Below are 284,866 nucleotides of genomic sequence, written 5' to 3'. Positions count from 1 at the left end.
CACCTTCTGATGATAACTGAGGAGTGGTGTGGCTTTGCTCCAAATCAAGGAGGTGATAAGAACTGCTCCCACTCATGCCACTGGGTGGGCTCTGGTGTGCTGTGACCCACAAGAAGACCACAATGTTTTCCTTGCTTCCCTGAGTCTCTCTGGACCATTCTGTTGTGGGTCACCTACAGGATCTGAAGTAATGGGTTATCTTTTCTCTTAGGGAATGGAAGGCTTGTGTTCATTAACCTGTAGTGGGGGTATTGCTATATTGCAGCCGTATCCTCCAGTAGTACAGGTGGGAAATATCAAGAATCAAGAATGATTCTTTGAAAATAATTAAGAAATATTTTGAAGCAGGGGTCAATGTGCCCATCAAGGTGAAGAAGTTGGTTTATCTTGGGTACTGTTCTTATTAGTGAGATTTAAAGAGAGACAGAGAAATAAATGAGAAAGAGAAAAAATAAAGCAAGTAAAATAAAGAAAGCAAGAAGAAAGGAAAGAGGGAAAGGAAGGGAAGGGAAGGGAAGGGAAGGGAAGGGAAGGGAAGGGAAGGGAAGGGAAGGGAAGGGAAGGGAAGGGAAGGGAAGGGAAGGGAAGGGAAGGGAAGGGAAGGGAAGGGAAGGGAAGGGAAGGGAAGGGAAGGGAAGGGAAGGGAAGGGAAGGGAAGGGAAGGAAGGAAGTGTCGGAAGGAAGTGTCGGAAGGAAGTGTCGGAAGGAAGTGTCGGAAGGAAGGAAGGAAGGAAGGAAGGAAGGAAGGAAGGAAGGAAGGAAGGAAGTGTCGGAAGGAAGGAAGGAAGTGTCGGAAGGAAGGAAGGAAGTGTCGGAAGGAAGGAAGGAAGTGTCGGAAGGAAGGAAGTGTCGGAAGGAAGGAAGTGTCGGAAGGAAGGAAGGAAGGAAGGAAGGAAGGAAGGAAGGAAGGAAGGAAGGAAGGAAGGAAGGAAGGAAGGAAGGAAGGAAGGAAGGAAGGAAGGAAGTGTCGGAAGGAAGTGTCAGAAGGAAGTGTCGGAAGGAAGTGTCGGAAGGAAGTGTCGGAAGGAAGTGTCGGAAGGAAGGAAGGAAGGAAGGAAGGAAGGAAGGAAGGAAGGAAGGAAGGAAGGAAGGAAGGAAGGAAGGAAGGAAGGAAGGAAGGAAGGAAGTGTCGGAAGGAAGGAAGGAAGGAAGTGTCGGAAGGAAGGAAGGAAGGAAGTGTCGGAAGGAAGGAAGGAAGGAAGGAAGGAAGGAAGGAAGGAAGGAAGGAAGGAAGGAAGGAAGGAAGGAAGGAAGGAAGGAAGGAAGGAAGGAAGGAAGGAAGGAAGGAAGGAAGGAAGGAAGGAAGGAAGTGTCGGAAGGAAGTGTCGGAAGGAAGTGTCGGAAGGAAGGAAGGAAGGAAGGAAGGAAGGAAGGAAGGAAGGAAGGAAGGAAGGAAGGAAGGAAGGAAGGAAGGAAGGAAGGAAGGAAGGAAGGAAGGAAGGAAGGAAGGAAGGAAGGAAGGAAGGAAGGAAGGAGTCCCATATTTGAATGTGTTAAACACAAAGCATGAATTTTTTAAAAAAATGGAACTGGGCACTATTCAGGCAGGGCACTGCCATTTTGACATGCCATGTGGACTCTGGTGTAAAAAAAAAAAGAAACAGAAAATAGTAATGCATATGTGTGGTAATAATCTGCACATGACTGGTTGCTGTAATGTGCACTGCTGTACTGCCAGCAGGGAAGTGAGTGATTGCCTCTCGCCTACACAATGGGCACTGGCTTTGCCTTGCGTGGTTTTCCAGCAGAACAAATAAGGGGGAGCAAACAAGACATGAAACTGTTGCCTGAGTCCTCCAGCTCACAACCCTTTAGCCTGGTTTAAGAGGTCGATAAGAAGGTTTTTGCTTTTAAAGCATTTTAAGTGGTTTACTGTGCCCAGGGAACTTGCTGAGCACGAGCTGTGTGGCAACTACCTGCCTTTTGCTTTGACCTCTGTGTCTTTTAGCCTAGGTGGTGAGATGTGCCACAGAAGCTGTGCTCATCAGGAAAGTTTCTATTTGTTTTGCTAGTCTGGTGGCTCATCCGGAGCAGTTTGATATTCAAATGAATCTGTCAGAAACAAGAGTGTGGTGCTTCAGTTCTTGCTCAGGCCTGATGACATTGATTTGTGAGCATACTGCTTGACTACGGGATGTGTGACAGATAAATTTTATCAAAATTAAGGCACAATTAAACATTTCATCTTCCTAATTACTGGCTGTAGATTCAGCCTGATGACCATGTGCTGTAAGAAATCAGCGACCATTACACATTTTAATGGAGCACAGCTGTCTTACAGCTTGGTAATATTTGCACAGTGCCACAGAACTGTAATTTATGATAAAAAGAAAAAATGTGTATTGGCTCTTTTTTGCCAAAATAGATTAAGGATTCATATACTTTAATGAGATTTGGACCCAGCCTTGGATTATCGTTATAAATGATTTATGTGCATGTTGGTGGACTCCTGTAGTTTTGAGTTGATTTGTGTTTTGGTCGACCAATATGTAATTCAGTACTTCCTTTTGTGCCAGTATTTGCATTCTTTCCTGTCTCCATTTCAGTTCTATTTTTCCACCACAACTGAGCAAGAAGGACAAGTGGCAAGGTTAAGAAAGTACCAAGGCATATTTTCCAGGAGACTCCCTCACAGCAAAACTTGCTCCTGAAACCCCTCCCCTCCTCCCCTGCTCCCCATCCCAAACACACAGAGAAGAGAGAGATGGAGGGGGGGAGGTGGGTGACACCAGCCTGGATCAGGGTCACTCCTGCAGCCTGGAAAGCAGGGCACAGGGGAACAAATGCTACCTGAACCCCAGTTTAGCCAGAGAACTGCCCGAGCATAGCTGTATCTCAAGGCAGGATATCAAAACCCTTTCTCCTGCTTGTTTAAAGCATGACCTACAAAAGGATGTTTGCTCACCCACTTGATATTTCTCCTGTTTTAGTAATTTTTTTCCAGAAAATGTGCTGCTTCTCTAAAGGAAAAAGAAACCCACAACATATGTACCCAAGTTATAATTTTTGGAACCCCCTCTTCATTCTTTCTCTTCATTCTTCACTAGGTTTCTTTCCCAGATTATTTAGAGACAGTGTGGAGTAGGGGGAATGATGAAGATTAAATTAGGTGTTTTATATATACACATATATACATACTTACCTACACACACACACACACTATGGCTGTGTTTGTATTTGTGCATGTTTTATTTTGACATTAAACTTAGTGAACCAAATTCATACTAAGTTAAACCACCTAGATTTCCAAGGTGTCATGCTGAAGTCCAGAGTTTGGCCCCATATGTTGTGAAAGCCTGAGATCCATATGCGTAGATGAACAGAGAAACTAAATCCTAATTTTCATCATAAAAAAAAAAAATCCTGTCCAAGCTTGATTTACTTCAGTGTTCATATGCTGGAATGTTTCATACTGTACCAGGTTGCATATGCTTGCACACTAATTCTCAATTGCCGTATGCAGTTTGTGACAACCATCTGCTAAGACCTCCCTTAGAGTTCTTTCTCCCACTCAGCCCAGCTGAAATAAAAATATGGACAGAAACAACTTCTGCAGGGAGATGAAAAAGTTAATAGGGGACTTGGAGTTAGACTGTGCATCTGATTCCAATTCAATTGCTCTTACAACTTATGCCCTACTTATAAAATATTCCTGAGGTGTAAAACATTAAACATAATGGAAAACTGCAAAATAAAGCCATACTTCCTTTGACAGACTTGACTGTGCTGGAAAGGTAATGCTAAAATATGTGCATACAGTGCATGTGTTAGCTAGCCCTCACTAATATTTCTAAACCAGCAGCTTGGATTAACTGTGCATCACACTTTATCACATTAAAGTTCCCTAAAGCAGGAGGGGGATGAGTGCTGAGAAAAATAGGGTGCAAGAGAGAAGGAGCTGAAAAATGTGCTTTCAGTTTCATTGACAGAGAAGTAATTCCTTTTAAGCCAGTCTCATCAGAAACTCTGGGGGCTGGGTGTTGTCTGTTCCCATTCAAGCCAGAGAGGAAAGTGAGAGATCAGCGTATCTGAAAATCAGGTGAAGGAAATGACTAGATGAACAGGTGATGAGCAGTGATAGAGAAGGGGGCTGTGGGCCACGGAAGTGAAGGCAGACTATTGCATTACACTATTTGATCATCTCCAGTTTTACATTTCTCTTTACCATGTAGTAATGGGTTAAATTCTCCATCAAAAGTATTTTTCAATGTAAATGAAGACATGAGAGAGTTCAAAAGTCCAAGTGGCCTGCCCCCAAACAGGACTGGTTATGCCACAGCTGAGGAGTGCAGGTGACAGTGACAGTAAGGGAGTGTTTTGCAAATCTGCTCTTTAAAACCCCCTAATACAATAAAGCTTATCCAATCAGATTTTTCCATTTCTACCACGAAAAGCCTTATACTTCTTCCTGTAGTGCTACCTGCCATGGAAAAAGGTGGTGACAGGTTTTCCTATTGCTGCTCCTCTGCACATTTTCTGAGGTCTTGATAGCATAGAACACTGGTAAAGATGACTCCAGGTGTCTCCTGGGCAACAAATCTCCACATGCCAGTGTTCATTTAATTCATATCAGCATGGTGGTTTTGCCCCATATTTGGTTCATGAGAGCAGACTAGCGCCCTGAGAGAAGAACAAAGAATTTTGAGTTGACAACCATGGGTCTTGGTCTGTATTTCTGTGCTAACTTCAGCAGCTTTCAGTGTAATCTTGAGTGAAAAACCAATCCCAGTGTTGAAGACTAAATATTCAGAATTATAAAGGGGTAGGAAGGAAAAGAGAAAGAAGGAATAACTTTTGATAAGATCAAAAACATCTCATACCTGGAACCCAAGTTTTGCTAGATTTTTAAAGGCAACACATCAGAGTATTTGGCAAACACAGCACTCCTAGGCCAGATTGTTTTAGGTGATAACCTTGGGCTTCAAGGAGGATTTTTGCCCTAGAAATTGTAGGGCTGCACATGTGTAAACCTTGAAGCTGAAATGAGTTTGAACTATTTTAAGAGCTTTTAAAAGGCTGGCATATTAAGTTATACATCAATCTGTCCCCCACTGGTTATTATCTTAACAGCTACTCTAAGTGGAGCCTATCAGTTTTAAATATAGGAACAGCAGTAAATAGTGCATTATGATGTTCCAGATGGAACACTTAAAATAAATTGAAATATCTGTATATTTGAGAGTTTTCTATAGCACCACTATTATGTCATAATTTTCTGTAGGTAGTGTAAAAACCTCTTATCGCTACAGCATTAAAAAGTTTGAAGACATGGATGAGTGTAAAACTGATGACAACCAGAAACTCAGCCAGACCCTTTGGCTGCAGAAAATATTTTGGGATTTGATTCAGGAGTAGAAGTGAGATGGGAGTGTACCAGGGTCTAGGATCTCATTTCTCTTTTTCTGGGTTCTTCTATTCATGCCAACTGCTGGGAACATCTGTGGGGCAAATCTCTCTCATCTTGAACCACCTATTGCTGACTCAAGCATGTGATGCTTGAGGGGTGTCTGCTTGAGGAAAACAACTACATTAAATGGAATCAGGGCATCTCTAGTGACCTAGGACTCCTGATGGGGCAAAGATCCTGAATTCAGCTGAATGTTGTGTGGCCTTCCCATCACACAGCATAACTGATATGCTTTGTTTGCAAGCTACAGGGGAAGTGAAATCACACTGAAAATTTTCCTCTGCTGCAAAATTATCCGCACTTGCTTTTGAGGGACTGGTGCTCAAAGTAGGGAGATATAATTCGCAGCTGAGCTGAGAGATTTAACTGCCAAGTCCTGTGTGTGATACCTGTAATAATTAGTGCATGGGTGAGTACTGTGCAAATATGCACACAGAAGCCTTGTCAAATCTACTTTTTTCCCCCCACTTGCATTGCTTAGGATATCAATGCTCATCCCACTGCACAGTCAGGGAGTTCAGCTGCTGTCCTTATTGTGGGTGTTCCAGAGGCCCAGTACCTCAGCAACTTGAGAAACACAGAAGTCAAATTATCACGTCTCTGTGTGTGTGTGTTCCTGTTCCCTGATTCACTGAATAGGTCTAATTAACTTCCTATAAAAATATATCCCAACACACACCCCAGAGCAATGAGGAAGACGTGCCAGAAGAGAAACCATAGTGATGCTAAGTTGTGCAAGGAGCCTTGTCTGTCATAATTGGTCTTGCCTGCAGTTGAGTTGGCTTTAGAGCAATAGGTTACTTGGAAGATGGTTGGGAAAGATATTCAGCAGGCCCAGGAAATACTGCTTTTATTGCATGCAAATACACATTACTTACCACCTACTTTAGTTTTCCTTATCTCTTGAAATCCACTTCCTATGCTGGGATGTTGCAGTCACTTTTCAAGTAAGAGAGAGGCAGCATATGTAACACATAATTGCAGCACTATACAAATTCTAAATATTTGTTACTCTTATCCCTACCTTTAAACTCCAGAATCCTGGGCTCCAGGAGGTGCTGTGGGTGGAGAATTACAATAGACCAGTTGCTGGTATTCCTTTTGCTTAATCCATTTGGACTACATCCTACTGCCCAGCAGCTATCTCAGATGTTGCTGAACATACAGTGGCAGGTTTCCCCTTCTGAACTGAAGAGGATAATTTGCTACAGTCTGTATATCTGTAGTTTTTCTGAGGTCAGAGTTGGCTTCATGTTTAGAATCCTGACATTAAAATAGTCATTAGACTATAAAGCATCCTGATGCTGTGACCAGAAGAGTCCCTATCTTCTGTCACCCTTGCATTAATTCCATAACACAGTCCATGCCAGTGGAGATATCCAAATGTGATTCTTGTGCAACCAAGGGAAATGGGTAAGTTCACATCTCTGCTGAAAATGAGAATGAGATGCCATGGAGATGGCTTATGCAGAATCACAGGGGAACTTCCCTGTTCTTTCATAGGCCTGCTGGTTAGCACCAGGTACCTCCTCTGTTACTGCATCTCAGCCAAGGCCAGGGATTTCAGCTGGTGAAATTCTTTTTAACCAGGGGCACATGTGGCCAGCTGATCATGCCAAGAGATTGTGCAATGTCATTCTTATGAAACAATTAATTCTGCAGCAACTTTCCTGGGTGAAGTCAAGCACAAAAGGGGTTTCCTTTTGTAAGTGGGAAAAAGCAATAAAAGCTCTCCACGTCCCCAAGGACAGGTGGTGAGCCCTGGTCAATACAGGTCATAGGAATGTAGCTCTCAAATGGTCAGTCCAGTTTTTCTAGCTATTGGACAATTCTACACTCCAGGTTCTAGAAATAATGATATTTATTTAGAGGTTTTGCATAAGCTATCAAGACAGAAAGCAGTGCTGGAATGAATTATAAAATCTCCAGTTCATGGAGCCTCGATCCATAAGTTTGGATTCAATGACAGCAACTCTGTAGTTTTCAATAGAATTTCCACTTAATTGACACTAGTGTGAACTGCTGAAAGCAGTTATACAGTACCTATACATTGGTCTGGATATGCTGTGAAGAAGGGCATTACAGGACGCCAATGTCTACATGACTTGGTATCTGTAGTAAGAGTCAATACAGGAGAAAATCAATAACCAAATGCAGAAAAATCTCTGACAGATTAGTCCTTCTTACTGATAGATGTTGCTGTGACAATCTATCAGTCTTTTTAAAGTAATGTATTACCATTCACAGGTCCATGGCCTGCTTCTATACTTCCATCATCATGTCTGTGGCCTTCAAAGTTACAGCTGATGGACCTTCTGTCAAGACCCAGATATTTAATCAATGTGACAGCATCCTACATTTTTTGAACCCCAGAGGCCCTGGAAAACTTTAATGCAGCTTCCAGGTAAAGTTCAATCCACATGGCTGAGTCCCCTGAAGTATTTTCTGCAGACAACTCCCCTCCCCCATATTTTAATATACCCAATGTCCTTTACATTTGAAGAAAGTGAAGAGCTCAGCTTGAGGGCCAGATATTATTGCATTGGAAATATGTGCTTTAAAGAGCTCTGCCATCCACTAAGAAATTTATGGTTAAACCCCTCCACTTGGAAAAAACAGTTAGAACTTTTGACAACAATAATGAGTTTTTCCCTATCACAATCACCAGACACGTGTTTAGGAACATTTGTAGCCTAGAATACGAAGAGGAGCATATTTTTGAGGAAAGGAAAACATGTATTAACATTTGATGGGTACAGGAACAGTTTTATTGATAAGGAAACATCCTGTTGCTGAGCTCAATTACAATGCCCATGCACTGACACAATTCCATCACACATCTAAAGTTATTCAACATTGTTATAACTACAATCAACAAATTATGCCAAGGAAGTAAGATCACTTGAGAAAGCCACCATGGACTTGGAAGTCCCTCTGCTTTCCCTAGCTATAGCATCTGACCTCCCAAAACACAATTGGTCTTTCTTCTTATCTTGCTTCACCAGGATAAAATTATACCCTCTTCTCTCTCTTTATATGTGTACATAAGCATGCACACAAGATCAGAATCTGGCCCAGAATTCCTTTGTTTACAGCACTTGCCAATGAGTACCAATTATATGAAAGATAAATAAATGCTAGCCACATTACAATATGAATTTCCTTTAGAAGGGAATGTTCCAGAATCCTAATAGCTGCATTTTCTTTGTCTCTTCAGATTTACTCTTTACATGCAACATTATTAGATATATTCACTGCCCGACTTAAACAAGTAATAATGTCTGTAATTATAGCAGAAACCAGTTCACTTACAGTTAAGTAAAATGCTGTATGTCAGATATGTCAATGTTATCTGTATAATACCAAAAATTTAAACAATGAAAAATAACATCAAACATGAAAATCCATTCATGTTAGTCATTAGATTTTAACTATGCTTTAGGGTTGTTAATGTGAAGAAGGGGAAGACACTTTAGCTGACCATGCCTAATGCAGCAAGCATGCAGCAGAATGAAATTCTTTATTTTCACAGTGCTGAATAAAGGAAACGGAAGCATTGCCCATTAAACTATAACACCTTAGATGAAAATGTTATTTAGTTCCTAATCCCTTACTATTGCTCTATCCAGAAAATTTTACTGCAGGTACTACATTGCATAAATAAGCTGACCTGTCAGGTTTTTGGCAATTTATGGGGCTGGTCAGCCTGTACATTCGTGCAGTTTTTTGTTGCAATGAGATGTAATGGCTTTTCAGCGCACCATAAGCACAGTTGTGACCACAGGCTCACTAGTGTCATTTTGTGTGCAGTAATGAAGCCTGACGAGTGGTCTCCTGCTTGCAGATAGCCGGCTGTTGTCCTAAAAATGCAAACCATTGCCTCAGGCCATGGAATCAGGAACAGGCAAAGGACAGTGGCACAGGCACGGCTCCCCACTGCTCACCCTCCCTTTAGCACACTGTACTTGGATGCAGTAGAATAGTCTTTACCCTTGTACATAAGGACACAATGAGAGAAAGGGATAAAAGCAATTGTATGAAGGCCATGCTGGAAATCGGGTTTTGTGAAGTTGAGCTGAGGTTCAGGGCAAAAAAAATCCATTGCCAATACATTTTCCCCTGTGCAGAGTGGGTCCTTTGAACAAAAATACTGATTTCCATCACTGTTTCCCCTTGCTTTTTAAAAAAATCTGTATAAGTATTTGTGCAGATATGTGCACGCATGCTTATTTACATTTATTTATATTTTGCGAATATGTACTTACACCCACACGAGCACACACGTAAACACATATACATCTACACAGAGAGACACAGCTAGCGGGCACAGCAGATCACAGGAGCAAACCTCACTGTTTTTTTTTCACAGCTCATCAATATTCGCCAGCCCAGGAAGGCCAGGCGTGCACAGGGGTTCACACTTCCCACGGCACAGCCGGCCCCATCACAGATCCCCCTCCTTGCTTCATCACCTGAGGGTCGCCAGGAGAACCACTCTGAGCTGGGTACAGCAGCGCTGGGAGGTGGCTTGTTTTCTGGAGGAGAATGAAAAATAAGCCTATTCTGAGTCAAAGAGGAATTAGGCCTCATCCTGGAATGGTGTGATTTGTGGTTTAATTAAGCCTCCTTCCATACACCAACCATCACGGAGCAGCCTGGGTGCTCACGACAGGGAACGATCTGAATTCTGAAACCTGGAGGGTGGTTTCTTCTTCAGGAGGGCAGGAGCTGCTTTTGTGGTTTCCACATGCACACCCAGTGTTTTGTAAACAACGACAGGCAAAGGGGATGGGAGCAGAAGTTACAAATCTGTTTCAGTTATAACCTCGTTGCCATATCCCTTCTCACTGTTTCATAGCTCTTTGGGAGTCATCCTTCCCTGCAAAACTTGTCACGTGCTAGGAGGTGTCTTTGTAAAATGCCACGTTAGAGGAGAACATGGAACCCAAGGCTCTCACCCTTGTCTTGGCTAAAACCTTTCCAATCTTTATCTTTGAAATATTTGTCCCCTCAGCTCACAGAGTGCAAAAAGCTGCAGTTTACATGGTTTTTATGTGCAGGGTTGGAGCTGGGTGGTGCATGAGGCTGAGAAGGGGGAGGGAAGATAGGGCATTGCTTACAGCCACAGTTCATCAGCTGCATTTTTGTCTCAAAAGTGAGACCCTGGTCCTCAAATATAAAACTTAGAGTGCTTCTTTTCATATTTCTTCACTTCTGAGACAAGAGGAAATATTTGGTGAAGTATTAGGTCTACTGAAAACTAGCAGTTCATCACATTATATGTCACAAAAATGGCAAAAGCAAAAGCAGCAGTTTCCATTGTCACAGTCAGGAACGTGGCTTATAAGCCCCACATTTTTCTTTATTTCTTAAATGTGTAGCTTGATATTGATATTTTTGAAATGTTAAATATAAATCAGAAAACATACAGAATGTACAATGTTGCCTTGGGAACCTTTGCTTCCTTTTTATTTTTTTTTCCTTTCTGAAATTTTATGATAGAAACTCTGCAAAGTTAAGGTAGCATTAACTCAATCTGTGGGTATAAATAATACAAAATGCTTGAACTTCTGGGACAGCAGCTATTTCTATGGATACAGTATGTTGAACAGACATGGAACAAAGAAAACCAAAACAGTTGGTTCTCTGCTGTCAAGGAAACAAGCTGCTCTTTCTGCTTAAATATCTCTTACCAGAACTAGGAGGGAAAAATCCTCCAAAACCCAAGTTTGTACTTAAAAAGAAGGTATCTGACTTTCAGGCCCTGGAATAAATGTATTTTCAGATAGGGATGTTCTTATCTTTGCTATAGTTAAATCAATATATCTCCCTGAAAGCCCCGAAGGTTAAGGTTACTCTTAAAGGTAAATACTAAATCATTTTTTGAGAAAGTAGAGTCCAGAATGAAAGTGTGAAAATATTCTGCAATTTTCTGGGCTTTGTGTTGCATGCAGATCACTTACTTAGATTAAATTCTGTTATTTACACTCCTGTAATTCAAATTCCTTTTCTTTCTTAGTTGTTTTTTTTTTTTTTTTTTTTGCTTCTTATCAATTATTAGGAATTCCGTGGTTTAAAGTAATGAAAACTAAACCTGAAATACATTCACAAGCCCAAAATTTTGATATTATTTGGGCTTGAAATTTATTTCTTTATGAAGTGTTTAATGGTGTACTGGATAAAATTACTTCATCTGATAAACAGGCTAAAGGAAGACACAGATAGATTTTCTATATGGTACTTCCAATGTACAAATGGCATGGGAGAATGCAGATACTTGGAAACATGGCAAAGGTTACATGAAAGAAAGTGACTACAGGAAAAAAAATCACTCCAAGCATTTTTAATATCTTGGAGTTACCTCCTGGTGAGTGACATTCTGGTTCTGGTTGGAATAAGCTTCATCTTGAGCTCCTGCACTTTAGTGAAGGACATTGCAAAATACTCTGAGAAGCACAACAACAGAAAATAGGTCTCTTCTAAGACAGAAAAATGTGCTAGGAAAAAGATTGTGATCTGACACATACTAGTGAAGCTCACAGCCTTTCTGGACAAAGCAGATGCCCAGCTAGCTTTGAAACACATTCACAGACACAAATCTTTGTCTATTCACTGCACCATTTCTAATTTGAACCAGGAAGCAGAAATGAAGTTGAAGACAAATGATACATTTAGCTAAAGTAGTCTTTCTTTATGAGCTATGTAGACTTTCTCTGGCAGGTTTTGCAATGCCACAGGTGGGCTTAGACATAAAATGTCTGAATAGGAGTGTCCTCCCAGCAATGGGCTCTCTCATGCACATCCTTAGCTCCCAGCAATGGGAAAGGTACACGTATCCAGAATTCACCCTTCTGTGAACAGCAATGTTCCTGAGGGCTGGGAGCTACAAAGGAACCTGAATGTGTAAAACAATCCTGTGTCTCGAAATAGCATTTGCCTTGGTAGTTAGAATTTGGCCCACTGCATATAAAAGGTTGATTATGAAGAAAATTTTCATTAAAATCCCTTCTCCTTATGAAAATTGTCCAGAAGTAAACCCTTTGCCAAGCTATTCTTGCTTTCCATATTAGTATTGTTGGTTTTGTAAGCTAGAAATAATTTTCAGAATGTTTTTTTTTTTGAGAAGAGGTTGTGAAACATTTTAAAACACAGCCCTTAAGGAACTGATAGATTTAAAAGGCATATTCTGAAATGTCATGGAAGATGTTAAACACAGCCCCACTAAAGTAAGAATTACTACTGAAGACCTAATACTCCCATAACTAACCTTGCAGTGCCTTCTTTTAATAAAATTCTTATAAAACTCTGTATCTTCTTATCTTTGAATTTCCTGGGTTTTCTTACTTTGTTTAGACACCATTGTAACAGAAAAGATGAGTGGGTTTGGGGGAGGGAAAGGTTTGTACACTTCTGAATATTTGAGCTGTGTTTAATCATTCTCATGTGTGAAATCCTTTATTAAAAAAAAAAAATCAGTTTATCTGATACTTACTGCTCTTTAGTACAGCACAGCTTGGTAGCACTAGGTACGTCTTGTTGAAAGTATGTCCATAAATATGTCCCTTGCAGCACAGAACAGCTTGTTAACTTGGCAATCCTCAGCAATTTGCTTTGAAAAGTTTGCCTCAGTTTTGATAGTCCAAATGTAGGGCAAAAACTCAAAGTAACTTTTTTAGCTAATTTTACCAATTGACACTTTCCTCCTAGTTTTAACTGCCTGTTTACTAGAACAAGAACTACAACACTTCTTCCTCCACATTCAATTAGCCTTTTTTTAAAATGTTTTATTTATTTTTAATAGACTGAGACTATTGATTTTCTGTTTCTCTAATGTACAATGTAAAAAAAAAAAGGTCCATTATCTTGAAGAAATATTATCCTATTAAATTAACTTGTACATGAACCTGGTGCCAGTATTATATAGGGAATTGTATTAATACAACTTTGCAATGCTTTCAATCTAAAGAGAATTGCAGAAGTGCACAAATGCTATGCATCCTTATGTCATAGAAAGAATAAAAGGGGCACAGAGAGGACAAGTAAATTGTCCAGTGCCCCAAGTCTAGAAAAAATCAGCAGCATGTAGAAAAAAATCAGATTTTTGCATGCCTGGTACTGTCAAAAATTTCTACACTCCTTTTTTTGGGCTGGGGAGGGGGAGTATTGTTTTTTGGTCTGGGGTTGGTTTTCGGGATTTTTTTTGGTGAGGGGATTGCTTTGGGTTTTTTTGTTGCTGTTTTATGAACACTTTCAGCTAGCTTTTTTGGATATCCTTTTTAATGGAAGAATGGAAGAAGCCTACATTATTCCTATACCAAATATATTAGGTTGGTTTATTGGGGCAACCCTGAAGTGAAAATTCTTGAGTGTATGTTCTGTTTTAACCACATGAGGACTGTGATTGGAGACCCTTCAAAGCGGGTTACGATGGTTAACTAAGTGAAAGATAATATCCCTTTGCCATTACTGTCTACTAGGTCTCATTACTCCTCTGGGCACACTCCTTAGAATAAATTAAAAGGATCCACTGAGAACCATTTTGCTTTGGGTTTTTTATTTTCTAATGATTGCCAAAAGCCATTTGCTAGAATAGTACAGAATGTTTACAGATGCCTTAGGAAGAAAACAGCAGAATGTGGAACTAATTGTGTTTATTCAAGATAATTATGAAACACAAATGACCATTACTTACAACAAATCCCTTGACAGCTAGAATCTGACTCATGGGGCAAGATCAAACTCAGTAAAGAAAGGCCTTAATGTAAAGTTATACTGTCCATATGGACACCACATATCAGCACTGGGTATTGGAGCTACTGCTCGCCCTGCAGTGCTCTTGCATCCAGCTAGTGCTCAGAAGAGAACAGCCACAGCTGCTAGGAAAGAGGAAAGGCACATGGAGATGGTGAGTGCTTCAGAAGGAAATCCTGCTGGGGTCAGAAATTCTGAGAACAGCAACCACAGACCTCTCTGGCAATTAAAGCAGAACCTCATAGGGAAATGAACCATCTTTGCTGCACCAGTGATGGGCATTTAATCTCATCAGAGAATGAGATGCACAAAGCAAATCTAAAGACATGACTATTTATTCCACCATAAAGAACATGCTATACACAATGCACTGTGTTCATCCCAAAACAGTTTGCCAAGCCATCCCTACACATCCATGCAAAACTGGTATGCACGCTTCATTCTTGAGTAAGAGGACAAGAGCAACCCAGTGCTGGAATTGCATAAAGATATATGAAGAAAAATGTTGTGAAAAAAATTAAGTAAATTGTTAAATTAAGGGAGCTAGGCATAATCTGATTTCATATGAGGTTTTTGTTTCTTTGGTTTTGATTTTGGCTTTGGTTTTTTAACGGGGCACCAAATTGTGTTTTTTTAATTGATCTAGGGGGTTTGCTCTAACAATATCCAAATGGGTCAATACTGTGATTAGAGTTTCAATTGACTTCATTCTTCTGTTGCTGTGGCTGAATTGTTTTTGCTTTGGAAAACAAAAGTAGTTATTTGGGCTACCAAAAATTTATTAACAGGTGGTTCTCATACAGAGAGGTCATTTATATCCTTAACAGTGTGAAAACACAATGCAGGCAGTACTGCTTTTGTTGATCTCATTTTCTGGTGACATACACAAAATCCAAAGCTTAGTAATATCCAAAAGAAAAAACAGCAAGTTCTTTATTGACTTTAGATCTTGCTTGCCCATATGGATGAGGGCACACCTTGGTGAAATCCTGGACCTTAAATCACTGTGAGAGTTGGTTCAATGGTCACTTAACATACCATGCCTGTAGCTTATGTTCAATGTTATAAATCAGCATTCAGCGTCAGTTTCAAAATCCCGTGGAAAAGGATGAGTGTTAGAACTCATCCACTAACACAGAATTGCTGATGAACGTTGAAACCTACCAGCAAATACATTGTGACCGAAAAAATGCCAGCAGCTCAATGGGACTAGAAATGGCCTCAGCAAACAAGCTGGATCTTAGCAGTCTGGGTCCCTGTTAACTAAGCTCCAGTCTTTCAGTCTTGGTGTTTTTTTTTCCTGGGAAAGAAAATTTCTACTTAGCTCCATGTTAATATGGCCAGAAGAAATTGGACTGAGATCTCAAATTAATTGTCAAAATTTTACAGATGGTTTATCACACCTCCTGTGGTTTTTCAGTTTCAGAAAACTTTTACTGTAACATTTCTGCTGTGATTTTATTTTTTATATAATGGGCAATTTAGCTATAAGAAAGAAAAATGATTTTAAAAGAACTGATAACCCTCAGAATGAAATTAAAAACATAACTATGTTTTGCAGAAAGCCTCAGCAGGGTTTGAAAAATTTTCCATGGGTTTCCATTAAGTAGCTTTAAACTGTGCTTTATTTAGACTCAGACCTACTTTCTCTCATTGACTTCAGTACAGTCAGGTCAAACTGCGGGGCCAGTCCCTCACAGTGACAGGACTTTTCTCCATCTGTTACAAAGACCAGCCTGTGCTGAGTTCACCAGTTTCCCAACCACACTCTTAGCCAGAAGGAAGCCTTACCTTTGCACTGTGGGCACACTGACTTCTTCTACCTCTGCTGTTAATGGTATAGGCTGAATGGATATGCAAGAGAAAGGAAGGGTGAAGGAGAATGCAAATAGCATCCTAGGGTGAGCATTTGTTACCAGTAAGAGCGCCTTGAATTTCTTGTCCAGCCCATGTGGGCAAGGAAAAGAAGGACAATTAATTTTATGGGGAGCTGCAAAAAACAGCAACAGAAATTAAAAGTCAATTTTTTTTTTAAATAGACTTGTCAAAGTGTCCCGAGCAATAAATGGGACCTCTTAGTAAAAAAAAAAAGCACAGCCTGCTGAGCTTAACCTCCAATCCCACCTTTGAGAGGACTGGTTTCTCAGAGATGGCTGCAAATGGCTTCTAGTGATGCCAGTCAGCTGGGCAGAACTGGAGAGAACAGGGCTGCTGCTTGCCTTCCCTTCCTTGGCAGTGGTGCCCCACAAGGGTTAAGGAACTGCCCACAGCTCCCAGCCCCTGAGAGCCCCTGCTCTCCTCTCAGCCACCAGCTCATCCTCCAACAAGCTGCCAAGGTGAGAGTTCACTGGCAGAGGTGGGTGAGGTTAAAGATAATAGGAATCTAAACACCCATGGGGAGTTCAGCTCATGTACAAAGTCATAATTACATAAGCCATTACCACGGTACAGGGGAAAAGAAATTGCTGCGTGCAGGGCAAGAAAACATTTGCAAAGACAGGCTTAAGAATCAAGGATGGAAAATATCAGACTTTCTCCACTGGATGCAACATGGCTTTAGGTAGGCTATAAAATAAGGATTGTTTGATAATTCAAGTAGAAACCTGTTAAATGGATAATCTTGTTGTAGCAAATTTCAATTTTTTTAGCAGGTCTGTTCTTTCAACAGGTATTGATTCAAGCAGCCTCAGCTATTTTTATCAAATGAATTTTAGAGGCACAGGAAATGCCACTGAGGATTTAAACCCCCAGTAAGCTACACAGAGGCAGTGTTTGTAATACACTGCTTGCTGCTTTCATAAGCTGGACAAACCTCATACATTATGGGCCAAATTATGCCCTTGGATGAGTATGCCTGATTCCCACTGCTGTCAATGTGTCTGTCATAGAAATCTGTGGGAGACCAGCTTGTGCATCCAAAGAGGAATCTGGCCTAAAACCTATTGTGCTCATATTCCTTGTTACTTAGATATTTCTCATGTCTGCTTGACTTACTCTCTTTTTAATTGAGGTTAAATGACTGCATTTAAAGATAAACTTACAAAAAAGGAAAAAAAATTATATAAAAGACCTCTAGGTCTAAGGTGTTTAGATTTATGTGTGACTATAATTAATTGATGTTCTTTATCCAAGGTTTCCTTGAAAATCACTATATAAATGGGTTTACAGAAATCTAGTGTTTCTGCAGCCTTTTGAGTTTTTTTGAGAGAGATCCCTTAAGAGATCATCAAGCAAACGTGGTGATTTCCCCACAAGTTTAATTCTGCCAATCCTCAGCTGCCCATCAGATGCTGCCCTCCTGAAAGAATGCCTGAAAAGAGACATTCAGTAAACATTCTGCTGCCTCTGTGACTCAGGAACACACCTTCTCTTCACTCAGGTAAAGGAATCTGGGAGTAAAGAGAAGTCATTTGCAAACATAAAATACCAGGGAAAGCCAGTTTAGCACTGTAGCCCCCATGAAAATCAAACTGAACATATCTTGTGCATTCCTGATGGGTGCTGTTGGGGGGAATGTGGACCTGAGGCTGCAGGGGTGACAAAAGGAAGGGTGACAAAGGGCCAGCTCATCTGGGAAGTATTCCCACTGGCCCCTCTGCTTGTCTCCTGGTGCCCTGGTCACCTCTGAGCTGGATACCAGGTTCAGGATTTACTCCTCTCTGCACGGCTGCTTTGAATTCATTTTATTCCTAGGCAGCTAGTTGGAGTGGGAAATTTATACATGCATTCAGCATTGTCATAGTCATATCTTGCCTGAGGGCATATTGATCCTTGTTACCATATTGACTTGATGCCTCTACATCTGCCAGCAATAGGTCTACACATTTTTTTTATATGAAGATTGCACATTTTCCTTCCCCTGCCCCAAATCTCCTTCCACTCAGTCTCCCTTTATTAAGGTAAAACAGTTGTGGGTTTTTTTTCAGTGCAGCTTTTTAAATGTGCCTGTGTTTGCTCAGGTAAAGGTTTAGCAATTGTGGTTTAGTCAACAGCTAAACCCCATGTAGCTGCTCACTCTCTCCCCCCACAGGGGGATGGGAGACAGAATCAGAAGATTTAAAGAGAGAAAACTTCTGGGTTGACATAAACACAGTTTAATAGGTAAAGCAAGAGCTGCATGCACACAAGCAAAGCAAACCAAGGCATTCATTCATCTATTCCCATGGGCAAGGAGGTGCTCAACCACTCCCAGGAAAGCAGGGCTTCATCAAACACATCATGGTGACTTGGGAAGAGAAACACTATCAGTGTTATAAGTCTGAGTGCCCCCCACTTCCTTCTTCTTCCCCCATGTCAACAGGCTGAGTGTGACACCATATGTTAAGGAATATCCCTGTGGTCAGCTGGGACAGCTGTCCTGGCTGTCCTGTCCTTCCCAGCTCCCTGTGCACCCCCAGCCCCTGGCTGGTGGGTGGGTGAGAGGCTGAAAAGGCCTTGACCCTGTGTGAGCACTGATCAATAATAACAGAAACAGCCCTGAATTACCAGCACTGCTTCAGCACAAATGAAAACCTAGCCCCATACCAGCTACCTCAAAGCAAATTAACTCTATGCTAGCCAAAACCACCAATGATGACTTTAATGAAAAGAAGGAATAAAGCAAATAGTTCGAAATTATTTGGCAGCAGAATTTCCTTTCCAAATTACAAAAACACAGAAACCATTCTATGTATTTTCTTTCCAGAGTGAAAGAAACAAAGCAAAGGGGAAATTACCTGTTCATTTATAATTAACTAAAGACTGGGGGAACAGTAGCAAGATGGTCCTTACAACTGGTATGCTTGGAGCAGCAGATTTGCCACCACAAGCAATTTCTTTTCACTCATGTTCTCCATACAGCTTCAACTATAAAGGTCACTAACCAAAAGCAGCTGTTAAAGTGGGTCCAAAGTAGTTTTTGCTTAACTTTTAGCATTTACTTAACTGATTACTAGTTACAAATCTGACACACAGCAGACATAACAGTGCTCTCAAGGAGATTAAAGGATTAGTCACTCAGTAGCTTAATCAGATTAATAGAGATTTTGAACACAATATATAATTCTATCCACAGAGGGGATACATGATAGCCACATGCTAGCCTAATTTGGGAAGGGATACTAGGGATGGACAGACCCAGACAAAAGGGTATAGAAAAAATAGCTAGTTATCACAGGGATTTTTCTACTTACTGCACTTGTAATACCACAGAGACTTTATATTTTCTACTGGAATTACAAATTCACAAAATGCAGCATTATCATCAGATAGTAGCCTACACAATACTGCAAGAAGGATAACAATGCTCTGATATAAGATTGAGATATTGGTGTACAGTAAATATATGTGTGTGTTTCTACTTATGTAATTTTCTATTTGAAGCCTTGTTTTTAATTTGTAGTGAGTTCTTTTTTTTTTTTCCCCTGTCTTTTGATACCACAGCATCCAGGATCTTAAACACAAAGTGTGGGGAACACCTCTGTAAAATATTAAAAGCTTTGTGGCAAAATTGGAAGTTTGATACAGTAAATTAATTGGAAGTAGGAAGAAAAAAAAGGATTTGCTGTCATCTGTGAAAGCTGCCAAAGCGAGTATTTAAACACGGCTTCACCTGTGGAGAAAGCTACTATTTTTAAAGAAAACATGCATTTATCTTCCACATGGTTTGAATAAAGGGAAAAGTAGGGTGGAATCTCTGCATATTGAAACGGAGGTTTTCCTGCAGTAGAAGTTGCTTGAAAACTGTAGTATTTCTATGAACAACTTATAGACAGAAATCATGGAAGGCATTTATATGATCCCTCTTTTTAAATATAAAGAGAAAAAGCAAAGAATAATGATTGTAAATGACGCTATCTTCATCTATCAGCCTCTACATTTTAAGCCATTATTTTTCATTTTCCTGATTTTTTCCCCATTTCTGGGATAGTGACCTTAACAAGTTCCTGAAGCATTTCGGAAGGTGTCAGTCTCGTGTCTGAATCTTATTTCCCTGATCTGCAGTCTTCAGAAAAGAACCACTTTTAAGAAAGAAACAAACAAATTAATCTGCATGTGCTTCAGGAAAGACACTGTAGCTGGAAGTAGGCCAGGTTTTCACTCTGAAGGATGCTCTGTGCTTGGCAAAGCCCAGAAATGTGTGTCTGCAACGGCTCTTCTGCTAAGATTTTGAAATTTAATAATTACAGCTCCTTAAAGGAGGAACGGCAGCTCAGTGGGAGCATAGCAGCTAGCAAGGAAATAACCACCACGTTAGCAGCAATGAAGTGTTTGTCACGCAGGAGCTGCACAAACCGAAGGGAGAGAAGCCTCGGCCTGTGCAATCCGGCACAGCCCGGGCCGGGTCAGGCCTGCGGGGCCCGCGGGGGACGGGCCGGGCTGCGCGGGCAGGAGGGATCGCGGGGCAGCTCTCTGCAGAGAGCACCCAATAAATCCCTGTACAGCGGTCCATCGACAGGCTCAGAGCTCGCCTTCGCCTCTGCGGCATCCGCAGTGCTCCCTCACCCCACAGGCCCCGGCCCCAGCTCCCGCCCTGCAGCCCCGGTTCCTCTTTCCCGGCTCCGACAGCCGGGTTTCAGCCACGCAGCCCGTGGCAACCAGAGCCCCATCGCCGCTCTCCGACAGGAGAAACACAGACACAAACACAAAGCTGCCTTTGGAAAAACAGCAATCGCCTGCTCAGGCTTTGCTTTAAAGAGAGAGAACGCGCTGAATTAAAAATGTGCCAAGAACAACCAGGATGGCGTTGCTTTATTTTCACAAAGAAGTCTCTCCTAATTGCACATTAACTGTCTTTTCGCGAACAAACTTGTTTCCACCTAACGCTGACAGTCGCAGGAGCCCGAGCGTGTGTGTGTGCCGGGGGAAGGGGCGGGGGAGCTGCTTTGTGGCACTGTCTGTACGTCTCGTGCCTGCGCTGATGGAATTATTGTTTATTTTTTTAATTTTCAGAGGTAGGCTGATGACAGCTGAAGAAGACTGTATTTGCTGAAGAGCAGCATGATGGTAGAGAGGAGCGGAGCTCCTGAGGGAGATCTAATGGTGCCTCTCCTTCCTGCACAGAGATAAAGACTTATAATAAGCGTGTATGTTCACCATCTGGCTCTGTGCATGTGGTCCTTATGGAGGCGAAAGCAGCACAATCTGTAAATGATCAGGAGCCATCGCACTCTCTCCAGAGAATCCACGATGCAATCAAGGTGACAGATGGCATGGCCGCTGCTGTGGCCTCATGGAGAAGATCAAAATCACCTTCAATAAACTCTGACTGAAATGGGCATGAGCACCTCAAAAAAGTCAGTTTGTCAGTCAAACTGCGACAGCAAGCTGCATTGGGGAAACATAGCAGCCAGCTCTCTGTTTTCAATCGTTTCCGTCTGACTGAGCCTGAACTATGATCTTTCTCAAATTGTCCTTTCTGTTTAGCTGAAGCAGGCCAGCAAATTGCCAGATTCATAGCTTTATTGAAGGAAATTGAAAACATGATGTCCTCAATTCAAGGGACAAACAGCTGGCAGGTGCTTGGACACCCAAGCACATAAAATGGACCCCTAGTCTTTTGGGCAAGTTTGTCCAACTTTTGTCAGAGTAAATATAGATATATAATAAAATAGATATAATAAAATCCCAATTTAGGCAGGGTTTATCAGGCATTAGCTGACAGCAATTATATGGCTGCAAATGGACCTTGTGTTATGTATTAAATGCTGGGTTTTCCCATTTACACTAAAAATTCCACTGCTAACTACAGTGAGTGTTGTTTCCCTGGTTTTGGATAAATATCTCAGTATAACATTTTTGCCATGACTGCTTATCAAGTACAGGCATTCAGGGCCCAATCCTGCAAGGTTCCCAACGTGCCTGACAAGGTGGCTCAGTACCTTACAGGATCTGCCTGCATGGGTCAGACTCTTCAAAACGCTCTGTCCCTTCCTGGCCACCACCCACACCACTAGCAGCCCCAAATGCCCAATTTTCTCCCTTGGGCAGGCAGGGCAGTACCCACCCATCAGGTGTTTACCATCATTTTTCCTACTGCATGAGTAGCCAAGGTCCTAGGTGAACTTCCCTGGAACTGCTGGTGAAGAAACATATAAATTTCTTTATTTTTCCTAATTCTTTCTACTTTTTATACTTATTTTTATGGTGTCCTTAGCTTGATCATCTCCCCCCTTTTTTTTTTAAGGGAGGTAAAATAATGTGCTGTTGCTGTTTTCAAGCTCACACATGGGGGGCTTCCAGGCTGAAGCTTTACTGCCAGGCTGAAGCAAGAAGGACACGCTGAGAGGAGGCAGAGGATGGGCAGCCTTCCTCCTGCCCGCAGGATGCAGCCCCAAGATCCTCCTGGCCTGCTTTGGTGCGAGGAGTGGATGGACGTCTGTGTCCCCGCTCCGTGCGGCAGATGGTCACTGTCTTCCTCGGTCTGCTCGCCTGCATGTTTGCTTTTCTACCACCACATTTTAAAACGTCCCTATAGCCCTTAGCCTTTCCAGCTACTCGTTTTTATCTTCATTACTAGTGAAATATTCTAGAAAGTCTTTTGGCCTGGTTCAAAGTCTTTCAACAGCAGTGAGTCTTTTCAACAACTTCACTGTGTTTGACTAAGTCCTTGGCACACATTTCTCTGTAAAACAGAGCGTTATCAAAGGCAATTTTGAAAAATCTTGTTTTTTTGATTCAGTGTGGAGCATGGGTCATGTTTTGAACTCCAGGTTTCTGTTCCATCTGATTAATTTTGCACATATAGCTGACCATCCTGTCTTGCACATTTTATGCTTGCAAAACAAATAAATAGGTTGCCTTTGTACCTCTGTTCCTCTCTACCAATATGACACTACATGCATGGGAGAAGAGCTGTGCTCCCTCTCACCAGTACACAGGTGCCAAGAGACTGTGACAGAAATGGCCCAGTGTCAGGCTATTGTTTTCACCAGGCAAAATGGTATTTTGTTGCTCTAGGGCTCTATTTTGTCACTACCTCTCTGGTTGGAGAGATAATGGCAAAACCTTGATCTGACCAAGAGGTGCTGTTAGGAGAATGAGGAAGGAGTTTTAGAGATAAACTCCTGAGGGTTTCTGCTCTCTCTGTTGAGAAGTTTGATTTGGGATTACAAGGTGTCAGTCTGCTTTTTTCTGCCATATGGTAATAGAAAGCACAACAGGACAGGTATATTGACAACCTCTCCCAGAACTGGAGAACTGCACAGACATTTTCTATGGTACAGTTCCCAAAACAGAGCAATATAACAGAGTAAAATAATAAATATAATATTATAAGTCTGAGGTTCCCATGTAGACCTTGCCAAAACATCTGAATACCTAACATCTTTATTATGGCAACCACCATAGACATTTAGGCATTTGGACACTAAGATTTTGGAACCCAAGTATTTTGAAAAATTAATGCACTTGCACCAAGAAAAATCTAATTGGGACCTCTCTATGTTGTAGCTAAACTCTGGCAGCTTTCTGTCTTGGGCTGCCTCCTCTCTTTTTTTTTGTTTTCTGTTTGTTTCTCATGCTGATCACAGAGATTAGCAGAGAAATCTGCTTTGCTAAAGAGGGCAAATACCAAATCAGGTGGTTTAGTTGACAAGCCCCAGTCCACTGCTACACTGTGGAGACCCCTCGTTACAGAGTTCGTTTTCCCCTACCATGATCTCCAGTGGGTCTCTCTCTTACCTCCTGTTGGAGAAGAGTCTTGAATTGCTCCCTCCATGGGAAGTTGAATGTGAAATCACCTTCGGAGTCTGGTTTGAGTATAAAAAATGGTTTTATTTATTTTTTAGTGGGTGAGAATGCACAGCATATAATGTATGATTTCAATACACATGTACATTAGATCAATGGGGAAAAAAAACTGGCCCAATTGAAATTTGCCACTGCATGGCTGAGAAATTTGGAGGTCTTTCCCCAGCAGAGGGAATATTCACTTAATGCATAGAAATTTGACGTCATATATTACGAGGAGGTAAAAACGATAGGTTTCTAGATAATTGAATGAAATGAAGGGAAATTTAGGGCCAGAAAGGCTTTTGTCCTTGAATGTTCTTTCATCTTATTCCAAATAGGGACTCTGTGTCATGGACCTGTGAATACAGAGACTGCTTTTAAATCTCTGCTTCTTGCATGACTGACACTTAGAATTCAGTACCATCTTTCAAGGCATCCTTTGTGCACGTTTATTTCAAAATAATGTATTGGACCTGTAAAACCTTATTAGAATATTTTTGCTACAATCACACCTCCATATTCTGTGAGTAATGTTTAAGTTGGTTGTTCCTTGTTTTAACATGACCTTATACCACAACAGCATAAATACAGTGAAAGTCACTGTCTGAAATGAAACAGCTTTTATACTGGGTATTTTGTTACGTATTGATGGAGGGGATAGCTGACTGTAAAAGGAAAGTGTTTTGTTTTCTGGAAGTAAAATACAGAATTTGGAGCCTAGCAACGTTGCCTGGGGAACATTTAATAATATTGCCATGCCTGCCACATACCAGGGAAATGGACCTCCCAATGATGCTTAGAAACCTGGGATCACTCCTTACCCTCCTTTTGTTTGCTGGCTTTATCTCTTTGACCCTCATTCTAGTTAGAAAACCATATTGCTTCAATCTTTTTTACAAATCATTTAAAATGGAATGAAATCAGGAGAAGGGGAATAGCAGCAGAGAACAACCCACTCTCAGGAGTGGAGTCTTTTCCATTGCCAGTGCAGGGCAATTTCCATTCCATTTCCCTGGACAGCTTTATGGGGAAATAGGATGTTCTACTTCCATAGTTATCATTGCAGCAAAGGCAATGAAACACCCCCTTAAGAGGAGGTCAACAGAGTCCAGCATCAAGAGCAGGAGGTTTCAATGGAGAGGAGAGGATGAGAAAATTGAAATAAAGGATTGCTTTTGAACAACAATGTCTGTGCTTCATAGATATGACTGTCTTTCATCTAATGAAGGTACCTCACAGAAGGGAAAAATTGAGTCATAAACACAGCAGATATCTTGTGCATGTGAAATAACACAAATTTCTTGCATTCCTCTGAACAGCTATGGGCAGGAAAGGGGAATGTTTATCATAATGTTCTACTGTCAATTTTTCTTTTAAAATTGATGGAATGTTTAACATAGTCTGGGTGGTGGATACACTGGGATCAGCAGTTTGAACTGAAATAGAGATGAAATCAAACTACTATGGAGTGTCCATTTGGAAGTGTTTCGGTATGTTTATTAAGAATGCAAAAGTTGATATGGGCAAAAAGGGGATGCTTTGCAAGCAATTTTTTCTTTCAGGCGTGTGGACACAGAATTAACATTACAAAAAGTAGAGAGATACATTTGTGGATGGTATTAAATAGCTGCAAAACCCATACTCCTGTTTAAAAAGGTCCATTTGCACAATGGTTGCCGATTTCTAATTGTTATTTAAGCAGAAAATGCTGTACTTTCTCCTGTGATGGGAGCAAATTAGTGAACTGAAATGGTCTAGCTAAAATCAGAAACCAGGAGCTGAAAATATTCAGAACGATTGCAGTGTATTTTATGTTATGAATGTACCACAGAGCCCTCGGTACTTGCATTACTGTTTTAACAGCAGCTGCTACGTCTGGGTGCTGTGTAGGGTCTGCTCCCACATACCTGCAGCTCCACCAGAGCCACAGAGTGGAAGTCTGATAAGAGGACATTCATTGCTTTGTATCATAAAAGGTACTTTCTTTGTCTGGCAAACCACTCCTTTTGTATGCACATCAACCAGATGGCCATTTCAGTTTGTCTCCGGCTGTGAATCAGACAATATGGCAGAATTAAGGGAAAAGCAAAACCTTCCCCTCTGCTCCTCCTCTCTGTATATAAAATTAGAAATCAACAACCTTCAGGAAGATTTTATTTTAATGCTTCAGTCCTTCAGTAATTTAATGACTTTTGGCTTTATGAGTCACCATGCATCACTCTCATTAAGGTGTGACCAGATAAATGCCTAAGGACCATGAGATGAGGAAAAGGGTTCAAAAATTAAGTAACAAAAGAGGTGTGAGAAGCAGTGGTTACTGAAAAAAAAAAAAAAAAAAAAAAACAACAGAAAAGGTGTATGTATAATTTTGGTGATATCAACTACATTTTACTTGGTGAGATTTTTGATGGTCATGGGCAGTGACTGCAGTTATCTTCTGTGTCATACCAAGAAGTCTGGGGTCTTGTTGCAAGATTAAACACTGGAAAATTTTTTTGCTGGTGGTTCTACACTGTGCTGGTGTTGTATCCTGCACTGGAGATCCTTCTACAAATTTTGGGCAGCCACATCACTACCTTGCAGAACCTGCAGAGACTTTGGAAAATCAATATTTTTCAGGATCAGGAGGTGTAAGGCAGCCTTCACACTGCTAACCCTGCCCACACAGGTGGGGAAAGTCACATGCTCTTGAGATATAAATCAGATGAAGGGGAAGAAACAATGTGAGGAAAGAGGGCCAACAGAAATATCAGTAAAACTAATTCTCAAAAAAAGACTGAAATCTGCAACAGGAGACCTAAAATCTTTGTTGTTGGACTTCCAGCAGAGAGGCTTTCAAAAAAGGCCTTACGAGGTTTACAGAGACCTGCTGTACACAACTTGTAGCTATTTACATAATTTAAAGCCTCCTGACACATAATTTTACTTATTTGCACAAATGTGTAGGATCAAATTTGTCAATAACTAAAAACAGTCCACAAGCCACTATGCCAGAAAAAACCATTCTAGTCCCTGGTAGGAGATGGCAGCTCTATATTAAATCCTGTAATTTAACTGGGCTCAATTTTGCAATTTTTCAGAAATATTCAAGAATATTCATGCTGATTTTTGCACATTTCTCAACACAAAATTATCTCCAAGTACCAGTAACTTTTGTTGCAATACTGTGATAGCCATGTGCAGTTGTGAAAAGATACATTCCTCATTGAAGCTTCTGCCCATATTTTAGCAACTGCTAAAATTACATCCATGGGTTGAGCCCTCAGTCTGACTGCTAATTCTGCCTACTAGTAACCAAGAAATAAAAAAGCATTGCTCTAATGTGCAAGTGGCATAACGTCCTCTTGGCTCATAGCAGATCTCCAAAAATGGCCATGAAATCTTACGTAAAATTAGATCCCATGAAATAAAGAAATGGGGCACTATGAGGATTCTCTCTGTAGCTGGCAAGAATTCCTATTAACTTCTATAAAACAATTTCAAATCCTGTTCTAAACCTTTAGGTAGCAAACCCTGAAACCACACTCAAGTGACATTTAACTGTGAGGGCAGTGGAGAAGAAAACTCTTCTGTGCATCCTTCTTGGCCAGTTTGAATTTATGTCAACAGGGATAAAAAGTGTATTTCATTATTTCCTTCATGTTATTTATGCCTGGTTTAGGTTTAACTTTTGCAAAGACCATACAGTATTCCATTTCCATGTACAAATATTGCAAGAAATCATGAGAGGAAAACAGCAGTAAAAAAGATTTGAGAGCATATAATAGCGTACCACTCTACACAGGAATAAGGGAATATATTATAAACAACTCAGTTTCAAGAGAATTTGAGATGTTTTACACCTCTAATCATTTATCCTAAAGCTCTGGAAATCAGATTTCCCTCAGGTAGCTGCTATTGTAGTGGAAGTAAACATAACACCAGACAAAAAAATTGAGACATTCTGGAGTTTTGAAATGATTCTATGAATTCTTATGCATTAGCTTTTGTTAAGGAAATGTTGTGAGAGCTAGGAGACATTACAAATATTTAGTGAGAAATAGCTTTATCCTCAGAAGTTCAAGTGTCAACTTGCTATGCAAAGGATAGTTAAAACTGAAGGAAAAATTGATAGTTGTGGTTTTAGGTAAATGAAAGTTTGGTTTCGTCCAGACTGATATGAAAAAACTGATGAAACTGGGTCTGAACTCTGAAAAATGAGATATGTACTATCAAAAAAATTTCAAACATATATCTGTTTGTGAAATCTCATGAGTTATAAAAGTTACTAAAATATTCCACATTTTATGCTAATGAGACAAAATTATTGGGACAAAAGACTGCATGAGAGTTAGTTAAGTACTTAAAATAACTATAAAATAACTAGGCTTAGTTAACAGTTAGTAGTGAATTGTTGCTAGCAGTTATCTTGGAGTAAAACAGAAGATATTGTGTGATGTACAATATGGAATAATCTCCCCAAGACAAATTCCTTTTTTATCCATGACATTTTTACCTAAATGTAGATGGGAAAAAATAAAAGAGTGGTATTCTGAATGAAAATCTTCTGGCCACATTGCTTTTTGGTTTTTCTGTGCAAGAAGTAGTAGAATTAAAATGGTACCTGGTCAATAGTACTGTGTTTTAATGGGAGAAAGAATACATTTTCCAGCATGATATCTGCATTTTGATAGTCCTGCCATTTAAGTTTGAAGCACTAAGTCTCAAATGTAAGCACAAGATCTACATATCCATCTTAATTATTACAATAAAAGGAAGAAAATTCTTGCTTTGCTTGATAATTATAAAAAACAAATTTAATGTGTATTTTTAGGAAGGGAGCTGTAAATCTCGGGACAGTTCTCTTATCAGGTCACCTGTAATCTTACTCTGAATTCACTTCAAACCTATGGAATAAAATCCCAAAATTCAACAAAAAAAAAAGTAATTTTTCTTCTTTGAACTGGCATGTAATTTTTACAATAAATAAAATTTATACCCCTATATAAACAGATTGTTCAAAATTAATGTCTTCCTAACTTTATCAAGTTATCTTCTCACAGTTTTAAATAATCAGAAGTCATAACTTATGGTATATGAAGACTTGAGTGCTTTATATAAATATATATATATATATATATATGGACACACACATATATGTATATATATATACACACACACACACATATATATTTTGTGTGTGTGTGTGGTGTGTGTGCTCTCACTAATAACTACTGAGCCTCTGGAGACAGTTCTTGTACAGTTCTTAAGTACATGAATAACCTTAACCACATGACTCATTGTGTTGAGTGAGATACCTCATGCATTTAAAGTTTCCTCCATGCTGAAGGGATTTGATGGATCAGGGCCAAAGCAAGTAGAGTCTCTGACAATGTGGGACTAACGATGCTCTTATCGTAAGAATCATTATCCCTGGTTTTGCATGAATTTTAACAATGCAAAGAGTTTGTGATTCGTGGGAATTCTTTAAGGTTAATTTTAATTTGTTTGATTTCATTCCATTGTGCATGGCCCATTTTTATGCCTGTGTTTCCAAGGAAACAGTTGTAAAATGGAATTTGATATGATGTGTTATCAGGTTCCTTGTCAGCAAGTTCTAAGTGATAGTTATGAACTTGACAAATTAAGTTTAAAAAAAAAGATTTGAGTATTAAGATAGAGCTACATGTACAATGTTTGTTGTCATCTGAATTATGTTCTAATGCTTTAATTTGTTTGGGGACAGAAATTGTTCTGATCACTCCAAGGAGATCATAGTATTGACAGCATATATACAATATACAATGTCTACAATGCTGAAATCAATGTTTGAGACTGCTGCTGTCTTGATTCCCTTAATATAATTTCAAGAGCAAGTACCTTGAGTTAAATCAGACTACTCCATTTAAGAAGTCCTTTATCTACACTGACATCTTAAAAAAAGGAAAGTGAAATCCAGTCGGGACTCATGTACCAAAATCCAAGCAGGGGCTGTATATACAATAAGTCTAAATGCATGCTGTACTTTGAATGGTATTTACAATCTGTTAATTGCTGTGCAAGCACAAACACAAATGTTTATTCAAAAACATTTGTGCAAATGTGTGTGTTTTATGGAGCAACAAACAAACTGGAGTTCTGCTCCTCAGCTTCTTTGTTATACTTACTGCCATGATAAAGATCCCTTGAGTAAAAGCACTTGAAAAAATGTTTTATAAAAAAACATGTAGATCCAAGTTTGTGGTATTTTTCACAGTTATTGACCTCAGGAAAAAGATGTACAAGAACTTCCAAACATACTAAGGACTCCATTTTTTGATGACACTTGAAAGTCAAAATACTTCATCAGTCTATTGAGAATAGCTCATTTTTAAAGCAATCTCTATGGGCTAGTTACTTTGACTAAAGCCTAAGAAACTAGGCAACAACCTGTAAAAATAGAAAGACCTTGCAAGTGATATTAAACCCATGGGGTTTAAGGAAGGAAAATAGGGATTTGTCGCCAGAGCGTATTCCAGCAGTCCTCCCTTTCTGAATAGGAAAGTTATTTGGCTTAGTTTTAATTCAGTCAGTATTTGTCTTTCAGGTACTTAATAGAAGTCATGTGAGGGCTTAAATCACATTTTATTGTCTTTGGTCTGAGCATCCATGTGAGGCATGTTGGTGTTTGTGCTCTGACCTCTGCCATGACCTGTCCTGAGGTCATGGGCTCCTGTTGGCAACATGTGGGACCTCACCAGAGCCCAGCTGTGCTCGCACTGGCAGCTGCTCTCACTTTCCCATGAAACTTAGGGCACTGGAGACAGCAATATGAGCATCTCTCCAGCATCAGGATGTAGAAAGGACATTCATTTGAGCCCACAAGATCAGAAGCATTCCTGGTTCCCTACATTTAGAGGTCAAATGCAAAAACATAACAGGTTTAAGGAAAGGGATGAGGGGCAGTACTTTAATTAAAGATTTAGGAACAGGATTGTGCAGGTTAAGCTAGGAATCAAAATTGGTTTTCCTCAAAGGTAGGCTACTGTCTGAGCTGACCTTTCTCCCTTGATTTAAAAGTGATATGTAAATGGAAGTAAAAAAAAAAAATCTGAATATATTTTTTTGAAAGGCACAGATCTTCACAGCAAGGGGAATTTTCTGTTATTTCTTGTTCTTGGTTTTATAAATTTAGGGGGTAATAGCACCAAATCCTGCCTATTTATACATGAGAAAGTTATTGCCTGCTCCTGATTCAGAATCCTTATCTCAAACTTTTATAAAGTGTGAGCCTAAGGAGGCAAAACTTAATACCAGAAAAGAAAAAAATTACTTTCCTGTAGACTCATGTGTTTGAAGCTGCCAGAAATGTGGTATTTTTAATGTTCTTGAATGGAGAGATTTCTGACCAGAGATAAGTGAGGTGCCAGAGGTGTGCTATCTTCAGACTTTGTCCTGCATGGAGAAATCACCATTCCTTGCACAGTTGCATGTGTGGGTGCAACATATGCATACACACATGTACACACATACACACATTTTGTGCATTTTTCCTCTTTCACATTTTAAGCCTAAGACCAGTTTATGTTTTTGCATTAAAATTTTGAATTAGGTTCATTTAAAATGACAGTATCTGGATTTGGTGAGGCAAGGGTGAAGTGCATGCTCTCAGTCATAGAAGAAAGCCTTTTCATTAAAAATAACCGTAGTTATATTTGTCTCAGCATTTTCCCTTTAGTAACAGTTTAAAATAAAGAAAAGGAAAACAATTCCTCTTGAAGACAATTGAACCTGACACAAAAGGCTGTAAAAGCTTGAAAGATGGTCTGATGTGGAAATACATATTTCAACAAATTGTAAATTGTGCATTATATACTCAATGAATAATTGTGGTCTATTTACCAAATATTAATATAGACAATTGTTAATGCACTATCATGTCAGTCCATGCGACAGAAGCATTATACTGTTGATACAAAAATGCACATTGAAGAAACAGAACCAAAGAAAGAAATACTTGCTGCTGTTCAAGCATTAATAAGAGCTGTTTTAATGTTGTTAGAGAATGGAAGAAGTCATGTTCTGAGACGACTGAAACTTTTCAGATTTCTTTCCCTAAATGTATATTATAAATCATCCACATATGATGTGTTGTTATCTTGTCTGTCTCTTTTTCTAATTCTGTCTTTTGATGTAATTTAAAAATGGCTAGAGGAGTGTTTTGAAGGCTTGCAAAAAAAAAAAAAAAAAACACCAAAAAAGAAAACAACAAACTTGCTCTCATTTCCAAGACAAGTCTTGCTATGAAGTCTCAGGAATCAGCTTGGGTGAGTTATTGCAAATCCTTTTAAGAAAATAGGAATACATGGGCTACAATAGCTCTATTTAAAACAGAAAATCTACTCTGTGTGTGTGTATGTGTGTGTGTGTGTGCGTGTGTGTGTGTGTGTGTGTGTGTGTGTGTGTGTGTGTGTGTGTGCAGGCAAACATGGCATTCAGGAGAGTGAAATGAAATGAGCCAGAAACTTCTCACATTTTCCTGGCATCTGTGGCGTGTCGCCATATGAGAACCATATGACTGCTGGCAGATTGGCATGTCAGCTCAAGCATGTACAACTTGACCTCACGGAGCTCTGTGTTTATCAGTTTATAACAGGAATATTGATACAATTTTAGCTGCAGTCTTTCTGTGCAAGGACACTTCATCCTTTCACAGTCCTAATTCTCCTTTGCTAAAATGACAGCACCTTGTTTTTGAAGTTGCTTTTCCACTTGGGGAAAAAAAAATCAAAGGCGGCAGAAGACAGCAGAAAGCTGTTCTGTGTGCCAGAATGATGTTTCATTCATTGTTTTGTTAACTGTGAAGTCCTTAGTGGAGTTTGTCACAGGATTGCCTGGCTGACTTGTGCTGTCTTTGAGGCTGAAAAGCACAGCAGTATTAGAAAGAGAGGAGGAAGCAAAAATCTGGAATGTTGTTAAAGCTGCAAGTTATTGCTGAAATATATCTGCACAGAGCAGTCCCTGAGTTTATTCACTCAGAAGAAAGATAAAAGGATAGTACATAAAAATGTGTGGATGAGCAGTTTTTCACTTTGCTTTCCTGATCTCCAAATGAGTGGAATGTAAGCATATATGCAGTTGCTGCATTACGTATATATGCAATTAAATATTAGAATCGTGAACATAATATAAAATCTGAGACAAGCAGCTCTCCATCCAGAATGAGAAACTGGATATATGTGTAATCATAAATCTGAGTTTGCTGCAAAAATTCGGATGTCATACAAACTTCTCTGGTTGTTTATGGCAGGTGAGAACAGGGAACAGTGAAATGATGTAGGTGACCTGGATTGGAGGCAGAAATAAGAAGAACAGAGAGTATTCTTGACCATATGGTTTCATTTAAACTACCTTGGTCACTACCATTTCATTCAAGAATAAGAGTATATCTTACATCCTCAAGGACTTAAACATACACTTGCACTATGACTTGCTCCACTTAACAGTGTGGAAAGATGATGTACTCAACATGCATCGCTTCACATTAGCGCCTGCAACTGCACTCACGCCATCCTTCAGAAACAGTGTTATTCATATCTGCTCAAGCTTCCTTGAAGGTTAAGCTTTAAACTGCTGTGATTTTCTAATTTTCTCTATACTGGCAACTTAATTAGAATCTCATCAGAGAATATTCTATGACTGACATTAAAACTTCCTCACCCACTGTCTTGACGAGAAACATTATAGATACAAGTACTGCAATTTTGGTTTTTTTTGTAAGGACTGGCATGAAAGGTAGGTGGAAAAGCAGTGAAGAACACCATTAGATAATAAATTGGATAACATTCTGAAGACAAAAAAGAAAATGTAGACTAATTTTGCTCCTTCAATTAAAAAAAAATCCCTAGGAACAGAAAGAAAGTGAGATCTAAAATTTCTCTTTCCCCAGAGAATGACTATAGGACTATATGGCAGACAAAGAAACATCCTGCCACATGCAACTATTTGTCTCTATAAGACTCTGTATAACTCAAATATGCAATGTGTAGTGATCAAAATTGCCACTTCCAATCTCCTTGAGAAAATTTATCAGAAAGTCTAAAATATTTGGATGTATTTTCCAGAATTACCTTCAACAGTCTTTTCATGCTGGTGGATTGGAAGAAAGTCTAAAATAGAAATAAAAAAGGGAGGGAAAATGGCTCTGTTCTGCTGAAAATGGAGAGCCATTTATTTCTAGTTTGTTTTGGCAGGTGATGTTTGGCCAGCAAATCTAATATTGTGGTAAGGCCAAACGTTTTTGAGTTTACCCATCTGTAACCTCCACGCAAGCTACAAAATTTAAAAAATTCAAAGTTTCAGAATCTTTTATGCATGATGAACTCTGATTTAGTTTTCATTATCATCTGTAGTCTGAATCTCTGCTGATAGCTTGAGAAAACTTGCCATATCAAATTACCACAAAAAGATGTCCAGCCTATGGAAATGAACAATGAGCAACATCTATTTGACAATTGTCTCTTATGTTGGTTGAGATATATTCTGTCAAAAGCACCACCATAGATCAATGATGACATCTAAAGAGGCAAAGTGCATACTCAGAAAAGACTATTGAAAATAAAATATGATTACAAACTCTCATAGATGTGCCAGTTCATGAATTTATACACACATTTTCACTGTCGCTCATTTATACTCAGACTTGAACATGTTCATGTTCATAGATGGGGTAAACTCTTCTCAAAATATATACATGGGTTTGGGATAATTGACCTCTATTAGGACAAAAAAAAATTGTAGTTTCAACCAGACTTATCATGTTTATTTTATGTATGATTTATCATTTTGAATGGCAGCAAAAGTACTTAGAGAAGTAGAAAGAATCAGGAGTGTGTTTGTCATCCATGATGGTGATATGCATGCTCAAGGAAAGGTAAATTTACTTCTGAGAATGGAGCTCATCTTAGGCCATGGGCAACAGCAATTAAATTGTCATCATCTGGAGAGAATAACATAAATCTGCACAAAACAATTTAATAGATCTTACAGCCATTACGGTATAAACTCAAATAAATGTTAGATTTATACATGAACAAGCAAAGCCTCTCGTCATTAAATAGTAGTTGGTGTAAGTGGACCAGTCAAGCTGTTTGTGCCTTTTTGTTTCTTTTCAAAGAATTGTAGTGGGGGTGCCTAAGCATATGATTCAGAAGGGAGGGAAAATCATTTACTGCAGCATGTGGACAGGTTTGAGTGAGAGCAGATTTCCATGCAGGAATGAAATATGAGCCAGGGAAAACACCTCTTTTTGAACACACTCACAAGGCCTGATTACACGGCCCACAGCTGGAGTTAATCCAGATTCCTGTTTAATTAAATAGTAGCAGGCATTCTGCTGCCTTACATCAAAATGCAAAAGGATGCAGGTGAAATGCAAAATGTGACACCCACCTCTCCTCATTGCTCCTGAGAAAATATAAGATTTTAAATAAATATTTTAATGAAAATCTATTCACTGTGCAGGACAATTTTAAATGCACAGGACAAATTCTAACTGCATAGAAAAATGTATGTGATAAAGTGATGGCTTGGTACTAGAATATTATATTTTGTTATTGAATACACTCTCTATGAAATAACCTGTGCTATAATTTGTTGTGAGACCTACGTATTCTGGGCTTGAATTTTTATTCTGTTTCTGAAATAGAATAATCCAACCTTTTTTTTTTTTCCTTTTATAGGAATAAGAATAAAACCTTCAGCTGAAGGATGTCCATATGAGAAATGGTCCCATTATCTACTGTGCCATTTTAAAGCTGGGCACTTAATGTAGTATCTATCCTTTAGCATCTATATAGCTAATTTCATTTTTTTTCACAGGTGAAAGATGAAACTTCATCAGATTTTGGGGAGCAGGAACTCCTCTATAGTGCAGGTCAAGTGAGACGTAACAGGTACCATCCAAGGTTAAAGATGTGATAGAAGTAAACAGGTGACAACCTTCTTACAAACTTAAAATAATGTATATGTTCTACTTCTCCCTAAACAGATTTTCTTTGTTATTCTGTTAACCTATGACATCATGATACTGTTTTCATTGAGTGACAGAGGCTGTCTGATCCAAAGCCACAGATTCGGGGAAACACAAAACATGTATATTTGCTGTCATTGAAGAATACATTTTTTTCCCAGTGTATCATCTCATGTAGGAAGCAATAAAGATACATATTATGGGGTTCTGCATTTTTATAGCACCATATGGTAAATATGAATAGCATCCTCAATGAAATAACCACTACCAACAACCACTACCCTTTTGGTTTTCTCCTGTCAAGAAACATAAGTGTTGAGTTGGCTTTGTTATTTGGCTGAAGTCAGCAGCAAAGAAATCTGTTGACCATGGACAGCAAAGAGGTTCAGGCTTATTGAGGAGAAAGATGACTATTGGGGTGGTAAGCAAAAAGTGGAGGTTAGAGAAGCAACATTGTCCCCACAAACACATTTGGTCCAGTCTTTAAAAAAATATTTATTTCTATACTTTTCCTCAAAAGTATAAAATGGGAACAATAAATGAGCCTGAATTGCAGATAGTTTAACAGTGATCAAAGTTAATTGTTTAATGTTGTCTTTATGTAACTCCTTATTAACTAATGTAACACCTTTCATAGATATCACTGAGCCAAACATCAGCAGGATTAAGTAAGAGTATAAAATATTTCTGTGCTTATTGAGAGCAGTCACATTGCATTAGAATAAATTATTTTCTAACAGTATGAGCACTACTATCTTAAAGAAGGAGCTACAGTGACTGCCTGATCATTTCGGCTAGCACATTATTTCCAGTGCAGGAGATGGCTTAATATGCATTTTTAAATCTTGCTGTGACATGTAAGAAGCCGACTAGATGGGCAATTGGTACGATGTGGCATGGTTATTCTTGTATTCCTTATGATGGTTCTTAACTTTCTGTCTGTTTTACCATTATCCTTCTCATAATTTAGGCACATTCTTGAGCACATAAAAATACATTCTTTATTTCAGACACTTTAGCTGCCCCTATCCCATTGCCTTCCGTGCCTCCTGTCACAGTCTAAACCCACCTCCTCTCCCTTGAGTCCCTTTGTATTTTTCTCCTTAACTTTTGGCACCTTTCAACTCTGTGAAACAACATTTAAAGATCAGCCTAAAAGATAAATTATTAACTCATTTTCATCTTTCTCTGCACCATAATTCCATAGGCTTGCCACTGTAACAGACTTGGCAGGGATGCAAAGAATGGCAATAAATGCATACAAAGTCTCCTAGCATCTAGGAAACAGAGCAACAATTCAGAGGAAGAGGACGGCTGCTCTAAATTCTGCTGAACATATCTGCAAAATCTTTCTAAGGTAGGTGCCTGTCTGTTTTCAAGCCCAGCCTTCATTTGTCTCTTCTTCTTCTCTGTTTTTCGACCCCAGGGTTATATCCCTCTTCACACACCTGGAAGAGAGTCCTCAGAAGTGATGCTTTGCTTCAGGTTTCCTCTCCCAGGCAGCTCCTGGGGGCCAGGGTGCAGCTGGCCTCAGCTTGCACTCCCCCACTGCTCCTGGCTCCCATTCCACCTCCCTGATGTTCCTGGCGATGGAGCTGTGTTGGAAACAGCCTTCTGGGCACTGTGCTCTGGGCAGTGTGTGCTAGGATACGAAGCACAGGTAAATCATGTGCTCCATAAAATGAAACATTTCGATCCAAAAGTGGAAGGACATCATCTCCACTTTCTTGCCAGCCACATCACAGCCTGTGCAATACATTTACTTTATGACATTTCAAAAGGACAAGGATCTGCCATCACAGCTGCTTCATCTATGTGCATTTTGTGTGTGTTCTATACATGCCTAGCATGTCTGCAGGGCTCCCAAGAAATCCTACAGGGCTACCATGCTGGGATCATCCCCCCTGTGAGAGGGTGGAGTTTTCTATCATGAGGATGCAGATCACATCCCTCCTGCAGGAAGGCAGAAGAGGCAGGGATGCCCCAGACTGGCAAGGATGCTGTCCCGTAGCTCAGTCCTATAATATCCTGGTGCTACTGGGAGCACCCTGTCTAGTTTGTGTTTTCTCATTGCATCATAATTGTTTTATATTTAGGTTTTGTCCTCTCTCTCTGCTTTTTTTTCTTGCTTCTTCAGACTATATTTGACCATCTTTACCTCTCTCTGTGTATTACTCCTACTTGTTTCTTTTTCCTGCAATGGTCTTATTTTTCCAAATCTTTATAGCCACATTTCTGCCCAAAACAGAGAACCTAATTTTTTTAGGGAAACAAGCTCTAGCTTGAAACCTAGTTTCTGTTTTTTCAAAATGGACTTTCCACTTCTAATGGCAAATTCCCTCCTTTGCTCAAATCCAGTATTAAAAATTGTTGGAAACATTAGCCAAACAGGCTTAAAATGAAATATTTTAATAAAATGTCATTTGGCTTTTGAATGACAGAGCAAGGCTGCGTGTATGATATACTATTAAAAGCCTTTAACACCAGTATATTATGCAAAAAAGTAACAGCTATTCTTTCTGAAGGTGCCATTTATCAGCATCTGAGGAGTAGTTTAACAAACATGAACTAAATTGTAATGTTTATCAGCTGTCCTGTTTAACTCTAAATAACATAGAAGAAGATGGCTGTTAAAAATGAAATGGGCATCAATCAATAAACGTTGCCAGTTTACACCAGAGGTGATATATAGCCCTGTAGAAACAATGCATGTGAGAAGTGCTGCTGGGGGTCACTTTACCAGGCAAAGGAGAGAGGCTGAATCATACACCTTGGGCAGGCACAGACAAGCACTCTGTCATTTTAATAATGCTCTCATTGCAGAAAGTTTCACCAGTTATGGCCATGATACTTAATTGCCCTCATTTATCTCCCTAATAAGTGATATCATTGAGTTAGAGCTGTTGAACATATACAACTGGCAAGTCAGTGAGTAAACCTGCTGTCCACACCTAATGAGGAGAGTGGGGGGATAGATGGGAGTAAGAAATGCAGCAAGGCCTTAAGACTATACGTAGTGAAATTTAGAACAGCAAACCAGATATTTAATTGTCTTATTTCTCTACTTGTCTGAGACCATCCACATTTATTGAGAACTTAAAAGATGAAAATACATACACAGAAACCCCAAATTCTCTAAGTATAGAAGCAAACCCATTTGTACTGACAGCTTGAGAGTTTAGGGGGTGACAGCTCTCCTTTGGTCCTGCTGCATCTTCATATAGGTAGAAATAGCTGCAAGTCTTCACAGTGGCTCTGTCACTCTGTGCATAGAAAAAAAAATGCTTTCAGCTTCATATTTTCATTCCTAGCAAGGCTTTAGTTTTGAATTATGAAGATGAATGAATGAAATAAAAAGAAAAAAGCAAACAAAAAGCCCCCCAAATGGCTTTACTCAAGGCGAGTGAACAAATAGAGCAAAAGCCCAAATACATTCTTAGCAGTGAGTCTGCTTTATCTCCATAGGGTACAAATCACTGCCATTTCCAAGTCTTTATCTCCCTTGCAGAGGTTTCCACCTGCTGCATTTCCAGGAGGTCTGGATGGTGTTGCCTGGCCTGGCCAGGGGCCGTCAGTACTGCTGTGCTTGGGCAGGATGATCTGTGAGCGTGCAGGAAATGTGTCCAAGGTGGCTGCAGTTTTGTTTGTTTGCTTGCTTGCTCTCCTATATTTCTAGGTGAGGAAACTTTCTCTGAAAGGAATCTGTTCTGACAGAGCTCAGCTTTTGGGGCCAGTCTGGAGTTTCTTCTCATCTCAGATCTGCCCCTTAATGGGGGAAAATGTGAGAGGGCTGTTAATATCCTTCTTAGAAATCCTTTTTTCCCAGTCTCAGGAATTAAATGGCTGGAGTTTGACAATTAAGAAAAGTTGCTTAGTCTCTGTTAACCTCTGTGTCTACAAGGGCAGAGAGCAGCAGGACTTTACAAGTCTGAGCAGGCTAAAAGTGGTCATGCAAGATGATGGGAGTCTTGGGGCATCCTGTGCTGCTTCATGCAGGAAATTAGGTGATTATTGGAAATAACTTCCTGGGAATTGTTAGGAAAGCATAAAGGGAGTGAGGGAGACTGAGAGTGAGTAGAGAAATGCCCAGGGGCTTCTGCAGGGCCAGAATTAGGTAAGAGCCCATATGAGAAAATGAGAGGTAGAGCAGGGGAGGACCAATGACCTGCAGCAAAGCCAGTCTCCTCAGGCTGCTCCTTTCTCAGAACAGTTTGTTTCTCTTTCTATTATTCCATCCTTTTCCAAACTGGAGAAAATTATTTTTATAAAGGCTTCCTGTTTATGGCATGGCTTTAGATTTTTTTTAAGGTCTTGCACCTCTATCTGGAGCACTGAAACTGCCTGTGGGCAGATAGCTTGCCACCGCAGCGCCGAGAGACTTCCTCAGCGGAGTTCACAACTGTGGCTAACAGTTTGGGTGGTTCTACTAAAAATACATTACACCTGGAGATACTTGATGACTCTTTTCCCAGAGCTGATGAAAATTACTGTTACTTTTTTGAAGGGAATTTTCAGGAAGTGTTAAACATATCTATAATAAGAGGAGTTGGCTTTAAACGTAATATTCACCACAGCTTTGAACTGTTGGTAAATCCAGTTTGTTTCCTACAATATCCCCACATTTCTTTATGGAAATAACTTCACACTGTTGGAATCTGTGAGAAGGAAGGTGATATGGGTCATGAAATTATACCAGATTTTAATTTCTACTGTATGAAATTCATAGCGTGCAGGATCTCAAACAGCAGCTACCAAGTTAGATTGTATTCTTAATATAGATTCTCAAACCCTTTTATGATTAAATGTTGACTTTTCCTACATGAAAGCACAAAAGGTTGATGCTGTGTGGGAAGTTCAAGGTACACAGATTACAGGGTGTAAAAATAAGGATAAAAAGGATTTTTTTTTAAATTTTAGAGTCCCTTTAAAATGTTGGAAAAATGTTCCAGACCATTTCAAAACCAGTGTTTCTGATATGTTGTTAGCATGATGAACTATTACAAAAATTGTGGGATAAAACCTTTGTTTTCACTGATGTTAAACAAAATTTTAAACCAAGAACTAATTATTACAAACCCACAAACTCAAATTTGTGTTTAAAAATTATGAAAAAAACCACTTTTGTTTACTCCAGTATACCTTTAAAACATTTTAATTTCATTCCCAAATGAACAATTTGGTAAAAAAAATGCAGTTAACAAAATGTTTGAATTTTACTGACACAAATTTGTAAGACTTTCACACAGTTGTCTATGGTAGGGACGGGCATTTGGTCTGTGACGGGCTAGGGATTTACTAGGATCAGAAGACTGCAGTAAAAGTAGGAAATAGAGACAGGAAAGAAAAAAACCACCTCTACTGCACAAGTCAGAAAGTAGTGGAAAATGGAAAGGCCGTGAAGATGGACTTGGGGCATTGACCACCTCCCTAGGAAGCCTATTCCAATGTCTGACCACTCTCTCAGTAAAGAAATGCCTCCAGTGTCCAGTCTGACCCTCCCCATGTGCAGCTTTGAACCATTCCCATGTGTTCTCTCACTGAAAAAAGGGATCCACACCCCGCTCTTCACTTCCCCTCCTCAGGAAGCTGGAGAGAGCCACCCCTCAGCCTCCTTTTGTCCTCCAAAGCAGAAAAACCCAAAGTCTCAACTGCTCCTTACAGCCTTTCAACCCTCACACCAGCTTGGCTGACCTCTTCTGGGCTCATACAAGAACCTTTACATCCTTCTTAAATTATGGAGCCCAGAACTCCAGAGAGTATTCAAGGTTTCTCATGTCTGTGCCTTTTGGGGGTTTTTCCTACTCAATTTATAGATTATATAAAGTAATAAAGGGGCAAATTTTTAATAAGCTGAGTAGCAAGAACTAAGTATAGTCTGGCAACACAAAATATCAAGGTATATTTTAAACTAAAGGACCTTTAAGAAACCAATAGGGTTTATTTGCTGAGTTTCAGTGAAGTTGCTCTTGATGCCTAAGTAAACATCACACAGCAATATTAGTATAACCAAGGAGGGTATTATTTGAATCAAAATATAGATATATACCAAACGAAATGATTCAAAGAAAGCTGCTTTGGGTGATATCAGGGTAATGATGTTGTAAAACATTATTCCTGACTGGTAACCTTATCTTTCACACCCTTTGCAAGATATATAAGTTGCCATATTAAGACAGTTTTAAAAATAAATAATTTCTTCTACTTCCTGAATTGAAGGGCTTTTCATCAGAGCATAAATTCAGTATAAAAAATTTTAAAAATTCTTGCAATTTTTCTGCAAAATGAAACACTGCTATCTGAACCATTGAGAGAAATATATTTACATATTTCAGGCTAAAGATCTTTTGTAAATGTTTAGTTACCACATTCAAACCTTTCAACACTTCCCTCGAAATCACATTATTCTCATGAAGACTACAACAAGAAGTCAAAGAATAAAATGTAAAAAGCTTCACTTCAGTAATATGAAGGTTGTGAAAAGAGCTGACAGCATCCAGGAAGCTCAAAGTTACAGCTGACAGCCTGTCCTTAACTCATGCTGTGTGAAAAAAGCAAATGGCACTAATGCATATTAGCTGAGCCCAAAGTCTGAACCCCATAGCCCATCCCTCCTTCTCTATTTGAGTTATGGGAGCTGTTGCTTTGAGGTCTGATTTTCAAACTTGGCTTCAGTGTTGCTGTTAGAATGCATGTGTGGCACTTGCACACAACATAAATCTTTGCTCAAAGGCTCTGTTTTGTCCAGGCACCTGCCACTGCAGCAGCCAGGATACAAGGTGTTAGTTACAAACATCAATGTGTTTCTGCAGGCTTTGAAGACTTCAGCAAAGGCACAACAGCTTGCTGTACACCTCTTCAGAAAACATTTGTTTGACATGCCTTCTACCTTTTACCCTGGCTATGGTTTATTGGCCTTGTATGTGTTTCTGACTTGTGACGCTCAATAAGGGTGAATTTAACAAGTGCACTGTGTATGTTTACAACCTCTGTGGAAAGCAGAGATGATCTATCTGTGAAATCTGTGCCTTTCTAGGAGCTGGTTGACACCTGGGACACAGAACTCTTCCTACAGTGGCTCCATTCCCAAAGTCAGCACTGGTGAATCTGGTTGGAGGAAATAACTGCATTTCACCATGCTATGTAGCCAGCACAAAGGAAGCAGAACAGACTTCCACTCATGACTTAGGAATTTTTAGTGTAGAAACAGGTTCCTTGAAAACTGAGTAAAGCAGTTTTTGCCAGTCCCCAGCCTAAGAAATCTCTCCTGCCCTTCCTAATATACCACATTTTCAGCTAAAAAGAAACACTTTCTCAAACAGTTTAAGTCCTGCTATACCTTTTAAAAATAGAGCTTAAGACTAGACAAGATGGACAAAAGTCTGTGTCTCTATCTTCTAGAATTTCCTTTTTCCAAAGCAGTGATCAAAAATTCAGTGCCTGTAACCCACAAATCTGAAGGATTCCACATAGGTCAGTCTAAGTTAGGTGTCTGCAGGATTCTGATGATTACTTTCTCTGAATGCCCCTTTTCTTCAGTGTTGCTCCCAAGGTACTGTGCACTGGTGTTGCAGTGCACTTGTATTGCAGATTAATCTGAGCAGGTTCCATAAGAGTGGGCGTTGACAGCGTTCACAGGTTCTTGTTCACCTTCCTGCCCTTTCCTGACAATGTCTCCTTAAGAAACCTGAGCTCAAACCACTAGTGGAAGGTGCTGGAATAATAGTAATAGTAATAATAGTGACAGTAGTAGTAGTAGTAGTAGTAGTAGTAGTAGTAGTAGTAGTAGTAATAATAATAATAATAATAATAACAATAATAATAATAATAAAAACAACAACAACATTTTAAAAAACCCAACCAACCAGCCCCCAGACTAGAGAAGGTACTTGAAAAAATTAGAACATCTGAGATAAAAAGGTGTAGCAAATATGACAGTCTGTCAGTAGAAGTCTGAGCTGATAAAGCCAGCAGTTTGTTGAAATGTAATGGCCTTCTACTGAAATGCTAGGAAAGTAACAAGGCACCCATGCAAGAAAAAAAAAAAAAAAAAAAAAAGCTGAATGAACATTTTAATTAACTCATGTGCAATTTTAATTAAAAACATAATGTGTCACGAAAATGAATAATGCCTTGGGGCAATAAAATAGCTAGATTTTCTGTTCGGTCTTCTGCTTCATATCTTTTATGGAAGAAGGATATTATTGTTAAAATGAAAAAAACCACTCCTTCCAGCCTTCTGCCCCCTTCTCCACACAAATCTATCACCACTTAATGTAACCAAACCCAAAGGTGTGTATAAAAGGAGCAGGATTAAATCAGAGCATGGTACAAGATATGCTGTGCTTCCATCATGTTGGTTGTGTCACTCTCCTGGCTTTTAACAGAAAAACTTTGACCTTCAATTTCAAAGTCGGTGTTTTGGTCTTAATAAAATATGCTTGAAAATGTGGATGCCCATTTTTGTGTGTGTGTGTGAAAAATTGAAATATTTGAATATTATCAGGCTTTGATGACAAAGTGGCAGTCTCCATCCTTAACAGATGAAGCCATTTTAAGCCATTGGGATTCTATAACCTGAGATAGCAGTAATTACATGACTTTTTAAATGTGAAAAAATAAGACTTTCAAATATTAAAAGGAAAAGAAAGAAAATAAAGCACAGGGGAAAAAAGTTGAGGAAAGTTAACTTTCCCCAAATGGAAAATGTATAATGTCCAAACCTATTTATTTCTTTTCTTTGCCCATACCACTCACTGAAAGAGATTTGAAATTCTAGCAGCTATAGCATAGCCTAGGGCAAAGGCAGGGTCACAAGCACCATCATGTAACACATTTTAAAGGCTGTCAGAGATGTTTCTTCAGTCTCTGTGTCCTCAGCAGTCCCAGTCACTGGTTTGCTGCAGGGACTTGCTACCTGGTCATACCTTTTCTGTGGCTCTCATCATTTTGACCGTAAATCACATCTAAACTGTGAGAAGGCTGTTTGCCTTAATATGCTCTGAAAGCATATGAAGCTTTGTGTGCAAAAACTCCTGGGCCACATCCAGTCTGCAGCACGTTTTGCACAACTCTGGTCTCATAGGCTTCCATGGGAAGTCCTGACAGCCAGCATCTCCTGCTCTGTGTGTATTCAACACCCTCACAGGAAACAATTTTTTCCAAATATCTAATATAAACCTACCCTCTGCCAGATTAAAGCCATTTTCTCTTGTCCCATCACTACATGGTATTGTAAAATGTCCCTCTCCTGTTGTCTCATAGCCCCTTTAGGTACTGGAAGGTACTAGAAAAGCCAGAGCCTCTTCTCCAGGCTGAGCAGGCCCAACTCTGCCAGCCTGTCCTCATAAGAGAGGTGTTCCATCCCTCTCATCATCTTCATTGCCCTTCTCTGAACTTGCTCCAACAAGTTCACATCCTTGTCATGTTGGTTGCCCCAGAGCTGGACAAATTACTCCAAGCAGGGCCTTGCAAAAGCAGAATAGAGGAGGTTTATCATCTCCCTCAATGTGCTGGTCATGTGTAGGTGGTTTTAGGGTGTGTTTTAATTCTCATTTTCCTGTTTTGATTCATAATGAGTTTCATTAATTTCCCCAAGTTGTCTGTTTTGCTCATGCCAGTTAACAGTGAGTGATCCCTCCCTGCCCTCACCTCAACTCATGGACCTTTTGTTACATTTCCTCTCACCTCTCCAGCTGAGGAGGGGAGAGACAGAGCACCTTTGGTGGGTCCCTGGCATCCAGCCAGAGTTAAACCACCAGACTGTGCTTCTTCTGGTGCAGCCCAGGGATGCTGAAGGACACACAGACGCAGTTGGTTTCCTCCCCAGGGCAGAGGGTGGTGGGAGGCTGGCCTGAGCCTGGTGCCCACCCAGCAGAAGCACCTCTGGGGCTGCAGTGATGGCAGCTGCACCCTCAAGCATCAGCACGTCACAGCTCACAGGCCAAGCTCAAGAGAGATCAGCCAAGCTTTAGTTTTCAGTCATCCAGAAAATAGTGGAAGGCTTGCTGTAGAAGCATGCAGGAATTAGAAATTTAACAAACAGGAGGTAAAAATCAGCCAAACAGGAGCTTCTGCCTCTGAGGTCATTGCATTTAGAGTGTATATATGTTTCCATTTGTAAATCACCAAAATTCCTGAGTTCAATGTTGTAATGTTTTCCAGAGCCTGAGGGAAATATCTAAACTGATTTTAACTGTACAGAGGATTCAAGAATGTTTTTTTAAATGCCTCCTCAGACCTGTTACTTGTCTTTTCCCCTTTTTATTTGCCACCAAATTTTAGGCCTTAGCTAATAAATAAACAAGCAGTATAATTCCAGGTTACACACACTATTGCTGAACAAATGCATTTTAACAATATGCCTGCCATTTATGCTTGCTTCTCATAAACAAGCTTGCTTTTGTCATGGCAGGAGTGCCCACCACAAGAGTTAATTTATGCAAATTCTGGATAATATTCAAGTTTAATTCTCTTCTTTCCCTTTCTTTTTCCCCCAGTCATTCACTTGATTCTAAGACTGTCATTCACTGCAGGAATAATAAAACAGCATTTGATTTAGGAGAGCAATCACAGTTCATGTTTCAAATCCTGAATATTCACAATAAGCTGAGACAATTATTACAGAATTATTCATCAAATTGCTTTGAATAACAAATAAATGTTGTGGAATTACAGTCTGAATGCAGACTTTCACAAAAAAGCAAATACAGTAAAATGATTTAAATAAGTTCTTCAGTGCTGACTAGGGTTTACATTGCTGTACTCTTGGATCCTATGAGCAGCAAGTTCCTTTGTAATTTATCCCATTGGTTTCAATGGGATGATCACTATTGGTTCAATCTGCAATATAAAAATTTTGCCATGAAAATGCCCAACAATAGGAAAGAAAAATATTTTGACGTCTTGATGCAGTACCTTTGTTTCTGGCCACAGGCAGAAGGAGCTGAAAAGATGCGCTTACTCTCACGAGCCGTAAAGCAAATTTTTTTCCTTGTATCTTGAGCCTGTTTATAGACTTACACCAAGTGCTGTGAAGACTTACACAAGGCTGTGAAAACCATGTCCTTAGGTGAGCTGATCTGTCTGTATAAGAGAAATGCTGCCTCTGATAACAGGAGCTTCAAGGATTTGTACAGCCTGAACTAAGCAGGCAGGGACTGAGCACAGGCTCCAGAAGGCTAATTCCAGATACTGGCTGCCAGTTATTTTCTCTAAATTCCTACTTAAACCACTTTGGTTAAAAACTATTTAAACCATTTATTTGTATTTTGCTTAGTAAGGATTTGTTTGCATCAAAACTGGAGCCAAAATTCAGTTGGTCACATTTGTTTTGGTAGAAGTCCACATGGGGACACTGCTGCAATAAATCTGCCTGCTTTTGAGACAGATCAGGATTGAAATGTTATAAAAGTACAGCTAGTTGCAAAATCAGAGTTTTTCACCCACCTTATAAAAAAGTAAATGTATTTACAATTAGTCTGCAGCACAATGAAGCACAGTGGTCTTGCAGATTCCAGCAGCAAGCTCTGTCCATCCCTTTTAAATTTCCCTGTATGGCAAAAACACGTTGTCAAGAAAAAAAACCCACAAAACTTTTCAAAAATTCTGAGGAATGAGGTTGGCATCGATCATGGATGTTCTCTGTTTACAGATGCAAAGATAATTAATGTAATCTAGCACATCTTGAGGTAAACTAATGTGCATACAGATATAAACAACAATTCCAATCTTTTAAAGAGTGCAAAGCTGGTGCTTATTAAAACAGTTCATAATCATTCCTATTTCAAGTTCTGCATGAGAATGTGCTGTAATGAGGAATTTAAAATTTTCTAATTAGACATGATTTTATAAAACACACAGATAATTAAAATGGTGAGGATTACAGAGAGAAGGATGAGAAAACACTGTAAAACAGACAGAAAAGAAGAAAAATGATGTAAATAAGGAAAAAACCCACAAAACACCACTGATGTATCAAATTTATCCTGCAAAATTTGTAGTGTACTGGAGTTTTAGGTTTCACAGTGCAAAAAGCTACTATCAAACATTTTTATAAGGTTATGCTAGCATAGGTAGATTCATACTGACAATTTTATTTGATTAAAGGGTGCTTGCTAAGCCTTGGAGTTTATTTTCATAAGTTTTAGCACTTCAGAACAGGAAATTGAGGTCTATAGACCATTGCTGTTAAAACTGATCAAAACACATAGATAATAGCTCTTAGCTGTAGAGCCATTGCAGAGCTATTTACCGTGATTTGTATTCAGTGAGAGTTTGGAACAAATAAAAAAATATTTTCTATGCAGTATTAAAGAAGGAGGGTGACGTTGTTCTGCTAAAAGACAGGAAGGGGTAAGAAGTTAACTCTACAGAGCAATTCTTCCTCTTCCACTACCCAGTGTGGGTGCCAGGTGGGATTCTGAAGGCTTGTTTATTGCCCAGCAATGCACAGAAACCACTCTACAGAACAGTCTGTTTGAGGATGAAGGTGACAGAAGACAGCTAACCCTTGTTAGCAGGATGCATTTGCACCCCAAGAGAAGAGTGGTCCTATTTCCTTTTTTTTTGAGGCATTTAGGAGTTCATTTTGCCTTTGTAGAGTTAACAGAGACATTTTTAAAGGCTTGGGAATGAAGCTTTAGCTGGGGCACTCATTTTGTTTTGTGTTGTCACTCAACCAGCTGATTTTCCACAACGGTTTAAGCAATTTCCAGATTGTAACAGGGGATGCCACACATGAGATAGATACTGAGCAAGCGCCTCTCCAAAGAGTCTCTGCATTTCCAAATGCTCCATACCAGTGGGAGAAATTCAAGGAAGTACATATGTTGCTTCTAGCTTCCACAATATTTTGGGTGTGACTGACTAGACTCATATGTTCCCATATTTCACCAGCAGATAAGTATTGGACTCAGAAACAATTCCACCCTATCAATATGAAAGTGATGTGTGAAGCCAAGAATGTTATTACTTAAGATCTTGCCAACTACCCTTGATCAATAGATGAAGATCAACTCACTCGAAAACATAGAACTATTTCTGATCAACCAGTTCTAGCTGCATAGCTGGGAAATTGTTTATTATTTAGGACCTAATCTGCATATATAAAAGCGCAATGTTCCTTTTACTGATAAATAAATATCCATCAATGTTGCAAGTGATAATGTTTATTTTGTGAGGATTTATCTTCTTGACTAAATCTATGACTGATAGCAAACAGAAAGCATTCACATCTCATCCCAAAGTCAACTTGCTGAGTAAAGAGATCTTAGTATGATGTTTTGTGGCTCTTGTTCAGCAAAAACCCTGATACGTTGCAACAGATAAAAATCTAACTTTCTTCTTCCTCTTGCAAATAAAGACAGAAAATCTTGCTTTGAAAGAAGCCTGAAATTTGGCTAACAAAGACAATAATAGCTAAACTAGAACCTCTTGAAAGAAACTAAAAGGACATGGAGGAAAAATTCTTTCCTTTTTTATACCATAGCAGATTAAAAAGTAGAGACATTTGACATTACAACAATTTTACTTTTGACAAGGTTGTAGAATTTCATGAAGCAAAGTCACCTGCAAGCTACTACTGACTTGCCACTTTCTTTTCTCTCTTCTTTCTTCATCTATACACTGAAATGTTGTCTCTAGTTTCTGGCACTTTTATCTTAAGCTTCAACAAGAATACAGCTCCTGTAAGGATCCAGTACTGATGCTGGTTAAAGTGTAAGCAGTGGCAAAGACCACAGGTTTCTACATGTGCAGTTCAAAGGATTGATGTACATGGTCAAAGGATTGTCTCACTTTCAGTGGTCAGATCTTTTAGTTTGTCATAGTTGTGTGTGTGACCACACCAAATTCCAGCACAGAGTGCAGAAGTACCATCAGTTTCTGCTCCAGCATGATTGTATCAGGAATGCTTTCTCACGTCATCTGTCTTCCTCAGAGAAGGAAAGTAAAGTTTCAAAGGAAAAAATGGATTGCCAGCTCTGCTTCTCTACCTGGCTTTGCAAATGCAGCAGAGAAAATTTGGTGTGTCCACACCATGGTCCTGTTAGAGTTGGTTTTGTGTCTTCACACTTCATTTGAGGTCAATTAGATGTGGCTGCTGGTGAACAGTGAGGCTTGCTCAGACCTCGGGGTTAGAAGTAGGATTAGTTTGAACCAGAGTGGCTCCATACAGACAACAAAGAATGACTTTTAACAAATAATCAATGCCCGATTTTTTTTCCTGACAGCTTGGTAATGGGAGAGCTTTGGCTTTGATGACACAGAGCTGGAAATAGCATTATGCACATTTATGATATGTGGCTTTGATCAAAACCCAGATAAGAAAAGTGTTGCTTTGCATAGCCTTCATGACCTTTGGGTTTGTTAAAATTGTTGGAATTTATGGACATTGAAATTTTCTGAGGCACTGAGGTAAGGGGATAGTTGCCTCGGCTCAGCAGACTTTAATGTGAAGCAACTTGAGGTGTGGATGAGTGGTCCAAGAATGCCGTAGTTCATTCTGTCATCACATGTGGATTCTCATGCTTGATTTCTTTATTAACAGAGTCTTTCTGCCTAAAGGGGTAGAACAGACATGTGTATTGTGTATCTACTTCTTCTTGTTGCTGAGCTGTGTCTACAATGGCCTTTTAGCAATCCCGGCCAGGTTTCAAGTGGCTTGCTATTTCAACATACCTTTGTCTAAAAGCAAGTGCCAGAGAGCACCCTGAAAGTCATAGCTATATGCTCTCCAACTTTCAAAACAAACATTATCCCTAGAACTCAGAGATGCCTCGCTTGAACAGCGGCCATCCAGCTTGACTTCTATGTACAGATCTGCAGGCTGACAATGACAAAATCCTCTCTTTATCAAGAGATGAAAAATATTTCTGTATCCAATCGATATTAGAAGCTGCTCAGGGATTTTTGACTGATGGACCAAGGAAAGAAACTACCTAAAATAGAAAATAGAACTTAGAAAAGGCAATCAAATATGTGTGATAAATTCCAGTTCTCATAATTTTATGGTTTATTATATTAAGCAGTGTGTGTTTATGTGGTAGGAAGAGCACAAAAATATCATCCCTCCATAAAGTGTTGCTCTGCAATACTTTACTTGCGAATTTCATCAGGGCTAGTGAGACCTAAATAAACCCCAAGATGCAGCCAACTCATTTGTGTCTTGCACTTTAATGTTACAGTAGCATTTGCTTTTGATGGTTTTATTTTTTAAAACAAAAGGTGAGTGAATTCTTGTGTATTATCATCCAAATGCCAAAGATTCAAGAATCAAGCTTTGTTCAAGGGGAACAATAATTTCAAAATAATTTTTTTTTCCTTAGTGAACGTCTGATCTGTTCCCAGCAAAATTCATTCTTAAGATGTCTTTTCCTGCTTTTTCCCAGTAGATAGTTTAATTTGGAATATGCTTTGAAAGGTTTTCACACTATAGATGGGCTATTGGGAGTTTTAGAAGGTAAGACCTGATTATTGAATGTCCTGAAAGAATGTGTCAGCCCTACATGGAGAAGAGGAAGGAGAAAAATAGCAAAAATCCTCTGACAGAAATAATTTGTAAGTAGAAACACTGACAAGGATTATCTAAGAAAGAGAAGTGTTGAGTCTTGGACATACAAAGTCCTAATTTCCCACTGTAAGCAAAAAAGGACCTTGTTTTTTAGCAGAACAGAGAAGCTGGCTTTCACCACTGCTGTAGTCTCCAGCTGCTGAGGTGTGAAATGTTTACTTAGAAAGTGTAATTTTTCACAAACGACAATGTAAAAACATTCATACCTATGGGAAAACCCAATTTCCATACATGTTCGAATGTATCTTAACATCATTTATTCTATCCACTGTGTCAGCTGCAAGAATATTTCCTGGACCGACCTCTTTTCCTATGTCTCACTTTTGACTTTGTCCCCATGGGTGAATTCTGATGTGGTTCCCTGTTGCTTCTGCTGCCATCAGGGCCTCCTGATCTTGTGTACCATCCCACCACAATGTGGCCCCTCTCCTTCCCAGTTCCATCTACCCTGGGGCCATGATGACTTTCTCCATCCCTAATTCAAAAAGTTCTAAGTTCAGGCAAAAAGATTTTAAAAGGCAAAAACTGGTTCAAGTTTCAGTAAAACTGGTGTCCTAATCATCTGTTTGCTTGAGACCTTTGGAGAGCAATGACAACCCAACCGGCCTTGGATTATCCCTTCAGAGCCACATTTCACCTGATAATTGAGTTAAACAACTAGTTATTCCTGTAGCCAGAACACATGAACGGGATGATAAGGGAAGACTGATTTATGGTCACTTGGTATCTGAAAGGTGTATCATTCTATTTAACAAATAGTATTCCTCTAGATTAGAAAACATCATAAACACATTGGAAAGCCTTCAGTCCAGACCCATCCACCGCATGTATTTTTTTAACATTTTAATTTAGCTATCTGTTTTGGATTACATAAATAAAAAAAATGAATTCAGTATTTTCTTTCTAAAATAAATCAATTCTGCTACATTGGAATTACCGATTAGATTGAGCATTAGGGAATGTATAAAACTGCATCTTTAACAGACACGACAACATTTCTCAATGAGAATCAAGCAGTTTGCAGTGACCTTCATGTTGATCAGTGGGGGGTCAGTACTGGCATTAAATCATTTTGATTCACAGATGAGATCAACATATTCATATTTGTTTGCCAAATGTGTATTTTAATTTAAGCTTCCTCTGATTGATGCATGTAATTTATGCTGCTTAGAACTAAGGCATCATATTTTTCTTTTTTCCTAACTAACCGGGGGAGACTTTCTTGGAAACAGATAAAGGAAAGAGTCCAGTAATTTGTAGCAATGTGACTACAGCCACACATGTTCTAGAATTAATGTTCTTCATTAGGGTGAGGAGTATCAGCTGTATATATACATCAGGATTTTAATTAACTTGGTCCCCACAACAGGACACATGATTCAAACTGTTTTTCCTTTATTTCATATTAGATAAAAAAATACCCAAAACCAACATGATGTAAAGTTAAAACAGAAAAACAACAAAAAACCGACCCCATGCACACCCAACAATAAGAAACAAAATCTAAGAGTTTTAGTCAAGGTCAAGAATATTTCTATAAGTCAGAGTTAATCCTCAGGAGTAACTTGGCACAGACAGTGCACAGAGCAGCGCTCTGACTGAGATTACCAGTTCTACCTACCCTGTGTAGCCTCACACAAGGGTAGTGACTCATTCATGGGATTGTTTAAATCTTTTTAATGCATTTTTGGGATGGACACAATAATTTCATTTACAAGTGACTTGTAATTGGCTACAAAGACTGCAATCACCCTGTACTCTGACAGATGGGCTGCCTTTTAAGTGAGCCCTGAACACACTGTCCGGGAGAAAATGCATCTTACACTGCAAGTGACTGGTTCACATTTCCCCTGACCTCTGTGTAACCAGACTGATGACTGAAGTTGCAGCTGTGTGGATAGGGGCACCTTTCACTAACCAGGTTGTTCAAGGCCCCATCCAGCCAAGCCTTGAACATTTCCACGACTTCTCTGGGCAATCTGTTTCAGTGCCTCACCACTCTCACAGTAAATAATTTCTTCCTAATATTTTATCTGAACCTATGTTTGCTCAGTTTAAAGCCATTACCCTTTGTTTAGCTGCAGGCATGTTTGCACACGTGTGTATCCAAGAGAGAGAAACAGATAAACCCACGTGCAGTCCCACACACTCCTCCCCAGAGTGAACATGCTGCTGGTTATAGAGGAGAAAAGTCAGGGAGAAGCTCCTTGCTCACCAAATGCAAGGATTTGCTTTTGAGGCTCCTTGGTGTCAGATCAGCACCACAGAAAGCACTTCCTTCTCTACAAAGATGATTTTTATCCTTTCAATAGAAATTTCTATTGTGCTAGAGGAGTTTTATGCCAGGCACTAATGCTGAATTAGCTTAATTTACACAATTTTTGTAATGTTGTTGGTTGGGAGCCAAGGCAAGGTGAGCTGAAGTGTTGCACCTTTTATGATTTGTAAAAACGTCCATGTTTGAACACAAAATCAGCACTGGTGTGGCTATGATCCTCACTTCTAGCAAGGATTGCATCCCAACCCAATTTATTTAATTAAATAAATTCTAAAGACATGGACAAAGCATTCATGCAGATCAATCTTTCGGAGTTAAATTTGGTATAATTTTTGCCTTCTGACACAAATTCAAACTGGAGTCTGGATTTTGATTACATACCTGCTACCCCATTTATTTTAGATGTGACCACATCCAAGATGTGGTCTGAGCAATTTATAGGCTAAATTCTTTATACAATCAACAGAAGAGCTATATTGCTGAAAAGAGACAGACCTAATGCTAAAATTAGGACAGATTCCCATAGGTCTGAACCAGTGGAAAATAGATACACTGCAGAGAAATGTGTAGGATCCTAATATGCTGACAAAATATCCTAGGGATCTTGGCAGAGAGTCTTAAAGAATATAATCCTGGTAAAATTCTTTGTTTGCTACTTTCCAGTAAATCTTTTTTATTTGTGTCTAGTATCTTAAATTATCCTGTTAACCAGAATAATAGAAAAGACAATTTTTATCGGTCTGGAGACTCTGGAAGCAGCTGATACTTTAAATCTTTGCACTTCTGATAAGATAAAACACATATTATAAGGACAACAAATTGCACACAATTATGTTTCACTATGTTACAGTGATTTAGAATATAATTTCAGATTATTAGGGTTTTTAATAATTAGGCATTTTGCTCTTATAGCACACATTTTCAGTTGATAATAAAAGAAAAGCTATTTATTTTGGCTTTAGGAGAAGGATGTTTGAAGCTTCTCTGAGAACACACTCTCCATTTTATTCTAGAGGAATAATGTTATTGTTTTGGTGGTAAGAAGAAATCAAACTGGGTGGTTGTGTCTGTTATATAATAAATCAAAATGCTACAGTAAACCTACAGTACATCTAGAAATGTATGCCTGGAAGCAGATCTGGCAGACCAAATCCAGGTCGCATGGCCCCTTTGTTTATGAAAATCACAGGTCATCAAAATCATCACCTGCCTATTATCAAAGCTATTTATCAGCTCATTATTTCCATACCATTATTCCTTACACCGTTCTATCCACCATTAATTTGGAGATCTTGACAAAAATTCCTGAAAAAAAAAGCTCAGGCTGTCTCTGCAGGTTGATCGGATGAGCTCTCTCTTGTACATCGGAAAGCTGACTACTTTCCAACGACTTGATTTCACAAATGGAGAAACAGCATCTGTTTTCCTGCAGCTCCACATATGGCTCTCGCTGTTGCTGCGTGGAGCTGAAGCAGGTATTCCCCAGGAGCAGAGCCCTCGGGAGCCCTGCAGCCCCTGGGACCGGCCACCGCCGCTCGGCTGCGGGGCACACGGCTCCCCAGGCACCTGGAACCCTGCACTTCATCAGCACATGCAGAACATCCCTCCCAGCCTCAGCCTGTGGGGGAAAATGCTCAAACACGTGTTTAGGGCTCCTGTGCTGGCCTGTTTGGTGTGGCGATTTCAGCGTATTTACTCCAAGGCATGGTTGCTCAAGGACTTCAGAAAATGTCTAGCTGTCATCGGTGGAGCATGAAGGGACCTGAAATAATTGGTGGACAGAGGGGTGTGTGCATGTGGAGAAAGGAAACAGAGCAGCTATGCTAGAATTGACATTAAATGCATGCACTTTTTTCTTCATGGCACATGAGTATTTTTGGCTCTGTAATATATCCAGCAGATCTTGATGGCCCATTCAGGAGTTTGAACCTGGAGTCAAATAAAAATATCAAGGCTTTTTTTTTCTTTCTTTTTTTTTTTTTTTCCTTTTCATAGGCTTTTTGTGCTTGTGAAGGTCAAGGGACTGGCAGTGTCAGAAATTGAATTTCTGAATACATCCACAGTCCAGGTATATTTCAGACAGATGCTCTCATTCTCAGACTGCCCTGCCAATGACCTTAACCCTGATTTGGAAGGACAACTCAATCTACTATAAAGAGGAGAGGTGATTTAGTCTCCAGCCATGCTGACAGAGTCTTGGACCTCTCTGAACACAGTTTGTCATTTGTGCTGAAACATCAAATCATTTGGTAATGTGAACTATCTCCCACCAGTGATTAAACTGAGACTAATTACTATTCTTTCCCTCTAAAATCTGGCTCTGAATAATCCCAGAGAGAAAATTTTTCTCTCCGTATTTTCCATCTCCATAACAAAATGCAATGCATTACTATTTAACCATCTATCAATACTATTGTTTCTAAGTATTGGAGGCCAGGCACAAGAAAAGACAAGACAATTTTCTATGGCTATTGCTGGAGACTGCATTATATCAGGTTAGAACTTAACAAAAATCTGATTTGTTCAAAGCTGTCATTCCTTTCTTCAAAGCATTTACCCACATCTCCAAACCCACCAACTGATCCCCAAAATTTGAAAAGCAATTTGGGTCAATTCTAACATCATTAAATAACTAAACCCTCTGGTGATGTGCCATCTCAGCTCATGGCATAAGAAAATCATGGTCCAGGAGAAATGCTGACATAAGGCAGCAGCAAAGCATCTTTAAAAGAAAATAGCACAAGCTTGGAAGTCAGATGCAGTCCATCTTTTGGGCAGGAGGAAGTAAATAAAGGCCATGGTTATAGTTCCCTTAGGAAAAGGACTGCCAGCAGCACCTGAGGAATGGCCTCAGACAGACAGGGCCAGCAGGTGGGGCTGGAGAAGGTGAAAGTAGTCAAGTCAGAGATTAAGAAAGAGTGAAAGAGAAGAGAAAGTGGAAAGGAAAGGGAACACAGAAAAAAAATTGGGAAGCAGGGAATTAAAGCCAGTGAGAGGATGGATATGGGGAAAGATAGTGTCAAATGAGCTATTTGGAAAATCAGACAACAACACTGATCTCTTACACCAGCTGAAGGAAAACAAAGCTCAACATGATTTGATGCAGGCAAAAGGAACATCCCATTACTGAAATCTGTTACAGGCTACAGCATTATTTCACTCTCCTGTGTCAGGAAAAAGCTGCTAGTGTTCAACCAGTCAGGGTAGACATCAGACTATGAGGGACAGGGAGAAAGAGATAGCAGCTAGGCTGCTATTTTGCAGAATGGTAAAATTCTTAATTTTCAGTAAGGTGGGGAGCTGAGACAAAGTAGATCTTACCATGGCTCCATGACAAAAAGACAGCTGTATTGATTTGCTTGACTTCTTGTAGCTTTAATTTTGTCCTAAATTAAATGTGTTGTGAAGCAAAATTCTCTGCAGAACTGAGGCAGGGGAAGAGCCCACTGTTCCCTGAGCTCAGAGGGAAAGACAAGTTCAGGTTTCAGGGTATCACACTCTCTTGTATTTAGGAGATGTCAGAGTTTTCCTGTCAGTATGTAGATGTCTGGGTACCTAATTTGGAAAAATACCAGGACCTACACTGAAACTGGAAGGCCAGGAGGGAAACAGAGTCCTGGTGTGTTCTGTGCCTGCCACAGACAGGAGATGTGGCAAGCAAGCCATGGCTGTCTGCTCTGCATGGCTGCTGAATATATTCTAATGAATTGAAATACTGACACATGGAAAATTGTTAGAGCCATTTAATAGTTACCTTCAGCACTTGGAGAGTCAATGCACTGTACAGTAAGAACAGAAATCCAGTGTTTTCCAGAAAATTAGCAGAATAGCACAAATGATCGTTGTACTGCTGCCCGGCAAGTGCCAAAGTTTCTGTTTATTTAAAAACTTCCATTGTGAACATATTGTTGAAGATATCTTTTTATTTGCTTTGTAGTAGAGGTGGCAAAGGGAGACCATTTTTCTGTCAGGCTAGTTTACCCTCTTTGAAAAGAAAATATCCAAGTCCAGTCAAATGTAACAACAACTTCTAGGAAAAACACTGACATACAAACTATGTCAAAAACAGGCACTGTGAAAATTTAAAAAATCTGATTCATCTTTCAACACTGAGGTCTGTGTTTTTAGGCTGATTCAGGCTTAAATGTAACACTCCATTTCAGTTAGTGAAATGCTGTGGATGTATTTGAAAAGAGCAAAATTTCTCCCTTAGAGAGCAGTAAATTTTCAAAGTGTTTGCCGTTTGTTCTTTGCAGATGGACGAAAAAAGGAGGGAAACCACCTCAGAAATTATTAGAATACTGTCATAGTATCATTCATCTTGGCAAAAGTTGACTGAGCAGATGATGAAGATCCACTTAACTTGGACTCAATCAAAGGTTTTGCTATTTTCATTTCACAGGCCAGATGTAGCTCATCACCAGTTGGAGCTGATTTCAGAAGAGGTGTTAGAGTTTGCTGGTCCAAGAGACGATCTGATCCAGGCATCAAAGGGAGCCACGAGAGCAGTGTGTTCTCTCCCCTGCCCGCGATTGTCTGCGGTGCCGCCTGCTCGCTCCTGGCAGCCCCACGCCACCATCCCGGGGCAAGGGCTCCTGCCTGCCCCTCTGCAGCCTGCCCTCCCCATCACACCCTGCTGGCACACAGCTACAGAGCCCAGCCTTGGTGCCCGCACAAAGTGAGAAGGAATTGCTAATAAACACGATCCTGCGTGCTGGGAAAATCAGGAGCAGCTTCCCGCTGTGTGTTCGCTTGACTCACTCGCACCCATGGGCTGAGCAAGGAGGAAGCTCTCTCCTCTCACTTCTCCTTTGGGGCTTTTAAACTTTTTCACTCTTTTGTGGGGAGCACACTCTACCTTATCTGTGCAGCATCTGTTGCCTGGTCTTTCTGACCCGTGCCAGAAGCTTTGCTAGTCAAAAGTGACTGAAATGCTTTATTGTGATGCCCCCAGCATCCAGGATGCAAAAGGTTGATCAATATCCCAGCAGGATGCAAAAAGTGTGTGTCTTACCTTTTCTTATGTCCTAGAAGAAAGAGTATGCCCAAAACATTATTTATGCCTGCTCTCTCCTATTTCTATCACTGATTCTAATCAGAGTTCAGTACTCTTTCAGTACAGTTCATTTCTTGAAAACAAAAGCCCTTGCAAGCAGTGATAAATAGATAATGTCAATTACTGTGCTATTCATGCAGTAGAGCTTTTATTATTTTTTTTTTTAATTGTGATTCAGCTTCACACAGAAGGTCTTCCTGAGACACTGTGAACTTCAGAACCCAACTAGAATTTTTCTGGGGTTTACATTTTTCCTGATGCTTCACACAGGGTGACTTTTATCTCTCTCATAGATTTTCTGTGAATGGGTCATGGGAGTCTGAGACCTCCTTATAAAATATTTATAAGATGTTTATAAAAACATTAACAACTTAAAGCTTTCTATCTGATAATGTTTCTACTACTTTCAGTCTCTGACACTGGGTAATCTTAAAAGGGCTCTAACCAGCAAAGCAGGAAAACTTCATTAGGATGTTGCAAACAAAACAGTTGAAATCATTGTTTGGGTTTTCCTGCATATTTCCAGCAGAGATTTATGCTGCAGTCAAAAACTGTAGTCCAGTTGCAGACTTTACCAAGTTAAAACTTTGCCTGGTTATGAAAACAGGCTTTATAATTTTTTTTACAATGTTCTGTTCCAATAAAGACTATTCAAATTCACCTACTCCACATGTGTGAATGGGTGAACCAATTGAAATTCCCATTGTAACAATATATTATAGAGTATTAGTATAGCAAATATATGTATCAATGTTAGAAAAGACAGGCTGTCAGTTTTGTGCTTCTCCTTTCATGTTTCTTCATTTTTTTTTCCTTATCATCATGCCAATTACAGCAACCAAAAAATTAAAAAAAAAAAAGGAAAAAAAAACACCAAGCCACCATTGCCCCAGCAATCACCATTTGGAACATTTTCATAAATGTTCTTTTCAAGATATGCCCTACTTAATGAAATACATGCCTGAAATCATGCCTACTTCAATGTATTTCCTTTTCACATTCCTTCTGGACGTGTATTTATATGCCAACTCGTCTTCATAAATTTCAGACTGGCCTTATAATAGCACAAATTAATGATGCCACTAGAAAAGAACTCAGCTGCTTTCAAAGGAGCAATAATCATGTCAGGGGTGCAGTTGGCATGAAGATGATTGAGTTGCACCTCTTCTCTGAGATATTTTCAGGGATGAATCATCCCTTACATAACGTATAGCAATGGACAAATTTTCCATGTTACTCTGATACCTCATGCCATCACATTTAATTGTGTAACAGTCAGTCACTACTGCATAAATTTGCCTCCTCAATGATTTGTTGTAGGACCATGGCAGACGTGTTTCCAGTAAGCTGATTTGAGGTTTCAGGAGACTCGCGTCTGACACAGCACTGGAGTATTGCAGGAACTGCAGGACAGTGATACACCTTTCTGGAGACAAACTCTCCCTCTGACTTTTTGATGTGAGCTAATTGGAACTCCTCTCTTGAACATTAACTCCTCCATTGTGAATAATTAAATGGGAAAATTAAAGACAATAAAAAGTCACTTTACTGTAAATAAAAGGTCCTTATTACACACTTTGCCTAACAGACTTTTTCATATCCTCATATATCAAAATTTTGCTTTACTGCTTGTGACATTTTCCAGGCTATGCCTTGCAGCTTTCTTTAAGAGAAGTTTAGATTAATTATTCCTCTAATATTGCGAGCTAAATACACTCACCAAAAGCCAAATGCTCTTTCTGTACCTACAACATTCTGATGTGACACAGACTATTATCAGACTTACAAGTTGGTCTGCTAAAGATTCTTTGGTTTATTGAATATTTTAGTAAGCCAGAGTTCATTTTACACAATGAATGTTTTTACTGAACTTTTTTCATTGTGAACTCTGGTGAAGAATTAAAATACACAGAAGTTTAAATCAATCACTTTATATTTATTAGCTGTTATTCAGGTGGAGTTCCATACCTGGAAAAATCACAAATATTGGTCTTCCTCAGAGAAATGTTTTTAACAGGAAACTGCAGATCTGGTATGGTGCATCTGGCTGCTGTTTCACTCAGTGCTTCATTGCAGAGTATGGAATGCTCATCAAACACCCTCTCTTCAGGGCTGACAACGTCTCACATCAGCTTAGCCTGTGACACCCCAGTATGCCAGGGAGCTGCAAAGTGTGTTTATATCTCCATCTATATATACATCTTACTTTACTGAGGCCAATTCATTCTGTTTAAGTTTGGATGTGTCATTGAAGTGACTAAGTTAGCAGCCTAGGTGCCCTACAACTTAGGTTGACTGAGTTTTGTGCTGGTGCATTGAGATTCACAACCTTGAACTTTTCCCTTCTCTTGCCTCTCTTCCCATCCACTGAGCCTAACTTGCCTCAGTGAGGTGCCAAAGGTACGTGGGATAAATTAAATTGAAATTTGATGACATTCTGAAAAAAAATTTAAGACCCTGTAACTATTAAAGGAGATTTAACTATTAAACCTATTAACAATTGAAATACCAGATTAGATCTCCTCTGATGAGGAGGACAATTGATTGGACTTTTACTAACACTGCAACAGATACCTTTTATCAGAGGTATGGGGATACACAGATACATTATCCAACATATTTCACCCCGTGGACACCACCATCAGAGATCACAGGTATTATCTAGTCTAGTTGTATATCGCTCTGGATAAGCAGAGAGCATCGAAGGTGAATGCTGTTTGCAAAAGACATCTGACATTATTCAGATTACATAAAATAAAATGCAAGCAAGTAATCAGCTTCTTCACTTTTAAGTTGTTTCCAAAGTAATAGGAAATTGCCTCAGCTGGCCATATTCCTTTGGTACTTTGCCCACAAAAACAATTTGAGAACAATTACTGCAAATGGTTGGGCAATATTTTTCTAAAAACCATAACTTGAAAAAAAAATTACACTTCTACAAATTACCAAAATGACTTTACATTTCTGTTTAAATAACTTGGTATTCATTTCCCTGCTTTTCCTTCTTTTTGAGTCTCCTTCTAGGGCAATCTGGTCCCACCTGATGGAAAGACCATGTATTTCCATACTTCTGTGAATAAAACTAATTTTTTAAAGCAATAAATTAGAACAGGGTTCTGGATTTTTACTGTAATGCTTTTGCTCTGTAGTGAGGTAGTGAGACTCAGGAACTTTCTATTTTTATGTCTTAGTGGATGTTATTGCATGCAGAAAACTTCCTGACTTCTAAATATTATGGATTTAGTGGCTTTTAGTGCATTTCTTGGCAATGCAATCAATCTTGCATCCAGTTTCCTTTTTAGAAAGAAATGACAACTTTTTAAAAGAAAAATACAGGAAAATACAACATGATTTAAGGTCTGGATTCACACACAATTTTCTTTGGGGTAAGGATGAGGAAAGACACAGAGCCTGAGTGACAGCTGCATTATCAGATGTGTGAAATGGGCTCCTCTTGCTAGACTCTCTCAGCCCAACTGTTAACCTCCCATTGCACAGAGATTCAAACTGGTATGTAAACAAAGCATGGGTTATTTGTTTCATGTATCCTCTCTTTGTGGACAATCTATTTCCTTGCTTTGGAATTTATTTTTGATCTTTATAGTCTGTCAGTTCAACCAATATATTAAAAGAAATTTGTAATAGCCTCTTTGCATAGCTTTACCAAAGTTTCAGGTGCTTTATTTCCTTTGTTTACAAATATTGCCATACTAAATCCAAATACACAGCACTGTGCCAGATGCTAAGAAGAAAATGTGCTCTGTCCCGGACAAAACTGAAACATTCAATAAAAAGAACAAAACATAAGGCTCTTTGGCAATCCAGCCTCTTCACGTGGCCTGCAAGACATCGAGTATTTCTACCCCCAGTTTGTGGAAGCCTGCACAAACTGGTAAGCTGGCATTGAGGAGCGGACACAAAGGTCCCAGTGTTTATAATATTAATCAGGTTTTGAACATTCCAAACTTATTTTAGGGCCTTAAACTAGAATGCGTTCTTTTGGCAACATATCAGCTACATTAATTTAAGCAATAGTGTACATAAAATTGTATATATAAAATTGTTATTCAAGAATTGGAAAGAATTGCTTCTTTTTCTCTTTGCAAAGAAAATTTGCATTGAATCTATAATGTGAGCCTTATTCAAATGAGCTGGTTTTATTTCCACGGCGAAATTAAAGGTTTCTATGAATATTTGTCACAAAGTAGATATTTTGTGGTGGATTGACCTTGGCTGGAGGTGCCCACCAAGCTGCTCTATCATTCTGCTCCCTGGCTGGGATGAAGGTGGGGAGAAAATAAGATGGAAAGTTTGTGGGTCAAGATAAGGACAGGGAGATTGCTTGGCAATTACCATCGTGGGCAAAACAGACTTGACTTGGGGAAAATTAATTTAATTTATTACCAATCAAATCAGAGTTGGGTAATGAGAAATAAAAACTAAATCTTCAAACTCCTTCCCTCCACCCCTCCCTTCTCACCAGGCTTAACTTCAGTCCTGATTTCTGTGCCTCCTCCCCCTCAGTGACACAGGGGGATGGGAGCTGCAGTTAGTTTATCACACGCTGTCTCTGCTCCTTCCCCCTCACTCTCTGCTCCTGCTCCAGCGTGGCATCACTCCCATGGGAGACAGTCCTCCCTGACCTTCTTCAACATCAGTCCTTCCCACAGACTCTTCACAAACTGCTCCAGTGTGAGCCCTGATGGGGTCACAACTCCTGCCTGCAAACCTGCTCCAGGGTGGGCTCCTCTCTCCACAGAGTCACGGGTCCTGCCAGTACCCTGCTCCAGTGTGGGCTTCCCATGGGCTCACAGCCAACTCTGGGTACGTCTACTTGCTCCATTGTGGGGTCCTCTGTGAGCTGCAGGTGGATCTCTGCTCCCCCATGGATCTCCGCTCCCACATGGAGCACAGGTGGGCACACCTGCCTCACCATGGGCTGCCCTGTGGGATGCAGGGGAATCTCAGCTCCAGCACCTGGAACACCTCCTGCCTCTCCTTCTTCACCAACCTCGGGGTCTGCAGAGATGTTACTCTCACATAACCTGATCCTTACTCTCCAGCTGCTCTGATTCTATGATTTTCTTTTTCCCTTTGTTAAACAGGTTATCCCAGAGGTGCTGCCACCGTCACTGATTGGCCTTGGCCAGCTGCAGGTCCGTCTTGGAGCCATCTGGCATTGGCTTCACTGGGCATGAGGGAAGCTTCTAGCAGCTCCCCACAGAAGCCACCCCAGTAGCCCCCTTCCAACCAAAACTTTGTCATACAAACCCAATACATCCCCAAAATTTCAAAATAAAACTGCTGTTATATAACGCTTACAGGAGTAAAAAAACACTCAGTTGTTTGGGGTTTTTTAATTGAAGGCTAGAACTCAGATAGTACGGCACTGAGTTTTTTGAATTAGGTTTTTGTTAGAGATGCGACTCTAACAGCTGGGTAGTTAGCTGCTTTTAATCATATTATTCTCACAACTTGTTTCAGCATTGCCTAGAGCCACAGAAAGTTGCTCAGTATTGTAGAGTTTCTAGTAAACAAAAAGCAGTGTAAAATGCGAACAAAGCTACACCGATGCAGATTTAGGCAAAAGGAAATGGGCAAGGGTAAACTCCTACTTACCCTCTACCTTCTGGTCTGCAAATTAGAGAGGGCAATGCATGCAACATTGCAGTGGGCACCACTGATGGACAGGAGTGGATGTGATTTGCAGAAGCAAAGGTAAATGGAGGTGGGGGGAATGTGGTAGCAGGGAAGATGAGGAAGCCAGATCCCAGCTGCTGTGTAACCATGGGCAACTACATGGATTCATAGGGAATTTCAAAGGTGCCAGCACAACAGTCTTTGGGGTCTGCCAAAGAGCCAGATGCTGGTGCAGAGTGAATATTTTAGACTGTTTGCCATACTGTTTTCAGAATTCTACCTGATCGTCTTCCCATCTCCTTTGGAAAACCCAGTGGTATGTTAATTATCAGCTTCATAAAAGAAAAAATATCCACAGAAAGCTTAATGAGTTTACAGAACTTTTGCTCAAATGCAGGACAAAAAAAGGACACTGGTAGATTGTGTTGAAATTCACGGGCAATGTATAATATTCATGGCTCTTTGATTAAAAATGAAATTCCTTCTTTTTGTAACACCCAGGGATTTTCATTAAAGCAAAATGAAGATCTTAACTGCAGCTACTAAAAGCAGCAGCTGGCACTGAAACTGGTAGAGCTATAGGGCCTGTGACGTGTTCCTTCCCTACTTCTCACCTCTAGTGAGGCAACACATATCTTCCCCATCTTCCTTTCTTCTGAAAACCCTCTGACCACTGGAGAAATATGAGAGGCCTGTAATAATTTGTGGTTAAGTTGTTCTGATGAGAAGGGTAAACTGAAGGTATAGATTTAAAATTGGTAGATGTCTGTCTGTTGATTAGATATAACTGTGTTTTTATTTCCATCTCTCCTCCAGAGGATATAAAAGCAGTCACCTGTCAACCCAATCCAGCAATGAAATTCAGCAGCCTATTGTCCCAATCACTGCTTTCAATCACTCTAAACGGTCTCCAGAGACAATCATTATTATAGGACATGTTCCTAAGAGTAGATAAATGGAGCTCAACCTGCCAGCCTGCATAGGGAAAGATGGACAGTCTTGGCCAAAAATATGAAAGGGCCTGGAGCTTTATTGACATTTACATCAAAAATAGTTAGCAATGAAAGCAGCTGTTGTGGAGAGCTTTCACCACAACGTGTTTGGAATATGCTGTGAATTGAAATACAGACCTCCTGACAAGCAATTTACCTTCTGTCATTCTCCATGTGCTTGCAGCATTACTGGGTACTTGCTGTGATAGCCCACTTAAAGCTGCACATGTGTACAGTTTGGATGAAAGATTAACTGCAATTTGAGGCAGGAAGCAACGAATTGTGGAGTGTCATTCATAATGGCCGACATTGTCATCTGCAGGGTGACACCACAGCAAGAAGGTGCCTCTGTTGTGATGAGCTTATAGATTCAGATGTCATTCATCCTAATGAAGATCTGCCTACAGTTCTAATAAGCAGAGTGTGAGACAGCTCAGGATTATAAGCATTAATCTGCCTTGTTTGTTGACATTAACATGATGACTAAAATGCCATTATGCAAGAAATTCTTTCGAAAGCTATTAAAAAGGGGCAATCTTAAAAGGAGTATTACAGCCCAGAACAAAATATGTGCTAGGAGTTAATTTGCACGTTTACTCTTTTTATTTTCTACGCTGTATTAATTTGTTTTGTCCTCTAAATAACTTAGGCTGCACAAAAATTTTTGGTATTTCACGAGCATAGTACCACTTACTGTAGCTGAAATACAACCCACATGCTGGTTTCCCCTAATGCAAAGCATAAATCCATTAAACCCTGGTGCTGATGGCAGATTATGTTAAATACAAATAACAATGCAATAAATATTTAGCTGATATCTTGTGAAAATAAAAAACCCAAAACATGCCAAGCACACTTAGAAGGAAGACTTATGGTAATATTTAATTTAAATAATTGACCTAATATATAAGTAGATTGGATTTTCTTTTCAGGCACAGAAATAAGCCATTTCAAACTGATGTGGTATTCTTGACTATGGGGGTCAATGGAGAACTGCCAAGGCTGATTTTTCCAAAGACATCAAAACTCTTACAAGTCATTATCAACTGGAATTGAAATAAATCTGTGTGTAAGTCTCTGTTTAAAGAAGGCTAGAAGAAGGATATTAAGGATTTTGATCTTTATCCCTGCAGAAGTAGATGACATACATAAAAATGGATGTATGCTTGTCTTCTCAACTAAGCTTAAATGAAAACTGTATTCACTAGCAAAATCCAGACAGCAATCTAATATATGCAGATATGGCATAAAATATTTTCTTTTTTAGCCATACCTAAGAGACCCAGGGGACAGATTTTAAAGGACAAGGATGCAGATGGGGGACCCCTTTGCACTTACAGATGCTTCAGCACTTTTATTTACACCTAGTTCTTAAAATCAAATTGAAAATTCTTAATTTTTAATTTATGTAAGATACATTTCAACAAAACATATATATTTTTGCTGTCTGGATATGGAACAAATTACACTCAGCATCAGGGGATTTGGATTGGGGATGGTTAGTAAAAAATCTTTTAAAAAGGTTAATCGAAATTTCCTGGCAGCTGTTACCTTTGTAATGTGTCAGTGGAGGGTAAGGTGGAAGATTTATCTTGACATATGTTTGCCCATATATCAATGGATACAGGTGAAGCAATTTAAAAACCAGGAGGATCTGGGAGACATGCTGAGGGCCAAGGAAACTATATACTGCATCTTCTAGTCTTTTCTATCTTTTGAAATGGACAACACCAAATAATCATATCTACCAGAGTTTAAGAAGAGAAGAGTGGAAAGTAAATCCACGTTATGTGTGGGACCACTGGAAGCTGCCTCTAATGAGAGCTGGGACATGGGAGCCTTATTGCAATTCTGTGAGTTACTGACTGAAAACTACATGCAACAGCATGGATTTTCATTTTCCCTTTGCACAATATTTCTTTTTGCTAATGAGGCAGGACAGCCTTAGAAGGCTCTTTTGTTACACTGATCTAAGCACATCTAAACTGGAAACTACAATTACCTAAAGTTGCATTTATTCCATAGGAGATCCAGCTTCCTTTGGTAGGTAAAAGAAGTTTCTGTTTAAGGTGAAGGATAAACTGCCCATTTGTGGTTTATAGTTTTTTGGCCTGCAGGCCAAGTCTAGTATGGCATCTAAAAATGACAGAGGCCTTCAGGTAGGGAAGACACTGGGCTCCAAATGCGGTAAGTGGGATGAGTCAGAAGTCTTGGAGAGGGGCTTAAAACAGACACAGCTCAAAGCAAGGAGCTGAGAGAAGTCATGGTGCAACATTTTAAGCCCAGACAACTAAGGGAACATCACAGATGGAAATAATCCTAAGCATCAGGTTACAGAAGTGTCTGGTGAAAGCAGGGATCTGGTCTCCTTTCAAACAGTGAAACTGAGCACAGGTTTATTAAATGACAGGATCTGGAGAAGGTGGTACTTCCCTTCTCCCCTTTTTCTGGGGCAGAGTAGAAGCTGGCAAGTGTGAGGCTTAGGTCCATCACGTTTCCTTCATTTGATGGATCCCTAAATTCCCCCTCTTGGTTGGTCAGGATTTTTGTTGTGCTCTTCAGTCTCACTGTGCATGCTTGGGCTTTTTCTTAGCAGGTGAGACCATTTCAAATGAGGGGTTTGTGCTGAACGGGCTGAGCTGCCAGGCACAAAGCTCCCCTGTGCCAGGGACTAGCAGGAGGGTAATGGGGAGAGCCCAGGGGGAGACGGGCTGAGCCCTTCCTCCCCCTCATGGTCTAGGTGGGCTACTGAAGAGTCTGAAACACTCTGAAGAGTCTGAAACTCAGGGCTGCACTCACACAGAGGCATCCAGTGCTGCTCCTTGTCTTCTCCATCCCTGTGCAGTGTGACTCCCCTGGTAGCATGCAGGCAGTCCCCACTGGCTGTTCCAGCAGGGTGGGACTTCTGGTTCAGGCAGAATAACTCCCTGACATATTTCTGACTAGAGATATGCTCAGTCCCAAGGGGAGCATACCTCGGAGAGCAGCTGCTTGCTGCTCGTCCTACCCCCTGCACCAGCTGCACATCTCCAGAGCACCAGATGCACACACAAGCTCTCATGGTGTCTATGCAGTGATCTGAACACTTTCAGTAGTGAACCATTTTCCTGTTTTATTTGAACAGGACTACTATTCATTTCTTAAGCCTGTGTCAGGCTGATGAGGACAGCACACAACTACAATTTCAAGTCTCCCTGAGAGAATCTCCCTTTTGCAAAACACTGTGCTCCTTCATGGTGGTTACTTGGCTGTTCAGAATCCTAGATGAAAGAGTGAAATGCCAGTTGTAAGGGCACTTCTAGACCTTCTGAAAACTATCTCACATAATTTTTAGGGTTGGAAAGGACCTCTGGAAATCATCTCATCTAAGCCCCCTACCAAGGCAGGGTCACCCAGAGCAGGTGACACAGGAATGCCTCCAAGTGGGACTTGAATGTCTCTGGACAGACACGACCACATCTCCACAACCTCCCTGGGCAGCCCATTCCAGTGCTCTGCCACCCTCAGTGTAAAGAAGTTCTTCCTATTGAAATGGATCTTATGATTTAGTTTATCACCTTTGCTCCTTGTCCTGTCACTGGGCACCACTGAAGAGAGGCTGGTACCATCCGCTTCACAACCACCTTTGAAACATTCATGGGCAGTGATGACATCCTCTCTCAGTCTTCTCTTCTCTAAACTTAACAGGCCCTCTCATCCAGCAGAGTCACAGGATCTCAAGTCAGTGTCAATAGTACCTATAGATTCAAAAGATACAGATATTTTCAGAACCACATACTGAATCTTTTATTGTTAGTTTATCACATATTTGTAATCAAAAAGGCTTTTGAAATGCGTACGGACTTCACATCTGTTTGTTTATTTGTTTCCGAGGAAGAAAAAGGAACATTCCAGCATTCCCAAAACAGCTGAGATCTGGAATGAAATGCTTCTCTTCTGGGAAGAAGTGACATATTTTTATTTACTGGTAGAATCTAGCTGCCCAGACATGGCCACAAGTTTTAGGTTTAGAAAAACAGAGTCCAGTCTAATTCTGGACTCAGAGAGCAAAAACACAGCTGATGTAGAAATGTGAGTTAATTATTGGCAGCTAACTACAGATTTTGGTGACATGAATTTCCCACAGATCAGACTGACTGAGGAGGTGTGAACAGGTTAATAATATCCAAATTACTGATTACTTTCTATATTAAAAATAAGAGAGTGGAACATTTCTATAAGGCAAAGAAAAATGATAGCTGAAAATGTGAGGAGAATTTGAAGGAGATATTTTTAAAAAACCAAACTGAGCAGGAATTTTTTAAAATAAAAGTAGATAAAATATGAAAGTATAAGTTTTTTAACAGACTCATGGCATTTTTAACTGAAAGTTTAATCTGTTTTGAATTAATTCACTGAATAAAAACATTTCCTTTTCTAAGCAAATCTTGATGCAGTTTTCACAGAGCTTGGCAAAATTTTGATCAGATCACTTGTGTCTTTAATTAGGCCTTGTGCTGGGAAGAAGCTGACTGTGACTTTAGGGGTCAAGATGGAGCATCTTATTTTTAAGAGAGAATAATAGTGGGTCATTGAACTGCTGGGTAACTGTTCAGAAGGCAGGACTATTTGACTGCCTATGAAGTTTCTATCTGGATCTAGGAGTACATCAGAAAAATTCCATAAACCTGGATGGAAAATCATTAAAATTTGTTGTAAGGTTAAGGGAGGGATGTTTAACCAGATGACCTCCAAGAGTCCCTTTCAACCTCAACCAATCTGTGAGTCTGTGAGTCTTTGAACTAACCAAGAAAATTCTCTTGGTGAGCAGACTGATCTCACAAAAGTTCTGCAAGTGCTTTCAGTCTCTATTTTTTTCACATCAGGGAAAAGTACTGGCCTCAATAATGGCAGGGAAGAAAACCAAAACTAAGGGTTTGAAAATTGTTTATTTTCCCACAAGTATTAGGAGGACCAGCCAAATGAATGCACTAGAGAATTATTTTTTTCTCTTTTCAAACTGCATTAACTTTCAGCCAGAGCCATGTTGGATTATTTCTAGCTCAGAAGCTGGACCTACTTTTGCCTGCTCTAACACTGTCATTAAACAGTAACACTATCTGGCAGCAACAAACAGCACACAATAAGTCTAAGATTATCCAACAGCACACACAGCTGAGAACATTCAAAACCAGCTGGCAAATGTTTGGAGTTACTCCAGATTCTCATAGTTGTCTTCCTTAATGCAGGCAAAGGTAACAAATGTGTGAGAGGGGCCAAAGATCTCTGGTTTGCTACCATGCTGTGCTTCAGCCATCAACTCAGAATATTCTGTGGTTCTGTGAAACTGATTATTGGGTTAGCTTTGATGACAAGGACACACAGCAATTTTCTTTTCTTAAACCCCTTGAATTCTGTTGAATTCCAGCCAATGGTTGAAGAAGGTTGAAAAAACCAACATCGATGAGCACAGTGTGTGACAGAACGGAAAGGATCTTCCGATGTATCTTATCAAAATCTTGCAAACTGTGTGTGACTTTTCTTCATTCTGCTCAAAGGACCACGCAAAACCAGTCCTCCAAACCTGAAGTCTTGGCTTATTGCCATGAGAAAAATCCAGACTCAGAAAAACAAATCCTTAAGCAAAGGACTTGTCACTTTCATACAGCTCTTGCAGGAGAAGGAAAGGCTTCAGACAGGCATTGCCTGACACTAAAACTTGTTTCTCTGCCTTGTGGTAAATCTGTGCTTGATACACAAATATGGATGTCCCCATGCTTCCCTCTCACTTGAGACTGCTCATTGCTTGGAGCTGCAAATCAAATTAGGAAGTGGAAGAAAGGCTGGATTGCCTCAACCACACCAAGGACGGGCAGTCCCTGCTCTGCAGTACACCGGGCAGCAGCTGGCGGCTCCACATGACACTGGTAAAAGAAAAATTGTGAATGCTGTATTATTGTGTATTTCTACTATTTCTAATTGTCTTCAAAGGGGAGTCATATTTTTGAGATCAAGCACAGCTGCTTCTCCCCCATCTCCCCAGCCTCACCAAGTTCCTCCCACAGACTTGGGAGAAGCAAGAATCACATACCCAGTGAAATACTGAGGTAATCAGGTATTGTGAGCTTCTGTCCTTTGGTCAGAATATTTTATCTGTGAGTTGGTAGATGTGAACATAATTCTCTGGCTAAGTTCAGCAGTGAAATGTTAGGAAGTGTAGGTGAAGTCCTGCAGCTTTTGGTCTCAGAGCTCTAAAGAGCAGAGTTAAAATGTTCCCTGGTTAGGGAGGTCTTGCTGCTCTGAAGTGAGGTGTTCTGTTCAGCCTGGCTTCAGGCCCTTTGTGGAGACCATCTGTGTCCCTTTCTGAGGACAATTTGGGCAGAAGCTGCTGATTTCTGTGGGGGTAACACCCCACTAGGAGTCATGGGCAAAAAAAGGTAGCACTTCTTCTTTCAATATGTACCTTCTCTGGACTCTAAGTGTGATCAAGAGCCTTAGCATCTCCCCTGGCAGGGCTCTGAGAGGAGCTGTGTGTTTCAAGACAGAGAAAAATATAAGCTATTGTTTAATATTCATAGTATGTCAGGACCCAGGAGCCTAAGTCAGCCTCAGGGCTCCCTTGTGCAAACCTTCATTCAAACACTCTTTGTCCTTTATCCTGCTTACCTGTTAAAAGGTCTCCTCTCCTGTTTTTGGCTTTTTTTCAACTTTGTTTGATTTTTTTTCCTTTCTTTCTCAGGGGCTTGCCACCTCTTTCTTTGTTTTGTTTCTGAAAATCAGTAGAGAAAATAGAAAAAATATTTAATGTAACGTGTTTCCTGGATTTTATATGGTGACTAAGTTACAAAGAACAAAAGAACACCCCCTGCTAGGGAAAATTTCCTTTGAGATCTTTTTTTTTAATAGGAAACTGTTTCAATGAGCAGTGATTTTTGTTTCTTTTTAAAGGCATTTTCTGAATAAACAATTTTAGTTGGAAATTTTTGCTTGACTCCCTTATGACGTTGAGAGTATTGGTTGTAAAACTTACCCTCTGAACTAATGAATAACTTATTAATCTGTTTTGCAAACTTATCTTCATTCTCATTTTGTAACTTGGCTATGTCCATGGACAGCTGAGGGCTGCTTTATTGCAGGTATAAATTGCCCCAAGCCCGAGTAAGGAACTGGAGGAGACAAAACTGCAAGGTGAGAGGGCAAGTTATAAATTTGCCTGAGACATCCAAGAAATGTTATTTCCAGGGTTTCATTCCAAGGTACCGATGTGCAGGCTGAGAAAAACTTGAGTGCAGTGAAACCAGCCAGCTCCACTGTGCTCCAATTTTATTATTGCTATAGATTGTCAAGTCTTTAGGAAGAAAACCCTAAGTCCAGCACTGCTGAAGGAACAGCTGACAGTCTGTGCTGTCCATGACCCAGTCACGGCTGAGGAGCTGCAGATCCCTGTCTGCACACAGTGACACAGAGGTGACTCTGCAGTGCCTCCTTCCATGCCTGGCCCCTCCTGCTCTGGGGTCAGAGTTTGCTGCTGTTTTGTGGGTTGAACAAACAGATTGAGCAGCAGCTCTGGATGGCAGGGAGCCCCAGGGACCCAGTCTCTGCAAGAGCTGACCCAGTGAGTGCTGGAGGGCTGGGAAAACCCTTGGGATGAATCCACCAAATGATTGACTTCCCAGCTGCATCATTCTCCTCTCCCTCAATCTGGTCCTGTCCCACTGCCTGTGCCCCCTTTGACCCAGACCCCTGGTGCTTCAGACCAGGCTGGGTCGCTCCTGTGTAATGAGGCAGAGCCTGGGTCCAGGCACAAATGACTAATGACAGCAAAGGGGTGGGCAGGATCTGGGTTTCAAAGTTAAGCTCTGAGATAAGGGAAGTTCTGGTCATTTGAGCAAACAAACCTTGGATGAGTAAGGAAAGTTCTGGGGAGAATAAATGGATGAATAAATAAACAGATAAAGAGCTTGTGTGAAGTTTTAAATAGTGTCAGCTGTTCTGTAAAAACAGGAAGCCTTTAAAATACGGGAAGAAAGAGGCATTTGTTTTCGGTATGCAGAAAAAAAGAGCTTTGACACTTTTATTTCCACTCCTGGTGCACAAGAGTGTAGGAGCAGGTCTTTGCTCTAATGAGAGCAGGGTTCAATTTGCAGCCTGAGCAAGTCCCTGTGGATGAAGGGTAGAGCTGTGTGTGTGTTAAGATGAAGGCTGAATCAAGCCTCAGCACTACTGAGATCATTCCATTTACTCTCCTTGCCCCTTGCTTATTATTTTTTTTCTTAATTAACTTTTCTTGAACAGAAATACTTTTAAGCAGCAGGTCTGGCTATAAATAGCTCTGAGTGATCAGTTTGAAGTAGTATGGAAAAAGAGAGGTATCTACATTTATCTGCTTTTGCATTTTCCTGGTCTAGTTCAAGTTCAATGTTTCCCAGTTTCTCATACATATTGTACAAGGCAGTCCTCACATAAAGATATTTTAAATATCTTCCTGATATAGGCTTGATATAGACAAATAGATATGCCATTTCTGATATGAAATTACCTATTTTTCTGTTTGCTTTTTTTATTCACAAGAAGAGCAAATAAAACCTAAATCGTAAAGTGCACTGCATTAAGAGAGCCCCAAGAATCTCTTTAACAATATTTGCAAGTGTTTCCATGTGAAGAAAAGTGTATGAAATGTGTTTAAATATTTATGGAATGGTAAAAATGAGGCATTAATTGGCAAACAACTTAATTAAAATGCTTTCTCGAGTAATTAGGAGCAAATACCTTCCTCTCTGTTTTGCATACCATTTGTCTTATTCTCTGTTTGATAAAGCCTGCCTGTCAGTCAAACTTTGCTGCAGGTAATTTTTTAGCTCTGTGGGGAAAATCTTCAAAAATTACATCTGAATTTAAAATATTTTTATTATCATTTTTGTCTAACAAATTCTCCTTTTTACTTCATCTCCTATATGTCCCAGTAAAGCATCATCCTGGGAATTTAGGGCCTGAAGATGAAATTCTGCATCAAGGCATTACTGAGTTTCCAAAAATGCTCTCCTGAGAACAAACTGAATCAATCTAGAATCAACAAACAGTGCAGTTAATTAATGAGTACACCATAAGGGAGCTTTTTTAAACAATGTTGACTGCTGCTGCCTCAGGACCAATAGCACCAGAAGTTATTGCTGGTTTCAAAGAAGTGATTCTTAGGGTTCCCCCAAGGCACCTTTTGCTTACATTAGCTATTTACTACAACTTTTCCTCTTATTTGCACCCTAGGGAATGTATACTTATTTGCTAAATTACTTTTTAAGTGATGCTTCTTCATGCCAGTAGCCCGAGGTATATGAGGGAAGATGCTACAGCATAAATAATAGCAGAAACTGAGCTGCTTTAAAGCAAAGTGCAAAGAAAACCTCTGAGCGGGACACCATCCAAGCAGTGCTTCCAAGCCAAGCTGAGCCTGGAGGGAGGGGGAGAGCCCCAGGGGCCAGCTGCACGCCTGGCCAGCTGTGTGTCACCAGGGGTCACAAACCCACAGAGGTCCCCACAGGGAGCAGCCCTGCGGAGCACTTTGGAGAATCAGGATGGAATAATGGAGAAAATCCCCCAGATTTCCAGACATTGCAAACCAGAGAAGATGAATCAGTCCTGGGAGAGTGATGCAAGTTTGCGCCAGGTGAAATCGTGGCTAGCAGATTGTCCCCAACAGCAACTAAAATGAATGGAATATTCCAATTACAGCCTTCCATATAAAAACATCCAAACAACAAAATATTAAAAGTGGGACTGCGTTTTTTTGAGGTCACACTGCTACATTATGGTGAAGCAATGACAACTTGTCTTGTGCAACTTTTGGAATTTCCCTTTCAGGCCACTCTGTAGGAGGAGAAAAAAAAATATCTAAAGTAGGAGGCTGTGTTTACTAAACACCCTTCAGAACATAAGCCGGGTAGATCATCATGTTCTTGCAAAATTATGTTTTCTTATCACAGCTATGTGATAAGAGTTTAAAATTGTTATTAAGTAGGGTCAGACTATCACTGGCCTGGGATTTTATTTGTGTGTAGCCAATTTCAGGTGTTGGATGAATTGCTGAAACTTCTTTAAAAAGATGCTGGGTGGCAATTATCCTTACTCCAACCATGGCTGGAGCTCTTATAAATGTAACAACATCTGTCATTCACACAATTTAAAATGTCCCATGAAAACATTGTGTAAAAATATTAATCTGAATCTGAGTGGAGGCATTACATATTAATAAGTCCAAGAGATTGTACAAGCATTGGTTATAGCAATAATCCGTTGGTATTACTGATGGGATCTTACTGGAAGATATTTCCAGCCTTTTCATTCCTTTAGTAACATTTACTGACAAATTACCACGGCCATCAATATTTCAGTAGGGATTCACCGATGTAATGTAATCTCTAAAAGTTAGAATAATTGAAGTTCAGCTTTGTTCCTGCCATAGAGTTTTGGCCAGATTTTTGCAGGACCAAGGAAAGTGCTATCATGAACAGGATGGGGTGAAGTGGAGAAACCTTTGTGTTTCTGGAGGGCTTGATTTGCAAAGGATTCAGGCAGATTGGAAAAGAAAGGATCCTGCAAATTGCTGCCTTTGTTCCCAGAGAAGAAACAGTGAAGTCTGTGCCAGGAGGGCAAGTGCAATGTAAACCCAGGAAGTTAAACTCAGCCATTTAATTCTCTTATGTTTATGTCTGGTTTTGTTAATTTCCTGTAAATTTGAAGGGACTTTGCAGCACAGGCACCATGACAGGGTTTGACCCGAGCAACAACCATCTGCTGGAAGGGAAAGACCTCTTGCCACAGAGGCTCAAGCACAAGGCACATGAGCCTTGTGCAGCTGCCAGCTGAGCATGGGGATGCTGGGAATGCTGTTTCTTTGGAGCTCCTCCTGATATTGCCACTATTTATTTATTTATTATTTGGGTTCCACTTTCCCCGAGCGAGGGCTTCACCCAGGGACTGTGAGCAGAGCTGGGGTGTGAGGTGGCCCCAGACACTAACCTCAGGGGCGCTCCAGCAGATTTGGCTGCAGGGAAACGTTGACAAAATGTTGCCATTCCTTGATGCTGTTTTGGAGTTAATTTTGCTTACTTCAGATGGCAGTGACTTTGGTCTTGACATCCAGGAGAAATATTCAATTGTAGTTTTGAGACTAATAATATATATCTGATTAAAAACATAAACCATATCCATAGATTGCTTAAATATGAAAGAAAAATTGATTCAAATGGATAGTGAGGTGGGAAGCTGAAGTACTTCTATTAAAAGCAAGCAGGAAAACTGCATCAGATTTGTACTGTAAATAGTGAAGGTTCTGATTTCAGCAGGCTCTCAGAGCACCTTTATGAAGCAACTTGTACATGCTGTTTTATATTTCTCAGTAATAAATGTTGCCCCTCACTCCAAGACTCAAATATAAATGTTTATCACACATAAAGGACATGACTTTAGATTAGGAGTGTTCATACCAAGCCTTTTCATAAACAACATTTTTGGTACCAAATAGAAACAAAAGCAATTCACATTTGGCATTGATACATTGAATACTACCCCAGTAAAAAAAACCACTGGGTCATTTCTATACCTGTTTCTTGATATTTAGTTAAAATTCACCGTATACATATGTATCAGATAGCAAAAATTGGAGATGTCTGAAAAGGTTGGAGGATTCCCAGTTATCTTGTGTAATATTGTAGTAATATGAGCCACTAAAATCCTGGGACTGCTTTCTTTTCCTTTTCATTGCAAAAGTGATTGCTAGTATCTGCTTTTTTTGGTGTCCTTGTATCTTTTTGTTTGTGTTCTGTGTATCAGGTAAGGTACAGTACTGCCTGACTATCATGATGACCAAAACCCAGGACTGAGCTAACAAATGATGATTCTTATCTCTACAGATTAAATATTGTAACAACAACAACAACAAAAATGTCTGTTCATCTCATGATATAATTTCATAGAAGTAAGTCCAGGAAGTGGAACTCTGACAATATGAATCAAGATGGTGTTGTGAAGAAAATGTTCTATAATGAACTGTACATACACTATACAATTTTTTTTTCTATGGAGCAGCCAACCACTAGTGCAAGGCACTGAGCTTGATCCTTCAGAGTGGATGGGAAGGGGTCAGCTCTATTCAGTTCAATTATCAAATTACCCAAAATTTCTTGTATGTGAAGAAAACTGTTAGAAACATTCTTTCTGGCATCACCTGCTCTCCTGTCTAGTCTATTTATAACAGCATTCCCACCCCAATATCTCCAGCCTTTTGTAGTGAATTTGATATACTCATGTTCCCAAATCCTTGCCTCCTCTCCTGCTGGAGGTGGGAGCCTGTCACCTCCTTTATAATGACTCCAATAAGTTAGCTTTTGTTGTGGGTGGGAGTGGGAGTTTAAAAGTTTGTTAGAGAAGCCCAGCCACTGAGCCATGAGGTGCAGAGTGGTCTCCCTTGCTTTCTAAACTCCTTCTCAGAGAGGAGTCTGGGGCAGCTGGATCTTATCTTAGCCCCAAAGTTTGCTAATGGTTTAAGTAACCACATTCTACCAGATTACAGATGGCAAATCATATATATTTACATAAAATGAATTGTTTATTATGGCGAATGATTAGATGAAATGTCTTAATCAGGATTATTTACTGCACAGTATAAAACCTAGAACTACTAATAGTGTATAGTGTAGGATAGCATATTGCGCTGTATCACAGCAATTATATTAAAGACAGCAAAAAGAAACAAGTTTTAAGTAGAGATTGATGTCAGTCACCATGCCAATGCTGGTGGGCAGATCTCTTTTTCTTAATCTTGTGGGGTACCCCCAACCCAAGGAAGGAATCTCTTCACACTCCAAGGGGAAATAGAACATTGTCTGAGTTGCTTGAGCACATTCCAGGGCAGAGCTTTCTGCTACATTTGTTCCCAGTGCTGCAAGCTGCATTTCTGTGCTTCTATCCAGCTGTGTTATTTGGCTTATGGTAATTTTAAAGCCTTGGAAAAGTATTTACTTATTGTGCATCTTGGCCAGCTGATTTAAGTTGCTTTGTAGTGGATTGGTTCTCAAAATTACCCCTCACTTTACAGGGTTATTTCCCCCCCTGACGATCTTATTGACAAACTGTCTAACAACAACCAGTAGATCTTGCTGGCACCATCCACTCCAGAAATGTCTGTTCTTCTCTGTCCCCACTAACTCTATCTGACATGCAAGATCCATCTAAGAGCTCTTGAAAGGTTTAGAATAAGACACGGGTATGCAGGGTATGTTATTACCCTGCATACCTATGGGCAGTTTCTGGATGTACTTTAGTATAAATACTTGGTAGGGCCAAATGATAGCTCTCTCTGGATAGCTCTACCTTCAAAACATTTAGAAAAGTGTGGAGCTCTCCATATCTTCATGGTGAAGATCTCAGCCAGAAAAGAGAAAAACCTAGACTTTTGAATCTGCAGGCCAGGGATGCAAAAGTTAGGTACGATGCTGGATCCAGTTCCAGATTCCAAAGAGATTGATAGTGATTCACAGCTTTTGGGTGCCTAAGGATTTGGGTCTTGACTGAATGCAAACTTTGGGTACTCTAGAAGTGCTGAAGTAGTATGAACTGATTTGACCAGTTCAGAATCTCCCAAATTTGTTGAAGAGTTGTCTTTGAACAGCAGGTTTTATGGCAGTTTCAAGCACTGTCTATGCATGCAGCTTGCTAAATCAGGCATCATCTAGTGTCCCCCAGCTGCTACAGACCTTCATAAAAAATATGGACAAAATGAAATCTGTATTGTGACTAATTTGACAGGTGGCTGTGATTCCACACTTCTCCTGGATCAGCTTGTACTAAGTGTTTATTTTCTCATGAAGATGGCTGTTTTGAAGGAATGTGCAGTCTCTGACCTGTTCATGGTGAAGTCTAGAAAATGTATTTTCACATTTTTGATGTCAGTTTGTCTGAATTAGTGGAAGAGGATGTCTACTTTAAACTGTTCAGTGAAATACCATATTTTAATTACCAATCGAAGCGAATATGAGTATTGACTCGCAGGTCATCTCCAACTATGAAATTCATGAAAAACCTAAGCTACCAAGCATCAAGATATTTCTGGAACATGTATCATCATTTCCTATATTGTGGAAGGGAGATTTACAATGCTGGATCTGTAGGGGATATTGTGCCAACAGAGTATGGGAATGCTAATTTCTATGTATTCCTCTGCTCTATTCAAAGAGTTTGGGTGATGCTCTTGCTGTGTAAGCATTTCTTCTTTTTTTTTCCCCCCATTGTACATCATCAGAATGCTTAAGCATTATAGCTGCAAGAGTTTGAAATGCTGTTTGCAAGTCAAACTGTTTCAAAGTAGCCCTGAGGGGAAGGAAAACAAATATTCCCTTAACCTTCATTCTAATTATATCAGTCATTAAAATACAGGGAACAAAGAACAATGTTTATTAAAATTCCCTTCTGTTGATAGCTCTTCTTTATAGTGTGGTTCATACTAGCAGATGTTTAGAGGAAGCATCTTTGTGGAAGAGAGGAATAGTATGCTTATGAATTGTGATCACTTAACCAAATAATTTAAAATATTCTGATACTCCCTATGATCTTTTACAGTATATGCTGAGGAGTTATTTTAAGAATACATTTTCCTGACAGTTATCTCTGTGGTTGTCCAGCTTTGCACAGTCCCTTAAATATAAAATGCTGATGAAATAAAAGTGTTTGATACATGTTGATTAAGATCCAGAACTGGCATTGTATGCTCTGCAGACAAGTAGAAAGAATAGAAATGGCTGTTTTCAGCTGAAGACCTAATTTCCCCTTGCTATGAGAACTCTTGATTCTGTAACCATAAATTATTAGGTTAATTCTGAGATTATTGATACAACTGGCATCTACTTCAAACAATGAAGCCAGCTGCTTTTATAGGGGCTTTGGAGAGGTACAGATTTCTGCTGTACATAATTTGCTTTCTTCATAGGACGTTCCTTCTTCCCTGCAGTGCAAGTTTCAGAGTGGGCTTCAGAGTACATGCCCCTATCTTGAGTTTGTGACCAAGGCGACTGGTCCACTGTGTTCTAAATACTCATACTCTGCCTTGGAAAGGTTGGTCTCAGGTTGTCTGGTGATCAATAGAAACGAACAGAAGAACAGGAATACTCTGTTTCTTGGCCAAAATTTGAACCTGAGTGGATATTTTTCTGCAATTTAAGTGGCTTTTCATGATGATGACTAGAACAGGATGATGATGTCAAATTTTTATTACAGAAATTTGATGTGGAGCCATTTATTGGATTCATCTTTCTCTTTCTACTTCCTAGATGATAATAGCTTTGCTATAATTAAGAGTTTTAAAAATCCTTAAGCTTCATCATTTATTTTCGGGGTAATTTCTCTTTTCTTTCATTTTTGCATTTGTAATCGACAGAAATGAAAATTGACTGTCATAAAGCTTTAAAAACTGCTTAAATATTTTTAAGCAGTATGTTTTTCTGCAAAAATGGAAGCTTAGTATGGTGCTTCTAGTCTGATACAGAGAGTAGCACTCCATGTTTCTTGGTGTTCATGCCACAAGGCCTCCAGCTCATTTACAGGATGATTCTGGTACAAGCAAAATGAAGTAGTCGGAGCAATCAGCATGGGACTAAGGGGCTCCAGGTCTCAGAGAGGTAGGTGCTGCATTGCACATCTCTGCTGCACACCACTTGTCTACCTTTATAGGGAAATACATGCTGCTTTTGATGGGCATGATGATGATAACATATGCTATTGATGCAGTGCTCCTAAGTTGGGGAATTCTAACACGTAAACCAGGTTACTGTGGCTTGTGTGAAATTCAGGTCACACCTGACACAAGAAAGACAAAGGAGATGACTTCTGGGAAGCTTCATATCCCAGCAGTAAAAGAGAGAGCAAGAACAAGCTCCTTAAGTTGAGTTACCAAAGCTCCATGGATGCAAGTGTCAGCTGGTATCCTGAACTCTGTCATGTTTCGTGGCGGGGAGGGTGAAGACCATTCGGAGTGAAAAGAGTACAACGGGAGCAGCAAGCATAGGGCTGATGGTATGAAAACAAATGTTCAGGGAGCAGGTGGGAAGCTATGGGGGCCAAGCACCTTAACCCCACTTCAAGCATGTCGAATGCTGCAGCAGCAGAAGGCAGCTGTAACCAGAGTGGATCCTGGGGCAGCTCAGAGCTGCTGCAGTGACATGTAGATCCCTTATCACTGGGGTATGGGCTGTGACTGCCAGAGTATTTCTGTTACAATGGAAACATCTTCTTTATTCAATAAAAATTCTGCATGATTTCCTCACTTGTGCCTATGCTACAGGTAATGACTGAGCTGCTGAGCTACCTGCTACAGAGGTATATTGAGAGAGAAATGACCAGAAACTAGTTTCAGTAGCTAACCCTACAGAGTTCTTGAGTAAATTTAACTTACTTCATTTAAGACAATAGTGTTGACTGCTTCCTCTTTTATTTCTTCATCTGTATCAGTTTTCCTTCAGTAAAAGAAAGACAATAACTGAGTCTCTATTTCTATTTTAAAGATAAAACAACAGATCAGGTAACACTAGTTGTGTAGTTGTGTAATACAGTTGTATATGCCCAGAGGACTTGCTTCTGAAGATTCTTTAATTGTCTTACAAGAGAGAATTCTCAAACATCCATGAGTAATGCCACCAGGCAAACCTGCTGGTTTGCAGCAGTTTTGCTGGGCTTTGTGTCTTCTGCCCCTACAATCCACCCCTTGCTTTTTTCTAAGGAAAAAGTAAAAGAAAAAGCAGAGGAAAGAATTTGGTTCTGGCAGATTTCTATTTTACTGACCTGCATGTTTAGTATATAATACATGGGACCACACAAGTACCTTCCCACCATAACCCATATGAAGTGCTCCTAGTTTCCAAAAGTCAAAGTCTGAGTGAGTGGAAAAAGGGAAAATCCCTACAGAAGCATCCAAAACTAAGGAAAAAGTGTCATGAAGAAAATGCCTGAGCTTATCAACATGCACAACTTTCCTTCAGGAATAAGTTTTCACAACTTGTTGAATCACAAGGAAAGAATATTTGTTTTTAAAAAAATAAGTCTTAGATTATCCAAGCACTGACACAGACAGCAGTACCCTCAGTTCTAGATAGAGCAGAATAAACATATTTACTCTGCACGTTGCATTACAGGCTTACAGAATGACTTGACCTTTGCAGCTGAGGGGCCTAATTCCTCAAAGGTAGATTTCCACAGATGCTTCCTTAAGGATGAAAAAAAAAACAAACCCAAAACAGATATTTACAAACCCTAAAAAAGTTGTATCTATTTTTTCCCCGGAGGCTGTCATGCAAATTAGGTTTTCAGTGGGTTGCTATTTTACATTTAAGCTCAATATGTAAGGGTCACAAACCACTGGTTCAGATTCGGTTCTGTGATACTGTAAATGCATGCAAATGAAGGATATTGCTTTCTATTTACACTTGTACCAGAAAAAAACAACAGAGGGTTTTGCTTCTTGCTAGATTTTATGGAAGCAAAGTGCAGGAAGTCATGAATAGTCTGCTTTTATTTCTGAAATGCACTTTCTCTTTCATTTTGCTTTGAGTCATACACAAAAAAACCTCACTTCCACAGTTAAAAATCATCATCAACCCCCAAATACTCCAGTACTGCATGTATTTTGGAAAAGGAATATGACCTAATTAAAAATATAGAGGTAAAAGCACCAGTTGCATTCAGTAATTGCCAGCAGGCAATGTTATTGCATGCAGAAAATTGACTAGTATACCCAATATAAATTATTGATGCACTCATATTGACTTATTCTGACTCTGATGAATAGAAAATGTGACACTATTGTAATGTGCATATTGTATTAATAACATAACTAATCAAAGATAATTTTTAACAAACTATGACATAAGGCCCTAAATTATTGATGGAGAACAGTTTAGAGATGGTTTGTGCATTAGTTGAATGTGCTCATTTCACTGACCATTTGGTCTGGTCCCATCTGCCACAAGTTAGCTTCCTCAGCTCTCTAGTACCCATTCAGGTGCATTTGGAGCAGCTGGGATATTAGTTCTCTATGGAGAAATAAGATCTCACCATGACTCGCCAATGCTCCCTGCAGTTCCATGCTCCCCAGCAGCCTCTTCAACAATAGGACAAGGCCCTTCTCAGTTCCAGGTCTAATAATTTAATCCCATAAAACAATGTAACTTAGTCCCTCAGAGAGTCCAACCTTATTAATAAAAAATGCAGGCATATAATTTACATTGTTATGGTGACATTCCTCAATATTGCTTTTTTTTTTTTTCATTCTGTCAAAAGCTGCTTAATAAAGAAAAGACTTATTCAAGGAACTAATGTGGCCATTTGAGGTAATTGGCCTAGGGTTATGGCATGAAAATTAGGGAAAAAGTGGAGGCAGTGGTGGGAGTGATGTGAGAATTAGGGGAGGTACTCTATTAAAGGAAATCATTTCTTTAATTCTTCAGTTTGTGGAATAGTAACAACAACAAGAACAACAACAACAAACAAAACAAGCCAGCCCCAGAATATGGATTTCAAACCAATAAATACTCACTTTTGATCCATTTACAGTTAAACATGGTAGTATTAAAAAAGCCGTAATTTAGCAATCCATTGGACAGGGAACAAGGCCAATTCATATTGTGGCTTAAAGCACTAAAACAAGTGGCTCCCCGTGACTTTTGTTTAAGTTTTGTGGTACAAATCAGCTATTGTGTGTCATGCAGTATTTGCAGACTGTGTCCATTTCCACAGATGTTTTCAGTTAGAAGTTGTTCTTTGTTGTTAACCCTGAAATACCATCTCATGAGGAATGTCAAGGAGAAGCAAATGGTTGGAAGCTTAAAGGAAACATTACCTGATGGCAAGAATCTTTTGAAAGAAAATACTTTTCATACCAACCTTCACCAGGGGTGGTGGGAAACGACACTTGCTAGCACACAGCTTTGTAAACCTTCCAGAGCTCCCTTCCACCCTGCTGATTTTCTGCTGTAAAATGGCTTTCAGAATGTCTACATTTTCTGAGACCAGTTTTTAGACTAGGCAAGTTCTCTTTGTGCTAGAAGATTTGCCATGCTCCCACGTGGTCCTCCAGGCTGAATCAGCTGTCCCACCTAAGCAGCACCCTGTGATGCTTACAATGCCTCTCTGCCTCAGCTAATACCCCAAGTGCTAAATAGGCTTCAGTAACTGTCAGCAGCAATCTAGGCATGAGTCAGATGATGAAGTCAGCTTCTGAATGAACAAAAAGATATGTCAAACCACTATTTGAATAATGTTGCCAAAATGTCCTTATTTTTGATTTTCCATAATCAGAGAGTGTACAATTTTACTTATTTTTCCTTTAGGTACGCTGCAATTTACTGCCTCCACGGAAACAGAATGAGGTAGGTCTGAAAAAGCAGGGGAATTTCAGGAAATGTTCATATAGCAAACCACTACTTACTGTAATAACAGGGTCCTGGCAGACAGTAATGAAAAATATCTGGATTTTTCATGTGGTTCCTAAAAATCAAGGGAGTGTTTCTGTTTCTATCCTCAGGTCTCTGTCCTTGCCTTATCTGTCTGAAAAAAGTAAGAAAGACTTCTCCAGGGCTAGGTTTTTGGTCCTAGTCATAGGTGACATAATTAAGGGCAATGAGAAATATCACTTCCTTGCTCTGGTGTGATTTCTCTCATGTGACTAACATATAACAAAAGACACTGTGATGAAGTTTCCAGCTCTGGTGGCACACACTGAGGATTTCTGTAACTCTCCAGCTCAGTCATTTTCTGGGGGAATGCTTGGGAACTTCCAAGAACCCAAACTAGTCTATTTCCCTTTTCCTGATGAAAACACCACATTTGGTTCCCCATCCTTGCCAGATGTGACTAACCCTCAGGACTCAAAAAAGCACTTCTGAAGAACTGCTTTCTCCAAAGGATTCCAGGCATATAAAAAAGAGCAGATATTTAATTTTTTAATATCTTTTTAAATGATACAAGAAGACTGTGCCCATGAGACAGCAGTACCCTAAAATTTCAGCTTAATAGTGTTCTCACAGGTTGAACACGGCTGTGATATCAGTATGTGATTTTTAGGAAGCACAGCACGAAGTACAGAAGGGACAAAAACGTGTTTTCCTACTGCTGCTGGCAAAAGGAGTACTTATTTTGGTATTCTAACTGCTAGAGAGCATATGATCTCCAACTGTTTCTTCCAGAAGAATTAAAAATTGTCAAGTGGCATTCTGCCTTCTTTCTGCATTTCATGGAAACAGCTGGCTAAACTTCTGCGCTCCCTCATCCTTCTGCTGGAGCCTGGTTTTTAGTCACTGGCTTGCTTTTTTGCCCATCTATTTAAACATTGTTTACACCTTATTAATTTAGGTAGAGTAAGACATTCTGCAAGGTTTTGAAATTATGCACAAAAATTGTGCAGCACATTTATCAAAACCCCCTTTAACACAGACTGAGATCTGACACTCCTGGTCTAAGTCAAAGGGTTTTTTCCATTCTGAATGCCTGTACAATTTAATCCCTGCAAAATTTCACAAATTCACTACATAAACAGTCTAATTCACAAAAAGAAGCCATAAAAGAAATTTGAGGTTTTTTCTGATCTATGTATTTTATAATAAAATTGGTTGTTCCCATGTCAGAGAAAATTGTGCCTCTGCCTGCATGCTGCATCCTCACTGAGGAATGCAGTTAGCTTTGCACTGAGGGCAGAAAGCAGAAGTTTAGGTTGTACCATGCAACATCTCAGACACTGCAGTGTTACAGGCCATAAAACATCATGAAAAAAAAATGATAAAGCGTCGGCAATGTCTCACCTATGTAGAGCAAACAATGCAGAGTTAAAGATAATCCAGGGAAGGATTTATTTACTCACAAAGACTGCCCAAATTAAGGCACCAGAACCTAATTAAAAACAATGGCTGAAGGGCTCTGCCCTGCCAGTATGGGGAATGTGGGCAGTCAAAAATTCACTGGTTGTCTCAACTGCCCTTCCCACTCACACAGTGGTGGCGAAACCACTTTGGCCCTCAGCATTCCATTGCTTGAGGATGGTACATTAAAAAGGTATGACTAAAAATCTGATGTGGTTTAATATGGAGATTTCTAAGCCTCTCCAACATGTTTTCTGGAGGGACTTGGGTTTCATTAGCTATAGTAATATTATAATGAGCATATGGACACAAGCCCAGGCTGTGGCATGGGCACTCCATGAGCTTCAGTGCTTGTGATTGCAGCCTGATTCCACCGCCCCCTGCACGGAGAAGCCATGTCCCTCCTGCCTGCAGCGTGAAGTGCCTTTGTGCAGCTGTCCCAGTCACCAGCCTGGACACACAATTCCTTCCGGTGACAGCACCTTGCTGAATTTGGTAACTGAAGCTGTTTTGGGTCATTGAAAGAGCCAATACCATGGGTAGTAAGGACTGAAGAGGGGCAACAGGCAGCCCACGTGAATTCAGGGAGGTGGGAAGGGTGCTGTGCCCTTGGTGCTGCTCTGGCCCATGCCCTGCTGAGCCACTGCCTCTGGCTGCAGTGGAAGTGACACCTCACACTAAGGTTGCTTGCTGCCAGACATGCAAGTCAGAGTGCTAATAGCAGGGGAAAATGCCATTTCCTCTTTTTAAATTGGTAAATGTAGTGTTTTCTCCTGTCAAGTAGCGTACAATTGTTCATCTTCCACTGAAAAATCTTTTGAAAATATGAAAGTGCTGCCTGTTTTATTTGGTCAACAGAAGTGCAAACTTATAAGGAGATCAAGCTTTTGTTTGTGTACTATGCCCAGTTTGCTCATCTAGAAAGGTGATGCATAGCTATTGTTTGTCTGAAGGATGGTTTCTTTGGCACTGCATCAGGAAATATATTGAAACAAGAATATATATACAGGTAGTGCAATCTCAAATGACTGATTTGTTTTAATGAAATCCAACTCCCCACAAGACTGCCACAGAACTATATAATGATTTGAAGGGCTAATGCTTGCGCTGGGATGTTTACATTAGCAAACAAATCTGGGAAATAAATGTATCCATTTGTCTGCCTTGCAGGGATATTCCTGAGGAGGCAGCTGCACACTGTTTGGTTTCATTGTGTTGTTTTGGTTTTACCCAGCTTGGCTTTCTTTTCGGCCATGCTGCAGGACAGGAAGGCTCCATTTCAGCCGTAAAAATGTTTCCTTTTAGCCAAAAAAAAATAAACATGTCAACTCCACCAGAGAATTTGTAAGACTACACAGTGCAGCTCTGTTTACAGTAGGATGGACGACAGCAGTTGAGAGTTGGTCTTAACTTCCCTTCTGAGTTCCACCCTGAAAGCACCCCATAACACCAAGGTGGGTTTTGGTGTGGTAGCCTTGCTGAAATCACTAAAAACCCATTTGCCAAGTTTAAGTTTCCCAAAAGTATTAAACATGAGATCATCACATGGATATAAATTCTTCAGAGACAGCTGAAATTAACTGCTCAAATAAATCCTTCACTAATCTAAATATAACTGAGAAAATCAATGCTCTAAGTAAACAAATAAAAACATTGGGAAATCTTAAGTGGATGATGAGATGCATTCAGCAGATAAATAATGTATGCCATTTAAGGACCAAGCTTCAGGCTTTAGTGGGGAACAAGAAGAAAAGTATCAGAAATATATCAGGTAGAAATAGAAATTAATTTTTAAACTGAGGTTATATATTTGAAATTCAACAAATTTGACGGTTTACCTCAAGAATCCCCCCTTTAGGAATAGTTTCACCGACCAGTCATATGCAGCAAATGAAGGAGACAAGAGCTACAGGCAGCTGAGAATGCTGTATCTGATTTCCTTTTGATAGCAGCTAAGGGGGCTGAAACAACTTGGTTCCCAGAAAGGAAGCTAATAATAAATCCTACTTTCAACTAGTTGTTTGACCAACATATGAGGGCAAACCTTGGAAATGAGATTCCACAGCTGCAAAGACACACATAACTGCTATTATATGCATCTCATCTTTTTGGTTCTGCCAAGTGGTCTACCTTTCTCTCCTTTATCAGTCTTCATAAATGGGTGAAATAAGTAGAAAAAAAGACAAACAAATTCTTATTTTTCACTTAGAAATTGGAGATTGCCCCCATTCTTTGCTTCCATTACTTCACATGAAGATGCCCCTATACATATAAATTTTTTAAAGGATATCTAGGCTAGCAGGTGCTTCATCTAATTTTTATTTAAAATTTTAAGATGTATTGAAGGGAGAGAGATCCTAAACCTCTCAGCTCCCAAGATGGTGAAAAGAAAGTGGCTTTTCTATACAACTAGCTTAGATAGAGAATCTAAATTTTAGTGGCTTAAGTTAAATGAATTAAATCCCATCCCCTGCAAAGCTGTGCTGCCAATTGGAGCTAAATAAACACTGTCTAAAACCTGCACTGTGAAGATGAACTGGTGTTTGGAATATATAGGTATTTTTACTATTTCTTCTTCTCACAAATATAATCACTGCACCTGCCAACCAGGGAGATATGTGTATATATAAATATAAATACAAATACAAATACAAATACAAATACAAATACAAATATAAATATAAATATAAATATAAATATAAATATAAATATAAATATAAATATAAATATAAATATAAATATAAATATAAATATAAATATAAATATAAATATAAATATAAATGTGTGTGTGTGTGTGTGTGTGTATATATATATTTCCCACTTTGTGTCTAACTACCATTACTGCTAGCAGGAGATGTACATGGTTATTGAGAGCAGAATATACCCAAGTTTCAAGTACCTGAATTATTTTTACTTTGCATGGAAATATGATTAACTGTAATGAGAATTCAGGATTCAATGAAGGTGAGGTAGCTTAATGGTAAGAATTTTGTGCAGTTTTACAATCTGATTAACTTAAAATATCTCAACTTACAGCTTTTTCAAGCAGACGTAATGGACCTTATTCAATAAGTTTGCTGAATCAGGCGTCACTTTCAAAGAAATATTACCATTTTTCTAAAAATAAAAGATTGTGCTTCTATGTGTTACTATTGAGTTTATTCCTTTTCTTCCTGTGAAAGGAATTTCTGATACAGCCCTGAAATTATTTTATTAATGCTTTTATTTCACTGAAATCCAAATAGCCTGTAGAACTAGTTCCCCCGTGTTCAGGCTTTCATATATATATATGATGATAGGTGTAACGCAGAGACATTTTAGGTCCCATAAACATGATTTGGCAAAAATAACATAATCAACAAACCATGGCTTTTTAGGAACCAGGAAAGCCATAATCTTGAGGGTTGAGGCACTGAAGAATGGCCCTCCTAAACCTGCTTTGCCGCTAACTCATCCCATTGTTTCAAGCAGCTTGTCACTCCTCTGCCTCGGGGTTTTTATCACTGAAATCCAGGCAGCGATACCTGTATGGCAGGACAAGCCTTGAACAATCTGCTGAAACAGGCTGTGTGAGAAAGCTTAGCTGGTGTGGATGTTCCAGTGCCTCTCCCCGTGTGAAGGGTGCAGTCTTTGCTTTGTGCGCAGAAGTGAGATGAGGTTTGTGCAAGTGGCCTTGGGATGGCTGTGCAAGGGCAGACGCTGGGCACGCTTTGCTCCTCGGGGAGCTCTGCACCAAGCATAGCAAGGCAGAGCTGGGAACACTCCATTCTGTGATTGTAACAATTCAGAGTTTTTCCTAGGTGCAGTTTTATGCTCAAAATGGGATTAAGCAGTCTCAAGTAAAAAAACCCATAGTCTTAGGAAGACCACTCAGGGTTTTCTTGTTTGGGGTTTTTTTTGTTTTACACATATTGTGCATATGTATAAACACACACATTTGTGTGTATTTGAAACTCCTAATAAAGAAATTGTCCTTTCTCATTTCCATGTTAAATTTTGAACTCAATACTTGCCATGTTACCAGTCTAGGAGGGTATGAGGAGCCAAGAAAGTGTCTTCCATGTGTGATGACTTGTGGTGTGCTGTGTTCAGCTGCATAGTTTGTCTATCTGAGTGAACTTAAGCTGCTTAAATAGTAATTCTCCAGTCTAAACCAGCTGAACCTGAACACAGCACTTCCTCTCATCTGCAGAACATTGTTTAGGAAGGTGTAGTGTACTGCCATTTAGAAACATTTATTCTTCCCTTCCACTGAGTATACAGGGGTCTAAATGACCATTTTATTTTAAAATTAAGGAATAAGTTACAGTAGCATTGACATAATGAAACCAGTTTTTAGGTTGCTCAACAGTATTTAAAACATAAAGATTATGTGCAAACTGTAAATATACAGAGAAGTTATAAATAATAATTCATTTTCAGCCCCATAAAAAACAAGGCTGTTAATGTTATGAAATAGCTATGGTTAATTTTGAAAGCCTGGTTTTTTGATAGAAAACACAGATATTGCAGGTGATGGCTTGAAACACTGAGATTTAAGATGGAGGTTGTGTCCTGTATGAAACCCACAGTCATTCAACATACTGGTATCCTAGGCAGAAATACGAGGCCAAACAAATGACTAACGTGCTAGGAATGACAAAAATCTGTCATCTCACCCTATCAGCATCTCACCACTTTTTTTAGTGCTGCTATGTCGTATCAAACAGAAAGCCTATGGAATGTAGAAGACAAAAGCAAAAAAAAAAAAAAAAAAAAAAAAAAAAAAAAGAAAAATTTGAAAGAATAAAATTATTCAGAAAATATCAGGACAGGGCAAAATTGTAGTGAAATGTCTACTTATTTTTCAAGCTGTGATGGAACTACTTTAAAAAAAACCCAAAACCCACATAACTGAAAAAAAATTGAAACATTGTGACCCTTTCCTTCTGCATTTACTGTACAAAAGATTGAAATCTGTACTCCACACTCCAAGTTTTGCCTGGGCAAGTAGGAAAGATCACATCTGGATATCACTCACCAAACAGCACTTTTTACTGATGAGTATCGAAGGTTGGTTGTGCCACTTAAGTCTGTCAATTCTCGGATTAGGTATCAGAAAGAAAATCTCATCTGGGACTGAAATGATGAAACCGCTGAAATCCAACACAGAATGAAGAAGTTTGAAAAGAGCCAAGAAGAAAGTATTGTGGTGAGTGCTTTAACTGCAGAAAATGCCAAATGGCAACATGACTGAAATAGTTTAGAGATCATTCCGTGACTCTTGGTGCTTGAACAAGTTTAGGGGTATTTTGGACTGTGATCCAGAAAGTCATGTCTTATTCATATCTAGAGAAGCCATCAGAGCTGTTCTGCCCTCACTTGCAATGCTGCTGTTAGCCCCACCTTTTGCTTTCCTTCACTTGATTATGTGAGTTTTCCTTTGTCTCATTGCCACATATATTGAGAATTTTATTGTTGCAAAGAGTTGTCATCAAAAATGATGATTTGTGGAGCATTTGGGTGACATTCGGGGTACTCTTATGTTATTGTTGTCTATTTTGGAGTCAGCCATGGCCTGTGAAGCTTTATGCACATTCAGAGAAAGTCACTTTCCTATTGTCTCTGTGCCACACACACATATAGATGTGTATATGTTTTTGAAAACTAGAGCTTTTAGTGATGGGCTCAGCTAACACCATCCTTAACAAGCTTGTTTTAGTCTATTACTTCAAATTAATTTTTTAAGACTAGAGCATTAGAGAGGATGTCTGCTGGGGCTACAGTTGGAAAGACAAGTCTGAGGACTAGTTTATGAAATAAAAACAGCACATAAGGGAAGAAAATTGCCTAAAGGAAACATACTGCTGTTCGAGGCAGGCAAGAGGTGAGAGGCAACCTCGTTAAAAAAAAAAAAAAAAAAAAAAAAGAAAAAACAAACAAATAAAACCCCCAGAACAAAACAAAAAAGCTGGGAAAAATGTCCAGATCCTCTTGAATATCCCAAACGGAAACTGAGGTTTTGACAATTTTAACCTATCCTACACATTTTTCTTATGGTTGGCACCTGAGAATTGCTGGTAAGAAACTAACAAAAATTGCAAATGTTTTAGGGTTTGCATCCTTCCTGCTGACAGAGATACACTGGCGAGGTGAGGCACAGAGGGTGCTTCTGTTGTCTCTTTTGTAGCTGCACCCTTTCACTTGATACATCACGTATGGGAAATGTAACTTTGAGTTCAGCTTGGTGCACCCATTAAACTTTGCCAGTCAAATTCCAATTTCCTGAAACATTTCCCAATGTTTCTATTTGTAAAATAGAAAAGACTAAGAAAGCAGATAGACAAGCAGGAGACTGTCATAAACACTCTGAGACTGTATATGCTGGTTCCTTTTCTGCCTTTTCCTCTTCCTCTTCTTTGCCTTTTCTGTTTCCTCTTCCTTTCTTCTTTTTGCCTTTTTTCCCCTCTTCTTTCTTCTTTGAAAGCTCACCTTTTAAGTACCATTTACAAAGTATATTATTATTTCTTAAAGAAAACAAAAATTCTTCTCTGGCTCAAAGTTTGGGGCTTAATGGAAACATTGTTCAATATTATGAGGTTGTTGGGTTTTTTTAGCTCTGTTGGGCACACTTCTGGTTGTTTGCCAGGATTTGTTTAGATCTGAAATCTCCAACTTTCAAATTTACACCTTCATCCTCATGCTAAATTTGGTTTCTGTCTTTAATAAGTTTCCCACTAATTTAGCTAGTATGCATCATGCATGTCATTCTTACCAGATTAAAACCACTAATTAAGACTGAACAATTATTAATATGCCCCTCCTGGGTAACCCTATTCTGGAGCAAATTACAGGCAGTTTGAACTTATACTGTCAAAAATTAGATATGAAATCAGATGCCATCAAAATGATCAAAAACTGGTAAGATTCCTATTTTACTCTGACAAAGAAACACTCCTAGAAAAACAAAACCTGTGAAGCTACAGCCATCCTGCAGTGTAATCCTTTGTGGGAGAATCAATCAGAGGAATCCCATATTGACTCAGTAGGTTTGTGCATATATTCACACATGTAGAGTTACCTTAAATGTGTACTTCTCTCTCTCACAAAGGTAAAATGGGAATAAATCAAAGAGTTTGCTGTAAATTGAATGATTTTTACATTTAACTCTTTCTCTTAAAAATGCTGTGTTCAAAGCAGGACAGAATTATTATTTTCCTAAACCTATTTAAGGAAAAAAATGCTGAAAATTGACACTTTATCTATTTTTTAGATTATACTTGACAACATAATTGCTAGTAAACATCCTCTTTCCAGACACCTCCCAAAAAGATGTACGTTTGTGGATACAAAATGTCATTGAAACGCTGAGAGCAAAAATATTTCAAACTGGTCCGTTGCTAGCACAGTATGGCTATAACAAAACACATACTAGTGAGTTGGAATCATATCATCCTGAGCATCTGCACTACTCCTCCTTGGAGAGTGCATACTAATCATCTCTCTTCATGGTCAGTAACCACATAAGGACAACACCAGACGATGCCAGTGGTTTTGGTCCTGTAGCATTTATATGCTTTCCTGCAAAGATAGTCATGCCAGATAATATTCGTCAACCTTGTCTTTGGTCTTCTCTCTTGATTGAGGCAGATGTTTATTTTCCATCTGCACTATATGTCAGTGCAACTGCAGCCTTCATCTGGCAAAGGGTGCCTGTAATATTATGAGGCCATCGCATAAGCTGCTGGAAAGATTACTCTTGTGAATAAAATCAGTTTATGGCTAAAAACATTTATTCTTCATTTTGATAAGCCCTTAACAAATGAAAATTTGCTTCCTTACACTTTTGCCAAGCATAGGACCATGTTTATTTCTAGCTATATGGGTCACGAAGGATTCCCAGCTGTTAGATAGAGTCAGTTGTGCATTGCTGCACTCAACAACATCTGTTTCACAAAAACAGTATCCAGCTTTTAGCGCTCAAATGGAGGTTATACCATATGCCAGCAGACCACTTAGTTTTTACCTTGGGAACCAACTTTACACTAGTCAAGGTAACAGAGGAAGTACTGAGTATTTAAATGCTACCAGGCTTCAGTCACATCTTCATGTGCTCTTGTCATTTCCAACTATATATAGTAAAATTAGTTCCAAGCATATACCACAAGCTGTTCCTCTGTTTAATTATTAACTGGAAGAAAGTTTGTTTGCAAAACAGTTGAAATGTTTTTTGTGATAGACTCTGATGTTGAGAGTGGTGCCATAAGATGCTTCTGCAAATACAGAACCTTGTTAAAATGTCAAATAATATCAGCTATCAACAAAAGCAGATCAGGCTGAATACCCTTTAACTACTGAGCAGGATGTTAAAAAGCCATACTACCGTGGAACTCTTCAGAGCCTCGCAAACCATTCAAAATGTCTGGCGGTGTTATACTACCAGGATGGTTTCGATTATGATTTATGTCGTGCTACCAACTGTCTGCTTTCCTCTCATTTGGTTTTAATCACTTAATGACTCTCTAGAAATAAAGTTTTAAAAATATGTATTTTTTGACAGCAACAGATAAATTAGGTTAAAGGAAATTTTTCTGATGGGTGAATCACTCTCTCAGGAGAATACCAAATAATTTTATGCCCTTAATGGTAGCCGGAGGATGATTGTTCCTGGTAAAAATTGCATAACATTGTAATGCATTCAGTGATACAGTAAAGCAGATTTGTTTGCCAATGATTCATTTCTATTATAAATGTTTTGTTGCAAAATACATTCCTTAACTCCCAGTAAGGTATTTACAATAACACATGGATTAAATTTTGTATGTACTCCAGACTACCTAAAATACTCCCATTAAAACTGATTCTACCAAATCATGTCACTGAAAATGTGAATTATGCCAGTGAAATGAATGAGTTAGATTCTGTTAACACAGACAATATTTCCTTCTATGCAATTCAGTTGACTGCAGAGACCAGTTTGCTCCAAGTCCCATCTCTAGCTTGTAAAACTTAAGAATAAGTAGAGTCAAGATGCACTAAGAAACTGCTTATATCTATCTCTGCCATGACACAAACAAGTAAGTGACAGATTCATATCACCAAATAGGTTTTCTTCTGACAACTTTCAGGAGAGCAGTAATAAATTCACTTGATCCATTGTAACTCTTTTGTGAACATCAAATGTACACTATACAAGTTGGATCTGGCTTAGGCTTGTCTCTTTACTTACCTTCTGAGCTTTGCTATGGACATGCCTCAAGCTCCTCTGGTTCATTTCTACCATTCATGCTTTTATTTTGGATGAAAATGATGTGGTGTTCACATGCTGATATGGAGTTTACATCCTGATATGCAGCAAGGTATAGACAGAAAAGCAAGCACCTCCAATAACAGATGCTCTAAGTTCCATACTACAGACAATGCAAGAACCTGACAAATCCATGCTTTGGGAAATGGGTCAGTAAATATACAAAAGAAAAAAACAAAATTCTAGGTATGCCAAGACATAATTTATACTAAGAATTCAGGGGATTTGTTCCCAAAAGGGACACCAACAAGAAAGAATTCCAGGCAGATCATGACCTTGGAGGCTGCATATTTATGAATAGGATGATGTGACCTTATGGTTTAGTTTTCATTTCCTTTTGCAAAAACCACACATTGATGCTTTGGAGAAATAAGATTGGAAGAAAAACAAGTTTGCCTAGTTTTTAAATTCAGGCTAAGTACACGATAGATTGAACATTTTCCCAGATAGCTAGATCTAAAGTTGTTTAGCGAAATTCAAATCAGAGAAGTGACATCCATTTATACTGCATTGGGACTTGGCCTCTAACCTACATCTTCTTTGTTGTTTCTTTTTATTTATTTTGCTCACTGTGGTCAGGTATGGAACTGAGCTACACCTGCAAAACATTTACTTAAATCATGTGTGGAAAATTGAGTTTTCAAACCTGTTTTCTGTTTTCAAACCTTTAAGAAATCATCCAACTAAGAATAATTTACTCAAAGGACAGTATGAAGGATATCATGCATTATAAAACCCCAACAAATCCTTGAAATGATCAGTTCTATTCATTTATGATGGAAAAAAAACTCTTTCCTTATATTATGAATATTATTTTTCCTATCTTCATCAACATTTAGTTCTTTGGGACATTGATGCCCTTCTGCAAGTGTGTTCATGCCTGTGTTCGGCTAATTCTGTACTGCAAATAGTACCAGTTTAGTTTGTTCTTTCCCTAAGGGCTAAAAATTACTGAGGCTTTGGGTTTCTCATTTTCATCACCAGTAATTGTCTAAATAGTCACACCCTCCATAAATTACAACAAGGGGTTTATTATAAAATAAAGCGACCTTTGCAGAAATGAATGGCACACTTTCATACTTTAGAGATTTCATCCTAGAACGCACCTTATTTTCCAAAGAAGATGGGAAGTGCTAGTGTTTCTAGTTTTAAGTTTGCAGAAATGTAGACATTGCTGGAAAATTTTTCCTTCTATTCATTATTATTTGGCATCCAGCTCAGTTTTGGAGTGTAGGCCCTTGCTCTTGGGAAGCAAGATGATTCCTCAAGATGAAAATAATGTGGGAACATCTAGGGTGCTGTGAATATTGCTTTTCCAAATGAAACAAAAGCAAAAATTGTTCACTTCTCAATCTATGACCTTATCACAGATTTCTTTGCAAATATTTCTGACCAATCATGTTGAACTTATAACAGTAACCCTGCACAGAGAATATATGGAGATGCTCCTGCACCATTTGATTAGACAGGAAAGCTGACTCATTCCAAACATTGAAACTTTGCTCTTTCCTCCTAGTGAATCATTGCCAGGAACAGCTCTCTGTGCACCTTTCCAGACCCTTCATTTCCACAGCACATCTGTACAGCCTTGCTCCACATGAGAAGAGCTTCATGGTGACTTTGAAAGCCCATCTTTGGCCTGGAGTGTCTGCACTGCTGCTGCTGTAAAGCCACAGTGTCTTCACAGCTTGCAGCTATAAAGAGACACTTTTCACTTGTCATCAGTAGACACAAAATGTGCCATGTTGAATCTGTGAGTCTCACAAAGCCCTTGGTCCTAGACTGCCGTTTTTCAGAGTCCAGCCTACTTCCCGCAGCCGCAGCAGGTTGCAGGAGGGCAGTGGGTGTGTAACATTTCCAGGGCAGAAGGGTAAGACAAATTCTTGCTCAACCTTTTGGTGGTTCCACTGTCCCATTTTATGCTCTTTATACATTTCATCCACAAAATCAATGATGAGTGGCACCATTTGCTTCTGACTCCCAATTAACCCTTGGCCATCTATTCTTTTTAGTATGGTTTTGTACTTCTGCTTCATGAATCTTTCCCCTCTCCCCCATTTCAAACTCTACATTGGTTTTCTTTAAGCTCTCCCTAAGCCTACAAGTTTGGTGAGCAATTCTGAACAAAAATATATTAAAAAAAATAAAAAAGCTGGTTTTCCAGGTGGGTTTTCCCAAGCTCTCACAGCTCCCATTCAAGTAAAGTTTTTACAGTTACATCTGTGCAAACAGTGAAAACAAATACAATGTAATGGCACGGAGCTGAAGGAAGTTAAGTGCACCTCTCCACCTGCCAAGGCCCAGATGTGGGAAATAACACAGCACAAAGATCCCAAATACTGGGACAGAGCAAAATTATTTCTACAGAAGGCTTTGGTACTACGTCAGTTTAATTTCTTAAAGCATAATCTTTTCTGCAACCATTGTTTTCCCATTCCTGCTGCAAGCAGTTTTAGCACCAAGCATGAAGTAAGATTTGTAACATCTCTAAAAATGGAAATGAGCAAAATGTTTGTCTGCAAAGAAGAATGTCCATCATTAAGAGAGACCATAAGGAGAGATGTTTGCATCTATTACCAGAGATAGGTAGGACATAACTTACAGCAGGACTTACTGCCTTACAGAGTTTGGATGTTTATTAAGAGAGCAAAAAAAAAGTCTGTTTTCTGAAATTTTAGAGATTTTCTAATCTCCATCCAGTCCCCAGATGAGGTCAGTAACAGTCACTCTTAATATTTTTCTCTTCATAAAAGCCTCTTCTTTACTATCACTGAGTGATCCCATGTGGCACATAAAGGCAGTGTAGCTTCTTAAAGATGTTTCTCAAATAGAGAAATCCCCAGTTAGTTCCAGACACTTGTATCTACCAGACAGGCACCAGCTGATACTAACTAGAGAAGGAGAAAGCCTGGAAAGATTCTGGGATGTTCTGGACCCCGTACATCTCCTCATACTGGGTCAGGCCAGTTTGTTCTATCCGGTATGTGTTCTTTAACGATATATGACAATGCTAGAGCATGCACATCTCAACATTCCCCTCAAACACACTCCCATTTTGTTCAGTCTTATGTACTTTATGGGCTGGACGTGCCTGCCACATCTTTCCACTTAAACAACCCCATTTTTACACCCATGTACAGAGTCTATGATATCCTTGAAATGAGCTCTATAACTTAATTACCTTGTGAAAAAAAATCATGTCTTTTTGTTTTGCCACCTGGTTATGCACTTTTTTTGATCATGGAGAGAGGCAACTATTGGTTGTTCCCAGTTCTTCATCTCCATGCTGTTTGTGACTTTACAGACTTGTTCTCAAACTGTCCTTTTTCCAGACTGAGCAGAGTTGAGTCTGCTTAATCTCTGTTCATGAAAGAAGCCTTTCTCTGCTCTTCTGATCACCATTTTCATCCTCTTTTTCTGCTGCTTTTTCATGTCCTTTCTGATATGGAAGGAACCAGCAGCATGCAGAACTCATGGGACACACAGGGATTCACAATTGCGTAATGATCTTTCTGGTTTGTTTTTGATTCCTTTCCCAATATTTTCTAACAGTCTATATGGGATTTTTTTAATGCCTCTGACTAATAAGCTTAAATCTTCATACCCACAATGAGTGAGGATCTCTTTGCTGAGCAGTAATAGCTAAATGAAAGTATCTCACTGTGTATGCATGGTTGATGATTGTTTTCCCCCTGCACATTATTTGATGCTTATGGATACTGAATTTCCTATATTATTCTTAGTCATTCAGTACCATGAGATACTTTCATAACTCCTTGTAGACATTTACTACCATGAATGATTTTGAATCATCTCTAACTTTGTCACCCTTCTTTCCAGATTATTTATAATTCCAAAAGAAAAGGCTTCTTCTCCAGCCTCTAGAAGAGACTCCCTGCAAGACTGTCATGGCATTCTCTCCTCACAGGGATTCTTCATACTTCTTTCTATAACTTGTTCCTTGTACAGAAAAGTTCCTGTACAAGATCCTGTGTGTCCTCTTCTAGAGCAGCCATCAACACAGAGAATTCACCCAGATTTTTTCCTATTGCATTTTGATTCTTGACAGCTCTATTCATATTTGAGTAATTTCTCAGCCCTCAAAAGTTGTTCCACACAATTTCTTCTCTGTTATGACAAACATTCTTGTTATTACTTTTATACTTTTATCAAATTGTTTTCAATATTTTCATTTCCTATCTTTATTAGTATTTACATTCACAGTAATAGAATTTATGCCTTTTTTCCCCCTTTTCTGGACCCTTGGTGAGAAGAATGATTCTTGTAACTTGAAAAATGCCTTCTCTTCCTAACTGCCTTTTCTGTTATGTTCTTCTTCCCTATTCTTTTCCCGACCTTCAGGACAACTTATGTCTTGGTGCACGTAAGTTTATTTATAAGTTAACAATTATAAATATATAAAGAATAATTCAGAAAGGCAGAGAATCTGTAGAGTAATAGGAAAGCAATTGACTTATAAAATTACAAAATTGCAGCTGTAAGTAAGAATGTAGATAGTACTGTAATATACACGTTCCTGTTAGAGGCTACCAACCTGTGGATGAATGGAAAAGAGCAGATGAAAATATAAAAATGCCTTGCATTTACCTTGTGAGAACATAGACAGTTTACATCTGCCAAATTAGGACTGGTGATAAGGTCATGTATCCTTGGATTTCTGTAGGAAAAATTCTGTTTGACTTTTCCCAAGTATATACTACACTTTAAATTTTATCAAGGGCAAATGATTTGTTGGGCTAGGAACATTGAAACCCTGTTCTGAATAGAAATAACTTAAAATTCTAGATTAATTTTTTTTCTTAATTTACAGTAGTTGGAAGAACTGGACATAACAGGTGCTTAGATTCCAAGTATAAGGCCTTGTTTCTGTCATGTTACTTTTTTAAAAAGAGATATTTATCAAGTTGCAATACAGGTTTCAATCGACTCTGTCAGTGGAGGATAGTGGAAAATGAGGAAATATGAACAGAAAATGTGTAGGAAAAATATAGCAAATGCTTTCACATAGACATGGATGTGTCCAAGTTACATGACTCTTCAACAGCTGACTTACTGTAATGTTTTTTCTGTATTTGTTTCTAACCACATTTGTCAACCTTTTGTTCTTTTCCTGTGACTATGTAAAAGTTTCATATTTGAGAGAATATTGTTGTAACTTATCAGCAAGAGATTAAAATTCCCATAGCACCATATTCCACAAATAACAAACTGATACAAGAAAGGCTGTTTAATAGTGTACCATTAAATGTGCATTGAAATATGGCCTTATTTAGTGGGTACGGTGGAACCAGGCAAGTGTTCTCCATTTGTATTTAGCTCAGAATTGACCCATCTTTGTTTGAAAAAGCAGAATGCTTTAGAGAAAAGGCTTGTGTACCTAAAATCTCATCATTTTCTCAATGACTTTTCTCAATGGCGATTTCTCAGCTGTTGTGGTGGGAGATATTACTGCTGCCTGCAAACTCTGACTTGTGAAATCTCTGTAGGTAGTGATCAGCAATAATTCTGTCACTTGTTTTCTTGGCAGTTTTGGAGGATGTTGATCCTCCCACTGCCCAAAGACTGAAGACTAATGATATTTTATTTGTCTTCACCTTCTCTGGAAAGTTTGAGACTCAGTTTTTCTTTCAATCCCCATATTGCTATCGCCATCTAAATGAACCTCTACAGACATTATTTAGTTGGTGAAAACTTTCTGTTTGTGTTTTATTACTTAATGTTCTCCTGGATCCAGTTTCCCTGAACATTAATGTAATAAAAAATGTGGTCCTTGTTACTTTCTTAGCATAGGTGTAAGGGCCATATAATCTCAAAAAATTTGGACATCTGCAGTAACTGATGTTAATGATGTTAACTGACAGTAATGGCTATATCTGGGATTGTTTTTCTTGGCTTCTTCAGTGATCAAGAGAAAAGGAGAATGTATTTGACCAATCTTGGACATCTGCTTTATGATGGGATGGATCATAGCTTGAAAGAGGACATCTCTCTGTCACTAACAAAGGGGTCAAGGCAAGGATCTCATACATAGAGTCTCCTCAGCAGATATCTGTATGGTCAAACGAGTCCCACTCAGTGTGGGCTGACACTTTTTCAGGTTGAAAACTTTCAATTGTTGTAGAATTTCAGAGATTTAATACTTCAAGCCAACTGAATCCTGGGCAGCATCAAAAGCAGCATGGCCAGCAGGACAAAGGAGGTGATTCTCCCCCTCTATTCTGCTCTTGTGAGGTCTCACCTGAAGTTCTGAGCACGGTTCCAGTGCCCCCAGCATAGGGACACAAATTCTGGAATAACTTCAGAGGAGAGCCACAAAGTTAAGAGGACTGGAGCACCTCCCTTACCAAGCCAGGCTGAGGAAGTTGGGGCTGTTCAGCTTGGAGAAGAGAAGGTTGCATGAAGGCCTCACTGTAACCTTACAGTATCTGAAGGAGTCTGCTGGGAAACCAAAGAGGGACTCTTCTTTGGGAGCTGCAGCAATAGGAAAAAGAGCAATGGGTACAAATTGAAAGAGGACAAATTTAGGTTCGATATTAGGAAGAAATTTCTCACTGTGAGGTTGGCTTTAACATTCATGTTTGCATGATTCTATGATTAACAAAAGCAGCTGAAGGAGAATATACAGTATTTGAAAATCTGTTCTCTTACCTCCAGCTCACTGATTTGAATGCAGACTGAGAGTGCTCACAGTCTAACAGCTGTTCAGTGACCTATGTGACATGCTTTGAATCTTCAGATTTAGCTATTGCAAAGTCCTAAAATAACCTTATTTTTGCTATCCACTTGCTACATTTCCACTGCCTGCATGCTTGGGGTGTTTGCTCAGGCATGTTAAACATACTTTATTTGTACCTCCTTGAAAACAAGCTCTTTAGGTAATTATTATGTTAAATGCAAGAATAAGGGGAAGAATACAGGTTTATCTAGTCATGACAGCAAACTCTATTGTCTAGAGCTATTACTAATGAGTAAAGTACCAGTGAGAATAGCAGGAGACGGGAACTTCCTAAACACAGAATTGCACTTCAGCTCTCCACTGTCCTGATATCATTTTTCAATGCCAACTAAGACCTTTGTCCTAATTTTGAAAATAATTCATGGTTTAACCCCAAGTTGCATCAAATTTGTATCTATGAATCCTGCTGACAGCTAATCTCTTTAGAGACCACACTGACCAGAAAGCTAAGAGTGAAGCTGGGGACACAGTGTTCTCTGTTCAGGGCATCTGGCTAAAGAACAATATCTCAGATATCTCAGAGGAAAACAGCATTAGGAAATGTTTCAAAAAGCCATGGGAAAGCCTCTCAGCCTTTCAGCCTAAAATATACGATTTATCTGTGTTACATTTTCATTACACAAGAACACTTTCACTTTCTGCATGTCAAATTCTTATCTGAGAAAGCCATACCCTAACAGAGTTTTGGCCTTAGATGCTTTGGAGATTCCCTGAATACCTCTTTGCACTTTGCTACTGCAAATGCCTTCATATAATGCCAGGACCTCTGTGAGTGGCATAAAACTGAAATATACAGAAGAGAGTTTTCCTTCTCAGGACTACAGCCATTGAGAGGGAAGGTGGTATAATTACACCAGGACCTGTTGGCTGAAGCAGATATGAGTGAAAGTGAAGGCAACTGCCAGACAAGCTAGTCAGATTTCTTTTTTCCTCATGGCAAGTCACATGCCAGCCCCTGGTGCTTCAGGTTATTTGGGGAAGATAGTAGTCTAGCTGCATCTTGAAGAGGTTTACATTAGCCTCTGTTCAATTTCCAAGGGATGTTACAATGTGCCTGGCAGGACTAGAAGCCAGTAAAAGGATTAAAAATGCAACTTTCCTTGAAACATTAATGCAAAATCTGTATCTGCCTAGTTGAATGCCTAAATTACTTAGGCTTTCTGAGGGTTATATAACTGTACATTTTCCATATTCAGCACTGTTTCAAGATTTCCTGAAAAGGCTCTCTATCTGGAGCCCACAAGACAGAAACATTAATATATTAATAGTATCTGTTTGTGTAACTGAGAAAGAAAGCTGCAGAGTGTTATTCAATCAAGTGATATTAGACAAGTCAGAAAACACCCGCAGAACCATTTTAAAATGCTTCGATTGTTAGTGTTTGTAATGCAATGCATTGCCACTAAATCCCTGGTACATATTCATACCACTCTCATACAGACAACCTGGGGACCCCGTGGGGGTTCAAGGGCTGTTTTCTGTAGGCAGTGAGACTTCATAGGTACTCACATTGGTTTTGTTGTCTTGGGTCTACAACTGATTATTAAAGGAAAGAAAAAGGTCTCTTAAACCCCCCATTATCAGTGTTATGCCATTCACCAAAGGTTCCCAGCCCTTTCATTAGTGCAGAGACTCACAAGCAGTGAATGTGAAGTTTGTAACAGCTGCAGGGGTAGATTTCACAGAGCAAAAGTAGGAAGGAGGAGGTGAAGGAAACTCCAGAAATCTGTGTAATAAAAATGTTTCCAACCATAACCTTAAAATAATAACTATGCTGTTCATCAGGCATTACAGCCAATAGCTCATGCTCTGTCCCATTGCATCATGCACTTGCATCCCACTGGTAATGACTTGTTCTTTGAATTGCAATTAACCTATTTAAGACCAATTAAGAAACAGATCTTGAATAGGCCTGCAGTATTACAGCTCAGTACTCACAGAAGATGACAATGATGTTTTAATTAAATATGGGAGCAAAAGGTCTCAAACTGAAGCTTACAGCTAACTAAGCAGCAGTCATTTGGTTACTGAACAGGCAAGGAGCTTTATGGTCTCCTTCCACATGGTTCAGCTTCCATAGCTCTCAAGTTTGCTTAAGGCTAAATAGCTTTCCTAATCTATTATTGCACAGAAGAAATCCCTCCCGCCCCCATTTTCCAGATCACAATTTGGTATGTTTTAACAGACTATGATAATCCCTTGGTTTTTGCAGGGCAAGAGTATTGCTGATAAAGTGATTTCATTTAGGCAAATTAACTCTGTTAGTTACATGAAAGATTGAACACTGTTATCTTATGCTGGTATGTGCAAAGTCTCATAAGTGCAAAATACACATTAAGGGCCAATTTTGCATGACAAACTCCTGATAGTATAAGAGCTGGTTAATATTTCTGAATTATTAAGTCTGACAGCATAATCATGGTTTTTTGTTGTTTAGGCTGTTGATACCAGATGTTTAATGCACAATAAAATGTAATAGTGTAATAGGAGGCATTTTAAGGAAGTGCAATTTTGGAAAATGAAGAAACTACTTGGGGTAATTTAAAGCATAAAAACAGATGTTGGAATTTGGAGCTGTTTTAGTTTTACATAAAGTGGAAGCCTTCCTTTATAAACCTGTAGGTACTCCCAATGTTTTGCTTTTCTCGCCTGGCATTGCTGTGGTCAGGTCTGAGTGTTGAAGTGCTGCTCACACAGTGCTCAGCCCTGTGCCTTGGCTGTGGTCACCAGGAACCTGGTGGGGGCATTGCTCCCTCTGGGACAGGGCTGACTGCTCTGCACCTGCTGGGTGTTCAGCACATGGAGGCCACAGGACTGAATGAAAAGCTTGACTTCAATGTTCTTCCTGGTGCAGTATTGGATTCTAAGAAAGGCTTGCAGGTGTTTTCTGGGACACCAGATTAGAATTCGGATGTGTTACCAAGCTGGTTATAAAAGTTGACTGAATTTCAACTACATGATGCTTTTGTTAATGATTACAAATTGAGTTTATCAAAAAACTCGTAGAACAGACTAGAACACCTGTACAATAGGCTAGAATGCATATATTTATTTAAAATATATACTTCATTAAATATATGCATATTTAATGAGTTGCACATTAAATACTAACTTAATATGGAAGCAACAGACAGTAATGAGTGCTGATCAGTATTTTGGGATTGTTGAGTCTAATAACATAACTGTGCTTCCCTTCTCCTTGCTGCTTCTTTTGGCACCAGATGTTTTAAGCACAGTAAAATAGAACCTTAATATTCTCTGTAATTAATGGATGAAAGCACAGAAATATATACAGGCACGTTGTGTTTCTATTAAGATATTTTCACATAATTTATGAGGCAAAACAGATGTTCCTTTAAACAATTTTCACTTGGTGTGCTTGGAATTCCCCTTGAGACATGAGTAGTTACGGGAATTTTTCATGACATAAAAGAGTGAGTTTCATATTTAAAAAATAATTGTCATCATACACAGCCAGAAACTTTGTCCCAGCAAGAGTCATTCCAGTTTGATTATATCTCTCCGTGCACATTTCAAGATGTCCAGATCAAATGAGAGAGTTTACTTACAGTAGATAAGGTCTGTTCTTATCTCTTACTATTCAACATTTTGTTTTCTTTTCTCCTTTATCTTTTTTGTTTGTTTGTTTGGTTTTTTTTTGAAAGTCACTGCTTCTTGTTGCCTCCAGTAAGCTCTGTCAGATCTGCTTTGACAACCAGCTGAACACAACTGGTATTGCAACTGTCTTCAGTGGCTCTGATTTTCAGAGAACAGCTGCTGAGAGCTTTCTAATGACTGGGGTTTTTTAGGGCTTCACAACACAACCACCCAAAATAAAGCATCCAGATAGGCCTTTGATCAAATAGGGTTTGGGTCATTCTCTTAATGGAACAGTGCATTACATCTTCAAAGACCTTGCAAGTATTTTTCAGCAGAATATCTTTCACAAGTGAAGAAATTATTTTCTACCCATGCAAAAGTCTGGAGAAAATGAAAGAAGGCAGTCAGAAGCTACACAAATAGAAGCTAGGCTCAAATCAGAACTCAGGGCTCAGATATTCCAGAACTGAGAACAGAAATGAGATTCTTGCATCTTTTTTATTTATCCCGTATGAGCTGAAGGGCAATAACCGTCTGTGAATACATGATTAGTCCATGACAAAGGAAAGGTTCATTACCCCACCTCAGTCCATGGTGAAAGAAGAGGCTTAGATTGTGCACAACAATGTTCCTCTTGTCAATAGTCTCTGAATCACATGTTTAGGCTTCTCAATCATGATTTATAAAATACTTAAGTAGCTAGTTAATGTATTTGCTATAATTTGTCAAATTAGGATAAATCTTCCACTGACCTGTTTTTTCATTACTGGTCTCCCCAAGCTTCAAATGACAGGACCAAAGGCTGGTGCCATGTGGTCTAGATCATTAAGAGACAGTAGGAAGGTACTGAGGGTTACTTGGTCAGCACTGTTCCACAGCAAAGCAAAGATTCAGGGACAGATACTGGATCTAAGATTGATGCACCATCTAATTTCAAATTAAAACAAAGTTGCCTAATCTTTCATTGCACAATCTGGTACTATGTTTTGTAAACAGATGTGTAGTAGACAGCTGTTTTGTTTAACAACCAACTGAGAAAACCAGACTCTGGCATGTAGTAAATAAACAGATGAAATATTAGCTTTTGAATTGTTTCTTTCAGGAATACCAGCCTGAAAGTATTGGTGGAGCCACATGTCTTCTCCTTTCTCTTTTGGAAAACAGGTGAACTTCTCTGTTGCCAGCACATGTAAAAGGAAAGCAGAGGCCATCCACTCTCCAGCCTGTACACCCCTAGTTTAGCTTATACAAATATGATTTTAAAAAGAAAAAATCAAAACTGTGGAGTTTTGGTGCAAAACTACACTAATTTGTAAAGATGAATTTGTAAACATTAATTGCAGGGAGAAGTACAAAAATAGTACCCTCATTTGAACCAATAACACCTCTCAAAATCCTACTGATTCACCACAGTATTAAAATTGTTTTTCCTGCTTGCAGTCACTTAGCAGGATCTGGTTAGGTTTTCTGAGAATTTCAGTTTATACATTTGGGAAATTCTCTTTTTTACTTTTTCTGGGGGAAAAAATAATGAAAAATTCATTTCTGTATGGTTTTGTGGATTTAACATTTGCTTCCTTCATTTTTAGTAATCCTGGATAGGTAGAATGTTGGAAACATCCTTCTGCTCTGCCTCCATATGGCCAAAATTAAAAATGAACAGCTGTCAAAAGTAACTTACTATTTAATGAGGAATCAGAAAACCAGGGAAAAAAAATATAGTCTTGGTTCTTTTTTTACAATACATACTTACTTCTCCTGACAGACTGGTCAAGTGAGTATTGTCATGACTCCCAAAGCGTCAGTGAATTACATGAAATTACCAAAACAGTGGAAATAAATAGTTTTTGAAATTTTCACATTCATATATATATATATATATGTATATATATATATGTGTATATATATATATATATATATGTGTGTGTGTGTGTATATATATATATATATATATGTGTGTGTGTATATATATATATGTATATATATTTTTGTACAACATAGTAACTATTTAATATGATAAAGATTCCCAGTCCAAAGTTTGGGACTGCTGGAAATAACTCACACAGGGTTACTGTAATAAGGAAACCTCCTGAAAAGCATGGAATTTTTTAAAATATTTTCTCTCTTTTTTGAGGAAAAAAAAAAATTAAAGAAAAATACCAAGCCAACAGTCATATCTAACAATAAGCTCCATGCAAATCAATGGATTATGATTGAAACTCCCCTCAGTAGCACAGAACACTAAAAATACTTAGCTTGAAACAGAAGTGATGATGATTCCTTTGCTTGGAGAAGCATGTCAGTCCAACATAAGTGTTCTCTGCAGCTTCCCTAACCCCAGCTGTACTTTTCAAGGATACAGATGACTCTGATGATAAGCCAGGCTGGCTCTACAGAGCACTTTGTTCATTCCCCAAAAGATCTGCTGCTCGAGGACTCGGTGTCAAGATAACTTACCTTGCTTTGCTTGCTATGCCCTGGGAGACTGAAAAGAACTCCTGCTCCCAAGAGCTTTCATAAGAGATGTGTTTTTTAAAAGTCTGTTTAAAGTCAGGTGGTTTTGTCTGTTTCCCTGCAAGAGGACTGTTCCTGACAGTATTTATTTATTTCCAGAAGGTTTAGGTCAACGTGCCTACTGTATTGATCATACAGGCATATCCTGATCTCAGGCTGGAGTAAAGCAGATGAAATCATTCCAGTTTTAAACTAGCAAAATTATGCTTAGAATACAGTGTATAGTTTTGTTGTATGTGAGCTAGCCTTCTCACATTTGCTTGGAGAGCTACAACTGGGGGAATGTGAGGATTCTTCAGTTTTATCGTCATAATTTGTGCATTGCACACAGATTCTGTTTCACTGTTTTCATGTTGTTCATATAGACACAGTCAGAAACCACCATGGAAGAAACCCTTCACAAAAATTAGACTTCCACATCTCTCTTTGATTGTAAAGAGTTTAAAAATTGTCATGCTTGAGGATCAGGCATATTAACAAGACTGTAGGCAGTGTTGCTTTAGAAACTGATAGCTAAAACACTAATCAGTTATTAAAAATTCACTTTCCTTTAACAGAACCAAAATTTAATGAGAAATCTCCCTCCCTTGGAAAACAAGCAAACAAACAAACAAGGATGTTTGTACATTAAATATAAAGCTGAGGTGAGAGGATAAATTATTTATGTCAAACTTACTGTCAGGAGGAGGAAGGCACTTTATCAGAGCGACAGTTCAACCAGGTATGAACAAAGGTTGTCTTGTTCAAGAACAGATTTTGAACATGTTGTTCCAGAACAAATGATGCCATGAGACAACAAAACAAGGAATTAAACAAGACACATAGGAGCAAGGGGAGCAGGTAAACAAGTGAAATGGAAGTACAAAAAGACTGAGTGACAATTTTGGGGAGAAGGGAAGAGTACTGCTGGCAATCAACCAGGGTGGGATTCAGTTCCATACTTAAATACCTTAAACTTATTTTGCAGGCATTTACATCTGCTTTTCAGTGTCCACTTGGTGCTTCTTGGTGCTTACTGAAGAGCTATGCTGAGTGGAGCCCAGAACAAATGATGCTAGTGCCTGTCCATTCAAAGATAGTTGTCACCATTTCTCATAGGGAGTTTAACTATCCACCTTATCAGTAGACATCTACTGATATTCACCTTTGTCCATTAAAACACACTTAAATGATCTTGAACACAACAGGATGTGTTGAAATGGCAGATGATGATGTGGCAGGAGGCACACTGAGATCTGACACTGCAAGCCAGGCAAATATCAACTGGAGGAAAGGAGTGGATGGAGAAGGAAGTTTTAACCTTGGGAATGGCTGAAAACATGTAGGAACTGTGTCTCCTTCTCTTCCTCCACCCTACACTGATTAAATTGGGAGAAAAATCAGGTGAGGTAGCCTACACTAAAGACACTGAAAGGGATATTATAATGTCCATTTAGTGTGGTTCAATTTACATATGCAGATATATTGCAGTTCATGTATATAGACAAGTCAACACTTAGAAGTATTTGTGTTGGTAGGTATTAAGAAAACAACAACAACAAAACAAATCTAATATCATTAATATAGAAAAAAAGTAGTTTTTAAATCTTAGTGCTATTCCTGCTTCTTATATCTCATCTGCAGCAGTACCTGTGAGAATAAGGGAATAATACACATTCAGAAGCTGATGGTAAACAGAGAAGATAGTCCTCAAGGTTCTTCATTAGCAAAGAATATATCACTTTTCCAGATAGCCCTTTTGCTGAACATGCTAGGCCATCTGCTCATGAGGTTTTTGGTTTCATTTCAGGCACAACTGGCTCCAGCCCACCTCTAGCAGTGAATAAAAAGAAAGTTTCTAAAAAATGAATTACTGTCCCAAAACACAAATCACTTTTTGCAAATGTTGTGATAAAGTTTCCAAGCAATGCAAAGTGGGCTACCATATGTGCAAACCTCTGTGGGCTGGTGAGGAGGGAGACATTCTCACTGTAGCTCTCTGTGGCCATGTAAATTTTCATTTTAATATACCAGTATTAAAATCTATATTTGTTCTTCCTTTTTTGTTTGTGGCTACTGGAAAAACGTTTTGTTCAGTTTAAATATCCAGGCTTAACAATTGTTTTGCTTTTTCAAATCAGAATGGCAATCCTAAGAATGCAGCAAAAAGGACACAATAATTACATTATTTATTTAGTTACTTATGGACATTTTTTACTGTGGCTTCTCACTTGAAACAGGACTATCATTGACTCAGGATCAGGCCAGACAGCTGCTCAAAATCTCCACGGGTGGGATAAACTGTTTTCTTTCTATAACCTCTACCACTGCTTCATTACTCTTCTGCTTCCTGAAAAGCAACCCCAAGCCACAGCTTGAATTTACTGTTTGCTTTCAATAAAACAAAACGCAAGTGTTTTGTTTTGTTTTCTATTATTGAAAGCAAAGCCTGTAAGAACAATTCAAGCATCAGATCACTTGATCAACAAAAGTCAGGTAGAACCAAAGGGACACAGACAGGCTCGTTGCAACTAAAGACTCCTTCTGCACACAGCACTTATTGACAATCCTGTGCCACAAGCATTTCCATCCTGTGAATGGTATCAGAAGGGACTGTCAGAGACAATAAACTATCTGGTTTTGACCTAGTGTTAGTTACTGCCTTTAGTTACTTAGTTACCATACATCTTAGTTAGTTACTTAGATGCCATACATCTAAAAGAGAGGCTGACTGAGGCAGTGGAGATTTTGGGGATCAATATTCTGCTTGTCACAGGAAAGACAGCAGGGCACTGCTGGGTCTGTGCTGTTGAGTATTACAATGCCTTAAAAGGCATTCCCTGAGTGTTTTGGCAGAATAAGCACTCACTGCTTCATAAGTTTACACCAAAAAAACTGACATAGGTGATTTAAACTACCCATATAGTAATCTGTACATAATTAAAAATGGCATCTGTTGTTCATCAGTGGCCTCCTGATACTGGAAGAGCAAGTGTTTTGTTGACATTTTAAGATCAGGATGATCTTTGGATTTGAAATTCTCTCTCACTGCTACAGTCTGCTGACTGCCAAATTGCAGCACTGAGGAGCCTTTTAGCAAGGGAGGAGGACAGTGCAGGCTGGCCTTAGGAAAGACACTTGTTTTGACTGGTTTGAGTAATCTGGAATCTAGTTCCATGTTTTGTTGACCCTATATTACCTCTTGGTCAAAACAAGCACTACCTGTGCTAAGCAGCTCTTTGTAGAGGTGTAACATCAAACAAATTAGTGGACTTGGACTGCTCAGTCTAAGCTGAAGAACTGAGGCTCTTGACTCTTTGGATCAATCTGAACCCCCCAGTGATTGAAGCACTTTGTCAGCGAAGACACAACTCCTTCTGTACAGCACTGTCTGCTGAGATGTGTGAAAAGTCTAGCATTGCTATGACCCATGTATTGCCTTTTCATGGAGAAAGAACTTAAGCCTTGGGTGACACTGATCTGGAACCTTTCCCAAGCACAACGCTGGACCAGACCCAAAGATTTAAAGTAGAGCTGCGGCACCCAGCCCTCAGGCTGGAGCAGCTCTTTGCCAAGATGTTAGAGCCAAAATACAGGTACACTTTGGACTCACATGCTCGAAGCTCAGACAAAAACCTGTCAAGGTGAAGGCTAAGGGTCATGTGTTTAGCAGGATCAGACATTTCAAACTCCAAACATTATTATACATTAACAGGACCTATAAAAGCATATAAGGGGGTTATCAATAGGGTAGTAATAATAACTAAGTCCACAGTTACAATACTAAATATTACAGTAAAATCAGGTGTTTGGGAAGGACTACACCTTCTCATTGTTCCAAGCAGAAGCACAATATCCCTTGGAAGCAGGAGACAGTCTTTACACAAATTATTCTGTAACCAACTTCTGCAAGGATCTAATAGCTTACACTACATTTTGATAGAAATGGCTTCCTAAAAAAATGAATGGGCCACTTGTGATAGCCAGCATGATGATATCTACTTTTCAGAGTTCTGGATCATGGTCCCATCCTGGCAGAGCTGTATTGGAGATGAGAGAGAAAAAGAGAGAGAGAGAGAGAGAGAGAGAGACACTCCCATGCATACCAGATGATGAACAAAGTGATTGTTGCCTCACTCCATTTGCTGTTTTCTAGAGATGATACATTAGTCAGATAATGGAAAAGTTATTTGAGAACACTTCCAACACAAGTCCTTATTTTCATATCTACAATAAATAACACTAAGCAATGAATGAGTGACAAGTACCTGAGTTATTCACATCTAGGTGCAATTTCAGAGTGTCTTTTCTCCTGCCCACTTCAAGAGACAAACAGCTCACTTGAAGCTCAACATGTTGCACTGCCAATAAATCACAACATAAAATGACTTGATTTAGTGTCAGTTAAATTTCTTTTTAAATATAAGTGAATTGACGCACTGAATTTTCTCTAGTAGTTTTTTTCTATCGTTTCCTATGTTTTTTCATACAAACACAGTGTAGAAAGATGGATACTACACTATGGAGAAAATATTTGCCTAGTATTTGACTTTCTGTAAACTTTTAAGGGCAAAATTTTATGATTCAGAAAATAAAAAAATACTTAACAATTCCTGCACATATTTTACTGCTTTCAAAATTGTTGAGATAGAAACTTACAAAGGTATCAATTTTAATAGGTGTTAGAATAATATGCCGTTTTCCAGAAGATGAATAATTATACTATTACACTTTTCTGCTTCATGAAGATTTCCCCTGACTTTGGTAGGAATTCTAAATGTGAAAGACAAATAGTCTCAAGTCCTTGGTGTTCTTCTCAGTGCTGAAATAGTATCTGTTAAAAGAACAAAATTTCCAGCAGATGCCTCTCACTGTATCATTGAACTTCAAGAGTCTCTCAATTTGAGTTCAATGAGACCATTCAGGCTTTTAGAGATAATGATAGTGATAAATGGAATGAATACCAACTTTTTTCTAAAACATATATATAGTGAAAAATAGAACTTAATAATTTACAAAATGAATTCTTTTATTGGGATATTTAAACAAGTAACCTAATATAAACACGTCCTTTAAGCAAACATTTTTCGTTCTACTCCAAAGGCCAAGCACTGGGTTAGAAATATAAATGGAAATAGAAGTAAACTCTAACTTTGAGAGAGGCTCAATAAGCACAAAATTATCAGTTATTGAGTACCACTAATTAGGTAGTTCCTTTACTTTTTAAAAGTAAATTCTAATTTATTTAGGAAAAAATGCATGAAATTCTAAGGATAATTCCAATATAATACCACAGAAATGTAAATAGGTGTCAGCTAAATTTCAGAACAGAAGTGAACAATGAATTCAACAGAAAATTATCATGGTATCATTATATTTTCAACCAGCCTCTGTCCTATAATATAAAATTGGTGATAGAAAATAAAAGGCGATAAAAAAGTCTGTAAGTTATCAGGAAATCAAATGGGAAAGACTTGTTTTTCATTTAAATGGGACCTTTTCCAAAATAAGGAAAGTAATATGATAATTTGTATTCTGAACATATACAAGTTTGAAATTTATAAAGGCTTATTAAATATATATATCCATTTAGTGCTTGTGAATATAGTACAAGGGCATAATGGATTGGGATGGCACATCTTTGGAGCTCATGCAACTGGTTACTACTGACCTTCACAGGTTCTCCTCCTACAAATGCTGGAGCAGTTATGCTATTTTCTGGAGTGATGGGAGAGAAAGGAAGTCACAGCCCAAAACACAGCTCACCTAGAAATTAAAACTAGGGAAGGTGGGCAGGAAGATACCATTGAGTGCTGGATGTTTCTGGAAACAGAGGCCAGCTGTGATCCCTCTGAGTGTTCGAGGCTGTGTTGAAGGGAGCTCTGAGAAACCTGGTCTAGTGAAAGGTGTCCCTGCTCACAGCAAGGGGGTTGGAACTAAATGATCTTTGAGGCCACTTCCTACTCTTTCTAAGATTCTATGATCTGCAAATGAGAAATAGTCAGAACATCAAACAGAGAGCAAAGGCAGGGAACTGTGGACCTGGCAGAAGAAACAAAATAATGGCTAGAAAAAGGTTTGGAAATGCAAACAATGGAAACACCCAATTTTAGTTGGAGCTGGAAATCAGGTCTTTGCTCTCTGTAGAGAAAAGGTTTGCATCAAGAAAATGTTGTAACCCATTCACCACCAATTTTCCTTCCCATAAGGAAAAAAAGTCGCAAGATTACAGATGTTTTTCAAGGCAAACATTTATTTTACTTTTTAAAATACTTCTTTTCTGGTTTAGGAATTTTTTTATTTATTCCCACTTGCTTACATTTATAGTAGCCATTTATTTGATTCATGTTTGTAAGCTCCATTTTGGCGTGGTTTTCCACACTCATGTGGGATATGAACAGAAGACTCTGCTGCTTTGGTTAAAACACTGACATCTGCAACTGATAATATGTTATTTTGACTCCTCCAGCTTTTGCAGAGTATAACTCAAAGTGTGAAATCTTCATTTGAATTAAAATGTGGGTAAGTCCACAAAGCAGCTGTGGCTGAAGGAAAGTCCAGGGGGGAGACTGAGTTGTACAAGGGGGTTCCTCTGTTCAGGAAAACCTGCAGCAGCCCCCAGCCTTGCCAGGATTTGGAAGCCCTCTGCAGCCAATCAGGCGAGGATGGGGCAGGGCCAGGAGCAACCATGGGAGATGTAAATGGTTCCAGGGAGCGGGAACAACCTGGAGTGCGGCACATCAGGTTGCACAGCAATTCACAAAGGAAGGGCTCTCCAACCATCTGTGTGGAGACAATAGAGGCAGAAAATGGACTGCGTACCTGGTAAGGAAGAGCAAAGAGATCCCTTTAGCTCCAGTTTAGCATCCTTAGTTGAGGTGTTGACATGCCAACAAGCTTGATCCCCTGTAGCTGCTAGGGTCACTGGCCTGGCCATGTCAGAGGCTCCAGCCAGCCAGACCTGCTGATGGTAGGTGTAACTCTCCAAGTCACAGGCTAGCAGGAGTGCCTGAAGCTTCTTTCCAAGGCTGAGATGACAAAGAGTTATTTTGCAGAAAGCATGCTGTGTTTGAGAAGCTGTGTTGCAGGTGGAGCTACAGGAAGAAGTGAACAGACCATGCAATGTTTGAGTGAATGAGCAAGAGATAGACTGGTTTTTTTTTCTGCAATGCTACAGTCTCAGACTCCCAGGAGTCTTGAGACTCAGACAGACTCAGAGCCCTGCAGGGTAATTAGCCAGAGGACTGTTAGCTGGGGTGTGATGAAGATGAAGGCTGGAGACATATCACAGCAGGTTCCTCTTTCTCTGAATTTGGCAAGTAGGACTGGTACCTTTTACAACAGGTGTGGGGCTCTGGACCTAGAAGGCCAAACAACTGATCAGATGGGGCAAGATCCTTCTGGGATGGTGGGGCCTCCTGAAACAACACCACCTGCACCCTGCATAGAGACCTCCTCTGTTAACAGGAAAAGAAGGGTAGTTGTGATAGGGGACTCCCTTCCAAGGGGAATGGAGGGTCTGATATGCAGACCTGACCCAACTCAGAGGGAAGTCTGCTGTCTCCCAGGGCCTGGGACAAGGGATATTACTGGAAAATGATCAATCCAGTCTAGTAAGACCCTCTAATTACTATCCACTATTGGTTGTTCACACTGGCAACAATGAAATAATAAAAAAAGAAGTCTGAGAGCAGCCAAAAGAGACTTCAGTAACAAAGTACACGTGGCCTCAGTTTCCTGTTAGCCTGTAACAAACCTCGAAAGTAACTGTGGGCATGGGCTGGCTGCACACCTATTTCCAACTTCCCCTTTTAAAGAATCTGTGCTTGCTTCACTCTTTAGGAAGAAACTGAGATAAAGTAACTTCTGAGGTCCCATTTCAAACCTGCCTTAGTGTCTATCCACGTACTGGAACAGTTGATTTAGCAAAAGTATCTATTTAGGATAAAGTCCAAAGTACAGACTCTACACATACTCCACCCAATTCCTCTAATCACGCCACCTCCCATAGGTGTGCCCCATGCATGCACAGGGTTGTCACACGTTTAGCAACCAAAACAGTTTTACTGACTTCAGGTTTTGACAGATTTGCAGCCCAAGATCACAATCTGAGCAATATAATGATGGGCCATTAGCCTATGCCCCAGGCCTGCCGTGAAGGCTTCTGGCACAAGATGGTACCTGTCCCGTGAACAAGCTGAGCCTTGCTCATTTAATATCAAAGGAATAATTCCCATTTGGTTTACTTTGAAATGGGCAATTGAAAACTGGTGGATCAGGAGCTGATTCATGGGCAAATTGAAAGTATTCACCTCAAGAATGGGAGGGTCAGTCCAAAATGTCCCAGATAGGTAGAAGAAAGCAACTCCAGGTTTTAATCTGCTGGTGAGCTTTGAGATTCTGTATTGGCTTTGAATGAAGCCAGTCCCAAGGAGAAGAAACAGTTAAAGTCATGAACACAGAGAATATTGGAAAAGAAAGAAGAAACATACATGCCATCTTAAAGTACATTTTATTTGTTTTTTAAAAGTCAATCATAAAAAGTGCTGGGTAATACTAAGCACCTTTGACTTAACTGATTGCACATTAACTCTGAGCCACTGACTGCTAAGCCAAGTTTTGGACTCTCCAGATATGTTTCAAATTTGTTGTGCTACAATGTTTTGCTTTTTGTTTTTCACAAGGATAGGCGTAATTCAAAATATTAACTATAATAAAATGTAAACCCAAATCTTTTAAATAATATCTTAATGATGCGACAGATCAGCAAGATCACTAATACCATGCAATATCAGAGGAACAAGCACTGTAGTAAGTTAACAGAACCCAAAGAGCACAAATTTAAAGGCATGGTTTAAAAAGCTGCAACACTAATATATTGATAAACTGTGGTCCAGAAATTATAAATAATAAGAAAAAATGGTTGTGCAGGAGTATAGCTAGCACCTTGGGAATCATTGTCAGCTCTAGTTTAATATAGCAGGATTTAGAAATTGTGTGGCTGAGTCATATTACTCAAGTCACATTTAAAGTCTATGTGAGCTTTTCCTCTTTCAAATCTTATTTGTTAACTGCATTTCTTCACAGTGTGAATTTTAAAACACAAACATGCATTTGGAACTGCTGCATATCTCCACTTTTTTTGCATAACACGTAATTTTAGTTGATAATTATGCTGTGTTTTATTGCTAATTAATTTCTATGTAAGCAGTAACTCAGCATTACTCTTGAAACATTTTCCACTGCACTTTGATCTGATCAAAACTACTCTACCTTGTTTGCTCTTGACAAGACAGCTCGCAAGTTTTTGAGTGTATTACTGATTTTATTTTACTTTAGGAGGTCTAGTCTCCTGTTTAAACACTTCTATTTTTTAAAATGCATTTGCCATATGTATCTGCCCTGTTTTGCAATGGCTAGCATTCATGACATGAATGCTTACTCACTTTAGGGCAACAAACCACTGACTTTATTTGGTTTGTGATAGAGTATTTCCTGCATTTCCCTGTGTGGGGTTTCAGAAATGTCTGTGGGTGGAATCACAGTTGTACGATCATTCTTGACAAACTTGATCATCATGACAAACTTGTCTGGATTTTACTGTCTCCTTTTTCACGGCTTCTGTGTCTAACCATTTGGCTCATACAATAGTCTTACATCACAGTCCGTCAATAACACACTTTTTAATAGTTCTGGGATTTTTAATCTACAATCTTTAATTATTCATTCTTCTCACTTGGGTAACCATGTACTTTTTTGACTTTCTCTTGAAATGTTTCTGTTTGCAACAGGATATTCACCCTACTGCTGACTGTCCTAATGGACAGGACTGTGAGAGCTGCATCTTTTATGTTTTCTTTACATACATTCCTTTTTCTCTCCTCCCATCACCTCTCCTATCTTCCAACTGGAGCTATAGCTATGTTCAGTACTCCAGAGGAATGAAAAATGTCCAGATGTTGTTTATATACATACACCTGCCAGCTAACGAGTTAATACATGATATTTGTTTTTATAATAGTACAAACACTCTTTAGTTGTCCCAAATATTTGCTGCTAGCAAAGACTGCAGTATTCCCAAGGCAAATGAAACTGAATTATAGCATTGGAAAATAAAAAGTGCATTTTGAAGGTTACAAAGTCAGTTATTAGAAAGTTTAAAAAATCCCAGAATTGTAGGCCTTTAATCAAGGTAAATATCATGTAGTTACATTCTTTTTTTTTACCATAATTTTGCCAGAATCTGAATATATAATCTTGTGCAGGGAATACAGCATTCTTCAAAACTTTGTTAGGTTACTCAGTGCATACAACTGAGTACCTTACTATATTGCAAATATAAATCCTGTTTAGGGTACACCAGCATTTATATTTTCATGGATGCTCATTAGCAGGGAACTCAAATGCTGGGGTTTTTTATGCTAAAAGTGCTTTACATGTTCAAAGGGCAAGTCCTTAATACACCACTGGTTTTGTAGCTAGATACTATAGCTGTGTATTGCTTTTGACGGGCTTAGCACTTAGGGAAGTCAGGCCTAAGCTCTCAAATTGACCTGCAGAAAATGAGGGTCTATCAGATAATTAGCCATGGTATGATGGTATAGAAATAATCCACAGAAATAGATGGAATATAACTGTGAAGGAGAATCTTTAGTTAACTTTGCCAGGACAGCCACTGCTCTAGCAGTCATCCCCTTGCCTCACCAGGTTTCCATCTACAACAAAGAAGAAGCAGGGATTCTCCAGTCTCTTTGACTACATAATCTAGGTTCATCTGTAAAGCTCATTCCTAAATTACTTCCTTGTAGATATATGTATATATTAAAGTTTTCTCATTAAAAATCCAGAGTGAAAATGTGAAAATTGTTCCACATGGCATCTGTAACACAGGTCCCTTTTTATTAAGCTCCAAGAACAGGATGCCTCACTTTCCCATAGTCCACATCTTAGATTGCCAGCCATTTTTCTTGCAAAGGTAAAGACTCAGCTTCAGAATGAGTGGAATCAATGGCTTATCTGATGACATGCTAGCTATTCCTTATTCTCCTTCAGTGAATGAGTTTATGCCAGATTAGGAAATAACAGATCTCACTGTGATACCTATAACAGAAAGGATAAGATGGGCTTGTATGACTTGTGGCACAGATGGCAGTATGGAGAAACAGGACCATGTTTTTTGAGGCTCTGCAATTGTACAAAGTAAAATTGGAGCCAGGAAGATGTAGCATTTTCTGTTGGGCCCTTCTTATCTTGATCATCTTGCCCATCGTTTTTATGTTTTCCCAGGGTCAATTTTTGACCCAAATCCCTTTCTTCTTTCCCAGTAAAACTCAGCCTGCAAATTGTAGGAACCATCTCAGAGGTTTTATACCTAAGTCCTCTTGTCTTCTCCCCTCCCACACGGCCATTCCCACTCATTTCCTATTCCACCTCTGTTCTTGGATTTCATGTTTGAGTCATATCACAATTCCACATCTTAATCTCTACACTGAGACAGCTGCCAGTCTGTCACATACCTCCTCAAAATCTTTTTTATTCTTACTGTCATTTCCTCTCATTTGGGTCCCAGATTTCATCTTGCCCATTCATCCTCAGTTTCCCCTCATATGTTCCTAATCCTCCTTTCTTCCCCTTCCTGGCTCCCATTCACAATCTCTTTGTTTATTCAGTTCCTGCCCTCATCCCTATATACCTCTCACGTCCTTTTTTTTTATTTTCTGATGAGTCCATATGTTGCTGTATGTAGCAAGTATGTGTTTGGCATGGCATCCCACATGATAGTGGGAAATGGGACCAAGACATTTGACATGCAGGGACGGATGAATGGGACTTCTCAGCCATCTCAGCATGGGATCTTGTTCAGAGCTCAGGCTGATCAGCTGTGATTGACACAGGAGGCCATGGGAGAGAGCCTGCAGTGCTGTCTTACAAAAGCATTAAATGCAGATTGGTGTGTGCTTGAAGGAGAGAACACAAAGTGAGAATCAGGTTATTAGTTTTGAATCAAGCAAGATTTAAGAGGTCTGTAAGCCTTTTCGTTCTACACTTAAATCACTGCATTTCCCTTTGCCTGTATTCGAGCAGGAAGGAGACGGAGAGCAGGGAACAAAAAGGCTTTTAGTTTCATTGCCCTGAATTCAGCATGATCTCTATTAGCTCAGAGCTTCACTTCCAGAGAAAACAGCTGCTGAGCTAAGAGCTGGAAGCAGACCCAGTTCCAGGGGCATCTTCAGAGAATGAAGCCCCAAAGGTCCAGCAGGTCATTAGAGTGTACAAAACCTCTTTTCTTGTGGGGCTTATAACCTAAATAAATTTGGACAGATTATCTTTGACACAGAGGTTAATTTGTTGACCCCATTTCAAAGTCTAACGCCACTGCCATTTCTCAAATCACTAAAAATGTTACCATGGGTATTTTCTTTAGCATTGTTCACAAAAATACATCAATTTTTTTTTGGTTGAAATAATTCATGCACACTTGAACTGAAGGCAAGAATGGCCTTGCAGTATTGCAACTGCAATGGTTATAGCAGATCAAAGCTATAAGCCGTTTAAAATAACCTTTGAATGAGTAGTGTTGGGTGTGTGGAAAAGTAAGTAAGCCTTGTTCCCGCTGTTGCTTATAACACATATGTCACTGGTGTTTCAATGTAGAGAATCTGCTCTTGTCTAAGACTAGGAGTTTAAATCCTTGTGCACATGAAAGCTACCCAGTAGAACAGGCATTTGTCCATGTGCTGCATATAGCAAAATCACACTGTGATGTGTAAAATACTGTACAGATTGCAGTATATACTGTTCAAAGTTTATTTTGAGTCTTCTGCATTTTCATAAGACAAAAAATATGATCTATATCATCTTACAACATTGGCAGTATGAAACATACACACAGTATGCATTTTGAACTGTAGCATATGTACAGAATGTTCACAATTTAAACAGGAGAAATGTAGCTCAGCATGTATCATCTATCTATCTATCTATCTATCTATCTATCTATCTATTTATCTATCTATCTATCTACCTATCTATCTAATCTATCTATCTCTATAGGCTTATTACCATAGTATTAGGAACCTCTCTGAAACCTTTCCAACTGAAGAGCCCTCCAAGCTTACCTTAAGAATTCTCCATCCCTCCCCCTCTCCACCCCAACCCCAAACTCATAAGTACTTGGAAATGCTTCCACCTCTCTCCAGCCTGCAGCTGTTTCTGGAAGTTTTACAATACATACAAAGGACACTTGAAGAAATTTGTAATGGAGCCACTACTACTGTGATGGAACAACAGAAATTACACCCCACCAGTAAGGATAGCAACTGGACACAGCTGTATCCAGCTGAGGAGTAACATTATCCATTTCCAAATATAACAGTATTTGCATTCTTTCTCCTCACTTATGACCATGCTGCAGCAAGAACTCTATAAAGAGCTCATGAGAGCTTGAAACTGAAAATCCCTCCAATTCTTAATAAACTACTTTCCTAACAAGAGACCACATCACTATAAGCCTAGGCTTGCACCTTCTGAAAATTAGGTTCCTCTTTCCTGCTAGAGCTTTGTTAAAGGCAACTGTTCAGCCTCACCCTCTTTCTCCAGTCAGCTGAGATGCCAATATCTATGGATACATCTATTATAATTTTAACTGGTACGTTATGTGTAAATATCATCCGGTTGGATTTGCATTGACGTGATTCATACTATATATAAGACATCAAACTTAAATATGTTCTAGCTTCCAGCTCTTTGAGATTCCTTCACTAGTTAAGAATTTAATCCATCAACTTGGACTTCTTAAATGGTTGACACTTCTAGAAGAGTACTCAGCATTCCTAAGGATGCAAGATGTTTCAGGGTCTGTTCCCTGTATTTTAAAGTGTTTGTGGTATGGTTCAAAATGGTTTCAGGTGTGGGGATGGGTTTTTTTTCATCTGCAATTGACCCGAGACAGTAACTTTCAACAAACATGAAAAGTGCAAACTAAAAAAGATTGTTGTAACCCTCTTCACACCCTTTGGCGGAACTACAGTAATCTTGGTGTTTTGATGTTTTGATCATGGGTGAGGGCTTACTCTAGCTGCCACAGCTACTTAATTGTATGTGGACATTTATTTCTCACCAAACTGAACTGAAACACTAAATTTTCACAGAAGAGGTCACTCGTAAAATGAGTCATATTTTACAGTGTAATGTCTTACAGTGCAATGCTTTTCAGTTCTGAATTAGTCCTTTTCCATGAATTTACAGGACTACTAGGTAAGAAACCTCTTGGGATTCCCAAGCTGGGGATTTCAAATACAGCTACCTGCAAGAAGTTCTAAAGAACTACAAATGAAACATTAGTTTCTCTTATAGTTTCCCTCCATGCATCATATTGCACAATAAGGGTGTCTGATTTTTTGGTCTCAGGAGGGATAGTCAGCTGATGGTTTTAAGCAGTGTTGCTCAGATTTGGGTCACTTTTAATGTGGGACACACTACTTAGATTTTTCCTGGTTAACACAATAGCATTTTAAAATATTTCACTGCAATTAAAAGGAATGTCTGAGGAAGAAGACACACAGCTCTGATGACTTCAAAACCTCAGATATGCCTCAGGCTCTCAAAAATCCTGAAATCTGCTAAGGAAGGTGCTTTGTTAACTGGCATTTTTATCTGCTAAGATACATTTGGGACTCTACAATTTCGAAAAAAACTTCCAACAAGTCAGAAGGAAAAGTCAGAAGACCGGTGTTCTACAGTTTGTTTCCAAGATGAAAGGAATATATAAACCACCAAGCATTGCGAAACATACAACATACGATACTGCATGCGGCTGAAAATGAGCATGAACTTGTCTGTCAGCATTCAACCGAACCACAATTCCAAAACCTGAAGGATCTTACTCCGTCTCTCAGTGTGAATACGCATTGAAGAGTGTCTTACATCACAGCAACATTTGAGTGTACCTTGTCCCAAATGGCAGTGGAGCAGTAAAGTACTGCTCCCGCCCTGGTATTTTGTTAGTCCCTGCCTTGCCATGAAGCATTGAACTCCCCGCACCTCTTTGCTTCTCCACCTCATCCCAGCTCCTCGCGCTGGGGATCTCCCCATTGCCTGGATTTTGTCTCACCTCCTCCTTCCTTTCTTGTACTCTACGTAACAAACCAGAGAGGTTGGCAGAGTACGAGGAGTGGACCCAGTTTCTTCTCATATAGTTATTTCTTCTCATACAAATACTCCCCTTGCTTTTTAAGGGGACACATACATGACATCGGATGTCTGTATGAAAACCAAGCGGAGGCCAGAGTTGCTCTCTGTCCGAGTGTGGCACCGTTCGCACTGGGGACACGCCATGGCCACTCCGCCACCGAGGCCCCGTTTGCGGGGCACCGAGACCCTCCCAGGGTGCCGTGACGGCTGAAAGGGATTGAATGGCGGGGAGCCCTGAGATGCCCCCACCATTCCCGGGTCTCCGTCCTGGCACCTTCCCGCCTCATCGGAGCCTTTTCCCGGCAAGCCGAAGGCTGGGGTTCCCCCTCCTCCGCCGCCGGGAAGCGGCGGGGGCGGGCGGGCGCGACCCTCCCCGCGCTGGGCGCTCCCCGGGGAGGAGCCGGCCGGGTCGCACCGGGCCCGCTCGCCAAGTCCGGCTCCGAGCAGCCAAACCCAGCCCCCTGGGCTCGGGGTGGGCGGGGAGGGACGGCTGGCCGGGCGCCTCTCCTGCCGGGAGCGGGAGGACGGGCGAAACTTTCCTCCCCGGCGGCGGCGGCGAGGCACCGGCAGCCGCCGAGGCGAGCGCCGCCAGCATGGGCCCCGACACGCTGCCGCTCGGCACCTACGGCGGGGCGGCCGCCGCCGCCGCCCTGCTGCTCTGGGCCGTGTGCGTGCTCTGCAGGAGGAGAAGGTACCGGGGCGGGGGGCGGCCGCCGCATTCCTGCACGGCCGGGCCGGGGGAGCGGGGCTGCCGGGCGGGCGCGGCGCCGCCGAGCCGCGCATTGGGCCGCGCCGCTCTCCGCCCGCCCCTCCGCTCGGGCCGGCCCTATCAGCGCCCGCCGGGCCGGGGGCGGCGGCCCCCGCGGGATGGCGGCCCCTGGGGGCGGCGGGGCCCGCTGCGGCCGGGAACGGCGCGGGGGCCGCGGGCGGCAGCCGCGCCGCCGGAGCTGAGGGAGAACCGGGGGGGCGCGGCGGGGGGCGGCGGCTCCTCGGCTGACCTCGGGCGGGGGCGGCCGCTGGCACGTGGGATTCTGGTCTCGCCTCCCGGGGGTGCGTGGATGCCGTGCTCGGAAAGGAACTGTGCACGTAGCGCATCCCGGGCCGCTCGGCGTGTGCGAGGGCGGTTTGCTCAGGACCTGCTGCTCCGTGCAGCCGCAGAGCCCCAGAGCGGCCCGCGGCCGCTGTCCCGCGGAGCCCCCGGTGCGCCCGCCGAGCCTGCAGCCGCTGCTGCCGGGGCTTGCGACATCGGCCCTCGCTGCCCTTCTCTCCGTGCCGAATAGCTTGGGTTACAGGCGCTCTAGTGACTTCTGTTGGTGTTACCCATGCTGTTGCCTTTAGTTTATTTCAAGTGTACAATCTATATAAACTCAAAGAAGGTACACGTGTTCTGGGACATTTCAGGAAGAACGTTCAGGTTTTTTGATGGGGAAAAAAAAGCACTGTCTGAACTATACTTTCTGAAAACCTGTTACTTTATATACATTTTCCCAGGTATTTTTCACTTGATGAAGTGAAATGCTTGGCTACCTGAAGCCAATACTTGTTGCTCTTCAGTGTCTCTTCTGCAACTGATGAATAAATGTGTGTAAAGGCTGACGGAGGAGGTGTGAAGAAGGGGAGGGATCAGTATTCACTGGATTGTTTGCTTATTTTTAATTCATAAAATGAGATGCATAGAAAATAATAGATGTAATTCTGAGTAGTAAACTGTTCCTTTTCCTAGTAATTGTAAGTTATTTTGCAAGATGCAGACAAGCAATGCAAAAAAATAAATTGCACTACTAGGTTCTAAAAAAATTAGAAGGGCGGTCTGGCCCTTTTTAGACCAATATCCCTGACTTTGAGACCATGTATAGAATGAATTTTAAGACATTGAAAGTTCATGTTTTGATCCCAGAAGGCATCTGAAAACATGGATGGGTTATTTCCATGGTATCTGGTTTGGAACCATTATTACATGTGATTTGACTTAGAGAGCCCAATCCATTCCTTAAGTGAGACATCCATCCCAATGTTTGAGTGGGGTCATCCCATAACACAAACTGCTTGACAGTAGTCTGTGATGATGCTTCAGCTCAGTTTATGAAATGGACAGATTCTGCTCGACAGGTCACTCTTCCTCATCATCATCCATATTGCTCCTCTGACCCTCTGTAAGCTTATTCTGGGAGTTAAACACATAAAACTTATTTTTGTTTTTGGTAGGTTTAGTTTGCTGCCAGTCTAGCTCCCTAAAGAACATCAGCACATAAAACAAATGGGGAGCAGGACGGCAAATGGGATTGGGTGTCTTTTTAAGGCTAGAAGATATTATACTGCCTCAGCCATATTATAAATTGTGCCTGTCATTTGTTTAAATTCTAGGGCAATTGTAAAAGAATTTTTGAAAATGGAAACAGGCAAAGCTGTTGGTTGTAAAGTTTTCAGCCAGATGTGAGTGGTAGGGAAAAAAGGATCAAAGAACCCATTCTGAATTATTTTCATACCCCTTACGGCTGCAGAGTTTTTCAAGTGCACTTTAGAGTCTACAGCAAAATGGTTTGTGTCACAGCACTATGATGTTATACAGAAGACCTCACAAGAAGGTGTCTGTCTTGTCCCAAAAACCAAACTGCTGTTTGATTAATTAACTACTTGAAAGCCTGTGCTGTTTCTCAGAGAACTGTACAAAGCACTAGTGAGCAAGCAACTGCAAATAACAAATGGTAAAACCTATCAACAGCCCTCAGCAGAAGGTGCTGGTGTTTAGGTACTATCCTGCCCTAGTAAAATGTGCAATTAATTCTCTTTCTTTTAGCATAAAGAAAGAAAAGAAATTATGCATGGTCTGTAGAGGTGCCTAGCAGCAGCCTGTTATGTTCAGCAACCATTTCTGATCTTTGTGAAGAAAAGCTGTTCTAAAGGTGCAGTGGATTAAAGAATGGGGTTAGAGCTTAGTTCATGTTTCTCAAATATGGTGCAAATCTGTGATGTCACTTTGCTTATCAGTTTATCCATCCCCATGTGTTCTCCACATGGGGAGTATTGGCAAATTACTCCATAAATAAATGCCCAAGTCAAGGCTATGTTCCTGGTCATGGATCATAGCCATTTGGACAGAAGAGCAGACAATGTGGAGCTTGCCTGTGCTAGAAGAAATGTTGGTGTGTGTATATATAAATGAAGAGCTTAAGTAAGTAAACACCACTAACTTGCACTTCAGAGTTCTGTGTGTTTGTTTTGCTGGGCGATGCCTCTGTCCTGCTTGACTGAGGTGAAGCACAATCACCTTTGTGGCTTTTGAGAGTTACACACCTAGAAGCATAACAAGGGTTTGTATATCCTGGAGAAGAGAACTTCCTAAATCCATCACTGATGCTCCTTAAGCAGATGTTACAGGATTTCACCTTTTTTGGTATAAGGTCCTTCCCTTCTGTTTCCTCTCAGGCTGAGGTGCTTGTTACTGGAGTAGGAAAGGTGTTGTATTGACTTAAAATTTTGTCAGAAAAGGTGTTGTATTGACTTAATCTGCTGTTGCTTTTTTCTGTAATGCAGTTGACATAACTTGACATTACAAGATTTGAGGGTGAATTCAGTACCAGTTTTCTCAGCGACAGAGTAGAAAGGAAGAAGAATTTCCTTTTGTATAAATGCTTATCATTTGAGTGCTTGTGGCAGTAATAACACAAGGGAAACTAATTGGAGTCTTTGCCAGGTTTTGTATCACAGATGGTGAAGAAAAAGAAGTAGAACAAAAGTTTCTGTAATCACAGAAAAAAATTAATTTGAGTTAAACTCAATGTCAAATGAGTCTCAGTGCCTTCTGCATGCTAAGAGAGATCTCCCTCTCACTGGTTAGTGAAGAAAAGCCCATCTAGGCTGTTTGCTGGGGAATGTGTTTTCTCCAGAGAGCACTTCCATCTTGCTGCTGCATGAAAGTATTTCTACTATGGCAAAAGCTGATGATTTCCTAGCCTGGAGACTGTACAGATTATATTCTCTTTTGCCTTCATGTTTTACTTCAGCCCCAGCCTCAAAAAAAAAAGCCTGTGGTGGTTTTTTTTGGTGTTTTCAAACTGCTTTTCTACTAGCTGTACATAGTCTCATGGAACAGGAGGTGAGATGTCAGGTGAAGCTGACTCCCATTTGTCTTCCAGCAGTGATGCTGCCCAAGTCAGAAAAAGGCCCTTGAGATCTTCAGGGGCTGTGTCTCCTGCTAACTTCCATAGGTGTAGTACTATTCCACTTTTTGTTGCTCAGATTGATGCATATTTTTGGTTGCTAGTGTTCATTGCATGTACATGACTGAAAATGGTATTCTCTGACTCCCTCCTTGAAGAGCAGATGCTGCAAATTACTAGGAAGAAGAGGCTTAGGCTAACCACAGATTAAAACCACTGCCTTAGGGGAAAAGGACAGTGGAGGGAAGTGGAACAAAAATTGTTGTTTCCCTATTTATCCTTTGAAATTGAATTCTCCTAAGGTTTGCATCCCAAAGTTTTTCAGATAAAGAAAATAAAGACCAAACCTGGAAAAAGGTTCCTCATTAGAGGTTTATAACTGCTTGGAAAGTTGACACACGTCTGATGTGAGCTGCATCAATGACAGGGGTTTGTAAAAATTATTCCCTCTACAATTCTATTGCTTTGAAATGAAAGGTAGATTTACATTACATAATAGGAAGAAGTTCTTTATGATGAGGTTGAGGAGACACTGGAAGAGGTTTCCCAGAGAAGTTGTGGCTGCCCCATCCATGGAAGTGTTCCAGGGCCAGTTGAATGGGGCTTTAAATTTCCTCATGGCAGGGATTTGGAACTAGATGATTCTTAAGGTCCCTTCTAACCTAAACTGTTCCCTGATTCTGTAGTTTTGTAGGGTTGGTATTTTAATTATTAGGAATGGTCTTCATGTCAGGATTGCATGTGAGGAATGCTATGGTACTTGGCACATGTTGTGGGTTTTACATTACACCAGTATAGGAATTTCTGTGCTGCATTGGATGGGACATGTACCTTCTAATAGATTGTTTCTGACTAGTTTCTAAAGCATCAGAACGTGGTATTAAAAAACCTCCAAATTTATACAGTGTAATTGTAGATTGAAGTCAACATAAGAAGAATTTCATGATACATTTCTCAGAAAGGACTTTGCTGTGACCTGAGTTATGGATTTAAAACCTTGTTGAAGCACACTGTCTTTCATTTTCCCTTTTATTCTATATTTTAAAATACCTCTGATCTATACAATTACATTAATCTAAGATACTTTTCCCCAAAATTGCTCTCTTGAACCCAGACAGATATTGTTGAAAAGAATATAGATTTTGTCTTTGCCTTCAAGAACATCTTATCCTTCTCTGTGACAAGCTGTGAGCTTGCTAACAGCTCTCTTACCAAGCGAATTGTAGTTCACAAGATGTCATCAGCCTGTCTTTTTTACCACTTCTGCTAATTTAGGCAATATGTTAAGGTAGTTTTCAGTTGGAGGGAACATCAGGAAGGACAGATAGAAGGATACCAGAAAAATCTGGCCTCTTCCTTCTTACCTTGGCCTTCTGCAGAGGCCTTTTTCTCCATTCTTTCGATTGGACCTCTAGGGAGTGCACATGTTTTCGTGACCTCCTTTTGTTTACTGTCATTGTCCGCTCTTACTCCACTCTGAAAAGGACTGAAGACTGAAACTGTTTAAGGCAGAAAAGTAACAGTTCTGTTTCTTAAGTAGCCTTAGGAAACCTTTCTTTCTCACCATCACACTTGGGTTTTCTGTCAACTGTTCACTGCTGTGCCAAGATGTGGTGGGAGCTTATTTCTTTGCTTGCTTCTACTGGTCAGAGCTTAAGTGAAGGTAGAATAAAATGAAGTCAGCAAAACTAACCTTCTCAGGGTGTACAAGTCTCCATTCACAGGCTGTTGGTTTTTCTTATGTGTCTGATAGACCTGGAGAGCCATTATATCATGGGTCTTGCACAGTAGAGTGTTTCAAGACAGGTTTTTATTTTCCTTTTTTTTTTTTTTTGTTCTGCTTCTCATCCTTCTGATTTGTAGCATGTGTGTCATGCACATTTTGAGTTCCAATTCCTACCAGTACTTTGAAGATGACAATAAAATGAGACCTCTTTTAGAAGATAATGAACCTTCTCAGTGATCTCTGATTTACAGAATTCTTTGCTTAAGGTACACTGCCACCTAGCAACAGTTTCCCTTCCCTCCCAGTTTTCTTGACCTACTTTGTTGGGGGTTGTTCAGCTTTATAGTTTATACCTGGTTCTGGCCTTGATCAGCATCCAGAACCCATCAGTAGATGCCATCCTGGTAAATGTATATGCGTGCGAGGTGGAGATATTTTTAGTGGCAATAAGAACTGCTAGCTTCTGGTTTCTGACTAAAGTACAATAGTTTATACTTTCATGGGGCTTTTTCCTCATGTTTCTGTGGAAAGGGCCTATAATTTTTTTTCCCTTCAGATTACTGATTTTGCTTTCTTCTGTTCTTTATTCTTTGGAGCAAATAAAATTAAAGGATGAGAATTAAAAGGAATCACTTTCAGCTCTTTTTATTATTCCAGTGCAACATGAAGCATGGAGTGTCCATCTAGAGCGCTGTACACAAACACACAGAGCTTACAGAAAGTTCTGAACAATTAACCCTTCTGCTCCTCTTCCAAGCTGATAGTCCCAAAGATATGAATGAGGACAACCCACATGAATACATAGTGCTTCAAAAATTATATTCATGCTTGCCACTATATTTAGAGGAGGAAAGCAAGCTGGTCAGCAAATCTTAGCTGAAAGGTTACAAATAAAGGCTGATGTGAAGGAAGACAAAAAGGGGCAAATCCTAATCCTAGTGTCCCCTTACATGAGCTATGAGCTACTTCTTTGAGCATGATGGTGAAATTTGCCCCCTGATGTTTTTAATAACTGGTAATGTAACTGGAGAGCTGCATCATCAGGTGACTGCAGGATTTCCTGGAGTCTTGACTCACAAAACTACCTGGGTCTCAGCTCCCTCAGGCAGGAGTCACTAGGATGCAGGGACTTGGCTAAGTCCCAAGCTTGCAGTCTTGCTTGTGGACTCCTCCTCAGTTCCCCTACTGTAAATTGGAGGTCAGTGTGGTCTCTTGATTTACAGATAACACAGACAAATGCTTCACTGGGCACTCAGAGAGTTGTCAGAGATGCTGAAAAGAATTCTTGCATGGTATAACTGCTCAACATATGCTGAGGAACTGTTGCCTGTCCATCTCTTTCTCCTATATGCTGAAATACAATTTTAGGTATTGTATTTTTGCAATAGTCAGCTAAGTTGTTGAATTGTGCCAGACACTTTAGTGTTTTGCTCAGTTATGAGAATTATGGTCCCATATAAAATTTTTGGTTGGTTGGTTGGTTTGGGTTTTTTGGGGTTTTTTTCTGGTTTTTTTTTGTTGGTTTTTTTTTTTCCAGTCAAGTGTTTTGATTAAGAAGTTGAACAGGGCTTGTTTTGATAAAGTAATATAAGTGTTCTTAGTACTCCATCTAGTCACTTATTTAACTTAGTGCATTGTAATGCCAGAGAGTGGGGGAAATACAGAAGCTAAAGGAAACAGCATACGTGCAATGTTAATACACTATATGAAGTTAAGGAAAATCTCAATGTTAAGTTGGCAGTCTTTTTCTCTTTTATCCAAGTTTTATAGATCTCTTTGGTATTGGAGCCAGACTTGGAACACATTTTCCTGACTTCTAGTTTTGTGCTTTAACTTGCTGCCTTTTCTTTCCAAGACATTTACCATATATGTATGACATTATAGCTGTCTGGTAAACTAACTTTTTCAACCATGAGGCAGATTTTGAATTGTGACTTCAAACTTCAGTAGTGTTCTTTTTCTTTCCCCATCATTTAGTGATCCTTTTACAAGAAGCATGTAGGATTTTAGGCTAATATCCATTTGCATGCCGTCTGGGTGAATTTTGGCTGACTGAGAGTCCCATAAAACAAAAGTTTCCTCTTTACAAACCACATGGATCTTGGCTGTAGATATTCAGTCCCTTTCTCCACAAACTGTTTTTAATGGTGCCAGATTCTTCTGTTTCTTCTTCTTGTTTGGCACATGTCAGGAAAAAAAAATCTTGGCTCTTGTATAGAACATATCTTGTTTCCTCTTAACTGCTCGTACTTTCTATTCGTAATTCAAATCAGCACAAAAATGCTATGGTTGTGCTTCTCATGATTTAATCTTGTAGTTTCCTAAGCAGTATTCCAATTCTCTTAAAAAAATAATGCTCTCTCATACTGTAGGCCTAGTGGTAGGAGGTTCTAGCCGAATGCCATGGATGCTTTCCTGTTGATTTTGGATAATGCATGGAGTCCTGGCAAAGTGGCCTGCTCAAGCCCATGGAGGCACATGAAGAAAGAACAGATGAGCAAAATGAAGCTAAAATGGGGTGTTACAGGAGTACCCTCCCACCATCCATCCAGTTTCCCCTTTCTGACACTGCAGTGAAAACCTGGACTCCAACACTTTGTAGACTCACATCCATAGTGGGCGGTTCAAGAAGTGTCTCCTTCCTGGCCCATGGCAGCCCAGGGATCTGTCAGAGACCCTGTGTGTGTTTGTCACAAGCTACTCATTTCCCTTGCTGACAGCCTTATTCTGCACCCTTTGAGCTCTTGTATGAGTCAATGTGCTTGTGATGGCTAAGGCAGAGTGCAGCACTGTGAATGTGGTTGTCTGTTTTATTGTGACTCCCAAAAAATCAGGAAACTGCTTAGTGGTCTGCTCTGCTCTTTCCTTACCCCATTCTCTTGCTTCTCATAAGATCATTCCCCAGATTTCTCCTGAGTGGTCATTACAAATTTTTATGTAATTTGCCCTTGTCTAAAATTATTTGGGCAAAATTATAAATTTTTCAATGATATGTTGAAAAATGATCACAGAAAATTGCCACATTTCTTTACTTTTTAAAGTGATAAAGTATTTTTTAAAAAATTATAGTCTAATTTCAGCATGGTGTGAGAATGCAGAAGTTCTGCAATTATTAGCTCTGGCAGCTCTGTTTATTTAAAAAAAAAAAAAAAACAAAACCAAAACCAACCCAAATATTTCGTAACATGAAAAGACTATTGCTGTTAAAACACAGTGGGCAGAACTGATGAAGTCAGATTTTCAGTCCTTTTGTACTCTTTCTTTCACTGTGTATGCCAGCAAGAGGGTGGGTCTGCCCCTAGGTCACAGTGTGCTACTGTAGTCTGTGAAGGCTTCAGAGGGATGGTCTCCAGCTTTCTAACAGGGACCCAAGGAAAACCAAAAAATATATTTAGAAATTCCCATTTAATCAGGTTAACAAAAGCAGGATGCTTAGGAAAGAAGGACAATTGCTACTATCTCCTCAGAGAGAATTGGAGTGACTTCCATTGCCAGTCTACTCACCTGATGCTACAGTAGTGTTTGGTCACTATCCCTAGCTGGAACATACTGCTCTGTGTTTCTTCTTCAGTGCTGGCATGGTTTTTCAGGTTACAATAGCTTGTCTTCAGAGCTTCTGGTGTGAGATAGATCATAGCCATGCTAATTCTCTCCAGCTGGTTTTTCAGCATGAGAAGCTTTGGTAGTCACATTTGGGAAGCTTCTCTAAAAATAGCTCAAAGAGTGGATTGATGGCAAAACATAATTTTTCCCTTCAGTTGTTCAGGAACTGATCTGCAATATTTACTTAGCTCAGACTGATACTTCTTTAAGACCGAAAAATGTCCATGGAAGATTTACTTTTTTTTTGGTAGGTACTAGTTTGATGCACTGCTTCCAGTGCATTATGTGTTTCCTCCATATCCCTCTCAAAAACTTCTGTTAGTCTATTGAAGCAGATTTTTTAATGTTTTTAAAAGATTTTAAGATGACTAGGTTACTTTCAGCATAACCATTGTGCTTAAATAGCAAATTTCCTGGACCTACAGCTGAGGATGAGGCGTGGTGCCAGAGCCCGTGCTGCAACATTCATCTGCCATTCCTGTTTAAAAAGTAGCAGTTGTGTAGCTGTGCCAGAAGTGAAAATGTCTCAGTTCAGGAGTCATCCAAGAACCAATTGTAAAACATGATGAACCCACTGAATTGATATTTGGGAGGAAAAATGAAAGTACTGTGAGAGCTGGCTTGTATGTGGTGCTCTTTTTAACCTTAAGTACATGCCTGAAAGATTCTGATTGAACAGCAGTAGGGCTTAGATGTGTGCATCTGATGATGAAATGGAGCCCATAGTGCATGACTACACAAAAGATGTTGAGGCCTCTCGGTGACAGTTGCCATCACAGTGTCTGTGACTGATGCTGATTCATTTCTAGGCCCTGGAGCAAGGGCAACAAGCTGTGGTCAGAGGCCTCGGCTCCTTCTGAGGGCCAAATCAGGGAATCTTGGAGTTTGTGTCCTAGCAGCTTGCATGTAATATCCTCTAAAGCCAGGTTAAATTATCTGTCACTGTTAAGGCTTGACACAGAATTGTTCACAGCAAGACTGGAGAGGTTCCCCCTGTATGTCAGTGCTCAGTGGCTTGGGAAACAGCTGCTTGCGCAGTGTCTGCTTTTGTGGTTGAACAGACAGATCAATTTCTGGCATTGCTGCTTTAAGAGACAAACGTAATCAACTTCAAAGAAATCTTGCATATGTGAATGAGTCAGAATTATTTTTTCTTCTATAAGCTATTTAGTTTCATGCATCTTTATGTAGTGAAAACTCTGCTAGATCCTACTTGGTATTGCCACCTTATGAGTGAAGGACTTTTTTCACAACCTTTGGACTTCCTTACATAGAACCACATCAGCTATAATAAATTCAGAGCCTTAAAAACCTGTTGTTATGATGACTTTAAAATAAAACTGTGCGGGCTGTATGTTCAGTGGTAAGAAGCTAAAATAAGACAATGCTGAGATCTGTTGGGCTCAAAGGAAAGTTCAGGTTTCCTGCTTTCATGATCTCCATTCCAGAAGGAAAGCTTTGTGTTTCTATCTTGGAAGCCCAAGTCTAGTAAAGCACAGTTATTATGACCCATCCAGTCTTAACTTCCTACATAGTCTAGTCCTTCACAATGTCTCCTGCATTTGCTATATTAAATTGTTGTTGTGTTTGAACACAACTGTGCATGGAAAGATGTCCTACCTTTGGTTTATTTTTTAGTTTGAGGGATGTTCTTACCATTCTGTTTTCACTTTTAGAAAAGAGGGTGGGTTCACTCTCATTAGTGAATGTGTATATCCTTTGAAACATTGAGAAGATTTAAGCAAAAGTTAGGAAAAATGTCCTGAGATGTCGTCCAGTACAAACAAACAAGTTCATCTCCTGTTCAAAGTATTAAATACTGCTGTTGCAAATAAATGCCTGCTTAAAGGCAGGTATATATTTAAAGGCACGGGCAAGTTCATCTGATGCAAGTTCATCTTTACTTTTGTCTCAATGGCAATTTAGTGTGAACTGAAGCAACTTGTTTTTTATGCTTTCTCCTCCACTGCCAAGAATGTTTGGGTGGACCAGTTTATGTGTGCTTCCTGCTGCTGCTCTGTAGTCTCTGCATTGCATGCTTGCTTCATTGTTTTGGGAAAAAAAGATCAGCTAATTATTTTAATGAAGACTGTGAAAGCCAGAGATAATTCAAATGGGACCAGATGAACCAGAGCTTCATTTTTTTGCTTAGACATAAAGAAAATCTTGTTTGCTTTGTTTTGCACACTATTTCAGCATATCTTGTTATTAATAATATCTCTGAGACTATTGTTTAGGAGTGAGGCATATGTGTTATCTCATGCCTCCAAATTGTGTTGCAGCAGTTCTAGATGCACTGTTCTCAAATGCACTGTAGAAATGCACCCAGTAGAAATGTGAGGTATAAAGATGTTTAAACTGTAGTGATACAGTTGGTTTCATCAAAATAAAACCCAGGAAGATTTTTCTTGTAATTGTTTTTAGCACAAGTTCTATGTGCTGATTTGGAACATCAGATAGTTTCTGTTATTAGACCATGTGAAAAACCCTTCCATATGTGCATATAGTTGCAACTTTGTAGGTAATTGGTGGCATTGGAAATGTCCTACAGAGATACAGTTTTGGTCCCCTGGTCATTGGATTGATGACTGCACACTTGGCTCAGTTCTCAGCAAATGACTGGGGCATTGGAAGTGACTGCAAGATGGAAATCCCCACGTGTGCTATGATGGTGGTGGATTCCAAGGTGAAGACTGCCTTGGTATTCCCATGTGTGCAGGGCATTTTCACCCCCACAGCTTTTGCTCAGTGTTCAGGATCCAAGGCTCTAGGTGACAAAACCCCTGCTGTTGCCACATGTGACCATTTGTACCTCTGGTATCCTATTTAGTCCCAGGTGCAGTGATCACTTACAGCTGCGTCTTCAGCCCTGCTGTGTCAGATCCTCCTTTTTACTTTTTGTGGCAAATATCAGATCATCTCCTTAAAGGTGCAGGGTGGTGGAGAGTCTCTCCTGCTCACGGCAGTCAGTAGATTTCTTAAGATTGTGGAAGGGATAAATTAGTTAATTGCCCGCTGAAGTATGAATTTTACTGCAAGTCAACATGGAATAACATAGAATCATCGAACCATAGGTTGGTTTGGGTTGGAACAGGCCTTAAAGATCATCTATTCCAGCTCCCCTGTCATGGACAGGGACGCCTTTCACTAGACCAGGTTGCTCAAAGCCCCATCCAACCTGACTTTGAACACTTCCAGGGATGGGAATCTTGGCCATCCTTGGGCAGTCTGTTTCAGTGGACATCTCTTTCATTTTCCAGGGTTGGGTCGGTCAAAGCAGCCTCAGTAAATAAGAGTTTGCATGCTAAATTTCTTAGAACTGTTCTGTTTAGGGGGAAGCAATGGCACAGTTGGATTGCATCATATGGGTAAGGTTCTTAGGCTCTTTTGCAATCTTTTCATAGTGATTACAACCTGACTGCAGAGTGTGGCTGCAGTGTTGCACTAGATTTACGTCACTAAAGGATAAAGTCTGTGTTTCTCACTCCTTACTTTTTCAGCAGATTTTATGTTTTGTATCATCCCTTTTTTTCTGCTAGATATTAGAGTACTTTTTATGGTCTGATCTCTCAGTTCACTTTTTTACTGTCCACAAAATTAATTGTGCTCTTTAGTAATTGTCTTCACGAATTCTCATTGCCATGCTCAGAGGGTAAGCTAGGCTAATGAGACCCTTTTTTTTCATTTGAGTGAGTTTTGCTAATTGCTTTTATCACACTGGAACCTGTAAGGGGATTTTCTGTGGACAAAATGACAACAAAAAAATGAAGTGCTTTTGTTGGTAAGTCACCTGGCAATTCCTCATGGATCCTCAACATAGCTGTCAGCTAACATGAGTGACTCCTTAATGCCCAGTGCCTCTAATTGCCCTTTATTTCCTCTCTGTTTTCCTTGTGTGGGATTTCTCAATTGATGGGATGAAACCTGAAAGCAGGTTGTGCTGGAGTGCATCTCCAGTCAGCAGTAGAAAAAATAAAAGAATGAAATTAGGATGGTCAACATGCATCAGGAAGGGAAATTTCATCCTGCCCTGTCCTGTGGTTGTGGCCGATCCCTTCCCATCTCAGTTCATAACTTTTATTGTTGCTCCCTAACAGCTCAGCTCTCGCCAGGACCCTGCCACTAAGGGTGCAGACCTAAGGGGTGAGGACTTCAGCACTTCCCCTTTTCAAAAGCTCTCTGCTTTCCCAATGATCAGTTTGTCTCCATCTCCTTCCCCAAGTCTTGCTTACCGTAGTGAACATCACCCTTAGCACTCATGTACCCCAGAATCATATAATTATTTTCAGCTTGAGGCTAGCATAAGGTTTTGTGAAATTCCTAGAAAAGTATAATTGAATTAATTTCAAGCCCCAGAAATGAGATGGCAGCTATTAGTTGAATGTATCTAAAAGGTGACAGCCTCCTTGAGTCTTGGGTTTACCTGTGTTCTAGCTTTTGAAGAAAATTTACATTGAACCTAATGGAGTTTATTAACCAGTAATTTAAATTATTGATGTTTATAAATTTCGCTAGGTTTATGTAAAATCAAGATATATTTGGATTTTTTTTTTGTCTTGCTTGAAGTTTTCCCCTTGAGCTCTACTGTAGTCCTTTATTATCTTTGACTTTGTCAAGAGTAGCTTGAGAGCTTCTTGCCTTTTCTGCCATACCTGCCTTCTGCAGGACTCCTTGCAGGAAAGGATTAGAGCCATTGCTATTCTCTTCATTTATATAATTCTGTCATTGCCTTGACATCAGCGTAATCTTCTTGACTGGCTGATCAAACTGATTTTCAACAGTTTTAGACAGAGTAAAAAATTAGTGCATTTAGGTCTTCCTTGATTTTTCTGGCAGTTTTCTCTGTCATTCAGAGTAACAGTTTTTTAAATCTCAAGTCCCTTTTGTATTTTCCTGTGCTTATCTCCTTTCTTATAAAATATCTACTACACAGGAATTTTCTAACTTTTAGATCTTTAATTCTTCTAATCTTATGTCAAGGCAGTTAACAAGTGATAACAGACCCTTATCAGACTTTCTATTATTTCAGCATTCAACATGAATTTTTTGCCTTACTTTAGACATTTGACATTTTCCACAAATTTCAATAAACCTGGGATTTTACTTTTAGATATTTACTCACAGCATAGAGCTTTGATGGTAGCTGCATCTTAATCATACAGCCAAATGAAATCTCTTCTGTAAGTGGTGTGTGTATATTTAACCTTTTTGTGGTTCATAGCACATCAATAACAACTGAAATACTATTCCAGCAAGAAAATATTTTCAAAATCACAGCAAATCCTGCTGCTGTAGCCTTCAGAAAAGGGAGAAATGCTCTGGTTTGAAGTGCTGTTTCTACCATGAAATGGCTTTGGATTTTGTTACAGAGGAAGGATTTGCAATTTTGCTTTGCAGGATGAAAATACACAGTAGTTAAGGATTAACTATCCTTTGGGATAACTGCAGACTCTGGATCTCTCGGTGACATGTTAAAGACCAGCAAAAATTTTCCAACCCGGCTGCATTAGCTGGGTTTGTGGTCTGTCCTCCCACCAGGGCTGTGCCTGCAGAAGCCCCCGGCAGTGGCAGCAGAACCTGGGCATGCAGGGGGCTGCCGTGGTAGCTCTTTCTGGTTGAGGAGCCACCTTTGCATGTCTGTTTGAGACATGTTTGCTCACATGGAACTTACTGATGATTAGGGCAGACCAGGCCATACAGGAAGGAGTGGAAACCTTAGTGCTAAAGACATGCAGCCTGACCATGCACAAGTTCTTTGCTTTTGCTGGAATTCACCATCTCACCGCGCTTACACGTGGGGACTTACCTCACCATGTAAAGGGTAACACTTGGCAAGTTTAGTTTGGATTCACAAAAGTCCCCTTGCATTCTGATTCATTGAATTGATGAAGTGGTGGTTCTTTATAAGTCTTTGAATAGTTTTGGTTTTAGTGGGACTTGAGCTTCTAAGTGGAGCAGAAGCTCAAGTTTTTTGACATATCAGCACTTTCATGCTGAGGCAAATGTGAATGTCTGGTTTGATGGTATGATACAGATTGTACAGCAGAATTTCCTTTCCTTCGTGCTAATGATTTCTGGGGAATGTGGTTCTAATAATATGCTTTGAACAGAATTTCAAAGTTCATTGAGGATGAGACCACTTCTTGGTAACTGAGGTTAATTAAAAATAACACTTTCACATCCATCTACATACCCCTGCAGGATGACAGCTTTCAAGTCTGGGGCTGGTTGTAGGTTTCCTTTTATATACAACACCATTTATGTTTGGATTTATGGATTGCATGTAATTGTGGCCACGTGGCCCTGATCATGAGGCAACCTCTTTTCTCCTTCCCAAAAATGTGAAGAAGCAGTGACATGTTTCTCAAACTCCCTCCTGGGTCTGTAATGCTATCAGCTGCCTGTGGCTAGACAGAGTTGGCGCTTCTGCTAAACTCACCCTTTATTTTTCTTTCCATGAGCTGGCACGCTTGTGCTTAACCACACTGGCTAACGAGTCCAATCTGGTGTTTCCCAGTGGGATACTAACTTTTTTAAACCAATCTGAAGCTTGTTCCTCTTTCATGAAAAATATGAGGAGGTGTAATTCTATTGACTTACACAGAACAAGAGTACTCTGTTTGAGTTGTTGAGAAGGCTGAAGTCTTTAGAGCCTTTTTGCTATTGAAAGCAATAGGATGCAGAGTCAAGGATTTCTGTCTTCTGGCTGTGAACCAATCAGATGTGAATTTTCTCTAATCATTGTGATGAAACTAATAACATAGTTGCTAAATGTCACAAATGGCTTTTGACCCACAAAGTTTTTCTGATATTATAGGGGTTTTTTGTTTGTTTTGGGCATCTAGCAACTAAGATAGAACATCTTCAACAAAATCTATCCCAAGCTTGTGAGAGCTTCCCAGGGGAAGTTCTTCATATAGCCTCCAGCTGAACAGATTGTTACTATCAAATTTTTAAGAATTTCTTGTGGTCACTTTAGTACAATATAGTTCCTTCTATAGTATGAACGAAAGTCTGTGGGTAGTAAAAATAATGGGCTCTTCCTATTGTGAAATGTGCCTGTGTTTCTGTGCACGTCTTCCCACAGAAACCAGCTGTGAGGGGAGAAGGAAGGTAGGCTGGCGGGAATCACCTCTCATGGGGTGAGTCATGGGACCCAGTCAGTGTCTGGGAAGCAATCTTTGTCCTGCTCTGCAGACTGAGCCACACAGAGCTTAATTATTAATTTTTTTTTTTTCCAAAAAAAGAGCATTTGCCTCATCTGTGATCAGATTCATGCCATTGCAATCATGAAGAGTGTGAGTGCTCTGCTGTTTTTCCTTACTATCAGGAATATCACTTCTAAACCTGATGTTCAATCTTTAACTAGCAGTTTCTACTTCAAATTTAAAATCATTCCTTTTTTTAGGTGTTTTTTCCTAAAATAATGAGGATTGAAATAAATGAGAAGACAACTCCAGGGTAAAATGAGAAAGGTGTAGGGTAGGTATTTGTATTGGGGTAGAATAGGTGGTAAGCTTTTGGAAACAAAAGAGAGCTCATGAGAAGAAAATTGCAGACTGAAAACCCCTACTCTCTTTTGACTACTATCAGACTCAAACATTGCTGCAGTCTTAGCCTGCTAATTAACCACAGTTGATATATTATGGATGCTTGTCAGTAAGCAGTGTTCCTTTAACTCTGGTTTAACTCCTGAAGATACTATTTTAGGTGCTTATTTTTATCTTAAGTTTTGCATTCATTTACCTGTACGGTTTCGTGCCAAAAATATCATTAAAAGCTTTGTGGGATATATCTTTTATAAATTATCAAAACATAGGTCCTGTCAGCCTACAGCTTTATGACAATGACTTTTGAAAGGAAAAGATCTCTTCTTTTTTCCATAAAATTGATTTCTATTGCTTGCTATTTTCTTTAGTGTCAATTAGCATTTGTTATCAATTCAGGCACTTGGAGATCTTGGAACTGAAAGCGCAGTACAACTTCTGTAAAGTGAGTTTGTTTTGTATAAATGTGTTGAAATGTATGTGTTTGCAGAGTTCACTTATGGTATTCTGAGCTTGCATTTTTCCCCTTTTTTTTTCCCCTTAAGCCACAAAACATGTTAGGCAACCAAACTGTAACCAATCTTTGGCTTTTTTCAAATTTGTAATTTGACTCCCCAGCATGACTATGGGGCTGCAGCTTTGGCAGTGCTGGAATGGTGCTGTTTGTGTGCTGTATTGATGATCTCTAAATTATGTCATCTGTGGTGGGCTGTGCTGATTCTTGGTACCTGAAGGTCATCTTGACTTTGCTACTGCAGTGATGCCACACTGGGGCTTAAATCACTTTTACTTCAACACTGAAGTATAAATAAAAATGCTGAGTGTTCAGCACTAAATTTCATGGCAAAATTTAGTTCATTATTGCACTGCCATATAGTGCTGTCAGAAACTTTTACCTCTTTTTACAGGCTGATTAGTCAAGAGTTCAGTGAGCAGTTAGTTCGTCCAGACTTGGGATTCCACACTTTGTGCCATCTGCTGTTTCTCGGCTTTGTGTGTGAGAGCACCTAGCTAGTTCCTCACCCTCATGCTAATGCCAGGGGTGCTGTGAGGATCCAGTCTCGTTTTTATGTCCTCGGCACTATTTTTGGACTGATGGACTTTGGAGACCTCACTGAAGTTGCCATTTACAGTAGACTTGGTGCATGCTGGATGCATCTCACAGAACAAGGAGTGCCTCCATTGCTCAGCAGGGAGCATCCTGTTGTGTAAGGAGGTTTTACATTTTTTTTTAAAAAAAAAAGTAGATAGAAACTTATCGGGGGAAACTTGTGTACAAGATAGGATGGCTTGGATTTTCTCATGGAAGAAAAGTAGTGTCACTCTCATAAGCAGGAGCAACAGAAGAAGGTTGGTACAGTATTAAGAATACAGTCATTTCATCTTGTCTTATTAAAAGTGATGACTGCAACAATAATTTATACATTTTTTTTATCAGGAAAGAATATAGAGTAAAGACCTTCAGGCAACTTGTTTGTAATTCCCCTAAATGTACTCTGCCTCACATAAAATTGCTGCAAGAAGTTGATAAGTCTTTTTTGCTCTGCAAAATCAAAATGAAAATTACTTCCATTTTTTCAACCTGGTTCTTCTGCCAGATTTATTATGTTGGGAACATGATGTGGTGAAAAAGGCATCTGTAACCTCAGGCTCTCAAGAAAAGGCCCATGTTTTATACATTATTCTCTTCTCTTCGATGGATACCTTCTAGGAAATGTCTTTGTTAGTTGTTCTTTTTTTCCAGTACAGAAATACTGCTTCAACATGTTCTGTGCTGAAATGTCAGCGTTGTGCTGTTGTGTAGGTGGTAGTATGTATTATACACAGTTTTCAAAACCTGAATAATCAGTGATGTGCATGACTTTGCCAGGGAAAACAAATGGCTGTGTCATTTTGATTTCGGTATATCAAGAAAATGTAACCTATAAAAGTTAATTAGCATTCTTCCAGAAGGGGGTTGTTTAACTAACATCTTTATATCCATGTTTTCAGTTTTGTCAGAAGTTGGAGGGGAGTGTTTTATTCTGTTGCTAATGTATACCCATAGATTTGCAGAGTATTTCACGGAGTTTTATCTACCATGCATCTGTCCTTCATTTCAGCAAATGGATGGATTTTTCACTCCCTTGAACAACCACTTAAATCCACTGAAAAATTTTATTCAGTCTTTCTTGTGATTTTTTGCATAGTTTTTATAAATAAAATTCCTTGAGGCTGGTAGTGTTCATGTTATCGATCAAAATGAGGTTTTGCCAGTGATTTTAACAGAAGAAATTCAATAATTTGTCGCTGAAATCCTGACCATCTGCATCACTGGCCACTGTAGTGAGCTGATGTATCTCCACCTCTCATGAATTTGGTTCTCTAGTATGCTCAGTTCTTCCCATTATCCTCTAATTGTCATGGCATGCACAAAAGTTTCTTGTCTGAAACAAAGCTGAAGTTTGGGCACCCATGATACTCAATGAAGTAATCTCGCTTTATTTTCCTGTATAACTGCAATTCATTAGCCTTCCTCCATCACTTTAAAAACTAACTGAGAGAAGGTGTAGCTATTTGCACACCAGCATTACATAACTCTGTGCTAAGTTATAAAAATTTGGGAACAGGTTTGTCACACACTGGCTTCTTTTCCACTGTTCTGTAAATGCACACTTGAGACTTTAATTTTGGAGTCAACTGTGATCTTATGTTACAAAACTAAATATTGAAATGTTTGGTGTCCTTTAATGCAAAGCATCGATGGTGGCTGAAGTTTGTGGAGGGACTTCAGCATGATAGCTACCTGTGAAATCACCCCTCCTCCTTGCCTAACTGAGCCACAGGGAACTGGAGCTCCCTAGGGGTGGGCTGAAAAAGTCATCAGAAGCAAATACTGGAAAGATAGTGGGATTTATTAGTCAAAGTGAGGGACAACTGAAGAAATGGTGGCACGGGGAGGGACTGGGGGCAAAGGAATTTGACAATTAACAGTGCATGGAAGACTGAATGGTAAATAAAGTGCTGTTATTCCTGCCTTACTATTTTTCAGAAGACATTTCTGTGTTGCCTGGTTATGATTAGGCCTCTCTGGAGTATAAGGTGTTTGATTTTGTCACCTTTTTGATTATAAATCCAAGTGTCTGGGAGAGCATCTACTCTGACCTTTTCTAGAAATGGGCCTTAGCATTTCACTTGGTGGTCCAATACCATCATGTCTTTGGAGAGTATACATCTTCCAGACCATCCCTGTGCTTTCCTGGAAGCAAGCTCCTTTTCTTCCTCATCCTGTTGTTTAAAATACCATATTTATAACAAGAGTTTGTTGTTTCCCTGTCACTGGTGGTTGCTATGTGTTTCTCTAAGATGAAAGCCTGCTCAGTTTTTCATTTATCTGAATTTTTGCAAGCTTCTTCATTTACCTGTGTGGTGGTTGATTCCCTTCCCTCTTTAGAGATAGTGTCTTTGTAAGAGTTTTTTTTGGGCTAAAGCCCTGTTTATGTAGGATTGAATCCAAGCCCCCCTTGGTTGATAACTAATACCCTTCCCTATATTTCCAAGCCATTATGCTTTCAAAGAAAGTTTAGCTTTCCTTTTATATTTTTCACTGTTTCTAATATGCTTCCTCTAATCTTTAGTCTTACCAACCATTACCATGTTTTGAATTTTTTTCCTGTGAGGGCTCCAAATGCCCATTTGCAATAAACTAACTGACTCTGGGGCTGAGAGACGTAGTTACAGAGGATTATTAAGTGCAAAAGAGAATACCCATTAGAAGTGTGGATAATATAATCTTTAAAGTAAGACTGTGTATTTTATATATCATATCCATAGAATATCCCTTTCTGTTTTCTTAGTTTTCATTAGTAAATCTTGTTTTCAGTTTTTGACTGACCCAAGTTTTCCCTGAGTTTTCCAGCCTTTGGCACTTTGGCTAATAGAAATCGGAATTCTCTCAAAGAATTCTAAATTTCATTTGCATTTTCTCTTTGTAATTTTGCCCTCCTGAGTTACAACTATTAGGCTTCTCTGTAACATTTGGAAACTGTTCTTTAAAGCTGTTGACTTTGGAACTGTCCATGTTGGACATAATCCAGGACATGGTTACTGATTACTGCAACACCAGCTTCCAGCCCAGTGATTTATTACATCTCTGTACATCTGCATGGTTACTCTATCTTGAGCAGGGCATCTCTACTGATGGTAAGAGGTGAAACACTCTAATGGTGTTTTCTGTCTGCCTGGCTCTCAAAGAAAAGTCCCTTCACAGCAGAATAATTTCATTTCACATACTGGATGTGCATGAAGATGAGTACATCCCTGCAGTGTGAGAACAGCTTTATTAATGATGCACAGTTTCTTTATCACCCCTTCATCCCGAAACCACTCAGGTGCAGAGCTGTAGCTGTGGAACCAAAGTGAGACTGGGCAGTACCGTGGCTTTTTTGGGCCATGGGATCTGCAAACTATACACAGCCATGACCCTCCACCCTCTGTGCTTCTGATGCAGAGCCCAGCATGAAGAACCACCTTGGGAACCCAGCTGGGTGTTGAGGGCATGGAGCAGGCACAGAGGCAGCCTTCAGGAGCTCTCAGACATGTCAGCATCTGCCCTGCTGATTGCCAGAGCCCGTTCTGAGCCCTGCAGTTCCAGTGCTTTGCACTGCCCTCCATCTTCTTTGGTCTTCAGTGGTGGGAGTCAGGGAAACTGTAGTTCTTGCAAATGAGACTTTGCTTTTCTATGGATACTGTATAATGTACGTAATTTAACCATCTGTTTCAATCTCTTTTGAACTTTCAGCTCTAAGGAATAGGTGACACTGGAAAAGTTCTAAGAGCACTGTATTTTTTCTAAGAGTTATGTGGCACTGGAAAAGTTCTAAGAGCACTGCTTTGCACTGTAGTATGCAAATGCCAGATATAATAGAAACAATTTTAAGGCAAACTCAGTAATTTCATTTAAGATCTCTTATGATGTGGAGATCTAGTGAGGAAGAGAGTGAAACACTGTTTCCAAGGTCTGGAACTGAGAATGGTGTAAAGATGGGGAATGTGCCAGTGCCTGGATAGGCAGGCAGAAGAGTGTAGTGCACCTTATGAGATGCACCAATTCTTTGAGGGCAGTGACAGTTTTAGTAAAGATTTGAATGGTAGTAAAGTTGAAAAAGAGTGTGTCATATGCACAAGTATCTCTGAAGATGGGGTAGGCTTTTGTGCATGGGTTTGGGTGAAAGTGGAGGACCGGGAGGTGGGAGGAAGATAAACATTTAGTTATCTGCTCAGACTTCCTACAGGCTTGGGATTGTGTAAAAGTACTCTGGAAAAGCCCAAACAGACAAATATTTGTGTGGTGAAGACATGGGATGGACAGGAAGATGTTTCTAAAGACCTGAGAAGATTTATGCTCAGTTTAGTATCCTCTTCTTAAAATGGTGAATTATGAAGGAAAAATTTGCAGCAGAATATTACTATGGGGCGGCCATGGACATTTTGTTGCTTTTGCATTAGCACAGGATATGTTTTAACTTTCTGTCTCTCTAGAGACATTTTCACATTCTGGGGTATTGCTGTGTTAGAGGAGAAGATGAGATCTTGCTGTATTCGAGTTCAAATGAAAAATTATAAAGAAGATATCAGGGAGGAAAACAAAAGAGGAATTTCAATAATATGGTGAGCAGTTTTCTAGGCTAAATGTTCTATCGTACTCAGTTAGTGACCTCACAAAAAACCCCCCGAATTTCACTTTTTTTTGCCAAATAGAAAAAAATCCACATTATTTCTACCTAAATAAATATTCATTACAGTATTTTGTGCAATTCATAATGTCATTTACCTCAAATAAGGATGAAAAATTGAGAGATAATATATATGTGTATTAATACCAAATGACTTGAGCTTCCATTTAAAAAGTTTTCTTGGAAAAAACAGCAGACTTATTCCCTCCAGTACTGAAAGAACTGGAGCTAATGCTCTATATAGAAATTAAAAGTGACTATAAGACCTGTCTATCTGAATTAACTGCATAAAATTAATTCCATGAGAAAGGGTTAATATGTCATTATTACAATAATTACAAGTCTTGGAAAAAGAAGCATTGCTAAGTGAGAAAAAAAAGTGTTGCATTCAGTTCAAGCTCTTTTTGAGAGGTTGCATTTATTTTTTTTAAACTATTTTACATTTTGCTTCTGTAGTTCTGTATTTCAGTGTGGGGATGAAAAACACACCTTCCACAATGGACCCCTACTGTAATAAGAATTACAGAAATGGGCAATAGTGCTTTTATACTTCTATAGAAGTGTAACATTTATTTTTATCTACCTATATATATATAATATTTAAAACTAGTCCTTTCTCTCTTGTCAGTGTGCTGTGCCATATGGTGCCGAGCAACATGCCAGATGATAAAAATATTCCTAGAACATATGATATCATCAGTCAATTCAAGAGGGGTGAAACTTCTTGACCAAAGCATTTGTGGCTTTGATACATTTTCTTAGGTGTAAAGTGTATATTTTGAAATGATGAAGTGTGTCCAAGAGGTCTCCTTTGAATTTGCATAAACAAATTCTAAAATACCATCTTAGAACATTTTGCTTGTTAAAAGCACAGAAACTAAATAAATTTTGTTTTAACAAAGGAATTCATGGCAAAGTAGCATTTCTTTTCATAGCAAAAAATGATTCACTACCATCCTTTCAATATATATTGGTGATTGCTCTGGTATTGGAACCATGCCATGAAGAATGGCATCTCTCTATCTCAATTCTCCACTTGCAGAGAAATCAGAGCACAGTGCTTGGTCAGAGGATGTTCATGTTTGGTGCAGACAGCTATCTGTACAAAATTGGGAAGAGACCATGTGTCCCAGGAAAAGAAAACCCCAAACATGACAATATTAACTATTACGGTTTTCTATCAGAATAACTGAAGTTACTCTGATGTTAATTCTGGGATTTACTTACTTTATGTTGAGTCTCTTTCTTGTTTTCGTCTGTTTGCACAAAACACTGAAAAAAGAGAAAATGGAATGTTTTCCCTTGGCAGTGGGAATTGTGGTCAAGTGGCCTGCTCCAGGGAAATGGTGGGTCTTTCTTCAGAAAATACTCCCAGGAAAGACACAAAGCAAATACGAGACATTCTGAGCTTTAGGGAATGCTGCAGGAAAAGTGGCCTTTGTAATAAATGCTGCTAATAACAAACTTACAGGCCAGAAGTGCCTACACAGCTGTGTCTTTAGCTGCCTGTTCATTTTGTCTTTGTCATGGGATGAATATTAAGGAGAAAAGTCTCAGCGCTGAGTTAGGACCTAGAAACTGTGCTAGTTGATTAATTGCTATCACGTCTGTGTCACTGGACTCTTTCTTCGTGCTTGTCTTCCTTCATCTATTTCCTTACACTGTTTGCATTATATGTGAGAATCTCCTCAGCTGTCAGGTCTAGGGTTCCTGGGTCAGTATTTATTTTTGACTCACCTTAAAACTTCAGTGTGTATTGCAGCATTCTCGTTCTTAATTCCCCGTTTTTAGATTTCCAGTCCTTAAGTCATCCTCACTTCCCCTCCTGTCAAATATGTGTTAGGGACTTGACTGACCTTTTTGTGGTAAAAAAAAATGCCTTGCAAGAATTCTTGAATATCCCAGAATAAAGATCTCAGTTATATAAGGCATAGTTTAACAGGAAGTGTCTGGTCTGATTGTAAAAATCTAATTTGTAGAATGAATTAATTAATTGGGCCTGAACGAAAAATAGCATTCAGTAGTGTGGTTAGAAATCTGTTTTGCACATTGGTGAGGCTCAAACCTCTGATGTTACAGTCCCACCAATTTTCCAGTCATCCATTAAGTTCTCAGAGAGAAAGGATGTGTATTTATACCTAAAACCATGAAAAAATGTGTATATGTTAAAAAGGAAGGTGGGGTTTTTCTGCACATAATTTGAAGAGGGAAGAAGGGCTAAAAAAATTTATAAAACAGGGAACAAAATGCAAATGCTATCATAAATTATTGTCTTCTCTACCCGCAAGTGTGCTGTTGATGTAATGGAAAAAAATGCAGTCTTTACTTCCATCTATACTTTTCAGCCTTTCCTTATTGTGAGTACTCTTTTACATATTTAATGGTTCTCCCTAACAAGGTCTTTAAACCCATTAACCCATCAGCAATTTGCTTTTACAGGTTAATATACTTACAAATTATTTTGTAATAGACTATCCTTATTAAAGGGTAGATTTATTAACAACTCCCTCTCCACAACTCCCAATTTTTTCTTTGAAAGCATGACATACCTACTTCAGTGCTTTTGCATTGACCAATTAGTGTGGCAAAAGGAGTGCTTTGCCTTGTGCTTGAGCTTGTAACCTTTTGAGTGTCTCCAGAGTACATCACACCACAGACATTTTAATAACTCAGACACTCTACTGTGGGATCTCAGCACCTCAGGACTGATGTGCAGAGTGACCGAGACCACCCTTGGGGGGCTCGGGAGTCCTGGAATGTTGCCAGAAGTGTCTGGTGCCTGGACTTTGATCCTACACGGGAGACGACACCTGTATGAGGATGGGAGGATTTCACTGGGGTAAATGGTGAAGGGATAAGTTAATTGGAGTGTGAAACACAGGGTTTAGGATTTCTGTACAGGGGAGTTTAGAGAAGTAAGATGGAGGAATCAGGGCGTGTCCTGTCCTTCTTCTTCTTCTTGGCCTCCATCTTTTGTGGTGATGTTGGCACTTTGGGATTGGTTATTACTAAAGGTGTACTGGTCAATAAGGGTAAAAGGTATTGGGGGAAATAGGTAAATATTGTATACGTAGTTTTGAGTATAAAGATAAGTGACCGCCCCAGGGGCAGTCAGTGTACTCATGGCTGGCTGCTGTGCAGACCTCTGTCGGGCCGAGAGAAAATCTTTTAGATAAATAACTAATAAACACTGAAGACCGAGAAAACACCTGAAGCCTCTTTTCGTCCTTTGGAGCGCGGGCTGCCCAAGGCCATTACCGAGCCTTCCCGGGTCATCAAAACAGCCGAGAAACCAGCACTCTACAGTTGTTCAGATTTTGTATATTTAATGCATAACTAAATGGGGTGCAGATCCAGGACCATAGATTATATCACCTTGTAGGATTTGTTGTTCTCTTCTGGAGAGCTGTATTTACCATCCTGACATCATTTGCTCAGAGCTGCTGTTCTTTTCTTAGGGTCAGACTTGTTGTGCTCATCATTTGTGGAACAGACCACATGACTTTCCCATGTCTGCATTTGACAATACAACCACAGAATCACAGAATCAGACAGCTTGGAAGGGACCACAGAGGGTAATCTGGTCCAACCTCTGTGCTCAAGTGGGGTCAGCCCAGAGAATGTGGCACATGATTGTGTCCAGGTGGTTCTTGAGTATCTCCAGTGATGGAGACCCCACAACCTTTCTGAATCTGTTCCATTGCTCATCTGCACGGTAAAGAAGTTCTTCAAGTTCAGGTGGAATTTCTGTGCATCAGTTTCTGCCTGTTGCCTCTTGTCTTTTTGCTTGTCACCTACTCTTTAGATATTTTCACACATTAAGGAGGTCCCCTTTCAGTCACTGGGCTTGGTCCAGGAGCTCCATGGCTCTCTTGTACTGTGGATCCCAGAACTGCACTCAATACTCAACTGTGGCCTCACCAGGGCTGAGTCGCAAGCTACTGATTCAAATTTTGAAAATGCAGCCAACCTTCTTGTACTATTTCTTCTCCAAACCAAGATCAGAGGTGCAGATTCTGTGTAAGCCTGTGGTTCAGCTATGGGTATGAACTTGTCCTATGCCTGCAACATCTGAATACCATTGCTGAGATCTTCTAAGGTAATCGGGGACGAACCATGTTGCAAATATGATCCACTCCTTGCAGGACAAACAGAAGTAGCTGTCTGTATTTAAAAGCAAAAGACCTTAAATGATTTCTTAGTGGGGTTTAGATACCTAAAAACATTCTTTATCACTAACTTTAGGCTAAACTAGGCCAGTGTGTCAGAGCAAAAGACGTGTGATTAAAGTGCTAACATGATCTATGCTCCATCTACTTCAAAAAAGAATAAAGCAGTACTTAGTAATGTTATACAATCATCTTTCACCTCCTTTCTGATGATTTTGTCACAGTAATTTGGGCTAGACATCATTATTGGCCATAACCCACTGCTGAGGGGAATGAGGCATGGATTGAGACTTTAAAGATGCTGTTGAAGGAAGTGAATGGTTCTGGACTAGCACGGGGCTCGGCTGTGCAGTCACAGTCAGATAACACAGGAGCCATGTCCGATCCATTGCCAATCCATGGCAGTCCCATGTATTGGATCAGATATGGACACTGGCCTCTGCATCCTAACATTTATTAGTTTGCTGTCTTATTATTGTAACCTGCAGACCATCTCAATTAATTCTCAAGAATAACCAACCACTGTCTAAACAAGTGGGAGCTAACGAGGCCATGCAATACTCCGTGCAGCTCTGAGGCAGGAACCTGCCTGTAGACAATCTTGGCAGGTGCTGCTCTTGTGTAAGTTCAGCTAGGCTGCCTCTGGGCTGCAGCTGGATTGTTTGCCATATAATGCACCTAAAGAAAGCAAATCAGGCACAGTTTGCCATGGTATTATTATTTTTTAGTGTTTGCGAAACAGTTAATAAACCTTTTCAACCTTAGCTAACCACATGAAATATATTTAATGGGGCTCTTAAGTGGTGAAGAGTAACTGGAGACAGAAAAGCTCAGAAGTTATAGGCAGTGGTGAAAGGGATTTGTGGGCCCTTATAACCTTGAATACTCATTCTCATAACAAATCACATTTTTAGAAGGTAGAGAAACACAGTTATGAGCGCAAAAATAAGCAAGTTTGTATGGGTTAGTGCACTTGGTTCACTACACAAGCAAATGCATATTTCAGTACCTAATTACCTCTCCTGAAGTGTAGTTATGCAATGCATCCACCCACTTGCTATAAACCTGAATGAAGATATAAGCTGCATATAGGTTGTTTACATTGCAAATCTCGGCCTCTTTTAGAAAACCCAACTTTTACTCGCTTCATATGAGCAGCTCAGAGGATTTTAAAAATTCATCTTAACAGAAAGCAGATGGTTTCAGAAAACTGAAATGAAAAAGGAAAAGAGAGAAGTTGAACAACAAAACTAACATTAAGGGAAAGCTACCATGATAGATCTTTTCAGTTTTGAAGACAGGGCATTACACCAATTAGTTTTGTGACTTGTTATGCAAGTAAAATGGAAGGTGTTTTTAAAGAGACGACTTTATTTTTTTTTTAATCTGGGAAATGTTCAACAATAAATTGCAGGTTATTGTTCCTTCTTTGATTGTCTGTCTCATTAGGAGATGGCATCTAGCTGCTGTACCTAAGTTTTCCCTAGCTCCTCCACTTGCAAAACCCCATGTTTCCTGATTGTGCAGGAAACCCCAGGAGCTCTTGTCTTAGTGGTAAGGTGAAAGAGGCCTTTACCTCTGAGACAAGGGAATGTGAAATTCTCTAGTGTCAGCAAGAGAGCTGTGTCCTTCTGCTCAGTTCACCCTCCATCTCCAAAGATATGTCCTGTCTCTGTGAGACTCTGTGGATTAAGGAACTTCAAAAGGACACTTAACAGTCCTACTGCGAAAATCAACAGACTGTTTTAAATTATCAGGAAGAATAATTTTCTCTCTCAGTATCAATATTTCCTTATTAAAAGGAGAGGACAAGATTTAAATATAGCATAAAACTTCCAATACTGTGTAGTATTTCTTGGAGGACTGTGTTTGCTATGTTTATTTGCCTCAGGGGTAACACTTTTTTATGTACATTGTGAGGCTCAATAGTCTGGCAGCGGCAGCGCTCAGAGTGCTTTTCTTGATACTGTGCATCTGTCTCTGTTATGGTATCTATAGCAAAGTTGGTAGCAAAGAAATAGATATTGAAGATGTCTCTGGACTTGGTTTTTCAGTGTTGCTGTAGTTAGGGTTTTTTAAGGGTTGTTATTAATTTTTGTGAAAGGGAAAATACCAACCTTTTTGCTTGTGATTGTTCTTAAGGAAAGAGTGGTGAAAAATTCCCAAAGGAAATTTAATTTTGCTGTAAATACTGTGAGGATTAATTGCTGCCTATTGCTTCTACTTGCATAAATAATCTTTTGGGGCTTGTGTGGGAAGGATCATATATGCTTTATCTATGATCACTATTTGGTCAACATGACTTTTTTGTTATTTGAAGCATATTCTGTCATGAGCTGTTGGTCTATCTTAAGAACCAGACGTAGTTAATATGAGTATAGCCTATGTTGTTCATATTTGACAATGTCACTACTGCCATTATGATTTTTTTACTGAAAGTTCATCTTTAAGTAGATGATAGAAGTATTGTGAGTGTGTCTTCTCCTTTCCACATTCATTTCTACAGAGACTGACTTCCAGTGGCTATATGATGATGTGTGGACTTCCAGAGCAGAGCCTCAGCTTCCCAGTAGAAAAAGATTCCAAAACAGGGCAGTGATGACAAAAATATTCAAATGCCCAGATAGGTGGAAAGTTGATTGTGAAAGAAAGCTTTTGTTCTTCAAACTTCACTCATGAGCGTGTGACTCCATTTTTAAAATACTCCCCTCCAGGAATATTTCTTTTTGTTCATCCTCAGGCAGTTGATGTTTGCAAACCACAAGTATTAGGCAGCTGTCTAACAGCAGTAGCAAAAGCACCATCAGTGTGCATCTCCATAAAAATGTAGCTATTGATTATTATTGTTATTGGGGAAACATATATACCTGGGGAAATATATATATCTGTACATATTCTCTCTATCTTTGTGTGCTATATAGAGAAAGAGATATTCAGAAAAGGGATAGCTATCCACATGGCTTATTAAGACCTTAATAAGGTCCTAATAAGCCATGTGGACAACTATCTTTTCTGTTGCTTTTCTTCTTCATAGGTTAGCTAGGTATATAAATAGGAAAAGAAAACTATTTACTCAATGGAAGGTTTTTTTTCAGAGTCTCTACTAATCTATTTATATACTGGTTCAGGGTTTTGTGCCTGTAGCTATTCTGCAGTTTCTGAAGATGGCAACTTGCTTCAAAGGCTGATGAAAACTTGGACTGGAATGTTTCCAAGCTGGGAAGTCACTTTCTGGTGACTACAGGAAGTCAGCATTATTGAAGAAAATAAAGCATAGTAAGCCTTGCATTAGCACAGGACTGTACCTAGAGAATATATATTTACAATGACAAGAGCAATGGCTTAATTCTGTATTAAGTCTCTGGCTCTTAGGAGCACTTACAAGTTGGTTTGGGTAAGTTTTCACTGAAATCACTGCTAAAATCAGCGTCAAGACTGGATAGCCTGACCCTTAGATCCACCTGTGAGTTCAGGTGGTTAGCTTGTGCTCTGGATGCTTTCCTGTCCTTGAGTGCCCACATGGAGAACTAAACAGGAATAATTGGTCTGTGTAGAGTTCATTGCCTAATTTGTGCATATTGACTGTACACAGACAGGTTCTGAAAGCTTTTGAAAACAGCAGCAGTTAGCACTGGCTGATGCTGAGGTCAGTACTGGTCCCACCTGGCCCAAAAGGAATGGTGGTAACTTCATAGTCTAAAATGCCATTAATCCCCAGAGTCCAAGGGTAAAATCTGCTTTGGACTGAACTCCTCGTCTTGCACTTTGAAGCTGTTTGTGTCCTTGGATTTGCCAGGAGAGGAGCATTTCCTTTGTTCCTTTCATTCCTCCTCGTGGGCTATGTTTGCTGGTGGTTTGCTGGTGTTCTCTGTAAATAATGCAGAGAACCTTCCCCAAGGTTCATCTGACTGCATGTACAATATGGGGAGGGGAACACTTCTAAACCATTGTTCATCTCATTTTAAGTAAGTCTAAAACAAATTAGACAAATTGCAACTCAAAAGGAGACAGCTAATCCAGATGTGCCCTGGTGTGTCTCTGGCAGAATGGCCACACGCATCTAACTATGAATCTGTTTTTCTTGCTACTCTTAAAAACTGTTCGTTCTGATAGCACATGTGCAGAGTGTTTCAAACTGAATTAAAATTACCCTGGAAATTTGGTATCCGATGAATTTTGCAAACACTTTTGTGTTTTTCTAAGCTCTCCTGAGGGTAAAACTCATTTTGTGTGAATGTCCCAGGTACAATTGCTTCTTGATTTATAACAGCTGCTGCAAAAAAAGGAGTCTTTTACATTAGCAATTCTGGGCAGACACTCAGATTTTAAACTCTGGGTTACTCCATTCTTTCTTCTTGACTTTCTCAAGGGACCAGGGAATAAAAAAAAAAAAGAAAATATTTGGATACATGTAACATATTGTGCAAACCATCAGCCTTTGAGCTTTCTGGAGGGACGCAACAAGTACATGGAGATTGGAAATCTAATTTGGAGTCATGACATTATGAGATGGTTTAAATGAGGAAAGAAATTTAAAATTTCCTTTAAAATTTTACTGGTGCGAATACTGTTTTAAAAAAAAAGAGTTTCTTAGATGGTCAGTAGAGGGCAGGCATATTTTATTTCTGAAGAACCTTTGCCCGCTACTATGTGCAAAGAATATTTGTTCTATCTTCATATTTGAGGAGTGTAAGTCTACTTTGTCATATCACCGTGTTATAAATCAGCAGTAGTAATTTAAAAAGACATTGTCAACCCCTTTGAGGAGCTAAATGTCCATTTTAAAGCAATTGGAGGATATGAGTTATGACTACAGGCATTTAATTTCTGTGTTTAGATTGTAAAAACCATGGCATAAAAAACCTGAAATATTGCCTCTACCAAGTACTAGATAAGAATCATTTCTCTGCTGAATTCTGTAAAATGCAGTCGTTCTTTCTGATGTGAACTACTATATCACTAATGGTGTGGAAACACACTCTTGAAAGTCACGATTGTTTAAATCTTCAACTCAGTAACAGAGATTCTTCTTGAAGATCTGACTAGCCAAGCGACTTTAAACCTAAAGGAGCAATGCCTCTTTTAATTCCTACCTGCCTTCCTCTGTAATTGAAACAGTGTTTGTATTTCAGCTGGACAGAATACCTAACAGGTTCTGAGTACAGGGTAAAATCAGTGTCATATCTGATTAGCTCAACAGAAAAAATTAAAGTGGATTTAAAGAAGCATTTATTTTGAATGAGCTCATTTTCCCCCAGATACATTTTAGCCCTGAAACAAAATGTAGGCAGGGTATTTTCTGGAAACAAATTAGTATAAACACATCACTAATATTGTTATGATATATCACATTTAAAACCTTGTAATGAGATTTTTTCGTAAAGAGAATGAATTATAAAAAAATACATGTTGATTCTGTAAAATACTGCAAATTTCTTTTTGCCTGTAAGTGTGCATACTCATATATGAACTCATATTCATAATCAAACTTGCTACAGTGAAGCTACACATGTAAGAAGCAGTAACATGAGACAAGGGTCATGTCATCTAACATTTCTTTCTCTGACTTGACAGTTCCATTTTTTTCTGGCAAGGTTGATGTTCACATAGACACCTTTAATTAGGATCAAAAATAGTTTGAAGATTTATCCCAAAATATGTGGTTTGCGTTCACTTTGTCCTCTCTGTATCCATCAATAGAAAGTCTTTGTTAGATTTCAGAACTATTCCCGCTGGAAGAAATGAAGACTCTGAAAGATGTTGGCTACCAGCTTCAACTTCATGGGCTTTGGAATTCTGCGTTTGGGTGGCACGTTGCCTTTGTTCCGAGCAAGAGGTGTGTGACTGAGATGTCGAGGTCTTTGAGTCACACCTGCAGCTGAAAATGAAACCAAGTTTGTGGGATTACTTTTTGTCCTTTTTAAGGAAAAGCTGTGGCCTTACAGGCAAGGAGCTGAATTTTCCTGCTACTCATGCCTTCCAGATGGTCTCTGGGATTAGTTTCAATTTTTCATTCTAGAAATTAATGGAGGTCCATATTTTTGTGCAATCCAGCTAGATACTAAGATGATGAATCTCCGTAAGAAATGAAAGCTGATTGAAGAGATGCAAATGTTAGAACCCTCAAATGATTTCAATCAAAATTGGACTTGCTATCATGTGGGTACATGTTACTAAATTAACTTCAATTTTATCTACTTGTGTCTTCGTTGAAGTCATTTAGGCAGATGGAAGAACTGTCCATATGCGGCCTATACCATATACAAAATTTACAGGATATACTTTATTCTAATCTTGTGCTTAACTCCTAAATCATCCAGTGCTTTGTTTCCTGTGAAATACTAAGCATAAAATCTGAACCTTCTGCTTCATGCTTTTAGGTTCATGGATTTCACAGCACTCAGACTGGATAGAAAATCAGATACTTCATTGTGTGTTGTTCTGTAACAGTAATGATATGGCAGCAAAATATTTGAAACCATATGAGTCTTAATTTAAAAAATGTTTTTTCTGTCTATAATGAAATAACCTTAATCAAGCCAGCAAATATGTTTCAACATTTTAATGCATAAGCTTTCAAAAATGACCTTTTCCTTTAATTTTTCTGTCTTTGACTTGAGATAGTGAAACTACTGTAGTGTAAATTTCAAGATTACTTGCACTGACAACTTGAAATCTAGTAATTTCATAAAAAAACAGAGCTAGTAGTTTCAGTAAATATTTCTATGTTACCTTGCCAGTTTCTGTAGTTCTACGGTTATATTTTCCTCTTTAATGACTTTTATGTCCTGTGTTGGACTACTAGGCTATAAAAGCAGTGGAAAATCCATTTATGCAGCTTAACACTGAGACAGACTTTAAACAAAATGATACTTTTATGCACAAACTCTTAAGTGAATTTTTTACATTAATTATTTTTTTCACAAAGTAAACAGAGATTAGAGAATCTATTTTTTTTTATAAGTGTTGCCTCAAAATGCAAACCTATTTATTATTATATAAGTGCTGAGCATGGTAAAAGCCCGAAATACTTTCTCCTGCAAGAAACTGCATCATGAAAACAAGACAAACAGATGGCCATTGAGGAAACAGAGAAGAACAGGAATGGACTGCTCTAAAGAAGGTCAAAGATTTTCATGAATGAAGGAGTACTGGAACAAGATCTTACTGAATGTTTTCAGTTAAAAAAAAAAAAACAAAAAAAACTTTAAAAAAACTAGTAGGGCTGTTTTAGCTTATCTGTTTTTTTTTTTAAGAGTGAGGGCCCTAGTACATATAGGCTGCCATGTAGCATATGTTAGCTGTCCACCATATCCTCCTTAGAAACGGTATTTGGACCACCTGGGGTCTCCAGCAGTAGCCAAATCACTCATCTAAACAAGGAAAGCCGTGACCAGAGTCAAGTGTGAGCTGTCCTCCAGGGCTCTGGAGGCTCCTGGTGAAGCCACATCCCTTGCTGTGTGTTCCCACGCTTGGTGTTCTCCGTCTGGGCTGGCTTGCCTTCAGAGGTGTTGGCACAGCTGCTTCCATGGCCCTGCCCTGTTACTCCTCTCCTGTAACCCTTGTAAGTTTGGGGACTGCATATAAAGAAAGATGCAGAGGGTGAGAGGTGTTGCAGCAGGCATGAATGGAAACAGCAGCGTGGGAAACTGAATTGAGATATCCCAGACATAGCTGCAGAATGATGTGCAACACTTAGTTTAATACCTGTATGAAAACCTGGATGGTTAAAAAGACTTAGGGAAGGGAGCTGAGAAGTAGTTTCTATACAGTAAGACAGGAAAAAAAAAAGACGTGACAGGGGATGAGAGATGAGTCTGTGGGGGAGGATGGATGTGTTGGAAACTGAGAGGAGTAAATAGGAAAAAAAGTAAGAGGAAGGCTGAAAAGAAGTGATAGAAAGAAAGAAAGAAAATAATTTCTTGTTTATCTCTTGCATAAAGATATGCGCATGAGAAAGAGCTCACTTGAATATTAAGAAAATATAAAGAATTGCGAAAGATTACTAGGGAAACATTAAACTGGAAGGGAGAAAACTGAGAGGGAAAGGGCTTTCTTGTTTGGGTTTTGTTTTGTGATTTTTTTTCTTTGGTTTTTTTTTGGGGTTTTTTTTTTTTTTTTTTGGCAACAGAATGCTCCCAGATTGCTGCTCTCTCTCCCTCCACCCCCCACCCTTTTTTTAAAAATTCTTTTTCTGGCTAAATATCCCCTGATTTCACAACATATTCTCATTCTCTAAGCTGAGATGGGATTTATGACTTTCCCATAATATTTATTACTCTTATTGCAGTACCACTCAAAATCTCAAACAAGGTCAGGACCTTTCTGGGAAAGAGGCTAGGAAAACAAAGAAAGATGATAAATTTTGTGTTCTGAAGCCTTGTTTAAAGGCTGTTTGAAGCTTGGTTCAAAGGCTGTTACAAGCAATGTGAAGACTCCTTTTAATGTGACTGAGTGGATAACATTTTAAATGTGCTAAGAAACTAAGTATTTGTCTGCATATTGCAATAATGTGCCACTAGGAGACATAATGCCAGCCCTGAAAGTCTGAGCAGTGGAAGTCTGGGGTAATTCATCCTAAGATGCAAGACCAGGTCCTGGCCTTATTGGAGAAAGTGGGAGTAGGATTTCAGCCTTGCAGCTTCTTGGACAGGAATTAGATTGAATTATTCTTCTAGATCTAAATGATTCTTGCACTGTAGCAATGTAATGTGTGTTTACCTGCAAGAGGGTCCTACTGTAGAAGTTGGCCAGGTTTGTTGGTTTGATCTTAAGCTGTAAGCCTTAATGTAAACAGAAGCAGCATGGCAGGGCTGAAGAAAGTCAGGCTTGTCATTAATTCCCTGGATACTCCTTTTTCCAGTTGCCAAGTCCAGTTTCGCCCTGGTTTGGTCCCCCAGAGAAATGTTAGGACAATTCATAAGCACCTAGACAATAATCAGGTGATAAAAACCAGCCAGCATGAATTTGTCAAGAACAAATTGTGTCAAACCAATCTCATTTCCTTCTTTGACAGAGTAACTGGCCTAGTGGATAACAGAGAACTAGGAGATGTGATGTGTCTTGACTTGTGAGGCTTTTGACACTGTCCAACATGACATTCTTATAAGCAAGCTTGAAAAATATGGCCTAGATGAAATCACTATAAGTGGCTGCAAAGCAGTTGAAAAGTGTTCTCAAGGAGAAGTTGCTGGTGGTGCCCTTCCCAGCTGCAATAGGGACCCCTCACCTGCCTTTGCTGAGTGGGCTCTTCCACAGAAAGTTCTGCTCTCTGGTCCATCTAATCTATCATTCAGAATGCTAATGAGAAAATACATGTTCTTTTTTTCATAGAGTCAGGCAGGGGTGGGCAGGGAGGTTTGCAACACTTCAGAGTAATGAATTGGTTCAGAAGCATCTATGTAAAAATTGACCAGGTGAATTTTTGATAAAGGAGGACAAAATACTGCCCACAATACAGTAAATGCATAAAGACAAAAGGTAGAAGTAATTGGAAGGCAGGAAAGTGGAGGTTTAGGAGATCGCAAGTGAAATACAACTCACAAAGGACATGCTATTGCAAATAAAGCACCTCTTTTTTCGGGATTCTTTAACAGGAGTGTCATGTGTAAGACATGGGAAGTAATTATTTTGTACCATATGGTGCTGGTGAGGCCTCAGCTGGAGTATTGAATCCAGTTTTGGGGACTGCATATAAAGAAAGATGTAGATAAGTTGGAGAGTTTCCAAAAGAAATCATGAGGAAATAAAGAATTTTAAAAGTATGACTTAAAATGAAAAGTTCAAGGAGTTAGTTTTGTGTAGAATATTTCTGCCCCTTGCCCCTTTTTATGCAGCAGAGGGGTTAAACAATCTCCTGAGGTGTTTGAGAGTTCTGTTTTTCTTGTCCTAACTGTAATACCATCAATCCAATGAACATGCTCACCTCCGTAACAGCTGAAGTTATAGCAGAGATAAGGGAGAGGTTCTGAAAGAGGAAGCAGACACTAGAAGTGGGTTCAGGGGTCTCTGTGCAAGTTCAGCAGTTAGGAAGAGTTTATTGGGAAAATACAAGCCCATGTTCAAAACTGACATCATTAGTAGTGTAGAGAAAAGCTACTTTTTACATGATGACTATATTTGTGTATGGCCACATGGACTAAAATATCTTCATTTTTACATGTTGGTACCATGTCTCATCACTCAGGGATTTCCTTCAGTAAAGTTTTCATTGCTGGAGATTTCTGATATGATTCAGAATATCATTTCCCTGAGCTGAAAGCAATAGATTAAGCCCAATGTTTTTAGAAAACAAACATTTTAAAGAAGAAAATAAGTTCACATTCACAGTATATGGTCAGATTTGTCTTTCTATTATGACTATTTTTCAATTCTAAAATACATCTGCTGAGTTGTATCTTTTAGACATTGAGGCATTGGCAAAGATGATTGCTGACCCTTTCTTTCTGTTTCTTTGCTTTTCTTTAGAGCTGTATGACACATACTTGCATACAGCTGCCAGAAAGTTCCTAGCATTTCCAAGATTCTGTCCCACGTGCTCCACTGAAAAGCAGAGTTAGAGTGAGCATGACTGTGCAGCAGCTCAGCTCATTGGACTAATGCAGTGCTATTAAAAAGCAAGTATGGCATTTATCTTTGCTGTGGAAAAATCATGTGGTCCAACAAATTAATAGATTAGTAATAATGAATCTTTTTAAAATGTTAAGTGAAGAATAATAAATATAACACCATTTTTTTCACAGAAGCCAAATCCTTTTATCCACCCTCAAGAAGAGTTAGACTTTTCAGTGTGACTTAAAGGAATTTAAGTTTCCCCAAAGTTGTAGGGATTTGTGGAACAAATTGGAGTAATGCATCCTGTGAAAGATAACACTGCCCAGACAGCCCAGAAGGATAATACTTCCCATTTCTCATCTCTAGGTCAGGCTTTGTGGCTGGTGAAGCTGAAGAGCCATTGTCCTTCGTGTCCCTCCAGACAAGTGTGGCACAGCCATGTTCAAGAGAGCACAGACCCTCAGCTTTCTAACAGCACAGCTTCTTTGCTGTGCTATTAAAGGCTGTTTAATACCAGTGACTTGGTTGGAAATGATGCGATTGTCCATAGGTATGAGCAGAATTTATATCATAGTGCAGCCTGTGCCCTTCTCAATACAATGCCTCAAAAGCATTTGTGGTTTAGCCTGAAAAAAGCAAGCAAAAAATATCTCTGTTTCTTAGATACACACAAGCAAAACAGGGGAAAAAAAAGGAAAAAAAAGAAAAATATAGCAGGACCTGGTTTAATACACAGCAAGCCTCAGGCAGCTCAAAGTTAAACTTCCCATTGAATTACTAATTCATTGCTTTTGTTTGTGGGTATTGCAGTATATGTGGTTTGTGAGATTTCCTGCTGATTGTCATTTTTCATAGTGGTGCCTCTATTCCACAGAAGGAATTAAGACTGAAGCTTCCTTTAGTGCTTGCACTTTGCAGTGTTACAGGGCACATACAGAAAGTTGTTTTCTGTATGTGCAAGAGGGGCTGCACGTGGGTGCGAATTAATAGAGTTTTTAAATGTATTTTTAATTTTTATCTCCAAGCAGTGCTCTATTATCAGCTAGATGATAAAATGTCTTGAATAGTTGACTCTAGGGCTTTCACTAAACTGCCCATGAATGCTGAAACCATCTGTTTTTCTGGACGTTTGTCAGGGTGAGTGTGGCAGAGGCAGCTGTTTGAAAAGGGACGCTTTGGATGATGAACCAGCCCATTGTCTCTGAGCGATGCGCTTGCATTCAGCAGCTCTACCCAAGCGTACTATAGAGCAATCAAAATCAAACTATTGTTTGTCCCAATCATATTGATCTGAAAAGAAGGTGGTGGGATGACCGCATTGTAGATGCAAATAGTTGTTTAGAGCAGCTGTATGCCGGCCAATATGTACCACAGTAGGAATCCCACATGGAAGCTAGAGGGCTCCCTGCACCCTACTGGGGACAGAGAAAAGATGATGCCAGATTGAACTTCAGTCTACAGCAAAAAGGAAGGATCTGGACTGTTGGTATTGCTAGTAATTTGCTTTTTTATAGTAATGGTTGACATTAACCCTGTAGTGCCTCAGTATCTAAAGCCAATTGTTTGTTTGTTTGCTTTTTTTCCTGAAAGCACATTGTGAAGAGAGGTTATCAAGAAGATAATTACCTAAAGCTACTGCGATGAAATATAGAAGCAATTGGATTGCTTGGATGTCAACTATCAATTTTCTCTTCTATAAAAATTAATTGCATTTTTGTTGTTGTTTTCTATGCAGAATCATTCATGCACTGTTTCAAGTTTTCATAATTTATTTATGATGATGAAAATATAGCAGCTGAATCGAAACATATTGTGGTGTTCGTTTCTCTGTTAAATATAGCTGTCTTATCTCTGCAGAACGCAGAGGAAAATATGATCTTTAGTGCATGTAATGAAGATTATAGCTTTTAGTTTGAAGTAACTGGGAAAGCTGCACTTCATCCATTAACATTTTAAGCTTTTTAGTTGTCCTTGTCACTTCATTGCATGCATGCTAATATCTCCTCATATAAAATTTAATCTGTCGAAGTAAATGAAGGAATTAGTATCTGAAAGACATCTTTCATTAAGCAATTAACGAATCTTTCTAACAAATCTACAAAACCATATGTGTTTATATTTAATAAGTATTTGTATGATCAGCCAATTACAATACATAGATACATCTTTTTTGTTTATTTGTGATATTACAAAATATAAACTTACAATTAAGTTGTGATTATGCTGTAGAAAATGTAATTGTCAACAACTGTGGTTAGGGGACTGCTGTCTTTAAGAATCATATCACAGTCACATAGAGCTTAATATTAGTTTCTTTGTGTAAGAATCTTTTTTTCCTTTCACTTTGTGATCCATGGATGGAAATGATGAGGTAGTAAAGAATCAGCAGGGGGAACGCATTCAAGGATATGTCTTTTTAAAATTAACAGTGATGTATATGTGCATGTAGGAAGGAAGCAAACAAGAAGAGGATGGCAGCCTGGATGAAAAGATGATCACCTGCACCAGCTGCAACATGTTTCTTTTCACAGCTCAGAGCAGCTTTTCATCTGTACTCTCTATTCAGGCTGCTTGCATAATTTAATGAAGGGACACCCCAGCCTAACTTAAACTGTTACTAAACCACTATCAGCCTCTGTGTAAAAAGTGAAAAACATGAGTAAAAATAGTGACCTTGTCCTTTTGCCCTGGCACCATCATTAAGGTATTTGGGAGTGATTTTCTTAGCAGTATATGTGAGTGCTTCCTTCCTGAGCTTCCTTCTTGTTTGAATTAATGGTTTTTAGAACACTCCATGATGTATAAATGTCCAGTTGCTGCAGCACTTTGAATTTTCAATTGACTAGTAACTAATACAAAGAAAAAGAAAACTACTTGATTTCCTTGAATAAGATGGTTATTGCACTAGATTGGCCCTTTTTTTGGGGGGGGGGGGCATTGTTTTGGTTTTGTTTTTTTTTTTTTGTAAATGAAGTCTTCAATCATGTAGTTGTTTGGAGAAAAAAAAACTATGGTGAAGCAGATAAGCAGTAAATTGTACTAGCTTCAAGAAGTGTCCAGTTTCCTGTGTGAGGACAAAATTCTGCATTACTGGTTCTTTTTCAGGCACATACAGTGTATAAAACAAGTCTAACCATTTTCTTCTACTAAATATTGAAGAGTAATATTCTTCAGAAACTTTTACCCTTCTAAGTGCATGTTGGTTCATGGCTCTTAGCAGGAAAATTCCACAGAGAGAAACTGGAGGTGAGTAGAAGAAATAAAACCTCTAGTACTTAAACAAATACTGCACCTGCAATTATCTCCAGGGGAGATACCTATGAGTGAGGTGAGTCAGTGAATTGTAGAAGGCATTTGGTGTCATAAAAATGAATTTGGCCTGTAGAAAGACTTGTTTTTCTTTCCAGACGTCCAAGCAACATTAAGACAGACAGTGCAGCATACTTGATTTGACTCATTTGCTTCTTTTTCATTAGCATTTTGCTACCTGACTGTTTCAGAGCCAGTTCTCCAAGTGTTAAAATAACTCACCAGCTTGACAGCTATCATATATGTCTGGCAGTATTAACAAAGTGCAATCCTTGCCATGAAGTTAAAAAAAATGTATCAGACACCTACTTGCTGGTTGCCAGAGGACCAAACCTCTGAGCAAGAGAGAGACAGAGGGAATGCTGCACCACCAGCGAAGTTCAGGGATGGTGAGGAGCCAAGACACCTGCTATTTGCACCTCCTGGAAAGGGTGGAGTGGAGGAATCCTGGAAATTTTTCTTTACTCTCGGGGACTTCTTTGTCACATCTCTGAAAATGTCACTCATTGTTACAGACTCAGGGCTGTGTTTGCCTCATCCTGTGTTGTAGAGTCTGAAGTCGTCTGCTCAAGGATGCCTTTTAGCTGTGTGTTGCACAAAGTACTGATAAGGCCCATTCCTTTGCTGAAAGAGCCCCAGCCTCTCTCAAGCAGTAGCATTTTCCTTCTGCTTTTAATCCTTTTTTTTGTTCACACACAGTTTTCTGGACATGGGCTTGTATTGCAATCCTTTTGTTATATGCCTTGAGCAATTAACTCCAGTGCCTACTTCCAATGGTATTTAGCTTTGATGAATATTGGTGTAATGAAGTTACAGTTCAGTTAAATACAGAGATTTTACCAAGTGCAATTCCTTGATCTGCTTTACTTCGAATGGCATTACACAAACAGGTGCTGCACAATATCAGTGTTTGGTTATAGTTCTTCTGATCAAGACCAATATAAATACATAGATAGAAAGAAATCAGAGCCTTGAAAAAATAATACATCGCTAGTGTATTGCACTTTAACCTTGTCTCAATACCAGTTTTCAACAGAAAAACTGTGGAGATGCAGTTGGGTGAAGTTGTAGGGTTATGCTGCAGTTACTGAAGGGAATCATTCACCTGTGGTCTCAGGTTGGATTAGATTCTACTTTGGTGAACCCAATGCCCACGTGTCTACTATGCATTACAATCAATTGTGAACATGGGTTGTAAAAGAGTTGCAAGCAACCATAATGCAGAACTATTAGTACTGTGTGTATGTAGGGGAAAAATGGGAATTACTTCTTTAGACCAAGTGAAGACTTAGATTCTCTGCATCCTATAGAGGACAGTGAAATAGTCTGATATTAATAATGTTTCTTTGGGATGAGCACACAGAAACAAAGCTTCTTCAACTTTGTTTCCTTTCAGATTATAGTTTGCATTAGTATAAAAATCGGAATCTGTGGGGGCTTTTTTGTTTTTTTTTTTTTTTTTTGTTGTTGTTTTGTTTTGGGGTTTTTTTTTTGTTTTTTTGTTTTTTTTTTTTGTGGTGGGGGTTTGTTGTTTAGTTTTTGGGGTTTTTTGTTTGTTTTTTTTATTTTTGTTTTTGTTTTAGGACATGTTCTTACATCCCTTAAAATGCTTTTTAAGCAGTCTCCTTTTCCTGGTGGAAATATCTCTTCCCAGAGAAGCATTTTGACAATGGTACTGATTAACATCCTTTCACAAGGTGAATAATATGTTAGGCGAAAATGTAGTAGAGTTAGAGAATTTGGCACAAAATTGGAATAAGGACAAAATGTTGTCAGAATTGGGTGCTGGAAGCCATATGCTTCTTTTTTGAAGGTGGGTCACGTTTTTAGCTGTCAGATGGCTAAGAATTCTCACATCGCCCGTGGTCTTCAGGCAGAGACAGGTTTTCACCACGGTGGGAAGGCAGACCTGCCTGCTACCCCCACTTTGGCACATGAATTCAAAACTTGTATGACAAGGCATCTGATTTATCAACCCTAATTTGTGACGTGGAAGGACTTCTCTTACAGAGATTTGTTTTCCACTCTTCCTGGGGCAAGCTGTCATTTTGCTACAAATTTTAGGAAATGGGGAAGATTGGGTTTGTTGGTTTATATCTTTCTCCAGATGATTCAGCTTACAAAATGAACTGCTTGAATAGGTATTTCATCTTAGTAAGGACACAAACAAATTTCTTGACTTGTGGTTGAGAGAAGAAAAAGATGAAAAAAGCTAGTAAAACCCATAAAATAAGACTTCTTTCTTCTCTAAAAATTAGCCAAATAGGCTAATCAGTAATTTTTGGCTACACTTTCATTCTAGCTTAACTAAATCTGCTGGTTTTACTTTCCAGTTTTTCCCAGTGTATTTTTAGGAAGCTGCAGTTTTACTGTGATGAGTAAGTGCTTGTCCAAAGAACTGGTCTCACTCCTATACCATACCATATCAATCACTCAATCAGTTTATTTATTTATTTTATTGTCCACTAAATTTTTTTTGCATTTTAGGTGAGGCTTCATCAGAGATTTTTTTGGGGGTGATACAAGAATTTCTGTTGACAGTGTGTGGACTGACAGTACTATTGTATCTGTGGGTTTCATTACTAGAAAAAATTGACAGCTCTTGGTCCTTGGCCCCCTCTGTGTTTTCAGCTGTGGAAGCACAGCACCCAGCAGTTCTTGTCCCTGTCCTGAACTGCACCTCCTCTCAACTAAGGTTAACAGCTCTTTCATTACTGATTTCCCATATTTCATCTTTGTGATTTCTGGTCCTTCTTTTTGTTGTTGGTGAGTTGACTTCACATTCACATTTATATTTAGTATTTTGTTGGTGGAAATTTTAAACCTAACTAACCTTGAAGACAGTCCCTTAAGTACTTCACTAATATCCTCCTTCCCATAGGAATTATTCTTTTTAGTGTGTAAACTACTGGCATTGGCAGCTGCTTCCAGAACTGCTTGTAACTACTGGAATATTCTGCGGAGTTCCAGATAGATTGAGAATTTCTGGTGTTGCTGGTTTAGTTTTTTAATGTAAAATATTGGTCCACAGAATCATAGAATGATAGAAGGTTTGGGTTGGAAGGAACTTTAAAGATAATCTAGTTCCAGCCCCACAATGCCATAGGCAGGGACACCTTCTACTAGACCAGGTTGCTCAGAGCCCCATCCAACCATGGTCTTGAGCTTTCCAGGGGTGGGGCAGCCAAAAATTTTTTTGGGCAAACTGTTCCCATGCCCCACTGCCCTCACAGTAAGGGAATTTCTTCCTAATAGCTAAATTAGGAGGAAAGAGTCATAATTATACTGTGGGACTCATGATTTGTATGAAGAGTGTATTTATTTCAATAAAGATTAGTGCCATGATTTTTTTTCCCAAAGCAGATTATTCTTGAGTTTTAATCCTTTTTTTCAGTGTTTGGAAATGAAGTTTGATTGTGCTTTATGGATGTTGTATGGAGTTTTATGCAGCAATTTATCATGCAAAATTTCCATTTCTAGTTTTCATTCAGAAACTTGTTTGTCTTGAAAAGTGTCTTTCTTACTTTCCAAGTAGAAGCCAACAAGTATGAAGCCATTCACACTGAGAGAAAAACTATCTTACTTCCTTGCAAATGAGTTTTAAAAGAAGGAAACTGCTTCTGGTTATTAGGACATCCTATAGAAATCTTTGTCCTGGTATGTTCATCCAATTCTTGGGTTACTTCCAAGTCATGTATCCCAGTCATCTCAGAAAATACCTTTCCCTTACTAATATTTGTTTTAGGTTTCATTTGATGATGCAGTCTTTATTTTATCTCCTCATCTGTCTTTTGTTTAATTCCAGATTGGTGAAAGTGGTTTCTGAGTGGCTGCACTGCTGTGGCTCTCGTGCAACTGAGTGGCATAAGCCCTTAAAGCAGAGCTGGCCACCAGCAAAATGGAAGCTATTTCTGTATTCCTCGAGTGAGGGTGGCTCTCTGGTAACTTTCTCTTGTTTAATTAGGAGGAGTCTATGCCCTTTCAGTTCCTATCTATTTGGGAAAGTAGGTCATACTTCTAAAGACATGGAAACTTTTGTGTATAAATTTATCGAACAAATTTTATGTTTAGTACTCACTGCAGACAATTACTGCATGTTCAGTCCTCAATATGCATAGTGATAATCAGTATCAAAAGAAGAATGTGTTTTCTGCCTAGAGCTTGAAGTACAGGCTTTCTTCTTAAACAACATGTCAGTTTTCTAATTCCAGCATTGAGTGAATTAGAGTTTAATTTAATACCACAGTTAAATTAACAGAGTTCATGCATTAAATAAATACAAAAGAAAAGTATTAAAACAGGTCCAGAATATGAAATATTTTAGGTCAAAAGCTTTCTGTTACCATCACTTTGCTTTTAACTTATGAATATTTACCTCTACCAGTATTTTATAGCCATTTTCTCTCCTCCACTGAATACACAAATATAAAGTACTGATGAAGAATGCTGTAATAACAGTAGTTACCAATGGATGGTAGCTGTAGTAAAAGAAATACTTGGCTTAATTAAAAAGAAAAAAGTACGGAGTTGTTTTGCCTCTTTTAGATAGACTTAGCAGTAACATTTACTGTTTCCTTAATTCTGTGAGAAATTTCACTAAAGTTGATTGGGTTGATTTATGCTGCCAGTATAGGAAAAATGTTAAATGAGTTTAACTTCAAGACTTCCTAGCTGAACTGAGGTACACTTTTTGATCAGACTGGATAATTTGCCTTTCAGAGAATCAGCATGTTATGGTGGTGGTTAAGGGAGAGTTAAAAATGGTTGCCACAGTTGCAGTAACTTCTCCAAAAATGGGCATTGACATTATTTAGCTGCTGTCAGAAAACGGGGCAGAGTGTTTAATTTATGAAAGGATAAAATCAGTGCTGCCATGTAAATGAGAGTGCTCTGCTGCTCCATATAGTCTAGATGGGATGTCCAGTTTTCAGCATGACCCCTGCCTGGGGCTTAGTGGGACACGTGTACAGACTCCTTATTTGAGTGTGGTGATATTTGTACCTCAGAGTGCTGGCACATCTAAATGGGCAATGAGACCAGTTCCAGTGTATTTGTACTCTGTTTTTGTTCTCCCCCGGTCACCTCTCCTGAGATACTGTTAATGGTTTTGTGGAAATCATTTATGATGCAGGGACACACTTGTAATGAAGACATAAAGGGCGCCATTCATTTTCCTAAACAGAGTTGTCTGTCTTGTGAGGCCTCCAGCTGTGGGCCCAGAAGGATGTAATTCTCCATCCATGGCAGTGTCAGACCTGCCACTATGTGTGAATGTGAAATAAATACCGTGGAGCATCCCACAGTTCTAGATAGAGCCTGTCTTGAGGCAGCTGAATTGAGCCCTGCTTGTTTACTTCAGGTGAAATAAATCAGTTTGAGCTCCACTGATGGTACTGATTTGGATACAGGGAGATGAAGCAATTACATACCTACATTCTGGTAGCTAAAATTTAATCTGAAACCAACATACAACCAAAAGCAGAGTACTTACTGTCTTCATTGGTACACGGGATGGAGGCTGGAAACTTGTTGTCATGTCACTACCAGCCTAAAGCCCTTGTGGCGCAAACTCATCTTTAAATAAGATGTGAAATTCTGATAAGTGAAGTGTAAGATACATTCACCCATATAAAGTTTATGCACCTGACCACACAGAAGTGAAGACTGCAGTTGTCCCTCTGCTGTGGATGCAAGACAGGTGTCTCTAGAGAGGAATTCATAGCACCTGAATTAGAATTCACACTAGGAACTACTCTTTCCATGAGCTGTATAGGATATGCAGGGAGAGGAGGACCATTACTGATTGTTTTAATTTAAGACAGATAAATCAGGGTCTGAATTCTTTCCTGTTACAGCTTCAGAGAGAATCCCTGAAATGTAAAACCAGTATAATAAAGAGTCTGCAAGAAGGGTGGAGTGATATCTCAGTGGTGTTAGGGAGAAAGGCAAACATCAAACAGATTTGGTGGCTAGCTGGCTCAGATGTTGGGGTGAGTGTTGAATTTGAGTTAGGAATTACTTTCTTGCTCATCTTCTTCAAAAGCGCGACCTGTGAAGTATGGGATTAACAATGGTTTATTCCAGCTATCACCATGTCCTGCAGCCTGAGTCTTGCCCATGCAGAATTCCTAAAAAAATTGTGGCAGACAGTTGTAATTATTCCAGTGTAAAGGAAACCACTGATCAATTCCTAGGAAAACCAAAGGGTTCCTAGAATAAAATAATGTTCTTTAGGAGCAATTCCTGGTAACTCTTTTTATCATCTAACAGTGATTTCTGTTCATGGGACAAAGCTTTGCTCTTTATTTAATTATGTGCTAAGGCGCATAAAAGACAAGGAGGTAATCCAAGGCAGCCACCACTCATTTACCAATGGCAAATTGTGCCTGGCAAATATGGTGACCATTTATAATGGAGTGATGGCAATGGTTGAAGAAGAAAGTCTGACAGATATAATTTATTTAGATTTCCATAAGGCCTTTGATATGTACCTCACACAACATCCTTATCTCCAAACTGGAGGCACATGAATTGCGTGGATGGATTACTCAGTGGATAAGGATTTGGATGGATGGTTGCAGCCAGAGTTGAGGTGTGTGGCTCTCTGTCCAGGTGGAGGCTGGTGATGAGAGTTGTCCTTCAGGAATAGGTCTTGGGACTGGAGTTCTTCAGTATATTCCTGATGACACAGACAGATTGAGTGCACCCTCAGCAAGTTTGCTGATTACATGTAGCTGAGTGGTGCAAGAGACACCAGAGAAAGATAGGATGCCATCCAGATGGATCTGGACAAACTTGATAAATGGGACACAGGAAACTCCTGAAGTTCAATAAGTTGAAGTGCAAGGTGCTGGATCTGGGTCAGGGTAAGTCGTAGGTGTGAGTACAGACTGGGAGAAGCCATTGAGAGCAGCTCATCAGAGGAGGACTTGGGTGTTCGTGTGGATGAAGAGCTGGGCATGAGCCAGCACTGTGCACTTACAGACCCAGAAAGGCAAACTCATCCTGGGCTGCATCCTAAGGAGCGTGGCCAGCACATCGAGGGAGGGGGTTCTGCCCATCTGCTCTGCACTTGTGAGGCCCCACCTGGAGTGCTGGGTCCAGGTCTGGGGTCCTCAAAACAAAAAAGACGTGTTAAAGTGAGTCCAGAGGAGAGCCACAAAGATGATAGAGGGATAGAGGATCTCTCCTACAAAAACAGTCTGAGATGGGGTTGTTCAGCCTGAAGAGATGTAAACCTCATTGGAAACCTCAATGCAGCCTTCTAGTGCCTTAGGGGACATATAAAAAGGAGGGAAAGGGAGTTTTTATACAGGCAGATAGTGACAGCACAAGGGGAAATAGCTTTAAACTGAAAGAGGGCAGGTTTAGATTAGCTGTTAGGAAAAAATTCTTTACTTGGAGGGTGATGAAGCACTGGAGTGAGTTGCCCAGGGAGGACATGGTTGCCCCATCCCTGGATGTGTTCAAGACCAGGTTGGATGATGCCCTGAGCAACCTGGTCTAGTGGAAGCTGCTTCTGACTGTGGCAGGGGGATAGAAACTCGATGGTCTTCAAGGTCCCATCCAACCCAAGCCATTCTATGATTTTATGATCTTGACAGAAAGTCTGTATGAAAATATTAGTTTAACTTCTACCCATGTTTCAAGGCAGAATCATTCTTGTTTAACTTTCTGAACAGGATGGTCTGAGGTAAATTCCTGCAGGATACTCAGCTCCATGACTTACAGGGTTTCTTCCATCCCTGTGTTCCCTCATTGCTGTTTGAGTTGCTGTAACCTTAATTAAGGTTGCCTTCTTACAGTATTTTTTTTAAATGTTCTTGGAAGTGTTGAACTGCTTGTGAGTTTAAAGCAAATTAACAATACTTCTTTTTTTCCCTCTTGAAAAGCTGTTTTACAATATGTCTCTTGTAAACTTGCAGCTTTCTAAGTTTCTGTATCAGAATTTGAATTGATTATGGGATTTGACGGATTGTATCCCATTAGCTCTTTGGCTTGTAGGAAACAGCCCTTGACCTATTTTTTAAGCTTTATTTCATAACTGTTTTCAAAACTGTCTGAAGATCAAAAAAGCAGGGTCATTCATTTAAATTTACTTTAAAGACCAGTGGTTCATGGCTAATGAATGTATGGTTTATTAATCAAATGTATGTAGCTGAAAGAAGCCAACTACAATTCACTTACAATTGCGATTTTACCCTATTTTAACGTTATTTTAATGAGCTACAGATTTGAATGTGGGCTTTGTTCATCTGTTGCTTCCACTCAATTGCAGTTTCACCCTAAGAAGACACAAGACAGATTGATCAGGCTTCCAGTCATTGTGAGACTTAAATGAAGTGAACAGGGCCTTATGTTTCAAAACCAAATGAGAGGATTAAAGCAACAAAAAAAAAAATTCTCCTATGTTATCTGTCTGCTGTTCTTAAATTTGATTAAGCTACTTGCCACTAAGCACTTTTGGTTTTACTGTAAATACAGCCTAGAAATAAATTTTCATGGCCGCAGGCACCAATCAGCAAGTGATACCATGAATAATTAGCACTTAGAAACACTTGTTCATGTTAGAATATTTCTTTGATTGCCATTTCCAAAAACACACTCAGATAATAGGACAGTACATTTCCTTAAGGTCTAATTGGGATAGAGCTCCATGCCAGCAGTTACAATAATAATATAAGCAAACTTTTCAGAATATTTGGATTTTGTGTGTGTGTATGTGTGTGTGTGTGTGTAGTGCAAGTTTGTCTTTTATGAGAACAGAAAAAAAGAATAGTTTCAAGTTAAACTATAACAATTTGATGCATTCATATTTTATTTTTTAAACTACAGCATTCAGTTTTGGGCTATAAAAGGCACTTTTGAACCTGAATATGACCATATCTAATACTACCTTTGCAAAATATATGCAGATTGCAATGACCTGTAAAATAATTAAATGGCCTGTGAAGACAATATAAGCAAGAATTCTGTATCCTACTTTATTCTTTTCTGCTTTATTTTTATAAGCTCTCCGATTCGCTTGAGAATATCTGATAGGGAGTAGCAATTCTTGTGAGTTATACTGAACATAAACTCTAGGAACAGCAATGTAGAAGCATAGCTCAGTTTTATAGACTTTTGGTCTCGTTTGAATGTTTAACTTTTGACATAAGTGTGTTTGAACTGTGAAGTCCATCAAGAAATACTTTGGAAATATTCATCATTCCAGTAATAATGTTCTATTTTCCAAATATGTTTAATTTGCCTATTCTGTATTTGATTTTGATGCAGATTGCATGTCCGTATTTGATGTATGCCTTTTTTGTTCTAAATTGCCTTTTGAGTTTCTCATTAGAAACTGTTTAGTAACATTGCAATCTAAACTATCTGCCAATGATCCCACATTTCTTGTGTACCCAAACTCCCACCCTACTCTAATGTGACTTTCTGTGCAGAAAATCCATGGCTGCAGATTCTGATGGCCTGATTAATGTGGGGTTGTTCTCTCAAATGACTTTACAGATTGAGATTTTAAATAAGAAATATATTTTGTTAATGCTGAGACATTTTGCAGGTATTAAAAATGCTTTTAGAGTAGGAAAAAAGCTATTAATCCCTTGAAATAAATATTTTTGGGAATTGTTCTTTATACATTGTTTTGCCTATTTTAAGTACAAGCACCGGCTAATTATTGTGGGATCACCATGGAGCAGGTTAAATTTACAGCTGGTGAAACTGAGGCAGAGGTGGCAAAACTCGACTTTCTGGGGTGGTTAAGCATGTATCTCCAGTGATTGGCATCTCTATGGGACAACTGAAGCACAAGCTGCCATAACGGTGCACTTTTAATTTAGCTGCGGTGAGAGCAGTGAAGGGTGAGGAGGCTGTGGCAGTGCAGTGGTCGGCACATGGACTTGGGGCAGCCTAGGAAAATCTTCCCTGATGTTGTCTGTAGCACCAAGTTGAAAGCTGAGGTTTGCCTCACTGGACTGTGAGCTGTACCTTCATTCAGTATCCGAAGGACAAATGCAATCTAGAAATTGTGAGATTACGCTCAGATTTGGGAGTCCCAGACTCCCAGATTTACATGGCTTTCTCTTGAGTATTCAGCTCTCCTTGTCTTGTTTAAGTGTTAGACTAATGTCTATCAGCCTCAGGAATTAAATGTGCGAGAATGAACACATTGATAAGAAAAACTAATTTATAATCAACACTGACTCTTTATGCAAAAATTTAGAATAATACAGGTCTTAAATCTGTCTGATTCCCACACATTGTTTGTTTTTAAGTAATGTGCTGCATGAAGTGCATTTTTTGTGTTCCAGGGAGATGTTCGTTAATAGACCTTTGTTTTTTTCTCAGTCTTTGTGTGACCATATGTAAACTTGAGGAACCGAGTTCTGTTGTGTGCATCTGTGTCTAGCTGAAATCAAAGGTGATTAGACATTTTTCATCCCAAATGATAATTTAGTTGAAAAAAATATTGGTGGTGAATTTGAAGCACAAACATATTTGCCTTCTGTATGTTAATCTTTATGCAAGCCATGTGATATTATTTAAGAAGAAGGCTCTAAAAAATATCTGCTTATATTTTTAATAGAGTTAGATTACTTTATATTTCATAAAAGTATGTATGAAGGCAAAAGCAAAAGTGTGATAAAATTTTGTAAAGCATTTGTGGGCTCGTTTTCTGCAATGCAGGGTGTTTGGTGGCACAGTCAGTGAATATTTCTGTATAGCTTTGCAGTGTAAAACAAATTTCTTTTGACATTCAGTATATGTAAGTAACCAAGAATATAGTTCATTTCATTTAGTGTTCAGTAATCTAAAATCAAAGCATTTGGAATATTAACACTTAGTTTTGATATAAATGAGTAATCTACCATGTATTAAGCTTCCTCTGTTTAAACTGAAGTTTCCAGATAGCACAGGATACCATCTGTATTTTTTCATATTATTATTGCCCTCATAATAAGTTCAAGGTGAGATTTTCAGGCAGTAAGCTGCAAGTCAGTTTTCATATAAACACTTTAGAAAAGCCATCTTGACATCAGTGGCTTATGCAGTCTTCCATCTATAATGTAAATGACTACACCTGCGTTATTTTTATTTCTTTGTTATTTTTTGTCCGCTCATTTAAAAATGCTTAAAGCATTAAAAAAGTTTCTGCAAATATGTGTGAAAGGAGACAATTGTTCTTGTAGGAAAGGCCAGGAAAACACACAAAAGAGGCCACAGAGAGACGATAAACATAAAGGTCCAGGAGGTATTATGATGAGGTTCACAGATACTGTGTTCCAATCAAGCTCAATAAGCTCTGAATTCCTATTATGTTTCTCAAGCCTCCAAAAAGACATGGGAAGAAACCAAAAGTTTAAGTCAAATAAAAAGCACTTAAGCCATGAGCACATGAATGTATAGCTGGGTAATGGAGCTTTCATCTCTGAAATAAAAACAGTTCAATTCAATTGGAACTGAAGTTTCTTCCCCCTTTGAAAAAGTTTATTTTAATGAGTTTCCATTTTATGCGTGGGCTGTTCTTTAATCGATGCTGCTCCATTGAAGTTTTACCCAATGAAGACACAAGACAGATTGTCCAAGCTTGCGGCTATTGTTGGGAGTTGATGAAGTGTATGGGCCCTTATGGTTGATAACAGAAGTAGATGGTCAGAGCCAATAAATAAAACTTTAACTCTGATTGTTGGGTGTTTTATGCTGAAAAGCTTTCTATTACCATGAATCTTCGGTTTTGAAGGACTTGTGAACCCAAAGGCAGCTTGTAGCTCTGTCACACAGACTAAGTTGGTCAGACAAGCAGCAATCTGTCCTATCCAATAAACCCAGTTTTGTCTTTTAAATTCTAGACTTCTCTTCAGGAATCAACATTGTTAATATCTTGACAGACCATTAACTTCATAATACATGTATCTGCTGCCCTGTTGATTTATCACAAGAAATTGATGTTTGCAGGAGTTAAATTGTGCTGTCCTTGATTGTGTTTTTACAAAGCACATATCAGAAAAAAAAATTTTAACAACTGAAAGCCTGTGCTAATGTTTGAGGACATTAATAAAATGTTTTTGTGACATCACTGAGAGTCACAAATGCAGAAGAACTCCAAGATTATTCATATTCTTTATATTAAGGAAAGAGGATATTAACTTAGAGGTTTGAGGGTTTTTAATAATAAATGAGACTTGTTTAACAGATACAGCAGTCTTAGAGCCAGACATGTTTGTCACTTGGTCCAAAGAGGACTCAGTGAACAGAAGAGCAAATAAAAATTCAATTAAAGTACTCTGCATATTTACTCAAGAAATGTCATTCATTTCAATTTTAAGAAGAAAATCTGTTCAACATTTGTGTTACAACTGGTTTTGTCCGATCAACAGTACTTGGAGTGTGGTAGCTAGTGGCTGGAGGTGTCATGCTGATGCAGTGGATGATATTTGGCTTTAGAGGCATTGTGTTTTCTGGAATTTCCTGATTCTTGGGGTGAAAGGGAAAGAGAGGGGGTGAGAAATCCTGACTGCCTGGGAAAATGCAGGGAGTTCAGGTGTGAGTACCATTGCAATGGATTGCAGTAGGGAAAGGGCAAGGTTGCTGGAAGCAGGAGGGAGGTTTCTCTGGGAATGTCAGTTGTCTACTTGCAAGAAGGTCAGTTAAGATCAGCCCCTCCTAACCTTCCAAGGTTCTTACTCTTCTTCATCATCTAGTTATCAGAACATCTTTCATGAAGTAGCATGGCTAGTATTTGTCATGTGTGGTATGCTCAGTTACTCCTTACATCTGAACACAAGGAAACACCTTTTTACCATGAGGGTGGTCAGGCATTGGAACAGGTTGCTCAGGTAGGTTATGGAGTCCCTATCTGTCAATCATGGTCCTGGACAACCAGCTATAAATCACCCTGCTTGAGCAGGTGGGTAGGACTATATAATTTTAGAAGGTCCCTCCCAACTTAAACAATGGCAAGTTTTTGTGTACTGTGCAGTATTTTGTTCTGGTAGGCATGGTTGTGTGGGTTCTAGTACTCCTTGTTGCAATGTGTTTCAGGAAAGAGAGGAGAAAGATGTAGCTTGCATATGGAGTAGAGGTCAGATTGGCCACCAAAAACTCCTCTGCTGTAATGATGATATTTTAAACTGCAATGGTAAATAAAGCAACATCCTCTCATATACAGGACGTGGAGAAGGTGAGAAAATATTTTTGGTGTATACTTATTATGCCTTAAAAAATCACAATTTGTCTTAATAGTAATAATGTTAATACAGTGGTGATAATATTTATACCATTTCTTTACTAGGGGGCACTGTACTGAATGCTGTTGATCATTCTTCACTCGTACATTTGATGGGGATGAAAATTCCATCTTCATCATTATTTTCTTTCATTAGGTGACCTGTGTTTTGTCTATCTCCTGGTGGAAGTTTGCCTTATGAAAAGAAGTGGTACAGGAAAATAATGTACAAGGTGTGGGAGGTCAAAAGGATGCATTTAGTGTCCATCAAGGAATCCTTGACTTTAGCTATGGTGCTCCTAAACTTTGCACCACTATGTGCTTAAGGACTGGATTTTGATTACGTATGGAAACCCTTTACTGTACATGCAGTACAGTAGCCACAACTGCTATGCAATATCCTGACCCTGGTCTTCATAGCCATAAAGATCTTATATCTTTTGTAAATAATACATTGTGTGCCGAATGGTATTACCATGCTCTTGCAAGCATGGTAACACATGCTTGCAAGAGCATGGCAACACATCAAACCCTGTGTTAGATGTTGCAGTGGAATAAAATGTTTTGTGTATAACTGTTGGGATGTGGGTAGCTGAAAAGGCTGAATTTAGAGTAATAAGCTCTGCAATACTTGGAGGAAAGCCAGCTACTAAAATGTCTGTGAAGAGTGGACACAGATGAAGCCAATTCCATGGCAAATTGAAGATCAGGCTAATTTAGTGTTAACCAAATTTTAGCACCCAAGATGAGATGCTCAGGCCCTTGTGCCAGTGAGCGTCCTAATTGCACAAATCACAAAGAACTTAACCATCATTTGCAGTGTGCAGGATCTGTTTTGCCTCTCACAAAGCCACTGACTGAAAGGATCCAAAGGCTTACTACCATCCTACTCCAATTGATGGCACTTCTATCCATATTGCGTTTATCAGTCCATTGCTGTGGAAGAATACTGTCTTCTAGGGACAGGTGGTAGCATGACCTCTTAGTAAAACAGAGATCATCCATTTTCATGAACCAGATCTTACTGCTTTCTGTGTCCTGTCTGTAATATTCTTAGAGATTTAAACAGGAATAATGGTACAAAACTCTGGATATTATTGTATTATGTTATGTTGAGTGGTTTTGTGAAAGCAGATCTCCTTGCTGGGGAATGTGCAGTGTGGACTCCTGCAGATGAGATTCATTCCTTTGTCATTGCCCATCTCTGAAGCTTCATTGCTAGCTCTTTCCCTGAGAGGGGCTGTACAGATATCCCAAATAAGAGCAGCCTGGACACCCCAGAGAACCCACTGAGCATGAGAGAGGCACAGCCAGCAAACAGAGACTCACTTTGCCATCCTGGTTAGCACAAAGAGAATTCTCTGGCAAGGTTCAGATTACAGAGCTCTCTCTGAGCAGGGAGAGTGATTCTCCTTCCTAGGGCATCTAATTATGAATATGTTCCTGGGTATTTCTGGTACAGGGATGTGTGCTTGCATTTTCCTCATGAGAAAAAATTATTCCTATCCCTCTAATTGCATGTGGTAGGAATTTATTATTTTACATTTAAATCAGTTTTATATAAAGTTTCTTTTGCCTTCCAATATACCTCACATTATAGAATTCCTTTAATTAATCTACTAATGGAATCAGAGAGTCTGAAGGTTGTTTTCACAAAGATGCTCTGAAGGATGGGCATCTGTATCCATGCTTTGCCTTGGACAGACTAATGCATCTGGGCATTTTACCAGTTTCAGCAGTTACACATTGAGCAAAAGGGTGCTCAGCAGTTAGAGTCTGCTGGTACCCCAGGTTACTTCCTTCCTAAAAAAAATGCTCTCTTCTCTGATACAGCATCAGTAGAGCTTGGTGACAAGTATCAAAAAGGAGAAGTGTAGCATGAGTTGGGTTTTGTGGTTTACCAAAAGGGAGGGTTGTTGGAGGACTGCTGTTCATCATATAACATAATTAAAAATGTGCAGTTAGAATATCAGCTGTATTTTGAATAAATTTTCAGCCATACTTGCTTTTGCATGCTTCACCTGCAGCTATGACACTTGGGAACTATGGAACATATTAGGAGCAAGGACTTTGGCTGTAGGAAAGGACAGCACTGTATGTAAACCCCTGTTGAGGCTGCATCTCAGGTCCCTAATCATGCTCCAAGCTCCAGCTTCATCTGGGAGCTGCACAGCCATTTAGTAACAGACTTTGTCTTTTCTGGTCAAACTGGAACAGTTATTGACGGGAAGTCTGAAACCCCATGTTGCATCAAGCAAGATGATGGGTTTTGTCAGGTCATTGAAGCACTGACAGCTGACTTCTAAGTCTTTGGAACATAAAGCAGCATCCAGTAGGAAAACTGTACCTGCTAAAGTAAACTTCTTTTGCCAGAAGATAAAGAGGATTGGAATTCGCTTTATATGATAAAAGTACTGGCTAGAGGCTGTAATCGCTGGCTGTCCTTTATTGTAATCCCCCAATTGCCAGATACGGGTCAAAAAGGTAAGATGTACTCTTTTGTACCAAAGCAGTGGAGTAATGAGGACATCTGTTTTCATATGGTACTTGACACACACTACCAGAAATTTGATGTCATGCTGTCCAAACTTGTACATCATTGCAGAATTGCATTAGCTTTTCTGATTGATTCTGACAAGTCACTGACAGTTTTTGAGGTGAAACACAGACATGACAAAGGGCAAGCAGAGGCTGCATATGTCAGCTGGAACACTCCCTTGTTGACTTAAAAGGGTGAAAATCTCTCAGTCTTGTCTCTATGTGCCCCTTGCTGCTGTTTAAGCTCCCCAGCCTTGCAGCTTTAGAAATTATGTGATTACAGGAGTAGATCCTTCTGAGATTTCACTTCAAAGAATTATAGTGCTAAGGAATATTTTTTTTTCATGGGTTAATGTGCGTACCCATAAGTTAAAAAGTGTAGTTCAGTAAATTTATTCATCATGAATCATGAAAGGTTGATTTCCTTTATTGTATCACACTATAAACATAGTAATTTTTGGGTTGTATTTATACATCTATAAACTTCATTTACCCTCATGGTGTCAAGCAAGACCATTTCCTTTCCAGAAAGTGTTGACATATATGTACAAACACATAGTGTTTTAAAATTACAATGCTATGAAAAAAGAAATTGTTAGCTTGCTTGTAATGTAGGGGCTTGGGGTAGTTGATTTTTAAGAAAAATAAGGACAAATTGCACAATGATGATATATACAGGTTTGCCAGTTCTGAAACAACACAGGATTCCCTCCGGTGCTACTGTTAGTAAGGTCGCACCACTTGTTCTCAATACATGTATTTCTAGGTATGCTAGCAAAAGAGCAAATGATGTGCTGTAACAGAGCAGGTCAGAATCCCATTCCATATTACCATTTCCCATTCTATGTTCTGCTCCAAACCTTCTCTTTGGGATGGATGATAATTTTTTGACCATGGCTTGTTTTGTCCATTTCTTGAGAATAAGCTGATCAGCAAATGGAGACCAATATTGCAAGTCTGTGGAGCTGAGACACTTAGTGATCAAAAAAAGCAGTGAAAGAAGGATGTAACATAAATGGGAGAATAGTGTATTGCATTTGGTTTATTGTGCTAGACTTGGACACTGGTCAGAAAGGATCAGCTCATATATGCCTTGGTTTTGCAGATAGGTGTGTGTTACACTTGTTTGGCTGATTTACACTTTTTCATAAGAAAACAAAAATGCAGTGATCCATTTTAAGTGAGATCTGAAGTTGGAATTTATTATTTGAATTAAAAGATAGATTCAAACTGTATGTTCTTATTAGTAAAAGAGAGTTCCCCTTTCATATTTTGATTTGGTTTGGTTTGGTTTTCTTAAATTAAATAGACTAGGTCTTTTTGGAATGAGTCCAGAGGAGGGCCACAAAGATGATCAGAAGGCTGGAGCATCTCTCCTAAGAAGACTTGAGTTTGTTCAGCCTTGAGAAGTCCTAAACAACAAATTCTATGAATGTTGTTTGGATCAATCTTTTTCATGAGTTTAAACATTTAATTTTGAAAGGCTTGTGATCTCTCAGTTAAGTAAGTGGAAGGCACTTGTAGACAGCATTAACAGCTCTTCCTACAGAGGAATATGTCAAAGAACTAATATGTGAAGCAAAACACCAAAGTTCCTCACATTATTGTCATGTACATTCCAAGAGCCCTTTTTACCATAGGGCCCTTTCCCCTACTTGGCTCTGTGAAGTTGAGCCAGTTAGACCATTTCAAAGTATTTGATGTGTGGTCACCTATCTTCTTTTTCCTTTGGGGATGCAGGCATCATCCTCTGGTTGCAAGGGACTTGCTTTTCTCAGTTAACCATTGTGGACACCTGAGATGCAAATCACCGATTGGCAGAGATTCAGGGATTATACTTTGAAAGCTCCTGACATGTCGAGTCCAGTGTTATTTCACATGCTGTTTGAGCTGCTACTGCTTTCCTGATTGTGTAGTGGTCGTGGTGGTGTTTACAGGTGTGGTTGATATTTCTGTGGCTGTAGAGAACTGTGGAGGAATAGGCAGGCACACCAGAAACTGCATTGCTGCTTAAGTTCTGTCATGGGACTGTCAGACTTCATATGGACAGAACTGGCTCAAGCAAGAGAGTAAACACAACTTCCTCCATCTCCCACTTGGAAGAAAAAGCAGAAGCACGTCATGATCATCTTTGATTGTTTCAGATTCTAGGCTGAATCATTCATATTCAAGAATGATTTGGTTCTGTTTTGGACACCAAAGAGACTTGCACAAGTTGTGCTCTCTTTTGGGAAGCCTTGTGGTGACCAGCTTGAGCTGGGTACTCCTGCAGGAGAGCAATAATGAGACAAACAGCAATACAACAGCTGAGATACAAAAAAATGTTGACTTGTTGCTGCATTTCACATCCTTAGTGCATCCTTTTGCATTCATTTTGTATTTACAGTGCAAGTTTGCATACCAAACCATACATCACTATCAAACTTAGAGTATTTGGGACAGATACACCAGAAAAGGTGATCAGCATATTCCTTAAAGCATCTTTGGTTTTTCTTAAATGCTGTTGACTCGAATATCCATTGTATTTTTTGTGATGAAACTTGGAGATATATAAAAAAGTATTCTCTGTTGGTTGTGCATACATAATTTGAGCTCACCAGCTGGAATCACATGTATATGTAAATGATGGCAGATTTGGGCTCATAATTGTTCAAATTGGCTATGGCATTTGTTATGTCAACCCTGTGTTCTCAGTGCTGACACTTTAGATTTCAATCAAAATTTTGTTAGGCAGAAGTCATAGAAAACTCTATTCTTTTAAGTGGGTGACTTTCTTGTGATACAGTCTGGATCTAGCATACATTTAAAGAATTATTTTAGCAAATGGCAGTCTTTTAATAGTTTAGTCTGTGGCATAACCTTAACAGGTTATATTCTTCAGAGACTTCCAAGCTGCCCATCAAGATAGTGTCCAGTACTAATTATGTATATTTTTCTTCATTTTGCAAATGTAAAATAGAATGCCTTTCTTGTTTTTTCAAATCTCTGTTGCTATTTTGTCCTCCTCATCTGCATGGGCATGCTGTATGTATGGATTATTAGGGACAATTGCTAGCTGCAGCAATGCCATTTGTGAAATAAGAAGCTATATTACATTACTTTTAGAATCATAGAACCATTAAGATTGGAAAGGATCATTGAGTCCAACCTTTGACCACATCTAAACACCACCGTGTTTAAACCACTTAGTGCCACATCCAGTTGTTCCTTGAACACTTTCCAAGATAGTGATTCCACCACCTCCCTGGGGAGACAATTCCAGTGCTTAACCACCCCTTCAGTGAAAAAATTCTCCCAGATGTCCAACCTGAACTTCCTCTGAATCTGTTTCCTCCAGTTCTGTTACTTTTTGGCTGAGGGAAGAGCCTGACCCCCACATGGTTACACCCTCCTTTCAGGCAGCTGTAGAGAGCAATAAGGTCCCCTCTGAGCCTCCTTTTCTCCAGGCTAAACAACTCCAGCTCCCTCAGCTGCTCCTAGGGCTTGCTCTCTAGACCCATGGGGTTGTTGTGACCCAAGTAAGGAGCTGTCAGTTGGCCTTATTGAACCTCAGCCCATCAATCCAGCTTGTGCAGATCCCTCTGCAAAGGTCTGTTCAGCCCACAACATACTTCTGGTGTTCAGCTTTTCCAAATTGTTGGCTGTTTCATTGACATATGCCGTGATTTTTCTGGCATGCCTAGAAAAATCCCTCTCCCTTCTCAAGCCTCTGAAGATGTCAGGTTTCTGTCCATCCCAGGCTTGATCTCTGGAAGTTTGCAGCTTGAAAAAAAACAACTGTGGCTATTTTTCCTTCCTTAGAAGTTCTGTAGCTGCAATTATTTTTTAAGCTTTCCTTTATTTATTTGCTGTTGCAGTTCCTTTGATTCTGAGCACAATCACACAGATTAACAGGAATCAGAGCAAACCTGGGCAGGCAAATGGCTGCTCTCATAATATTTATAAGAGATAATGCCAACAGTTTCTCAGTTTACCACAGTCCTGACTCTTCATTAAAAGGAATTGAAAATGCAGAGCTGTCAGCATTAAAACCAGGGAGTGACTAGCACAGAAACATTAACTGATCTGGACTGTCACAAAGTACATTTTGGTGTCTTAGTTAGGTAGGGCTCAAGCAGAGTAGAAGTGCCTTAAGGCACAGACCAATTCTGAGCTTTATGTTCAGAAGCATTTTACAGCCATGATAATGTATCTCTGAAATTAAGCATCCTAAGCATGGCTGATTGTCTTTTAGTTAATTTATCACTGTGGAGTACCTATATAGTCACTAACAATGACAGGCTGTAGTATGGACAGTAAACCCTTCCCATGGCAGACTGCATCTGCAGGCTTTGTCTGGACCTGTGATATAAATGTTCCTGATAGGCCTTGTTTTCCTACCAGACAAGGTTGGTTATTGTCCCTGTTTGTGCATATGCATGTGAGGGAAACAAGGGACCATGCTGATTAAAGCTGGAACTTCTCCAGTTCCTCCTTACCATCCCAATCTCCTCCTGTCCCCCAGCTTATCCCAGCAGAGAACATCTAACTTGTGTCCCCATCTCACAGCACATCAGCTCCTGCACTAGGCACTCCTCTGTCAGAGACACACAGATTTTATCATCGACCTTCTCAGGAAAAGTGCATTTTAGACATCTTCAATGTAAATACATAGCTGCACTTCTGACTAGATAGGTGCTTGGTTTTGCCATCAGCAAAGTCTAAATTTCATGCAGTGGTTGTAGGTCTGATGCAATAGGTCACAATACCTTGGTTTCTGAGAATTGTGTTCCTGTGGAACTGCAAGTCTGGGGTGTATATTTTAAATTGCCTTTATGGTGGTAAGTAGTCATTGGTAAGATCATGTTTGAATTTGTTTGGTCCAGTGTCCATGAGACCAGTGTGTGTTGACATCCTGAAGTCCCGATTTGTGTATTCCATTCAAACTGTTGATTATGGCCTGATGGATAGCCTGTTAATATGGAGCTTAGCCCAGTACCTCTATGCCACTGGTTTTAGTATGCTGCTTAAAGGGAAGCAGTACTTTCTGCTTTCTCCCCTCCCACTCAGCTCTAAGGTGTGCTTTTTAGAAATAACAGTTTCTACCGTGGTCTGGATTTCATTGCAAGCTATTGAAGAAACAAATACTGATGCATTCTAACATTTCAAAAGCATTACTGCACATTTGCCATTTTGGTTGAGTGTGGTAACACCATTTCAGCATTAAGTTAATTGTAAGGAAAGTGCTCCTGGGCATGGCAGCTTGGTTTCTGTATACCCCATTAGATCCAAATGTTTTTATGTTATCAAAAGATTTATAAGTAAACCTTTTATTTAGAATGCTTTGTTAGGGTGTAAATTATAGCTAGTGCTGAGGAAAAATAGAAAAATATTTCTCAGGAAAGGTAATTGTGGTGACTTTTCTCCTCAAAGCAATTCTTTGTCAGCTTGAGAGAACTAAGGAGGTAAAAGGTAGGACATGCTATATGGAGACCAAACACAGAAACGGGGTATGAGATTAGGATAGGCAGACACATTCACTGATCCAGTGGTGAAAAGGAGTTATTCCTCAAAGTTCAGGGCAAACCCCACATCTCCTGTATTTTCTTCCCTTAAGAAGAAAGGCTTAGTTCCTCTATGAAAATGTTATTTATGGGCAAAACAACCTGCCCATCAAATTTTCTGTCTGGAAATTAAAAATACTTTGATGAGAAATGATAAGGCTGCGGTGGAAGGAGTTAGATTATGTTTGTCTTCCAGAAACAAGCAAGGCTTTGAGCATCCTCTTAAGCCTTAATTTCATCTAGGCAGTGTCTCATTTCAGAGACTGACAGGTAAAATGATTGGTGTCAGGAAGGCAGTTTTCTCTTGGCTCCTGGCACCCTTCCAGTGCTGTGATTCGTGCCCCAACACCTTGCAGCACCGTTTTCCTTGCTCTGCAATGGTTTTGTGCTCACAGCAGAACTGAAGATCCACCTACAGAGGTCTCTGCAGTGGAGCTTTGAGGAGAATGGATTTTTATGTAGGGGAGTAACCATTCCTTATCAGTTTGAATGCAACAGTTGCATAGCTGATATGCAAGAGGACAAAGCCCAAAGGCACAGAGAAATTTGAAGCTTAGCAAACTACAAGGGTTCAAAATGTAAGGGTGGTAATATTGTTAAAGATAGATATAGATATAGGTATAGAGATATATCAGCTTTTATTTTGGACCCTCTGCTTTCAAAATACTACAACTTTCTTTTTAAAAGGGGATAGTTTGTATCCCCCCAAAATGTTGCGTACAAGATTTGGCTCAGTGGAAATTGATACAAGGGGTTTTGGATTCTTCGATTCAATAGCAGAAAAACCACACGTATTAAAATAGGGGAGGGGGATTGGTGGGACTTCACTAATTTTTGAGTAGACAGATGTTTCCTGAGATGTTAAAATAAATTCATTTGGTTGTAGGTAAGATAATATTTAAAATGCAAGCCCTCAGTGTAACGTTGTAACTGAACATTCATGGAGCCATTCTTTCAGCTGTTACAGCTCCTTCAATCATGGAAGGTGACAGGAGTACTTCTGAGAGCTGTAGGAGCTCTTTCTTCAAGCTTTGGTGTCCCTGCTGTTTCACAAAGTGACTTATCCACATTTTTCTGTGCATGTTTGAGAGTACACAAGTGGCCTCACATACCAAATAGCTTCTCAGTTACTGGCACTTGGTACAAGACCAAACTCAGTGACAAGATTTCTCTTCAGCAGACCTTATATCATGAACTTTCAGTATGTACTGAAAGGAAGATACCAAATCAAAGCAAGTTTTCCTTCAAAGAAGCCAAGATATCTTCCCACTGAGAGAAATTTTCTTGCCAAATGCTGGCTCTCCAACTGTGGCCATCTTGACTGGGGAGCTATTTAAAGCAAGGATGCAATTTTTTTTTTCATTATGGCAAGACTTGCTTTCACTTCTCATGGATGGCTGAGATGTTGATGCTCAAACGTTCCTTTAAAAGTATGTTCAGACAGAAATTAAGATCAGGAAATTTCAAAAGGAAAGTGATAATTGGGATGAACTGAAAGTAGAATTAAAATGGACACTGTTAACATAAATATCTGTGTTGTTTCTGCTGATATAATCATATTCATTTCTCTTTATCTGATATATTTTATCCTTATTTAAGTCAGAGCACACCCCACATGGTTGTTGCATCCACTTGAATGTACACTGTCTCTTATACTCTCTGACATGGTTTATATCAGGTAAAGAAGGGGCATCATAGGGGTGGCTCAGAAACTGGGCCCAGATATGCCAGTATTGTTTAAGATAAATGACAACGCCTTGGATGAGAAACTGTCCCTTGTCTGATCCCTTGGACACAAAACATGGATGTGGCATTATGTGCATTAGGAGGCATCTTGTATGAATTTGGTTTTCCAAGTTCGCTGCAAGGTTACTTGCCATGGAATAAGTACTTGGTGCTTCACTGCTTATTACTGTTGCCCTTATGATGAACAACCAGTGTTTTATTGACAGAAAAGAATTACCTTTTCCAAAAACTTGCATCACTTAATTATCTAGGTTATGTAGGCAAATACAGCTCCTTACTACCTAAACACCAGCCATAGAACTGAACTTTTTTATTTAAAGGCATGAAAATGCACATGCCTGGTTTTAATTGGGTTACCTCATTTTCTGATTTCTGCCCTTGTTATACAAAAAAGCTTTACATTCATCTAACCTTCCTTCCAACCACACTGTTTTTGTTGCTGTTTTCTCCATTGCTGTATCCCCTGCCACCAGTCTTCTGGTGAATCAGGTATATGATGAACACATGATTATCATCTGCTCATGTCTTCTAGCCAGACTATGCCAGATCTCACAGATTATTTTGCATAATGTCTTTAAGAGACCACCTTTCCTCTCCGTCTGTGTATCTCACATGCTTGTTGGGCTCCCTGCTCTGTTATGCCTTAGTTATTGCACCTCAGCATATGACCACTGGGGATGAATCCATCAAATGCAACATGCTTAGTTGCATTTTTGCAGTCTCTCATGGTTTGGCTTCTCACTGATTCAAATAACCTTTCATACAGTATCCAAATTATTTACATACTCTTCCTTATCAGCCCAGAATGCCAGTTCATCTTTGAGGATATTGAGGATATTGCCCTTGAGAAATGACTTTCAGAGCTTGCATTTCCTTGTGACTACACAGAAAATAGTTTATCTGCTTATGTGCCAAGATGACTGCTAATTGATGTTAACTAAATGCTTTTCCTGTACTAATTCCTTCTGTCCTTAAACAGCTGCTATCTATTGTCTAAACTAGGATCTTTGAGGAAGTAAATGCCTTTTTCATTTGCTTTGGTTTTGTGCACTACCTGATGCAATGGGCTTCTGATCCATGATTTAGGTTATAGACACAGTTCCAAAAATAATAAAGTACAACTAGTTTGTTCTAGTGATTACCTCTAATAGCATTGTTTATGTCTTGTCCTTTTTATAGTTTTTACTTACAAGCAGTACCTTTTAAAGTCCTGTAAATTTCAAATTCAGAACAAATCATTCTGAGATTATAAAGTAGCAGTATCCCTAGCTAAAACCTTCCATAAATATTCAGGACTACTGAACACAAAAATAAAGAACACCACCAATATAGACTGCATTTCTGTTGTTATTCCAAGGCAGTTTACTGTCTTGGAAAAAAGGAAAATATTTTTTCTCCATGTGCTTATGTTTTATAGTACTTTGTTTATAAACTGTTAGACTGTTTCCCTGAAGGAAATTGTGAGAATGAATTCAAAGCCTGTTGAAGCTAGTGAAGCATTAGTCAGATTTAACATTTGTTTATTTGTGCCTTTTATACAGAAGGAAGGTTGGGTGTATTTTCTAAACAAAAATACACACATCTGATTGCAGAGCTACAAAATTGGTAAATTGTCTTGAGGGCAGATCTGCCCCACGAAACTGATTTTTAATCATGTTCTTAATTGACTGAATGTAAAGATGACTCCTCTTTGAACAATCTCATATGGATAACAAAGAGAAATCCCAAATTCATTTATTGTTGGTTTGGACTTTTTCTGATTGATACTCCAGCCTTTGTTTGACAAGATAGGCATCACCAGAATAGTTACCTAGAAAATTAGTTCATAGTTTCTTATACACAGATTTTAGTTTTAACTCAAAAACAGTGGCCTCTTTGCCAGAGGCAAATTCTAATCTGGCAGGCACACAAGGCCCTAAAGACTTCAGAGGAGCTGAGCAGAATGGCCCATATATCTCGTTTTAAAGCTCCCTGCGATAGCTTTGAGTCCAGTGAGGATCTGTGTTGGAAAGATCTGCCTCTTGACACAGCAAAAGAGGAAGAAAGATTAGGCAGGCTCTGCATTCTCGGTGTGAAGGCCCAGTTTCTTTCTTTATCAGAATAACCTTAGCAATGGGCTGCTGGATATGATAAATGTGTTTTTTACCTAAATCAAGATGATGATGCTTCTGATGGTCCTCACTGTGTCATCATGATTTTGTGCTACAAATGATCAAATAGAGGGTGGGGGGATTCTTAAGAACTAGTAAGAGGAAAGAGAACATGTGTATTAGCAGCAAAGCTTTTAAATTTCCTAAATTTGATGAGTGTGCTGTGTTTTTTTGAAAACGATTACTTTTTGGGGAGACTTAGTAAGATTAGAGTGTGTGTCACTTATCTGCTGATGTGTGTGTTTATGTAAGGCATGCACATTGAATAAATGTACATGTAAAGAGATTGCCTTAGACCCATTCACACTTTCACATGGATCTGCTGCTGAGATAAGTGCACACAAAATTCAGATGCAGTAAGCTTTCAGATAAATGGGACAGGACCTCTGTTGCTGAAAATTAGCAGAGCTCCTTTGACATCAATGAGTGTAAATCCACAGATCATCCCTTCTGACCCAGCCCACCCTGCCTCAATTTGCATATACCACTCTTTTCCTTTCTCCTGATGAACTGGATGGCTCTTCCTTTCTCCCTGTGCAGAAGGGGGTTAGTCCCAGGTCTGGAATTAGTCTGGGAATCCCAGATTCTGTCCAGCTCCAGCTGTTTAGCAAAAACCCTCTGGGCTGAAATTGTCTTTCTCTAGCACTTCAGGGGCTTGCTTGCTCAGAGGAGTGATTGTGCTGGAATAAACTGAAGGCCCAGAAAACTGTCATCTCAGGAGACTCTTATCTTTGTGCAGTAACATCTCGTACACTGTTTCCAGTGCCATTTGTCCTGTAGATGGCCAGGAAACCAAGAGATTGCATGCCTTTTGAAGGTGTTTGTTTTGACTTCAGTACGGCCCAGATATCCCCAAAGGAATTCAGTCATCTTCCCATACAGTAAGAAAATGAAATCTGGTACCAAAACAAACCACAGGTGATGGTTTAAGGAAGATAGGCCAGGTGAAATGTTTGCTGCAAATCCATGGCATGCTGCAGGATGTTTCTACTGCTCCTTCTTTTACAAGGTTAGGAACTTCTTGAACTGATATAATGATTTATTGGAACTGAGCACAAGACAACTTGTCATCAGAAATCACCATAAAGCTTGGGGAGAAACACAAAGGATTCCTCCACATTTCCATACTGTGGTATTAAAACTCACTGTGTATATTTTATATATATATATATATACACATACTATGTACACATATATTTATAAAGCTCTATAGGTACTTTTTTAAGTAAAAGAAAAAACATAAGATGGTTGCATCTTAAGGAAAAATTATCCTGATAGTTCTCTCTAAAGAAGTAGGCTCCACTTTAGAGAGAAGTAGGCTCCACTTTATTTTTTTCCCTTTAATGTGAATGCTCACAGGTTGTATGTTAGGCTTGTTTTGTTGGAGGAAGCTGGTTACTGAAGGAGCCTGGTTCTGAGAGCATAGGATTCATCCTTCAGGATTCAGAAGTCCTGAGGGGCTCAGCTGTCAGGAGTCATTGACATTTAAAGGAGAGGAGGCTGTCTTCTGTGAATACTATGCAAGTCTCTCAAAGGTTTTGAAAACATGGAGTAAATGCAAACTATATATATTGACTTGAAGGCAAGGTGCTCCTGGTAACCTGCATAACTGCAGATGTGAGCTGCTGCACCACCCTAGATTTGGATACAGAGGATGAAATTCACTGTTATCCCAGGAGCACAGCTGATGCTGACATCCATTCAGATCCATTTTGTTAACAGAGGAAGAATAGAGATCTTCATTGTTAGTAAAAGCTGTTGTTGAATATGTTGGGATAAGAGAAAAAAATTACAAAGACAGATTCAAATTAATTTGGAGTCACAGAAGGGAGACTAGGAGGCATTTCAGTGATGTAGTAAATTAGTGCCGAGATCTCTCACCTCCAGCCACTGGGTTCAAACTCATGCCAAGCTGCAGGCTGATAACAAACAAGTGATTTAAACTGTGTCCTTACTAGGGCATGGCCATGGTTTCTTGTGCATGCCTCTCCTCAGCTGGAAAGTGTTTCTGTTATATTAAATGTCAGAATGTGGGATTATTGCTTTGTAAAATTTACAAAACTTACATATTTTCAACATTAATTATGATATTTAAAACAATAGGTTTGTCTTGATTAAATTAAACTATTTCAAAACACAGCAATTGAAATTAATGCAACTATTTTATATGAGCATTCTCACAGGAATATGGAAGCTGTTTATTCACTTATTTATATATGAAGAGTTAATGTGTGTATGCATATACTCATAGTCATTTTTTAAAAATAATAAAAATACTAGGGAAGGGAATTGTCTGTTTTAAAAACCTTAAACCCTTAATCTTTCCTTTTTACATAGTAGCTAGACTTGGATGTAGCTAATGTCATTTGGATGTTCAGTACAACATATGCTCAAAAGCACAGCCAGCTATATTGATAAGATAACCCTACTTCTCCACATACTATGGGTACAGATTTGAATTTAACACTGTTAAGCTGTGGAGGTGAAATGAGAGATCATGTGAGGCCTTTTTCAAAGATCCAACCATAAAGCATACATTCAAATGATACCAAGTGATAAATTCATAAAAGTGGAACAGCTCCATGTTTATGTTTCTCTCACGCTCCATAACTCAGACATTTTGCAGATATGTTTGGTTGTGCCATACGCTCTGCTTCTATCAGAAATTTACAAAGATCTGAATAATGTTATACAAAAATTGGGAGAAAAGCTCTGGTATTTTTCATTGTTGCGATTATGATCTGGTGCATGGTATAGGTGACAGAACACCTATATACTAGACAAGATGAGATACAACTTTCAGTAGGTATCTCAAACTGTGTGAAATAAATATTATTTTATGTATTTATTTTATTTTGGAAATGTATTATAATCTCTCATTGCTGAGGCAATATTTTATTAATCGTTCTCTCCTGGAGGAAAAATAATATCACAGTAGTCAGTTGGGAATTCTTACAGTTCTGGAAGCTGCACAAGACAGCTTTTATCAAGAAAATTACCTTTTAGAGAATTAGAGAAGCATAGATGTTTGTTAATAAAACCCCAAATGTATAGCCTAGAAGTGCCATTCTTGCTCACTAGAGTAATTCTGTTTACTTCAGGAGAAGGAACTATTCCTGTGACAGTATAAAGCACTGGTGATTTTTTTAATTTCCTAAATAATTCATCTCTGGGGATGGATAATGCATATTCGAACATTTTAATTGTAGTGTATTATATTCTATTTTCAGACTAAGAGCTAGCATATACAGTAATTTTCAGTGGTATTGTATAATGAGTAATGTCTCTGATTAAAGATTATTTATGTGCTAGGTTTTTTTATGATTATTATTTTTATTTACTCCATAGACATCACAAAATATCATGGGCTGGCATCTCTACAGTAGCTTGGAGCTGCTCTTTAAAATGTCCTTGACTTTAAATAAGTATATAGCCAGAATAGGCATATTCTTGGCTTCAATGTAATTTGCCTTAGTCCACTCTCTGACAAGGCTGTTTAGGAGGGTGGATGCCAGTGGTTTCCAAGAGGAAAATTTATACTGGGGGAAATTCAGCATTTGACAGTAACACAAAAGGACATGAGAGGCAGGTATGAAGGCACCTACTACAAGGGACTCCAAATTTTAATTGGACTTTTCTTTGCTTCTGCAATACTAACAATTGGAGAATTATCAATAATTAAATAAAAACAGTGGAATCCTTCTGACATAATTCAGCTTAGGGGGAGATATTAATGCACTGCATTATTTTAACAATGAGTCATGTGTTCTGCTTGGGCTGTATACTGGGAAGAGTGTGACTTTGCAAAGAGGAACATGAAAGGATAGCAGTATCCTTCTCCATTGCATTTTCTTGTTTTTTCACATGCTCTGTTTAGGGAATGGGATTGCTAAGAATATTTCTTTTTACCTCAATAAAAAAAATACTCTGCAGTTTGAATATTCTGTTTTAAATATAAAGAACCAGGCTAAATCTTGGTACACCTTTCCAGTAAGAATAGAGTTTAGAGTGCCTTTACAACTTTACCTGTTTGGGCTTTCAAGTTACCATTGCTAAAATACACCATCAGCTCATGGGTGCTGCCTCTCCTTTCATGTCTTGTTAAAGGCAGGGCTAACACGTCAAAGGGCATTGTGAGCCTCCCAGAGCCCTCCTGACTCTCTTCAGTTCCATATAGGTAGTCCTGAAGGCTAAATGCAAAGCAATAATGAGCTTTTTATTGCCACGTGATAGCTGTCTGATTTCTGATAGCTGTTTGATTTTCAGGTAATTGGTTCATTTGTGATAGAAGAGGTGAGGATGATTTAAGAACTTCTTGGAAACATGCCTCACTGCATTAGCAACTGAAACCAACCCAGACTTAGCAGAGGTTTTTTCATACTTTTCAGTACAGTACTTTAGAGGTCATTAAATGTGAAGTTAATTAATCCTTATGATTCCTTTGGGAGATGGAGGATTTTCATTAGTCCTGTTTTACAAACGGGGAAACTGAGATGGTTTCAGGTAGCTATGTGGTGAACCACTAGTGGAGCTAGAATGACAGCAGAACACCTCCTAACTGGTACATTGGCTTCTTCCTCAGCTGAAAACTATGATCTTTTACTGCTGGACTGCTGCATTTCCAAACTTTTTTATACCTATGCCCATTGTTAGTGCCTTAAGCCTCCTTAAGTTCAAGCTCCAGGTGTCACAAATTCTGTATCCAGTGAATGAGACATATTGTTAAGATGTCTGCCAAAATTTTAATTTAATAGCCTTGCCATTCATTACATAAGAATTCTAGGAGAGCATGAAGTGCAGGGCTGTTTTTGGTGTGTGCCATTCACTTCCTTTGACCACACCTGTGCTTCTCTCCACTTCTCTAACACAATTTCTTTTGTCTCTCTGTTGCTGGAAAATTTCTGACCCTGAGATCCATTTAAAGGCAGAAGCCTTGCTGAAAACACTCTCATTTACTGCACAGTCTCAATTTGCCCCCTGAAAAATATCTACTATTATGATACACTGAAGCTGTGGAAGAAGAAAACAAGCCTGCAGGTGATGGCTGGATCCTAACATATAAAGAAAGGGATACACTGACACTACACATCTTTAATTCTGATACTTCCCAATTTTAGGCTGGATAAAACAAGATGTTTTTAATTTGAGATTTAAAGTCTCATTCCTTGGGTTTGTTTCCCTTGTATTCTCAGAGGGCCCAAAGGAAGCACTCTGCTTGCCATTGTAGCAACAACTTCCCATGTAGGTGATGATGGCCCTCCCAACTCCAGCCTCCGAGACTACGGCACACACGCTGTTTTGGCTTGTTAGGGGATTAACAACTTCAGCTGAAAGCGTAATAAGCCTTTTATCCTTTAGGCACCAGCTATTACAGGGGGGCATGCACATCACGTTTGAGCAGTGCCCTATCTAGCAGGATTGAAAAAGAAACAAAGGAGGAGTGCAGGACAGTCGAGGGGAGAGACCGCAGCAGCCTGGGACAGGGTGTATTGAGCTCTGGATGGTTTTGCTTTCTGACTGATTTGGCTGCTCATGGGGTTGATACACAGTCTGCAAAGAAGAGGGCTCTGCTGGGGTGGTGGCTCCTGGGGACCCTGCCTCTGTCTGCCTTTAACCATGCTGTATTTCCTTTTTATTGCACCTGCAAGCAGTACTCGGGAGCAAGGCACTAAATTTTGTATACCGTCTGGATGTCAGCAAGCATTGCAAAGAGGGGGGTTGTATTCCAGTTAGGATGCTGTTTTGGCTTTGCAGGTAATGCAAGTGGGACAGTGTAGCTCCAGGTTTGTTTTGCTCACTCCAGCGTGCTGAGCTAGATTAAAAAACATTTTCATTTTCACCTCATTTCTCAGAGAAAAAATTTTCCCCATTATTATTTTCTCTCCCTCTCCAAGAAACTGTTTTATTTTGTTGTAAACAGATAGAAAAAAATCCTTTGTTTCTAAATTCTTGTTTCTCTAAACCTCATCCTGATTTTAATTCCAGGAGGAGCAGTGTTTTGAGCCATGGTTTTATTACCGTATGGTGTACTCAGAAACCTGCCTTAGACATTGTTTTTTGTTTGTTTTTGACTTCACAAGAAATGTGTAATATTTCTGTATTGATAACATGTTGTTAAATTTATAAGGCAGATCACCAGCATTATGGTTATGGGCTGAGTTCATTATATATTTCTGATAAGTCCATCTTTGGATCCAACGCTGACTTCAGTAGAGAGTTTGACCCTCCTGACTTTGGGCTGTCAGCATATGGTAAAAACACAACTCTTAGCAGTCCAAATACTGCCCCATGTCTGCTGATCTCCTGGGTCCTGAATATTGAAATATGATGGTTGAAAGAGTCTTGTAAGAAAGCAGAGAGTGAGAGGGTGATGGGACAAGGTGTGGGGTGGCTGCAGCCATAAGGATGTCAGCGAAGTGCAAAGTGGTACCACATGCCAGAAAATACTGCAACTACCTCTTGCATTTTGTATAAGCAATTTTCCAGTCTGTTGTCTTCTGTCAAATGCAATGTTCTGAGACATTTAAATAAAATAAATACTGCTGTTGAGTTATATTTAGAACCATGTGAAATTTCTCTAGTGAAACTCCCAGCTAGGCAAAACATGCCGGCTTTCAGGTTTCTGTACCGCTTGAAGCTTCATCGGTGTTTGTCAAAGAGGTTGCTCATGAAATCTGATGGTGAAGGTGGCTGCTTTCCAAAAGAGGCTCTGCCTGCCACTATGGACACTGCTGGAAGGCTTGGGCAAACCAGGGCTGGGTCTGGGTGAGCCTAGGCAGAGAGCTGAGTTTCTCGCAGGTGGAAGGTCAAAAAAGCAAATGATGAGACGGGCTGCTAATGGAAATTGAAATGAAGGTTTGCATAAACCTCCCACCCCTGCTCGTTTTAATCATTGAGCTCTCACATTTGCCTATCTTCCCAGACATGCATCGCTTATCTAATGAGGATGGGTGTTGGTGTAATGAGTACCAGCACATGTGGGGGCTGGCCAGGGCAAGAGTAGGTTTGTAGAAATCCTTCCAGAGGTGGGGTGGGGGCCATGGTGGGGCCCTGGGGTCTGCCCCTGAGCACCGGTCTCCCTCCCTCTCCTCTAGCTTGTATAGGGTTGCTCCCAGCACCTCTGCCCTGGGGAGTCACCCTCACCCTAAAGTGCTTCCCAGGAGCACCATTTTGCCCTCTAGATGCAGCTGGATGCGCATTACTCAGCTCTAGCCCCATTTTGAGGCTTCTTGAGCATGGAGTGTCAGGTGTATACATCCTTCTGGTTTTAGGGAGTTAGGGAAGGATGCTGGCAGTGCAACAGTTTGTAAGGATAGGGCCACTGGTGCCACACAGGCTCCAGTTAGTGCCACAGGGCCTCCAGTGCATGTTTCACTGCACTTTTCCCCCCAGTACTAACACGCAGTCAAATGGATTTTGATAAACCAGTGAGTGATGTTCTCTCTCCCTTTTCCTCATAAGATGGGGAGGGGAGGGAAGGGGGGCCTGAGTGTACCTTTAAATCACTGTGGTTTTTCTTCATAAGGATCCCCCAAATAATTTCAAAATACATGAAAGCTTTATTGTAAAATAGACATCCGTGAGAAAGCAGGCATATTTGTTCATCACAGTTGTGGTTTAGTTCTGGAGGTTATGGAATAAAATGAAATTTTAAACAGCATTTAAAATAATTGCATAAATTGCTTAACAGCTTGTTTTATTAGTATTTTTAACTCAATAGGACCCTTTTTCATTCATTTAAGTGTTCACCTTGTTTGATAATGTGCTAGGAAGTGGTACAGAAACCTTTATTCTTCCAGAGGGTTGGATTCTTTTGTGAGATATGATAGACAAAGCTGGCATCCCTTGTAGAGGATATGTAAAGCCTGTCTCCAGACATTGTGACATTGCTACAGACAGAGTTTGTCATCCATAAATTTACAGCTTATTTCAGTCTATTCATAAATTGACTAAATTTTTTTTTAAAGAAAAAAATATATATAGGTGTATAAAATACCCAGTTACAGGTTGTGTTCTATTTAGCCCTTGATTGAAACGTATTGCTCCTCAGTATCTTTTAGCTATGAAAATTATAATATGGAACAGAGATTAGAATGAAATTATCATGGCTAGAAGGCATTTACTCAGTGGTGGCAGCCACATAAACCTGAGCCCTGAGAATGATGATAATGCATTAGGTTCTGCATGCCCGATATTATTGCTGTACATTATGTATGTTTCATTTATACTATTTCGCACACACCAGCAACGCTGACAGATAGGTAATTACTCTCTGCGCCAATGAACACTTATCAGCCCCGCCGCTGTTTATTGCTGGGATGAAGTGCGCTTGTCAGTCAAGGTCACTTGTTTGTGTGTCCTTTTTAATAGTTCTTTCACAGTTGTTGAACTTTGCAGGTGCTTCTTATGGCAAACTTTCGGCAGGTTGCTTTAAGACGTTGCCTGCCTTATTAAAGTAATTTATATTTATGGCTTTAATTGGTAAACAACCAAGTTTCAGGAAGCAGCACTGGAAAGAGGAAGGACTTGCTGGTCAGCTGATCTGTGGGTTTGTTGGGTCATGGATGACCTCAAAAGCAGCGTGTTGCAGAGACTCTCAGAGCCTGCTGTGCCACCAGCATAAGCTGGTGAAATCTCTTGTGATAAAGACAAACATGAATTTAATGGTAATGGATACCAGCACAATCTGCAGACTGCTGTAGGGCTACTGCTTGTGCTTTTTGGTAGAACATTTGCAAGTTCTGAACAGAGCTCTTATTGTTTGTGCCCTCAGGACATGCATGTTAAAGACCAAGCCACTTTGTTTGTCTTCAAATCAGTGTTTTCTTTTCTGCAAGAAGCTTCATAGAAACTATTGCATAAAATATGCTAGCGTGAAAGGTATTATGGCAAGCCCGCAATTTCTTGGGTTGCAAAGAAAAAATTCAGAAGCTTTCTCTTTTCCTTCCTTCCTTCCTTCCTTCCTTCCTTCCTTCCTTCCTTCCTTCCTTCCTTCCTTCCTTCCTTCCTTCCTTCCTTCCTTCCTTCCTTCCTTCCTTTCTTCCGACACTTCCTTCCGACACTTCCTTCCGACACTTCCTTCCGACACTTCCTTCCGACACTTCCTTCTGACACTTCCTTCCTTCCGACACTTCCTTCCTTCCTTCCGACACTTCCTTCCGACACTTCCTTCCTTCCGACACTTCCTTCCTTCCTTTTATTAGAAAAAAAGAGAATAAACTCTAGGATATAACAGTTTATCCAGTCAAGATAACTGGAGCTATATCCTTAAGCCTGTAATCACCCCGAGTTTGTGTGTTGTGAGATTTATACTGCAGTTCCTTATTACCAAAGAAACAGTCAAAAAGGATTTATGTAGTGTGTGCAGTGTGTGTGTTTGGAATTTCTGTATGTTCCAACTTCTGCATTCTGGTGCCTCCTTGGTCCTTTTTGTAGAGGACACTATTTTGAAGTGTAGACTGAACATTCAATTAAATGCAAATTTTATTCAGGCATTAAAGCAGAATCACATTCATTCATTAAACTCAAATGATGCTTTTATTTAAGAAAATATATCAGCACATGGTAGCACCACATGCTGCTTATAAATAACTATGGTGATCTGGTTGTGCAAAAGTATATAATTTCATTATTAAAGGATTTAAACTCCTTACAAGGTGCATGGTGTCCATGAATGTTTCACTTAATTTGATTACATCCATAGAAAAAGCATTTCACTTACATGGGTAGCAGTGGGTCTCCTGTCTTACAGCACCGTTCTAATGCATTATGATCCCAATCTCACACTTGTAAGTTCTGACTAGGCTGGATGTATTTAATATTTTGGGTACGTAAATGCAGATTTGAGCAATTTGATTTGTTTCTGAATCGAGCCTATCATGCTTCCACATTTTCAAACCACTTCCTTTTCTTAGTTCTTAGTTACCAGAGTGTTACAAAGAAAGGGGTTTGATCTCATGTAGATAGCATAGCATTAATTACCCTGACACTAATTAAACTGCATCAAACAAATACCACCGTGTTCCTCAGGGGGACAACAGAAGGCAGTTTAAAATAATTACTGGAGCTTCATGCATGTGTGAAGTTTTCATTACTCTTAGGACACAAGCAAAAGAGATTTGATATCATTAAAATTCCCCCCTTTAGTGTTTGCAAAAAAAATGACTAAAATTTCCTTGGAGCATATTGATGTCTAAATAGTAGTGATTTCAGTTCTTGAGAATAGTAACTTTTCTTTAAGAATTGTAAGCCTGTGAAGCAGGAACAGGTGTTCCAGTCCACATTCTGGTATGATTATGTATTAGCTTATGTTTGTCAGACCATTTCATTAACCACCCACTGCTATCACATATACATATACTTTGTTCTTTCTGAACCATGAAATGAAATGCATATATCTTCACTAATGCTTGCTATCAATGTAAATGAGAAAAGGAGGCTTATTACCAATCACTGCTGCTGTGAAGCACACACCTCTGTACAGTTACAGGTAATAAACATCTTTTTGTAAGTAGGAAGCAAGATATATTGAGTGCTGCATACAGTAAGCAGCAGACGTGCCTTTCACTGTACTCCAGTGTTAATAGATTGCAATTCCCAGTCGTGTACACATTCAACAGGATGTCCTGAAGCACCTTCCTGAACCAGAAGGTGCTATTCCTCTTCATCCTCATTTATATCTTGCAAATGTTTTGAAGCTAGTGAAACTTTGCTGGCCAGTGGTTAATGGGCATCTTCTCCAAGGAAAATTGGAGCATGTTTGTGCCAGTGAGCAAGTGCCAGTTTCTGGATCAGCTGTCACTCATGTCAGAGCCAGCAGTAGCTTTACAGGCCCTTTGAAAAAGTGGACGGAAGAATGATGTCCCTGCCCAGGATGGGGGCTTGGAGCAGACAGCCTTTGGAAGGTCCCTTCCAACCCATCCCATTCCATGTGGTTCCACAAGCCAGACTGGCAAGCAAAGATGACACAGACAGTAAAGTCAGTCACTGCAGGTTTCCAAATTTGCTGCAAGTTCTGTACTTTCCTAATGCTCACTTGATCATGCACAAAGCACCACTTTCCATTTCCCAAGTTTATGAGTGTGTGTGCTTTGTATTTCCCAGTGCTCTAAAAGCCACCAAGCCCAATGTACAGGGTCATTTAGCCTCTTGATTGCTGGAGGTCAATACAGCGTTAGTAAACTTCACTGAATTTAGTACTGATGGCCTGTGGTGAAAGGTATGTGAGACAGAAAGCATCTCTAGCTCTTCACTACTCCTAATATTCTATGTGTGATTCTTTCTCAAAATTTGATTATGTATAATTTAAATGTATATAGTCATGTATCATAGCCTGCTTATTTTCTGGAACCTTTGAGGAACAATTTAAAATATTTCTCTGTAATGGAAGGCCTGATTATGCTGATGGTGCTCCTTTTTTTTAAATTACAGTATTGTCTTGATATTACTAAATCTGCTGCCTGCAATATAACAGTGAATTAGGGTTGTGCAATTGACAGACTAAGTAGAGATGATCAAAACTGATTGGAGAGGAAATACAAAATTAATCCAGTTGTAGGATTCTGTGAACCCAACAAACACGCACAGCAGAATACTTTTATTTCTTTGGAGCCAGATGGTTTGTCCTATTTTAAGCTGATAGATTCTTCATGCATTTCTTTTGGATGTCATTGGTTTTAACTGCCAGACAGTATCTACTGTTAGAAGTTTCCTTATTCCTGGATTATTTAAAGAGTATTTTTGGCACATTCAAATGATCATACTGTACACCAAGTTAATTTTTCCTTACACTTAGCTCATACGTGAAAAAAGTGTTTATATAATGAAAAAAACCCTCTAAAATGAACAGTTCTTTTTTTCCTTCTTTTGACATGATGTTGACAGAAGTCGCTTTGATGTAGTTTAGAGTCATGAATTTTCTATCTGTTCTGTTTTTCCTGGGGCTCCATCTATTCAGACATCCTGATCTGTCATTTTGCAACACTTTGTGAAGTGCTTGACAGATAGCGGTTTTGACAAGTGCTGGACATCAGCAGCAATTCAGAATAAGCAGTGTATATTTCTCCAGGTAAAGTGACAAAACGTCTAAAAGCGTAAGAAGAACTGTACAGTCTTCAATCACATTTAATGTTACAAAGCAAGACTTTTTCTGCTTTCTCCATTTGTTCTAGTAATGTGCAGTGGCTCAGACCTGAGTATCTGCTGGAATTTTGGATTGATGACTTTCTCTTTTCCTTTTGTATTTCCTAGTACGTGACTAATTCCTTCAGTCGGATTAAAAAATGGAAGCACTTGCTGAGACAGATCTAGAAAATTGCAGCACAGCTAAAGTTACATGTAACAATAATTTCCAGGGTGTTCTAGTGTTTGACAAAAACAACATGTATGTGATCAATTATCTCTGCATTTGTTGCTGTTACTTTGTTGGGTTTTGTGGGGTTTTTTTGGTAATTTAATTTTAATTCTACAAATATAGAATGGGTGAAGAACAAAATTTAGGAAAGTCACCATTATTAATTAATTATTCTACTTCCTATTCCACATCCCAACCCCTTTCTTGATGGTGGTTTATATTACATCACCCATAGGTAATCATAGATTACATATTTACATGATGTAGTATATTGAAAATGTAAAACATTTCGTATAATTATTCTGCATCTGTATTCACTCAAGAAACAGCTGTTGAAAGTTGAGGCGGATGCAAAATGGCACAGCCTGAAGATGTTCTTGTTCATTCAGCTAACTCCTTTTTGATGTGATACCTACTGGCAGGGTTGTGTGGTGAATTCAACTTCTTTGACAGCCATCAGCCCCACTGACCAGTAGTTTCAGTTTTTATAGTTAGGGGAAAGATGAGAAAAAATTTTTCCATAATTTAGATTTTTTTTTTCAGCTGCTGGATCGAAAGCCCCTGCCAACAGCTATCTAAATCAACACCATGCCAACATGTTCTGTAGTCCGAAGGTCACTCAAACATCTGGCCCCACAGTCTTGTTCTTTAAGGTTTGTCACTGGGCAGCATCTGTTTATAGATTCTTTCTCAACCTCTCTTTGATCACTTTGACAGCAAAAAGAAGCTTCTATCACCCTTGATGTGTTAAGATAAAAATATCAGGAACATCAGAGCATTGTAAAATTTGGTGCAATTTCATATAATACTGTATCTGCATTTTTAATTTCTTATGTTTGATTTTTTTTTTCCTTGGCTGAGTTAGAGGGAATTATATATTACTTTCTGCTGTTGAGATTAAAAAAAAATATTGTCAGAGCTGATATGTTCAGTGGGAATGTGAAAATGACTGCACTAAGCAGGTCTTGCCCAGCTGAGCTTGGTCAGCATTTTAAAAAAGTTTGGAAAGTGAGCAGAGCCGGCATATTTAGCTCTGGTCTATTTTGAGTAACGTGTTATCTAACTCCCTTTACTATGTCCTGTGTACTCCTACAAAGAGCTACCTATTTCATAAAGGTTTTTATATGCTCTTACGTGTTTGGATATTTCTTCTATAAATAACCATTGGGGATGTGGAAATATCATAGATTCCATGTTTCCTTTTACTAACTTCCAGTGATTTTTTAGGTCTACTTTTGCCAAACAATTTGGAATTTTTTGCTTTTTTCTCAACAAGAATAAGTAAGTTCTCTTTGCCCTGGGTCTTTTGCTTTAAAAAAAACATTTGGTAATCTTTCATAATGTTAGAATGATCATATTTATGAACACCATAGAAATCTGGTTTGTACCATAATGGAAAAGATCTTAGGTTACATCTTATGGAATGGTATGGTCCTACCCTCAGCAAAGACACTTTGTTTGATATGTAACCCAGGGAAAGATGCAATTGTAATGTGAATGGGTAAAATTATGGGTAATTTTTGTTTATGCACCTCCAGAGTTTGTGGCAAATGATGCAGACAGCCTGAGTGCTTTGTTACTCCACAGAACTGCTACAGCTTGGTATCAGTTATTCACAGCTACTTGTGTTCAGCAGAGGGAGGTCTCTTCATGAGAGCCTTATTAAATGTGCACATAAAGCACATAGTCCTGTACATCTGCCATGAAAAGTCACCTCCATTGTGTGGTGGTGGGTTTATGGATGTATATCCATCTCTTAGATAAAAATAAGCTGCAAATTAATTTTTTCTTAGCTAATGACAGCCAATAGGTCACTAAAATTTTCATTATCAGCTGAGCCTATAACCTTATGTAGAAATCAGCAGCAGACTGATCTTAGCTGGGCTCTGTCTAGCTTTACAAAATGAAATATATGGAATGGCCCAAGTGAGGTGTCTCCATCCCTGTTCTCTGAGGTGTAACCATCCTGGGCCTTGGGAGCATGGAGCATTCTCCTCTCAACTGCTGGTAATGTAACAAGAAAGGGACACCTGAACAGTGAGGGGTGGTACTGCTGGTGGATTGGAGCTTTAGTTAAAAACTCAGTTTTCCACAAGAATACAGGAAGTCATAAAGAATCTTAGTGGAGAAGCTAGGTTTGCACCCAACACAGAGGAGAGAAGAATCCAAAAAGCAGGTATGGCCTTCTTCCCCAGCAGAACATCCCATCTCAGGGGTGCTCAGAATGAAGAAGCACCCCCTAGTAAAGGATGTCCAGTGGCTGTGAGGGGCAAGATGACATGGCCACTTGATGAGAGTTCTTGATGTATGAAATAAGGGAAAGGTCAGTCTTTAGAGATATTTTTGGGAAGAAGTGACAACATTTTGTTAAAATCTAATATGCAAAGAAGGCCAAGTCTAAGACTGTAGATCTGAAATATACAGAGGGTAGGCGCTTCCATAGTAACTGTGAAAGAGATGTAGGCTTTGAATTTAAATTCCAGCTAGCACATTTAATAGTGTACAAACTGTTTTGGATAGATACTTCAGAGTAATTCTGACCAGGATCTTACTTTTTATTAGAGCAGTCTTGTGCAATGGATCCATTGTAGAATCCTACAGTTCACCTGTCTTGTACTTCATGTCAGGATGCTTTCTTTGCAGTTTCTCTTTCTGTGTAATCTTTCAAGTTCATTTGAAAGCATGAGCCATACTCCTTTTCATGTGCCTTACTGCTTTTAACTGCTCAATCCCCATCATCCTTCCTCCTATAGCTCTCATTTCCTTTGTAGCAATATTTTATCTATTCTCTTTGTCTGCTTGAAGAAAAGCTCATTGTTGAAGATCTGAATTAGTGAAAACAAGTCCTACCTACAGCAGATTTGACTCAGGAAATAGCTGAAGGAGATGACATAAGAAAGCAAAGGCTGTTCAGTGGGAATTCTGCCTCATAAACTTTTTTAGAACAGCTGCAGATGGTGTCACCTCCAAGAATCAGAAGGTTCATCCTGTGCTGAGAGAGACATCGGCATTTTCCGAGAAAAATAATACAGGTTTGCATAAGAGAAACATTGCTTACAACTCACCTCACCTTCTGGGGTGAGTTGTGGAGAATTGTTCTTGGAGGTGGTGCAGGTTTCAGCAGTGGGAAGGCTACATGTTTGTGCTAATTGAACTGGAAGATGGTACTAGGTGGAAGAGTATTTATATAACCCACAATTGCTTAGGTTTAAGATGAACAAGTAAGTAATTGCACAGAAGCTATCCAGGAATACCAAAATCTGAAAGAATGAGAAGAATTGGTAAATTCAATTTCTTGTGTAAGGCTCAAATAGTGTTAAAACTTCAGTCAAAACTGATGAAGTAAAAAGCTAGATAGGGATGAGTTTATATAAATATTCACATTGTGAGCAGTAAGCACATACATGAAAGCAGTATAGTTTGCACCATAGCTGCAAGATCAGACCTCTGCTTCACTAGTTGCAAAAAAGCTTATATTAGCTTGTGTTTTCTTATCTACTGTTTTTCTTTCACAAATAGATTTTAAATAATGTATTAATAAAGAATGAACAATCTTTTGGTCTGAGTACATATGAATGAAGACTGTATTCTCTTGTGTCTGCTTCTGGCTTCCTTCCTTCACTCCCCAGATTAGAAATGTGTTTTATTAACATTTTCTGTTTGTAATTTTATAGAAAAGAATAGTCTAGGTAAGACTGACATCTCCCAGAGCTAGATTTCCTGTTGGCTCTAGGGCCAGCAGCAGGTGTGTGCCAGGGAGGGCATGGCAGGAGAAGTATGCACAGACACATGCCTTTTGCCTCTTGCACTTTCTGTGAATCAGAGACTCGGGCTTTCTGGCCTATGAGCAGTATTTTTATAATTTTAAACTTTCCATTGATGGATTTTGCTGCATGGCTAGCACTTCAAACTTAATTTCTACATTAGTTTCCATGGGCACCCTGCCAGGCTTTAGTTAAAGGCCAGCTCTTTAAAATCCACAAGGTCGGGACCAACTTGGTTGAGATATTGCTGCTTGTTCACTGACGTTCAGCATTTTTCTTACTCTTGTTTTCTGTCTTTCAAGGTCTTTGGGTGACTTCTAAATCTATTCCTTTCTTTTTCAGCTCGATGTTTCTCTTTGTTTTGTTCTGGATCCTGTTCTCCCTCTCCTTTTACCTTCTTCCCTCTCCAGGAGCTCCCCTCAGGCAGCTGAGCCCACACAGTGCTCTCACACAGTGGAGATGGGACCCACTGGCTGAGCACAGGGTGTTGCAGGCACACTGGGGAGAAAGCCAGTGCAAGCACCTCCCTGGTGGACCAAGGATGTTCTGCTGGTTAGAAAACAGGCATTTTGGTGGGGTTATCAGCTCCATTTTTGAGTCAATAAGTGCTTCTAATTAAGGATCATGGGCCTTTAATGTGTCAGTTACGTCTTGGAAATGAGATGCTGGCATTGTTCTGTGTTGTCTGGGAGCACAACTGGTTTAAAGCCCCTAGGAAGGCATCCCTGACTCACTGGCTGCAAGGCAGATTTGAGCTGATGGCTGATGTTTGTTTTCTGTGGTGAAACTTCCCACAGATAGTATTGAAGGCTGAAGAGCCTTTCCAAGGCACACTGGAATATTTTATGTAAATAAGAAGGCAGACTGATTTCAGTGCAAAAAAGCATATTACAGAAGCTATTGGTATTTTGCCGCATTTCTTGCACAAACTGTTTTTGCCACCTGTAATTAAAAATGAGATAATCCCAGCAATTTGAGAAAGTCTTATATGATTAGTATCCATTTCCTTGTTGCTTGCTGCAGTGAAAGATAATTAATTGTAAAGACATTTTTAGAAGCAGTACAATAATCTTCTCTAACCAAAAGCAAATGTTTAAAAAGTAACAAAATTGATAATGCAATTAATTATGTGGATATTACAATAATCTAACCTCCTTGGTAGAAATCTGGTGCCTAGGGACAGTATTATCCACACATTAAATTGAAATGAACAATAACATCCTCTTTATCATTGCAGTCTAGCACACGGCAGATGTAACATAACTGCAGCCCTTGAGAGTTGCCTAGGTTGAGATTTCAGAGCAGTTCTGGAAAATGCAGATCTGTTCACAGAAGATCTTTCTCTAAATATCCTAAAAGCTGTTTCAGATAGAAATGTTAAGACTCACCCTAAATGTATTCAAAGGCTTTGCATATAAAATGCTTCCAAAGGCTTCCTAATTTCACAGGTGGATTTGTATCTAGATGATGGGTTAATGATGCTGTGTCCACCTGCTTTTGAGCTTTAACCTGTGTTTTGCATACATTAGCTCCACAGGTAAACATTCACTGAACATGGAGTTTTGTTAATTGTAAATATTGTATTTCAAACTCAGCCATATTATTTCCAAAACAAATCTTAACGAAGGAAACAATAAACATAAACACTTATTTTTAAAATGCTAATGTACAAGAAAATAAATTAAAGATATTGTTGAGTGTATATATGGAAAATAATACAGAGTTGCTGCAAGCTGTTTTGCTGAATGTTTTCTTGAAGGACTTCAAACTCTTAACCAATTGGGTATATGGTTATGATTTACATACAATATTTTCCTAATATTACAGATGGCAGTAGAAGCTCAAGATTAAATTACTTATCTGGTATTCAATTAGACACCAACAGGTTGCTTATAATGTAACAAGAAAATGAGCATTTAGAGTCATATGAGTTGCCACAGTAAAATTATAATGTACAAGTAGGTAAAATACAGCGCATAAAGAAATGGCAGGAATTTAATTAGCTCAGTATAGGTGTGTGTAATAATGTGTTATTTGTAATATGAATGTATGCTTTGTTGCTTATTCATTATAAAGGAGAGATCATTATAAATTATCTTTATTAGTAAAAAAACAAACAATGTATCTGTTGCAAGTAGTGGAAAAAATCCTTAAATCGTGACATATAGAAGATAAAAGGAAGTTTTTGTGTTTGATGTGTTGGTTGTTGTTTTATTTGAATTTATATAAACATAGACATAAATTTCTCTAATCTTTAGAAGTCTCTACAGCAAACCATGAAGTTCTGATGTGTGATTCTCCTTTCTATGGAAAATCAATATGCTGTTTGGAGGAGCAGCACAGTGTGCCAGGTGGTGCCCTGGTGTTGGGATGCAGAGCAGCAGGGGCTCAGAAGCTGAAGACAACATAAAGGAGTGGAGATTTATGAAATAGTTGCTCTGCAAAAACTTTGCTGTACAAGTTTTGACTTGATATCTGATTTCTGCTGCCTTCCAGCTGACTTCACCTTGGGTCACACACAGTATCTCCTGGGTTCCACCTCTGCCTAGGAGAAATAGGAACTTGCAGGAGCTCCTGTGGGCTTCAGCAGGTATTGCTCAAGAGCACCTGTGATTCTTCTTGTATAAATGGGGCCCAAACTAAAAATGGGGTCATCTTCTACCTGAATTTACTTGCTTGGAAATTAGTGGGTTAGCTAAATGACATCAAGCTTGTTCTTAGTTCATATTTCTGGTCTGTATGTGGCCTGGCCCTGGGCTTTAGTCAAGATGACTTGAGCTAAGAGAGCTGTAGCAAGGCTTGGCAGTGTGAGCAGAGTTCATGTTTCAGACCGTGCTGTCCATCAGCTCCATCAGGAGGTCCTCACCTGCAGCAGGCAATTCAGATGGGGCTGCATTTCATGTAATTTTCCTTGTAAACACACTTAGAGCAGGAGCTCTTGAAGCTACACAAGCATCAAATCACATGAAAATAAAACTAAAACAAGCAACAACTTCCCCCCTAAACAAAATAAAGCAAAACAAAACCCGACAAACAAACAAACAATCCCTCTCATCCAAATAACAAAAATCCATCTTTGGACATGTAGATCCATAATCTGTACATAGCTACATGCTTAATTCTGCTCTATGCTTTGAATTAAGCATTTGCTTGTGATCTGCAGAGTTTGGAGCCCTGTACTGCATAGTGCTTAAATTTTTTTTCTGGTATGGTAAAACTATGGTATTCTAATGTACGTGTCCTGAATTATATAATACTACTGAGCACCCTTTCTAATTTTCTTAATGCTGTGAGTCATTCAGCTTCTGGGCATTAGTTAAGTTGTTACATAGATGATTTCCCTCATAATTATAGAGAGTTTTGCTGCCTTGTTTTTTCTCTTTTTCTTTGGCAAACAGGATTGTTTCAGTAGTGGTAATAGGGTTGCCGTTGCTATTGTGAGTTTAGTCAGCTGTGAAGCTGCACTTATGTTTGTTATTACCCTGCAATTCGTTATGAAATACTGCCTATTAATTATTTCACTGAAATGTAGCTGCTGGACCTGTGGGACATTCCACTTTCTCCTGTTGCTGTACATTTCCATTCATTTTAATGGCAGTTCAGGCAGTTTCTTTACGTTTATATGTAATTTCCCTTGGCTGTCACTGCCTGCTCCTTCTCGATACTTCAGTCAATATTTTCCACTGTTGGTTAAATTCATGTTTCTGCTCAGGAGCTGTCAGTGTAACTCCCAATTCCTTACTTCCTCTTTGATGCTGTAGTTGAACATTGAGGCATAGAGGGGTAGAGGTCAGGGGTACAACAACTCTGATTCACTGTAGAGCAGCTTTCCAGAATAATACCCATTTTTAAGCACTAAAATGTTTGACCTGTAACCCTCCTTGGTTGCTGCATTTGCCTTAATAGCTCCATTTTTGTTTCCCTTTGGCTCTGTTTGGTATTGAAGTGGACTTATTGGGAAGTTAATAGCTATCACGACAATTTTTATTTTCTAAATGAAACAATGCCCCCTGGTGCTCTAGGATTCGAGAGGTCTGATTTTACAGTCAAAATAAAAATAAAACCAAATAAAATCTTTTCAGACAGATACTTACTGTTCCTAAATCTGCCAGCTACCACTCAAATGCTGTCACTGTCACTCACAGGGGATGGGGAAGAACACTTGTCAGCACTGAGCAACAAAGAGAGTCACAAGGAGAGTAACAGGGAATAAAAGCAAATTACAAAAGAGACAAGTCCATTAGGCAGGTTAAAAGCAAATTACAGAAGAGAAAAATAAAATGAAAGACTTAAGAAATAGTCTAATGAAAGAACAGTTGGAGAAATGGAAAATTAAAACTCTCTGCTCAATGAAATGTTAAATCTAGATAGTGATAGAGAAGAAGCAATAATATTAAAAAATGGAAGTACTTTTTTTTTTAAATATTTCATTTAATAAAGGCATTATAGAAGAAAAGGACAAAGAGGGTAAGTGTGAAAAATTTGCAATGAAGAGCATTAAATTAAAATGGCAAATATAAAAAGAAAGAGAATTTTGAAGGTATATGTAAGTGCATGAGTGCTACAGGAATTAGTAGAATAAATGTAGTTTAATATTTTCTGTGCCTAACAAAACAGATTATCGATGCAGAAATTTAATCCAAAGTACCATCAGAGTTAAAATGTAAGCAAAGCTGATAAGCAATGAGATGAAGCAGTTGATCTCTCTTCAGTTGAGCTTGTCACTAGCATTTGATTCTGTAAAAATTAAGATGCTAAAGTACAAAATTATTCTTGATGGGTATGGCACGCATGGGAACCTCAAGAATGTTGCTTGTCCTAGTTGCAGACAGCAAACTCCAGCACAGCATGCCTTCCCACAGCCTTGCAGCTGACGGGAGCCTCAGCTTTGGAAGACCAATCAATAGAGCAGAGACTGCCATAAATCACCGTCTCACATGGAGTGCGGGGCTATGAACACTACCAGAGCTGTCTGTAAAGCCAAAACAGACACAAAAAAACCCCCAACAAATAAAGCCAGGAGAAAGGCAAAGGAAACCACCACTTGCTGCAGCTGCAAGATGTATAAACAACTCGCACTCTCCGTTTTTTTTCAGTCACAGGCAAGGATAAAATAGCGCAGCTCAGAAGCAGGGATGACTGAAATGGCTTTAAGGTAGCTTTATGTTCCCACAGTCCTGGAGCAGCAATGAGTCAGTCAGGTCCCTCACTGTAAGTTAGAATAGCCTGAAGGCTGCTCTAAATCATTCTGGCTGCCAGTGACCCTGCAGCAGCAGAGGGGCTGCTGGGGCATAGCAGAGTCTTGGCTGCACTTCCCTTCCTTTGGCCATGTCCTCTGGCCCATCCTGAGGAGCTGTGGGGAGGGGGGTGAGGGGGAGTCGGGGGACAAGAAAGGGAAAAGCACGGAAGTGGCTGTGATGCCCGTTCTGCTGGAAGACCAGAGCTTCTGCTCTGGCTGGCAGAGGTCCAGTGGCTGGCTGTGGTCAGAACTGATCCCAGCACAGGCTAGAATTCTGTGGCTGGGCCATGAACAGGTGCAGTGATTGGGTCTGATTTTATTAATCTGATTTTCAAAGGCATTTTTGAGAGCTCTTCAGATAATATAGAGTCCCTTTTCCCTGAGACTCTCATCTGTTAATGACTGCTTTGTAAGTTCTACACATGTGCAAGTGTATGCATTCTATGACCACCATTGTAGTTTTTGTTAGTATATCAGTGTTAGTGAGATAGTATATCTATCAAGTACTATCTGGCCTAGCAATAGCAGTATTCAAGTTAACACTGCTATGTGGATTTATACCACTGATTGTAACTTGGTTTTACCTGCTCTTATAAACTAAAAACATCCTCCAATTTGTAAGAAGAAAGTGAGGCTGTAATTCAATTTGCTTATTTCTTTTTTTGTTATTTTAAGATGAAAATTCCTAATAATATTAGGAACAAATAACAGCAGTCAATAATCCTAACTCCAGATATTTGCATTTTGTACTGGGATGATTTGATGCTGTTGTCAGTCACCTCTGAATGATCCTATATGTGAAGACCATTCCTCACATATAGGATAATTCAGCTGCAGTTTAAGAGTGTAATTTGTTTCCAAACTCTTATGTAAATATTTCAATCTTGCTACTTCAGTGTGAACAAAATGTTTGTGGTTTAAAAGAAGACCATTACATTCTTAAAAGACTGTTTTCAAGCCAAAGGACTAAAACCTTCCCTTTCTCTCACTAAACAGAGAACTGCCCAGCCTTACTAGTGAGTAGTCCAAATGGAAATTTACCAAACTGATTAGTCAGAGCAGGTTATTGAGTGCACTCTTAGAGGAGATCCTACAACAGAGGAAAAATTATTACCCCTTTTAATAGTTCCTTAAAACCATTCCCAGAATTTTGTTTTCAGTCAGCTGGGTATTTCATGATGTGCAATAGAAGTAGAGTGATGTTTGGAAGTACTGAGCCAAGACCATTGGTCTTATAAGTAATGGACATGCCCATAAGTTATCCAGAGATGTATTCTTAACCTGCATATATACAGTATAAAGGCTATAGTTTATATTTGCTGGTTTTTTTTGTTTTTTAGCAAAAGTGTGAGGAGCTCCCTTCCCCCGTGGACTAAACCTCCATGAAGGTCAAAGTAGAAGGTCATGGACATGCCATTTGCTGCCTGTAGTTTATCTGAGACAAAAATCTATGATCTCTTGATGAGCAAATGGTAGAAGAATGGTAGTTTGCAGCCACAGGTGTGGTGTGTATGTGAGGGAGCACAGAAGCTATAACTAAATTTAATGCCATTGATATGATAGCTTATAATGTCTTGGCTTTTTCTGATAATTTAGAACAGAAATTTTTAAAGAAAAAGAGGGAAGATGTATGTGCTAGTTGGATGTATGCCAACACTGGTTGACAGAGTCAGCAGCTGAAGACTAAATCTTCAGGGTGTAAATACTTTTAGCTCAGTTGATGCCAGGAGAGCTGTGTCAGACTGCAGTACTTTAAGCTCTGTCCTGAGGACACCCAGTACCATCAGCAAGAACTGCAAGCATGGAATCAGTTGAGTTCCTTGGAAAGGATTCAGTGCTTTCCTGCCAGGAGCTCAGCACCAGTAGTGGTCCTGAAGATCTAGTGCTGCCAGAAGAGACACATAACCTCTGTCTGCGGGGAAACTGTTTTGTGTTATCTTTGAGTCTGAAAACTGCTGACAACCCAAAACACTGAATATCATCTGACTCTGTGGGAGTTCCCTGTTGCTGTCTTCTCCCTGGCCTTTTTAGGTTAGGACAGTTTGCAGTAATTTGTGCTGGTGTGTGGGAGATTGTTCCAGAGTCTTACCTGTGACAATCCAGACACAAAGACCTACCTACAAGGGTAAGCTTTTCATCCCATCCACAGTATTGTCTTAAAAGAGCCTACTGAGTAGGCATCTCTGATTTAGCAGCAGGATGGAGCTGAAATCATGTCCTGATGTGCAAGCATTTTGGATTATTTAATAACTTAATTTTTCCTTGAGGATTGATAGCTTAGTCTGTCATTTATTTGTTTGATATTTTATGATCTGATGATTTCTCCTCACATATTTTAGTCAGGCATATAATGTATCACTGTTGCTTTATGTTTTCTATTACTGGGAATTAATTTTTCACACAGTATCTTCATTTAATTATATAATACAATCACATGTGCATCTGCATGAATATGAAGAATCTGTTCTAATTTAGCCATTATATATTATGCTATCTTGGGTTTTCCAGTAAAAATTCCCAAGTTTTTTGTTTTAGCATAACAATAGTCATATTCATTGCTTCTTACATTTTAACAAAAGCACTCAGATGCCAGTTCATAGCTTGACATAATCAGCTTTGTCTCTTAATTAGAAAAGAGAATAAAGCTGTTTAAGGGTGTCAATAAAATGACAGATGCATCATTAACAGAAGGCTACATTGTATCAGAATGGTGCAGATCTTTGGAATTGAAATGTTAAAAAATTTTACGGTAACCTTTTGTTTCTAATTTTCATTTTCTTATAATTTTTTCATAATTTAAAAATAGCAAAGGTACATAATACAGCATAAAATACAGAACAGTTATTGGTAGTAGAGAACTCAAGTTTATAACCAGAGTAGAGCTATAGCTATGAAAATTTATGATTTCTGCCTACACTCAATACAAAATTCAGCATGGTCAGTGCACTCTTTGGCCATGCCTTTGATGCACTCCTCATCACCCCTATGATGTCACCAGCTGTTTATGAGCAGTGGGATAGCATGCAGATTATGAAATTCAGGACTCATCTTATGCTTGACTTCTTGGTGCAGCACAGGGTATGAAATCTTTCCACAATCAGTCTGAATATTCAGAGTAGTATTGACTTCAGTGAGTCTATATTTCTCCAGCTGTTTATAACGCTGTTGATACCCACTTATCCTTTGGAATAAAGGAAGTTTTTACACTTTTAACACACAATGGCTTTCAGTAAGAACAAACAAAAATTGCAGAATGTGACAAAATTGCAAATATTTAAACACTGGGACAATGGGAATGCATGTTTTGGGATTCAAGCATAGCGATAGAAATAAGATTGAGTGCTGTATCTATGATCAGTCAGAGGTGGCTCATCCCAGCAGGATCTGATGCCCAGGGCATACACAAGACCCAGCACCTCATATCAGCTTTACTGACAACCTGAGCTGGAGGATTTTCAGATTTCTTACAGATCGAACTGTCTTCTGGCAAGCAATATTGAGGTACTTTCTAGGACAAAATCCATGCTGTTTATCCTATTCAGCACCAGTCGTATGACACAGTTTGGGATGCTAATGGTCTGGCTCCTAGGTCACATAGCAAGACAAATGAGAGTCCATCCTTAAATGTACTCAAAACACCCACTCCTACAGCCTTCTGTGCTAGATGAGTGCTGTGAAGCCAGTCTTGAAACCTTTTAAGCAAAGGCAATGACTGGGTGAGTCACCGGTCTATCGTCCTGAGCTTGCATCCATGGATTAACATGGATGAGATGTTCTAAATCTTAGTCTCCTTCTTTGTCTGTATCTACACTCTTTTCATTAGAACCTGTAGAGCTCATTATCTCTTCAACAGAAATGCTTTAAGCTTTTAAGATTTCATTAAGTTTTGACACTTCTGTGAATTTTGTGTCCCAAATATAGACAGCTGCCTCATTTGCTGTTTGGGAATCATAATTTCATTATGTGGGGTTCCAAAACAATTATAATGGTACCCAGTTGAAGCAGCTGGTTGAAAAATATTGAACACTTTATTAATAAAATTTCAAATTCGAATGAGACAGGATGAACAGGTTGAGGAGCATCAGGGAGTATGATAGACAGACAGACTACTGGAATCTCATCCTGTTTTCCCCGAGACAGGCCCAACAGACAACAGCCCATTAGATATGGAGGATTCCCTCTCCTCTCTGAACACAGTGACTTACAGGATAGGGAGCAATGAGGATAAATTCCTGCAGGAGCAGCAAGAGCATCACCTGTGCAGCAGGAGCATCACCTGTGTGACTGCCCCACCTCCCCAGGTGCCCCGCTAACAGGGGTGAGGCTCTGTGAGTGTAGCTGGACAATGGTGAGGGCAGGGGCTCATCCAGCATGGAGGTGTGGCCAGGGTCAAGTCAGACCACATCCTCTGTCAAAGCCACTTCCAGAAAGCAGGAAGACAGGTCACTGTCACAGGAAACTCTCTTCTGATGGGAACAGAAGGCCCAACATGCAGACTGGTCACACCTATTTGGGAAGTCTGCTGCCTCCTGGGTCCAGCTTAAAGATGTGAAGAGAAACCTTCCCACTCTGTTGTGGCTTTCAGATTATCATCCATTATTGATTTTTCAGGTGGCAGTCTGAAGGTCCCAACAAGAAGTCTGAGGGCACTCAAGAAAGACCTCAGGGCTTGGGACAACTGGCTAAAGGATCGGTTGCACAAGTAGTGTTCTCCTCTATTTGCAGGGAATGATGGGGAAAAATAGGAAGAGCCAGCAGATCAATATCTGGTTCTAACCCTGGTGTTCACCCGTTTTTCATCATGGGTTGGCTGAGTTTTGGGCTCTAGTATTGAATTTACAGGAAAGACAGGGAGGCACTGGAGTGTGTCCAGAAAGTGGGAAGGACGCTGGTGGAGGTTCTGAAGCACAAGTCCTATGAGGAGTGGCTGAAGGAGCTGAGGTGGAGAAGAGGAGGCTCAGGAGTGACCTAATCACTCTACAACTCCGTGAAACTGGGTCAGTCTATTCTCTGAGTACCAATATGACAAGAGGAAATGGCCTCAAGTTGCACACAGGGAGGTATAGATTGGATGTCAGGAAAATTTCTTCATCAAAAGGGTGGTCAAGTATTGGAGCAGGTTGTCCAGGAAAGACTGGTTGGGTCCCAGTCCCTGGAAATACTTGTGTAAGCAACACTTGGGGACATGGTTTAGTGGAGGACTTGTCAGTGCTAGGGCAATCGTTAGGTGTGATGATCTTAAAGGTCTTTTCCAACCTAAATGACTCCATTATTCTATGAAATTACTCAGTAGGACAGTATTTGGTTTTGAAAAAAGAAAATAAAAGGATAATATATTTTCATACATAGCCATCTTGGATTCTTCAGAAAGATGATCCTTTATAACCTTAATTTTTTTTGTGCAGGAATCAAGTTAAGAAAAAAATTAAACAGGTATTCATTTGAACTTCTAATGTCTCTGATTACAGTCCCCAAGTTTGCTCACTTTAATTTAAAAAATTGAGAATTTTATTTATGTTTTCTCCTTTTTTTTTCATAGCAGAAGGATTTAAAACATGTTCAGACCCTACAGTGTCCCAGTCACTCTATCTTCACTTAGTAATATCTTACTTTCTGTGACTGCAGAATGAAAATGTATTCTTGATTTACCTGAAACTGGAATTAGTTAGTTTGCCTTAAACCAACAGAGATTACATTTGAGAGAACTCACACAAATACAAGGCTTCATTTAGGTTTAACCCTTATGCCCTTGAACACAATAGAGTTTACATAAATATTTAAGAAGGGCAGCCACAGACCAATTAAAGGAATATATTTTCCAAGCGTCAAACCATTGTTTTCAGGCAATGCACTGATGCTCCTAAATTAATACATATTAAATCTGTTATGGGCTTAGCAGAGTTTTAGGCTCAGGAGAGGGAGAAGCAGATGAGAGCAGCCCAGGGGGAGGTCGGGCAGGGGTTGCCTGTGAGACACGCGGCCCACACTCAGAGCCTGTGTGGCTGAGGGTGGCTGCAAGCTGCTCTGCAAATCCGCCCGAGGAGGACAGGGCACCGCCATCCCTGTCGTTAAGTCCTTTCAGCATCCTAGGAAAAGCTGTGGGCAAGCTGAGAAGGCTGTGACTGGCTTCATTTTGATATTTGCTAAATAAAATTGAGGAGCAGCTGTTTTGTGGGAAATATATTTAGGGGCTATTTTTTTTAATTTAAAAATAAAAATGTTTTAAGATACTTCAGAATTCCCCTCCTAATGAGATCTAGTTTCAGTCTAGTCCTACCCAAGACTGCTTTGTAAAAGACTGCACTTTTCGTATCCACTCACTTCAGACCCAAGAGTCCATCAGGTTGCTGTTTCATAGTGCATAATATGAATTATAGAAAGGTGCTGCTCATATGTGCATTTATGTGAAAAGTATCACTACACAGACCTAGGAAAATACATTTGCAAGTAATTGGATTTGTAGCTCCCTAATTGTGGCAGCTTGTTAAGGCAGGGATAGGACTTATCCAATGTGAACTATGAGAAAGTTTGATTTGAAAAAGGCCTATATGCTGTTGAATGCAGGGGCAGAGCTGGAGCAGAGCTCAGGGTGAGAGAAGGAGGGAAAGGTACAAGTGAAATGGAAAAGAAGGTTTGGAAGAAGAGTAAAGAATGCAGAAGCACATTTAGGAAGGGGAAAAAGAGGAGAGACTTGTTGCAGCTAGTGAAAAGCCAGAGATAAAGAGTGAAGATTGCTGCATGCTTTCTGCTGAAATAGATCACCTGCAGTTTCTGCTGAGAGAAGAAAAATCAGTTCAGAAGGAGAAACTGAGGTGTTAATCTAGGTTGGTGGCAGAAAGAGATGAAGCAGGAGAGAATTAATGTTTGTGGGAAATCCCATTAGAAGACTGTTTCTCTTAACATGTGCAATAGACTTGTAGCACTGGAAGGAAAAGAGGAAAAAGAAGTATCTGGAAAGAAAATATGAATAATTGAATAATCTTTGAAAGAGAAGAATACCTACTGGTACTGTGTTCATCTTACAGACTTCAAAGCTTTTGAAACATTCACCTAAGTACAGTACTCAAATGCTGTTTTCCTGTCATGCCTTGCTGACAGAATTAGTTACCTTCTCTCATTATATCAACTTCCAGTTTATTTGCAAATAAGTGAACTAAATAAGGTACCTAGGGTATTTTTGTGTTTATCCAACTGTTGAGACTACACATTGGAGTTTTTCAATACATTTTTGAGCAAAATATGTCCTGACCATTAATTCTGTAATACAACTTGTGAAATATCTGACATCTGAAGCTCATGGGGGAGAGGAGGGAAATTGCTTGCAGATCACCATGTGCTTCTGTGCTTCCACTTGGGGAATGCATGGCCATAACTGTGGGAGTCATGAAATTGTTAATTAAAAATCTTCTTAGCTGTATTTCATCTTTTTTTTAAAAAGATAAAATGCAAAACCTTTTCTTCTTCTAAAGCCATGCACGTGGAGATTTTTAGACAGAGTAAGTGGCCCCGTTTTCTAGTTAATTACCTCAATAAATCAGGGGTGGGTTGCTGGTATTTGAAAATTCTATGCATGGTAGACAGAGTGAGGGACAGAGCAGTTTTCTGCAGTGGTCTGTTGCTGGTCAGTAATGGTATATAATGCACTCAGGTCAAAAGGGTGGTACTGATACTCACAATGCCACCATGGCTATAACATTAGAAGCTTACAGCTAAACCCCAAAATATTATAATAAAACTGTTTGTGTTTGTGTTACTGCAACAAAAAAAATGAAATTATGGCACCACTCAGTTTTTCCTATGATGTTTGCATATGTGTGCATATAGAAGTATGTGCACATAAATGCATATGTGTGTGCATATAGAAGTATGCTTATATACACATAATCTGTTTTAATATGCATAATCTGATTGATGTATACACATAATTGATAAATACATGTGTGCACACACACATGCATCCTGAATGAATTGCATTTGCCTCTTGAAAATGGTTAATACTCCCTGAAAGGGGAGATGGAGAGAGAGTGATTTTATTGGTACTGTTTGATCTCAGAACTGAGGATCGCTTTTGCAGTGAACAATGCAGACATGCACTGTAGAAAGGCTGTTCCTGTCTCTGCCTAATTCAGGAGACAACAGATGGGTGTGGGAAGACAGGAGAGCACAGTGGGGAAACTGGACAGGACTCACCAACAGCCTTGCTTCTTCTCTGTGCCACTGCAGGGCGTGTGGTTCACAGAGGTGACAGTGGTGGTCAGGAGTCAAGAAGGGGTTTGGCTGAGGGCAAACTGGAAGTGAAAGCAGGTGGACAATACCTGGACTAAGAACACATTGCAAGAGATAAGAGCAAAGGCTACCAAGATCTGAACAGGAGAAGGAAGATCTGGTTTGAGAAGAAAGTAAACAGTGGGTGGGAAAGGGGCTCAATGGTCATGGCAGTTCATGGAGGCATCCCAAGAGGGTGGAAGTGTGCAGAGGAATCAGAATCAGGAGAAAAAGATTTTCATATGAGTGGGTCAGGAGAACTGACATCAAAAAACAAATATGAAAAAAGACAAGACAGAATTAGAGGAAATCTAGCGGAGCTACCTTGATGAGCAATTCTAATCTATCTGTATATTAATAAAGACCAATATTTCCAAAAAGCTCCTTTTCTCTCTGGTGATTATAGAGGTGTCTGGTTAACCAAGATTCCAAACTTCTGGAAGGCTCAGTTACATTAAATGAAGGGTCTACTTTCATCACCCTTTTTGTCCTAATAATCATCCTGCATTATTTAGCGTGCAGTTTTATAGAAAACAATACTTGATTTTTTGCACTAATTAATTTTTTTACTGCTGAAATTACATACTACATTCTCAAAGAAAACACTGTTGCTGCATACAGAAGCCGCAATATTTTTCCATCCAGCATTCTCCTCTCTTTCCTTGTTACCAGGGATTTTAAAATGTGATAATGTCCCACCACTGTTTCTGAGATTTCCTGAATTTATTTGTTTGCTCTTTATTACGTATGGAATGATTTCTGCCTGTTTGAATATATTTCTGTGGGGAGTGCTGACATTCTTATCCACACTTCACTTGTCACTTCCAGGCCAGACGGTTAATATGATTTTCCTACTATGAGCTACTTACTGTGTATAGTTTTAACATGTGTTAAATGCAGCAAAGCAGTATATTGAAGTGCAGAAATTAATTAGGGACGAGAGGGATATCAGACAAAAATCACTGGGTTCTCTTTGGTAAAGTCAGTTAATGTGCAGCATAAATATGTTCCTAATAGGAGTAAAAGGAAATACAGGTGGATCTTCCGATCCCATCCTTCTCACATGAATATGAGGAAAAGTGTTTGTGTTTGTGGATAATACCTAAAGAGGAGTGTCTGCGAGCCTGCAAAGGAGGGATTAGCATTCCAAATGGCGAACTGGAAAACACAGAGGACTAATCAACAGCATCTGGATGGGAGCACAGTCTTTTCACTGGGAAAAGGCTGAGAGCTGTAATGGTTCCCAAGTTGGATTTTTATCAACACGGTGGTGATTTTGCACAGAAAGCTGAGGTTGTGCTGGGAAGCAATGGGTGTCACCCTTGAGATGGAATAGGTAATTGCACTGCTGTGCTCAGTGCAGACACTGCCATAGAGAAAGGTGTGAAAATCAAGAAAGAAGTTATACAAGTATGTAGAGGTCTAGAAAATAGTTATGAGGAAATACTGGAAGAAATGGAGGTTGTTTAACCTAAAGAAGACTAAATGAGAACATAATAAGTACCTTTAAATGCATTAAGTGTTCCTGCAGAAGTGAAGGGAATAATTTATTCTCCTTTGTAGACAGAGTGAGAAGTAGTGGGCTTGAGGTACATGAAGATAAAGGTTAGATGTGAAGCAGATTGCTTGGGGAGACTGAAAAGACTCTGTTCTGTTACTGTCTGTCTTCAAGAAGGGCATAGGAAAATATAAGGAAAATACCAATGCACAGCGCCCTACCTGGGGTACCAGGTATGAAATCAGTAACCTCTCATCATCTCTGCCTAGCCTATTTTTCTTTGATTAAAGCTGAATTAAGAAAGGAGAAGTCCTGGACTGGACAAATAACCTCAAATGTAAAATTTAATAGAATGACCTTGGGCTTGGTCAGGGAAAGTGTTGAGTAGTTTTGGCTGCTCTCACAGCCTTTACCCAGAGCAGAAGCAAAGTGGGATTGCAAAATGAAGGCTATGAGCCCTAAATTTGTATTAACTTTTAACACTGCTGAATTATTGTTGCATAGGCCAGGTCTTGTCTTCACCATGCCCCCTATCCTGCCTGTAATGAAACTTTACATTACATTTGGTATTGTAAAATGTCTCAGAATGTTGAGCATCTGATAAAACCTGAGCCACAAGCTCTTTCTTTGTGGGTTTCCATTTTAAAACTGTTCAGATTACTTTCCCACCATGGTATTTACTTGCCTTTTGGCTTCTCAGGCAATGTCCCAACTGGTAACTAGAAATAGAGGTAGAATTTATAGATGTGTCCTTCAACACAGTGTGCAGTGTGAAGAATTGCTATGTACAATGTCAACGTACAATTCTTGATATAATTTAGCCTAAACTGCAAAGGAATAAGATTTCTTAGAGAGTGATATTTCAGAGTTACTGAATGAGTTATTGAGTCTTGGTATTTTTGGGTATTTGGGGATTACCTAAATGGAATTGCTTGAAGAGAGAGAAAAGAAGATGCTCCTGTGGTGAATAGATTACAGTTGGAGATCTTAGCAATAAAACCTTGTATGGTTTTAAATGAGAAAAAATGTATTTTTTATTAAAATCACAGAAATTTTTGACACAAAAAGCTTTCAACAAAAGGATTGCATTTTTCTGGGGGGAAAAAAATCACTATAAAATTCACTAGTTGGTTGATTTGCTTTTGTCAGCATTTCTCCTAGTTTGTCTCACATTACCACAAACACATTAGAGTCTGTTTTGCTCTACTGCTCTTTTTGGGAGCGCAGATAAACTCTCCTCTCCTTGGAGTGCTCAAAAGTGTATTTTCTACTTTTTTATGTGTCTTTGTCCTTTTCTTTTATGAGTGATTTTTATCCTAAAGAAAACAAGATGGTGATCAGTACTGCAGTATGAAACCACTTTACCTAGGCATGGTGTAGGCAGTGGCAGTGTGAGGTTTTTCTGTTCGGGACTCGCACTTCATCGAGTCAACCCGTGTCTCTCTCAAGGTGATACATCCATTTACTCCCCACAAACCTGAAAGCAGTGCCTTTACCTCCACAGGAAGTATGGAAGCTGAGAATCCAAGGGTAAAAGATTGTATATTGCTAAAACCCTCATCTGGCTTGTTCTGCAGGGAATGCTTTTTCGTACTGCATGTATTCAACCTGGAAGATTTAGAGTTCCAGGAGATCATTGAGTGAGATAATTTGGGTGAGGTTTTAAGACATGCATAATTTTATAAATGTCAAAAATTGCATTGTGGCCAAATATTTGTAAGAAAAATTTATTTTCTGTCCTCATAGATGTAGAACACCTATAAGTAGGTCTAGGGGAAAATTGCTAAATTTAAAAAAAAAATAGAAAGACTCACTGGCTTCCTCCTGTCCTAAGTTTCCTGTGTTCTCTCTCTCATAATACAAGAAGACATTCCAGACACCACATTTCTGGGGATTACCTTTCTTGGGGTTGAAGCCTTTGGCCTCATTCTTTTCCTCACAGTTAGAGTGTTCATAAGCCCCTGGAAAGACACTGTCTGTCATGTCTTGTTGCTTAAATATTGTGATCGAGCCTGTGAATAATCTCTAACTGCTTTGACATGTTCATAATAGCTTTTGTTCTACTCTGTACCAATCCATTTCCATTCCTTAAAGTCCCCTGACATGGTGTGTTCCAGCTTGGACATGGTATTATGATGGTTTGTCCAAAGATACTATGGAAAATTCAGAGCACGGACTTAAACTTTTGTGAATGGTAGCAAGGTTTGGAAAGTGAAAATGATTCCTCTGTGGCAAAAGAGGGGTGATTTTATATTATTATTAGACCTTTTTCTCCTGGTCTGGAGGGTTTTTCTCTGCCTTTGGTGGAAGTTGTTGTGAAAAGCGGTCAGCTGAACCGGCGTTACCCTGCAGAGTGACGTGTTCCTGTCGGGCTGCTTCAGCTGCACTGTGTGCAGTGAGGGCTGCCTTAACACCAGATGCCAATCATACACCACCAGTGGATTTGCAAGATTATAGGACAGGAAAAAAAGATGAAGGTTAAGCATGGGGCACAATAGAGATTACTTATGGTAATGAATTGTATAATTTTTCTAGACAGATCTGGATTAATGTTTATCCCAGGCAAAAGATTACTGTATGTCTGATTCTAGTTGTAAACAGACATTATTAAACAGAAGGTTTATGTTCATGAAATGCGACTATGGGTGTTAAAGCACTTATGATTTATTATGTGCAAAAAGAAAAATTAACCTGTTCATCTGCTATAGTACAAGATGCGCTGTGGGTTTTTGCATAATTTGAAAGGCATCTGCTCCTTTGGAATACAAATAACCAGTGAGATGAGAAAGATTCTCCTCTCATTTACACGGGTTCAATGCCTCACACTGCAGTGATGTTGAAATGGTGTAACCAAGAAAAGAATAGTCTTGTGTGCTTTTATAAAGCAATAATATTTCTGTGAGAGATCATGTTGGCAAAGTCTGTTTGCTTGTGAATCTTCAGGGTATTTTCTTTATAACTAAAAAAAAAAAAAGATGTTGTGTACAGAGACCTTTACAAAAGACTTTACTGGGATTTCCAAAATAATTCCTTTTCACTACATAAAAGCATAATGTTTAGATACATTGAATTTATTTTTTTTTATTGAACATTTTCTGAAATACTTATGTTGAAGCTCATTTTTCTCCTGCTTTATTGCATCACTGCTGCTTGGCATAAGTGAGACATAGATACAACATCCACATTTTTTAGTATTGCCTTACCTCAGTAGCTAAATAATCACACCTGAGTTACTGCCTTCTGTGTTTTAGGTGAGCTGAAAAATATTCCCATAAGGAAACTGTAAACAAACTCCAAAACTTTGCTTTTTTGGTGTAGTAGATGTTGCAACTCTATTACTTGCTAACAAGAAAGTATCTTTTCTCTGTGAAAGCAACGAAAAATTAGTTATCAAAATCTGTTTGTTCTATTTATGGGCTGCATTTGTAGCCAGCTGATTTTTGCATAATGCCATTTGAAATTATCCATTTAACAATGATGGATGATACAACTGTGTTGCTCTCCCTCCACTTTGTAACTGATCTGTCTACTTATAGATTGCATTGGACATGTTGCTGATGCTTTATTTGTAAAATTCACTCACATATGTGAGAAATTTGTTTGTTAAGTCTTACTGACTTCACAGAGGCTTCTCAGACAAGTAAAGATATTCCTCTATATAAGCAAAACCAGCCCAATATGTGGAGTGAAAAGACCTGGTAATATCGTGAAGTTTGTTAAATGCATTAGAATTTAAGCAGTTAGACTAGACCTGAAAAAAATGTAATCTCTAAAACATTCTGAATGCTTAAATTAAAAAGTTGCAGTCCTAAATTTCCATCAAAACACTTCATAGTGCTCTATTATATATCTTAGATATATTCTGCATTTGGTACAACAAAATATTTGCCATGAGTAAAATATAACTCTAATGCTTGTAATATTTTCCCTAATTATCAAATTTTACAACTTCTGTGAAGCGTGAGTCCAGAGTTAAAGTTCATGAGCAAATTAATTAAGCAGTAAAAGTTTCTGTGGGTTTTGTTAATGGTTCTGTTTAGCATCCAAAGTTGATGAAGACTTCTGGAGATACCCAGGATGCAGGTGAGAGTCCCTCGGGAAATGGGGTTGGCTGCAGTGCTCTGCCTGAAGGTTTGTGCAGAAAGGCGCTGGATCTGGGGAGGCACTGAAATACGAGCGGCCGCTCTTTTCTGTGCTGTGTGTTAGCAGACATTGATAAGGCGTGGAGATGACCTCCATCTCCCAAAGAGACAGAAAGCTAGAAATGAAGACACATTTCTGTTATCAGTCTGCTGTGGGTCGTAAGTTGAACTGGTGTTATATTTTTCTCTGAAAGCCACGTAGCTTTGACACAGTGTTTAACAGTGTTAAGCTTATTGCTGCTGAGCTAAACATGTCTGAAGTGAACGATGACCCTCACGTCTTTGCAATAGCAAAATGTCTCCCTGATGTGATCCCGAAGACTCGGAGCATTAAGTTAATTTTCCCCTGGATTTCTGAGCTGCCTTCTTTTTACCCGGCGGAGAGCTCGTGAAGAATACAGCTTCTGACCAAATGACAGAACATGGAGGGTGAAATTAGATGCATTCAATTAGAAGATGACAAAAAGCCTATCTAAATATTTGTCAGGATGCTACTTGCAGGACGTAGTCTCCAGCCAGGGAAGTGAAAGGCGGACACTCTCAGGACTTAATAGTCTGGGGGGAAAAAAATGGATAAATCATCCAGATTCTTTACAGGCTTGGAAGGGATAATTGAGGGTATCAAGTTGGCTGCTATGCTTCCAGGGCTAGTGATCCCACTCATGTAATCTCAGATTAGTTCTTTGCTTTTATTCACTTAATACAAAATTAAACATTACAAAGTTTTCTGGACCATTTGAGTAAATAATGTTGTTATTTGACCACAAGGGGATGATTAATGCAGTGGTTTCCAGGAGGTATTGAAGAAAGAGGAGCTTCACCTTCTCCTCAATATAAAAAACACACTACAAAACAACCAAACAAAATGCCAAAGCCACAAAACTTAAGGAAATGAAAAAGGCACAGCAAACTGTTGACTGTAAGACTGTCAGATAAGAAGATGTATTTGTTTTCCAGAGGACGAAGGATGTTCTTGGAAACTTAAATTTGAAGTTAGTAGTCAGTTAGACAGAGATCAAAATATCCAGCTTGGTTTAGCCATATCTGTTTATCTGTAAATTAAATTTATAATAGCTTCTTTTAAGTAAGCAGGAAAATCTCCGGCTTTTATTTTTCTGCCCAAAAAGTTTTAATTATGAAAGTAAAATTCAAAGTAAATACAGCATACCATGGTTATTTTAATTTTTTTTTTGTGTTACAGCAGTTCAAGGGAGAATGTGACTATGATAGGGTTAATCCAGCTACATAAAAATCCATGCTGTGTATGATAGTAGTAAAGCTTGTGATCCCTTGATCTTTGATTAGATCCAAGCTAGTAAATATCTTGTGTTTAATCAGAATGAGTTGTTCTGCATGTAGTATAAGTCACCTTCACAGATGGGATGTAGCAGCAGAGTTGTTTGTGAATATTTGTTTTAATCCCTTCCAGAACAAGCACGCTTTATGTTTCTTTGTTTTAAATCAGATTCAAGCAACTAAAGACCAGCGTGAAGGAAAGATATTTACTTGCAGTCAGGAGTAGAACAGTGTGGGAACCTTTCTTTCCTTTTAAAGAAAAATGTAACTTAGTAGATTCTTAAAAGGTATTTTATACTATTCTGTAAAGATAACTAACGCACCATGGCTGCTTTTTTGAACTGGGATGCAAACATCAATACCTGTACGTTCTTCTTAAACTGTCCAGATACATTTCTATCTTCGACTATAAATATAAAGAGACTAAGATTTTTTTACAGTTAATGTTCAGCCTGTATTATTATCCTGTATTTTAAAGTTATTTAGTTAGAATGGCTGTTCTCTGTGCTAGTAAGCTGAAATTACTAAAATGTTATCTGTAAGGATACTTGTTTTGTGTGGTGTGTCGGCGTCCTATTTACCTAAATCTGTCATAATTGCCTTCCAATACATCTTCCTCTGACACACCAAATATTGAAAATGAGATGACTCTTTGCTGGGAGCTTTTCTACTGAATGTCATTTTTCTGTGTTCATAACTTGATGGTAATAACTGGACGACCTGTAGTTAAATGCGTCTCAATTTCTCTCACTTATTTTTCCTAATCACCACATGGAGCCTTCAGTGCTCAGAGGTGTGATTAGATTTAACCTGCCATCATATCTGAAGAACTTTCTGTACAACATATTATACATTGCAGGAATTATAGATGTAAATGGTGGGTCTAAGTGTAATATATAAATAGATATAAAGATGAGTTGCTCTCATGCCAAAGTTAACTCCTGTTTATTTTTTTTTCTGCTTTTAACAGAAAGACTGGAGAGCCCCCACTAATAAATGGCTGGATTCCTTACCTTGGGAAAGCTCTGATATTTAGAAAAGATGCTTACAAATTCTTACTGGATCAGCAAAAGAAATTTGGAGATATTTTCACTGTACATATTGCTGGTGAGAAATATTTTAGTATGTATCTTGATTTTTTTCCATCAGTGAAGTTAAATACTAATCCAAATGTTTAGTTTAGAATCTTCCTTAACCCAAAACACTTTTCTCTAGCATAGACCCATAAAAATCCCTCAAATTTGCATATATTGTAAGCATAATAGTTATCTATAAAATATCACTATCAATGTGTGGATTTATTTACATCTCTAAGTATATATGTATTTTGACAGATTTTGTAGGTATGTACTGTATGAACATAGATTTTGCCAGCACATTAAATTATGTATTGGTGGGTTTTTTCCTAGAGAAAGGAGAACTACCATCATCTTGACACTGCACAGAGAAATATCAGATTAAATTTAGAAAACACTTAAGAAAAAAAGTGCAGAATTTGTTCTCACACATTTTACAACTGGTTGACAGGAACACAAGGGAATGAATGACACATTGACTCAGTGATACAATCGGGACTGGAACACAGCAACTTCCCGTTGCCAGCCTCTTACTCTGATCATGCTTGCTGAAAATAACAATATAATAAAGTATGATATAACCTTGCTGTTTCCTGTATTTATAACTGTATTACTAAGCCAGATTGAATACAAACATTTGAGTGATTTTACATAGGCCCTTAGCTGTGGAAGAAGAACATAGAATAAAACTAAAATCCTGAATGAAAGTTAAATATATAAATTTACATCTATCTATAAAGATCTACTTTTTACTAAAGTCAGTATAAAATCCACTATTTTCTTGTGTTCAGAAAGGCAAGCTCTTATTAATATAGCTGGTTATAATCATCTTCTGCACCTTTACATGCTAATATCCTTGTTCAAATTATCAGCTTCAGTCTATATATATAATTTTTTAGTTATTCCTGTAGTTATAGAGAGTTTGAAACAAAAATATTCAGTGTAAAGTATAAAGTTTGCTTTTTTTTCCTAGGGTAGTAGCATTAGGTTTATATTTCCATAGAAGCAATATTTTGGAATGAAAATTTTTTTTAAAAAAAGTCAATTAATTTAATTGTAACCTGTGTGTTTAATTAATAAAAATTTTCCTCCTTTTACAAAATCTGTCCTTTTGTTCCTTTGGAAGAGAATTTTTATTGTATTAAATATGTATTTTTTAAAATTTCACATTCAGGATTCTTTTTTTGAAAATTGGTATAAACAGATCTTTTGCAACTTGAAAGTGAGTTTGGCACAGTACAACATCAACTCTTGTTGAAATACAGTCTTTTTTATTGTTAATTTGAATTCACACTGTAATACAGTTTTGGCTTCTTACAAATACCAATTAATGGCTATAATTCAGATACTAGTACATTCATTAAGCTGGATACAGTCATACTTCAGAATGTTAAAAGTGTTTAATCAAATATTTATTTCTTTTGCCTCTTTATTATTTTATGAAAGACTATGTTTAGAAGTTTGTGTTAAACCAATTATGAGCGTAATTTAGTTTCAGAAATTTCTATTTCCAGGATAAACCAAATTCCATCTCAGATAATCCCCTATGTTCAAGTGTTTTGAGCCAAGCCTCCCTCGATAAAGACTGAGGTAAATGAAGTTAGTTCTGGATATCATTCCAGTCTTGTGCAGGGAAATGTTTGATTTTGTGAATTCATCATAACAGAGACACCACTTTAAGTTCTCTTTTTCGGTATAAAAGTGCTGACCATCAGGACTTCACTAAAGAGAAATAGTTTGTCATCCTCAAGTCATGGAGGAAACCTAAGCTAGTTAGTGTCTCCTCTCGTGTCCTGATCCGAAGGCATACAGGATTTCTCTCTGTCTTACTGATTTGACAAAGATGATGTTTCTGTGCTCGGCAAACATAGCGTAGCCAGCTGTATGTGGACTATCATTACTTTACCCCCCTGGTGGATGTCTAAAGGTCCTGTCAAAAAATTATATCAATATATATTTTTATAATTATTGGTTCTCAAACTAATTCATTTGGAAAATGCAGAATGATGCTTGGAGTTTCTGGCGTTGCCCCGTACTGGTAACGCGATTTTGCTGATTGTACTTTCCCATGTGATGAGCAAATGATTGTCATCCCTAAAAGTCGCAAGGGACATGGATGTCATCTTAATAAAGAAATTAAAAAGCACATCTTTCTATGAGAAACAATGTAAATTCCTGACCTGTCGCAGAAAATAGTTCTCTAATTGGTTTTGTGTGGTGGTGCAGCAGAATCGTTTTCCCCAAACGTCATGCCAGCGCAGCACCACTGTACATCATTGTCAGCAGTTCAGCAGAATCTCCCTAATAAGAGGACGATTACGTAAATGCGATAGTCTTGGGGGAAAAAAAAAAAGAAAATATCAGAAAAGGAAATAATAAGGAGGGGGAAGAGAGAGAGAGAGTCTGTGGCACTGAGATGATCATACTTCCCACTTCCCAAGCCCCTCTGCTTGCTAAGGGTCAGCAGCATAGGCAGACGGCTAGGTAAGAACTTAAAGAGCTTGAAACAGTTTTGTCATTGTTTCTCGGGATTAAACTTTGTGTCCTTTTCCTCTCAAGTTCATAGGAGTGGTAACGAACCCTGCAACATTCTCTCTCAGACTAACTCACCTTTAATAAAATAATTTTTGTGGTTTTGACTAAGCACATTTGCCGTTTTGAATACTGCTGCTAAGTCATTCTTTTCTTTAAAGCGTGATACACCTAGAGTAGCATATCACATTTTTCTCTCATAGGCAAAAGGTAATTTTCATTAACTCCTTACCAGGCTGAAGCCTGCTCCAAGCATTACTGAAATAACATCCATCATTAGATGCCATCTGAAATGCTTGTCTTTCATCATTAGCATTAAAAAGGTCCAGAATGCATTATTAGAGTAATTTCTTAACTATCATACAAAAACTGGCTTCTGTGCTCAGATTTACCAATGTTGACAATTTTCATATTTTCCACATCAATCTTCTATTTCTAGGAGATCGTAGAAACTAAATGGAGATAACCAGGCTATTTGCAGCATGGGTGTAATGCAGACTGAAGAACTGGATCGTGAAGTATGAATTCTCTGTAGCCATTAAAAATAAAAAATCAGAGGGCTTTTTGCAGAAAGAAGGATACATCTCTTGTTTTGACTTGTTTTTACTGTATTAAATAAAATAGCTCAGTGGCTTAAACTGTTGTGAATTGGAGTATGACATTTCTATATGTACATGCCTACTTAGTTTTTGGTGTTGAAGGGGTTTTTTACAAACTAACGGGGAAAGGCTTATTCTCTAGTGGTTTCTATATGAATATCTTCAATATTTAAGGCTACATGATTTGTGGAAATAGTAGTGTGCCTTCATTTTTGGCTGATTTGGCATTACCTTTTTTAGTACTCTGATAGAAACTCATGAGTATCCAGATTTTGAATTGATTTCAGAAAAGGTTACTTCCCAACGATTGTCTTGGCATTAGCTGCAGTGGAGGGATATGGGAGTAGAGGGGGAAACTGCATTTTGAAATACCAAATAATAACTGAAAACATTATGAAAGGTTTTAATTTATTTGTCTCTGACACCACCAGGGACGATCAGTGGGAAGCAACCTCACTGGGGACAAGGATAGGATTTTAAAAGCAAAACTAAGGACCAGATTGACACTTTAAAAATTTAAAATTGTAACTTGAGGTGAGAAAGTTTGTTCCACTTCGGATATTTGCTGTTCAGGGTGTAGAGGAGGTGTTGGGGCACAATTTTGTAATTAGCAATCTGTTCCTGTATGGATGAGACTGGGGTAAGCAGTGTAGCCATGTAGGGCATTTGTGTGCAAGGATGACTGTAATTGTTAAAGGCTCCCAGACCCACTCTCACAACTTTCTAACTGCCAATAATCAGCCCTAGGTTTTAGTACTTTTCTAATTAAGAGATCTAAAATTAGATTCTCGATGGCATACATAAACAAACTGCCTTTGTTATAGGGGGGTTCCACTTTTCTGATTATCTAGACCGTTACTAAATGTAGCAACAAGAAATATTTTTATTATTTTGGTTTATGTGTTTATATATGTTGTTGACTTGCAGTGATGTGGTCTGGTGCCTGAATTGATTCTACAAAATGAATTATATTTTGTTACATACTTACTTTTTGCTACCAGGAACCTGATGAGAATAATAAAATCAGGATCTGTAATATTCTTTTTCTCAGGGACTTTTTTTTTCAAAGTATGTGCTAGTGGTGAGTTAGTTTTGATTTAAAATTATTACTAAAATTGTTTGTCTGAAAACTCATTTGCTGAAAATCAATTTCTTACTTTAAAAATTATAAGAATTGATGTGCGTTTGCTAAGTGTCTGATTAAAGATCACAAAGAAACTCATATTTTGCATCAGAAATAAGCAGATGGTGGACAGATGGTTTAAATTAATATTAATTAAAAATCTTAACTTAAATTGTTTACCCTGTAAATGCAAAGTTAAGAAGCCAGCTTTCATCTTTAGGGTTAATAACACTCCAAATCTATTTATTAAAAATTGCTCCACTGGACATTCTTTCCAAGCTTTGATCACAAAGATGGTAGCCTCAATAAAGAGCATGAAATAGGTGAAAGCTAAAAAGAGAGGGTAATTCTAGGGCTCTTAAAAAAGATCCTGCAAGACTAAAGTCAAGTCAAGACTAAAAAGTCCTGTTAGCCTCTGTAGTCATAGAAGGTCTAAAAAGGGGACTGAGAATTCAGGATCTCTCTTTCATGCTGGTTTCTCAATATACTTTAAAATTAAATTTAAAGCTATGGCTGATTATGTTACAGTAAAACAAAATCCATGAGTATCTTAAAAATGTTCACACACTGTTGACAAAAAAGAAAAAGAGTTCAAATTCTGTCTTGATATGTCCTTTACATTTCCTTACTAGTTCACTGGGATTGCAATTGATGTAATAGGGAGGGGAATTATGGCAGCTGGCAATTGTAGAGGAAGTCCAGAGTGTACCCAGATACCATAGGGCACTGTGTGTGTATACAAATCAGAATATGAAATAACTATGATAATTCAGATATCACTATATAGTAACCATGGATACTTGACATTTTTAGTGGTAGTGACTACTTTATCTCTGGACATCTGTCACAGAGCCAAATTTGGTCCGCAGTTAAGCATGTAGTGTTCCCATTAAAATCAAAGGAGATTTGTCCCTTTAGTGAGACAGAATTAGACTGTAAGTGCTGGAAGCTTTGCTCTTTCCCTGAGTTTGTGACTGGGATATTTCAGAGGGAAAGTGTACATTTTAATAGGCACCCTTTTTCCCTAATGCACCTCTTAATTCAAGGTAAGAATCAGGAACTCTAAATTTAGAACCATCTATAAAGATGGTTCTCTAAGATTTAATTGAGCTTTGGGAGTGTTAGCATTTTGATTCATGGTAGTTCCTCCAAATGCTTTTTTGCAGCAGTTGTCTTGAAGTTTGGGGAGAAATTTCAGGACTTCTTTGGCAGGGACAATTTGAAAAAGCTTTTAACTTGATGCAATCCTATCCCTCTGTACAAGGAGCTGAAGGTATCACTGTGTCGTCTCATTAAGGCCCCTGGCAAGGGTAGGAAGTTGGTGGTGCACTCTGACACAATGGATCCTAGCACTGGGACAGTGTGTGTCCCACAGTGGAGCCTGTCCTAAAAATGGTGCCTGCTACCTCACAGGCCGTGACTTCACATTCATAAACTAAGGTAGTCATGTTATGGATACTAAGCACATTCTTAACAAAGAGTTAGAAAAGCTTCAGGGAAAATGAGCCAGATGTGAGGAAAAACTTTAAATGTTGGGGGTTTGCAGCGTGCAGTTAAAGCTGCAGCTGGCAGATTATGAGTTCCTCTGTCATCTGCTTGGAAAAAGCTGCCTAGGTGGCATGTTTTCCACTCCAGCCCCTGTCATTCACTTTCCTCTGTGCAGGTTAAATGTGTGTGTTTTTTGCTTTCTGCTAGTGAAAACCTACAGTTTCCAAATGTTGCTATGACTCCACACTGTATTCTCATGAATTAGACCTGAGTAGAAAATTATTTATTTCAGAGCACCACATTTGAAGAGATCACACACAACTGTTGGCACAAACAGTAGATCTGTCTACATGAAAATGGCTTCACAATGATTTTTGAAGAGCCTGCAAAGTGTGGATTGCACACTGGTGGAATCTGCATCCTGACAAAGACAATTTAAATAATATTTGTTTCATAATTTCTTTTTCTTTGCAGATTTATTCACATATCTTTGCTTTGGTTTGTTTGTTTGTTTGTTTGTTTGTTTGTTTGTTTTCCTGCATGATTTTTTCACAGGCTTTAGCTTATTTTTAGTTATTGCTTCTGGAAGTGTCACCAGATTATAAAAGTGCACGTGTCTCTAATTATTTTCTGTTCTTCTATTCAGGTAGATATATTACCTTTATCATGGACCCATTTCAATATGTCTACGTCATCCGAAATAGCAAGCAACTTGAATTTCATGAATTTGCAAATAAAATGGCATCCAAAACTTTTGACTACCCAGCCTTGTCAAAAGGAAAATTCCCTGAACTCAAGGAAAACCTGCACAGAATCTACCAGTATCTACAAGGCAAGCCTTTGGATATCATTTCTGACCACATGATGAAAAATCTCCAGGATATATTTGAATGGAAATGCTCACAAGCAACAGATTGGGAAACAGAAAAAATGTACAAATTCTGCTGCTCTGTAATGTTTGAAGCCAGTTTTGTAACACTATATGGAAGAGTTCCTGCTGCAGATGGCCACAAAGTTATTAGTGAAATCAGAGACAAATTTATCAAGTTTGATGCCAGCTTTCCCTATTTAGCTGCAAACATACCAATTGAGTTGCTAGGAGCTACCAAGAAGGTTCGGAAGGAGCTTATACATCATTTTTTACTTCAGAACATGACAAAATGGCTGGGAGGGTCAAAAGTGGTCCAAGCCAGACAAGATATATTTGAGAAATATGAGCTGCTTGGAGATTATGACAAAGCAGGTAGGAAACTTATGAATGATTGCTTGTCTAAAATAAAATAATTTACTATAGACCTTTGAAATAAAAAGGCAAAATGGCGACCTTGAAATTTTTTTATGTTCTTTCTAATTGGCTAATGATAAAATGTTTTACTCTGAAACAACCCTCTATGATAATTGATTTTTTTTTTTGTGCTGAGGTGGTAAAACAAGATACTTAATGGTGATAATGAGAAAGATTATAACTGAGCTGCATTTCCTCCCCTTATTCCCCCCACCCCCCCGACATTACATTTCAAACTATTCTCATTAAGCAGAAAATTAGACTTCAGAAGCCTATTGGTCCTCATTAGCATTCACTGATCCTTGGCTGGGTCTGTGTCCTAACATCTTTTAATTAGCACACTGCAAATCTAATCAGTGTAATAAACGCTATTAATCTTCCTTTTCACTTATTTTCTCCCAGCACATCATTTTGCCTTCCTGTGGGCCTCTGTGGGAAACACGATTCCAGCTACATTCTGGGCCATGTATTATCTTCTGCGGCACCCAGAAGCTCTTGCAGCAGTGCGTGACGAGATTGACCATTTGCTGCAGTCAACAGGTCAAGAGAGAGGGCCCACATATAACATCCACCTCACCAGAGAACAATTGGACAACCTGATCTACCTAGGTAATTTATTTTTATCTGTTAGGAAGAGGAGAGGGGCTCTCCCGGCAAACTCGGTTTATCACTCATTTCTGTTTACTGAGAAGGTGGAGGACACAGCTGCCTAATTGACATAATAACACCCATTTACATCAATTATAAATTATGTAGTTTATAGCTGTAGATACTCTCATTGCATGTAAACATTAAAGCCTAGGTAATTAACTATGCAAGGTATGCAAAAGGCTAAATCGAAGCTTTGCAATTATTTGAAAAAAAGTTGATGCCTATTAAGTTGTTTGATTCTGAGCATCTGCCGAAGTGTTAATGCATTTCAAATACTTCTGTATGGTACTGCCAAGAAAGACCCTTTTCTGAAATTAAAGTGGGATTGTATATTTAAACTGCAAATGTATTTTATCTGCAAGCAATTTCTTTCTTTCTCTCTTTAACAAAACAAAAAAGGCTTCTAAAGCAGGCTTCTGTTGGGCAATGACTCCAAATGAAATATAAGAAGATAAAATTTGCAGAGGAGAAACGGTGTTTTTAGTACTTCATTCAAAAGAGGGAGCTTTAAGGGAGCTACACATCTTTTGGTTCTGGATCTAGGGTTCAGAGGGAGACCCTTGCCAGTGGTCATTGGAAGTTGTTTGAATCAGGAGCTGTATAGACCTTCAGAGCATCAGCTCTTGGTTTCACTTCATTTGGTAGTGCATGGACACTGGCAAGAGAAATGGTGAAAATAGCCCAAGGGATGAAAGATGGCGTAGCAGGTAGGTACCTAACTTTTAATCATCTGTGAATCTCCACAAGTAGTGTTACAAGGGCAGACAACAGCTGAACAAAAGATTAAAGGTTCAATAATCCACTGTCTTTAAATATCAAAACCAATCCCATATTCAAAACAAGCTCCTGTCCATAGGTCTTGGTAGCTCATGACCTGAACTGATGCTCTACTCTCAAACAAAGCTGTGTTTGGGATGATGGTGGAGTAGTGCATTCTGTGCTTGGTTTGGATCTTTGTCATAGCTGCCATTCTCCAAGATCATGCAATGTGGCACATTTTGAGAATCCGTGTGCAAGCTTGATTTGATTAGTACAAATATGAGTCCATTTCCTTTGTGTTAGAGCATTAATATTAATCTTACATATCGTGAGTCTACAAAGTTGGTTACATCCAGAGTCATGGCTGTTTTGATGCAGATTTATCTCTAACCAATGGAGAATGTTTTTGAAGTAGAGGAGGTGTTGCATGACAATTCTGGTGAGTAACATGACTTTCTAAGCATTTAATGGACTTCTAAGGAGCACAAGTAAAACTACTTCACATCAGAGCTAGCATACACCAATAAATAAGTTACCAAGCATCAAGAAGATCAAAAGAGAACTTAGTTTATATTTATAGACTGAGATGGGAATGGCCAATGGAAAAAAAAGGAGAAAAATAAGGCTCCCCAAAAGTGTAGCAATAAGGAAAATAAAACCATGTAGTTCACTAAAACCATCTGGTGCAAAAAGTATGAACAGTTTAAAAACATTAACTGTGTCATTCCTCTGCTTCTTGAAATCTTGAAGTACCTTGGTAGCATTTGATTTATGTGTTGAGAGGGAAGTGCCACATCCTACTTTGTAGTATTCTTGTAACACTTTTGTTAAATTTCATAATCATGTTAAACATAATGTGATATGAACAGAAGCTAGACTTCAATTCTTCTGGCACTTAAGTCATAAAGGGCTGGATACTGTCCCATAAAATAATAATATAGAAAAAATCTGTACCATAAGAGAATTAGAGTCATGCTTCAGTGGAAAGGGAAAGGGATGTTTTGTTAATAAATGTGTAGGAGGGACAAAGGTCCCAAATTGCACTTCTTGCACGCCAAGACTCCCCTCTTTCAGGGAGGCCACTGACCCCAAACCTCCAAGACTGAGCTTTTCCTCTTTCCGTTCCCTCTGTGCCAACCCAGAGCGTAGGAAACTGGGATTGTGTCCCTGCTCTCAGATGAGGCAGACCAGGTGGGATGCTTGCATGTTCATCACCTTGTCATCTCATTCTCCTGTTTTAAGCGCTCTGATTCTCCGTCCTCTTTTTGGTCTACTATAACAAGAGTCTTTTTGAACCCTCATGCTATATGGAGAAGAAGCACAAATTGCTAAAAGTCTTTCTCTGGAAGAGCATTGTTATCATGGTCAGATTGCTGGGTCTAGGGAACAACATGGCCTGATTTACTCCTAAATTCTAAGCTCAGGTACATGATTATTTTATTAAAAAAAAAAAAAAAAAACCAAAAAAAAAAAAAAAAAAAACAAAAACAAAACCAGCCAAACAAACTAAACCAAAATGCAGAACACACTCAACCCAAAATCAAACTAGCAAATTTTGGCCATGATAGGGTCATCTTCTTCTGATGGCATTTCTGGGGCAGCACCCTTTGTATTGTCTGCATAACACAATACAATCCCAAAATCCAAATGTATTTGTGTGCACAGAGTAACATACATTATTAGATATTATGGCTCACAACAGAGCTCTAATATGGTAAAGGACACATGAAAATGGTCTGTCAGTTAAACTGGTTATAATGGAAATGCCAAGGATAAAGCAGAGATGTACTTAGTGCATGTTTAGTGCTAGGCATGTTTAGTCAGTTCGTTTATTTAATATTAGTCCATTCATTTATATGGTGAAGTATTCTTGCCCCAGGTCATTGCTGAATCCCAGATATTCCTGCAAAAAGAGCACAGCTTGAAAATTTGTTTTGTACACAAGAAAGGGTAGGGACCCAAAAGGAGCTAATACAGAATGTGTAGTCCTAACACAAATGCTAAGCATTAAAATCAGTGGTTGAATTAAAAGGAATAAATATATTTTTCTGGAATGGGCTGGGCAGTACATTTAGTTCTGGGTAAGATGCAAATGTACTTGTTTCAGATTATTGTTTGTGTTGGCACACCGTGATGCCCGTTGGTAAATGACCCCCCCAAATATTTGCATACTCAATAGCTATTTTCCTACAATACACTCTAATAATTATTGCACCCTATTACCTGCTCTGTGTTAGTGTAAAATTAACAATCCATTACTGCACAATAAGTTTTATAAAACATTTACAGATAGAGATCATGTTTAATTAAAATTAACTTGCCTACGAAAGCCAAATGCACTTATGATTCGCAATGACCTTTTATTACCTGCAGTCCCTTGTTTTGGCTGGATGATTGACAGCTTGCTGTTTGGCTACCATGTTGTATTTCAGCTGACAAGACTTTTCATTTTAACTCAATTTGCCTGCCTATCACAAGCTGGTGGCAGGCCAGGCTCAAGTCACCCAGCTTTGCCTCAGCAGCTTGCTCTATTTCTCATTAGTACGCATTTATTCAGTGGAAATTGGAAGACAAATGCTTGAAGGCATGTGAACTAAGTATAGCAAATTAGGGTTTAAAGACTGAATATTTATAAGTATATTGAAACAGTTTTTTGAAAAAAAAAGTCTAGAATGAATTGGAAGCTGAGTGCTAGCTTTAGTATAAGAGAAATGAAGAGAGAAGTGGGAGGATTCTAAGAATAACAATACTATGAGATATATCTCTGTCTTCCCCCCTCCTTCTCTCTCTAGAAAAGATGTAAAATCTCTCTGACAACACCTTATCAAACAACAGCCTGGCTTCTTTATGTAGCGCTTGCACAGTGAAGTTTAGCATCTCATGTGTGTAAGAAGGGGGGAAAAAAATGAGGGTCATGTTCATTTGCTGCTTGGTTATCCCTTGGTATGCTTTAAATTGCCTTGTTTGTTCGGCACAAGCACAGAAACAGATGTTGCTCTACCGTGCTGGATAATTTACTGTACCTCACGGTGCAGAATGGAAGGCCTCCCAAGCTACCCAGCTGGTCTGTCAGCGGCGATGGCTGGTGTCTGCTGAACTATGACAACTGCAAGTAAAGGCTGCAGTTTTATTGTGCAGTTGTCATTCCTCTCAATGTATAGCTCTGGCATTTGTGGAAAGCTGACTGTCTATTTTTTTAATGTGAGCCTGCAAAGCCATATAAGCTCCATTCTCCTTTGTTGATCATAATGTGACTCATTACTTTTGTCATCTAATGATTATCGGCATGATCGCTCAGAGCGAGCGCCAAGCTCGCCTTCCACACATAACTGGTACTGGAAGGTAAAACAGATTTGTCATTTACGATCTGACCGCTAAGCCACACTTTGTGCTCCATTATTGTGATTAACTTCTGCATAAGATACGCTGCCCAATTGTCATTTGAGATCCGGCAGCGGGCAGGGACTGCCGCGCTTTCTGGGAGGATGTCCGCCGATAGGATGTGACCGCATTGCTTGGGTGGTTAAACGTGCTGCTATTTTGCCGTGACACTTTATAATTATTTCTCTTTTTTTTTTTCCCTCCTTTTCTCTTCCTCGTTTGATTTCTGCTGTCTCCACATATGTCACCACCATTTCCAAATGGTGGACTGGTACAAAGCTACCATTTTCATTTTCTGCTGGTTGAAGGCAGTCTGGAACCGAGGCTGGACCCTTCCTTTGTACCGCGTAAAGTTTTGTTGCCAGAGCGCTGCCAGTTGAAATCTATCGTGTCAGGTGCCTTGTGGCTATCCGCAGTAGAGGCCATCTTCTGGAACCAGGGTTCTTTTCTGGCTTCGTCACCAACAAGCCGATTTGACTCTGCCTGATTATAGTAACGAAGGCAGTCCAAAAGAATATGCACAGACTCACTGTACGTCACATTGAATCACGGCACTGGCCACACAAAGCTGACCGCAGCCTCATTTCTTTAGACAAATGCATGCTTAAGGAAAAACCTCCTGCAAGAAAGCATCCAGGGCCACTTTATTTGCTATGCATGCTGCACCAGATTTAATTTTTAGTGAAAGAACGTTTGTTATTATTTTTTTCAGAAACATCTACACTGGGTAGCTACTGTCTCTAATAAACTAACCTTTTGGGTGCAGCAATTGCAGTGCCTTGGTGAACACTTAGAGAAGGCTTATTTGATATCACAAAACATAAAGGCAGACACAAATGGATTATTACATGCAAATGAAACCCTATTTTAGGCTATTTTTCACACTAATGATTAGAAGGAATCAAGTCACATATAACAGTGCCCATACACACTGGTGGAAAAATAGTCAGTTTTGATTACAAAGTGAGAGATGCAGCCCTAGACAGGAGCTACATGCTGATATACATGCTATCAGAATGATTTATGCAAATTATGCATATTATTCCCAAAGGAATTCCTCCTCAAACTGCCAGGATAAATTGCCGGAAATTAGCCATAAAATCTGTCGTGCTAGGAGCAAAAGGTGAAGGCCACTGGGAAAGCAAGGACATTCAGCTTCTGGAGCCTTCCAGGATGTGATGCTGGAGACAGAAATCTTGCTTTCCCCAAACCTGAAAGGACTATGTTTTGTTTCCTCTAGGCCAATTAGAAGTGTCTTTCTCTCTTAAAATTACTAGGCAAATAATGAATTGCTTTCATTCACTCTGACCACAACAGACACTATAATTTGGCAGCATAGTGCATTGAAAAGAAAATGCATTTAAAAATTCTCAGAATGACTACAGAATTAACAAGCAGAATGATTTCTAATGTATAGTCTTACCATTAAATCCAACAACTTTCAAAAAGCAAGCTAAACAGCTCCATGGATACTTTCGCTGGTACTTGTTTGCAACCACCAAAATATATGTAAATGCATAAAGCGTTCATGTCTTTTGATTGCGTTGTTTTCAACACGATGCCTGAATAATGACTTTCCACCCAAAACCTGGTGCTGCTTACAACCGTCAGGATTTCTCATCACCATCAGGGAGAATCACTTCGGGAGGTTCAGCATCCCTGACTGCCCCAGCCCAACCCTGCGGGCTTGTGCATTGCCTCCTCCTGGTCTCTGCTTTATGTTTTGTTTTGCTTGTGTGGTTTTTTCCCTTTTTTTTTTTCCCCTTTAGCCTGCCCTACTAAACTCCTGGAGAATCAGCAGCCGTAGCCATGTATAACTTCCAGTCATCTCCCATATTTCTGATGCTTCCCCCCTCCCCCCTTTTGTTTAATCGCAGAGAGTGCCTTAAACGAGAGTTTAAGAATGTGCTCGTCCTCTATGAACATCCGCATCAGCCAAGAGGATTTTGTTCTCAAGCTTGAAGGGAATCAAGAAGTCGTTTTGAGGAAAGGAGACTGGATAGCCCTTTACCCGCAGATTTTGCACATGGACCCTGAGGTCTATGAAGATCCTAAGGTAAACATTCAGCTGGTGCTACTCTTCCTACTCCAGGCACATCGAAGCAGCCAAGCCTTTTGTGATCTGCGGTTGTTTTGGTTTTTTTTTGTTTTGTGTTTTTTTACTGCTGTTCCTTCTTGTGGAACAAATCTTCCTAGTTTCAGATGTATTTTCTAGGGCCCTGCAGGTCAAAGGATTCATGGCCTGAAGAGAGAAATATGGTGATGAGACTGACTGCGACTGCTTTCAAAGGAATTGACAATTGCACACTGACTACCATAAACTTTAGGCTAAATGTGGGCTTTGTTTGGCAGTGGATCATTTGATACCCAAGGAGGGCTGAATAATAGAAGGTGGTTTAAATAGCAAATAATGTGGGCCATTTAGCTAAGTGCCCGCAAAGCATCATTGACTCTCTGAAGCCCTATAATAGCAGTGTCTTGCTTGAGCCTTATGCTTTTTCACCTCCCTTCGTAGGGATTCACCCCTTCTTGATCAATTAGAGTGTTGTGAACTTGAGACTGTAAAGCTGTTGCTCTGCAGCGAAGCTCGGAGGGTAATTGTGTCATCTCCTTGTATTTTTCTCTGACGCTCAAGTTAATGAATATCAAAGACTCAAAATTAATCCACCCTGCCTCAGCTATAATACAGCTTCAGAAGTTCACCACCTGCATGCAAATTGACTAGTCCTCCTCTGGGCTAGGTTGCTCCCCAGATTGCTGTCCCCAGCCCAGGGTGCCACAGAGGAAGAGCAAGAAAGAGCAAGGGTGCACGCTGATGCTGTTAAATGGCTCGTCTGCCTGAGAGGCAAGAGCTTGTACCTCATCCATTCCTCACCCCTGTTTTCCTAAGCAAATGGCTGTCTCCCAGCCATGCTGATTTCCATCTTTGGCATTTGAGCCAAAGAAGAAAGGAACTGGATTTTTTACATGTTTATAGAAAGCCCGTGTTAGAGACGTTGCTCCACGAAGCTCTCCCTTTCAGGAATTTAAAGATGAGAGCTTGCAAAGAAAAGATGAGATTCAAGTGCCTCGTTGGTGCAGGACAGCATTTCGTTGTGTAGGAGCTCTGCCAGCCTCAGTGAGAGGAGGTGTGGAGCATGTTGGAGTCAGCAGGAGTAAGGTATAGTCACTGGGATGAACACTGGAGCCACGAGGATGAAAATTACATTCAGGGGAGCTCTGCTGGCTGTCCCCACCCAAAAATGAAGATAAAGCCTGCAGAGAAAATCAGGGTTTTAAAAATAATTCATCTATTGGCAAATAGTTGATTAATATTTTTATCCTTAAAAAGGATAGATAACAGCTAACAAATAAGCTGCTTTTTTTTTTTAATTTTATCCTTAACACTTTATTTTGGAGAACGTTATTGATTTGTCAAAAGTCCATCTGTTTGTTTAGGTCCTAGACCAAAAGCATCAGTGTGGAAACTGATCTCCTCCCTTATCCAATAATTGCCAGAATATATTACCATATTTCCATTGCTTGAATATATCTGCTTAGTATCAGCTCTGCTCAGCTTTCACAGTACAGCTTTAGTTCATATATTTTATCTTTTTGATAGTGAATGAGCAATCCACACATTGCAGTACATTGATTTCAGCACATGGGCCCCTCTCGAAAAGTGGGGAAATCACTGTTCTGTTTGGTTCTTAAAATATGCAGTGTGCTTTCAACAATAACTACTGAGGATCAGATAGAGATGGAGAATGAATTTTTTGAAAGGTGCAGTCTTGAGCTTGTCATGTATTTAGGGAAAACTTTTCCTGGGAAAACAGGCAGCTTGATGAGATAATTTTGTAGCAATGCTTTTTCTCCTGGATACATAAATTTAAGTTCAAGCTATCTTGTGCTTTGGCACCATATTGTGTAAGTGTGTAAGCATATATTTCTGACCTCTTTCTCCACCCATTAAGGCCTAAATAAATTAGTCAGTTTTCTATAAAGTGTATAAGTGAAACCCTAAATTCTATCTCAGCTAGTTATAGAGCTCAGTAAATGAACTCTGCAAAACCCATAGAGTAAGAATCAGGAAACCCTGCAGGAAACCCTCTATGGTGACTTCCCAAACAAAGCTAAATACAGTATGTGACAGAAGGAGACTTAGATCAATCACAGGAGATTACTCAGTTTTCATAATATTTGTAGCAGCTCATCCACACAGAACTTCTTTGCCTGCTTTTGCTCAGTGTCCTCACCTTTTCCTTGCTGTCAGCCACCATGTCTCTTTCAGGAGACCTTGTGCATGGCTGAAAATTCCTTCATTTTTAAAAATTGGTCTTTATTAGTCAGTGAACCAGCTTTTAAGGAAACACTACTCAACCCAAGGGACTTCAGCAGCCCTGAGTTTGATGTCACTGTCATTGTCTGCATTCCTGTCTCACACTTGTTTTCTGTTTCCCCTGTTCCTTAGACAGCAATTTATTTTTTGTTAAAAGCAATTGCAAGTCTCAGAAAGCTCTTAATATGACAAAGAAAGCATAAGGTTTGACCCAGTGTGTCTGTGTGTTCAATAACACAGTGCTTAATTCCTCCAGATACCAGAAGTGCACCTTGTAAAAACATTTGAGAAGAGCTCTGGGTTGGGTTTTTAAACTATTGCAGTTCATATTTAGCAGTGCTTTTTTAGACCAGCAGGATTTAGAATTCAGGAAGTAAATCTTATGATATGCTGGGCTTTCATTTTTGTTACTGTGCTGCTCCAAATGAAGCAATAACTTCCTGGCAGAAAAAAAAAAAAAAAAAAAAAAAAAAAAAAAAAAAAAAAAAAAAAAAAAAAAAACTTGCTTCCTTTTGGCTGGGATGTTCAAAGAGACTGAAATGAATTACCTGTCAGTGGAAGCAGACATAGAATCACCTTTATATTTGTGGAAAATCCAGGCCTCTGTCATTTAGTGAAATAAGCTCTTGCTCTTCAGCACCCAAAGGTACATCCCCTCCAGTGCGCCTAGTATTCGTTCCCTTTCTCACTCACCACCTCCCCTGACATTTCTCAACAGCAAGACCTGGAGTGCATGATTTTCAGAGCCTTTAATCTAATGGGTAGATCAGTATCAGTGTATTTTTAGTGGTGGTGTGGGGTTTTTTAATCAGTTGAGGTCGGTTTCTGTCTGACTGACTTGTTCCCAGCCAGCTCCAAATGGCTGCTGCTATAGCAGATGTATGCAAAGCAGGACAAATGCTAATGAGTGACCATAAGCAAGAAGTGCCTGTCATTTTTATTCAAAGCATGCAGGAGGGTTTTGTAAGTGGTTAATTTGCCATTGACTGAGTGAGGATGCCAGATCTCCTTCATTCAAAAACACAAATTATCTCTAAACAGGGATCCTGCTAGTCAAAAATAGTCAGAAATATGTTCAATTTATGGAATGTAGGTTACAAGTGTGACCTCAAGCCTTACTTGAAAACACCCTCTTTGTAATGGTTAGTCACTGGCATTGTCCTGCCTTGCTCACAGCTTTTGCAGCAAAATATTTGAAGGTAAAATGTAAAAATTAAGCAGCAACCATCTCCAACTGAAAGGAAAACTGACTGCAAAGTGCTGGAGTTTTCGAATAATCTGCACCATTCGGTGCAAAAGAAGGATGGATTTTGCTCTGGCTTGCAAGAGCAAAATTGGTGCAATGCACTAATTTATTCATAGGCATTTTCAGAATTTTGCAGATTATCCTTATTCATGATGTATGTACCACACTGAGTGTGTATGATGCTTTACAAGAAAATTGTCCTTCCACTAAGGTTCATTGTCCCTGCTACAAAGCGGTCAAAATCTAATTACAATCAATATAGGCCAGACACTCAGTGGATGAGATGAGGAAGTTGAAGGAGCTTGATGTAAAAGGACTAAGCTAAATAAGTGGATTTAAAGAGTGCTCTTTGCAGGGAAGGTAATGTGAGTTAATGAAACTTGAGGGAACCAACTAAAAAGAAGAAGCTGTCAGCTCCTTGTCTTCCTCTTTATCTTATTTTCTGGGTTTCAGACGCATTACCATTGTGCAAAGAAAGCAGCTCATGTAACTGCCTTGTTAGATATCACGCTGTCTCTCTCTTTCTCTTTCATTTTCAGGAGTATAAGTTTGATCGATACATAGAGAATGGCAAGAAGAAAACCACATTCTACAAGGCAGGAAGAAAACTGAAGTATTTCCTAATGCCCTTTGGCTCTGGGATCAGCATGTGTCCAGGGAGGTTCCTCGCGATGAATGAGATGAAGATGTTTCTTTTCATACTATTGTCTCATTTTGATGTAGAACTAGCAGAAAACAAAGCTGTCAGACTTGATAACAGTCGCATGGGCCTTGGTATCCTCCTGCCAGACGTTGATATTGCCTTTCGTTACAAACTAAGGTCCTAAAGAAATTGAGCAGCTGCCTATATGCCTTCCACTAATCTCCATGTTTGCTCTGTTTCATCACTCAGCTTTATATTTTCGGACACGTTTGCTTTTCCCTCTTTGCTTTTACCTCCTTCCTCTTTGTTTCTAAGGAGAAAAGCTGTTGGGCTGGAGGTAAAGACCAGATGCAGGGACGTGCAGCCTCAATTTGTCCTGCTTGAGTTGTGAGAAGTGAGATGATGTGACCAGAGTCTGGCCAAGTAAATAGCCCAGCATCTCTACAAGGTGCATCCCCATACTCTTGGTTGTGAGATGAGCAGGATTTACAGGGAGGATGAATCCAGGCCACTTACATGAATATCAGCATCTGCTCATAGAAGCATAACAACAAGAAAGGGGGAGCTTCTTGTGATTATTATCCTAACTTTATAGTTACTTTATTTCTTTCATGGCCTTGAGCCCTTTACTTGGGAGATGTGATGGAAGTGTGGGGTGGTGGAGGATGATTTGCAAGAATGTCTTACTGAAAACACTTTTCTAACTTCAGGTTTATGTACTGATGGTGAATGCTTTGCTTTCTTGCTCCTTTTCCTTTTTTTTTTTTTTTTTTTTTTGGTGCAGTTTAAAAATTTAAAACATGTGATTTCTTTCCTGCAATCATTTTAACATCAGAAGAGAAGTTCTGTTGATTTTAATAGGCTCTCGATCAAGCCTAAATTATCTATTTTGGCTCTTGAGCCCCCCCAAAAAAGCATGTTCTTCAGGGAGAAAATATAGAAGCCCATTTGAAATTATCACCTCGAAAATTAGCTTCTCTTTCTCTCACTGTTTCTTAGTAACATGTTCATGCATTTGTTTTGACCGTTTCTTAAGTTTGTTCATTTCTCCAAAAAGGCAAAACAGGAAGACAGTTTCAAGGGCAAGTCTGGTATCTAAAAATGCTTTTTAACATTGTTTTACCTTGCCTAAGTTGTTAGGCAAAGTAGTGTGACCTGTGTTTGGAAACAGACCTGTCCATCTGCAAATTGGAAAACAGGCCCTTCCCTGGGGCCAAAATTTGAGCAAGTGAAAACCCTGGGCAGCCACAGAAGTTTATACTGGCTGCCCAACCTGCTTCACTGGGTGCCCAGCTCTTGTTTGGAAAATTAATTTCCTAGTGCACAAAATCTGAGAGTTTAGACTCTGTCTCTCTTCCCAGCCATCACTTCAGAGATTGATGAGGATTCCCGTGGCTGTCCAGTCTCAGTTTGCCAAGATGATAATTGTAATGGCAGAATAGCCACATCTGTGGGCCTTGCCTTGTCTTCCTAAAAAAACAACTCTCTTTGGGATGTGGCAGAGTACGTCTTTCAAAATCAGAAATTCTACTAATCTATATGGCACTTGATGGCCTATGGATGAAAACTACTACCTACATACTAAGAATTACTTATTGTTATTTTTGTAGAAGCCTGTTCAGTTATTTGTGTAAAGCACATACCCTAAATAAGTGTCATCATCAGTAGAAAGACTTTCAGAGGTTGCTATAGCCACATTCCAAGTCCTCCATGAATGAAATAGTGGTTTTTTGAGATATATCGTATAAACATTTTCTCTTCATATATAATATCAATAATGTCTACAAATTAGGACATTACTTACATTAAATTACTTACATTAAATGGACTTTGCAGTTGATTAAATGCTTTAACTTTACTTCCACATTTGATCAACAGCAAAAGCTGATTATTGTTTTGTGCCACAAAGTAAAATTGTTTTTTATGGAGACATTCTTGTACTCAGGTTACTTACTCCTGTGGTTACTCTGTAGAAGCTATTCTGTACTCAGCTGTAGCTCACAATCCACTTTGGACATTAGAGCCTGGTTTATTGAGAGAGGGAATGTTGATATCATTACACTGTTGATTGTATTCCATTATTGCTTATATGTAAGCTGTAAAATGTCTCATGCTACAATTATGATGAATCCTTTTTGGCATCCAACTTTAAAACAAACCTGAAGCAACTGCAAAAAAAACAGTGGGTATTTGTTTTAAACAGAAGCCTCTTTTTTATAATTGTATTCTATTTTTCGGATTTTGAATTAGAGTATCACTGGCTGCTGCATAATTTGATAGGGCATAATAGGACTGTGCCAAAAGTACATGCAAATAATTAGTAGTTTCAGATTAATTGCTGATCAATTTTTATGGTATCTATTCTGAAATTAAAAGAAGAACTAGATTGTCTCCAAAGTAGCAAATTAAATCTGTATGGTATGCTCCATTTAAAAAAAAAAAAAAAGAGAGAAAAGGGTCAGAGTCTTTTCTAGGAGTTGGATGAAACCTCTATGAAGCTGCTTGGAGACCTTGCATCAGAGTTAGAGAGCACCACACAAGAGACCAACATTCTGCTGGGTTAAAAATGCTTGCTCTTTTTGCTCAAGAACCAAAATAATCAAATGCAAGGCAGGGTCTGCCCAGCCTGGCCTGGAATTGTGTCCCTGGTAACCCAGGCTCCTGGCAGATTGGTTTGGCTGGTAAGCAATGCATCACTACCTTGGCACACCTCAGCTGCTGAGGAGGAAAGCCTCACCCCATGTAAAGCCGTGAGAGCTGGAGGTGGACAGGGAGGTTAAGCCCTTCTGGTCCGTGCATTCAGCCACTGAGGAGGGGACATACTGATGGGCAGCAGCTGGTCTGACCAGGGTGACTCAGTCTCCATGGAGCAGGACTGAAAGGCCCATGGTGTTGGTATTCCTGGTCAATAAGCTGAGACAGCACAACAGGGAATAGCATCCCCAAAAGTCCCAGCTGGAGCCAAGCTAGCTGCAGGGTACTGTGCCAAGAAGAGCATGTTTCATTGCATAGGGTACAAGACCCTTTTTGATGACCTCCTTGGCTGCAGGACCCAGGACTGTGCAGCTCTGAGTGTCTGTCACTGGAGCACGAAGAGACAAAGCCATCTAGGCAGAAAGAGCAGTGCCCTTTGCCAGCGTTCAGTGGGGCTGCGGGGCAGGGTGGGAGGAGGCAGACCTGCGCTTCCCTCTCCCACCTCTCCACTTCAGCAGGGGGCTCTGCCCTGCCAGCCCAGCCATGCCTTCTGGGGGCATCCACAGACCTGGCGGTGCAGGATCAGGCAGGAGGAGCACATGGGTACCCCTGAATTCCTCTACTGTTCCCTGAGGAATTGGTGCACTCACCCATCAGTCTGACATGTGACTCGGCTGGTCACTACCAGCCTCTGACTGTGAGTTGTTGGTGTCTATGACTGTATCAATACTATCTTCTGCTATTAAAAAATATATAAGCACCTTTTTTCTCATTTAAAAAAATAGTTTTATTAAGTCACTCTGGCCCTTTATAGCACCCAAGAAGAAAGGTAATTTATCATGAACTAATGTGAATGCTAATACATAGTTTTTTAATTATTCTTCTTATTTTAATTTACAGATTGAATGTTCTCCATTTTCATGCTGGCACTTAGTACTGCTAGATGCTATTGTAAACTTTTTAAAATGTTACATTATTTAGGAAACCATCTAGTATATCTGTACCTGTTTGCAAATTAGATTTTCATATCTGTCAATATGTCCTAATTAATAATAAAAAACCATGTAGGAGTTGTTCTTTATGCTTTTAAGCCAGCTGCATGTGACTATTTTTGGCATTGCTATTTTTATGAATAATTACTGGTCTGTGAATTTTTCTTGTAGAATTTTACATGATCTTTTATTTTGTCATTATTGAATGGTCATTCAAGAGATTGTGAAGTGCTCTTAATTTTGCAAACTCACAACTTGTATATAGATGAACAATGGCTACGTTCTACTTTAACAGTTAATATCCATTGTTCAGGCTCCTAGATCAACTAAGGTACTCCTGAGCAAGAAAATAGAAAATTCATTATTTTAGTAATCTAACATCTTAAAGAAATTTTGTATTTCAAGGGCACAATAAAAAGGAATATATCTATTTTAATATTGAATGATTGTCTGTGTTATTTTTTCCAGCTTATGCTTATGCTTTTCTCACAGATTCACAACTATTGCTTTAATTTTTTAATTATTATTTTAACATACTACATTTTTTTGTTACTTGATCTTGACAGGTATTTCTGTAATTTAAAAAAAAAGCATTTAATTCAGCAGTGAAATACAGAAACTCGTCTGAATATTGCAAAGTAGCGAGTCTTTTTAATCACACCCCCTCCACGAGGAAACATAAGCCAATTCTCATCAGGTGAGATTAAAATAGTGGTACTTCTGACATTCTTAGGACATTATTCAAAATTAATATAAAGATCTGCAGTTCACTAGTGATTCCTAAGTACAACTCCTAGGCTTTTACTTTTGCAAACCTCCATGTAGTACAAGATGTACTACCTAAAGTAAAATACTCTCTCTTCACAGATCATTCATTTTAAAAGGGGATATGAATGAAATTGTTGCGATGCACAGCACTGCACCAGCAAAGCACAACTTGGCTTTTCTAGGTATCACTGTAGCTGCTGAGTTCTCCAGGTATTTAATAGGAAGGCTGTACCCTAAAGACATCGGTGTTTCTCCATTCCTTTATGCAGAAATGCTTGTCAGGTATGTCTGTGAGGGTTACTGAAGATGCTTCCTAGAGAAGACAGACCTGCAGCATTTTCTGGGTTTGGTAAATGTGTGTGTAGCTGTGCAATTGTTCTAACTCCAGGCTACATTAGCAGTTATTGAAATTTATACATTAAAAAGTGGCATTGTTTGAGATTTCTTAAAGGGCACATTTCTGAGTGAGCTTTCCATAATGGTCTGAAAGATAGCTCGAAAGGAAGGAGTTAGTGAGATCCCCTAGCACTGTATTTTATCTAGTATTTGATTTGATACTAGGTACTGTCTTGATTTTACTTGTATAGCACTGTATTTTAAAACTGTTCAAGGTATCAAAATATGCATATGCTTAACTCATATGAATAGAACTATTCTAGCTGCCAGACCATAGAAACTGAAGTATTTTCCTATCTACTACCTAAACCAGCCTATGCACCCTGGCTAGTCATGTCTCCACACCTACTACATAACAGAAAAATTATCTCATTACAAAAACACCCCTCAAAGGTATGTTTATGAAAGTATCATGATCCTTAAGTTATTGTCTATGTTTATAATTAGCAATAAATAAATAAATATATATAATAGCATATTAAAAAAGTAGACAATGTTTCATTTTAAAGTGAAAGCAAGGAAGCTGTGGTGGGGTGTTGATCCTCATATAAACCAGTTCTGTGTTTATTCTATGCATCAGGCTTTCCTGGGATCTCATTTACTGACGTTGTATGAGTACATCATTCAGAATAGTAGAAATGTGCTCGTCTTCAAAACTATTCACACCAAAATAAATAATCAAAAGTAGCCTAAGCTTCAGCTGTTCTGGCTAGAACCCTTGCAGGATTCTTTCTATCTTCAAAGATTTGTTAAACCCATTTTGACACTAATGTGTCGGTTTATTTTTCTTTTCCCCAAAACCAGTAGCTATGAGTACAGAAAAGTTGAATAAAAGTCTAAGTTCTGGCTACAGGGAGAGTAAAAGTCAGTAGGCAAACACCCTGTGATGACTTTTGACAGCGACTTCTTCCCCATCAGCTCATCTTTCCCACTACCTCTTTCTTCCAAACAGTTTAGTCGCTCGCTAATCTCCTACAGGCAGCAAGTCTCTCCCTGTCTAATTTCCATCTTGCGAGCCAGTGAATCGCCTCTCTTCACAACGTATCTTTCAGTTGCCTTTAAAAAATGAATTCTTTACAGCAGCCTCTTGCAAAACCGGCTTCGCAGGTGGCTGCAGCTGGGAGAAGTGCCGCCTCGCTAAAGCTTTGAACCTGGAAAGCGGATGGGCATTAGTTGAGCTGCTGTTGGAAGCACCGGGGGATGCTGCCGCTCCGGGATGCCCCCGGCCCGCGGCGGCGGCGGGACCCGAATCCCCGCATCCCCGCATCCCCGCATCCCTGCATCCCCTCATCCCCGCATCCCCTCATCCCCGCATCCTCGCCCTCCTGCATCCCCGCATCCCCGCATCCTCGCCCTCCTGCATCCCCGCATCCCCGCCCGCTGCCCGCCGGGCTCCTGCCGCCGGCTTGTGCTCCCTGCGCTCCCACCTCCCCCGGCCCGCGACAAAAATCAGGGGAGAGGGGGGTGAGGAAAGACTCCTGCATGCCCTTTCCTAAAAGCATCACGAGCTCCCAGGGATGCTGCAGTGGGACAAGGGGCCCCCGAGGAGGTTCCTAGGGAAGCGGTCTGGGTGTTCGGTGAGTTTGGATGGCTTCGGCTGGTGGAGAGGAGGTTTACTCTGGAAAGGCGATTGTTTTTCCCTAATCCTCAATTATGAAGATTTAAAAATAGTATTAAAGGGGCAATCTGTTCTGCAACTTCTCGGAAGAAATAATTGTTGATTTAGATAGGCACTGATCCCTTCAGTGTTTGATGAAGACGTTAATTTATGGCTGTCTAGCAGTTTATGGCTGTCATTAGATTTTCAGCTTTGTCTCTCTTCGAAATGTATCTTTATTTTTTTATTTTAATCCGAGACAATTACGTAAGAAAACGGTTATGTTTGATCTAAAATACATCATTTTCCTATAGCATTTCAAATTATTCACAGATCATAGTTCTTATATGTGCATATATGAATTTAAAAATACAGCAGTAAAGTGCTTGAAACAGACCATAAATTTGCTTCCTATTTTATTACACGTCTCTGAATCAGGTTGAGAGGACAAGGGCAACTAGGGGCTTGGGGAAGGATTTAACCCTTCCCGAGGCTGGAGAACGAGCCGAACCAGACCTGATTCCCCTCCGGAGCGCTTCGGGGGCGGGTGTGGGCGGGCTGGGTGACACCGAGCTGATGAGTGACCGGGGGTAGATGGGGCTGGCTGCAGCCCTGTGCTCATTTAGCAGATGTCCTCTCTGCGGCGTGGAGGGCTGCGAGGAGCCCCCGCGTGGGGCTGGGGGCCGGGGCAGCCGTGCCCGCTCCGGCTCCGGCTCCGGCGGGATGGCAGCGCGGAGCGGACACAATCGGCTTAACCCCTGCGGCGCCGGCCTGAGCCGCGCACAGCGCTGCAGGGAGAGCCTGCCCTGTGCCCTCCGTGGGCTCCGCCGGTGCCGGAGCTCTCCCAGGCGGGGCCGGGCCCAGGGGCAGCAGCGAATCCGCGGAGGGGCCCAGAGTGACTTGCCCAAACTTTTGTCCCGCTCCGACAAGGAGCTTCGCCCACTGCTTAGCGCCCCAGGATCAGTCCGGCCTGTGGGCAGGGACGGTGCGATCACAGTTACAAATGATCCTGGAAAGAGTCGGGAGTGCCGGCTCGTTTGTTTTACCCCCCAACAACCTCCCTCCGCCACCAGCATCACCAAAAAAAAAAAAAAAAAAAAAAAAAAAGGAAGTGTTAATTGCTTTGAAGAAGTTTCCGAGCACGTGGATAATTTACTCTGACTGCTGAGTTTTAATTAAAAGCAAACTTATTTATGTTTCTGATGTTTATATTACGCGATTTAATTACGTTTAGAGGCAGCGTCGCACTTTTTTCCCCCTTCCACCCTAAATCACATTTTCATTAAAGGTTTTAATAAGAAAACTCACTTGACCACTATTCATTATCTAGTCCCCTCCATGCACACAAGTTCACTTACCCATTCATTTATTCACTTACTCATTCCAGCAGATCCGCTGCAACTGCTGCTAGCAGGGATGTGAACACTCATAATTATTTGTCAAAGTCTGGAAAGTGTATTATCCCTTCTTCTAGTGGTAATTAGTTACCATAGCATCTAATACGTAAATGTGCCCAGAGCACACCATTAACAGTTAAGCGGAGGATTCAATTTAACACATGATTATATCTTTCATAAGTCATTACATTAGGAAAGCCAATGTCACTCATGCTGGGACAATCTAGGCTCCGAGCCGGGGTAAGGGGCCGGGGAAGGGAGCCAGGCTGGGCGGCGGGGGCAGACGGAGCTCCGGATGAGGCCGAGGGAGATCCCGGTTCCGTGGGGCGATTGGGAACGGGGAAGAAGCTCTTTTGAAAGGGTACATGTTCATTTCTGGCTAAGTGAAGCTTTAAGGCGGGCGGGGGAGCCTCTCTCCTCCCCCCAGCCCGGCACACCTCACGCTTGCATTGGCAGGACCCGCTCAGGGACTGGCCCAGTGGCTTCGCGCCGCTTCCCAGGGAGGATGCCCGGCGCAGCGCGACCGGAGAGCGGGGCCGGCAGTGGCAGCACCCCTGCCTGGCACGGACCCCTCGCCCCCTCCGAAGCAGTCGAAGAGGGAGCAAGAGAGCCCAAAGTCGGGCGGCAGCGGTAGCCAGCAATGACAAAGATTTTCATTCCGCTGTCCCGTCGCTCGAGGCAGAGGCAGGCGGGGAGCGGAGAGCGGACAGCTCTCTCCATGTGCCCCAGACATCGCTCCCCAGAGCCCCGGGGAGCGCTCCAGGCCCGGCCCGCACACTTGGGACCCTGTCCCCGGCCACGGGAGCCGGGAGGCAGGGCTGGGCCTCCCCCAGCCCCTCGCTTCCTCCCCACCTTGGGTCCCGGCCGCTCCAGGAGTTTGCTGGGACCCGGCCTGTTGTCCCCCACCCCACGGCCGGGCAAAGCCGAGCAGCGCCCGCGCCTTCCAAGGGAACCTCTCCGGGAAGGAAGCCCGCTCGGTAGCCAGAGACATTAGGCGGTAAATATTGCAGCAAATGTGTCCTGCGATGTCATATGCACGCACACACACTCACACAGACACACACACAGGCACGCACCACGCCAAGCTGGTGGCGGTGGTTAATTCCTAATCAGAATGATGGACAGCAGAGACAGAACAATACAAACTAATGGCTGTGTTGCTGATCACTTTACCCCTTGATTAAAGACACCCAATTATGGCGCAGAACAGTGTCGTAATTATGTTCCTTAATCACATCCAGGAGGTTTAATTGCCTTAACGATGTGTTTCATTAAATGAATTTAGGTATTATAGTCGACAGTTTTCATACACAGTTGTTTTCAAATTAACATAATATTAGACATCGTCATGGAAATTGTTTTAATAATCATAATTAGACGCACCCAGCCTTTGTCTAGTAAATGCTGAGAGACGCTTCTCCTTGCGCCTGGGGGCTGATCTGCCCACCCTCTCTGGGCTGCCTTCCCACAGCTCCGTGGCACTTTACAGTTATGTTTCCTGAAAAGTTACAGGTTCTGATTAATCTTTTTTGATGGGAAGTGGAGCAGAAAATATTTATACCCTTCCCCCGCCTGCGGTGCTGCCGTTGGGAGAGGCGGCTCCGCGGACACCCGGCGCCGGCCCGAGGGGAGGGGGAGCCGCAGCGCCGGGACCCCGGCCCGGGCTCAGCGCCGAGCAGGCGGCCTGGGGGGCTCCCAGCCCGCTCCCGCTGCCCTCGGCTCTGGGGCAGGGCGGAGGGGCCGCCGGGGGAGGGGCGGCTCCAACACTCGCGGGTCGGGAGGAGGCGGGGGGGCGGTGCTGCAGCGCATCCCGCGGAGCATCCACCGCGCGGCTCGGGGCGGGCGTGGGGCCGCGGGGCGGGCAGGGCCGGGCAGGGCAGGGCAGGGCAGGGCCAAGCGCTGCCCCACGACCGCCGCGCAGCGCCGGGGGCCGCCTGCCTCGGGAGCGGGAGGAACGCAGCCAGGGAGGAAAAACTTCTCCCATCGCTGCCTGGGACACCCGGAGCCGGGAGTGGGGTGATGAGGAGGGTTCTGGGGCGCGCTCAGAGCAAGGCAAAGGAAAGAAAACGACCCACCCCCACCATCCAGCTTCTTTAATCTGGATGGATATGCTTAACAAAGCACAGCGTAATACAAGCGTTTGTTCAAAATATTTTAATAAAGATTCTTTCCGACATAGATACACATACAAACGATCGTACATTGCTGTCATAATCTGATTGACCTATTTAATATATATCACTCTTTACACATCCGTGACCTGCCAAGAGATCCATCATGGCTCCTATTTTGCCATCCAACCTGACAGTCCGAATTTGTATTATCTGCAAGTAGTGGAAAAAAGCAGGACTCGTTTTTGAAAAGAAAAAAAAAAGAAAATTAAAAAAAAAAATCTTGATTTACAAATGGCAGAGAGACAGCCACCCAGCCATGCAAACTCAAACTGAAGGCTCACTTTGGGTAAATAGCTACTTCTTGCTTTTCATCTCTCATTTTTCTTTAAAAAAAAAAAAAATTAATTAAAAAAAAATCAAAACCCGCCCCCCACATCCCCTGAAAAAGGAAGAGAAGAATTCCACGCGTTCTGTAAATCAGCCTAAAGTATTTAAAGTATTTAAACTTAAATAATTATCCACAGTCAGAATAATTTACATACACATTAAAAGCGGTTTAAATTATACCTTCGAAAACACAGCGCCTGGGAAAACATTGGCTTGGCAAGTGTTCTTGTAGCAGCTATTGCTCTGATGCCTTGTAAAAGTAAATAGTTATTACCTGTTATAATGCAAAGAATACCCTTTCAAAAATCAGTTGGTTGAGCAATTAAGAATACACTTTTCCTGTAATTTTTGGACTGAAGCAATTTATTAAAGCTCAATTTAAATACAGGAATGATGCAACTTAAAATCCAGATGACCTTTCATAAACCTAAGCAGCTCAGATACATCAACATTTCTGGTTATATGTTGTTGGCAAATAAATGTTTTAAACACTTGGCACACAGTTTAAGTTAATCCATAAACAGAATTTTAGAAGCATTTAAAGTAACTGCACATAAGACCCATGACCTTAACACATATTGTTGGCGTGGAAGGGTCATTTTAAAGAATAACAAATAAATAGCACGTCTTGTTTATACATCATTGCAAAGTGGAAAGAAACAAGGTGCACATAAATATTTCTTTAAAAATGCGATACTTTCAGCGATACGGAGTAGGGGTTTTGATCAGTTATTTTTTGTCTTTTTTTAACTCTCTCGATTTTTTTAAATCACTCTCACCAAACTTTGCGCATTTTCACAGGATCAAAGTTTAGAGACGATAAAAAATACAAAGTCTTCCTTAGCAATGGTCCAGTCTCTTTGTTTCTGCGAGTCACTTAAATAATAAGTTTACATTTCAAGTTTGTTTGTTTCCTGGCTCAGAATAATAATAATAATAATACTGCTAATAATTAATTAAAAAAAAAAATCTATGTTCAAGTGCCCTCTCTGATTTGTCCCCGGCGACAGCCCCGGCTCCCAGCCCGGCCTGCTATTTCCCGGCCTCTCCTTTGTCCGGACTCTCAGCGAGCCCCCCGGGCCGGGCCTTCCCCCCTGCCCGGCGCCCCCGGCCCGCGCCCCCTCCCCGCCGCTCGCCGCTCCCGCCGCGGTCCCGGCTCGGCGGCACCGGGGGCAAGGGCGAGGCGAGTCCGGGCGGAGGGCGGCGGGGCCGGGCAGCGCTCAGTCCCTGCGCCGCCTCCGCGCCCCCCCGGCCCGGGACCGCTCCGCCGGCTGTCGCCGCTCCCCGGGGCCGCGGCGGCGGCGGGGGGCGGCCACGGCGGCGGCGCTTAAGGCTTCTCCGTGCACTGTTTGCAGAGGCTGGAGGAGACGCTGTTGAAGATGGCACATTTCTCCGGGCAGGAGGTGGCGGGGGGCAGCCCGGCGCTGAAGGGGTAGCCGGCCGCCTGCTCGTAGGCGCCGAGGGCGGGGTGCAGCGCCGCCGCCGCCGCCGCCGCCGCCGCGGCGGAGCTGGGCAGGGAGGCGGCCGAGATGGCCTGGCCCTGGTTGAGATAAGCCACCAAGCGCCGCATCTCCTCCAGGGCCTGCGCCTGCATCAGGATGTAGTTCTTGGCCAGGAGGAGCGTGGCGATCTTGGAGAGCTTCCGCACCGAGGGGCTGTGCGCGTAGGGGATGACCGCCCGCAGCTCGTCCAGCGCGTCGTTCAGGTCGTGCATCCGCCGCCGCTCCCGCGCGTTGATGTTGAGCCGCAGCGCCTTCTGCTCCTTGGACTTCTTGCTGCCGCCGTGCCCGTGGCTGTTGGAGCAGCTGCCCTCGGCCGCCTTCAGCCCCCCGCCCCCCCCCTCCGCCGCCGCCCGCCGCCGGCGAGGCCACGCGCGGGTCCCCCCCGGCGCCGCGCAGCACCAGCTCGCAGCGGCCGTCGCTGTCGTCGTCGGGGCTCTGCTCGCCGCCGCTGCTCTCGGCCACCGAGCTGCGGCTGGCGCTCTCGCCGTACTTGACGCAGACGGAGCCCGGCGGCAGCGCCAGCGGGTCGCCGCCGACTCCGGGCTGCAGCAGCGCCTCGGGCTCCGACGCCTCGTAGCAGGCGAGCGGCGAGGGCTGGCGGTCGCGGGGGTGGGAAAGGTCGAGCCCCGGGGGCGAGCGGAAGGCGGACTCCATGCGCTTGGCCGAGGCGGCGAGGCTCTTGTGGAAGAGGTCCTCTTCTGCGGGCAGCCCCAGCGCCCGCTCCATCGGCGCCCCGCTCGCCTCCGCCTCCTCCGCCCCCCTCAGCTCCCGGCCCGCTCCTCCAAGGCTCCGCGCCGCGGCGGGCGGCTCCCCGGCGTCCCGCTGGCAGAAATCGTTTCCCGGCTCCCGCCGGAGCTGCGCCGTGCCCGGCGCCGCGGCTGCCCCTTCTCTGGCTCCGGCGGCGGCTCGGACTGCGGCTCCGGCTGCGGCTCCGGCTGTGGCTCCGGCTCGGGCGGCGGCTCCGGCTCGGGCTGCGGCTCCGGCAGCGGCTGAGGCTCGGACTGTGGCTGTGGCTGTGGCTGTGGCTCCGGCTGCGGCTCCGGCTCGCCCTCAGCAGGCGCCGCGCTGGGGCATTGTGCGCTGCCAGTGGAGCCGCTTCCACCGTTTATCTTGCTTGGATTCACCTTCAAGAGATTTCCGGACCCATCAACCAGCAGCCGCCGCAGACGGGGGAGTCTTTTACATCATTATCTCTGAGAGTAGGTTATTATGAAGAAGACTCGCCTGTTGGGACAGAGCTTTCTACCCAATCAGGTTAACGTTTTAATTAATAGGATTAAAACGGTAACAAACAATCCCAGGCGCTATCTGGCCCTGAGTCTGAATATTCCCAGGTCTGAAGACAGGCAGCAGCTAGAGCTTTATAAGAGGCGCCTGCTCCATTATTCTCCCTGCCATCTGTATACACAGCTTAACGCATATGTTTGCAAGACGTTGTGTCCTGTTAGTAACCCAACAACTGCCTTTAGCTTGACATGTGTGGCGACTTTCACTCATCAATGAGCACACTAAAAGCCCTACTTAGATCGAAGGATGTTCTTTGCCTCCTTCAGCAAATTACAGCCCTGCACTGCAGAAAAGCCCACTTCAACACTTCTCCTTCCGAGTGCTGCCAGCAGACTTCTGCTAACTTAGCCGTGGAGTCGGGAGTGACACCCTCTCCCCCCAGCCCACCCACCCCCTGCATTTACATTAACTTATAGCTCCCTCCCACCCCCACCCGTCTTCCCGAAAAGCATCGCCTGGGAAAGAAAAACATAAAATTGAAACCCCCCGGAGCAGCCCCAGCCGTCGTGCCCACTCCTGCCCACCGCCAAAGTCCACCTTGCTTCCTTGGGAGGCGGGTGGTCCCCAGTCCTCCCTCTCCCCACCCCCCCTCCAACAAACGGAGACCAAACTACGGGGAGGTTCCCCTCCTCCTTCCCTTATCCCTTTTCAAGTAGCAGATTGCTGCTAGCGAGTGATTATCCCCCGTGTCCCTATAAAAAACATAAAGCCCCATCAGTTACCTTGAAAATGAACGGATCTGGGGAAGAGAGAGAGCGGGAAGAGAAAGGGCAAAAACCCACAAAACTTTTTAAAATTCATTTTTTGCTGCGACTGACCAACTCTTGGCGGGTCCGTGCCCTCCTGCCTCCCTCCAGCGAGCCCGGCTCGGCCGGAGCCCCCCTGCTCTTGTCCCCAACGCAGGGATGCCGCCGCCGGTGTCGGGGCGAGGCGGCCTCGGTCACCCGGGTACTCCGAGCCCTGCTCCTCTCTTGGGGCTCCTCCTCGGAGCCGGGAACACTCTCCTCTGCACTCTTCCAAAAGCTGAAGTGGAAGCCCGAGGGTCGGTCAGGATTTTGTCCCACTACTCCTGTGATGCTTGAGGCGAGCAGCTCGCTCTCGCCTTTCTGTTAGCACTCAGAGTATTTAGTGGCAGGTTTTCATTCTTATGATATCAGTAAAAAAAACAATATTTCCCAACACTTCCAAATCATTCTTATGTGGCAGGATTACTGAAGGCTATGAAAATTTTTTGGTTTCTCTGGTTTCATTAAAAACCTTTTAATTGTGTCTTTCGGAGTTGGCCCCAGGTGTTGGACTCTTTTCATTACATTTTGCTCTAATGTGATGAAATTCTAATTCTCTCCTTACCATATGGTTAAATTTCCCCACTGAGAATTAGTTGAAAAAGGAGAAATAATCTATTAATCTCTGTAATAGATTCACAAATGAGGTTTGCCACAGAACCCGTTTTTGAATGGTAATATCAGAACAGTTGGGTGCCTTGTTTCAGGAAAGAAAGGACCAGGCGACAACAGAAAACGTTTGAATTTTCACCTGGAAAGAATGAAAAGAAGCCAAGCTGCAGATTTCAGAGTAATTGACTGAGATTTCATCTAGCGAGGACATGACTACAATACAGACCTTCCTCACCCCGTGTCTCCGGATCAGAGGCGAACACACAAGCCGAGCCCTCCGAAGAGGGAGGGTCTCACCCCCGCCCCCCGGCCCCATTTGGCTGCTGCGCCTGTCCCTGGTCGCCGTCCAAGCGCACAGTCACCGAGCGCCTCGCTCCCCTCCCCCGTTCCGAGGGATGGATGTCACCGTTAACCTCTATCATTATTAATCCAAAGGCATTTTAGGTTTATTGTTTTTCAATTAGCAACTTCATTTTCCCCGGGATCGTAAACAAAGGACTTTATGTTCGCAACAGGGATTTGGGTTTTTTTATTATTATTATTTAATCTGTTTAATATCCAACTTGTAAAACTCATGTGGTCACTTAAGGATGACGGATACTGTTATTACAATTTGATGGTTAGTGGGAACATTTCATTCCCCTCATCTTATTTCAGTGAAGACAGAGGGCTCCGGCTTATCTCTCCCGCTGATCTGTGGGTTCACTAGCACTGTCTAGTTTTTTCTGCAACTTTGGGGACGACGTACAGTGTCTCTCGGCAGGCGGCGGGTCCCGTAGCCCCGGGGCTGCCCCGATGGGCGAGGGGCGCTTGCCGGGCCGCGCCGTCGGGGCGGGGGAACGGGGGCACGGCGGCGACCTCCGCGACAGCCTCCTTCTCCCCCTCGGCTGCGTTCCCTTAGATTTGCCCTCTGCGTCTGAAATCTCCCTCTCCGTCTAAGCTTTTTCTGCTCTTCCCTGTTCACCGGTCAGTGTGCACGATCTGCCCCCAGATCTGCTCGTGTTCTTTTTACCTGCTTCATCCCGCCTTTTCGACAACCTCTCTTTTCCTTTCATTTCTCTTAATTCTTTCCTTTCTCTCCCTACTGGGTCTGTCCCCTGTTCTTGGGACACGAATAAATCCCTTCATCTTGCCGATGTGCTCATCTGTGACTTGCCGTGCTCTAAAGACGCCAACTTTCTTACAAACTTTACCTTGTGGGAGGTGTGGGAGGGAGTTGGGAGAGCAAAGTGGAGGGGACGAAAAGAGAGTCCTCTCTCTTTCCCTGGACCCTCCTGTTGTGATCTGCCTCTCCCCACCTCACGAAGAAGTGGCTGTTTAATAGTCTACGGGAACTTTAGTTTGGAAGCAAGCAGAAGAATTTATAGAAGCTTTAAATGCGGCGCTTATAAAAATACCGAGGAATGGTCTTTGAGGTTTATGCACTCGTAAACTTTTGCTGATTGCTTCTGGGAAGTTGTCAGGCATTTAACACTGCGTTTATCTTACAGCGCAATGAAAACACATCTGCCCAGCGTCTCGTTACCTGGTTTAATTGTACCGCAGCCCTCTGCCACCAGCTCCTCCACACTTGGGCCATTATTTCGGGGAATGAGCAGCCCGGAGCCGAGCTGCAGAAGGGCTGCGCCCGCCGCCACGGAGCATCCCCGGGCTCCGCTGGGAGCGGCGGGGCACGGGCGGGGCGGGAAGCAGGGGCAGGGGGCAAGGACGCTGCAAGGTCCCAGGGTGCAGATGGGAGCGGACAGCACAGGGATTGCTGATTTTCTGTGGCGTCTTAGCAATTTCTGCTCGAGAGTTACTCTGTTCGGCTCCCCACCTGTGAGAGACGTAAAATCCCCTTTTCCCTCTTCCCAGGGTAGGGTTTGCAGAAAAGTTTCCGTGATGAAAGACACTGCAAATTTTTCCATCAGACGCCCAAGAGCTGAATGCAGACAGGTTGGTCTCTCCTCGCCTGCTCTGAGCAGAGGGACGGCGTGTGCCTGCTGCAGCCGGACGGCCCCGCAGCAAGAGGAGGGCTGGGGATCTTCCGCAGCTTTCCGGTCCTTCTTCCAGCACCTCGGCCCGAAGTCTCTTCTTCCTCTGACACGACGAGCCTGGGGGAGATCAGAGCCGAGCGCCGAGTGCAGCAGGGGCAGCCCCCAAGCAGCGTTCGCCCGGCTTTTCCATCACTGACTCCAGCTTTGGAGAGCGCTTTCGTTCGCCACAACTGCAGCTGTGCTGTCTTTGCCAATAAAACTTTATTTAAGTTCAAGGTGTGGAAAAAAACCCAGTAAAAAGAAATAAAATTACCCTCCCCGCTGCATGCTCTCGTGGTGCAAACACCCTCAGAGGTGCCTGCCCGCCCAGAGGCAGCCCCAGGAGGCCGGAGCTGCTCCAGCCGCAGGCAGGCCCGGGGGGCTCCGGGTGCCTGTGGGGGTGAGAAGGGGGCGATGCTCTCGGCCTGGGATGCCGGGAGCAGCTCCCGGTGCCGGGGGGAGTGGGCAGGGCGGGGGGACTTTGGGGGCTTTGGTGGGACGAGGGGCTGCGAAGCGGAGGTCAGCGCTCCCTCCGTTCCTGGGAGTGGTACAAAACCGGCGCTGGTGAACCCGGCCCACAGGGCAGCGAGGTTGAGACTTCTCGGGGAGAGGAACAGCCCCTGACAGCCCGGGCCGAGCCTCGGGGGGACCGCAGGAGGTGTAAGGGCAATTCTGGAGGGCTGCAGAGAGGTCAGGGCACCCGAGGATTCCCGGGAGACACGCCGGCTGTCTGTGGGGACCCTGGGGCTCCGTGGGGAGCCCCCGGCCCCGGCCCCGGCCCGAGCGCTCCTTTGGAGCTGCCGATCCAAAATCCACAGCACCATCTCCTGGGCCTCGGCAGAAGTGCAGGGCCCTCCTCCGAGACCGCGGGGCTGGCGGCAGTGCTGGAGGGAACGCATGAAGCCGTAGAAACTACGTGAAAATGTAAAAGGAAATTGCATTGAAACGTAAAAGACTCCTTCAGCGTTTTTCAGCATGGAGAGATAACTAATTATTCCTTTGGTGTCCCTTCTGAAAGTAAAACCTGTGGGCTGTCTGTGCTTGGACAGGATGGACAGGAGTCAGGAGGCTCTCAGGAGGTGTTTTCTGTTCAGTTCTATAAACATGCTAGAAAATCCATGTACTTGAAACCGATTAGGGTGGAAGAGCCTGATGGTATCCCCGTTTCAGGAACAACACAGGGCATATAGGCAGTGACAAACTCACTGAGGCATTACACTGAGATTTGTGGAGAAAGGCTGGAAGGTCCTAACATAAAGCAGTAAAGCAATACTGGAGAAGTTGGAGTTCCTTCCTTCCTTCCTTCCTTCCTTCCTTCCTTCCTTCCTTCCTTCCTTCCTTCCTTCCTTCCTTCCTTCCTTCCTTCCTTCCTTCCTTCCTTCCTTCCTTCCTTCCTTCCTTCCTTCCTTCCTTCCTTCCTTCCTTCCTTCCTTCCTTCCTTCCTTCCTTCCTTCCTTCCTTCCTTCCTTCCTTCCTTCCTTCCTTCCTTCCTTCCTTCCTTCCTTCCTTCCTTCCTTCCTTCCTTCCTTCCTTCCTTCCTTCCTTCCTTCCTTCCTTCCTTCCTTCCTTCCTTCCTTCCTTCCTTCCTTCCTTCCTTCCTTCCTTCCTTCCTTCCTTCCTTCCTTCCTTCCTTCCTTCCTTCCTTCCTTCCTTCCTTCCTTCCTTCCTTCCTTCCTTCCTTCCTTCCTCCCTCCCTCCCTCCCTCCCTCCCTCCCTCCCTCCCTCCCTCCCTCCCTCCCTCCCTCCCTCCCTCCCTCCCCACCCTCCCTCCCCACCCTCTCTTTTTTTCTTTCCTTCCCCTTTTCTCTTTTCTCTCCTGTCCCCAGAGAAGCTCCTTTAGGCCCTCCAAGCCATTTCTTATTTCTTTCCTCATGGACACAGTTCCCCATCCATGTGCACTTGTGCACCCCAATAAATGCCTGCCTGAGTCTCAGCAGGAGCAGGGGCCAGAGCTCTGGCCATGTACAGTAAATATTGATATTTACTCCCTGTCAGCCTTTCCTTTTCAGTCTTGACCCTATTTCCTTTGAAAACCTTCCACTGTAAGGAATGTGGCACTGAGCTTATTCTTCCCACCCTTGTCTGACTAGGCCATAGATGTCTATTTGCAGTTAATATTTCATCACCAAACACTTTCTATAGGCTTTTGCTTTTCCTTCCATGCTTCTTGAACTCCATCCAGTTCACTTTTATTGGTACTGAAAGTACTTAAATCTGAAAGCAGTAGTGGCAATGCTATCTCATCAGTATTGTACACTGAGAGAGGCATCTATCACTTCCCAGGTATGTGACACCATGTCTCTGTGTTAGAAGTAAGTCCAAAAATTGCACTGGATTTTTTTTTTTGGTCACACTGCTAGATCCTATTGAATTTACTGAAGCCCATACATACAAATCTATATGTTAGTAGGCATGTATATTACACCTACTGTATTCCCTTCAGTCACCACTTTGCAATTATAGGAAGAAAAAAATACTTTTGCGTGCCTTCTTTCCATTCCTTATAAATCCATGCTGTTTACTGGTTGTGGATACATTCTCCCCTAAGTGCTTAAGATTTTTACCTTTTAATATTTTTTCCACTATATTACTGCAGAGTGAAGTTAGGCTTACCAGATGGTAGATGACAGGTTCACTCTTTTTCTTCCTCTTCCCTTGCCATTTTAAAAGATCAGTAACCTTCTCCTCTTTCTTTTCAGACATCTTAGAGCTCACTAATTCTCCAGGAACATTAAAATATTGTCAGTATTTTGGAAACATCCATTAGTTAATTCCCTTTCTTCCCCATGCTGCACATAAGAAGGATATGCTCAGTTTCACATCCTTAGTTTTCTCTCCCTCAACCTTCCCTATGACATTCTCTCAACAATCCTAACTACAAGGTTGTTTTTCCTAACTGGGCTTTCTTTTTCATAAAAATTGCAATTAGTACTTTTTAAAATTTAGAATCATCACTCCTTTTCCCCCTCTTCTTCGTAGAATAACAAATCTTTTTTATTTCTAGCAATTCCATTCTTCCCCTTGTAATTAAAAGATCATTTAAAATCTATACATATCTAGGTCGTTGCTACATTGAAAAATGGAGGCACTATGACTTGCAGTGCTCTTATACTCTATAAATAAGGCAATTTTATATGTTTAATGAGTTATCATGGGCATGAAATAAAAAAATGTGTTGAAATACAGTTCAGTAAGAGTTAAAATCCTTATATTTAACAGTGAAAAATAATTTTGTTCTCAAACTCTTCCTATATTTCAAGTATTTCTGAAGAAAAGTATAAGCTCATTTCTCATTATATCCCTTTAGTTGCCATGATAAGTAACAAGAAAGAACAAAGAATTTCCTTCCTGGATTACTTTGCTAAATTCATACTTTAATCTTTTGGTAGATGATGTTTTTCAAACACACTCAGATGTCTGATTGTCAGCTTTATGTCTCAGCAAGTATTCCCAGCAATTCAGCTACAGTAAAGTATCTACCTCTAGCCAGCCTCTGTGTACTATATAACTTTTATAGTCATTATAAAAAGTAATTTATTGAAAAAACTTAAACCTTTTCCAACTCAACTGACTTTTGATTTAAAGGTGTGTGATCCTGGTTATGGTAATCAGGTGTGGTAGGTGCTTTTTTCAGAATTAGGTTTGCTGTTTATGTCACAAAGTTTAGAAGCTCTGAGAGTAACATCCTCTAAAACATAGCATGTTCAGAGAAACAGAGATATCAGCTCATGTTTCACTGTTACAGTGCCTGGAATTGCACATAATACAAGGTAGGAGAACTTTCCCCATTTTTAGATCACATTTTTTTCTGCTGGGTGGTATTTCTCTTTGCCTTCACTGAAGTACAATACAATTCTGACTACAGGCTGGCTCTGGGGAAACAGCTTGTAATAAAAAGGGGGAAGTAACATTGCTTTTATCTTTTCTTTCTCTTTCTTTCTTTCTTTCTTTCTTTCTTTCTTTCTTTCTTTCTTTCTTTCTTTCTTTCTTTCTTTCTTTCTTTCTTTCTTTCTTTCTTTCTTTCTTTCTTTCTTTCTTTCTTTCTTTCTTTCTTTCTTTCTTTCTTTCTTTCTTTCTTTCTTTCTTTCTTTCTTTCTTTCTTTCTTTCTCTCTTTCTCTCTTTCTCTCTTTCTCTCTTTCTCTCTTTCTCTCTTTCTCTCTTTCTTCTCACTCTCTTCTATCTCTCTCTCCCCTTCATCTTTCTCTTTTTCCGATCTTTCTCATTGGCTGCCCGGCTTGCTGGCCTTCTTTCTGTCTTTCTCTTTCTGTCTTTTTCTTTATTACCTTTTTTTATTTCTCTTGCTTTTTTACTTTTGGTTGGTTGGTTGCTTCATTTACCATATGGCCTTGCTTAATTTTAAAAGTGACAGGATCCTTTAATGACAACAGTGATCATGACCAACAGGAAAGCTCCTTGTAACAGTGCCTGGCTCTGATTAGCACTGTGACACTCACAATATTTTTGAGCCAAACCATTGCAATGGGATTTGAACTTGTTTTTCCATCCAGAGAGGAGAATGCTGCCAGCTATGGTCCCAGCACTTTGCTGACTGTGTGGGCAGAGGCCTGCTGGTGCAAGCTAAAGGAGTCTACTTCACTGCATCCTCAAGGACCAGGGAAGAAAAGTCAGGGAAGCATCAGCAAGTGAGGTGTGGACCCTGCTGAGCTCCTGAGAGGTCCAGCTGCTGAGTTCTGACATCTGGGGCAGCCTTGTTGCTGCCAGTTAGTCCTTCATTCAAACCCAGGCATAGTACACCCACTGAAGAGCTGAGCCAGATACCAAGGTGGGCTAAAGACAGAGACCACATGCTATCCATGGAGAAAAAAACCCATAACATTCAGTTTTGTGAGGAACTTTGTCTTTCAGAGTATTTTGCAACATAGCCTCAGTTGCCAAGAACTGTCCAGGTACCACTAAGCTTATACACAACTTCCTTTCTGAGGGTAAGGTTGAGTGACCAGAGAATAGTTGAGGTCTGACAAAAGCTTTTAGCATCCTTAGTCCTGTCTTAGGCTGTCACAGAGACTTACCAGTGCTTCCTTTGCAGAGTAATTTGATTATTCCAGAAGAGGACTGCTGGAGGCAAGGAGTTCCATGCACCTGCAGGCTGAATCCACCAAGGTGACAGTCAGTTGTGCAAAGGCACATTTGCATGGAGATCTGAACATATTTCAAACTGATTTACTTCATAATTGTCCCATTTCTCTCACTGGTAACTGCTTGGACAACAGATTTATTTGAGTTTAAATGGGCATGAAAAGAAGTGGCAAGGCTGGAGGCAAGACTAGATGCATCTGATCTACAAAACATGTAAGATTACTTCTGGGAACTTGTGAGCTGGGAGACTGCCAGGGAAAGGGCATGGACCCTTTTCACATCCCTGACCCTGCACACAGCTACACAAAACATCAGCCTTGTTAGCACAGGAAAGAAGCCCACCATTAATGTAGTGGTTGGTTCCTGAGTTCTTGTCTATAATCCTGAAATAAAGATTTTAGTGAAGAATGGCATGCAGTTTTTCTGAGACATCACTGAGGTCAACGTTATGGCAGTATGACAGGCCATCAGACTTGGAGAGGTGTGTGCTTGAACAGCCAGAGGTTCCCTGAGACACATTTCTTTAGACTCCCAAATAGGTTGTGGGAGATTCCCTGCCTTCCTCTCTTAGCTGTGGTCATAGGAAGTTTTGCAGGAATTATCCAGTGTAACAGCAGAAGCTCATGCATGGGATGAATCTGGACCCAAGTGCTCACACATTACAAGACTTGGGCCTCATTTTTGGCCATAAACTCAGAATTATTCCATCAGCATGAGAGCAGGCACAGTGAGAAGCATGGACCCTGCAACACATTGTTATCATATTCACGCTGTTGATTCTGATTCTCTGATAAAGTTAATTGACTGAGTCAGGGCAAATTTGCTCCACACCTGCTCTGGACAGAGCAAGCTCAACCAGCTCTCATCAATCACTCCCACCAGGAAACTGGCGCAAGCAGTGCTTGTTCAGCTGGTGCCAGAGGCTGAACTTGATGGCACTGGTACAATCCCAGGGTGTAAGGCTGTGGGATGTGCAAATGACCCTGGGGGAACCATATCAGAATCTTACACTAAGCCACTTTATTTTTTACCCTAAAGTACATTTCCTGAACCTTTCTAGTAAACTTTCTTAGTCTTGATGTCATTCAGTTAAAGCTCTCACAGCATTTCTTCCACATGAAGTGCAATTTATTGCATTTGGGATCTGTCCATTATCAAATTGGTTCTAGGATGGACCAAGGGTGTCCATGTTCAACATCCTTATCTGGGGGCCTTCAGCAGGAGACATGGCTGCACTTTGCTGTGTGGGTAGAAATCCTGCAATCCAGGAGTCCAAGAAACTCTGCCTTGCATTTGCTGGGTTCATTCATCAAGAGGTTCACCCCAGATAGGGCTTGTTTAGGAAGGGTTGTTAGACACACCACACCTGCCTCATCCTTTGTTTTATTAACATTTCTGAGCTTTTTAACCTGTTTTGCCCTGCCCTCCTGTCTGTACACAAAGCACCCTATCCAAAACCCACATTCTTCACAAAGGGAGTATGTCTCTAAGAGCTCTGGCACAAGCCTGTGGTAGCCTGTGGCTGTCCTGTACAGTGGTTGCATGGAATGACAAGCAGTTGGACGTAAGCCCTGAGAGGAGCAGAGTTCTGCCAGCCCCCTGTTAGATGGTTATGACATGGATTTTGGCAGCCTTGGCAAACCCAGGATCTTGGGTCAGGCAGAAAACTGGTTAAGAGCTGAATCTCTTCCCAATGCAGCTGCAGAAGGTTAAACTCTGTATCTGTAGGCAGCAGGTGGCAGGAGAAAGGGAGGCAGACATCACCAAACCTTATAAATCACGTCTGCTTTTGAAGCCCTTAAGTGTGTTAGTGGCTTTTCATCAGCAGAGAGAGGAGCCTGACTAGGACCCTTCCTTTGGAGACAAGTCAGACCACACAAAAACTGAGCAGAGGAGGGATGTGTGTTGAGCTCAAAGATAATTTGACAAGAACAGCAGCAGCAGCAATATCAGCTGCAAAAATCCTAAAACCTTAAATGGGCAACTACTTAGCAGGAGGCAAATAGACTGTAAAGTAAAATATATTGTATAGAACACACATTGAAACATTTGAATCTTTTCAATTCTGTTTACAAGCTGTAGCTACAGAGCCTCATCCTATATCAATACTAAATAACTTTCTATGCAGTTTGGGATCAGGAGCTTCAACCAGGACCAGGTGGCACTCAAGGGGTTATTGTGATTTGCACTCTGCCTCATGATAACTTTCTTGTGTGCCCAGAAGTCAAATCTGAAATCAAGGAGCACGTTTAAGATTTCAGACTGGATGCTGACATACAAACTTGGGCATGGGTAGAAACAATGCTATCAGCCCTCCTGTCCTCATCCCAGCCTTCATGGGCACAGTGGTGGTGTGCTTCTCTCTGAGCTGGGCTCTGAAGACTCTCATGCTGGAGTTCAGCTGTCCCAGTGAATTTAATTCCTCGAACATCTGGTCTCCGTCTGCTGCAGGAAAGATGGTGGGCCAGATGGGAAATCCTAGTGGCTGCAGGCAGCCTGGGGGGCACCTACTACATCGTTCTCAAAGATGATTTGAAAATGATAGATCACAGAACCTAAAGAGATTTCACATACATTACTATAAATAAAGTGCCTTTTTGTTTTTGGGGTCCCCCCCAATTATTTTTTAAGGGAAAGATGTTAATACATGTAAGATACAAGAGACATGTTCACTAGATATTTAGCAGGCCAACCATGCTTCCAGGAAAAGGAAAATAAAAGGCAGGCATTGAGCCTGAGCTGTGCACACAGTGTAGTTGTTAGTGCACACCCTGCTTCTGCTGTCAACCATTCCAGATAGTCACTTCCAAACCAGTTTGGGAAGAGACAGGCTTGAGGTGTGGGCCCATGTGAACCTCATGAAGTTCAACAAGGCCAAATGCAAGTTTTTGCACCTGGGTCAGGACAATCTGGAATCTCAGTGCAGATTGAGGAATGAACAGATTGAGAACCACCCTGTGGAGTTGGACTTGGGGGTCCTGGTGGACAGGACTCAAAAAAGAGCATTTGCAGACCAAGAAGTCAGCTGTAGCCTGGGCTGTATCACAAGAAGTGTGTCCAGCAGGTTGAAACTTAAAGAGGGTAGATTTAGATTGGACATAAGGAAGAATTTTTTGTGAACAGTGTGATGAGACATTGGAACTGGTTTCCCAGAACTTTTGTGGGTGCCTCTGGAAATGTTTAAGGCTAGATTCAATGAGCTTTTGAGCAATTTGATCCAGTGAAAGATGTGCCTGTTCAAGGCAGAGAGAGTTGGATCAGCTGATCTTTAGAGGTCTCTTCTGACCCAAACTAATCTGTGGTTCTAAGGGTCCCATAGCAGCTCCTGCCAGGTCATACCCACAGGGTAATATGGCCTGCAAACAGCTTTGGCTCCTTTCATGCTGGATAGCCATCTCAGGCCATCCTGGAAGGCTTTGTCTTTCCAGATGCCAAACCTGCCAGCATGCTCTGGTTTTTTCTTAGTGTGATGGTGCACAGGCTGTGCATGATGCCTATACTGCATCTCTCATATTATTTTAGGTTTTGTAAACTGGCAAAATAAACACAAAGTAGCAATTACATTTTAGGGCTACCAGGGGGTAGAGGAGACAGAGGCCAAGGGCTCAGGGCCCTGGGTGAAGCCATCCTGTTGAAGGTGGGTTTGGCCTTAGCAGTGTGGGTATCCATCAGTCTGTGCCACTTCATCTGGGGGACTAGGGACTCCCACTCCCTCTACTTGGGAGCGCAGATACAGCCTTAAAGCTGAACCTTCATCACTAGGATAATCTCAGCTGACAAGTGAAGGTTGCACAACTTCCTCAAGATGTGAAATGATGAAGGAAACTTTGTACTACTGAACTGGACAAACCAGACAGTACAGAGGGTCAGCAAATTTAGGTACAAACAGAGACTCAATGTAATTGGTTTCAGCCCTTGGATTTTTGTTTTTTTACCTTTGCAATCAATGATAATCAGAGACTGACCATGCATCGCTTACTGTCATCACTAAGAAGGATCTGGCACCTTCTACTTTGGGATTACAGAAATTGTTCTCTCAGCTCCAAATCAGTGATGCTGCAGTTTGAATACAAACCTGACTGAGGTTCAGTAGTTAATAGAAATGCAGTGTAACAAAGTCTAGTGCTAGATCATGTTTATGTTATGCTGTCAGGAAAACAGAAATCAATCCAATTTCAAATGGAAGGTGGACAACAGCTGCCAGAACTGCTGCTGCATTGAAACCCTGGAAGAAAAAAAGGAAGGATATTAGCATAGGGTAGTCAGAACAGTTTATTTACAAAAATTATTGTCAGTTGAAGGAAGGGACCTAAACAGCAAGGATTTTATTTCACAATATTCACAATATTTAATTCACAATTTCACAAGATTTTATTTCAGCCTGTATTGTGATTCTTCAGCAGTTACAGAAAAAGGTTTATCAAAATAGAAGAAAACACATCCGAAGAAATAATCTTGGAACTGGAAAATACAGGAGAAAGATGAGAGGGATATTTTAATGGCTGCCAAGAAATTTTGAGTGTTCAAACACTTAAGGAATTTCTACAAAACATAAAGACTAATTAAAGCAAAAGAACATAAAGGCTATCCCCACAGGTGACACAGCTGGTGCAGAGATTTATCCCTTTATATCAAACTTGACACAGATTATTCACTGAAGTGTTTGAGAAACGTCTCTGTTCTCCCATTTCAGAGACAGCCTTGCTACAACTAAACAGGAGATTTTGGTATTTCAGGTAATTTTTGCTGGTGTGTCTGGAACAGAAGGCACATTTTAGAGTCTCAGTCTCAGCTATGTGGATATGGCTTTATCAGTTTGTGGTAAAGTGCAGGTTTAGGTGAGCATTATTCTTCTTCAGTCCATTTGTTGTGAACTATCACTCAAGTAATAAATACCTATTGGTAGAAAAAGGATACACAGCCATTTTATTACCATGTTTAGTATTTCTATTACAGAATAGTGGCAATGAAACAGGGCTAATACAACCTTAGATTTTACTTGCAAGAACAACACAGAAAAATCTGCTATAAACCAAGGGAGATTGATACTTGAGAAAATAAAAGAGAGAGATAAGCAAAATCAGAATGCCCTAGGAGCTGCCACCACTTGATAAAAACAGTCTGTGTATAAGTGAGGATATTGGTTGTGTCATGAGAGGTAGCCTGGTGGTCATGGGAGGTTGTAAATCCAGATGGACACATGCTCTGCCAGGAGGAGAGCAGACAAGAGGCATTAAGTCAATTGTTTTGCACAAGACATTTTCAGGCAATGACCAGCAGGTAGAGTTGACCGAGTCCCAAAATACAGCACAGTCAGGAAAAGGCTGTGTCAGGGTAGACCCAGAGTTTGAAATGACAAATATGCAGCTCTAATTCAGCATCAATTCTCTAAGTAAGTTGCTAGCTCATTTGCAAGTATTTGAAGGTCTCTGCTGTGTTAACCATAGGACAGTGATGAAGATGGGGATGGTGTGTGCTGTCTAAGGGAAGGTGTGAGGAAGTGTGTTGTAGATGGTGCTGGCACATGGCTTTTGGAAGCAACTGTTGGGTTGTGCTCCCGTAGCGCCGTACCGATCCGCTCCCGCACAGGCAGTGCGTGGAACAGACCTCTGTTGGGCTCCTTGGCTCTTAATGAGCCTAAACAACAGCTGTTCTCTCTTTCTTTGGGCCAAAGTCAAATGCTGAAGCATAAAACATGTGGGCTACAGTGCCATGGAGGGAGTGTGCAATTCATCCTCCTATAGCTGTGGTAGGCATGTGCACTTGTGTGAGCAGCATTTACATGCATATGACAGTCTTGGGGAGGGCAGGAGCGTCACAAACTACAGATTATGATTAAAAAGCTCAAAGGAACCACTGCAAGCATTTAATTGGACCTCCCATGCAATGCATAAGACTGCAGTGAATTAATTTGTTTAAACTAGATCATGTCTGTGGAAAAGAAAGCCCTTATGTTTCAATTTCTCTGTTAATGCAGGCTAACCTTAGAGAAATTGCTCCAATGATAGCTGTTCTCCCTTTTTAAAATATGTCACTTTCTCCTGGTTTGAACCTGGTTAGTTTCAGCTCCTTAGCATTGCACTATTGCATTTCTCTTGGCCAGACTGAAGACCATTCTTATTAATGTTAATTGAGTTGTCAACTTCCCACTTGTTAAAGTCAAACCCTTCAGTTTATCATAATAAAACACACCTCAGGGAGTCTTCTGGTTAGTTGCTGAACTCTTTCTGTATTGTTAGCTGCCTCCTTGAGGAGGAGCAGCACAACTGAAGTCTGTGCTCCCACTGCACTCCTTCGGGGGATCAGTCATTGACTGGCTGTTTGAATGCTGAGCCTGAATACCAGGTTATTTTCCTCTGCTCGATATTCCTTGTTTATGTATCCAAAGATTACAGTAGACCCTAAATTGCACTTGGAACAGTGTTCAGCTCTCTGGCCATTTTTTCCCCTTAATAAAACCATCCCTTTTTCTTTGTCAAACTGACAGAGTTACAATCAACTCATCAGTTTTGTTCAAGATGATGTGGGCAGGATATTACCATGGTTTTAGTAATCTTGAACTTTTACAGTATTTTACAAGCTATAGAAATACCTTTCCTGTGTTTTACAGACTGTAGAATAGAGTAAGCTTCTTTGTCAACTCTTGAAATTCTTTTACACAAAATGTCTTGCAATGTAACCCTCATCTACATCGTGTCGGGGAATTCATATTCATTTAAATACACCTGCTAAATCTACAGGGATTTGCATGTGCACTTTAAATATGCTGCAAGTTATACTTAAATATGCATTGCAGACCAGAGAACTGGTGTTCAGCTGCTCACAGAGTTTAAAAGCAGAAAACACTATTATCATAATTTAATCTATGTTAGTCTATGAGGATTCTAGAACAGGTTTAGTTCAAGAAGGAAAGAGAAGCAGCGTTACATTTATTTCTGAAGCTGTACACTTTGGTCTAAATTTGCTTGACTTAGACTGCAGATTTCCTTTTCTGTACTTGTTAGAAATAACATAATTCCTGTGTGATCTGAAGCAGCTTTTTCAAGCTTACATTTTCACTGAATTCAGAGGTTTCAGCTGCTGAGAAGGTATCAGAGTAAATGAAAATTTTCAAAAAATCTAATTATCTTCACCATTAACATTTTACACAACTTCTAAATGAACTGTGTTCAGTGTCTGTTGCTAGCTATTGAAACTTGCAAATCAGACAATGGTTGAGGCTGAAAGTGACCTCTGGAGGTCATCAGGGCCAAACTCCCTGCTCAAGCAGGGTCTGTTATAGGATATAACTGGTAATATAACCATTACCAGTTGCCTTCTGAGTAGCCTCACAGGTAGAGACTCCACAACTTCTCTGGGCAAATTATTTCAATCTTTGACTAGCCTCACAGTAAAAAAATGTGTGAGCTTTCTTTGTGTTTAGATGGAGTTTCATGTTTTCAGTTTCTAACCATTGCCTCTTGCCCTATCTGTGGCTGTTGCTGAAATGAGTGTGGCTCTCTCTTTATTTTCTGGGTTTTTTTTTTTTTTTTTTTTTTTGTTTGTTTGTTGTGGTTTTTTTCCCCATCAGATATTTATAAATGTTGATAAGAACTCCCCTGAGCCTTCTCATCTCCAGACTGACAGTCCTAGCTCTTTCAGTTTCTCCTCACACAAGAGATGCTCTAGACCCTTGATCATCTTTGTTGGCCCTGCACTGGATTCACTCCAGTAAATTAATCTCCTCTTCTATTGGGGAGCTTAGATCTGGACAAATTACTACATGTGTCTCACCCATGTTCAATGGAGGAGAAAGATCAACTCCCTCAACTTACTGCCAATATTTTTCCTAATGTAGTCCAGGATAGTGTTGGCTGGTTTTGCTTCACAGGTGACTCCTACTCAGTTTGCTGTTCAAGGACCCCAAGATCCTTCTTTACAGAGTTGCTTTCCTGATGGTTGTCCCCAGCATGTGCTGGTCCCTGGGGTTATTCCTTCCTAGGTACACGAATTTGCATTTCTCCTTGTTGAACTTCAACATTTTCCTCTCTGCTCAATTTTCCAGCCTGTCTAGGTCCCTCTGAATGGTAAAACTGACGTACGAGACACACCTCACAGTTTTTTGTCATCTGTGAACCTGATGAGTGCACTGTCTTCCAGTGTCCACGTCAGTAGTGAGGCTAAACAGTATTGGCACCAGTGTGCCTGTGGTATACCGACAATAATTTGACCACAAATGAAATTTATGCCGCCAATCGTAACTCTTTGGCCCCAGTTATTTACTCAATTTCCAATTCATCTCACTTTCCACTTTCCTAACTTTTAGTTTATCAGTTGGTCTATGATGATGACAATGAAACAATGTGAAAAGCTTTACTAAAATCAAGGTAGACAACAACAACTTCTCTTCCCTCATCCATCAGCCTGCTGTCTCATTCTGGAAGGCCATCACGCTGGTTAAACATGATTTCCCCTTCATAATTCTATACTTATGGCTTCCAATTACTTTCTTCTTTGAAAATGGCTTCCAGGCAGATTTTCATCATCTTCTCAGTGACTGAGGTGAGGTTGACCAGCGTGTAGTTCCCCAGCCCTTTGCCTTGCCCTCCTTGAAGATAAGAGTGACACTTCCTTTCTTCCATTCTGCTGAAACATCACCTACATTACAAGACCTTGCAAAGATAATCAAGAGTGACCTTGTGATGAAATCAGCTGGTTCTTGCAGGACTCATAGTGTCTGTTTAATTTGTTTAAGTGTTCCCTAACCTGTTCCTCCTTCACCAAGAGAGAGTCTTCCTTGTTCTTGCTTTTCTCTCTTGTTGAATAGGCCTGAGGTTCCTGAAGACTTTGTTCCTTTGGGGAGGTTGAAACAGCCCCTTTTGTGTGTCCACTAACATGAGATCACCTGCTTAATTCAGAAATAGACTCATATTTTCCTTGTTCAACCTTTTATTACTATAACACAATGGCAGGGCAACTTCTGGTTGCCTTCACATCCCTCAGGAAGGCCAAATTTAAGGGAGCTTTGGCTTTCCTAACATCATCCCGACATGTCCAGGCAACATTTATACATTTCTCCTTTGTAGTCTGTTCTAGATTCCACTTCTCATATACTGCCTTTATGCTCTGGAGCTCTGTGATACGTTCCCTGTTTAGCCAAGCCCGTATCCTAATACACCTACCCTTTTCCCCCTTGAATATTGGTGCGAAGCATTGTTCTCAGACGATGTTGTTCTTAAAGACCTGCTACCTTTCTGAGCTGCTTTAGCCTTCAGAGCTACCACCCACAGGATCCTACCTGTAACATATCAGAGTAAATTAAAACCTGCTCTTCTGAATAACAGATTTTTTTCTGCTAGTCGTCTTCCCCAATGAGTGTGAATTCCTATGGAGATTTACCAAATTTATGTTCATTGAGAATAGTTTAGGGAAATAAAATACCAAGATTCAGTAATTGCTTAAGGAAGTAATTTTGGGTTTTGGCCTACAAGCATATATTTAGTGTTTATGCCAAAGTAAAAATTCTTTTAAATCAACTTAAGACAGATAATAAAATGTCTTTTGCAAAGGATGGGCAAAAAAAAAAAAAAGATCCATTTTGTCATCTATCATGTTTTAGACAAAAAAAGTGATCCTTCATCCTTCTCACTGAGGTCATTGCATGGAATGGGTTTCTTGCAGCAAATGTCTAGCATTTCTTGGCAGGTGACAATGACTCCCAATAAGCACTGTGGATGGGCCACCTCATTTTGGATAGAGAAGAGTTTGGGCATATTGATACAAACTGCACCGTTCCATTTGCTTTCAGGGTCATCAAATGGCCATGGTTTATTTTATTTACTGTCACAGATACCATACATCTGACTCTAGTAAAATTCATTTTTGCGAAGGTCTATGTTGCTGTTGTTGTTGTTGTTATTATTATTCCCTGTATAAGTCTTTAAATGAGGTTTTCCAATGTCTTTTAGATTAAATAGAGGCCTTTCCATATATTTTCTTGTGTTCTGCAGTGGTGATCATGGTATGGACTCCTCATAGGGCTAAATTCCATTCATAATTGTAGAGAGGATAAAAGAGAATGGGACTGGGAAAACAAAAAGTTTTCAGGTTGTTTTTGTCTTCTTCTTTTTCTTTTTTATTTTTAAATAAAGTGAATTGTAAAAGCTCTTCTTAGGTCATTTCAAGCCAGCTTGTAAAATAGTGGGGTGCAGTTTTCTGTAGTGTTATTTGGGATCAAATGAGCATGGAGTAAAATTTGCAGTAACTGGAGGTACTGTGTTTTGTTAATTTATTAGAGCAGTGCCAGGACACTAGCACTGCAAAGGCCTGTGCTATATATGCGGTTTGAATAAATAACATTTCTCTCTTAAAAATCTAGCAATCTCACTCTTTTAAAAGCACTAAAATTATTTAAGATATAAATTATTTGCATTAAAATACTAGAAGCTGAAAAAATCCAAGAAATATATATTGACTAAATAGGGGTTATTCCTGTGCCTCAGAGAGCTATGAATTTTATAACCCCATATAAACAATTACAAAGTGCACTATGCTTTAGAGAAATACACCAAAAGAGTAAAAGGTTCTATCAAACTGGCTAAAAAAATCAGTGAAATGAAAAATGAATTAAACGTTACACTGACCTTATTGTTTTGGAAACTCAAGGTTTCTGGAATTTGCAGGTTTAATTTTTGTATCTTTTATTTCCTTTTTTGGAAATGAACAGTTGACAGTCTGCTTTATATGCAGCATGCATAGCACATAAATAGCATTCAAATTAAATTCTACACCAGCTGTACATACCCCATACATGTGGTTCGCGAATGTTGCTGACTGCAAATGGTGCATATTTTGATTTTCAGTTGATATCTAAAACTGTGAATTATCTTCTGAATATGTAGTGTTTTGCTTTCAATCCCTAGATTACATTTATATCAAGCAAAATAAATACAACTGTCTGATAATCACAACCTGGTTTTCTTCAGCTAAGGTAAAGATTAGTTCCTGGCAAAGTGACCCCAGGTCTTGTTGTCTTCAAGGTGAGAGTCCCATTTTGGGTGTGAAAGGGAAGTTTGAAATGAAAAGTAGCCACAGAGGAGAAAACCCAGCATGCTGCAGCCCGTAAACCTGAAGTCTCTTCAATAAGGGGCTGCTTTTACTGCTGTCAAGTCCCAGTGTGCCTTTAATGTAGTGAGGTTTGGTACTAGCTATTAGCTCTTTCAGGCATGTTCACACTGCTTGACATTTATATAACAATGACTCCCAGAAACCTGTTCCAGCATCCACTGGGCCCAGTATAAAACCTGTGAGGATTTTTTTGGATGTGGCCTGTGTCTGGTTCTTCCAATATCCTGGTCAGGAATATGGCAGGGAGCCATTGGAGGGAGGAGAAGTAGCCAGATGGCACCAGTACACTGTTGCTTTGGCATTTTTTTCTGGCCAGCTGACTGGTGCGATCTCTGAGGAGGATTTTTGTTTGTTTGTTCATTTGTTTTGTATCTTTTATTTCAGGTAGCCTGTGGACCTGAGTTAAACTCACTGGTAGCTTGATCACCTTACAGATTTTCAACCTTTCCTTTTATCTTTTTATTTGTTGTACACAGTGTTGGGGGAAATTTACTTTGGTATACTAAAATCTTGTCCTGATTTCATATTCATCTTTCATACAAAAGCCTTGTTGGCTCTAAGGAGTGCCATATGCTTGAAAGACATGCAACACTGATATTTTTTTTTCTATCAGCATGTCTATGAACATTGTAAAAATTCAAGACAAACCTCAAAGGGAGTTAAGACGTATATAGATATTTATGTCCACACACCTCAGAGGGAGATAAGACTTACATAGATATTTATCCCCACAGCAAAGACTTCACTTTAAATTCTGTCTGAGTTTGAAAATACCCTCTTTCATTGGCTGTATCTCAGATGTTGTCGTCTTCCTTAACAAGTTGAGGGGGTTGAGGTGAATCTATGGGTGCTCCCTCCTGGGAGTGGATGTGGATGTAAGATTTGTCTCCTCATCCTCGGATCTGGCCAGACATGAGTCATTTCTGGTCTATAGAAGTGTGTTAACATTGCTCTGTGCTCAAGTCAGTGAGGCCTGGTGACAGGCTGTGTATATTGCTGGTTTGTGTCTAAACAGCTTCGAGACTAGAGCTGGCTTGGATCCAGCCTTTGAGAGCACCGACCAAGCCGCCTGCGTGTATCTGCACCTGTCCACGTGGATGCATTATAAACTGCACACCATGCAATAGAAACGCTGTTTATAAATGACATATTGTGACACCTCCTCCTTGAAACACATTTTTCCTCCACCTAAGCCTTTCAGCAATAATGTAACACAGAAACAACATGGCTAAGAGAGTAAGTGCATCGCTGGGAGTTACCACTTCTCCTTTGTGTTTGAACCCTGTGATCTGCCTAATTGAGAGATTGATCTTGATTAGTTGTGAGCACCCACGGTTCCTTCTGATGGGAGCATATGGTATTGTACTGTATGTGCTTTGAGCCAGGAAACAGATCTCTCACTACCCCCTTTACACATAGGGCTGACATTACTATGAAGACAGGCAGCAGTAGTATAATGCCTTCCAGCAACTGTGAAAAGTGTCTGTGTGATTCAGACGCTTTTCTGCTTACTGATAATTTCCTTGTAATATTACCACTAAAAAGTGGTTCGTCAGCCTCCCCAAAACAAACACTTATGGGTCATCTGTCTACTTGCACCCTTACAGGTGACGCTGTTCCTTCTGGATAAGCATATCGATGGTGAATGAGTGACTTCAATATAAAATGTAGCTGTCAAAACATTCAACTAAAGATGCTTTAGGCAAATATCTTTTCAACACTTCAGTTTAATACCGGTTCCTAAATACTCTGTTCAGATTTAGGTGGTTACTACTACTACTACAAATGGATACTACACCATTTTGATGACTGGTATTTGTAGGAGACAGCAGCAGCAGCTTGGTTGCTCTATGGGGTGGAGAAGATGGGAAGCAGCTGCATTTGTGGCCTGCAGATGTTCAAGACAGCACCAGTCAGGAAACTGCTAACTACCTTTAATTGATCAGCTCACCAAAGTGGGGAAGTGAACGTTCACATCTGTGGCCCATTCTTATAACATGTTTCCTCCTCACTAATTCTTGCTACTGTCTGGAAGCTTTCCAGACTGCTGCTAGTGAACAGAAGACAATTCTTTCATAAAGAAGCAGGCATTTCCAGCTCCTGAAGGGCTTTAAACAACTAAGCCGAGATGTTTTCTGTTATAATAACTATTTAAAGTGAATAAACTGTACTTAGACGGGATTTTAATTTGATTTTAAGGTTCGCTGCTTCTGTAGGACCATTTGAGCCTTGGTGTTTCACTTGCTATGCTGAAAACCAAGTGGGGTTAAAAGTCTTGCAAAAACTGAAATTATATTATCTAACAGATAATATGTCAGTATAAGTCATAGGCAAGAAGAAGGAAAACAAGCCATGTTTAGTCTGCAGGGCCAAATGCAAATGATCTTTTTTCATCTCTTTATCCAGCAATGAAGCTGTGAACGTTTTCTTAAAGGCACACCTGTGCCTCCAAGTAGCAGAGAGGGGCCCTGACTTGGGAAAGTAAACTGGGTTGCAGACGCTGCTCCCTCCGTGGGTCCCATTCAGATTCAAATCTTCTGTGTCTCTCTTTACCCCCAGGGTTTCCTAATCCTGAGCTCTACCAGGGAGGAGCTTCGACTCAGCAGCCCAAGGCTGGCTCTGCCTTGGAAATGCTGATGTCCCCAGGGCATGGCTGGCGGTGATTGAGACCATCCCAGAGCTCAACTGGAAATTGGCCAATCCCAAAATAGATTGTTAGCCCATGGCTCAGGCCGAGCAAGGTGCAAATCCAAGACTCATCCCATATTTTCCACCTCTAAGCATTCTTAAAGCCCTCATAGTTTGGGAGAGATGGATATAAAACCTGCCTGCTTTTGGGGTGATAATGTGGCTGCTCCTAACCTTGATACGGACATTTCCATGATAAATGTGGTGACAGTCATTTTAGAAAGGTAAAGATGAATTTAGAAATCAGAGTCTATTCTGTGAATCTGTGAGGTGAAATGTTCAGTAGTAATAATAGGTAACAGATTGTAGAACTTGTAATTGGATATTGCTGAGACTAGCAACTTAACTAGGACTGGATATTTATAGAAGTAATAATATCCAGATTTATAAATAGTAAAAGCCCCAAGATTTAGTGTGAAGTTGATTATTTTTCTTGGGCACTCTTTGTCACTTGGTTAAGTTAAACTTTGTTTCTTTATATTGCCTTGACATCTGGAAACAAAGTTTTATCCATATCTGAAATTGAGCAGCCTTGCAAGATCTCTGACCAATGTAACTGTGTAAAAGCACATTGACTGGAATCATCATGGAAAAATTTTACTGTTATGTTATTCCAATATGTTAATTTCCTTTATCTGGATGTCAATATAATGAATCAAACTACAACATAAAAAATGATTACCTAAGCTAGGCAAAACAAAATGTTGTAATCTATGATGCAAAGTAAACATATTAGTTATTTATCTCAAGTATGAATATTTTTCAGTTTGGAGCTCCAGTTTCTATGTAATTTTGAATTACCAGAAAAAGAGGAAATATTGTATTCCTTGTTTTCTAACAGAAATGTAGAAGGTATGAAACTAGGACTTGAACAAGAAAAGGGAGAAGAAATATTTTTTTCTTCAAAATTGTGTAACTGCTAAACATGAAATACTGGTCTAAAGTGTCACCTATCTGAGAGGAGCTAATGAGCAACTGCTGGAATGATCTGTCACAGACTGAGGATAAGGGTTCTGCTGGGGGTCCAGATTAGGTATGAAGTCTCTGAAGGGTAGAGCTGACTTGCCACTGCACATCTAGCTGATGCAGACCATGGGAGCTCATGCCATATTGACATACAAAGGCAAACAGAAGGATGTGGAAAAAACCCACATCTTTTGGCAAAAGCTTGACTCAGCCATGCCTTTGCTACTGCTGAAAAATAGTCCAGGACAGGCTTCTGGCAGTGAGGCCACACAACATGATACATTCCCTTCCACATGCCTGAATTCCTGTCCCCCTTGAAACAGGGGGTGGCTATATCCAGCCCACCACCTGGGCATGCATCCTGGCAAGTGCTGTGCTCTGGGCCATGCCCAGGCAGTGCAGGCTGCTGCTGCTGGGCACAGACCAAAAGTGCACCAAGGAACATGCTGTCACAGTGGCTGATCATGGGCTTGAGCCTTTGCTTCACTTGTGCAGTACAGAGTCTGCCTGAAAGAGCATGATGGAGCTCTTAAGCTTTGTCTCTTACTCAGGTTCTCCTCAAGTGTTACTATTCTTCCCATAGACATCACCCTTTATGTCTTCTTTATGTGTCTCCTCAACTTTTGGTTAGTCTTTAAACCAAAATAAGTTCTGGGGACATTTTGAGGGGCAGTTGTAATCCACGGTGTGGAAGTGGGGCATTGGACAATGAATACCACAATTACTGCTCCATGCATCGTTCAGTCTCCAAGGATTCATTGAACTTTCTGCCTGGGAGCCTCCAATTTTGCAGTTCAAGGTCTAAGGCTGATTCTGTCTATATATATAAATAGGTTGTATATGTGATCGATTGACTGGCTGGCTGTTTGACCGACCAACTGTGTCTGCTCACAGCAAGAGGAGATTTTGGTATCCAGGGTGCTGCTTGAACCTGTCACCTATACCCTATGTGCTGAAAACATGGGATAAATGCTGTAGAATTTGCCCAGGTGATCAACTGTCAATGTCATGTGCTGAGACACATCTTAGATATTCTGAATGTTCTGCATATTTCTCTGTTCTTAATGGTCCTGTGTTAGGGTAATTATTCATTCTTTTGTTAATACTGATGAGTATGGCAAGTATTTCCCATGCATATGCTAAGTGATGTTCATGACAAAATGCCTTTTCCTTGAATGCAGTGCGTACAAAATGTGCCTAAATACACTTCCATGGTAAATTGCACATATCGAGGAGTAAGTTTTTACAGCATTTGACATCTTTGTGATGTGGGGCTTTTTTCTCCTGAAAGCAGAAGACTTCACATGTGTGATCTCCCTTCTGAATATTTGTTTCTCAATATTTCTTAGTTTTACTTTGTACATATCCAGTTTGACTGCCCACTGCCTGCAACCACGTAATTCCATGGGATATTCTGGTTTTAGAGCTCTGAGTTGGAGGGTTGATCTATAAATCTGGTCAAGAAATCTCCAGAAGGTCAGTGTGGAATAAATAGCAACAGTGAAATGTTCTCCCTTTGTTTCATTATAAGTAGATGGCCTGATTCTGCACTTTCATTGGGACAAATTCGGCATTGACATAATTCAAAAGCAGCTCAGTTTTTATGGACTGATGATAAAGTTGGACTGATACCAAACGTCAGGCTAGCATAGCAGGTTTAAAGATGAGCATAAGAGGCATAAGCCAAGAATTATACACCAGTTTTTGATTTCCCATAATGTGATCCCACTCTGCCCTTGGTTCTGAGTCAACTATAATCCACCTAGCTGAATTAGCCAGAGTCTATAAATTATCTCATGTCTCTGGCTTGGTAGCTGGGGCTCAGTGTTGTGTCATCAATAGTCACAAGGTTTGGCATCACCTTGGAGAGCAGAGGTCAAATAAGGTCCTTCTTTTTTGTGCCTGCAGGCACCACCCCTGTGGCATTGGGCTACTTTGGCAGAGAGTGGTGCTGTGCAGTCACTAAAAATAGTCAGGAAGGTTAAAAAGAAGGAAGAGTGGGCAAATGCATTTAATGTGTGATAAAGTAAGTGATTTTATAACTGATTTTATTACTTAAAGTTCAAACATTATTTTCACTAGCCTTTGTCAGGTGTAAATGAAGATGAAAGAAGTTGGACAGGGGGAGACTTGAGTACTGCAGGATGCTTCAGGAATCATGTCTTTAAGGGTTATTAAGCACAATTTGTTTTTGTCAGATTTCCATTTGTCTGTGTTTCAGCAAATCCTAGAAACTTGAGCTCTGACATTTTGTATATCCCTATTAATTATTCATTCCTGAGAATCTGTACTTGTTTGACCTTAAGAGTTATTGCCTGTTTACATTGAAGAAGACCCAGTAAGACTTGTCATACATCGTCCTTCACAAAAAATAAAAAAATATAAGAGTCTTTCTCCGTGGGTAAATGAGGAAATAAAACAACCTGGGCTGGGTCAATGGTTTTAATACTGGTGGGAAACTCTTAACGTGCTGCAGAGGCAGCATCTAAGGAATCTGCTGAGATAGCTGGATCTGCAGTTCCAGGTTAAACTTAGGGATACAGGATCACACTTCATCAATGCTATGTGGGATGAGCTGACCCTTGTGCAGAGTGCCACCAGAGGACTCATGCATCACTTATATCTGACAAAGTGTCCTAAGTGGAACTTTGGTGTTTTGTGAGGTTAATATGGATATTCTTCACAGGAGCTCAGTTTTAACCACAATGGGTAAAGTTTATACAATCTTTGTCTCAATAAAAATGAAATGTAGACCAAGAGAAACTTCCCCTGAAATCAGCATGATATTGTGTTGCACAAACCCCACTGACTTCAGCAGTTTGAGAGCACATCTGGCTTCAGATTTCCAGTTAAAACAAGCTTTTGCTTTAGGATCTCACCTCTATGAAGGATTTAAAGGAAACAATTTGCTTTCAGTGATGTCGGTGGTTTTTGCACAGGCTGTGTGGAAGTCTGGACTTCCCAGGAGCTGAATATCTTGTCTATGGCAGCCTTACAGATCAGATCACCATGGAATTGACAATCCCAGGGTTTTGCAACATTAGTGCAGCCCAGTCAGATCATCTTTCTACAGCTGGTGAGGGAACAGGAATAGCAGTTAAAGGTCCTGTAATAAACGCCTTTAGACGGGATGCACATCTAGCCACTGCAGCAGGATTCTGAGACACAGTTTTCTCATCAGACAGAGATTCTGGTGTTTCTCTCACTGGATTGAGGACAAACCACGGT

General features: G+C 40.1%; 2 protein-coding genes across 3 annotated transcripts; one reads left to right on the top strand and one right to left on the bottom strand.

The window, feature by feature from the left end:
- Nucleotides 1-124,099: 124,099 nt before the first annotated feature.
- On the top strand, nt 124,100-249,363 carry LOC132072626 (cytochrome P450 7B1). Of its 2 annotated transcripts, XM_059471071.1 has the most exons (6): nt 124,100-124,284; nt 227,104-227,255; nt 233,598-234,194; nt 234,639-234,845; nt 240,905-241,083; nt 245,131-249,363. In XM_059471071.1, exons 1-6 carry the CDS (start codon nt 124,187-124,189, stop codon nt 245,416-245,418), a joined length of 1,521 nt encoding a protein of 506 aa, XP_059327054.1. In that variant the 5' UTR covers nt 124,100-124,186; the 3' UTR covers nt 245,419-249,363. The 2 variants fall into 2 exon arrangements, with proteins under 2 accessions (XP_059327054.1, XP_059327060.1); XM_059471077.1 differs by lacking the exons at nt 124,100-124,284; nt 227,104-227,255 and adding an exon at nt 228,745-228,799.
- A 7,542-nt stretch (nt 249,364-256,905) lies between these two features.
- BHLHE22 (basic helix-loop-helix family member e22) lies at nt 256,906-257,807 on the bottom strand. The gene is given in 2 exon segments (XM_059486826.1): nt 256,906-257,419; nt 257,421-257,807. Coding segments are annotated over 2 exon segments (900 nt in total). The 3' UTR covers nt 256,906.
- Nucleotides 257,808-284,866: the final 27,059 nt, after the last annotated feature.

This window comes from Ammospiza nelsoni, chromosome 1 (genome assembly GCF_027579445.1).
Source record: "Ammospiza nelsoni isolate bAmmNel1 chromosome 1, bAmmNel1.pri, whole genome shotgun sequence".
NCBI classification, from domain to species: domain Eukaryota; kingdom Metazoa; phylum Chordata; class Aves; order Passeriformes; family Passerellidae; genus Ammospiza; species Ammospiza nelsoni.
This window is presented reverse-complemented; position numbering and strand designations above follow the sequence as displayed.

Excerpts from the sequence above, each read along its gene's own strand:
- LOC132072626 (XM_059471071.1), top strand. The coding sequence starts at position 124,187 with ATGGGCCCCGACACGCTGCCGCTCGGCACCTACGGCGGGGCGGCCGCC. Across the intron at positions 227,256-233,597 it reads TGCTGGTGAGAAATATTTTA|GTAGATATATTACCTTTATC; the intron begins GTATGTATCTTG and ends TCTTCTATTCAG. Across the intron at positions 234,195-234,638 it reads TGGAGATTATGACAAAGCAG|CACATCATTTTGCCTTCCTG; the intron begins GTAGGAAACTTA and ends ATTTTCTCCCAG.